This window comes from Molothrus ater, chromosome 6 (assembly GCF_012460135.2).
Source record: "Molothrus ater isolate BHLD 08-10-18 breed brown headed cowbird chromosome 6, BPBGC_Mater_1.1, whole genome shotgun sequence".
Taxonomy (NCBI): Eukaryota; Metazoa; Chordata; class Aves; order Passeriformes; family Icteridae; genus Molothrus; species Molothrus ater.
The window spans coordinates 48,498,554-48,786,911 of NC_050483.2; the positions used below are offsets into that span (position 1 = coordinate 48,498,554).

Here is a 288,358-nt window from a genome sequence, read left to right on the forward strand (position 1 = left end):
TTCCCTATGGTTGTACTATATTTGCTTGAAATACTTGCCCAAAGTAAATGCATGGATTAATGCTTATAGAGGAAGTCACAAGTAAGACTGAAATAATCTCACCAAAATCTGAGGGCACATTTGAACACAATAGTATAATCGATTCTCCATGGCTGGTGCCAAGATTTAGAATACATTATCTTAGATTAAACCAAGTATCACAAATTCAAGCCTTGGAATATAGAAATTCTGTTATTACAGTGCTGAACTGATGGAAAACACAATGCAGCAACAAGTATAATCTTTTGGTTTAGAAGCTAACAAAGCTACAAGCACTGAAAATACATCTACTGGGTAAAGAATGTTTCTGATTTAACTTTTGTTGGTATCAGTAACTATGCCCTGCAGACCAACTCCCAAGTGCAAGGCATGAAATAATCTTTAGCAATTAAATTTAAATCTGACAATAAATCATTTTAGAAACATTCTTCTTGTTCACATGGGAAAATGTTGCTGAAAAATCTTGGTCATAAAGACTGCATGTTTGCAAATTGATCCTGAAGTGGGGGAAGTAAAGAGTCAGCCAGTGGGGAGGTATTCTATAGGGCTCAGTTTAACAGAAAGCACAGTGGATAACCAGAGCTAGTTTTGCAGTTAGCTCAAGTAACAAGGGCTACACCAGTCTGGATGAGACTGTTCTTATCTTCATCTTGTCTTCATCACCTGTTCATGATATACAAAAAATTGACACTCAATGTTAAAGAAATAAATAATTTTTATAAATTATCCATTTCATAGTCTTTAGCATTTATCAGTTGAGATATTTTTTTCTCATCAGGAGCACTGATACAGCTTCTGAGCAAAATTCTTTGGCAGCTTGAAAAAAACAAATCAAACAAAACCTGAAGACAGGATCCATTTTAATTTAAACCAAGGAAACTAAATATTTGGAGAAAAAGGGAAAAGATATTTTTTTCTCCAGGAAGTAGTGAGAGGCAGTGAGACACAAATTGCAACTCTTTATAATTTTGACTTCCCAGCTGTAACTACTCCAACTATTTTCTGACACCATAAATTACACATAAGGTACGAATACTTCGGCATTAAAATGACTGCTCCAGATCAGACAGAATGATAGAATCATAGGATGATTTGTGTTGGACCTTAAAGTACATCTCATTCATTTTTATTTCTCAGGTTCTTCACTGAAAGAGATTCCAACTTATTGATCCTTTAAAAATTCCTCCCTTAGAGAGGACTTTCAAGAACCATTTTTATATTACAAAACCTCATTCCAGATGAAACCTGGCAGTGTTCTGAATTCCAAAAGTGGAAATGAAAGCTTATTATTAAATGTGGATGCACCTTCATGCAGCTGGATATCCTGCCTAGTGTCCTGTATACCCTGAAGCACTTCTATCAACCCAGAAAAAAAAGAAAAAATCCATGTCAATAAAATCAGCTGACCATTTAGTTTAACTTTCAGTGTCAGAAATACTTGGCACACATATTTACAGATGGAGGACTGGGCAGATTTCTCAAGTAATTAATTTGGAACCTCTTCCTTTAACCATTCCCATTTTGCAACAAAAACTACAACATGAAGACTGTTTCATTTAACTTGGAAACAAAATGAATAAGGCACATACATGAAAATGCAGCCTGACATTTATTTACAATAAACAGAAAAATTTTAAAGAACACCACCAGTAATCCTTAGCTTCTTCACAAGTCACACAGAGGTTTTTGTCTCTTGCTGTCCCCCACTTATTGTAGAAAAGCCAGCAAGCACCACTCTGAACACAGCAAGGAGAACTGCTGCATCAAAACAGCTGGAAGCTGATTTTCCAAGACTGAAATTTCACATGGAAGTGCTCTCCTTAGCAATCCAAAAGTAGAATCCCGAAATCCAGGTCATATTTCATAACAAGGTAGACACCAGTTGTCCCAGTTTGGTGAGAAATCAGAACTTTTACATGTGATCAAAACTGCCAATAGTTCCTTGTTCTTCAGGTTCTATGAGAAAATAAAAACAGATCGATTAGGAGGGAAACCCCTTTGGTATTTTCAACTTTTAGGACTAAAGTATTTTTCTTTAATTTTTCTTTCCCTTCTTAAATGGGAACTAAATGTCATGTTAGGATTATTGAGGCATAGAGGACACACACAAAAATAAGAGTAGGCTGCCATTCAGTCTCAGGGACCTTTGGATGCTGAGAAGGCAGGACAACCCCCACCCCTTGGAGTCATCACTTACCTGCTCCATGTCACTGGGCCAGTAGAGCTGTGGACAGCTCCTCTTCCCCTGTCCCATTCCCAGCACTCTCCTTCACAAGAGCTCTCCTTTGTAGTTTGCATGTAACATAAGCTTAAAATTATTTGACAGATGAACAACAAACAAAAGCCTATTTTTCTCCTCCACATCAACACACATACTCTCTCTTGCTTTTTTTCCTTGCACACACCTTTCACATCTATTAACCATAAATATTTAATATTCACAGTGTGCTACAGAAAATTTTTTCATGGGGTCGTTAGCCATCACTTAAATGCCGCTCTGAAAAATAAGCTTGATTTAGAACTGTGTATTTTCTCAAAATCTATCTTTTATGAGCCTTCCCCACAAAACAGATCTGCTTATTAGAAGTTATGGTTCTTGCATGAGTTTTATTTTCTATATGGCAATCAAGTATGCGGAAGAGTATAGGCTTCCATTATTCACTGAAAAAACAACAGCGACTTAAAAGCCAACACACAAAACCTAAATGGAAAATACCCTCAAGTCCTAATACACCAGTGGGTTTGGAGGCTTCAGCACTTTTCTTATCTCAGACACAAAAACTTGTTGCAGCCTGGGGCAGACCAGGGAACTGGAAGTCCAGGATTAGTACTCAGTCCTGTAGCAGTGCTTGGCTGATCTCCCTCCTCCTCAAACATCTCAGGACAGCACACACATCTGTAGGGGGATACAATATAGGAAAATAAAGGTAGAATAGAAAGTAATCTTACCCCATAATGAATTGCAGCTGAGATAATTATTAGAGCTTGGGAACAGGCCTGAGTTTAACAGGCTGCACCTGTAGCCAATAAGAAGAGTGTTATAAAAGAGGGGATTGGTTGGCTGAGGGAACTGGAGTCAGTTGGCTGCTGTGAGGACAAGGAATAGTCAGTGCCTAGAGGAGCTGCCTGTGAGAAACGTCAAGGACGTACAAAACTCTAGCGATATGGAACTCTTGCAATGTGATGATAATAGAGTTCTTGCACTATAATGGCAACACACATCAGCAAAGGTACAAGGGAGGATGTTTGAGTACTCAGACTGTCTGATCCATTACATCCTCCCTTCCTCACCCCTGTAGCCAGCAGAGCAGTGATGCCCCAGAGTGCAGAGGGTGGGATCCCAGTCACAAGGATCCCGAGCACAGGGCCAGGCTCCCACCCACATTAAACTGCTTCTGAAGAGCTTCATGGCTGCAGCTTTCATAGCCAGCTCCCATGGTTACTGGCAGAAGAAGGCAGGGAATTGGAGAGGCCTTGTGACTAGGCTTCATTTTTTGAAATGTTGGGTATTAAGCACTCCTAATTTTCCTTCTCTTTGCCCTTGATGGAAGACATCCTTCCCTTTCCCCCAAGCTGCAGACCCCTTTGAGCTATTTCAATTGTCAAACAGGACAGAGGAACAGTGTATGAGAGGATGGTATGGAAGAAGAACCAAAAAGTAGAAGAGTGGAAGCTAGAGGACAGATGGGGCCTCAACAGAAGAGGTATCACAATAGATAGGATGAGGGAGGGAGAACAGAGCTAGAGAACATGGGATGTGAACAGGTTAGAAAAGGAGTGGAGTGCAGAGAAGAAAATCAAGGCTGGCAGGAAAAGGAAGGGAAGCAACCTCTTTGCGTTACAAATTTTTGTGTGTGAGTTTTCACCGTTGATTCTTGCACTAAGCATCAAGCAGTACAACAGAAAACACAGTAGGCTGGGTAGTAATTCTGGCTATGACTGTTATTATCCTCCTTTCCTTCCTGGTGGGCTGTGCAAGCAAATGCTGACAAACAATCCTGTCAAGGCCAGCTCCATCTTCACTTCAGCCCTTCTGCTTCATTACCTCTCAGCCTTCTTGTCCCTCCAGAAGTATCACATCACCAGCTGCTGAGGACTGAAGTTCCCAAGGTGTCATCTTGCCTTTACTCAGCTGACATTCAGTAAAAAGCCCTTGAGTACTCAGAGTTGATGCTTATTTGGCAAGAGATTAGAATAAAAATCTATTATCAGACTAATAGAGATTTCTTTGCTGAAGTGACTGGTGATGGTTGCAGCTGCTTATCACTCACACTGTGGTGGGCTTCAGGCATTGTAAAGCACACAGAAAACAGGCTGGGTTTATTTCTGCTTTAGAAAGAAATACACCTAATGCTATTTCCTCTGAGGTCAGAACACTTCCATAATAGCACCAGACAACAATGGGAATTTTGCTGAAGTTTTGCCCTCACCCTCATTAGCTGCAAAATCTTTTGATATATTTTGTGACTCTTAGAATACACTACTAAAAATTTTCAGGCTGAAATGTCTATGCAGTTGTGCTGGAGGTGCAGATGTGTGCATGGAAACTTAGGAGTTTAATCAAGTTCATGGTCCCCCCCATAAAGCAACAGCAAAAAGCCCAGCAGCAAAACTTTATGCTGTGGCCAATGGGGATTTGGAGATGTGCACCAAAAGAGGGAGCATTGCTGATTTCAATATCTTGAGGGAAAGCAGAGGACAGCTTCACAGCAAAATTCATAATCATAATTTAGTTTCCTTAATTTGTTTCCCCATTAATACTGAGACAATTCTTTATGTACAGCTTTTAAAATGCATTTGCAAATATGGAAAAGATACTAGATAATGTTAAGCCTTTTGTCAGAGCATTCTAGATGCACTTTCAGTGATGATTTGCTATGGTCATCTGTTATTAAATAAAAACCTGTGCTTAACCTTTAAATTTCATCAGCATGGATCTGTTTGTTACTGGCATATGGCATCACTCCCCCTTTCCTTATCTGGTGATTAGTTTTAACTGTCTTTAGTGCTGAATGAGTTATTTTCTGAGCAAGATGCAACAGTGCAGGCAAACCTCTTACAACAAACCACAATCAGAATCATCAGTGAATCCTTCATGTGGCATCCCACATGGTCCCTTCTCTTTTGCTAAGAGCAGTTGACAAACTGCAGTGGGATTTTCCATGAAAATTTGACCAAAATTTGTGAATGAAAAAATATTTTAAAGAATATTCAGAATCTCTTCCATCCCATTTACACTTACTTGCTACTCTGTATTTCCATTTCAAATCATTCCCATCTTCCTGAAAGTTACCATATGGTGAAACTAAAAAATTTTTCTAATTCCATTCCAATTTTTTCCAATAATGAGGAAACACTGGAAAATTAGGCAGTTAAAGGCTGGCATGAAACATGTTTGATTTTGCTGGACTATAAGTCTTCAGGATTAATGGTCTCCACTGACTTCTGGGAAACCACAGTGCTGTGATGTACAGAAGAGCAGTCAGGTGTGGGAATTGTATGGGACTATGCCAGCAGGTGCCAGACCTTCTAATGGGAAACCCCAATTTGAAACAAAAAAACTCAAAGAAATGAACTTGGAAAAAAAAAAAAAAAAAAGAAGAAAGGGAAATTAGGCAAAAGGATTGTCAGTCTCTGCCAAAAGTCTTAGCACAGTAAGAGGGGAAAGCCTCATCAGTTCCATGCATGCAAAGTACATCCATCCATCAGATCCATGCAAAAGCAGAGAAAGAAGCTGGATATATTCTTTACAGTAAATAGTAAATTGAAGCCAAGTTAATTACAATGTGTTTTTTTCCATTATCATCTTGAACTATGGTGTGCCAAGACAGAGTCTTTGGGAATAATAATCAAGCAACAGCACTAAAGCCTTAGCAATCTTAGCAATTTGCTCCTTACCACCTGTTCTTCAATGTAGTGGAGAATCACTACCTGGTATGGAAAGGGCTGAAGACTCTAACATATTGTGGAAATTGAATTACTAATTGCTCTATATTTTTCTCTGGTGCTGCTGATGTTTGTGATGTTTCTCCCAGGCCAGCAGTCACACTGTAAGTCTGCTGTACTGCTAGCTCAGTCCTCACCTCTTTCTCAGCATCGCTTCTGCTGTGGAAAAACTCAAGTACAACAAAAAGAAGGAAAATGAAATGCTTATACATCCCTCACAGGGACCCAGCCCGCCCTCATCTGAACTCACAAATACACAGCCACACTCCAGTTGAAGTTTGCAGCCTTATTTCTAACCCTGAGATGAAACACCCTCACAGCACATGCTATTAAAGGAGAAACTGGTCTGCATCATCCCTTCTTATTCACCTCTGATCAGGCCGAGGCCGACTCTGGAATTCAGCTTCCATGCTGAAAAAGTAAGCAGTGACCCCAGGCAGTGGAGCAGCAATGCTGCTGATGTGCATTTGTCTCCAGCTGGATTGCAAAAAGTCTGGATGTTGCCTTCAGCAACTCAAAGATCCAGAAGAATAAGAAGGATCCTGCTAGTAGACCCAGTTGCTCCTGTAAAAATCAGCAGCTGCCACCCTCTTCTGTCCTGACTTTGGTACCGTGACATTCCTGCCTACCCTGCTGAGACAGGGCTGGGGCTCTGGGACAGATAATAATTGTGGGAGATTTATTCATCCAATGGCAGAACCTGGTCAGCAATGCCTGTTACACACATCCTGTCTTTGCTGTGGAGGTGAGGAATGGTGTTACTAGAAAAGTGTAGCCAAATCTCTGAAAGTTCCAGAACTGGGGCATAATTTCTAGTCTTGCTGCAAAAAATAACACTGTAAGAAGAGGGGGAATTCAGCTTCCATGCTGAAAATGTAAATGTCTGCTTTAAAACAAAACAGTAACACCTAGGAGGATTAAATAAAAAATACCAGAACCCAGCTGTAACATTACTGTTCGATCTCTTTCAACTTTCCACAATTACCCCATTCTTTCTGGCTTCTCTGCAATTCAGAGAAGCTGCACTCCCTTCCCAGCCTTAGAGTCACAGCCCCATGGGCTGCTGGCATCCAAGGGTGCCAGAGTTTGCAAGGAAACAGGACCCTGAAGCATCATAATTTATTCATGTGTGAGACAGAGACAACACTTAACCACCTCACACATCAAAGAAGAGATTAAAAGAAAATTTATTTGCAGAGCTCCCTGGAGTGAAAGGTGAGAGACTGCAAACAAATTAAATTTTAGATATAATTTGTTATTATTTGTACACTCCACTAATTCCTTTTATGAGTATTTCAAAAGGAGTCCCTCAAAGCCCACCAAGACAATGAAAGAATTGCCACCCCATCCAGTCTCACAGTTTCTAGATTCTGCTCTTTGTGGCTGTGGAGCTTTTTTCCTTCCTGCTTACTGAGAATGTTTTTGTTTGGATATTCACATTAAGTCAAGAAGCATTTGGCCATGGCTGCTGCTTATTCCTCACTTGCTGCAATCACTACTTTTCCCCTGCAGTACAGAAACCTGTCCCATTTTACTACAAGGACAGTGGGAGCAACAAAAACAGGGAAAGGCAGACAAGCTCTCTGCAGGAAAGAGACCACTCACCAGGAATGACAGATGCAGACAGGGAATGACCAACAGAGTGAAAACTCATTGACTTAAACACTGAGCAGCAATCCTCAGCCCCTCCTCTGCTATCACACACCAGGAACTCTTTTCAATGCCTGTTTCTAAGATCTTGCCATGCAGCCACCAGCAGGGACAAGCTCCTTCCCCAGCCCCAGACCTTCAGCATATTCACAAACCATTTTTTCATTTTTCCATGCAGATAGAAAAGAAGAAGTTACAAACAGGATATGAAAGTCCACAGGGATTCCAATTTTCTTTTCAGCAACCACAGCACATTGCCTGGTGCCCATTTCTTGGGAAGCTGAACCCTGGCAGTCAATTGCCCTGTATTCAACAGGTACCTGCAGAGCACACCCAGTGCCAGAGCTACTCCAGCACACCTTCAGTGGGAAAAAAGTGCTTTGTCTTGTAACTCACTTGTCACTTCACCCTCTTCAGGACTTTCTGGCCTGAAGAATTCTGATTGTCTCATTTCAAGGTCCAACATTCCAGTAGGCTGGAAGACTACCAAAGACAGATATTATGACCAGTAGAAGATGTGTCTGATTTATTCTATGAAACACCCATTCTGTTCTCAGAAGTTTAATAATCTGATGCTGTCCACAGCTGACCCAGTTATCAGCTGGAAACCTGGTACAGAGCAGACCCCTCACTAACCCAAGCCTTGCATAGTCACAAGCAGCAAAAGCAGCTCCTGCCCTGAGCTTGCACAAGTAACCAGTGAGAGGAGCAGAGATCCTGGAGCAATCCTTTTCCAGCACCCAGCCATGTGCAACCCAGAGGTTTAAAATTCTCAGATGTTGCTGTTTCAGTCCTCAGAAGCATGTGGCTAAACATCATCTTGACTGCAGCAAAAGGACTCCAGGTTAGGCAGCTGCCATTCCCAGATGCTAGCAACAAGATGTATGTGATTAGGAAAAGCTCTGACAAGTGGACACTTGGCTACTTTCTGTGCACTGCCTTCACTGTGTCATAGCTTCCCTTTCCTGGCACTCCAAGTCTTCTTATCCTCCAGTCTCATCAGCATTTTTCACTGTGGGAGCAGCACATCCATAAATTTAAATATTTTTGAATAAAAGTGCCTTGTCCAAACCCTGAACACAACACCTCCCAGAATTTTACAATCTGTATGGCTGAAGAGGATTTTTCATTTTCCAAATTTTCATGCCCTTGAGAACACATCTTCAAAAACAGACATAAGCATTTCATCAAGCCCTATTAAGCAGCTTGAAGAAATCCCAAATCAAGATTTCCATCTGAAAAACAAAGTTATACTTTTGATGTAGCCATTTGGTGAAACTTTATGGATAATGGGGCTCTCACCCTGGTACTCAGTAGACTCTCCCCTCAGATGGGCCAACTCCACACAAGTTCCTCCATGCTAGGAATGCTCCCAATTGCATCTTACCCTGTTAAGCACATGTGTGTGCACTCTGGCAGGCTGAGCACACAGGTATGGGGGCAAGGACTGCTGTGCTGGAAGCCAGCTCAGATTTCTGCTGCCTGTGCCCCAGTGTCATCCCCTGGGCCTGAACCCACAGCAAGTCGTCATCGCTTCACTGAATTGTGCTTGAGATACTGCCTGGATATGGCTTGAAATTTTGGAAATTCAATTGTGTTTTGTTGGTTTTTTTTGATTTATGTTTTGGCTTGGCTTGAGGGTTTTTGATGCTATCTAATGCCTTCCAACAGCTACACAGTTTTCAGTATAAGAAAGGTCTGGTGAGAAAGAAATAAACGAAAAAAAGTACCCCTCTGAACTTGCAGATAGCTTGTGGGTGAAACATATGCTGATGCTGCCCCAAGATCAGCCTTACTCATTAATTTTAGACCTCATAATAAAACTGAGACATGAAGGGATTTCCAACGTTTAGAAACACCCCAATTCTTGTGTCAAAACAAGGACAAAAAGAAAGGAACACAATGTCTGGCATGTGGAATAAGTCTTAACTTTGCCATGATCCATTATTTGACAAGAAAACCCTGACCAGAAGAAGAGCAAGACATAGATAAGGCTTTTCTAAGGAAAATTGAACTGTTTGTTTAGATTAGAGCTGGGCACTGGAATTTGAAGATGAACTGGACCATTTCCAGAATGTAAGGGAACAGACTGTTCCAGTGGTTGCTTCATCTCAGCAGATATGACTTGGGAAATAGAAGTTGGAATCCAACTTCGAGCCTCTTCCAATCAATGATTTACTGAACCAGGCTAATGGGATCATTAGCATTCCCAGATTTATGCTGAGAGTTATGGCAATTGGGATCACTGCCAGATATTGCCTTCTTCATTTAGTTACCTTGCTAGTTAAAAAGATGTCTGATGATAATTTAAAGTGGCCTGGTAGTTCATGACAACAATTTCTTCATGCCCTAGTTTGCATAAATGCAAACCAAACTGGGGAATAAAGTAAAATACACACCTAGAAAAGGCCCATTTAACATTGCATCATGTTAAATCATTGACCAGAAATACTAGTTTATACATATATATATATTTATATATTTGAGGTATACTTGTACATAGATTTACATGCATATGGACATGCATGTACATACAATTAAAGGGTGAATAGCTAATTTATTGGGTAATATGTTTGTATTTGGGCATCAGAAGACACAATATGACATCCAAACACTTTAACATTTAAATTAATTTCTTTGTAATTTCTAAGACCCCTTTTCTACAGACCAGCACACTCACTCATCTCCACCTGTCAAAACCCCCCATGAAACATCCTAAAAGTATGTTCTCAGGACAGCTGTTCTTCTCTAAGAGCTTTTGTCTTGTCTTTACATGGCATCAAGCCAAAACCTCTGATTTTTTATCTTGGAGGTCATTTTAGCTAGTCTCTCCCAATTTCCTTAAATGATTAAAGCCTTAATCCTATTTCTTCTACCTCACCATTTCTTGTAAACATTTTGAACAACAGAATATACAAAAAATATCCTGTTTATCTGGGTTGAATCAATCATAGAATTATATAATAAATCATCTTCAAACTCACGTCTAGGAATCATCTTACTCTATCACATTGCTCAGGGCTTTGTCCAGTTTACTATTTTAATTTATTATCATAATCTTGTGCTCCAGCCCCCTAACCATCTTACTGGCCCTCCATTAAGCTCTCTCAAGTGTGTGAAAGTCTTTGAAATACCACAGGAATCAAACCAACACTCCAGATGCAGCTTCCAAGTGCTGGGATAAAGAGAAATTCCCTGCATCTGGTGACTGTGCTGCACACACCCTGAGCCTGCTTTGTTACATCCTCCCCTTTCCAGTCTCTCCCAATTGTTTGGTACAATCACTCAGGACTTACTGTTTTACAGGAAATGCTTATTAAATAAGAAAAAAAAAATCTGATTTTATCTATCTGATCTGGGCCCCAGAGACAGGAAGAGAAGGATGCTGAAAATAAAACCCTGTGAATTAGAAAATAATAAGCAGACCTACCCTACAGTTAATGAAAGCAGATTAAATTAATGGAGAAGTGTGGGTATATTTCCATTTAACTCTGCACTAGATATCGCTCTCCTATTAACAGGACAGGAATTATTTTTTATCACATTCTACTTGAAGAAAGCTGGCAACAAAAAAAAACCCCAAACTAAGCCATAAAGCAGGGGAGAATAAGATGTTAAAGCCATTCAGTATAATTTCAGCCCTCTCAAGAGGGATTCTGTGCCTGAAGAAATTAAATTTTCTTTCAGAACAGCAAAGCATCTCCAGCCCTTCCATGGCACTTCATGTGTTACCCAGATTCAACTGTTCCATAAATAAACATGTGGAGGGAAGGAGAAGAAAAACACAGTGACTACAGGAATCTAAATTCCTCCTGAGACCTTTTGCTCAGTCACTAATAGTTCCATCATATAACAGTTTTCCTAAAATAAGCTCATCAGACACAACAGCCAGACAGATGTGGTCCTCCTCATAAAAATTCTGATTGTGAGAAGAAATTAGTGTAGGACAATCAGTAACTTATGTCAGCTAAAGCCCAGTTCTGTTTGGATCTTTTGTTTTACAGAAACCTGAACCATTTTCTCCTGTGTATCTGTGCTTTGCTTCAGCATTTGAGGAATGCACAGTGGCTTGTACTGGAGATAAAAATTTCTTAGCTTTTTGTAGAATCATGGGACAATTTGGGTTGGAAGGGACCTTTAAAGGACAGCTTATCCAACCCTACTGCAAGGAGCAGGGGCTTCTTCAACCAGAGCAAGATTCTCCAAGCCCCATTCACAGACCTTGTGCCTGTCACTTCTTTTTCTCTTATGGGCTTTTAGATCACTTAGCTCAGCCCAAGGCAAGGATGGTAGAGAGGGAAAAAGAGAAACCAAGCTGCCCAAGCAGGTACATTTCCATCCAGCAACATAAAGGCACAGTCTTCTATCCTCTAGAAGATTGGATCAGTTACCCATATTTTAATATTTACGTGTGGTAACAGGATCAGAAATGCAATGATGGAGCCAGTCAACCTCAGACTTGCACAGGAGAGGAGAAGGTTGTGTCTGCACTAATTTGGAAATGACCATGCCCCTGATTTAAGTGCACAAGTAACATTCTTGACTCTGATTAACTCTTTGTATCAGAAAAGTAAAGAAAGGGGGCTCATGAACAAAGAGTAAGTGACTTTCCAGATGCTTCCTGAACAGAGTTTTATTTTTACTACTGCTATTAATTTCCTGAGTTCTATTAAGTGGCACTTGGAAATATCACAGACAATTTTAATTTGTTAAAGTAAGTATATTCAGCTTTTATTTATTTATGCACCTTCTTCAGACAGTATTAAAATAGCTGAGAAATCAGTCTGCTAATTTATCATTTGTTCTGAAATTTGTTATAGTCAGAGCACTTATTTGTTTTGCTCACCAACCACAAGTGGTTAGTGGTTGTCCAAATGGGTACAAGAAGCTTTTAGAAACTTACAGAACTGTAAGGCAGAGGTTAACCCATTCTTGCTAAAATAAGATCAATCTTTTAAAAGCAGGGATTCATAAAATGCCAAAAGTTAGCATAATCCTTAAGTTGCTTTACACCAAATAGGATGTGCCTGTGTACATTCATAGACAGCACATGAACACAGGAAGACTTGCCCAACCTTCCCTTCTGTAGTGGCTGTAGGATCACATTTACAACCTGGGTCAGGGAAAGAAAGTTTTACATTTTCACAGTGAGCAGAGACTTGATTGGGAGTACCCCAAGTACCAATACAGGAGATAGGCTAAATGTAAATGCATGATTTTCCCAAAACACGAGGACTTGGCACAATTTTTTTTCTCAGTTCAATACAGTCTTCAAGAGGGAAGATAATTTCTTAGTCAAAAGCTTTCCATGGGTAAGTGTACAGAATGCAACTATGTGCTCAAGAAATTTTTGTTAGTGAGATCCAGAGGTTTCTGAAATTATATTCTTTGCTCCACAGTGGACCTTTTCTAAACAGAGCTTTCAACAAGGCCTGTCAATTGTTTTTTTCATAAGGACTATGTTCCCTGTTCAGGGTTCAAATGGGGAGGAATGATTCCACCTTTTTCACTTCCTCCCTGCACATTAAAGATATGCTCCATCACCACTACCCCACCAAGGGCAGTTTCCTCATTTGCTGTTCTATGCAAGAAGTCAGGAAAAACCAGGCTGCATCCTGTAAAACTACTTCTCCTCATAACCAGGGTGAGAGCTGATTTGCCTTCCACCAACAGGAACTGTTGCATTACACCTTAGGGATTAATTTGCCATTACTCCTCTGGTATATATCAAGTCTGATGCTCTCTGCCAAATTACTAACATGCCCATTACAGTGGTTTGAACAAATAAGAAAAGAAATTAACTATTAAAATAAAACCTAAGGAAATTCATCTATATCAATCCCTTTTTTTTTGTTCTCTAGAGCATTTTCAGAGCACTCTGTCTTTTTGCTGTATACATCCCTTGGCCAAGATTCAGGTACAACAGCATTGGGAAATGTGTTCTTTTTCACATTGGCTGAAAACTGAAAAGCTTGTGATTTTTTCTCTTATTTATATGGCAAATGGATTTCCATTTTGCTTCCAGCAAACAACTTGCTGTCCAAATAGAAATAAGCAAAGATTTGGCTTTATTTTGAATAATTGTGGAAAGAGTTCATTATACATATGTTTTTTAGACAAAAGTTAGTGCAAGTTAAATGCATTTGCTATTTCTGTCTGTAGTAGGTTTCATGTTTCTGAGCCTGGGGTAGACAATCTGAAATCTCTTCTAGTTCATCTCCAAGAGCTAAACTTTTATATTTCTCAAAGCCTTGTGGTCAATAACAGAAGTGAAGATTTGCAGTAGATCTTCTTATCCCATGAAAACAATCCAAGTAGTTTAGATGCAAGCAGTGAGAGACTGAATTGCAAATCAGTTCTCTGAGCCTCAGAACATATCAGTGGATATTTATACCTGGAGAGGATGAACTGGACCCTCCCAGGTGCCTCCTAGACCTGCCCATGTGAGCCCCCAGCCCCTGAGGGTGACCAGTCAGTGTACCAGGGGTGCTCTTGGCTTGTAGGGTCACCTAAATTAGCAATAACTTAAAGCCAAAAATGACTTATAATCAAAAGAATAGCCCTTTATTTTAATCAGGCCCTGCATCTTTGCACCACCTGTGTGTGATGGTAATGGATGCCCAGGAAGATTATGCAGAGCCTGTAGCAATGTTAGTAAAGTGAACAGTCCATGTCAGCAAGTCAGCAACAATAACACCCATTTCCTGCTATGCCTGCAAGTGTCAGGTATTTCCACTGCATCCAGAGATACCATATTCAGATGCTGCTTGGAACTGGTGCTACACAAAGAACTTAGAATATATCTAAGTTAAATAGTTAAACAAAAAATTACCTTTTTTTTTTGCATAAACTGAGCCGAACCAGGGCACCATCATATAAGTACACATAAATAAACAATGCCTCCACTTCTATTCAATTTAATATAGAAGAGTAAGAAAGAAAAGGAAAAAAAAAAATAACAAAACAAATAAAAAACCCTAAAAGCACACACACAAAAATAACCCCAACAAATCAGCCAAATAAAAGAACCACAAACCAGACAGTAAGTTGAAAGCACTTGCACTGCAGTGCTGGGACATATACAATTTACTTGCAGTTTATACCAAATAATAAGAGAAAAAATGCAATCCTTTCAGCCTTTAGAAGCAATTCTCAGTCCAAAATAAAACCTCAAAAAGAAAATAAGTAAATACTTCTTGAGGGTATGAGGTATTTGGATGTGAGGTCATCCTGACTTCTTAAAGTAAGGTTCTGCACAGCACTGGACATTATTACTTTTCTGTTTCACTCAAAGGGAAAGCCAAGCTCAGTGATGGCAATCATAGAGCCTTCAACTTCAGACAACTTCAGCAGCCTTGAGTTCTGTTTATGATCTACCATATGTAGCTGTCACATTTTTACTTCCACTACCCTATAGACAGCATCTTATCTAAAGGTTTGATTGCACCCTAATGCAGCCTAAATGAAAATTTAATTTCCAAGTTCTACTACTGTAGGTTGCTTCATCTCAATTACTTATGATCCACGTGCTTACTCTACTAAATGCACTGGCCTGAAATGTGGAGGACAAACTTAAACAGACATATAATTACTGCTTGGCTCCAAATCAGAGCTTTTCCTTGTATTTACACCACACTGTGAGTATTTTGCTCAGTATCATGCACCACCAGAGCAGGGCTCTTTGCAGGCTCTCCCACCCCATGTGCACACACCAGGAGATCAAGCCCTGCTGTGGAACAGGAGCAATTGCTGTGACAGTGTGTGCAAATGTTTTGGCTTCACTTTAGAAGTGAATGCACTCTTCAGTGAGCTGCTCAAGGTGCAGATTCCTTGGAGGCCAAACTGCTGAGCAAACTGTGCTGTAACAAACAGGACACCCATAGGTCTTACTAAGGGCTTCCAGCAGAAAATCCTTCTTTTACACAATGGATCAGAGAACAGCCAAACAGCAAGACTAAACTAAGGAATAGCAAGCAATATTTATCAGACTGTCTGCAAGTCAAACCACCAGTTATGTACTTTGAATTACAGTCATGCTGTAACAGTCTATTGTGACAAGACACTCATGAACAGGTTTCATCAACAAATGAACCCTCCTTCAAAGACCTTATTAGCTGGGGTTCAATTGTTGCATAAGAGAGGACACCAATAAAATAATCAAGACTTTGAAATGCATCTTTTCATCAATATTTAGAATGTCTACAAAGCCAGACAAGTATCTTTCTTTCAGGTAAAATACAGTATTAACTCATTTCCTGTCCTTCCCAATGAATTCAGCATCAATGACTTAAACTGATTCCATCTTTTTAGAAGGAAATATTCTATGTTTTGTGTCTGAACAGAGAATTAACACCAGAAAAGAACTTAAGAACATGCTCTGTTCAAAGTCTGAAATCAGTTTTCCCACTGTTTTGTTTTCCTTATACTCTTCAAAAGAGAAAACAGAGAAATGCCTTGTAGTAAATCTTCACACACACACACCATGTAACTCCAGCTCTGTATGCAAACAAATGTGAATTTCTACTACATGCACTTGTGATGTCAGCTCTTAATTACAGGACCTTTAAATGCAAGCTCAGAAATAGAGACACGCAAGAGCAGCTTTTAAATTACTCACTGCAATAAAAGCCCAAGTCAAGAAAGCACATGTCTGAGTCAGAACTCCCACATGCAGACTCTTAAAACATAGTTACAAATATAAGCATCCTTGAGCAATCTTGGGTAAGTGGAAATTTTGGATTTATTTGATAAATTTGTTACAAGGTGGTTTTTCCTCATGCTTCTAGCAAGTGATCTAGTATGACAGATCCAAAATCAGAAAAATATATCTTGAAAAAAAAGTAGGAAAAAAATCAAACAAGGAAAAACCCACCTATTCCCCAACACATTTACACAACACACACATTTCCCAGTCTCATAGGCTTTCTTCTCATGTCTTGCCTTCTAACACCAGTTTCAGGAAAGGCAGTCCTTCACCTTCCTCCCCACCTTGCACTCATCGCCTCCCAAATTAATTCAGTGGGGTACACTCTAGATCCACTCCCAGTTCTGAAAGTATATAGAAAAAAAGTGAAATTTACGGGTACTCCAGCTTGCACCTGTTCTTGCCCAGTACTTCACTCATCTCTGGTCCTTGAGCTCTGTGGAGCAGGAACTGTGATAGTCCCCACTCATATTAGATCATTCACACAGGTGTCCTGCTCACAATCCTCTCTCTGGCAGGCCTGTGATAAATGAGGTTGTTTTCACACAAGGTAGTGTGATACACATAGACATCAGAATATTTTCCCCTTGCAAAGCTGTTTATTCTGTAAGGATCTATTCACCTACTTTCTACCACCTAGTTATTCTCAATAACTTCTGGTTTAATGGTCGTGGCTTCATTCCACTTGAATAGAGAAACTCAACTTCCCTCTCCCCCTTCCCCTTAACAAAAGGATAGCAAAAGTCCAAGACACTGTGTAAAAATTTAGTCTCTCATTTCCAGTACTAGGTCCTATGTTCAAAGGAATGTGAAGTAAAATTGAGCAGTTAGCTGGTCTAATTAAACTCACTTTGGTCTGATTAAATGCAATTATATTTCACAGTTGCTTTGTGCTCCCTGTTAACCTCTGTTTTCCATCCTGTATCTCTGCTCAGTGTGATGGGAATTTCACTCCACTGATTTCCATTAGGAGCAGCTTTCTTTTCCCCTCTAGGCTTAATACTATTCACTGACCTTTCAAATTTGACTATATTCAACTGCAATCATCTTTCTTGCTTATCCCCAAGTAATGCTAACCTCTCATTGTTTGCCCGTTGCAGCATTTTCAAGCACAGCACTTGTAATGTGATAAGACAGCTGAAGCTCCCTTCTTTATCAGCCAGTTATCACACACAGAGGAAAACAGGCCAACAAAGAGAGGCAAGAATTCACCCTCACACTTCAGCAGGCTCTCCCTGGGCACAGAAACTCTCCAGTGGCTTCTCTCTTCAGAGGGACCTGAGCACAAGGATCAGGGCAGCCTTTCAGGTTCAAACAACCCTGTGACCTTACCATTTGTGACTGCTGAGGCTCCATCCAGAAGCCCTGCTAAGGACCTTGTGGTCTTGATATTAGAAACAATTAAGTGGGTACAGAATCTTAAAGCAGCACTGAAGTTGTGTTATGAGTATTTAATAGCCACAGTTAGGAGATCTTAGAAAGGTAAATGCTGAATATTTGGCTTGATCCTATATTTAATATAAGTCACCCTAGTCTGGATGAAATTAATAGGCTCATGAACAAAGCCACTGAGTGGCCACAATGAGGGTGTCCTCATTTGACACAAAACCAGATTTCTGTTCTTACCATAGCAAAGGCACTGTCAATTTTAATGGAAGTAATTTGGTCCCTTGGTCCACTGAAAACCCAGCAAACCCATCTGAAAGTAATTTCTTTACAGGCTGCAAAAGGGACTCTAGATCAGCTGTGGATGGTCAGCACAGGCTAGGACAAAAGGCAGCTCAGCCAGGTTGGAGTATGAAGCTGAAATCTTGCCGTTTGGTCTGTCCTGCATAGCTGGAAGAAGGAAGCAAAGAAGTCAGGCCAACTATAGCAAATTAGCTGTGTGAAGTCTCCTGACTATCAAATATTTGCCAGCTGAAACCAAGTAGGTGGATCATCATTCTCTTGCCATGAGAGCACTGCTCACCAACACCACAAATCTCAGGTTTGGTTCTTCTACAGTACCTATGCAAAATACCTGTGTCATTCCATTACTTCAAAGTTGTTTGAGATCATCTTAAATTTCTCTTTCTTCTTGCTGTTCATGCCTTTTGAATAAATTGCCTGGCATTGTTTTGTATTGGCTGCTGTATAGCTAAACAACCAGTTACTTTTTCTTCCAGACTAACAAGTCTCTCCAGACTTTACTCTCTTTACCAGGACTCCCTCTAACTTTATTCACAGAGCACATTGTCACAGTGCAGTGAGCCATCAGTCCTCTCTGACCTGGAATACTGGCAGATGGGGGGGGAGAAATCAAATGAAAACTGCTGTAGAGGAGATGTGTACCAGTTGCTCTAGTCATACATGAGGCCAATTAATTATAGTAACAGATAAGCTGATTTCCCTTTTCCTTTCTGTTTTAATTCTAGTCCTTATTATTTGGCATGGACAACTCAAATTTTGAGGCTTGTTTCTTTACCTCATATCTTCTTTCACTGCCCTCATTTATGCCTTGAAAAGTAAAGCAGTAGCACAAAAGGAGGGGGTGAGACAAATAAAGGTAATGAAAATTGCTATTCTAAGTCTACAGCTGCTAATGAGCAATTCTGTATCCTCAATTCATTGATTACTTTCCACAAGTTTTTAGGAGCTGGGATCCTGCTTTTCTAATGCATAATCAGAAAGTTTGCCTTGAAACCAGCTCATTTCTTTGAAACAGCATTTAGAGAGGAAGAGAAACATCTAAATTATCTGATCAGAATTGCAATGGGAGTAAAATATGCAACTTTTCAGCTCTGATTTCAGAAGGTAGAGAGTGCTTTCAGCCCCCATGTTTCCTGGCTCGTAGCATATGAAAAGATTTTACTTTTGAAAAGCTCAGGCTTTTCAAGTAAAGTCTTGTACAATCTCCCTGAAAGAGAGGAGTATCCTCTTTTGATACCCAGGAGTTCAGATTTTCATCTACTTCTTTTGCTGAAGTACACTGGATTAGTTCTGTGGGGAAAGTCCCTAGCTTGAAAAAACAAAACACCATTCTACAGGTCCTGAAACTACTGTCCTAACAGTGGGAGAAAGGACATTTCCTCTTCCTGCTTTTGCTAGTAACTGTGCCCTTGAGATTCTTTTTGAAACTTAAGGTGCCCCCTTTACAGCATCCAGCCTGAAGCTCATGTAGCCATGGAAATGAGAAATAACAGGATACACTATTAAAAATCTTCAGCTAATGTAGCTCATATCAACCTCTCAAGAGCAATTTGCTCATTCCCCAGGTCTGCTCCTCCCAGAGGCATTTAAACAATATTATTATGGCATTAGGAATCTGGTTTATATTGCCATCTCTTAGCTCTTAAACATTCCATCCATACAATTTCACTGCCTATGAAACAATACACAGATTTAAGAATTCACAATTTGTCTCCTACTCATTTTTACTATCTCTTCAGCCACTTCTTTCCCCTTTTAGTGTGAGAGGAGGGGGAGTTGTTTTTTGTTCAGTTGTGCTTTTTTTTTTCCCTAGTTTGCACAGATTGTTGTCTCAACTACAACCATCTTGGGTTCTGGGCAGCTCATCAAACTAATAAATAAAAGAAGCCTAAATAAGGAAATGTGTGTGGTTCACCAATATGACTGCAAACAAATCCAATGTGAGAGGAAAAAAATTAATAAAAATCAAAGGGCCTGTTTATGACCCTAAACTTAGTAGGGGATTCCACTTCCCCCTCCCTAAGGGCTCTGTGTGACTCATCCTGAGCAACTTACCATGAAGCAGGCTGACATTTTATATAATTTTAGGTTAACTTTTTTTCCAGTTCAAAAATTTCTCTGTTGCTTTGCCTGAATATAAGAAGAGCTTTGCACTGCCTTGGCATGCTGAGCTCTCTTTGCCTTGGTATCCTGCTCTTCAAAGTTACTGTGCTACTTACTCACTTTATCAAGATGTATTTGAAAGAGCTACTGCACTAAATGCATAATATCAAGGAATTCATTCATTTGACTTAGAACCATGAGCTTACAGAACCATGTTCTGGCTGTTGCTGAAGGCAGTGAGAGGAGGGAACACATCCAAAATGAAGGCAGAGCCAATCCCAGTGTGAAATGGGCTTCCTCCCTCCCCACAGGCCATGCACCTATGGTGGCCTGTCCTCACACAAAAATGGTGCTGTCCAAGACAGCTGTCACAGATCTGGATTAAAGCAATAAGTGACACCTTTTCAGATGTGAAAAACCTGGAGACAAACAGAACTTTACATCATAAAATCTGACCTAGATATGGTCTGTCTCCAGGGGAGTTAGAAACTTTTTTTCTTAAGAAATTTCAAGTTTGTGTATATTTTCCTCTTATTTCCAGAACCCAAGGCTTTCAGGCAAAGGCTAGTGACCATGAAACCAGGGCAAGAGTTGTCAACACCACAGAAATCTTAAGTTTCACATTTCTGCTTCTATCCCAGATTAATTACATCCTCATACCTCCTTGTAAAACTGCTCTGTGTTCTTCCACTCTTTTAAATTTGCAGGAAAATGGACAAAAGCTAATTTGCCTTCACTAAACCTGCTTTTATTCAGGTGTTTGAACTAAGTGTAAGCAGCAGGTCTTCCGTGAAAGTGAAAGAATGAAGAAATGCCTGAGGTCCTTTGGGCTGGGGAGACTGGGTGTGCCAGGTGCTGTGGCACTCACCTGTCCCCAGGAGCAGGACATTGCCACAGTTCCACTGTAAGGATAAGTGCCAGGTGACTGAATCTCGCTAATCTCCATCCTGAGGGACCAGTGAAAAGAGTTTGCAAGAAGGAAGACAGCACTAGCAACTGCTAAACAGGACACAAGCCTGCTCTCAGCTGGAGAGAGACTTCAGAGTGTGTCTTATTTCTAAAGTGATCACAGGATCTTGCCATGAACAACTTGATGAGCAGGATGATAGTGTGTCCCAACACTGAAAATAGCAAGACCTAGGTTTTATGGTAATACAAGAAAAAAATCTTTTTAAGTATACCATCAGGTAGATGTTTTTAATGGATAATATTTTTTTTAAATGTTGATAAAATTTTATCTTGTGTAAGACCTCAGCTGATGAAGTGTATGGTGGAAATTTTAAATGGGGCCCAGGTGTTAAACACCACATCTTAAAAAGACACTTGCCTCCTGTCTCAGTTGGAAAATAGAATCTGAAAGTGTCACTAAAAGTGCTGGTTTAGTGTCTTTATATCTTGGGGGAAGTTTAAAACACATTTTTTCTCTTTTCTCCTGGCTGGAACAGAACCCGTGGAAACCAGTGGAAATCTGGACACATCATAAAATTCAAATGCTCGTTTATACAAAATAACTATTTTCCCATTTTTCAGTCTTCCTGATACAAATCCTCCTCAGCTGCTTTCCCACCCACCTTCCATCAGCAACTAACCCAGACAAAAGAGGGACCTCAAGCATCTGGCTTGCATCTGCCAGGCAGGCAATTCCAGCTCCTACAGCAGATGTGGATGGACATCTACAGAGCTCAGCTAATGCAGCAAGGAGAGCCCTGCAAAAAGAGCCCACAAAACCCAGGAGCCCCACAGAAGCCGCAAAGTTTAAAAGGAGGGGCCACTGAGAAACTGATGACCATTTTCTGTATGGCCACTGAGGAGTTAAAAATTGCCTGCCCTGCAAAGTACTAAAAACTAACTGTAAACAGGGAGAAAACTGGAGCAGTGAAAACTACAGCCCTGAATCTAACTGCAGGTCTTCCTTCTCCTTGGCTTGCTAAGCAGTTTCCTCAAGGTCTTGCCCTAAGGAGAGGCATCAGTCAGTAAAGAGGCAAGGCCAAGAGACTGAGGCAGCTGTTCAGAGCCCCAGACATAACCCTGAGCTGGCACTGCCATTGCCTGTGCATGGCCTCAGCACAGCTGCCACTGTCCCAGGAAGGTGCTCATGTCCAGCTGCTGCTGCAGCTTTGTCACATTTTTCACTTCTGGTCAGTGAACACTAACATCAGTGAAACTCTGTCTTAAACTCACACTTTTCTATAGCAACCACTGTTCTATGCATGAGAAATCCAAGGTGAGCTTAATGCCTGCCTACAGGCTGGTACTTTATTATTTATTTTATTATTTATTCATTACTTTACATTGACAATATGTCTCTGAGGAATATTTACATGGGTATTTTTAATGATATCCAGGTGCATGACCAAGTACACACTTCCAGCTGTGAGTGAGTGCTAAGCACACAAGCATTGTTTCAGCCTCAAAGGAGCAAATTATGTCCCCTTGGGAAAATCTACATTTTGTTTATCCAGTGATACACCAGTAATAATTTCTGAGATAAATGTTTTGGTACAACTGAGGGCCTGAGAGCTGTGGGACAGAATTTACAGCTTTGGCTTGTTCCAGTTTGTAACTACTTGCATGGAGGTCAAATGGAAGAGACAAAACAATGCAAAACAAGTCCCTGACATGTTTGGATAGCACAGGACACAACCAACTAGCACAGGCACTATTGTAGGTTTCAACTGAGATTAGGTTTTAATGAAGAACACATCACATTTCAGCCTGTGTTACAGGGAGATGACCACTCTTTGGCTTCCCTTAATCCCTTGCATTTTCTTCAGTGCAACACCCCAGTTTTTTACCACATGAAGCTGTCAGGCCCACCTGGCTCCTCAGCTGATGAAGTGTATGGTGGAAATTTTAAATGGGGCCCAGGTGTTAAACACCACATCTTAAAAAAACAAAAGGAGATGCAAAAGTTTGATGGAGTTCTGATAATCAGCTGCCTTTCATGATGGGAGAGAAGCAAGAGAATCAATAAAAAGACCCTTTCCTACCAATGCTATTCATAGCCTTGGTGAGCTAAAAAAGTACTTTAGCAGGGTTCTCCAATTAGAGACATCATTGCTTCACTAATATTCAGTTCCTCAACTGAAACTGGAAAAAATCCTGGCCCTTCTGCCAAGAACTTCCTACAGAAATCATGACCTGTTTTCTCATAGATATGTTCATCAGTGGTGATAGATAACTCCTGTCTGCCTCTGTCTTTAAAACTGCTGGAACAAAGGTTAAAATAACAGCTGACCACAATTAATTAAACAGTAGTCAACCTATTATTAACCCATTTTTTTTTCTTAACCTCTGGAGTTGATATGAGCTGCAGCAGTTCCACCTGTGACTCACGAGGAACTCTGATACCCCCCCCAGGTTGGCAGGACAAGGCTGGTGTACAGCATGCTCATCTCTCAAACTAATACACTTCTTCTCAATCAGACACTTCAGATGAAAAAAATACCAGATTTTTCTTTTCCTTAACCCCACCTGTGGGTAAATAAAATGTATTTTGATTCACTGTTGAATTTTTTCCCTTTGCAATGGTACCATTTTAAAACAGAAGTCAGGAAGAATAATTATCTATTTTTCAATACACAAACCAAAAAAAAATATTCCTAGCACAAGATCTCATTAATTAAACACAAGAAATTAAACCAAAAATGGCAATAACATTCCTACTTGCTTTCACTTCGAAATTTGCAAACTCATGCTGAAGGATGTTTGAGTAACTGCCCCTGCCAAAAGGCAAGGACAGGTTCTGACTGCAACTCAGTGTCTCTGAGAGAAAAAGGTGGTGTTGCTCTTTGCTCATGCAGAGGCTGCTTAGGAAGCTACTCCCTCACATTCAGAACTTGAACTTTTACTGACCTGCTAGTGCTTGATGGGGCAAGGACACCAGCTCCTGTTGCCTGCAAACCTCAACTTTCCATTATCTCAGAACATCAGTACTGAATTACTGTTTGGAGGTAGCTGAAAACATTTGTACACCTACACAAATTGCACTAATGCTCTTTGAATTTCAAAAGGAGGTTATGTCATCTGTATAAACATGAGCAATACAAACAAAAACAAAAGAAATCCCGCTTAGTCCTTCTCACTCAAACATTCATCTTCACCCACCTCTGATCCCCATGTCCAGAAAATGACAAGGAAGCCAGTGGATGACACTACTCTCAAAAAAAGCTGTGGCAAACCCCCCCACCTAAATTAGCTCAGACCTACTGAAACCAGGGTGGTTAATGAAGACACCTGCAGGCAAACCAGGAGTTCAGATGCAGTTCCCACCTTAGCAGGACTCAGCAATTCAGCAGCAGCACTTTTTAAACCAGTATAGGCAATTTAGGTGGCTGAGAGCTGGGTTAGCAAGTGCAGATTCAGCTGCAGTTTCTGAAACTGTGCTCCAAGACTTGTCACCAGAGCAAGCTGTCGGCACAAGTATCCATGCAGACTCAGAGTCTGAAGTTTGATCTAGTTCTTAAAGATGTTCAGGATGTTCTTCTAGATTTTGTGCATCAAGTCCAGCTAGAAGAGGACAGGAATAAGATCAGATTAATGGTAAAAGCAAAGTGATAGGAACAAAAGAGTCAGAGCATGCATACATTTCTGGCTATAAAAACAGAAGATTTTATAGCAACCCATATCTAATGTTATATTTTTGCTTATGAAGATATACAAACACAGGCAGATATATCTGCATATGTGAACACATTCTTGGTTTTAAGAACATTCAGCAGTAAAAATCCCAGTTAATCATGAATTCGCTATTTCAACAATTCATGTACAGTAGCAACATGGAGATTTAGGCTGTCAAATTTTCAGACTAATACCTTCTGTGTGAAAAAGTAGCCCTTGTAATTTGAGATTGTAATATGAGAGCCAGTACTTCTGTGAGATGAATAAATTCCACCTGGGTTGGCTTCAAAGTAGTATTTACAGGTTGCCATGGTGTTGTTGCTTAATGCTGTTGTCTCCACCTTCAGAAGAGCAAAAGGCAAACTCCTGACAGCTCTTTGCACCAGAGGAGTCAGTAGCAACAGTGGCTACAGGTGAATCAGTGGTTTATTTCAATGTCTTGTAGGCAGCACTCACACAGCTTTTTACAAGCCTGATCTACACTCCTAATAATCTTACATCCCTCCAAGATATTTGCAATAACTAAACTTGCTAACCAGAGGAGAGGGCAGAGTCTCCCTGTTGCCCTGCACTCTCTGCATTGAGGCAGCCAAGGGGATGGCAAATGCTGCTGGATCATCCATGCTGCAGTGTGGAGACAGAATTAAAATAATGTATCCAATGCATTGGTTTTGTAGCCCTTTGACCAGACCAGTTCTCCAAAATATTTCAGCCATACTTGCTGCAAATAGCTGTTCCTGAAAGATAGAAGGCAGCAGCGTCTGTTACAAGAGCAGGAAGAAGCACAGGGATGTTCGAAGGGGTTGATAAAGCTGTAAGTGGCAGGATGTCAAACCTCAGCCTTGGGGCAGACATGTCCCAGCCAGCCAGGTCCAGGATCTGGTCATCATGAGGCTTAGATTAGGATTCAGTTTCACAGAGTTATAGAATATATTTGGTTAGAGGGATTTTTGAAGGACATCTAGTCCAACAAACCTCACCCCTTCCCCCCGCCCCGTGCTTCCTTCCTTGATAAGGGATTTTGCTCTGAAATGGATTTTGTGTCTGAAATCTGTGGGGCCCCTCAGGCATAAAATAATAGCCTGAAAGATCCAAAAATCTCATTACCTTCCTTAACACATGGCTAAAATTATGATAATATAGGACAGGGCACTTTAAATCTCACATATTCCTTACTAAGCCAACAAAACAGATAGCATTTAAAGGAAGTTATTATAAACTGGATAATAAAAACCCTCCCCAAATACCATTCACTCTATCAATGTTATATGTCTGTCCTTGTTTTACCTAATACCTTTTTCCTGAGCAATGCCCATGAAGTGAGAAGGACAGATTAGCATACACAGCTAGAAAAAAAATAAAGTTGTTCATGTTCTTCCTTAATATGTTATAATTTTTCTGGGTTTGTTTAAACCTTCTTTGTATTAGATGAAGAAATTTGTTCTACCAGGTTCTGCCTTCAGCTTAGATGGAGATTGCTCTATTGCTATATCTCTGCCCTCAGCACTATTACAGTCATTATAAACCATTCAGCCTCAGAAATATGAACCAGTTTAATACTAACATCAACAGAAGCCAAGAGAACTTCTTTTCTTTTTTTTAGTAGGGACTTGCTAGGTTTCAAGTATCCCACACATACTCTCCAATTTGTGTTAGGAGTGGTTTGGTGTCCCAGATTCAAGTAACTGCTCTTATTTGTCCAAGACTCAAACTGCTCTCATTTGTAAGAAGAACTGACCACTTATAACTTTCAAATTCATCACAGCCTTGCATGATGAAGAGTCTAAGAGCTATTGTGAAGATCTGGAGGAACAAATGATTTAGCCAAAATCATCGAGGGGAAGGAGGAAGCCAAGATGACTAGTGTGTAAATTCATTCAGTCTCACCTGGTGAACTACCATGTCCTAAAATAACTTCTTCCCCCACGACTGAAAAGCATCTGTGCAACAACGAGAAAGGCACAATTTTCAGTCTCCTGAGAATGGCACAGGCAGAGCAAGCAGCATGAGCACCCTGTGCCGAATGGAAGCACAGATCTGTGCAGCCCTGTGTGTGTGTGCAGTTAAAATGTGCTCTAGCAGAGCTTTCTTTCATACCTCACGTTGCTGGGGTGGTAAAGGAAGGATGCAAACATCCTTCTGAATACACTGACCTGTATTTTATTTGTCCTTAAACAGAGGTTATTTTTTCAGGCATTATTTTTCTCCCATTAATTAGCATCCAATAGTAGGAGTGTAAGTTTACTATGCCAGAACTGATGTTACTACTACAGTCAAACATCTTTATTTGAAATGCAGCCACTTTTTGGAACATCTCAGTCATAGCAGATGTCTATCTGAAATATGAGTGTTTCAGACCAGTTGGCTGTAGCCTACAGCCAATGAATCCTTGTGAACTTGCTTTCTGCCCATTATTAATCATGCCTCCAATGGTAATTGAGCAGGCAATTGGCAGATACTTCACATTCAGATTTTTCTTTGCCATTGCCAAATGGTGCAAGGCCAAGCCTCCAGCTCCTCTGTCACAAGTCTTTACATGTTTAGGAGACATCTCTAAGCTACTTCACAACCTTTTGTCAGCGTTAAATTCACAGTCTTTCTACAAAATCCAGCATCATCCAGAATGTTACAACAGGGAGAAAAATACAAAGAGTAAGAGAATTAATGACTGTCTTGTAGGACCTACAGTACATTCAGACAGTGCAGTGCTTTAGCTACAAAAAGGCTTTCTTGGTGGGGTATTGTCATTTTTGCTTGAATAACAGCACTGTGGTTATAGGAAACAAGGGAGGAGTAAGGCCACTTCCCCCACATTTGTGGGATGTCCATGCACTTGAAAACCTGCTGAAACATGAGTAAACCCTGCTGGGCATCCTCAGCTCAGTCTGGCCTAGGGATCATCGATGACACAGCTCTTTCATGCCTGGCAGGAAGAGACAAGCTCAGAGAGGATTACTATAGTTTGTCATGGTTGCTTAAGTGTCCTGGCTGTCCTGGAGCTCAGGTGAATGCAGAGAGAGGGTAATAATGGTGTTCAAATATAACTTCACCTAGGAAACAGGCTATTCTGCACTGCATTTTCAGAACCATCTCCCCTGCTGCTTACTTCCACAGCAAAAGCTACAGAAGCTATCAGTGACAAATCCTGTATTACAAAACAGGTGCATGATTATAACCATTGTGAGGAAATAAACCACAAAATATCACAGATATCACAGCAGTGGATGCAACTTGAGAAAATCCTACTATCCCCAATGATAAAATGACTTTTCTTTAGTAGTGCTCTCCCAGCAGCAATGCCACCTCCCAAAACTGACTTTTACTTGATTTGGTAGTTTATTTCTCCACAGGGATTACAACATCCTCAGAGAATATGAAAGACTGATGGAAAAATTAAGATCGAAGATCTCCAATTTTAATAGAAAGGATCCCTTATATCTTTAAGTGACAAAAGTACATCTGGAAAAATTACATCAGTGTCAGAAAGAACAGCAACACTTAAAAACATTACTTCTCTGGGCTTTCCTTACCCCTACTAAAATGATGACAATCTGGTTAACAACCACCACTCACATCCAGGTCCTTTCCATGCCTTACAGAAGGGCTTCCAGATGCCCCCATGTGCACTGTCACCTAAATGTTCGTGTTTCCCTCAGTAGCTGGTACGACAGGGTGTATTTTATTTTTGCCTTACAGAGAAGTCATTGTGCAAGATGACAATATTTGTCTAGTTAGAGGAGATGCTCATATTTTAGCAATACTGAAAGATACTTGAAAAAGAGTGTATTGCAGCCCTAGCAATTGTCAGACCACATCTCTCAGTCAGAGCTTCAGCCCTGCTAGAACAGACAGGAGCTAAAGTGGGAAATGCAGTGTCTCAGAATAAACTCATTTTCTACTTGAAAGACGGTGCTGAAGAATTCACTTACAATGTCATTCAGTCCCTATATTTTAATACAACTAGTGGAGTTTTTAATTTTTTAAAACTACTTTTAATCCTTAAAAAAAAATAAAGTCAGTTTTCTTACCACTGCTCTTAATTTCAGCTTTATAAGCTAACAAAGGCATAGCACTCTAGAATCAGCTGAAAGGATTTAAAAGATAGTTCTGATTTTAGGTCAAGTAGCCCAAGTTCTCTTTGTTGCTATAAAACAGGAAATGAATCAAGTGTCTGAATTTCTGTGCTGGGGACTGGAGAGGACCTCCAGAGACCACCTAGAAAATCCTCTTTCCTCCCAGCCAATCAGACATAGCCATTCCTGAAAGGATGACAGCTTCCTAGGAAAAACATGTCAGTGTTTCACTGTCTTTACCACCAGAAGAATTTTTCTGACATTCAGCCTGGATGTTTCTTGCTACAATATCCATCCATGACTTACTGACAGCCTAAAATTGGGAGAATCTCCTGTGCCTTTTGCAACACCATTTGCTCACCTGAGATGTCAGACTTCTCTTCCTAAAACTGAAGAACCCAAATTCCTTCCGTTTGTCTGTACAGGCAGTTTTTTTCAGATCTCTGATTTTTGGCTTTTGATCAGACCTCCCAAACTTGACAATACTCTGCTTCAAGCTTTACCACTGCCTGAACAGTGAATGATTCTTTTGTACTTGTCTTGCTAGAGATGGTTTCCTCAATAAACCCCAGTACAGTCACACATTTTCAAACAATCTGATTCTTATGTTTCTTGTGTAAACCCCTATAGGGTCTGTCTTCTATTTTATCTCATGAAACTGCTGGTTAGAGGGGAACAGTTGGCAGAGCAGCTGTAGATTCCTTTTCTTTACCTAGCTGAAGTGAGAAGGTGGTCTGCAATTCAGTTTTAATAAGGTGTCTTTCTTCCATTTTGCTGAGGAGTTTCTGCCTTGTCTCTTTTTCCTTTTTTACACATGTGCTCACATACACAGTGCCTTTGTAGCAGGATGCCTCACCTAACTGGAGGTAAAAGAGCTGGAACTGTGCAATATTTGCAGAAGTTACCACTGCTGGGTGAAGGGAGGCTATGCTGCTTTAGCACCGAAAAATGACCTGAGACCAGTCTGACTCATCAATCTGAAAGTTTAATGCTCTGAGGAAGAACAACATTTCCTGACAGAAACTGGCATCAGTGAGCACGTGCCAGAGAAAGTTCCTGATAAAGCAACCAACAAGTTGTAATGCTGATAATTTATCTAAAGCTGCTGAGCTGACACAGCTGGCCTAGGGACACAGGACTGCCAACCAGTTCATATTGTGAAACCCCTGTCTCACTTTTTAACCATATCACCTCTTGAAGTGTGTGTGGAGATTCCTCCCCTGAGTGGGGACCCCTCTCCAGGTTTGTCCTTGAGATTGGGCAAAAGAGATTTGCTCATGGTCCTTGGTATGGGTGTCCAACATACATCTCTACGTAATTTGCCGACTTTGATATCATGGCTTGGATATTGCTTCAAGAAGACTACATTAGTATCTGTAGCTTAAATCATAGATTAATATATTCTAGTCTAATCATTATCATAATCCATTTAAATAAATAATTAATTTTATTCACATGAATATATATGATTTGTCACCCTTAATCGTATATGACAAAATCAAGTAAAGGCTCAATTATACCTATAAAGTTCTTTAGACATAAACTGTTGGCTAAGTCTGGGGCTGAGATTGGATCATTGCAATTATCCTGACTTAAACTCATTAAGAAAAAGATGCAACACAGCCAATATTTCCCAGATACAGTATAAAAGATTTTGATTTCCTCCCCCACCTTTTGCTAAATTGCACATCCACACACAATTCATGCACAAGAGCACCCCACAGTCATCAACAGACCCAGTATTCTCACTGTTTTCAGTAAAAGTTGATAGACTGGGTCAGAGAAGGCTACTGTGGAAACCATTAAGAAACTTTTATTTGACAGAATTATTCAAATGCTAAAACATGGATACAATAAACAGATAGGAATCTAAATAAGTTAATGAAAATCATTAGGGAAATACTAAATAGACCAAGCAAAGGCTGAACTGGAGATGGCATCATACAGGGCTGAAGAAAAATGAAACTTCAGAGAGGAGGTTGGAGAAGAACTGTAACTCTAGTAAAAGCAGAATAATACAGAGAAACTGCAATATTTAGTGATGAAAAATCAAGGGAGATATGATATGCCAGCAATTTATAACACCTTTCTGCTTATGAAGAACCAGCTAAAGTTTCTTTAGACATGCACAGACAGACACACAGACAGAGGCACACCAGATATTCTAGTATTTGGCATGAGGCACTCAAGTTACTCATAAAAAGCAAAAAGCTCAAGGGAAACATTAAAAACACTTTCCCATAGCTAAAAGGTTTTTAGCGTCTCCACACTTGGAGTGAGAATATCTGAGACATGTCCCTGGATCTCCTAGAGATTTGTTGAGTGGGTTATTAAAGCTCTCAAATGTCACAGAATTAGGATGATACTGCTGCCTTTTATGAAGGTGTGAAACCTAAAGGGCAGAAGCATGGGGGTTTTTATTTATGTTTTTTTAAGGAAAATCCCATTCTCTCCTGAGGCACCATGTATCATTCCACACACTGCTGTAGTAACACTCAGATGTAGTATTCCTGTACCTGCTTGCCAGCACATCCTTTCAGAGCCGAAGTCCCCTCACTCTCAGAGGAAACAAAGGGATGGTCCCTTCCCTGCCCTTGCACAGCCAGAAGGAAAAGAAGGAAGTGTTTATAACATCAGCAGGACTGACCAGACAGACTGCAGCCAGCATATTTATTCCTTCTAAGGGTACATCTCATACCACAGTCAGAAGGTGCCTGCACACTCTAAGCTCTGTAAAAATCTAAGAACAAGAAACAATAAAACAATTCAAGCAGCTTTTGTTCCAATGAGGGTGGTAAAGGGAACATGTAAAGGGATGAACTTCTCATCTTTATCCTTCAGACTGTCCTTTCTAAAGTTCAGCTGTAATTTGTCTTGCATGTTTATTATGGTTGCACATATTTTTGTCATTACAACTGATTGCAAAGATGATAAATCATTCATGTTTCACTAAGTAAGAGAGGAGTGATCCGAAAGAAACTGGTGAAAGTGCTGGAAAACCAGCTTTTAAAAAGTGAAAAAATAGTGAGTTTGATTTTTAAAAATGCCCAAATTTTCTACTCATACAGATTAAATCATGAAAAAATGAGAGGTTTATTCTTAACACAAGTACGTGTAGAGATAGGACAAGGGGGAGTGGCTTTAAATTGAAAAAGTGGAGCTTTATATTAGATATGAGGAAGAAATTCTTTATTGTAAAGGTGGAAATGCACTGTAACAGGTTGCCCACAGAAGTTTCAGATGTTCCATCTCTGGAAGTGTTGAATGCCAGGCTGGATGGGGCTTTGAGCAACATGGTCTAGCCATAGGTGCCCCTGCTCATGGCAAGGGGGGTTGAACTAAATGGTCTTTAAGGTCCTTTCCCAACCATTCTATGACTCTGATTCCATGTCTTCCAAAGCTGGGTTGCTATTTCTTCTTCAAGTGCATTTCCACTTAGAAATTTAATTTGGCAGAAAGTACGTATCATTTCAGTTTATAATAAATAAATAAATGCTGCTGAGTATTGAATTTATTGTTGAATGCTGAATTTCCTGCAGAGATGCAGCATTCAATAGTAAAATCAGAATTCTTGCAACAGCTCTCTAAAACTGCTCCTTGATTCTAAATCAAGCTTCTCCTAGAGCTAAGCTGGGAAAAAGGAGAAGTGTTAGGACAGGACAGAAAGAGAAGCTCTGGCTAATTTTTCAGCTGACCTTTAGGAACTTCTCCCTGACTGGTGTCAACATTCTCATAAAGTGCAGAGTAACCTATTCCTCTAAAGTTAGCCTCTGGAAGAAAATGACTGCTTTTACTAAGGGAAGAGCCTATCTGAAAATAATGGAATAGCTCATCAGAGAAGGTTTAGAAAAGAGTTATTAAATAGTGGGAAATCTGCTTCATAGCTCTGTCTTTATAACTTCTCAAAGAAAAGGTGCAGAAATAGCTGCATCACAGAATACAGCCGTCTACGTGGAGAACTAAAATTCAGTGAAGCTTTCTACAGCATGGCAGACAAAGGTGTAAGAAGTTCCAATGGAACTTCCAGCTTGGAAGACATGCACATAGACACCAGGTCTGCAAAGGAAGCAGACCTAAAAAACTTTTCACATTTTCATAGAATCCTCATCTCTGGAACTGCCAGAATTTGACAGAATGACAGAATTTTGTTAAAAGTAGTCTGAAGGTCAGCTAGCCCTACCCTCTGCTCAAAGCAGGATAACTTCAAAGTCATATCAGATCACTCAGAGCTCTATCTAGGTGAGTTTTGAATATCTTCAAGGACAGAAATCTTACAATCTCTCTGTGTGACACAATCCACTGTTCAACAATCTGTAAAGAGAATTTCTCGTCACAACAGGAAATAGAAACTTTCTGTAATGCATTTCTCATCCCTTCCTTCTTGTCCTTCAGCATTAATGCGTGAGAAGAGTCTGGATTTCTGTTTTCTAGCAACCACCCACTACACTGTTTAATGTATCAAGTATTCCCCTTCAAACTCTTCTTCTGGATTAAGAAACCACTTCCATCAGCTTCCTCTTAGAATGTCAGATATTTCTATTCCTGTGTCATCTCAGTGGCCTCTCTTTGGACTCCTTCTAGCTTCCACTTGGTAAATCTCTCTTGTGGGTAGGAGTGGGTGGAAATGGAGACATTACTGTAAAGGCAGCCTCAAAATTGCAGGGCAGAGGAGAATAATTGCATCAACCTGCTGCTTGTGCTATTAGTAACTGAGCAGTGTGCTGCAATGCTTCCTTGTTAAAGGACACACTGCTGATTGATGCCGGACCTGCTGCTCACTAGGACTCTCCAGATCTTCTCCTGCAGGGCTCTTGCCTGCTCAGCTCACCTGCTGAGCATGGGGCTGCTCACCCCAGATGCTCATGTCTTTGTTGAACTGGACAAGTTTCCCATCAGCCAGCTCCTCTAGCTTTTTGAGGTCTCTCTGTCCTTTATCAGAGCCCTGCCCCCAGCTTGGTGTCAACCCTCAGGCTTGGCAGGGGCTCTTTTCTATCATTCAGGTTGTTGATGAACACATTAAACAGTGGCAGAACACCAGTGCTGAAGTCCTGCTCGTTACGCGCTGAGCCCAGTGGCCCGGAAGAAAATGGGCAGTACTTCAGTACTTGCAGCTTTTCACGTACTCTGTAGGTCCCTCCAGAAATCTGTATCTACCCAGTTCATCTATAAGAATATAGTTCATGGAATTAGGATCAAACAATCTAATAAAGCCAAAATAAGCAACATCTACTACTCTTCCTTTTTAACCCAGCCAGCTGCCATTTCTTCAGAGAAGGCAAAACAGATCAACAGGCATCATTTGCCCTTGGTATGCCTGTGTTGAGTATTCCCAACCACCTTCTTATTAGTGTGCTTGGAAACAACTGAATTTTCTCCACAGTACTCTCAGGACTAAGGTGAAGATAAGCAGCATGCAATTCGTCTGACCCTGTCTTTCCCTTTGGTTCTTCTGCTATGCTTCATATGGATTGTCCACCCAATAAGCATTTAGCGACAAACATTTAAAAAGTATGTTGAATCAATAAACAATTTAAATCTATTCTTGTGACCTCAATTAAAATCAAGGTGGATAAGAACAAATTCTATCCTTAATTTTCCTTGTCTACTCATGCTGGGTAGCAGTGAAAAAGGAAATAAACAATACACGACTTTGGCTAATTTTATCTTTGCTGCTGTGAAATCCAGACTGTGGTTAGACTGGGGAAGTGCAACACAATAATATGAAGGTGAATTTGCTTATTTTCTCTTGGTCCTATAGTCCCTTTAATCTCAGTACTTCACTGTTTCTTCCAGTACTCTTCTTTGCTGTCTTATCTGTTATTACTACCAACCACTTGGAAAAATACTCACAAGCAACGATTTGGTTTCTCTATCAATTAATTCTGATAAATAAATAAACAAGCAACTCCCATGGTATTATAGTAAGGAGTGGAAACATTTTTTTCTACAATTGTTTGCAAAGAATATTTAGTAAATCACTTTTCTGCTAGAGTTAGGGCATGCACCTTCAGGACAGAGGACTATCTTACTTCAGTCAAATGTGAATGTCCACTCTATTGGTTCAGTCTTACTCTTATGTCAACTTAGCCCTGGAGAGGGTTGCAACAGCACTGTTAAGGTTGGGATGAAATAAATATAAATGCAAAGACATGTTTGTAAACTGAGAAAAAGGAAGAGAGCAGGGATTAAGCATGACATGCAAAAATAGTGCAAAATTAACACTGGTAAAACTGGTAAACGCTGAAGAATGCTTTGCTCATACAAAGACCATGGCAGGGATGACTCACTAGCTGTAGGCCTGTGCTCTGCTAGGGGAGGGGGGTTTAATAAGTTTATAGCCCAGTGCCATTTCTCTTCCTGTTATTCAAACAAAAATATACTCTGTAGCCAGAAGATGCCCAAACCTGGAAAACAACACAGCATTCATCATCCTTAATGTCACACACGAGTCATCCCCACCACACTACTTGGACATAGGTATCTAGGAGCTTATGAATATGAAACCAAAGAATCACTATATCCAGAAACAAAAATAACCCCTCCCCTCTCCAGTCTCACACAGTTTTCTTGCAATCCAATGGTCTTGTGCCCCTTTTCCCATGCTCCTTCAGAAGACAATAAATTCTTAGAATGAAATCAAGCATGCTATTGCAGGGGCTATTACAGGACACTGAGAAAAAGCTGAAAATGATTCATACATGTCACAATTTGTGTCAGGAATTAGTCCTGGACAGGCAATTGTCACAATAAGAAGTTCATAAAGATTACAATTTTCATATTAAAGCTCCAGGACTACTTAGAGCTACTCCTCTTTAGGATTTCATTACTATGATCATCAAATCCTTGTCCTCTATATCCTTAGAAAGAGAATTTGGGTATTGCTGAATTATGATGGCTACATCTGTTTAATTTTTATTGCATACTAATGCAGAAAAGGTTTAAGCTACTCATTCCTCTGTTCCCTGCGTACAGTGCTTGGGTCAGCATGGCTCAAGCCCTTGAGCAGCTCATGACCACTCTGCTGCCAAGAGCAAAATCCCCTGTCACTCTTCTGGCTCAACAAAGTGTCCAGTTGAAGCTTCCATTTTCCATACTTGATTTTAGCACTATCAGTCACATAATTCCAGGAAAACACCTTTGGATCAATTTCAAAATTCCCTACTAAACTGCTTTGGAAGTGTTGAAAAAGTCATACCCATCCCTTCCCTATAATAAGTGATTTGTATTAACTCTTGGTGGATGTGTGGATAAACCCAATGCTAACAGCTCCTGAGTAGGGTCAGTTTGTCTGGAACTGTAGTATTAGAATTTCAGCTTGAGACTGTACCATTTAAATGCAGATCATAAGGAAAAGACAACAAGAGGAGCTGTGTCCTTTCAGCACCTGGAGGATCAGTGGGTGACACTTCAAGGTTCAGTAGATTGCATCAATTAGCATTGCGGTGTCCCCTGTCAGCAAAACAATGCCATAAGGAGGCAATAGCACCTACAGCAGAAAAAAAAAAAATCACCTAGGGAAAGTTACAAAGTAAGTTGCAAAAAAATTAAGCTATTTTATGGTGTATACTGCAAAAACATCAACTGCCTTCCAAGCACATATATGTTGTCATTATAGTGCAAGAGTTCTATTGTGAGTACATTGCAAGGGTTCCATATTGCTAGAGTTTCACACCTCCTTGATGTTTCTTGTAGGCAGCTCCTCTAGGCACTGACTCTTCCTTGTCCTCACAGCAGCCAACTGACTCCAGTTCCCAGCAATCCACTCTTTTATAACACTCTTCTTATTGGCTACAGCTGTGGCCTGTTAACATCAAGCTTGCTCCTAATCTTTAGTAGTTGGTTCAGCTGCAACTCTTTAGGGGATAAGATTATATTCTATACCACCTTCATTTACCCATACTGTATCCCCCTACACAGATAAAGTTGTATTAGAATATTTGTATCTAATCGTTAATTTTCCTTAGGTTCAGCCTCTATGGTCCTAAATGTCTATAAAGACTGCCTTGGGCATCTGCATTATCCTCCCAGGCTGCAGCACACCAAATCTGGGAAGTCAGGTATATATATAATATATATATTATATACATATATGATCTGGGTCTTGTATATGAACAATACAAGATTTCCCTTAGGTTGTATATAAACAATGCAATTTCCCTTGTATATAAACAATACAATTTCCCTTAGGTTCAGCCTGTATGGACCTAAATGTCTACAAAGACTGCCTTGGGCATCTGCATTATCCTACCAGGCTGAAGCACACCAAATCTGGGAAGTCAGGAGACTTTTCACATAAACAGTACAAGACTCAGACATAAACAGAATGTATTGTTCCCTGAGGTATAGGGCTGCTTTTGGCTGAAAATCCATTAGCTTTTCAAAATAAAAATAATAAATAAAATATAACAGTCCAATCATCACAGCATCCCAACTGCAATCCCAGCAGCCTTTGTTCAGGCAGATTTTCACAGAAAACACAGGTTATTTCAGTTTGTACAGAAATGCTCCATACTGCCATTTAAGCATATGAGAACAAGACTTTTTCATCCATCCATCACCATCTGCAGGGAAGGGAGGCTACAAAGAACCAAGGCACATGGCTCTCTGATTTTTGCCCTACCAAACTGCCAAATTCTGACAGTTCCTTCTGTGCCACACTGCTTCACTGCTATCCCTTCTGCAAGTAAAGGGCAGCTCATACAGCTACCCTCATATCTGGACATTCATAATCATTGCTATTACCACAACCATTGTCACAGATAAAATTTTCATCAGCTAACTTAAATGGCTATTGCTGTACCTCATACTCATGCACCAAGCAGGCCTTGGTTCCTGTGTTTGCATTATGTCTCTCGTAGTGGAACTTAATGGACTGGCACAAAAGAACTAAGAAATGAACCAACTGGTAAAATTTTACCTGAGGAAATCAGGATGGGAACAGTGTGCACTGGCAATTTTAGCAAAGGCTGGTGCAACTGAGGAGGCACATGAAAAATAAGTCTCCTTAATCTCTAGCTGAAAGTTGTACAGTGTACTGTTGAGCTACAACTGTTAATTTAGGCATGTTCAGTCCAAAGGATATTTTAGAAATAGGATGTTTGCTTAGCTCATGAAACATATCTTAACTGCTATGCTTGCAGGGTTGGACACAGACAGCAGCATGCTTCCTTTGCAACATTCTTTCAGGGCACAGAGGAACTCAGCAATTTTCCAATAAGAGTGAAAAGTAGTCTGATTTTAACAAGGAGAATCAGCAAATTTCCTTCCTGAATGAGGGAACTTGATTTGAAGTAGATCTGTAAAGTTGTTTACAGGATTTCAGTAATTGTGAGGATAGGTGCACAATCCAGGACTTGAGTTGGAAGGGGTTTTGTTGTTTATTCCTAGGGGGGATGTTGAATCTTTTTCCTGGTACTTAGTGGTTGTAATTAATCCCACCCAATGTCTACAAAGGAAAAAGGAAAAACACTTGATGCAAAACAGCAGAAAATGAATAACCTAAACTGTAACACCCTGTGGCACTGTATGTCAGAGCTAATTCCATGCATTAGCATGCAGTGGCACCCTTAGGAGAAGCTTGGTGAGATAAAGCTGTTCAGGAAGTAAGAAAGAGAAGCAATTCTGATTCTGACATTGCTGTGAGGTAAGTGCACATAACACTGGACTGCCAGTTCCTTGTGGAGCTGGATCACCCCTTTCCCTGGAGGTGCAGCCAACCTGTGATTAATGCTAGAGAAGAAACTGGGCCAAATGTTGTGGTTACAATTATATTCCTTCCAATGCTTCTGGATGTACTGATAAAAACCATTCTCATTCCAGCAGCATTTCCTGCTGCAGCCCATGCAGACCTACAAAAGGTACAGAAAAGCCTTCTCTACTCCTTCCAGTGTCACTTCCTTCATCTCATCCAGCACAGATTCAACTTCTGGCTACTCATCTGACTTTTACTGCTAAAAGAGCACCACAACATTTATTGCTCCTTGTGGTTTTCTGTATGTGCTTGCAAAGGGATAGCGTGAGATCCACTTGGCTGCTTTCAAAGACGAGTGCACAGAACTTGCACAGAACTGAAGAAGTTTAATTCTGGTTGTGTACCTCTACAATACAAGGTATAGAAGATCCAGTTTTGGAGCAAAGGGGTTTTTTTCTGGTAAGTAAGCTGCAAGTATTTCCACTAGAATTGTCTTTGCTTCTCTGTTGATATTCTGTGCATCTGTAGTCAAACTTTATCTCCTTAGAGGTCTTTTAGAACTGAATTGATTGTACAGTCCTTCAGTAGCTCAGACACATTCTAGGTCCTGATTAATTCAATCACCCTTACAATAAAAATGTACCATAATTCTTAATTGTAGAAAGGAAAAACAATGTGTATTTACACATTACTGAAAAGAGGTTTTAAATGAATGCAGCACATCAAAGGACCAGAAACATATAGGAGACAAAAATCTGTTCCCATTCCAGAAAAATGTAACTGGCCAAAATGAATGGTTTTTTAAACCAGAAGACATCCCAAGAAGCTAAGACTCAGGGATGACACAAAACCCTTACAAATGCTATAAAACTGTCCTAATACAATTTATTTAGGAGAATCAGATCAGTTCAGGACAAGGAATAGGAAATTAATCAGCGTCCTCTTTAGAGAAAGTTACTCAAATATCTTCAGCTGCTAATTTTAATTAGTGAGTCTTGGAAAAACACTGTTTTTAGGAAAGTAATGCACAGACTTAGCTGCAAAAATAGCTTCTTCTAGGAGACTGATCAGTGTGTACAGACACAGAGAGATTCCAAGAGCTGCACTTATCTGAACGTGGCTTCTATCACTTTCATGGCCAATAGTGCAAGTCACCTGTCCTCAAGGGGTCTGGGGACTCCTGCTCAAATCAAACTTCCAAGTCTCTGTTAAAAAGCCAAGGACTGTCTCCTTCTCCCAAACCTACAGATTTGGTAGGCCAAAAAGAACAAAACATACCTGGAAAAAGTCAGAAACCAGTAAGTAAAATTATGTGGTAAGATTTTTCTCCCCTAGAAAGTGCTTGCAATAGTCCTGAACAACTACCTAGGCAACCAATTCCCTCCTTATATTTACTCTTTATTCACTGTTTGTCGTCTTGAGTTAACAGAGTCAAATATTTGCATACATTCCCTCTCAGTTCCTTAAATAAATGCTAACTGAGCAGCAATGCTCCCATATAACCCACTTCAGAGTGTATGCCTGGTGGCAGCAAGGTCAGGTTACATAGAGGAACAGAGATGCTGCTCACCACTGTAAGGAGAAAATTCCTGTGGCCAAAGCTCAACTGGAGTTGAAGCTTCCAGAAATGTGGGGGACAATAAAAAGTTTTTCCAAATATATTTATGGAAATAGTGTAAAAACAGCAACCCATTCCGGGAAGAGGATGGTCTCTTCACAAACAGGAACAGAAATGAGGCAGAGGTGTTTAATGCATTCTTTACCTCTGTCTTCATCACCTGTGATGAACCAAGGGATTCTTGGAACCCTGAGCTGGAGGACAATGACTGTGAGAATGATCAGTATACTCTGAAATTTCATGGTATCTGTTGCTCCAGATGGATCCCTATAAATCTATGGAGCCTCATGGGATTAATCTGAGAGTCCTCAAAGAGTTATCTGATATAATTGCAAAGCCTCTCTCAATCATTTTCAAGTGATCTTGGGAATTTGGAGTTGACTGGAAGTCAGTGAACATTGTCCCAGTTTTCATGAAGGGCAAGGAGGAGGATTGCAGAAACTACAGGCCTCTCAGTCTCACTTCGGTGTCTGGTACAGTTCTGGAGAAGATTACTTAGGGAAGAATTGAAAAACACCTGAAAGACAATGCAGTCCTTGGTCACAGGCAGCATGACTTCATGAGAGGACAGTCCTGCTTATCAAACCCGATTTCCTTTTACAACAGGTTAACCCACCTACTTGGTCTAGAAAAGGCAGTGGGCATAATCTTTTCCGACTTCAGCAAAGTTTCTGCTACTGCCACAACACCCTCTGAACAAAATGTCCATCCCACACCTGGATAATCATGTTGCACATTGGGGGAGCAACTGGCCCACAGGTCAGACACAGAGGGTTACAGTGAATGGGGTGACATCAGACTGGTGACCTGTCACTAGTGGGGTTCCACAGGGCTCCATCCTCAGCCCTGTGCTCTTCAACATCTTCATTAATCACTTGAACACAGACTGGAAGGGATGATAAGTTTGCCAACAACACTAATTTGGGATGAGCTACCAACTCCCTCAAGGGCAGAGAGACCTTGACAAATTAGAGAGATGGGCAATCACCAGTCGTATGAAGTTCAACAAAGGAAAGTTCTGGATTCTGCATCTGGGATGGGGCAGCCCTGTTTGTATGTATAGACTAATAGCTCCTGCCTTGCAGAGCTTTGCCTTTCTAAAGCTTTTGAGATGACTGCATACATTCATCTCACCATTCAGCATGGAGCAAGCCTCCATAGCAGACTGGCTGCTGGCAACACCAGCCTCAGCCTCCTGAAAAAGCTGTAGGGTCCTCCTCACCTGCTCTTCCAGAAGTTATCCACATTCCTCAGGTGCAGCTGAGTAGATCAGGCCAGAGCTGGGTTTTATTGCATCATTACAACTGAGCCAGTAGAGTCCCTCCTATAAACACATAAAATTTGTCTTAAAATCAAAGCAGAATTTTGAGGCACTGTATTTGCAAAATTATGTTAATATTTAAGAATACATACATGAACAGCCAAAAAACCAAAACTGGAGGTAGTTGTAAAATTTTTATTCAAGTGCATAAGGAGTTAAAAAAAAAAACCTGGAAAAAACCATGTGGAATGAAGATCTTTGAGACTGTGAGTCTCAAGATTACTCAACCAAACTGGAACCAGTGCAGGAAAATCAGGGATAGACCAGGGGGAGGTATTGCTGATAGAGCATGACTCAACTAGTTCCAATAAAGACAGAAAATGTACCAAGCATCCATTATGACAGATTCTGAGAAAAAGAAAGAAAAGGAGAAGTACTGAAAAGCAAAGCAGTGATCCTCTATCCTGTCAGAATGCACACCAAGGAAGTGTATTGCACTAGAGCTCTAAATGACAAACCAGTGGAGGGTGGGAGGCAGATATGTTCACTGATAGATACCAGTCACAATATAGACCAGCATTTTTCCTGAACTGTTCACTGCAGAATTAGGATTTTGTGGCAAACTGAGCGAGTGGATTGTTCTTTTCTTTGATCAGTTCTCCTTTGAATGAAGATATGCCCTTTGTGTGGAATTCTGCTACCAAGGCTGCCACTTCAGATTTCAGTTTAATTGTGTAAATATTGCAGGAAAACCAGCTATGCCTCTAACAAACAGTCTAAAATTAGTTCTCTGTTAATTATCTGACATCCTGAATATAAGTCAATGTAGTAAGCAAAAGGGTATGCTCTGATGTTTGGCTATAATTCTGGTTCATATAGAGATTTCATCCACAGCCTTGAAGAAATTTTTGTCCAATAAATCTTTAAGCAGTATTTGGATTCTGTACTTGTTCTAGGCAGACTGAGTAGTCAGAGAGGAAGAGCAGTGTCTTCCAGAATACAAACAGTAAATTTTTTCCCATGGAAAAAAAGATATCTTAGACTTTAAATGATATATTTGATCTTTTTTGTTTTAAATATCCAAGTCCTCCAGAAAGCTGTCTTGTTTAGCTCTAACACCAGTAAAATAAAAAATGTTCTCATCATTACCCCAAATCAGGATAAGAGCCATGTGTTTGTGCGTGCATGCTCATGCACAATTCTGGAAGCTGTTGTACAAACACATGACTGTTTTATACACATGCTGGGGAACATCAGTGTCTTAGCTCTGTTTGTGTTGTTTGCCACCCATATTAAAATATCACTGGTCTCATAATGGATACAGTAGATAAACATTGTTTTTAAAATATAGTATGGGAGAAAATCCAGGAATATGATGTCATCAACAGAGCGATGAGTCTGCTGTGTTCAGGGAGGGGCAGTAAAACCTAAGTTAGACTCATTCATACTAGAGAGAGGAGCTGTTCCCAGAGACGTGTTGCACTTCACTCATTTGTATCTGCTCAGTGGTGAATTTTCAGTCAAGGTATGTTTTTTCACTTCTCTTTCATATTCAGTGTGGTTTGTTGCTTCTCGGAAACCACTTATTGAATTCTTAATATGTTTCTGGTTCAGTGACAAATGAGCTGATATTATTGTTCCAGAAAATTGGAGCAGAAAAATAATTTTTGCTAATGTGATTTTGTAATTTGTTGGGTTTTGCAGAGCTATAATATTTACAGAAAAATGCTTTATTTCAAAGTACCCAGTGTATCAAAGCCACAGGGTACTACACTAGCCACAAATACTGTCCCGTGTACTGAAGGGTAAGTGTTTCTCCTATCCAGATGACACTTCATGTCTGTAATCATACCCTGGGCACTGTTTCTTTCATCTCACAAAAAGAATCAGAAAGTACAAGCAGCTAACTTCAGTTTTGGCTGAGAAATTACCTACAAAATTGTAGGGAAAAATCAGAGTCAATTCTTTGCTGTACATACTGATAATTTTTTCTCTGTTTATTATTTTGATTGTAAACTTTGTTGGGCAAGATGTAGAAGTGCATGTGCGTGTACCTTACACTGCTAATCTGTCTCATCTGCACTGATTGAATGGCAAAGCTAAAACTTTGAAACTTTTACAGAGGAGAAAGCTTTTGGATGACATTTAAGCTACATTATTAGTTTATTTTTAAAATATATATGCAAATAAAAAAAATTCAGTAGGAGCTTAACTTTTAAGGTGCTGATGAAAACAGAGAACTTAGTAGTGGTATTGTAATTAGAATAACAAAAAAGAAAAAACCAAATGTTGAAATATATGCTATACTTTTGGCTACTCATTTTCCATTACTCAGTATCCTAAGCAGCCTTCTTAGTGTAATAACAGCAAATAACCATAAAGCCAAAAGTGTTCAAATAGTTAACCATTAGAATTCTTGTTTTAATGTTTTGTTTGTAATCTTAGAGATGCCATCTCCTAAGACAGGGGTACACTTTTATCTTAAACAGCTGTACATATTTTCTTAGAAACTAGAAGACAGTTATCTAGGTAAAAGAAATATCTATTTTCACATATGAGTCTCTAAGATTGAAGTATCAGCATGTTGAGTAATATCAGTCATAGATATAGATAGAATATAACTTTTATCTGGTAATGTGCAATCATTAAGAAAAAAAATTAAGAGAAGCATCTTAGCACTCCAGCTTCATTTATAGACTTCCAAATATATTTGGTTTTTTTCAGTGTGAATAGTGAAAACACAAACAGAAGGGATAAATATACCCAAGTTAATAAAGACTTCGGAATAGCTGACCAGAGACACCTCCAGAAAATCTTTGCCAGATTTTCCATTGGGCCCCTGAGTACATGCAAGAACAAGATTAATTGAGTAACTCAGAGTTACCTGAACATTGTGTACCGACAATCTAACAAAAGAACCACCTTTCCTACTGAGTTAGAGCTTCCTGAAATAAGCATCCCATCCTTGCACAGGAAAACAGCTTTAAAAATTCTTGTAGCTGTTTAATATTTCAAGCATTTTCTCAGGCAGAAAACAATAGGAATTTGGGTGAATTTTAGGATGTTCTTTATGAATACCCTAAAAATTATTGTTTAAGAATGGCCAGTGTTTGATAATCTGTTTTTCATTAAAAGAAGGGTGTAAAACTCTCTTAGGCACTCAAATTCCACTGTTTTTAAAATCAAAGCAGGAAAAAAAATTCATATTACAAGTCTAGGAACACTTATCAGAGAATAGAGCTTTGCTTTCAAAACACAGTCCCTCTCAGTAACTAATTCAACTGCAGAAGTACACCTGAACTCATTAGCAATGCTAATCAATGTAAACTTAATGAAAAAAACACCACAAAGAAAAATGCTGTTTAGCTAAAACATCCACTTTTCTTTAAAATTATTCATAAGCCTTCTTCTCTTGTCACTCATGTCTTTTTAAACCTCCCTCTCAAGTACTCCATACAGTTGAGTTCCCCCTACCTTATCAAAAGGCTTATCTTCCTTCCTTCTTGCATTTAGCGCACTACATACTTGGAGATGGAAAGTTCTGCCTCTGCCTGGCTGATACCCAGCTGTAAAGGAACAGGGCACTTTAAAGTGGAGACAAGAGCTGTTCTTTGCCAGCCCTTTCTGGGCTTTAGTGATGTGTAGCTGCTCAGCAATCACGCCCTGGAGCAGCCTTTGGGTGCTGAGTCACAAACAGGTGGCAGGCACAGGCTGGAGCAGCTTCTGCCCTCAGCTGGGTGCCCTGGGCAGGGACAGAGGGAGGAGAGGGCATCCCGGTCCTGGGCCAGCCCCAAGGCAGGGGGAAAACACAGAGGGCGAGAGCAGCACTTGAAATTTGTGCCCCACAGGTTGGCTTCACACAGATCCAGCTGTAACTGCTTGTGATCACCACAGTGGTGACACCTCGTTTACTTAGAAGTGAAGCTAATGAGCTGGGACTGAGGGACTCTGGTCATGGTCCAACACCCCATGTAGGAGTTCAATGTTGGAGAACAGGCACAAATTACATATAGACCAGAGAAACACAAGGAGCAAAGTTGCCAGCTTAAAGGACTCATCTTCAGTCTGATAATTGGCAAATCCAAAGCGTGCAGATGCTGTGGCAAAGCTGCTATATAAAACTTCACCAAAATATTTCAGAACTTCTAATGTTCTCTGAAAGGATGGATTTGACTTACTTTTGTGGCTGTGCTATATTTAAGTCCCCTAAATATTAACTCTTCAACTTGATTCAGCAAGGTTGGGTTGGTTTGTGTGACCCCTGCAAACAGATCTGATCATCCAGATTTGCAAATTCAGTAGCTTTGCACACTAAGGTATCCCAGAATGGTGATAATATTGCAAAGACACAGTTCAGATGATGGTTAATTTGCAGAGAAGGGAGCTGTCAAAATATAGAAATCCATTTTCCCATTCATTTTATCTGAGATTGCAGTTAAATGCCACCAAAAAGTGAGTGATCCATGGTAGAGAGCCAGGTCTTTTAAACAAGATTTATGCATGCATGCCCAGAGGCAGAACTGGTCATAGATGCTTTTCCTCCTGCAGTGTTCGTGCCTTGGCAGAAAGGAATAAGCCCTTTGGGACCACACCCAGTGTGGAGGTGTTCTGTCCCTTTGCCATGGTTGTGAGATTTCCTATCAGCTGTCTGACTGACTGAAGGGCTGCTGCTCTGAAGTGTCCTGGGTTACCAAAGAAGGACAGCAGGTCCCTCCACCCACACACACGGAGCACAGCAAGTGTCTCTTTCCTGATGTGAAGGACAAACTCCCTACAGGTAGTGAGCAGGCCAACAAACTGGAAGTGTTTCATCAGGTATCCTGAGCATTTTTATAAAAAACAACTGTTAAGTCTTCATAATTCAAATTGAGACCTAATCCTTAAACAAGTAAGTAGGACAACAGAAATATTGCAGTACTTGTTGTTAGATTTTGGCTCAGCTCTGCATGTACCTCTCATCTCATTCTGCAGCAGCCTTTCCCTAGAATAAGTCATATTCTACACTCTGACTTATATTTGGACTCTGCTTAGATTAGAAGTTCCTTGAGGCACAGCCTGTCCCCGTGCTTGCAAGACTTTTGCACACTGATGATGCCCAAAGCCTCTGGCCATCAGTGCAACACAGACAGAATGGCAGCATCTCCAGAGCTGTGCTCCTGGTCCGACCTGCTAGACAGCACAAACAGCTCCCCAAGAAAACAAGCAGATGGAGGCAGAGAAAAAAGAGACACAAGTAACTACACAGGCTAGATCCTCAGCTGGACTGAATGCTTGCAGTGCCCTCCAAATCAGCATCAGCAGAGTAATGACAGATTATAGAAGATAAGGTGTTATGAATATATCGGCAGATCTGAGTGACTTGCTCACTGGTAGCCTGCTTAACAAACATATCATTGACACATCCTCTTGTCCTGGCCTCGGTCTTCAGAGGGAAAGGTCTGTGAAAGGCTGATTGTCCTATCTGTGAAATTAGGAGATTACAAAGAAATGTATGCCATACATGTTCCTTTACTTACCACAGCAGATAAACCTAGCTCTGGGACACTTAATATGCTCCGAGTCAAATTCTAGCCTTTGTAACTGTACAGCTTCAGTTCAACACTGAATTCAGACAATGGATCTTGCAATCAGCCCAGTCTCATCAGGCACTTTATCATAACAGTCTCATCTCAGTCTGATACCTGAGCTCAAGGATGAATTTTTTCTTTATTTCTTCAGACTGAGTCATCTAACACAAACCCACCTGACACTGTGTGTAGTCTGGGAGCCCTCCATGTGCTCCTCACGCAGAATCCTGTTTTACCTGTTCAAGACCAGCTTGCAGATGGCTGTTCACCTTGGCATCACCTAGAAAAGTTTCCTGTGCCCAGTCCTGATAGTGCTGGGAGTGCACACAAGCCACTTTCTCCCTGAGTAAACAGCAAAAGACCAGGCAAAAGGTGTGAGGCACTGAAGGGGACCATGAAGTGTCCACTTTGGGGAAATTCTCTCCCCTCTCTCTCTGTACACACACAGACATATATATATATATACACTCACAAAAACATATTTAAAATTATGACAATCTTGCCAGGGAAATAAAATACATGTTCCTTTGCATATCCATGCAGCCCATTGCTAGGGGATGATCCTACATGGATGGAACCTCCATAACTTTCCCATTGCTAGGGGATGATCCTACATGGATGGAACCTCCATAACTTTCCTCCCACATTTTTACATTGCACAAAACAACCGTCAAATATTTTTATCAGACATTTCTGATGTGGGCATCTATTAGGATCAAGACACCAGCTGCATTTTTAAATTTATTTTCCTTTGCCTGGGTAAGGATCTTTTTTTCTTCTCTCAGTTAATGTCAGAATTTCCAAGTCATGAGGAACTGGGACTATCCCTCGTGGGCAGATAAATAAGAAAAAGCAGTTATCTGCTTCCAAGCCTGTAATCTGTGTAGAGAATTACAGTAAATAGCAAATTCAAATAAGATAAAGAATTTGGAATAGCTATTTACCAGAACAAGGGAACCAGTTTAAAACTCAAGAACTTCCTCCATACATGTATTTTTTGCTTCTCCTCTGCAAGTTGCAAGTTCATTTTCAAAATAATACTAGTGCCATCTGACCAAAGCAGTCATAATGAATCAGACATGAATGCAGTTCATGAATGGCTGGGATATTGGCATCAGAAGTTTTAATTTATAACATACACATTTTTTTAAAAAACAGCATGTGGAGGCAAGTCACATAAGACAACTCACCTTCTGATTAAATCTTTCTTCTGGAAAACTTTTTTTTTTTAGAATGGTCACCTTATAGCTCATAAATTCCAGTCAGCTGGGTCAGCAAAAGGGACATTTCCCAGAAATAGAAGGAAGTAGAAGTAACAAAGTGGAGTCAGTTTTGTATAAGTATTTCCTGCAATGCTTTGGGAACAGTCTTTTTTTGAAATGAAAACAACAATTAATTTTCTTCTACAAGAAATGTAGTCTACAAATTGGCATTTAAATCATGCTACAGCTCATAACTGTTCAGTATGAGACATCTGGAGTTCCAATCTTCTACTCTTTGCCTCATGTATTTCTACAGACAGGTTAAATTGTTTCCACTACACACTTGTTTCTGGATTCGAAAAAGGGTTCAGTGTAATATATTAATGAAGTTTGCCTTAGAATAAATGTACTCTGGTCAAACAACTTTTAAAAATCACAGAAAAGTTTGATTTTAAATACAAGAATCAAACAATTTCAGATTTTGCACTATTCTGAAGCTGGGTAAAATATGGGTCCAGACTGTGTAAACTATCTAAGTTTTCTAATTTTTTAAATTAAAACCCCTGGCATGTACCCAACTTAGGCAAGAATCCTTATTCAGTGTTTGGTTTGGAGCTCTTTCCCCTCTTGGGAAATTAAACCCTCTTTCCCCTTCTTTCCTTTCTTCCATTTCAACGTTTATATTTCTCCTTTTTCATCCTTGCTTCCTTCCCAACACAGCACTTCTCCTTTGCTTCCTTTAGCGGGGTTATGTTCACTTCCAGAGCTCACATCCCCTCGTTTCCCCTCGATTGTTCCTGCCCTGACATCCTGCCCTGAGCCTTCCCCACCTGCTGCACAAAACTGCCGCGCACAATTCCACACAGAGCTCTTTCTGCAGTGCTGACAAAAGTCATGGGTCACAAGGGCAACGGTGATGTGCTTAACTTAAATCAGGGTATTTTCCAAAATTAACAAAGCTGGTCAGAAGACAACATTTCTGTTCCAGAGAAAAATTGGTGAAGGGTCTTGACATTTTTAACAAAAGCAAGAAAACAAACCACGGAAGAAATACACACACAGAGGGTAAATCTGCCTGGGAATGGGGAGCACTGATAAGGGATTTTGAAAGAAGCATCTTCCTTCTAAAGCAAGTGCCTGAGGGATAAACTGTAGTGAATTGTGCTCTTGCAGTCCCTAGTTTTTTTCTTTTTTTGGAACTACTCCACTTTGTAAAGATATTAAACTCACAGTTGGCCAGAGAGAGCAAGACTGGATCTGGGTCACCTGCTAAACTGTGAGCAGTCAGTACATCTTCTCCTTTGTTCAAGACAAGAATGACATCTTTAAAACATTTTCTGTTATGTTACCTAAATCTTTTGTGAAAAATCTTTCTTTTAAAATCAGTTTCTTCAGAAATTCTCTGTTTTGATAGTCAAAAAAACACTCACCAGAAAAGATGATCTAGCAACTGTAGCAGAGCAGAGGGGCAGAACCCCCTCCCTGACCCTGCTGGCCACTCTGCTTTGGATGCAGGCTGGAACACAATTGGCTTTCTGGGCTGCAGGTGAACATTGATGGCTCGTGTCCAACCTTTCATCCATCAGAAGTCCTCCTTGGCCGGGCTACTCTCCATCCCAGCTTGTGTTAATATCAGGGGTTGCCCCACCTTGGCTTGTTGAACCTCCTGAAGTTTGTGTAGGCTCACCTCTCAAGCATCCCTTCCTTCTGGGTGGAATTCCTTCCCTCTGGATGGCTTCCCTCCCCTCCAGTGTGTCAGTCACCTGCATCACACAGCTTGGGTCAACGTCAAGTTTGCTGAGGGATCAGCAAGTGTGTTTGGTCCCACTGTCTGTGTCAAAGACATTAAACTTTATTTTTTTTGTTAGCTTTGGGTACAATAGTTCTTTGAAGGAGCTGTGGCATATACTAAGGGAATCTGTCTGTCTAACTAAATTGTTACCCTGTGGTTTTTTGTTGGGTCTGACATTCTGGAAAGAGCAGATAGGACGTATCTTCTTTGTAAACACCAGTGCTCAGAACCTGTATATGCAGAGTGAAAAACAAACTGTCTGCACCAGGTTCCAGCAGGGCTCTGTCATCTCCTGTTGCTAACAAAGGGATAACAATAAATTAATACACAATTTAATTTTAATACTGGCAAAGCATAAAAAGGCAAAATTAAAATGGTAATCCAGACACTGCTTGTTGTAAATCAGCATTGTAAATTATACTACTTCTTAGCTGGAGAAGTGTTCTAGATCTCTCAGTGTTGAAAGTCATATCCATATTTGTACAGTTCAATCACCAAATCCCTCTCAGCATGTATTTGAACACTTAAGTTCTAATAGAGATAGGGTGTATTCCCATTAAAGGACTGTTGTCATTAGAGTTCCCCTGGGTTTTCAGTAGACAAATAGGCTCCATCTGGATTATATCTAATTTTTATCTGCTATTACTATCAAAATAATTACAATAAATACAATACAGTTTGAAGTTCACTACAGTGGGAATTACACACCATTTCTAACAGGTACATGTGGTTTTGAGCTTTTCTCTACAATATGTAGAGTATGAGGATTTCTAACTAAGCTATCTGAAAACTGACCTCTTTTTCTTTGCAAATACTTAATGTACTGGCAAAGTGAGGAGCAGATACACGAAAATAATATGAAATGACTGTCCCAGCTGCTCAAGAAACAACAACATGGGAGGATGTGTTTGACCTAGGAAGGACAAGGCAAAATGGCTTTCTGAAGTTTATCATTTAGGAAGGGAAGCACATTACAGACTAGGCTTCTCCTTGAGAAGGCAACTCACTGTTGCTTGCACTGCCACACTCTGATTTTAATTTTTAAAAGAATATGAAATTTAAAATAAATAAACAAAACCCTAAAGTTCTTTAATAATGACAACCTGTTATTTAGACAATGAGTACCGTTTCACATTTATATTGCTTCCATGACACAAATCAGCGATGCTAGAGACCATTCCCTGTGATGAACCACAAGAAAACCTATTCAGGAGGCTGAAATCTGAGTTTGTAGTTTACTGTAGCTGTTGTCAGAAGTTCTAAATTAAACTGGGACCATCTTCAGAAATCCATGAATTAGAGATACTAACCTGAACAAACTGGGTAAATAGCATCTCTTCTGAATTTCACCTGTTCAAAATTAAAGCTGTAATTTCACCTAAGCATTACATAGTTGTAGTTAGATACTTTCTACCCTGTTCTGTTGTTGTCAGAGCCTGAAGTGCTGTTTGGAAACTGAGCCATTAGTCAGTGAAGCCATCCATATATCCCTGTGGTGAAAGGCATTTAGGAAACACAAGGCATTATTACTGACTCAGAAGGAGGACAGGTTCTGCCTGTGGTGCCTTCTGTGCTGAGGACTGCACTGCTTGCACAGAGCCATCAGTGTGTGGCTCAGCCATGGAAACAGCAGCTGTGACTGAGACATGTCCAGCTGCTGGAAGGGATGACTGTGTCATTGCAAATGTGGTTTTCAGATATAATGTGACAGGTTAAAATGTCTTTTATGTTTTTGCTAATTACAGCAGAGTGAAATCATCAGTTACCTGTATGATAAGAAATGAGGAAAGCAGTAGTTGTTAAAGAAATCATTATTAGACTTTGCAACAGCAGCCAGTCAGCCACACATGCTGTGAGCTTCTTTGGGAGCTCTTTGCTGTTGGAGACACTTGGGCTTTCCTCAAAGGCCACACCTGTGACAGAGAGGTGAAAATATGCAGGAAATGCTGCATTATTGCAAATACATGACAACAGCGTAAATATTATAGTGACTGGAGGCACTCAAGAGAGCAAATCTCTTCTTTTTTCCTAAATGGCTGCCAAAATGTCCTCAAGGAATGGCTGCCAAAATGTCCTCAAGGTGCTAGAAGTAAAGTGCTTTCAGGGCACAGAGCCAGTTCATATTAAAGGCAAATCTCTCCATTAAATATTTAATGCTCAGGGGGACCAATACTGAAAAATACTATTAGGCCATTAGACCTTCACATTTTACATGGTCATGAGAACCTAATGCTGTTACCCAGGGAAAAGAGCAGTACTTCAATTGCTAAGAAAAAGGGGTGACTAAACTGAGCTGAAGAGGTCTGGTGGGAGTAATGCATCAAAGAGCAAAAGCTTTAAGGACATCCACGTGCACATCAGGGAGGGAGCCTTGGGTGGGGGTTTGTGCACTGCTGAACAGCTCTTCTGTGCCTCCACTACAGCAAGGCAAATAAAAGAGCATCACTAACTAATATTCTTGGGGAACTGATATGCTTCAAGACTTACAGCCTTTTCCTCTTACCATTCCACCTCTGAGACTTTATTAATATCGTCCACTTCTCTCTGTAGGATATTCCTATCGTTCTCTGTAATGAAGATATCAAGAAATTTATGTCACTGGCATGGTTCATCAGTGCTCTCCTGTCTTTCAAACTGAGATCAAGACTGTAACTACACTAGATGAACCCCAAGACCAGTGTCAAGAACCCACACTAGAAACAGCTCAGCTCATCCAGCCCATGTCCCAAAAGTTGTCATCAGCCAGGTGAAAATTCTCCTTTTTCTTTTCCAGTTTAGCTGGTTTTAGCCTGGTTCCTGCAAAAGGTTTGAGCTATCTGGTTTTCTTTAGAAAGACTGCTTTCTCAAGCAGGAAATTCTCACTTTAAGAAAGAAATATAATCTAAGTGCACAACCTACTCTTGATACGATCACTAACATTTCATTTCTTTATTACTGGATACCTTAGCTATTCACTGGGCTGAGGGTATTGTCTGCCTTTTGAGAGGCACATTGTACTGTTTGATACTATCAGACCAGCCATTTCACATGGTATCAGACTTCTGCAGTAGATATTAAATTGGTCTCACAATGCTAGTGTGTTAAGCACCTAATTTTTTAATGGTGATGGGGTACAGCAATCCCTTGTCTACAGCAGTGAATTCTTGTGGTGTCTGCAGAGCTCAGGGGATTAGATACAACCACCTTTAACATTGTTCCAACTTGGTAAATCTACATGACATATTATAAAACTCAGGAAGTTTATAGTCCCTTATTTGTCTTTGTACTACACTTAATTTGTGCAAGCTTTGTCAGACACCATGAGTGCAGGAGAGGACAAGACAGAGTTTCCCAGCAGTTATGACACCCAGCAGGGAGCCCTGTGAGGTTCCTAAGGCCAAGGCATGTTGCTTTTACTCCAAGCACTGCTTTGGCTGCTTCTGCTTCTCTCACTGTACAAATGTGCAGTTTGGCTTACAAGCACTGGGGGAGATATTATCAAGCTAGGCAGTGAACCAGCTAGGAACAGGAATGAATTATGTTAATAAATACATCATCTTCTCAGCAACAGAACCTATGTCAAGGATAAATTCTGCAAATCCTAAAAATGTTAGCAAACCACAATCTGATCATAGCTCTTGCTTGCAGGAGGCCTTCCAGCTAACAATGGAAAATACAAACCACCATTTTGACCAAATATGAAAATCAAGTAAACAAAACCCATAAGATCACAAGTCAGACATGGCTGCAGACCTTAAGCTCAGTGTTATGCTCAGAGCTTTCTGAAAGCAAATGCTAACTGCAAATTTCAAGACAGCAGTATGCAAAAGTAGGCTGACCCAATATCACATACATGGGGAAACACAGAGAACTGATAAAACTCAATGTCAGAAGCATGATAAACACATGCATGGGCCTGACAGGGCTCACCCTATCTCTGAAAGAGCAGACATGGCCGGTCACTCCCCTAGCCCTAACCTGAACATGGGCTGAATTTTACCCCCTGCATGGCTCCCATGAAAATGTTGTCAAGGATGAATTCATGTGGATGACTGCTCTTCATTCCTGCAGTGCTTTTGCAGTCCCACTCCTACTGCACCTCCTAGATTTCTCACTCTCCTGAAACTAACCTAAATGCTAGTTGTTGGCTGAGCTCTGGACAATGAGCACTCATGATTAACCTTACCTGTTCTCATATGGGAAATGCCAAAAGGAACAAACCAAAATAACCTTCAGCCTTGCAGAGCCAGCCTGTGGTCAGTTTTTTCCTGTTTGAATATTTTCCTTATCAGTTGTGAAAACATTTTGAACAAACACACTGTATACACACAGAAAAGGTGTAGATCCAGCTGTGACTTGTGTTGCGTAAGACTTATGTGCTTTGCTGTTAGAGTCAGAAAGTTATCATCTTGGGTCAGGGACACCAGGCTGTGGAGCAGAGTCACATTAAGTCTAAGGCAGGTCCAGGAAGATCAGATCCTGAAGAATTAAAGAGAAGAGCAGCAAATATTCACAAGGAAGGGGAGAAGGAGTTGTGAGATTGATACTGTAAACCTCAAAACTGATGATATTTCCAAAGATGGAAGATTCAGATTCAATATTTATTTAAGTAGCTATACTAACTGAAAATAGCTTCATAAAGATAAATATCTCAACCAACATTATTTAGTAGGCTTGTGGCCTCCTGATATACAGGCATGTGAATCACCCAATTTATTGAAAAATAATGTACAAGATTTCTAAAGCTAAAAAGTACAGGATTCTTTTTAGGAAATTGTAACTCTGGAGAATTTAAAATAAAGAATATTCTAGATTTCCACTGGGAAAAACATATATTATGCAAAGTGCTTTGCATAAAAGTTATATATAAAAAATATCTTATGCATTGCACTTGATTAGACTTCTGCTCTTTCCACACCTTTCTTTTGCTGGAATTGAGTAGCTTCATCTCCCACACAGGGAGAAAAATTAGTAGCCTCTTCTCACCTTAGTTTCATTGTTATTGAAATAACTACTTTAACAGAACAACTTTTTCCCCCCATTTTTCCTAACGTAGCTGTTGTAGATACCTTTAATGGTAACTGCAGAGCAATCGTTTCTTTCCATGGTGTGTTTCAAGCTTACACAACAAATAATATCTAAAAATTACACTTTTGAGAGGTAGCTCCTCTGTATATTTTCTTTACTGCATTAATTTTCTGGCAAACTATGGAGCTGATTTGTGTTAAAAAGAATTTTTTCTTTTACAAGGTTATTTTTGTCCCAGGCAAGTTCCTGAATCTGGTTCAACATGAAGCTTCATGATCTGCAAGGGCAGCAGTAAGGTAAAAGGGACAGTGAAGAGTAAATGAAAAGCAGGAAACCTTTAAGTTAACACTGCCACAGAAAATGTCCCCTGATCTACAACCCCAAATGTAGTAAAGCCCATTAGAGATTCATTTTACAAAGATTGGAAATTAAAAATTAATATTGTGGGATCTGTAAAAGCAGAACATTTTAGGAATGTTTCCCACATTTCCTCTACCTCTCCAAAATAAGTAATGCCTCCACAGAAAGACAGAATTAAAAGGACATTCAGAGAATGTTTCAGAACATGTTTCAGAGATGCTAAAGAGTGGTTTAATTTTACCTTCCAATATTCGTCCAAGTAAAGATAAAAAGCTAACCCATTCTGAGGCCAAAGAAAGGGATATGAGCAGTCCCATTGGGCTTGGATTAGGTGGAAACAAGAATCTCTGTGAACTGGGGATAGATGACAAAGGAGATTTTTTCCAGGAGTAAAGGTTGCAAGAAGATCAGGTTGAAATAGAAGCTTTGAAAGTAAACCTTATGGAGAAGGCACAGAATTTATAAACAGTGTGGGTTTCCTGTATTTTTGTTGATACTAAGTTCTGAATGTAAGAGTCCACCGCTGAAGCTCAATCTTCCAGCACACCTCTGGCTTCTTGCTGAGCAATGACTCTGCTTATGCCATCCCATCACATTCAGGCCTGTCAGACCTGTCAGTATGGCTGGAGGAGAAATGCATTGAGATTGTTTTGTTATAATCTATTACAAAACAAAAACCTCCTTTTCCTCACAAATAGACATTGTCCAGGAACCAAATCCTCCAAAGCTGTTAAAATTAAACTTCTCTCTCCTTGGCCAGCAAATTCCTGTCTGCTGTTCACAAACGAGGCCGTTTAGGGACATCACTCCAGCCTCTAACAAGGCACTGGGTCTGTCAGGTTTACACTCCAGGCTCCTTAGAGCAGCAGTGGTACCTGCATGGAGTCAGCAGGACTTCCAGGCTTCCTTGCACAGACCACTCTGCAGATGACCTCCCTTACCTACAGCAGCTTTTGAACTCCTGCTATTTCCCATTTCAGCAGATCTGTCAGGTAAATACCCCTTTTTCCTCTCATGGCTCTGGCAGCTCCTGTGTTACATTGACTGCAGCTTTTCTATTACCATGAAGAAGAAAAGCCTGGCAAATAGGCACCACCAGGGACACTTGGCTGCCCAAGCTGGGCTCAGAGATCTTCAGGAGGACAAACTCACACAAAAAAATACAGTGTCAAAGCAGGCTGGGCTCTGCAGAGAAACAGAGTCAGAGGAGAGGCTGGGGCAGCCCTTGCTGTTTCTTTCTGCAGCTAATATATCTTCTAAAATATCACCATGTCAGAAGTCAGCCAGTGCCTCTCAGCTTGCAGCCATCCATTCAAACCCATATTTTTGCTCCCAGCTTTTCCTCTCCTCTGTGGCACTGGCCCCCAGCTGTACATGGAGCTGTATGGATGTGTGGCAAGCCAGCTGTATGTCTCTGAAAACACTTTTGGCCACTGACAGCACTTAAAGCAAACCATGTAGTTGTAAAATTCTGCTAGGGATGCTACAGTCTGGGTGTCGTACCTATCCTTCACATGGCCTTGCTAAGAAATTCCTGAAATAAAATGAAAATAAGGCTGCTTTCTAGGCAACTTTCATCATGAATGATCATCCATCACAGAAATTCCTCATTTGGAGAAGACTAGTGAGGCCTTGAGCCAATTCTATCCTTTGTCCTTGCAAATTAGACTGTGTAGGAAAACATGGCGACTGTGCTTTTTAATATTCTCTCTTTTGTTCCAGCAAACAACATTTTAGCAGTTAACACCATAACAACATTTATCTGTTTCAGGCTCCACCTCTTCTATTTGAGAACTAAATTAGCAAGGTTAATATTATGACAATCTCAGAATATACTAATTACAAATTTCACACCTTGTTTCTGCAAAACATGTAATCAGCAAAGTCACAACAGCTGTAAAATATGTTACACAGTCTCTCTCTTACTCCCCCAGAGTAATTAGTGCAGGTGACATTGGAATAACCTGAACTCATTACACATTTCAGAACTTGTCCTTGTATAAGACATGACTAAGACCATCATGAGACATTAGTTATTCACTGTATGGAAATGTTTAGCATAACACAAGGAAAGATTAGCACCAGTGGCAATACAAAGAGAGTCATGAGTTCAGGAGCTGTAGGGCTTCATTCAGACCCAAAAGAGATGGTGAAAAACATTCACCTGAAGCAGCATAACCTATCTGGGGAGTAAAGCTGTGCCAGAGCTTGCATTAACCCAGCAGCAGCATTAACTGAGCTCTGACCATTTTTCCCCTATCCTTCCATTCCTTAGCTCATATCTCTTGATCCTTTGAGGGCTTTTTGTTCCAATTCAACATATTCCCCTCCTTTTCTTTCAGGAACTCCCATAGCCCCAGCATGTATTGCTGTAATATTTTCCTTCCACCTTCTAGGATTAACCACTCTGCTGCACTCCAGGTGTTCTCCTTGGCTTGCTGATCAACTCATGCCTGTCTTCTGGTGTCTCCCTCCAGTGCTGTATGTGTGGGTCAGTCCTTGAACAGCAGGACATATCGGGAGTTTGGCAGGAGACACCAAGGTGCCCTGGTGTGTGCCCAGCCCTCAGAGTTTCAGGCTGTGGCACTGGTCACCACCACCTTTTTGGAGTCCTTCTCCACCTGCCTGTAATGACAATCCAACAGTTGATTAACCCCTTCTTCCCAGTCCCTCTGCAAGGATTCCTGGTTTGCAGCATTGGCAGGATCTTGCCAAGAACACCCAAAGAACACCCATGAGCCAACCCCAAAGTCCTCTTGCCTTGGGGGCAGTGTCTGCCAGAGGCACAAGGCTGGTTGCCACCAGCACTTCCAGGCCATGACTTTCTCCCACACAGGGCACCCTGAAACACCCTCCATCAAAACCTTTTGTTCCAAATGCTATTAAAAAAAATACTCCAGAACAACGTTAGATAATGACTGACAGTGGGTTTTATAGACTGCCAAGGAGGAGGTAACTCACAACAGGATGGGAACTCCATCAGGTTCAAATTTAGCCCACACAGGGGTCTCTCAGAATCAATAATGATAGATTAGTTCAGCTGGGCAGTATTTCAATCAAGACTGCCACATGAAATCTTACTGAAAGTCCCTGCTGAGGTATTAGGCTTGTCTTGCATTGCACATAAAGTATTTGTAGAGAATGTGTGAAAGGATCACATTTATTTTCACTAAAATATGACAAGAAAACAGCAAATCACTGCCTTCTGTAAGCTGTGGCTTTGTCAATCATAATTTATTCAGCAATCACATACTTGAAATGAGTGTCCTGTGCGATATAGAATAGCATCTAGTACATAATTTTAACCCTAAACATTAGTGTTTGTAAATTGATAATTAGCACATTTTACCCTGTTCACTCCTCTATTTCTAGCCATGCATTATGGAAAGACTTGAGCTAAGGACCAAGGAGGAAGGTTGCCAGAAGCCCCATGTGATGGACTTGGTGACATCCTAACTAGTCCCTGCACACTGTTCCTAGACCATAGTAATATGATATAACTAACTTATTTTAAAGTATTCTAGCTCTTTCCCTTCTAAAACCAGAATCTGAAGGAGATTAATTGCAGAGAAAATACAGATAAATCAATGTGCAGTTTTGGAGCTGCTATTTGTTGTAAATTAAATTCTGTAAATTAATGTAATGAGGGAAAATCCCAGAAAAAGCCAACATGACCTTTATGACCACTCTCTGAATTACTAATGCTCATCTTATTAAATATGTACATATATCCAACCTCAAAGTGTAAAACAATGCACTTAAATTTTTTTCTGCTGGTTCACAGCCTATTACCAGGAGAAGAAACAGTTTCTGTTAATTGCATCAGGCAACAGAACTTCCCTATTCACAGATGACCTCTTGTTGCCCATCCATTAGTATTTCACTTCCTATGTGTTTTTACAGTGAAAAGTGCCAGCACAGAAAGAAAGGGACACTTGAAACTGCTGTTTGCAATTCGTTAGTGACAGCCCTCACATCCACACAAGCTGGGCTTTGAGATGTTTAAGTGCTACAGTTTTATTAACACAAAGTACACAAAATATGACCATAATTTTTCATCAATTCTGTAACCAATAGCCAAATTTCTGTACGCATATTAAGCACTGATACCAGCCAACAATTCCAGCAACTAAAAAACAAGTGAGAACCCTCATCTTTTCAGGAACTGCAAATCCATCCCTTTTCACTGCCAAGTTACTGGTTGAATAGGACAAATGTCTTAATTAAAAATACATTTTAAAAGCTTCCAATCAAATTATAATATAAACAGTGGTTATTATAAAGACCTAAAACAAGACAAACAGTATTTCTGTGACTCAGTCCAGAGAATTATATGTACAGATCTAGGAAACCAATCTTGCATTTGAATAATACCTCAGCATTCATTATCCAAGAACACAACAACAAGAAAACACAGTTAGCATTTTATCAGTAGTGAGTGATGCTGCACTCAATTTCTGTTTGGTTCTAGTAACATTTACACATCTGACGTTTCTGCCTGCCAATAGCTCCCTGTTCTGATCTGTAGAATGTTTACAGTATTCTGGTTTTCAGACTCTGCTCTTGCACCCAAGCTGGCTGACTGCGACAGGTCCTGGCTTACAGGATGGCCAGGATGGAAAATAGATTGTGTTCTTTGGGGAGGAAGCACCACTGAATTCCAGTCAATTCTTTCTTTACAGGGGAGGGTGTCATATGTTGCAGGATGTGACACAGAACTAGCAACCTGAGACACAAGGTACATCTGTCCTTTAGGAGACCATGGCTAGTGCAATAAAAAGATAAGAAGACAAAATAATGATGAACATCCTCAAAGAATTAACAAAGACTTGCTGCAGCTCAGTTCTAGTGAATAAAAGCTTCTAAATATTCTCTTCAGTTAACCCATTCATAACAATATCTGTTGTTGCTACATCCCCTCTGTTTTACTTGCCTAAAATTGGTCCAGGCAGTCCATAGCAATGCAGTCTGTAAAACATTCTACAGACACATCCAGTGTCTGTGAGAAGCAGCCCAGGGAACTGCAAGCCTGTTCAAAAGCTATGCTTCGAGGACATTAGGAGAAGCAAAAGACAGCTTTTCTTATTGTGTCTTTTGCAGCAATGAGCTAGATCCAGCAATCTCATGTCATCTATTTTTCTCTTCACAGAAATGGTTTCCATCACAGCTGAAAATGTTACGCAGCTGTACAACATGACTACCCAGGAGCTCACAGTCAGTCCAGAATATTCCCACAATAATTCAGGAGTGCATCAGATAGATCAATATGAATGTGTTAGTGCAGATGTGTGGAAATGGCTACAGGATTTTCAGCCTGGATTTCTCTGGTTTATATTTATTCTGGGATCAATAGAAAATTCCTTTGTGCTCACCGTCCTGTGTTTCCACAAGAGTAGCTGCACAGTGGCTGAAATTTACCTAGCAAACATGGCATTTGCTGACCTAATGTTGGTCTGTACTTTACCTTTCTGGGCCATTAATATTTCTAATAAATTTCATTGGCCTTTTGGCCAGTTTCTCTGTAAAGCCGTCAACATTATGAGTTCCATGAACTTATATTCTAGCGTCTATTTCCTGACACTAGTGAGCATTGACCGCTACCTGGCCTTGGTGAAAACCATGTCCCTTGGACGGATGAGACGAACCGTCTGTGCCAAATGGAATTGTTTTGTAATTTGGACATGTGCGCTGCTCATGTGTTCACCTACAATGGTGTTTCGAAATTTGCATTATTTTGAAGAGTACAACATCACAGCCTGTGTTCTTCTTTACCCAGCTAGCTTCTGGGAGCCCACAAACAACTGCTTGCTGAATATTGTGGGGTTTGTGATCCCAGTCTGTGTAATTACCTACTGCACTTTTCAAATCATCAAAGCCTTACGAAGCAGTGAGCTACGAAAAATGAAGGTAGTCCAGACAGAGAGGAGAGCCACCATGCTGGTCTTTGCTGTGCTCCTGCTGTTCATCATTTGCTGGCTTCCATTCCAGATCAGCACATTCATCGACACAATCCGTTACTTCTCACCCACTCTCAGGTGCCTGGAGGAGATCAATGACATACTGACCCAGATAGCCACATACTGCTCCTTCAGCAACAGCTGCCTGAACCCCGTCTTGTACGTGATTGTTGGGAAAAACTTCCAGAAGAAGGCTGTGGAATTCTACAAGGACTTGTTCACAAAGAGGTGCAGAAAATCACAGTCTGTGCAGATGGAAAACTCCCTGGACACTTTAAGAACTTCCATTTCAAGCGAATACCCAAGGAAAAAGTCTGTTTTGTCATTACCCCAATAGAATAATTTTAGGAAATCCTTAAAGGAAGAAAGCCTTCTAACATGTCAGTCTCCACTAATATCCATCTGCTATGGGTCCACAGAGTTAACACGTGGTAGTGTTCATTAAGTGAGGGAAAAGTGTCATTTGATCTTAGTGGAAATTCCATAAAGAGACCTGCTTCTAGTGTTACTGGATGTTTTTTGTGATTGAATTCTATTTCGTAGCTTACTTACATTTTCATGGCTGAATGATACTTGGCATATGCATCACTTGGAATGTTTTCTAAGGTGTACATACAATTCTCCAAACAGAGCCCGAGTACAGAAGCAATTGTCAGGATTGTGCTGCTACGTATGGTGCCCATAATAGTGTGTTAGATAAGGTTTTTGATCTGGGAGGGGCTTGCTTTTGAGTAAGTTCTGTTAAGTGACTCCTGTAGGATGCATTTTTAGATGTGTCCATCTTTCAGGCTTTTAACTTCTCTCTTCAGTCATCTGAAACGATCTGATTTTTTCATTGACAAGAAGTACCTTTTTGCAACTGCTCCAGTTAATTACAGATTTACATGAGCAAGTATGTATGAAAAGCAGCTGAAAAAAAGGTAAAGCCGTAGTGGAAGGGAACCTGGAGCCACCTGCATGAAGTTAGCTGAGTTTTCTTCGTAGAAGAAGATTCTTTACCCCTTCTACCTTGGAGTGAAAGCATTCACTTACTCTTTTTGAGTGAGCAAATGCTACTTATATTCATGCTTACACTTCAGCTCAGAGACTCAGGTTTTTAGTATTCACAAAGCATAATTAATGTTATTCAATGGATATATAAAATCTCAGCACAACTGGTATAATCTCACAAACAGAAGAAACTGAGAATATGAAGGAGAGCATCTCCTAACTACATTAGAAATCTAACTGAAGATAACAGGGGTCTTGAAAGCTCAGAGTATTCAAGTATTCAGATTCTAGTAATACCTACATTTTATTTATAGAGTTAATCTGTGAGATTTTAATACAAGATAGCTTTTCCCCAGTTGGACTGTATTTTTGAGCTAAGTTGATTACAACATAGACTCACAGTGTACTGTATTGTCTGTAGGCACTTTAACCTCTAGGAACCTTGATCAAAACTGAGTGGAAGATGATCTAAGATATGCTGAAACTAACAGTCTTCATTCTTTTCAAAGCACTTAATGTTACAGCTTCTAAAGCTACCAAGGGAAGTGGAGTTTGGTGACATGAGTAAACTCAGATGGCAGCTACATAGTCTTTATCCGTGAGAGCTTGGATGGAGCAATAAAGTTCATTTAAAATGGGAAATTTGTATTAAACCTTCAAATAACTAAACTACAAAATATAAGTGTGCAAATGTGATTTAAAGACTAAGGGATTTAGATCACTGTATATGATTTATAGGCAATTTCCATGGTTTTTCTTTGATAAGCCAGTATAATCCTATGTCATAAATACTTCTTTTGCTCATCCTTTTTATTGTCTGAAGCAATGGGGACAATTATGATGAAACACTGCAAGGCTTTCTGTTATATCCAGTGTTATCATACTGTCTCATCCATGAGCATATTGTTCATGCAACCCTTAGACAAAATGAACTCCACAGAGGTTATTGAGGCAACAGAGGTTATTTGTGAGTATTTGGTACTGAGAATTAAAATATAAAAATGTTATTATGTTAATATCACATTAATTTAAATAATGTAAATATATTTTTTTTGCTATGCAGTAAGCATGTAGAAAACAAAATAAAGTACTTTGAGAAATGAGATTTCCTGGCATTTTCTTCTGTAGCCTGTATCGTGTCACTAAAGAATGATTTGTCAGAAGTTCAACTGTTCCAGATGCTTACTTGGCTTCCCGGTACACCAAAGGAAAGTGAGCTGAAACAACAGAATTTTAGCTGCTTGGAGATCTTTCTTTTCAGGGCCCATTTCTGAGTGCTGTTGACCACCCTCAGTCCCTTTGGAAGTTTAAATCAGAATTAAGGCAGCTAAGGGTACTGAAATATTTCTGGTAGATTTTCTCTGCCTGCTGATATCTCAAGGTCCTATGCAGACACCAGCAACAATGGAAAGCCCCTGCAGCAACTTCTGCACATCGCAACACAGGCAGTGTCAGCTCACAAACTGTTTCATTCCCATTTTCCTGACTCTTCAGTGTGATGACACGTTTGCGGTATTCACATGCACCATTTATACACGCAAGAAAAAACCCCAAGAAATAAAGTGTAACATCCAAGCTACATCTGACCTACTGATATTTTCCAGTCACACTTGGCTCTGTTCTGTTCTTACAGAAACATGACAAAATATGAGAAGGATTTTTGTAATTTGAGGTCAGACTCTGTCCAGAGAATTTCAGAGCTGAAGATGGCAGAGTAATCATATCTTTTTATTCTTCTTCATCGTGTCCTCCTCTTCCTCTGCTCCCATCTTCTCTTTTACTGAGGCTGCCACAACTGTTATCAAGACTTTGGCATGCAAAGAGCTGACTCCCCTCTCACTCTGACAGAGGTGGGGACCATGGCCAGAGGAATGGCAAGGATATCAACAGCCAGATTATATTTCTGGCCTTCAGCATTTACAGGCAGGAATTATTCTCTTTTCTCCACTTTCTCATTTTTCACGTGGATTATTGTCTTCACTTGAAAAATTAAGAGTTTAAGAGCTGTTACAGAAGCCGCAGGTGCTTGCTGCAGACAGGAGAAAGTTGGTCTTTTTTAGACAGGGTTTCAGTGGAGGAGTTGGGATCTTGGTTCAGGTCTCCCAAATCCCTAAGCAGTCTTTAGCCATTGAATCATCTTTCCTTTCCATTCAACCTATATTGGCTCCTTCATATTTGGCTGTTTCAAGCTCTGTAAACTGTCGTTAGTAGGGCTTGATTATTACCACACTGTGGTGGTCCAGCATCATTCTTTGGGAATTGTAAATAGCTGCACCAGAGTTTAAGCTCTCCTTAGCCATCTCTATAGTATATATGAAGAAATCCAACAAAGCTGAAGTGTTTTACCTCAAAAAGTCATGTCAAAAACCTTCTCTGCTGTTACAGAACAGATGAACAGTTATAGCAGATAATTAGGCTGATTTACCAAACATTTCAATAAAGAAAATGAAATCATTAAAAAATACTGATCCAAACATATATTTTGTCCCAACCATTAAAGGCTCCATCCATCTTAAAATGAAGATTTTTAATGGCTGAACTATTGGACCAAAAGCCAGAACTCTTGACACCTTTGGGATTTTTTACATTTGTCTGCCTTGTGATGTGTGAGATAATTAGGCAGAGAGTCTTACCTCTAAGTTCAACATGTTTGTTTAATCATTCTGATCAGAGAGGCTCAGTTAGCATTTGTAAATTCTTACACAGCTCTAAAAATGTTTACTTTCTACAGGAAAGTCTGCCTAGATGGTGTGACTGAAGATCATTCTAACTTAAAACATAAACCAAAATGCTGTGAGCATCCTGAGCTGAAGGTGCCAATAGACAGATATGCTTTTTACAGTAAAAAAAACCTTAACTACTGACTCTTAGAGAAATTTTTAAACTAAACCTTCAAATTCCTTCAATTCATGGTCCATTACCTCTGTGCAAACTGTGAAATGTTACCAGATCTTTATATACTTTCTATAGCTTGAAATAAGGAATGAAGTGGTAAAGACATAATAAATTAAATCCCCTTTCTAGCTGAAGTTACAGCTTCTTCTGCAGACTTGTTCTAAGATCTTTAAATGCTGGAGCTACTGCATTGCCTATTCACTTTTCTACTAAATGCATAGCCTTCTAATTTTGAATCTCTCTCCATTACTGAAAAATGTTCCAAATATGGCAATGAAAAACAACAGAAAATAAGAAACTAGATTTGCAAAGAGGAGCTGGATTTGCAAAACCAGTATTTTGATCTCATTTTGATGTGATAAGTTTTGTAAGACTTGTTATTTATCATATAAATTTTAGACGCAGATGCAGTTTTTTATTCAGTCTGTGAGTAAATGTGGAACTTGGCAGATCCTAGAGATTCATGTCCAAGCAAGGACAAATTCCAAACTTCTTGTTATTGCTCAAATGTTCTTCATTATGGAAAAAATAACTTAAACACGGAAATGCAGTAGTGTAAGCAAAGTGGAGACTTTGGAAAGTCTGTGACGAAGATCTCCTGTCATATTGCACTCACCTTTATGAGTCAGTGTGAGATGGGCTGTTTCAAGATCTTCCTGCTGTTGTTTGTTAGGATTCCTTACATAATGTGTAACTCACAAATTACATGTTGTTTTCAAGTCTTTGCCAAAATTAAAATTTTACAAGATGTTAAAAAAAAACAAACCAACAATGAGCCATTTAGAGTTTTCTCCATTGTGATGGTGTTAACTGGAGCATGTTTTGTTTAGCAGTTTTAGCACTATTTGCATAACTATCTTATTATGTTTTAGTGAATAAAAATTTGGAATAAAAGCATTTTCCATTATAGGGAAGTTCATAATAAGGTATCACCATTCAGCCTCCCCTGCCTTTTCCTTTTATCTTACTTATCAAACAAAAATGGACACAACTGAATAAGAATTGAGATATATGGTGCATGTGTTGGTTAAGTAGCCAATGAGAAGAATATTTTCCTATAAGTAAATAGCATTCCAGTCCCTTGATAATTTCTCATTGTTTGTTGTTTGGGTTTTTTAATTGAAAATCTACGTTTTTTACATGGCTATGCTTAAGACAGATTTGCATTTAAAATCTGAGATGCAAGATACTATCTTTTTAAAATATTGCTCTAATCAGTGGACAAACAGAACGAAAAAGATAAAAATAATTTATAAACCACTACTCTCTGACTACTTGGTCCCAGAAAGTAATCAGAAAAATAAGAAGCTTATTTGGGTACAAGCCTGAGAAAATACAGCAGTCATCATGAATATTACTGAGAAGTAATATTCACAGAGATTTATGCACTGGACACTGATAGTGGGGTGCAAAATCAGTGCTTTTCAAAAAGAGTGGAGGTGGGGTTTAGCAAGGTTCATGTTTCATTCCCACCTCTCTGTGCTGCTTTACCCCCAGCTCCTTGGCACATGGCTGCCCTCATGTCTAGCAGGGAAAGGAGCTCCCAGCACAACAAAAACCTGATTCTAATTTCTCCCTGTGTGCATTGGTACAGAGAAGGCAATTCAGAGCTGTTAATTAAGTTCCTATTTTTACAGACATTCACACAATGGAACTTTTAATTGCCAAGAACAATTTGAGAGCTTTAATTAGGGGTCAAAGGATGACAAGAGCCACGACACATGGCTTGTATTATTTCACAATGAGAATGAAATATTTCTCATGTCTTGAAAATTACTTCAGCTGACGTTTGAGAAAGTTAAAAAAAAAATCCTGGGGCTTTCTTCCAAAATGTAACATCATACACATGGTGTATGGCCAGCAAAACACTCAGGACAGCCCTCAGTCACTCAGTTGTGCCTCAGGATGCATCTTTGAATTCTCTCAGTAACCTCTGTACTGCTGTTTATCAACTGTTTCCGAATTTGAAACTTTGCCTGGATTGCCAGGAAGGACAAAGAGTATGTATGCCTATCTTTTTGAATGTATTATCTTTATTTAAATAATTTCTATATTTTATATTAAAAAATGATCTTTTGTGCTCTCGCTTCTGGTCTGTGCAGTCTAGTAAGGCTTTCCCTTTCTTTTTCACCACAAAAGTAATTCTGAAGGTCAGTATTAGTCTATGTGTAAAGCCATGATCCATTTTACCTAATTGCTCTAACTGGCTAATGAGTATTAATAGTGAAAAGGGTGATAGATGAACTGTGCATAGAAATTCATCAGAAATCAGTTCAAACTAAGAAAAATATGTCATTATTTGTATAAAAGATGACTGGAATATGTCAAGGACAGAAACTGAAAACCATTCATGTGGTTAATTTTCCATTAGCGCTAACTACTTCAAAATACTTACAGAAATTACGGAAAATTAAGCACATTTTCTGTTAAAGAGAACATTAGGAGCTCTAAATTTATAAAAGGCTTGCGGCTTGTGGTAGTGCTCAGATACTGATTAGTAGACTCTGAAGAAATTTTTGCAATGAAAAACTCTACAGAATCGTCAGATTGTACTGCTAGATGAACAAGAATTTGGATTTAGCTATGAATAAAATCTAAGTTGCAATGAAAAATAAAACTTCCAGGTGTTTTTAGCTGAGCCCATCGTGAATGAATTTGTGGCTCCAGCTGAGAGATCATGTCTGAAGCGTGCAGAGTGGCTGGCATAAGCTGATAGAAAGAAGTCCTCAGGAAAAGGGCAAGCAAGGACAATAAGCATTTCTTTTTATTCTATATTTAGTAAAATAAATAATTCTGTTTAGGTTTAACTGTTATCTTTCTTCTACATTATTTTTGAAATACAAAGTTACAGATTTTCTGCCCTTGCTCTCTCATGCCTTAGCCAACCTCCTGCTATAACAACATTCAATTTCTGCTGTCTCACCAAGAGCCTCTCTGATGCTAATCAGCCATTTATTTGCTATGTGTGTTTTACCTGCAGTTTTAGATCCTCTCAAGTTATCTTTGTTTGTGTGAGAGGTCTGTGAACTAGGTAACATTCAGATTGTTGTGAGGGAAATCCAGGGAGCTGTGCTCATTTGAGTTGTAGCTCAGTTCCCCATCAAGGCTCCCAGCTTGAGTGAGTTTATGAACTCAGACACAAGTTTTCTGCTCACCTAATTCTGCAGCAAAGAAAAGTGCTCTGTGCATTACTACCAGATAGCCTGATGTGGAATATTAATACTTATTCCTAGAGGCATCCCAAAATAAGTACTGCAAGGTGCTCATATTCAGAAATTACTGAGGCTGTACATGTATGTACATGAAATGAAAGATGGTCCTAAATTCTCTCTTCAGAAATTCCATCATTAGGTGTTTACTAGGTGTAAAATACAGAAGCTGAAAGGGCAGAGTTAAACAGCTACAGCAGAAAGACAACATTTAGAATGACTGATTGCAAAATATTCATTTTCTCAAATACGTTCTTTTCTGTGATTGATATGCTCCACTTGCATATGAAATACTGAAATGTCAGATGGCAGAACAGGCTCAATAATAAATTGCTACCATAAAGTTCTGAGACCAAATGCCTGTAAAAACCAGGATCCAGGCACTATCATCAAGCATGGCAGCACCAGAAGAATGAAGCAGGGGGCAGCTCTGACAGTGGATCTCTGACAGAAAATCCAGTGGATTTTCATGGAGGATAAGGTTTTACCCATGTTCTTACTCCTGCACAATCTCACATAGAGCTACCAGAAAAAAATAAAGGTATTGCCAATGCTATGATGAGCTAAACACTTTGGAGCCTGGCACAGCCAAACTCAATGAAATTTTTGGGCTGGAGAAGAGGGCTGTAAATTTAGAGCTGCAGAGGCCTTTCCCCCAGGCACGATTTTTGGTGTAATATTTTGGAGAAGACTGTGTTTTATTATTCCAGCCACTGACATTTGAAGGCAATAAGCTGTATAATCTAACAGCAATTTTGAACCCAAAGTTCAGGATGGGAGGAACTGAGAAGGAACAAAAGAATGCAAAGTTCAGGCAGTAAGTGGGCACATACAGAGAGTGAGCAGCTTTCCCAATTCAGGAAAACAGGCAAGATCCTGCTTCAGCAGGATAACAGAATATAACAATATATTAATGTATCTATAAAATGGTATATAATACAGTAACAATAACAGTAACATGGTAAATAAGAGTAAGAGAAAGGGCAGGGAAGGATGCAAAGCTGGCTTAGTGTCCTCAGCATGACTCCCGCTACTCTCAAGGAGATGGAATTCTCCCATATCTGTGTCTGTCATCAGTCTGGAGGAGGTGCACAGAAATATTTACACTAATTTGTCACTTTCCTTCCTCTTTGCCACTTCAAACAATGGAAACCAGGAGAGGAAACTTCATGGGATGTAGAGGAAGTTCTATCCTTGCTAACACCGGGAACATTCCCACCACTGCCCATGTCAAGTATGGATTGGTCTAGTCTGTAATAATCAGTAAGGACTAATAAAGAATTTGCAGCAGTTAAATGTTTGTTACATCACTCATGGGAGGCAACTTTTGCTCTTTTATGCTTCTTTTTTGCAGTTATTTTCTTTCATTTTGAAGACATCTCCTGTTCACTTTGGAATTTTTTTAAAAAATGACTGAAACTCCTCTACTGAATATTACCTCCTCAAACCAGAGTGAAAATCAGAGCAACTCAACTGTTTGCCCAGACTTGGATGACTGGTGGGACATCGTGTACTATATAGGACCCAAGTACATCAACACTGTCTGCGTTATCGGTATGCTTGGAAATGTGTTTGTTCTCTTCACTTATTCACTGCACAAGGGCCCCCTGAAGATAGCTGAAATCTACCTTATGAACCTGGCTGTTGCTGACCTTATCTTCCTCACATGCCTCCCTTTCTGGGCAGAGAACATCAATAATGAGTTCAACTGGCCCTTTGGCAGCTTCCTGTGCCGCAGCATCAGCGCCTCCATCACCCTGAACATGTACACCAGCATCTACCTGCTCGTGGCCGTCAGCGTGGATCGCTACCTGACTTTTGTCCACACCTTGAACCACAGAGAGATATGGAGCAAATCCATGACCAAAGGGATCTGCTTGCTCATCTGGTTCTTTTGCATCCTTCTCAGCGTCCCAGCTTTCATGTTCCGGACTGTGAAAGACTTTCCCCAGTGGAATATTTCAGCCTGCACCTTGGACTTCCCCACCCCGTCGTGGGAATTAGCTGAAAGCCTGGTAGGCAATGTGGTGGGGTTTCTGCTGCCATCCACAGCAATCATCTTCCTCAATTTCTCCACCATTAGGTCCCTACAAAAAACAGCAAAAGAACGAAAAGCAATCAGAGCAAAGGGTTGCAAGAGGCACAGAGGCACGAAGGCAACGAGGCTAATCTTCATTGTGGTACTGATGTTTCTTTTCTGCTGGACTCCTCACCATTTTTTTGTGTTCCTTGATATATTCTACCATACAAAAGTGATCAAAGGCTGCTTCTGGGGGGAACTGATCAACTTTGGGGAGCAGTTTTCTTATATGCTGGCTATCACCAACAGCTGCATTAACCCCGTGATTTATGTCTTTGTTGGGAAATACTTCAGGCAAAAGGCTTTAGAAGTTTTTTCACAGTTTATTCCCTGTGGATTTCCTTCGAGATGGGTATCTTTCAAAGAAATGTCTTCAAATTTCAACATGTTTCCAGTCAAGAGTAGTTTAACATAATGGTTCTCTGTTCTTCTTCATTTTGATATTATAACTTATTTTATGCCACTGCAAATGGCATTAAAAATTAATATGAAACATTCTGATCTGGCCTTCACAGACCAAGCTAATTATCTATTAAAATAAATCACTTGATTGATTGCTTATTTCTTCCTCAGGCTTGCTTTCCTAGTTCTGTGTTATCCATCCAAATGCAAAACGTGTGATGCCAGAATTTTTTACCAAATGATCTAACCTGTCTTACCTATTAACAGTGGCTGAAAAGAAAAACTCTTTGACAAAATACCAGAAACCTGGTTTCTTTGCAGAAAGCCATAAGCCAGCTGAATATTTTGCTGCATTGTATCTGTGATGACAGCTACTATACCACCTATAACACTATTCATAAAATTACAACAGCTATTACAGAGCAAATATGAGCTTAATCTTTGGCTGATAAATGCATTTAAGCAGGTATGGGATAACTTTGGTTATTTTGAAAAAAAATTCACTGATTTGCATTTTTACAGTAGGATATAGAGAATTTTAATAATTTTTATGCACTTTAATTATGTGCAATGCATGACTATTGTACAAGAGGATGTAACACAAAGAAAGTGTACATAAATTGTAAAAAAAGCAAGGTAACGCAATAGCCTCCTCAAAACATGATTTTTGCTGATTCAGTAAAGTATTACAAAATTGCTCATAAAGTACTGTAAAGATCCTTTTTATTTTTTATATGTGAATGTATCTATGATGGCCATTGATACTGTATTATTTTGAGGCAAATCCTTAAATACATATTTATGGTTTTATGAATCAGAATTAATAAACTACATGACATCTTTTTTGCTTCATAGTCTTGTTCTTTCTTATATTTATTTTTATGTTTTGTCTCTTTCCCCCTATTCCTTTGGGGAAAAGCAAATATATAGTTCTGTGATTGAAAATCCTTGTTGCTACCAAAACACAAACTCTTGTAGTAAAAAAAATTTCTTTTCCATCACAGCCACAGTGACAGAGTAGATGTAAAACAACTGAGATCAAATTATGTGTATGTACAGACATGGAAAAAGATAGTGCAGCCTGTTCAGCCAGAGGATGTTGGTGCAGAAGGGAGCACCCAGACACATCATTTGTATAATAATTCATTTAACTCCTCACTGTAAAACCTGCTCAGTCCTGTACTCACTGTAACAGCGCCTCATTTCCTGCAGTTCTTTTTAGTGTTTCCATTTTGAATATGTAATTAACCTCTTATTTGATTATAGAAATCTGTCTATTCAACCTCATTGCAATAAGATTAGTGTTAAATTTTAATTGTCCTTTCAAACTTTTTGAATCTGAACAGTGGAAGGCTTTTGAAGACTTTAAAAGTCTTTCTTCCTGTAATGATGGTTTAAGAATTAAGGGTGGATTAAGGGATCAGGGAGGAAGAATCTGTCATAAGTTTACTACTTCCACTGCTTCTGTGACAGATGTTTTTAAAATAAATATCAGGCTTAAACACCAGTAATAACAACAGCATGTGAAGTCCCCTGACTCATCTGAAATAAAATTCCTAATTCCCATCTATTGTAAACTCTTGAATGCTGCATCTATTTAATACATCCCCAGCTGAATCTTTAATTTACATAACTTCCAAGCAGAGATATTTTCTGGGGAAAGGCAAGGGAAAGGAATGGAAGGCTGAAATAATGAAGAAGGTGCAGAAAAAGAAGCTCCATTTTCTCACTACAGATGAGGACCTTTAAAGGGAAAGTATCTTGTCTCATCTGACTAACACTTGTCCATGTTAGTCAATGTACAAATAAAGGGAAAAAACACTTCTTGAGTGTGGTGGCATATTTGGGCTATGACATAATAGATTGAAAATGAGTATGAAATCTGAATTTAATGGAAAACCTCCTGTTTCCATCCATGAGCAAGTGACAAGGGCTTTGATGAAAGCACTGCTTCTTTTACATACGCTCAACTGTCAGAAAAAAAAAATCTGTAGTTTAAATACTGCTTTAAACCACTTAAGAGAGTCTTGCAAATCGATGGATTTACTCTCCAGCATGAATGTCTGTAAATGTATGCATTTCTGAACTGTGTGTTAGGGTCTGGTGCTCGTTAGTGGCCACTTTTTGCTGAGGTGCTGTGCTGCACTCACCTCACTGAGCTGTGCCCAGGAAGGCTCTGGTGACAGCCAGGGTGATGCTACTGGGCTGGCAGGGGCCAGGGTTCTGCTGCTGTTTCTGTGCTGCTCTACTGGACAGGCTGGGACCACTGTGACCTTGAGTTGGAGGGATGTGGATGAGCCCTTCATGGAGCAGAGATTCACCTGCAGCCCTTGGAGGACCTGGGGCTGGGGCAGGTGGATGGATGCCTGAAGGAGAATGTGGTGTGACCCCGTGAGAAGCCTCTGCTGGAGTAGGTTGTGTGGCAGGACCTGTGACCTCGTGGGGGACCCACACTGGAGCAGTTCATGAAAAACTGCAGCCCTTGAGAAGGAGCCACAGTGGAGAAGTTCAGAGGACTGTCTCATGTGGGTGGGAACCTCTGCTGGAGCAGGGGAATCAGAGATTCTCTTCCAGCCCATGGTGAAGCAGTGTACCCTGCAGCCCATGGAGGAGGAGGGTGATGTAGACTTGTCACTGTGGAGTAAGAAATGACACAGACTCACCAGAAATCAGATTGGCATAATACACCATTTATTTTGGACTGCTCCTTTTTCTATGTTGTTCCAATCCAGGTGGACTTGACTGGTCATTTAGTTAATACATTTCACCTGGTTGGCTTATAAACAATCTTTGAGAAAAACAAGAAAACAGAGAGGAGGAAAACACCTGCAGGTTGTTTATAATAATAAGCTACCATTGTTTATCTTCACCTCCCTAAAGTCTCTCAGGCCAATTCTGGGAAAACTTATCTGGTTTTCTCACTCTCTGACCAGGCTGTCACATCCACACAGATCATCACTATATTCATCACACCACATCATTATATTAATGATGGGCTTCAGGGGGAACTCCTTGTTGCAGCCAGGCTGGGGACCAGAGGAGGATTTCATTGCAATGTTAAACCAGATAACCTGCTCCAAAAAGGGCCAAGGGTGGAGATTGCAATGGATGTTCCTTTAAATTGCTGTAAGCTGTGATTTGAGTTGCATGTTACAGGAATTAGTGCAGCAGAAACACCTATCAGTGGAGGAGAGGCTTTACAAGAAGTTTAATTGCATCAGTGACCAGACCTAAGCTGGCTTTGGTGCCCAGTAACTTCAAGAAACACAGCACCACTCCTGTACTGAGTCACCACCAGACCAGATGGAGTCTGAAGTCATGGACCAAATGAACTCCAAGGATGTTTTGTGAACATTTGTGGACATCTTATGAGTATTTTCTAGGGGTGGTCCATTGACTAAAGAAATCACTTCTGTGTCTTATGTCAAAGGATGGGAAGAAGGGTGGTGGTTAATAAAGTTATTTCAAATAGTGACATCTGGACATGATGAAAATGGTATGGAATAAGTGATGGAAAGTGCTGGTTTGGGCTGGGGTAGAATTAATTTTCTTCACAGTGGCTAGTATGGAGCTGTGTTTAGGAGTTGTGCTGAACACAGGGTTAATAATAGGGAGATGTTTTTGTTATTGCTGAGCAAAGTTTACACAGAACCAAGGCCTTTTCTGCATTCTATGCTGCCACACTGGAAACAAGGCTGGAAATAGGAAGGAGACACAGCCAGGATAGGTGACCCAAACTGACCAAAGGGATCTTCCAGGCCACATGACATTATGCTCAATATACAAAATGGAAGGAAGAAGGAAGCAAAAGGAAGAAGAAGGAGGGGACATCTGGAGTGATGCCATTTGTCTTTCCAAGTATCTGTTACATGTGATGGGGCTCTGCTCTCCAGGAGGTGGCTGAACACCCATGGGAAGCAGTGAATTTATTGCTTATTTTGCTTTGTTAATTTGTGTGACTTTTGTTTCCCCTATTAAACTGTCTTCATCTCAACACATCTGTTTTCCAGCTTTGACCCTTTTGATTCTTTCCCAGATCCCTCTGGTGGGGAATGAGCAAGTGGCTGCATGGGGCCTGGCAGCTCGCTGGGGTTAAATCTGAGCAAACCCGACCCAGGAGTGCTGGGTTGTTTCTGCCTTGAAGGTGTACGTGAAAATAGAGAATGAACTTGAATTGCAGCAGGGAAATCTCAGGATAAGCATTAATAAAAAGCTCCTGATGAAGCCAGTGACAGGCTGCCCAGGAGAGAACCCAGCACAGCAGCAGCAGGACCCTCAGAGCCCACTTTAGACAGCAATTTTTGGGGAAAATATCAACATAGCTGGTTCTGCCCCAGCATAAGGGAGTGTGCACCCCTCCACTGATTCCTTCTCTTGTGGTCAATAAATAACATTTCCTTGTTTGCCCTTTCAGGGTTCTTCACTGATCACCTCTCACTCAGTACTGAAATGCCAGCTCTGTAGCACTAATACTGCCAGAGTCCACTGCCCATGGCTTGTTCTTTGGAAACAGCATCATTTTTACCTTCTCTCATGTTACTTCTCACACTCTTCATAAACATTGTCAAATATTAATCATTAAAAAGCTTCTCTGCTGCACCCTAAGAGCTTGCAAGTATATTTTCACTTATTCTCATCTGTCTATATTAAATTTATATCTTAATTTCTCTAGGACAAGGACTATCTTTGCATTATCTGTTCAGGCCTTGCTTAATGCCCAGCCTGGTCTTAGTTTATCATACAGGGCTCCTAGCACTAGTGTAATAAAGTGACATTTAGGAATCACTGAAACACATCTCAAGGAATAATACAGCCTGGACTTACATTTGTAACCTCAAAATATTTTGACAAGCTATTTCAATATTAAAAACCCTACCTGTAAATACAGTTTTCATATCAGAGAACCTTCACCTTTAACAATAACAACAACAACAACAACACTATGAAACCCAGCTGACTGATTTATAAAACTGAAAATTGAAAAAAATACATTGATCACTTATAGTAAAGACTTCAGCATTTTCAGAGATCTATAGCTACATGGATTTCTAACCTGCCAGGAGTCATCTTCCTGGGAAGAGAGCTTTTGTCATCCCCATCAAATCATACCACATCAAGTAAAAATGTTGAATCTTGGATGGAAAAAAGCACCTTGCTCACAGGTCAGATGTACTGCAGCTTTCAGCAGTGAAATCCTCACAGAGATGCCTACCCCTCTGCAGCTGCCTGTGACAGAGTTTCACAGAGCAACAGGACCCACTTCACTGCCCGTGGGTCAAGGGGGAAGGTGCCAAAGAAACTGTTCATTGCCCCAGTGAGCTCTTGGTGCACTCCCAGCAACAGGACAGGAGCAAGGGACAAAAGCTGCACCAAGGTAGCAGGACCAAAACCATACTGGGGAAATGGGTGGAGTTTAATGGAGAACAGAGAAATATCTGATTGGAGAGTGGGAGTCAAGAAACAGAGGAAAAGGCTGAGATGAGAGAAGAAATAACTCACCAGTGCTTCTGTCAGCATCTTCCCAATGCCAGAGTGTGGGGACGAGCAGAGGGGTCACAGGGGCCAAAAGAAAACATTGAGGGAGCAGGAGACAGGGACTGGACCAGGGGACAACGATGTGCACATGAAAGGGAAATGACTTTGACAATGAACTGGGACAGAGCTGGGACCTGGTGGTGAGGAGGTCAGAGCAAATTGTGAGAAAAGGGAAGAAGTAGATATCTCAGATGGGACTTGGAATATTGTATTCCCTTAAAAAAACCCTGTCAGGATTGGAAACACTAAAAGAAGTTAAAGAAACTTGAGTTTAGCAAATCGAACATCCAAAGGCCAGGAAATATTTGACCTTAGACTGTCCCTGGAATTTCAGTGTGGTCTCCTTCAGGGTATGAGTTATAATATGGTCTTATGGTCTTATGACTAAGCTTTGAATTTCCAACATTGCAACTTATCCACTTCTGATTTAGCCTTGTGTCACCCTGCCTTATGTAGGAGAGGAACACATTTACATAAACTAAACAATATTGTCAAGAAATTAAATCATCCATCCTGCATATTAAATAAAATCAATGGTATTGATGACACACATACTGCCTTGAATTTTACACTGAGAAATCTTTGAGACAACTTATAATTAAACTGAAAAATTTATTTCAGTAAGGTTTTCTAGAAGGAAATTGGTCTAATAATCAAGTGTGATCACAACTGAAAAGATTTGAAGACACTGTGAAATAAGAGAAGATAGGAAGAATATTGTCATCAGCAAAAATGCAGGAAGAAACATCCCCTTTCCAGGTAGCACAGTAGGACTCCTGACAAAGAGTAGACACACTTTTTGGTCACTGGAAAGGATTTGTCAACACATCTTCATCACAGAAGAGCAGGGCAGGACTTTGGGTCTGTCAGGAAGACAAATGAAGAGAAAAAGAACAGATGGAAATACACATCCTGGGACTGGACCATGCAAGAGCAGTTTGGCTTGGGTTTGTTTTTTGTTTTTCAGAAGGGAATTTGAAACTCTCATGCAAAAGAAATCCATCTGAATTAGACAGTTTATTTAAGTATTTTAGCTGTTTTTTCCTTTGAGTTTTCAGTAGTTGCTGTTTATTGCCAAGACTTCTATCTCACACATGACTCAGAGTAAAATCCTGGGTATCTTTCCCAGCCTACTGAGCTAGATGAGGAACCTGCCCCCTCTTTCCTCAGCCCCAAACCACAGGAAACCCTTGCAACTTGTATGTTTATCCCTGGTGAAGAATGGCCATGGATCCATTTGGTCACAATTGCCATGTCCTATCTGAATTTTCCAGAGGACAACGGACCACAAATACCCATCATGGTGAGTGAGAGAAAATGTTAGCAAGGCCCGTTCTTGAGTCTCAGCTTGGTTAGTAAGCATGGCTTGAACAGATCCATCTCTACATCATACTACCTTGTGTGAATTGAAAGAGGGAAGAAGCCTGCTTTAACTGTGCTCCTCAACTTCTGGCAGAAGAACTTTGTCCACACAACCTACTTCGGTCATGCAGTTGCCACAAACTCAATGAGTCCCTTGTTCTATCAAGCAGTGCTCATGGAGAGTTATTAAATGACATGACATGGGATAAGGAATCCATGAATTCAAAACTTCCTAGTTTTATGCACATGTGTGGCTGGTTGCAGTGCATTCTACAGGAAAAACATTAGGAAGAAAACATGAAACAACTGGTCTAGAAAACTCTCTGCTGCAATCTTAATATTGTGCACTTCAGGTTTGTTCCAGCAAAATCTTCACTGTCTGCTAATGATATTTTCTTTCAGGAGTGAGGCTTATTTTCCATTATTGCTCCAATATACAGCTACAGCTGGAAAAGATGTTCTCCTCTGGGAAGTAATTCACACATAGAAAAGTTCACATTTGGCTTTCAGCTCCTGCACAGAAAATCTCCAGGCACGCACTAGAAATGAAACCAGCCACCACCATTTCCCACAGGAAGAACTGGAATAAACCTCACATCCATCACACAAGACTAACTCAATAGATAAACTGCAAGGTCCAAATCCTGAAAAAACTTTTCAAATTGTCCCATTTTTGGTGTGTGGATAAATGTGTGTGCTATGTAGCTCTGGAGTATCGTGGAGCGAGAAATGCTCTTCAGCGCTGGAAGGAAGATGAGTAGAAATAATTAATGCTCCAAGCATTCCTTACCTGAGTGACAGAACTGTGCTGTGAATAACAGGTTAGAGGCCAAAACCTCACTTAATGTGCATCACAGTAGTAGAAAGCTGTACATATTTGTAGCAGACCAAGGGCTATTCTTAACCTGAGATAGTGACCCTGAGTGTTGATCATTATATCATAATGAAGTTACCATAATTTTTTCAGAGGCAAAGAAATTACATCATCTTATAGTTAGCATAATAAACAATAGTCTGTCTGTCTATTTTTTTTCTGCTATGCTCTTTAGCTATTAAGCTTCTAATAAAAATATTTTTCATGTGCCAAAACTGCTGATGCACACTGTAGAAGTTATTGGGGGTGATGAGAATCTTATGACGAGAAAGTTCAGCTGCTGATGATAAAGTCAGACACTTGGTAAGCTCAGATTTGAAAGAGATAAGCAAATTTAAAAATAAAACAGGCAAGATACTAAAAAAGGTAAGAGACTATATTTAACAAATTAAAAAGCAGCTAAGACATTTTCAAGAAATGAGAAACCCAAGAAAATTTAAAGGTGAGGCTGCCTATTCTGCAAAACTTTAGTCAGTCTCTTATGAATCAGAGGAAACACTGAGCCCCTGAGCAAGGCCTCCTGCCAGCATTGCTCAACTCTTATCTGCTGGTTGCATGCCAGCTCCCCAGCATGGATGCCAGTAATTCATAAGGCAAATCACCCACAGCCAGAACATTGAATGTCTCTGACGTGGCAAGTGGTTGTCAGAGAATGGATGATGGTACATCTGATGGGGCTTAACACTCTACAGATATCCTTCTAAGGCAGACATTTATTGCAGATAAATAGTAATCTACTAAAATGACCAAAATTATTTGTAAGAAGGTGTTATGAGGTCAGGCACAGTTTGTCTCCTCCCTTGCCTCAGACTTTTGGATGTGAAGGGCTGCAAAGCATCTTTGAGTCAGCTCGTTTAAAGCTGTCCAAAACTGTTAGCAAACTTTCTTCTTCTCATGGTGTGGAAGAAAAGAAATGCTCTGATAAACCATCACTGTCAGGATATAATGGAAATGGTTGTCATTGCCCAGGTAAGAGAACAGGGAGCTAATGATGGCAGAAGATGAATGCAGCAAACTGACTTGCAGGTATATGGAACATGAGGAACATTTCTCAATGGTATTAGAATCCCTACAGCCAGCCCTGGTATTGTCTTCATGATCATAAGGGAGGAAGGGAAACAAATTCAAGCTAACGGGAAAATACTTAACAGAAGCCAGTTCCAGAAAAGAAAAAGTGTTACTTTTCTAAAAGAACTCCCAGGTGTGCAGACTACTGAGACTTCACACATCCTGAACTTCAACAATATTCCTTGCTAAATTGTCACTGCAGATCAAGAGCAACATTCAGGTGCTCAGTGATGCATTAAAGACACATTTTCCTTCACACATGGCCCTGTTGCCCTGTTTAAACCAAGACTTGTCTTTCTTAGGCCAGTACACACACTTGGTAGCCCAAGGAGGAAAGGCAGTGGTCTAACTACCAATTGTACATCCAGTATCTAAGTTCCCTAAAACCACAGTGCACCAGCTCTGGTGCCAGCCATACCTGCTCAGCCCTTTGGCTTTCTGCAGCAGCTGTATTAGCAAAATAATTACTGAAAGCCAACCCTGCCCTTGAGGGTTGGCTTTCAGCAGTAGGATTGTGGTCAAAAGTATTCCAGTGGCTAAGGCACAAGAGGAGTTTCTGAGAGAGTTTCAGCTCTCCCCTGTTCTGTAGCCTTTTTTTTTTTAAATCAGCATATGGGGTGGATGGGGCTCCAATTGCAGCCTTGCAGGCTGCTCCAAGCTCTGTGTGCACACCTGGGTTTGCTCCTAAATGTGCCAGTAGTGACCCCAGAGGTGAGCCCCAGACCAAACAGTGTAGCCAAAAGGGCACTTTTGTTTGAGGCTGCTGTGATCTGCCCTACACCTAGCAGGATCACTGCCACCAACATGTGTCAGGTAACCACCAATATAATGAGGCTTCCAAATTTCACAGGTGTCTTGCTCTCTTGTGATACCTCCAAATAAAATAGGTATATGATCATAGAATCCCATAGAATGGGCTGAGTTGGAAGGGACCCATCAGGACCCTGGAGTCCAGCCCTGACTTGTGCAGGACACCCCAAGAATCACACCACATGCCTGAGGGCATGGTACACTACCAGATACTATAACAACAGAGATTACCAAGTGCTTCATCAAGACAATAAAAGGTATTCCACCTATTGTCTGTGAGTATATGGCACTTACTTTAAATGCAGAACTCTTGCCCAAAATTTTCCCACAATACCTGTCTTGCTGGTTGTTGCATCCTCAGAGGTGGCTGCATCACTGTTGTTTTCCTACCTATGTTCTAGGTAAAGGTATAGGTTTGTATTTGCTAGTAAAATATTATCTATAAAAGTATTCATCTGTTTTACTATGAGATAAGCATTCACTTGGAACAGAAGGAATAAAATGAGCTTTGTTAGGATTATTCATATTCCATCTTTCATCCTCTGCCAGAAATCAAACATCCTACAAGTACACCACATGTTGTCCAAAGCAAAAGAAGTCCTCTAAATAGCACTTGGTGTCCCTGAGAAACTGCACAAAACACCCCTGATGGATCACATTAAAAGGAGTAGTCCATGGAGAAAACATGTAAAGCAAGGGCAGAGCTTCAGCAGAATAAAATTAGATGTGTGATGTTAGATATGCATTGTTCTTCCTGCCCCTGCTCTGCTTCACTTCCAGGCATTCTACACAACCCATCCTGTTTATTCAGATGAGGTGTGAAGGGTCTGGAAGAGTTATTTTGGGATACTGTCCCAGACTTTTGGAATATTGATACAACTCCCTTCAGGCACTGGATTATTTGACTGCTTTTTTGTCAAATTCTAACTACTCAGACTAATATTAGTGGAATTATCCTGTGTCCTGATTTTAGTGAAACCCTTCCCTTTTCAGTTCAAATGTGTTGTTTTCTTATGCACTGGGCAGTATCATATCCACTTGTGTTGTGGGAGGCTTGTCTGGAGTCCCTGGCCACTGGTAGATAATGGCAGATGATAATGGCAGATGATAATGGCAGTAGATAATGGCAGATGATGTCCTCCAGTGGGGAGTGGGCCCCACAGCCTCTCTCCATGAACCAGTTGTATCCAGAACAGGCTGGCCCAGAGCAGGAAAGCCCCTGCAACTCAGGGACAGAGTAAGGGACTACTCTGAGGGCAGAGAACTGGGAGACAGGAGCCAACAGCACGAGACACATGCGATGGACTAAGTCAAGCCATCTTCCTTTTAGGAATAACCAGCAGTATCTTCCTAGATATCCAAAATAATTTTTTTTCACACATGCTAATAGGGAAATCCCTTTGTTTGTCCAAGGCTGTTGCTGTATGAAGTGATGTTTTCTGTACACCTTTCAGGAGTAAACAAGACAGCAAGAACAAGACTGAACAGCTCTGATGCTATTAGCCCAAATTAAAAGTAATGAATATTAGTGCTAAACTCATTGCAAGGACAGCAAGAGAGTTCAATGTTTGGAAAAAACTGTGTGTGTCATGGAAGGGAAAGTTCAATGTCTCATAACCTGACTGTGAGAGCAGGGGTGTTGGGGGAAAGCAAATGGGCTACAATGCATCTGATATTGGGTTTACACCTGTGTTTCCTTGTTGAAAGAAGTTAAAGAATAAACAGCAAGAGCCAGAAAACTTGAGGACTTGCTTCTTCTTGTCAGTCTAGGCCCTGAGAGTGACTGCAGGAAATAGATGTGTGGCAATAATTATTTAGTCATGTGAACAGAGATTGTCTCACAGCACGAGAAGGTAAATGAAGGTAGGGCAGACAGTGGAGGTTCTTGCATTTGTTTACTTTCTGCCATTTGTCTTGTCAGTGTTATTTGCATTATTTTGCTATGAATAATTTCTGTATTTTTGTATACATATGGAACTAGGACTAAAATACCTTTTAGTATTCAATAATCCATTTCTACTTCTACAGGAAAATGGGGAGAAGATACAGTGCTCTGTACGGCAAATATTTTCTAATTCATGAGGTCTAAAACCAATCAATTTACCATTTGCAATATTTGAGGGCATTAGCTCTTCCTCCCTCCACATATGCACTACAATAAATACTCTAAATTTCCCTCTCAGCAAATTTGTTTTTAGTGTCTGCTAACATAACTGACTGTAATTACTGTCTGACACTGAGTTATATGAAGATAGATGGGTTTGATTAGAATTGGTGAACCGTTTCTAGACAAGCATTTTGTTTGAAAAATACAGCCACTTTTTCCCTTACCAAATATCTAGAGAATGAACATGCTTTATGTTTTCAAATGCTCATTGTTTGGAATCATGGAGTAGATGGTATATATTGCAGCATACTGAAGAATTATTAACTTTTTAATTTTGCTGCTGGCAGTTTCACATGCTGATTTTCAGTGTGGAGAGCCATCCAAAGCACCTTTCTCTTCCATCAGCCAGGATACTTTCAGACCCACTAAGCAGAGCCTCTTTTGAAGGAGCACACTTCCACAGGAATAGTCAAGTCACTTTTGTTCAGTCTGGCATGTGACAGAAACGTTGGGGAAGTGGGGGGAGGAATTTGTGAATATGGGAAAGAAGAAAAAATGGCTCGTTTGCTTTGCTGCATTAATAGTAGCCCCTAAAACTGCTCTGCCTCTGTGGTTCAGCTGGACACTCCTGCTGGAACCTATCTGGGTTTCTTCCACCCGACCTCTTAGAAGCAATTTCCATGTCTCCACTCAGTCTGCATACATGGAAATTAATCCAGAGTTTAAGTCTGTTTTTTGCAGCAGCACTTACCAAGCTGGAGGAGACCTTCCCAGCAGACCAGCATAAACACTGGCAAGCTGCACACACAGTGCTGTGTCCTAAAGGACCTTCAGCACAGTTTTACCAGCAGCTGTTAGCCTGAGCTATTGAAATATTGACAGGTATTAGGGGCTTTTGGTGAAATGCATCTCTTCAGTCTCAGGGAAAGGCCATGCTGCACATTCTGCTTGCTGCTCTATGCAGCTTACTGTGCTGCCTGCCAAGTGTGTCTCTGGAAGACTAATGATATTTACAGTGCTCCATCCACATTTGAACACAATCTTTTCATTGCAATCTCATCTAGAATTCAGACCACCCCATAAGATGGCCTTCTCAGAGGAAAAAAAATATCTCCTAGTGAATATGATTGGTAAAGCAATATAGAGCTTCATGAATGCCTAATTTTTAAAATTGCAATTGTAACTTATACAAATTTACAACTGCAATTTATAACACATAGACAGAATCTCAAAAGCTATCACAGCAGGTCTCTTGTGTTGCAGCCTAGACCACTGCTGCAGAACTCTGGAGCATGAGGAGCATTGATCCATATCAATTTTTGCCCTCTATGAACTGACAAGCCAGAGAGCACTGTGGGAATGCTCTTTCTGGAAGTGTCTGTGAGCTGTGATGTGTCCCTCACTCCTGCCCAGTGCTCCCAAACACCAGCACTGCCCAGCACAGCCTGTGTGACCAAATTAAAGGGTGCAGCAATGCTGACATGGCCTCCTTGTTCAATCCCAATTCTTCTGCACACCTTCACATCAATCACAGAACACACAGGCTGTCACTGCAGCAGCTCTGACAGCTTAGATTAGGTGCCACCAGTATGAGACATGACAATGCCACAGGGCAAGCCAGATCCCCAGCTGTGTCCACCCTGATGGAACCATGGCCTATGGTTATTATATCACCCTATGCTGGTGATTTCACTGCCTATTTCAGCAGTGAAATCACCAACAAGATTATATATGGAACATACCATTAGAGTTAATACACCTGAAAGAAAAATGAAGGAGAATTGCACTTAAACAGCAAAGTAGAGGGACCAGAAATGTGATTCAGGAGCAGTCAGATGAAGCTGGGTCTCCCTGATCCATTCCAACCCTTAAATTGCTTTGCTCACCTTGATTGCCTGTATTAGAGGAAAACACTGGGACATCAGGAGGCTCCCAGTATCCCCTGCTTTGTTAGATAGTCCTTGTCCTTGAGGTCCCCTGGCCTGCTTGCTCACCCATCTCTTATTTACCTCAAAGGAGGATTGAAGAACAAGGTAAAGAGGCTTTCCTGGAGGTGAGTTGTAGTGCAGAGGCAGCTGCTGGGAATGGGTATAGGCATGTTGGGGAAGTACAACACTCATATTTTTCTTTAAGATTAGATGAAAACTCCTACTTCTCTTCTTCTCAGCTGTTGCAAATCCCTTTCTAAGTACAATCTGTTTTGGGCTGATGTGATTGTTCTGAGGGACTTGACCCAGTAGTCAGGCAGTGAACACCTGCACTCCATCTCTGTCCTCTGAAGAATTTCCCCCTTTCTCTCTCTCTCTCTCCCTCTCTCTCTGCTGTCTGAGAAACTTCTGGCATTATTACTTAGGACTGCAAATAGGAGAGTAGATCTCTGTTAAAACACAAAAGTTAAATTGAAAACAGAAGCTTATGATTCAAAGCAAGGTGTGCTCACTGAACTGGTACTCACTGAACAACCCCTTCTCTTTTCAAAGGCATAAGAGAGACCTACCTATCACATACTGCCTGTGAACAACCTCCTAAGACCTGTGAGTTTTAGGAGATCTCAGGATGCCCATTTCTTTCCACCAGTGCAGCTGTCAATGATACTGCTCTATGCCAGTAAATTCTTGTATCACATGGTCCTGAAATTCAGCTAACTGGTGCAAGATGACTTGAGTGGATGCCAAGTAAATGAAGATATTATTGCCTTCCCAGGGGTGAAGTGACAATGTTATCAGCTCCTCAGAAAAGAGGAATACATGTCATTCATCAATCACATTTGGGCTGCTTCAGGGACCACATCAGTGTACCACAGTGGAAACCTTGTCTCTTACAGGAGATGTGCACCTGAGTCCTCAAGAAATGGGACAGAGGGAAGCAGAAAGACTGTGTGCATGAGCATGCATGAGAGAGGAGCTGGGGATTGAAAACTTCTAAAGATATGTGCTCAGCTCACAGGGTAGCAGGTAACAGTTAATGCCCTTCCTGCAGAAACACAGTCAGAAATGCTGTTACCAAGAAAGAGAGATTGGAAGGCCTCCAAACCACTAAAGAAGCCCAAAGAAGCTCCTAAGGATACTTATGCAGAATTTCATGGTAACCTAAATTGTTTTCCATTACTTTTGCTAAGTGCATATTTTGTATTAAGCAAATCCTTAAATTTGTTTAGTTTAAATATTTTAGAATATTTTCTCCCTGTTCACAGATTAAAGATGAAGAAAGAACACTGCCAAATGTAATGTTAGTAATCTCCTGAGATTTCAGCATCCTGCTTTACTCTGTAACCATGGACAGATTGCTTCCAAGAAATGCGTACCTAGGACTATAGCTCACGTTATGAAGTCACAGAATAATTTGTGTTGGAAGGGAGCTCCTGAGATCACCTAGTTTAGATTTCCAGGCTGTCTTAGCTGAAGGAGAAGACATGAACCTGTGCCACACCTAACCCAAGAGCTAGCAGGAAGAAGAGCCCTTTCTGTGGGCTCTGAACAATGCCACACTGGGCAGGCTCCTGATCTCCTGCATGGATTGGACACTCCCATCCTGAGGCTCCCAGCAGAATTTAGGACCAAGATATCCACCCAAAAGCTAAGCTCTGCCAAGGGTTGTGTGACTCTGTGAGCTCACTAACAAGAGTGACCAATTCCCATGGGGTTTTTAGGAGCAGAAGTTCAAAGACCTTACGGTCAGTCAGCAAAGCAATATCAGCGACAATGGTGAATGTACATTGATGTAATGAACCTAAAGGCCAAACTATCCCTCTGGATGGTCTGGTTTCTCATCAATACAATTGCTTTATTCTTGTTTGCCTTTTTCCTCTCAGCTGTAAATAATGCACAGCCAATTTAAGAATACTGGAACAGACCTAATGTGATGGCAAACAGCTTGCTTAAGTCACTTTACCGGAATGTGGTTTGCACCCTTGCTCAGCTCTAGAAGACCCTGGGGCAGAGTGCCATGGCATCTTTAAAGTTCTTTTGGCAGAAACACAGGTTCCCCAGGCAACAGTGAAGTCTTGCAAAACACTGCTTCCAAAGGACTGCTGCCCCTTCACTGCCTTCTTCAAGGGATGATCCCTTGCAGACTCCTCTCTAACTAAAGGCAGTGCTAGGTATGAGCATGGAAAACTTGAAGGCTACAGAGGGAGTCTCCAACAGCACAGTTCCTTTGTCTGCAACAAGGTCAGTCTGGTTTACACCTCTGTGAGGACACAGAGAATCAATCATGTAGCTTAGATGTTAGTGGAAGAACTCTTGCTGCCTTGTCCTTTTGTGTACTACATTTATAATGCATATTACCTGTGTTGCTTAGTTACTCTCAAAGACTCCAATGCAGTTTTTAAAATACATTTATTGCCTTGCCATGCACTCTCAACTCAAAAAGAAGCACTCAGGGAAGCAGTTCTTGGCAACACAGAGCTGGACACTGATGGTTTCTAACACCATGCAGAACTCACTGACCAGCTTCCCAAGCCCTTAGCTGCTGTGTCTCCTATGGAAGAACAGCAGCAGAGACTACTCTGTCCTGTCTGAACTGCCCCAGAATCATTCCAGAGCATGTCTGATGAGAAAAGGGAATTCAGAATTATGAACTCAGAATTGCCAATGTCTACATGAATGGACAAATAAACTGTGAAGCAGGAGCTCTGGAATCAAACACCGTGAAACATTATCAGAACACTAATGACTGCATTTCCCTTCCAGTTTCACTCTTGCCAACAAGTCCTCCTTATGTAAATGGGTATGCAAATACATGCAAAGGATTCTAAAATAATCTGTGCAAAACTCAGAACTGCAAATGGGTACTAAATGTGAGTTTGCATGGTGTGGAACAGCCTGTGGAAAGCACATCTCTGTGAGGTGGAGGATGATGGTCGTTATTTGACTGGTTTTCATGTGAATCAAGTGTGCTCAGGAGATGTTTCTGGACCAGTATTCAACTTGATTTTCACATCCACACAACACTGTACGGATTGCAAACCCTGAACTGAGCACTGACCCAGTCTCTTGGATGGATGGTAACTGAGCACTAGACACCCATTTAAGAAAAAAGCTGGAAGCTTTTACAGGTGGCTTGGAGTTTAAGGCACCATTTGGAGTTGGAAAAGAACTTGTCATGTACACACAACCTTCACCTCATTTCTGCTGCTGAAGAGTAATAAGAGAGGTCTTGGAAAGGTGAAGATGGTCATCTTTATCACACTTACAAAGTGTGAGCTCAATACCAAAGCATTGGTTTTCTGTGAGAAACATGTGAGAATAAAAAATTGAAGCTTAGACTTCTGTATCTTGTGCTTAGTCTTGACTCAAGTGGGAGTGATCATGGAGGGCAGTAAACTGAACTCTTGCACATGAAAAGAAAAGCTCCCTGAGGCGCAAAAAACCCCAAAACAACAAAACCCAAACATAAGTGGGACTGTCGCTAAAAAAGGGAATAAAAAAGGATGAAAGCTCCATCATTTTTCTGTGCCAGAGAGTAATGCACACTTTTTGCTCTGAAGTTTTGAAGCCAGTCAGGCCCAGATCCCTGGTGACACAAGGAGAATTCTTTTCACTACTGTGTTCCAGTTTGCATTCATTAAAGACAATGGATGAATGAACAGAACTGTCTCTTTATAACTCATGACGTGTGGACAGACAAGACTCCTCTACCTTATATACTTTGACAATGTAAATCAAAATCATCTCCTCTCAAGAGCATGTTCATATGTTGGCCAGTGGCCAGTCAAATTCCTTCCTGCTGTGTGTGGACAAACAGCAACCACTAAACCTGCATGTACAAAGAGCTTTGGGGTGTTACAACCACCCTTTTTTTAATGTTTTAGCACCTCTGGGTCTGTCAAGCAAGAACCAAAGCCCTGCTCAGCCACAAATCTTGTCTACAGCTTTGGCAAGAGGGTAATCCTCAAAGCTGGCTGTCATCACTGCCTCTGGACCAGTCTGCTCACAGAGGGATCCTTCCTGTGCCCTGCTCCAGACTCTGGGCACGGACACTCCCCACGGGCTCCTGTCACTGACACTTGATGAAGGGTCTCCCCCTGTGGCACCTATGGCCCCAGGACAGGTCCACAGACCTGAGAGTCCTCCAAGAATGTAGCAGAGGCAAGTGTGAGTGAGGAGTGGCTTGTGTTGGGTAGAGCTGCAGCAGGGTAGGACAAAGTGGAGAGAGCTCCTGCCCCCCTCTGTGCCACAAGGGAGAACACAGGTCACCAGGCTGTGTTCAGCAGGTGTCAAAAGTCACCTACATCCCTTCCTGCATGGCTCTCCCACAAAAGGTCACCATCTCTCTCTTCCATTTGCCCCATCCTTGATTAGAGACCAGACACCCATGGCCTCCAGAGGCACAGCTTTCCCAGTCTCCATTCGCCTCCAGAAGGGGGCTGCCTCACTCAGATGACCAGACACATCACAGGGAGTCACCACGGCTGCCCAGGCCAGACACCAAAGACAAGAAGCCACCATCCAAGACAATTGTGCAAGAATAACAAATGTCTTGAAGAGCACAGCTAGAAATCCTTTACCAAAGAAGTTCTCAGACAGAGATGATGCATAACTTCACCCACCTATGAGGACATCTGCTCCTGGATGCTGAGGAAATGTGCCTGCCTTGCCAGGAGCTGGCTGCAGTCATGATCAACAGCTTTGAAGGGCAAGAGGCCATGCTTGGCTGGTCCAGGCTGGCAGATGAGGAGGCTTAGGTTGCTTTGGAACACAACCAAAAATATCAGAGCAGAATTTGTGAACAAATCTAAGAAAGCCAAGAACTCTGACAACATTTCAAAGACCACTGTTATGGATATCTAAGGCAGCTTTTCCTTCAGTGTTTCAAGAGTAAGATAAACTCTGGTACATGGGTAGGGCAATGTGAAGCAAAAACAGCATGGGATTTTAGAAGTATTGCAATGCTTTGAATTCTCACTTCCTCCTCTCTGACAAAACTGTAAATTATGCAGTTAGTGTAATAAGAAAAGCCATAATGGTATGAAAAGGGGTTTTAAAAATACTATTTTATTTATTAAAATCATAATACTTCAAAAGATTAGTTAATTATTGAGCTTTATTATTATTTAGATTAATGACAGCTGAGGCACAGAGGCATGGAGACCCAAATCAGAGCCATTGCTATTATTGAGTGAAAGACTCCACTGTATGACAGAAGTTTCAGAGCATCATAGGAGGCTTGATGATAGTATGCACATGCACACACACAGATAAGGAACCTTTCCTACAAGCTGCCTGAGGTTTGGGAGGCATATCTGTGAGCATCATGTGTGAACATCTGACATACACAGACCTGAGCCCAGCTAGGCTTTTTTTTTTTTTTTTTTTTTTTGGATTAGTTTTGCAATCCAGGAGCAGTTGCTGAGCAGCCCCTCCTGGTAGAAATGAGTTACTGCTTCTCCAGAAGAATTGGAATTCAAGGTGTTTAATTCCAGCTACAGTCGCTGCAACTAAGTCGTTCTCTAACACTTTACCATGCTGTCAGTGAAAATCTGAAGGGATTTAAAAACACATTCCAGAAAATAATTTGTTTAGCTGAATTTTGGTGAAGATCCAAAAGTGCCACTTCATAAAGTCAGGTATCTGAGAAGATGAATCATCCATTGCTTTAAACATGAGTTTCAATGTGTCACATTCCACACACTGCTGTAAATTTCAGTTATTTGTATAGAAATTAAAATCTGTTTTCAAGCAAACACTTGAGGACATTTTCCTTTATTACGAAAACCACTTTCATGTATTGCTAACTTTGACTGGCTTCTGTTTAACTGTTCTGCTAAATCTAAACATTAGACAAGATTACTCACAGTCAGGTTTTGTGGACACTTGAATGTTTAAGGGTTTAACCACATAGAAAAAATAATAGTCATAAAATGCACTTTATAAATTACCTGTGGTATAGAAAAAGCAAATTACATATTTTATGATGAGTCTTTACCAGTCTCCACACTACCCTCTGAGCTGCTGGCAGAATCTGAGATTTTGACCACTAAGACTACGTTCACAAGTGGCATAAAAACTGCATTGGTGTCATTTCACTGAGATAGCAGGGTATTATTTCTCCCAGCAGAAATGGAGATGCGGGGAGAATAAAAAGCATTGTTGCAAGATACTAAATATTAAGGCTTTTTCTACTAAATTAATGTAGCAAAAGAAATACATAGAAAAGAGATCATATCATGCAAGATCTTTATCAAGGCCAATTCCCATACTTTAATAAAAATAAACCCATGCATATCAGTGTTGATTGGTGAACCTCACAATCAGAGAACAGCAACACAATGAGAGTTGTTACATTTCATGAAAGAGAAGAAAAGGAAGAAAAGTGATTTTTTTTAATTGTGCTTTGGTTAACAAAGAGAATGAGTTTGATAAACAAGTGTCAGGCTCTATTACCAAAAGCAGTAAAAAGTCATATCCTGCCATGACAGATAACAACAGATCCAAGTGCTCATAGGCAGTCTGCTTACAAGTTGGTAAATTCTCTTTAATTTCTCCCAGAGAGCAAATTAAGACATAAAGATAACTGATCTTTGCTGAGGCCAGTTTCCCATATATCTTTCAAGGACTCTGTTGGTTTATCCTACCCTAGATGAACTTTTTCTCCACTCATTTGCTCTTTCTCCTTTAGCTGGAGCAGGACAGAGGGACCTGTAGATGTGTGATGAACTGAATCAGGAAAGTGATCCAGATTAGAACCGATTAATTATGCAGTTCCAGTCCTAATGCACCATGTAAGCACAAAACCAGGTATCCAGGCACAGCTCAGGAGGCAAAGCAGGTTGGAGTAGCTATTGGAAAGAAGGGTGGAGGACAGCTTAAGCCACTCTGTAACCTAAATGTGATACATAAAAAAAATACAGTACAATGTCACAGAAATTGCATAGATATAACTTGTTCTTCTCAGGTAAAACCATGGCTCCTGCCTCTTTCTTAGAGATGGTATTTTTCTGGAAATAACTGTTTTATCATCGATTCAAGGTATTTCTATGCATCATTATCACCAATTCAAGGTATTTCTCTGCATCATTATCAACATGTTTTTACCAATTATAGATGCGGACAATAACATTTATTTCTAGTAGAATAGCATCTCAACAAAAACATCACATTTGTAAAACAACCTCCCATTCCTCAGTTGCTGGGTAAAAGTGAGAGACCTTTTCAAATTAAGAACTGAAAAGTATCCAGAGAAAGCACACACTTGCTGTAATATTGTCTTTTCAGGGTAGGAACTTCAGTGCAGAGCTCAACTCTGACATGAGGGCCACGAAACAAGGTGTTTCTTTGAGTAGACCAAAAGCTGGTGAGCAAGAGAAATATTTTTCCCATATTTCCTCATATTTCTCTCACTCACCACCTTCCCCCTTTGACTGAGTGTCCTCTGGTGGAAAATGTATTTACCAAGGGCAACCATGTCCTGGGACATTTGTATTTACCAGGGAAACTGTCCAAACAGCACACAAGCTTTTTAGTAGCACCACACCATATGAGTGTGAGCCAGGCCACTAAACTGCATCATGATGATGTGTTCCATTATTGGAGAAAGTAACATCTCCCAAAGTTAATGTGGCACTGCACCCTCATGATCAAGTTATTTGACTGCAATAGAATTTTCAGTTCTCAAATGTTCTTAGTGCAGTTTTCAGAGTCTCTTCATTCTAAACAATGCATTTAACTATTTTTAACATTGCAATACAAAGCAATTATCATTGTTCTTTGAGAGGCCATGTAGATATATACATATTTTCTGAATAAGCCTTTAGTCATTTTCTCTGTTGAAAGAGAAGCTAATTTATTGTCAGTAATTAATGCAGCTTTGGTTATATTAAGATACATCACTTAGTTGTGAATGGCTTGGGAGACAGCACTACTTAATTTACTGTGACTTTCCCTGGTCTCTGTGAATGACTATGACTAAACACTTAATTTTCTTCTGTAGCAGCCACTTCCTTGTTAGTATTTTCTGTCACTATGATCAGTTTCTTCTGAAGTCATAACCTCAGCATTTCATTATGAACAGCTAAAAATGTCCCCTCTGAAAATGAGAAAATTTGGATAAATTATTGTTAAGCCTTATAAAACATTTCCTTTGTCATTGCATAAACTGCAATGTCTATTGCTCTTTCCCACATATTTTGACTTCCTGGAATATTATTATCATAATCACAATTATAATCCATATAAGGATATAAACTTTCCCAGCTAGAGGTACATATAATACACCTAAAATTGACCTTAGCATCAACCATAGATCTCAATGGTAATTATCCAGCACTTTGTATCCTGAGTGACTAGAGCTCATGTATTTTCCTCTGCAGAAATAGTTTCTGTTCCACAATAGATACGTGGGATGAAGTTTGATTTATAAAAGACAACATCATTTGCTGATTTTTATGTAAACAAGAACTAGTCTGAAAATACATTTCCTCTTTGTTTTTTTTTTTTGCACCGTAGAGACAGCTGTTATTTATGGAAACAGAAACTTTACATGTTGGAGGAATATAAATTTGCTGCTTGGAACCTAACAGAGTGGACTTGGTCTTAAACAGAAAAGTGATGTGAAGAAGGAAACAGCTTTCAGCAAAGCAGACTCAGTCATGTGGAAGTTACTCTGGAGACTAACCAAACTCTGTCATAAAGCTCCCAGTTCTTTGCCTTACTCTAAGCAGGTCCTTCAATTTTCAAGCAGTAAAGAATTTGAAGGAGTCTTCTCTTTCAGTTCTCCTCAAGTTCTCACTTTAGCCTTGCTAAAAATAAGTAGGGACAGAGTTTCAGTTTTTCAGTTTTGCTATGGGTTTCTAAAATATTTTTCAGCAGCTGAGAACACAGGAAAATGTAGAAGCGGACTGACACCTGCCTCCATGGACACTGGTGTAAAATCAGAGTTCCAGCATCACATTTATTTACTTGTACAATGCGAGATCAAGCCAGATTTTTATATACTTTAAACAAGAATAGGACAAAAACAATTTGGATTTTGCAGTAAAAACAAGATGTAATGAGAAGCTGGTTTTGCTTAGCTTTCTCTGACAGTTAAGACTTTCCCTGACACATACCACGAATTGGCTGAAACAGAAACTCCTTGGGAAAAGGGGGTGATATCAGCATGTTAGAGAAGGAAGGAGAAAGCTGTGTGCCTGTCACTCCCTGCACCTGATGGCCCTGCCCCAGGTGCACTGCAGAGCACTCAGGGTAGGTTCCTAAAACACAGGGCAAGCTCAGAAAGGCTCTGTTTTCCCACCAACAGGAACAGACACTGACTGTGCTTTGGAAACAAACACCTCTGTCCTTCCTCAGGACAGCTGGATGCTCACACCCAGCTTCCTCCTCAGCTAGCAGGCTCTGTTCAGGCAGCTGAACTCACCTCACTGCCCCTTCTCTACATTAACTTTGCTGCAGAGATGAGTTTTGAAACAAACAAGTATCAAGAGCTGTTACTCGGCAACACAAAGAGGACTCCAGGGAATGTGTTTGTAGATCTACCCCTAAAATGTGTAGAGGAAAAAAAAACAAACCCCAAACATTTTTCACAAGTTCAATGTTACTCTGAAAAATCTATTGTCTCGTTATCCTGTTTGCATGGCAAGCCTAAATTCAAGTGATTGCCCCTGGAGTAGCTGGATTGATCAAGAAATTCAAACACAAGAGCACTTACCAGCAAATCTCAGGGGTGGCAGAAATAAAAACACTGCTCAACTTTATTCATCAACCTTCCTTGCTTTTTCTGCATCTTCACAAATATCTGTTAAAATTATTCTTGGGGCTTCACGCTTAATAGGAAGCAGCATCAGTAAAAATTCAGGTCGAGGACAACAAGGCAGGATGGTTATGATGGAAATTGCATCTGAAAACCTTCTCTCTTAATGTCAGTGTGGATCTTCACATTAAATTGTACAAGAGGCTCAGGGCAACGATGCAGAGGCATTAATGGTTAATGCAGTGGGACATGCTCCCTTGTAATTGCCTCCTGTCATTGCTGCAGTGCCTGGGAGATACTGGGAAGAGACAGAGCCCAGTTTACAATCCCACGTCAATGGATCTTCTCAAACTCCAAGGTAATTTTTCTTCTTGAATGAATTGTCAAACTCTATTGTATTAGCAAGTTTACCTGGAGGGGCTTCACCTCTGGTTGGGAAAAGGAAAAAGGGACTTCTTGCTAAAAAGTTAAAATTCTTAGGAAAGAACAGTAGCAAAAACAAAAAGCCGTGACCTGGGACAGTACTTTTGGCTGGTGTAAATACAATTCAACTATCCAGTGAGAGTTTTCCTCTAATGGAACTGATGTAATTGCTCCCCGTCATTTACATATGTTGCATTTGGCCTGTGACCTGTTCTGAGGAAAATAAGCACTCAGAGATAGAAAGGACACAGAAAAGAAGAAAAGGAACAAACACTATTACAAGAAAGTAATTGAAAGGCCAAGAGAAAATGGAACCTGAGCAACAATGGAAGCCTTATGTCTAAAATAAAGACATATTTTAAAATAAAATAAATACTTTTAGGGCTCTAAAGGACAGTTCTGGCACTGAGTACACAGAGACCAGCCATAAAGAAGGCAAAGCATTTCATTTTATTGAATAATTCCAGGAAATGTTTCAGATCTGTTAAATATTACTAAAGAGATAAATTATACCAGGAATTATAACTTAAAAGCTTATATTGATATAAATAACCTGCTTATAAAACTGCGCACTACTTTTGCCATCCTCTCATGGCAACTCTGCTTTTCTATCACTTTTCCATCCACAGTACTGAGTGTTATGCACATATCTTTACTGATCAGTGCAGGTCTCTGTGCTATCTGTCCATCAGCTGCAGTGAATCCAGATCTGTACAATACTCAGCACAGCAGAGATATACCCATGCTGTGGTCTTCTCAGCACTCTCAGAGCACACTCTGAGCCTTTTCACCTTCTGGGGTTCAGCTCTCAGTGCCTGCTCCTGCCATTTGGCCAAGGACTGCCAGTGCTGCAACGACAGTGCAGAACTGTTAAACATCCTCAAACTCACAGCCTGAAGTCTCCCTGAGACTGCTGCACACACAGTAGGAAGCATATTCAAACTCATAAGGGAGAAGAAGGGAAAAAAAGAAAGTCATCCTGGGAGATTCATGGAGTTGTTGGGGCCACCAACAACTCTTCAGTACCAAACAACAACCAAGTGTTGAAGTCTAAATGTGCAAGTTAAAGGTTTCAGTGGAAACAGCTCCTACTTATTTTATCTTTGTGCTCATGAGCTACAGCGGACCAAGATCCATCTTACTGAGTTCTGTGCCTTATCTCCAAAACTGAAGTAACCTTCCTCCTGCTCTAAGGGTTTCACATCTCTTTTCCTCCTTGGAGGCTTCCTTCCTCAATCTTCAACCTCCAAGAGCCAAATTTTAACACTCATGCTCTTAACGAAGAAAGAAATCAACAAATAAGTAATTAGATCAAGTAATTAGATACACAAATAAAAGCCTGAAATAGACCTACACTACAGATATCTCTCAAATCCTCATGACAAACACCTAAGAAGCTTGAACTGCTTACTTGCCTGTGGGGCTGGGAATATTCACTGTTGCCCTTCACTAAATTCTGCTTTCATCTAATCACTCTGTTTCAGGATGAAATAGCTCTGAAACCTCAGTTATCTGTCACAAAAGAGCTTTATTGCTTTTATAATCTCTGTTAAAAGAGACAGTTTAAAATACTATTTCCTAGAAATACAAATTGGCAGAAAATACCTCACTATTTAATATCACATTTCAAATGTTGCTAACAAAATTCACTAATGGGAAAATAAAAGAACACTTGAGCCTGGGTCATCCTCAACTAGGAACAGCGATCAAGGATACCAGCTCATGTTTTTCTGGGTTGGTATGACTTCCTGGTGGCTTTCCATAGATTCTCAGGTAGCTGGAGCGTCATTAGTCTCGTCTGCTCGTTTGGGGACTAACCTGAAGACATCAGGATTATCCCTGGTATTGCCTAGTATTGCAAAGAGATAAAGAACTCAGATACTTTCCTTCAATCCATCATGAGGCCTTGTTAAACAAAAAAGACTTGGGGGAAGAGAAGATACACAGGTGGGAGTCAACTCCCCTCTTAAATGAAGGGTCGCTGTTTGCCAAACAGTGATCCAGCCTTATACAGTGACCACCCCTCACCCCCAAATGACATCATTACAAAACACAGCAGAAAATTGTTTCCACCTTTTCCAGGGATCTGGCACTGGCACCAGAATTCAATATTGTCCAGTACTCAGAATTCTAAGATCTCTTTTCAGAGGCTTGTAACTAAACACATATGAAGTGGGCATGAGAGAAGAATCCTGAAGAGAATTATTTTGCATTCTTCACAGGGTTTGGAAGCTGATGAAGCTTTAAAAGCCTCCACTAAATATAGAGATTAAAAAATACATTCTTAGTAACTAAATGCAGCAACAGGCCTATGGAGGACACAAAATCTGATCGTTCAGGTAAAGAGAGCTTTGTTGATGTAAAACAGAAGTGGTTTCAGGTTATATCGGTCAGCTTAAATAATTTCCTACCTTTTGACCTCTGTGTAATTTTAAAACTTTCTCTTTTTGAGTCAGTGAATTATTTTTTGGATACAGCTTTTAGCTTTACAGTTAATTCTGGTACTTTGAGAGACTGTTTTCTGTGTCAGTTATATTCACAGGTAGAGAAAACCAACTCAAGGAACAAATTAAGATATTTATTTTTGCTTTGTTACAAATTTGGGGGGGGATTTTCCATTAAATGCATTTAACAGACAACCTATTTGCACTCAGGCCTTTCAGCATTTTAATACGCTAAAATATATACTTTTGGTGCCATACAAATTATGGTTAAAAATAATTCTCAAGGACATACTGAGGGGACAAGAACTTTAAGCAAAATAACTCAAGTTGAAATAGTCAATTCCCTTCAACAGTGGTTTCTATTTCATGAGATCATATTCTTTACACTAGCAAACTATATACAAACAATACCACAAAACTACCATAAGTGCAAAAATGTAAAAAATATACACAAACATATACACAAATTGCCGTGTTTCTGTCTGAGCTACCTTACAGTTAAGAAGTCCAGTACAAATGCATGATTTGTATTTATGTATTTGACTTGTAAGTATCTAATATTTAATTGTAAACAAGATTCAGCATGTAGAGCAACTTAAAACAGTTGTCAGAAGCGTAAATCATGAGGCCTGGAGACTGAAGAACTGTGCACACTAGGATCCCAACTGACATAGATACCCACACTTTTTCTGACTTATCCTGCAGGGGCATTTACGGTACTTAAAAGATTTGGATCTATTCATCTACTCTAAACAAATTCTTGGATTTCATTCTTTTACAAAACGCATACATTTCAATATTCAAAGGAAAATCAGCATCACATTTGCAGGTGTGTAGATTTTCATGTTTGGTAAGAGTATCTTGTTCATTACTATTGAATAGCTTTTTGGTTTATTAAGAAACCTTTCTTGGCAACTCAATTAAGGAACAGTAAATGAAAGCAAGCAATGGATGTTCACAATCAACCACTTAGTGAGCAAATAGAAGCAGACATGTCCCTTAAGCACAGATGAACTCACGGGGGATTTATCCAGTGAGTCACTGACAATGCTGTTCATTAGGCAAGTACACATAGGGCACACTGCACTGCTAAAAACCAGCAGGATTTAGAAGAGATAGTGGAAAGAAAATGGAAGTTGCCTTTGCATTGATGTGATGATTTGCTCGTCTCAGTCACTGCTAAGATTCTTAGCAAGAATGGTTTGTTTATTTTACAAAAGATGGCTATTTTTCAGGTGCTTCCAGGCCACTCATCCATGTTTTATTTGAAACACCTGGATATTTAATAAAATCCAGGAGGATAGTTCTATTAGGATGGTGCTGAGCTAAGTAACAGGAATAACAGTAGTAGTGTCAGGGTGTTTGGAGAGAATTAAAACATTGTCTATGCCAGTTTAAAGCCTCTACAAATATGAAAACTGCCCATATCTATAGCAACTGATTTCAATGGAAAATTCAAGTACAAGAATATTCTTTACAATCTCCTTGCGCTAATGGAAAATACAGTAATGTTATCCATAAGCTTCCATTTCCAGGGAATATGTCTCACTTTGTGTATTTTTTTAAGTGCTTGAAAATTCTTACAGTATTGAGCAGAGCATTTGATGAATCCCTTCTCATACATGATACTTTTTGATTTAAAACACAAGATGAGCCCTACAAGACACATTCTTCAAACTAGTCTTTACACTAAGACTAGTTTGGTAAGTTTTGTGATTTTTTTCGGGTTTTTTTAAACATTTCAAACACTGCAACAATGCAGAAAATATATATACCCAAAACTAGAAAACCATTTCCAAAATAAAATGTTGAAAAAAAATTTAGAATCAATTTCACTGAAAAGCCCCAATAAAGTGCAAGCAGCAAATGAGAGGGTTTACATAGTGAAAAGTGAAGTTTAATAAATTTGTACAATCTGTATTGCTGACAATGAGAGACACGCTATAAAAATGTTTTACCTTGACATCATGCCCTCATATAAAAATATATTCTAGTTACCTTGCAGTACAGTTAGATCTTGACAGAATTGAAAAAGAAAAAAACAATGAAATGCCACTTCTTTTCAGCAGTGTCTGAAAGGCAGAAAATATGTAGATTTATGCTAATTAAGTGGATGAACTGGATTAGCTATTTACTAGTACCAGCTAATTACTAGTATACTAATTCCCATTGAAAAAGGTGCATTGCTACTTACTTGCATTGATTCACCACCACTTCTTGAGAAGGCATTCAGGAGGTGCCACATTGCAAACATGGAACTCATTCCTGTGCAAAATGCTCATGCTTTGAGCTCTCATTAAAGCAAAGCTCTCTAATTACTGAACAGAAGTATGCACTACAGCAAGTATTTTTACATCAGAAAATATTTTAGGTTATTAAATCTGCAGGTATTTTTCCTCTCAAAAGCATCTCCTCCTGCTTGCAAGTCATTTAGCTGAAATAAGCAGGTTTTCAGTGCACCACAACTTCAATGACTCCAGTGAATTGAAACACAACTTTATAATATCACCTGTCACCCTATGCAGGAATTTGTTTTTACCTGGAACTTTGTTTCATGAAAAAAATAGAGCAGACTGCAGAAGTCTTCCCAACAGAGGGGACGTTTTCAAATCATTTACTGTCCAGCCAGATTCTTTGGTGTTCAGGAATACCTAGTATAGTATCAGCATGAACAAGCAGCAATTTTTTTTCCTTCATATACTCCTGCTTGTCCCTTAAGGCCCATCAGCAAAGTTTCTGCTAGAGGCAGGTTAATTGAACAAAGAATGAAAATACTTCCTCATCACCCTTTGAGACTGAAGTCTGATCAATAGCATCTGATGTCCCCCTTTCAGTGGGGATTTTCCACACGGCATATGGGCAGGATTTCCACTTACGACTAGCACAGAACTATAACAAATTTACATACTGGCTAGTCATTAAAGTTTCATCTACTGAAATTCAAAATGAGTACTTTTCTATTCAAAAGAGTCTTTACTCTTTATTCTCCAGTTTTTGCTAATACAAAACAAAAGAAAGTTCATTATTGCACATCTATCGCCAAGACTTTCAACTGCTCCAAAATGGTGCAATGTCAGGTGCTTAGTAAAGCTCTGTGGAGACACAAGTCACCTACTAAATGGTAAATAATGTCAGTACCAACTTGGATTTTAGAAGCTTTGCTGTCCTTTTTTGAAAACCTCTCACCGGTTCCCAGTTTCATTAGGACCCCAAATACTCACTATCAAATAACTGATGACACACAATCTAAAGTATGAATACCTTGTGAGAGCAGCAACTCTCCAACAACATGAACTTTAAATAAAAGCAGATTACTAAAATAAAGTCTGTATAGCCTTCTACTATGAAATTATGAAATAATTTGTTTTTACTTATGATTTTTCATTCTTACAAAGAACTGTTGGCGACAATTAGAATTAACTGTTTTCCTGAACAGTAGATATTTTTAGCATTGTAATTAGTGTAACAGTAGACAAAAAAAAATTTTACATATAATGAGTTTAAATAAATTTAAGACACTTTTCTGTAGGATCATCATCAAATGATGCTCTTTTCAATAATTTGTGTAAGCTTCTAAACCACATAAAGGATAATGCACGTTACATTTTATTCACACTATAAAAAAAGCACAATATACAGGCCATATCCTTTAAAGTGCAACACAACAGAACATTTCTGCAACATTCAGGTTCTTCAAAAACCCACAAAAGTAGGTATTTAATAATTAGGAACAAATTCTGTTCGTAGGTGTATTGACACTGAATCTAAACTCTGAATGGTTATCAAGCTTGTCCTTGCTGTAAGTGCCACGCTAAAAGCGATGCTTATGACCATTAAACAGTATTATCTTATCTGCTTCCATATTAGACAGCCTCATGTCTCATGTCCACAATGAAAGCTTTTATCCTTTAGTCAGTGAAGAGCATCTGCAGAGCCCTTTATTGAAAACAGTTCTTTGACTATGCTCAGAAAACCTCTTTAAAGTCCACTTAGCTTCACCATACAGGCTACTGCTTCAGATGTCAAATCTACCACGAAAAATATGGTAAATGGAGCAGAGCAAGCATGTCTCTGAGTTGGCAGCGCATGCTTCACTATGTTTGGCACTATCTACCAAATGTATTGGTAACACACAGTACAAGCACGTACCAATTCGCTTTTCACTTCATAAATATTTTTGGTTGGATGTTTTGCTAGTAACAGTTGGAAAACCTCATTTGTTCCTGAGATGAGCATGACAAAACAAAGTGAGCTCCATCTAAAGCTGCCAACAGGACATTCTTCTGCATTTCCAGCCTTGCTACCTGCCTGCTGAGCCAGATTTACAATCTCAGTCCTCCCCAAGGCGCCACTTCTGAGATTCTTCTTGACGTACATCTGGCCTGATCTGGTTTCTCATTCCACCCAGGACATTGGAGGTGGCCTCTGTTGCAACAATGAAAGGTTTCACCACGGTTGGTGGGATTTGGCGGAGGACTCCTCCTACTGCTCCAGTGACTCCTCTGTTCTCATGCTCACGAGCAGCAGTCTCATAGATGGTTTGGGCTGTGTCCGTAATCCCCTTTAAGAAAATAAAGGGAATCAGTTACACTAAAAAAGAAAAAGCAACCTCTCCTAGTTTTAAGGGAAATTTTAAACTGCTCAGCATTTTTCTTCTTGGTGATTTGTATTTTAACTGTAGTAAAACAATACTGATATAAATACGATTTAGTTCCTTCAATGAGGCATAAAATAACACTCCTATGGACTCAGAGATGTAAGTATTTCATTTCATATGGTGGCATATCTTGTGCATAAAGGCAGAAACTTTGGGGTACTGTAAACTACTGAAAAAATGACAAAATTCTCCGGAAACTCAGCTGACACCTTACTTCATAGACACTACATAAGGTGCAACAAACAAAGTAAAATACGAAATATAATAAAAACAGGTCAGCATTCTAATTTATAATACTCTGTCATAGTAGAGAAAGGTTTCACTTCTTTTAATCCTGCTTTATGCTTAAACTCTACTTCCCTCACAATTAACAGCAACTGCAAAGGTGGTTGAGCAGAAAGGGAAGGGAAGGAAAGGTTGGATGATACAGCACAGGAAATCAAGTTTACATGGCTCAGAATAATTGTAAGCCATCACTCAAGTCCTGCTCACATTCATCTGCCTGACATCTTACGTTTCTCCTTTTTCCATTCCAGATTTCTGTTGGTTTAAGATAATTGATGAAGACAGTCTTGTTCAAAGCTGAAACCTCCTTCTCCATTTGCTCAGCCTAAACTAACATCTGTTATTTTGTAATGCCATTTTAGGAAATATTCTTAACTTTGGTTCCCAACAATTGGTTCTGCACTCACCTCTTTCACAACACTGTAGGCTTTGGCTACCCCCTCCCGCAGGTCGACCGGCTGAGGAGCCAGGCGATGGCGAGGGAACCGTTTGATCTTTTTTGCTTCAATGAAGGTAGGCCCTGGTGATACCATGTCATAAGCAGTTTCTGCAGCTGCCTGCACATCAGGAGCAAATGCAAAACACGTGTTATAGCACCTGATCACGAATTTTAACTACTAATATGGTGATGTCACTGAAATAAAAGAATTCTTATTCCATAAATAATATTCATTTGCATCAGATTACAGTTTTGTATAAGAACTTCTGGAATGTGCAGCTCTAACTATACATTAATTCCATAATGAAGGAATGAATGTTGTAGGTTTGGGTGGGGTTTTCTCTCCTCCTAATTGTTATCTCTTCAAAGGCATCCTCTAAACTGCATAAAATGCTCAAGATAGAAACTGAACATTTGATCAACGATTTATAAACGCACAAGCACACATATAATCCCACTTGTGATTAACAGCACTGGTTTTCTGACTATATATGTCTAAGCTAAGGTATATATATTATTTTTGCAAGATTAGGTGGTAAAAGTATATTTTCACTGTATTTTTTATATTAAGAAACATAAATTTATTAACACTTTAATCCAAGATTCCCTTAGTGTTAAATGCAGGAAGATTTACAGACATTGTGTAGATCTACAGAAATAGTATTAGTTTGGGTTTTTGAGGGGGTTTTTTGGCTGGTTTTGTGGGCTTGTTTTTTTAAAAATAAGCACAGAGAAGCTGACGTTTTATAAAAAGGTAAGAATCTACTACTGGATAACACACATGCAACAAAGAACTCATCTTTCTCAGTATCAGTGATTTTTTTAGAGAAGCTGAACATTTTCATATTAAACTGCACATTGCAATGCATTAAAGACATTAAGAAACAAGCAACAGCTTCCATGTTCAGCAGTATTTTAACAGAGTTTTCTAACCATTGCATTTGATACCATAGTGCTCACCTCACAGACTGCTGCAAACTTTGTCCAGTCTCTGCTTTCCTATTTATACAGCTGCCTTTTCTTTTTAATAGATGCTCCCTAGCTTAAATCTATAGCATTTAGACATTAGCTTAATACAGAGCACTTACAAGACACACTTTTCATTTCATTTTACACCTAACTTCTGGAGTAATACACTCTACCTGTATAGTCTGAACCATTCTGTTTGTCAGCTCCAGTGCTGCCATGGCAGTGGAAGTACCAAAAGAAGCTGCTCCTCTTTGAAAGCCTCTGACAATACAACCGTCCTTGCGGTACTGCTCTATTGGCAGCCACACCAGGTCTTTCAGACCTTGCACTGAAAATGAAGACACAACACCCAAGTCAGACAGTTCTCTTACGTATGCAGAATGCCTTGAAAGGAAGTGAAAACAAAGAGTCAACATGGTTTGTGTTGGTTTTTTGAGAGGGGAGAGGTGTTCTCTGGTTTTTAAAGAAACAAACACATTCATAGGTAGCTGAACAAAAGTAAGAATTAACTTACCTAACTGCACAAGCGAATGCATAGGCCCTACTCCTCCCAAAATTCCTGGTAGCTGGTTTTTCTTTATATCATTAAGCCATTCACTGATGGCATAGGAGAATAATTTATCCACACCTAATAAACTAAAGTAAATACAAGGATTAATTTTTTTAATTAAACAATTCCTAATAAGATAAATGCATTCATTATTCACTGATATAAAAGATGTCATTTAAACAAAAGGAAAGCTTCATCAAATGTCTTTTGTTGCTGTTGGCTAAGCCAAGTATTTAAATTGTACGTGCTTCATAAAACAAACTCAAAACTGCATAATCACATCCAGTTCCATAGGAAGTGAACATGAAACTAAAATGAAAGTTTATCATCAAGAATAGCACATATATTAAATTCTGTTCTGAGTCAGACGTTCTTGAATTATATACATTTGAAAAAAACCTAGAATCAAAAAGTATTCTGGATTTTAGAAGGGCATCTTAAGAGGAAATTTGCTTTACATTTGCAAATTTGCAATAGCAGTGTTGATCTACATTTTGAGAAACTTACCCATGTCTATAGCAAAGCCTCTTCAGCTTTAATTCTGAGCAGTTCAACTGAGCAAGCCCAATAAGAATCCCAGCTAATGTTCCCTGTAAGTGAAATATTTTGTTATCACATACATTTACTCAACCCATACAACCTGTGAGAAATAATTCCATCATCTCAACTCTTACTTACAAGTATTCTGTCTAAATATTCTCTCCCAGTCTCCCAAATGTGACTCGTCACAGTGCTATGAATCATGTTACATGGAAACTTGCAAAAAAGGAAACTTGGCTTAACCTGCTACTCAAAGAAAAATACTGGGATACAGGAGGGCTTCTTCAGAAATAATAAACTATAATAAATTATGCAAACATAGTTCTGGCTTTAGTGTATTCCAGGCATTCTAAAGCTACCATATTTCATGTTTCATTTCTGATATCTCGGCAAATTCAAGAGGCTCCTGCTTTCCATATTTTCTTACTGATTTGCCATGATAAAGTACAAGTCTTGTGTGCAAACAGCATTTTTTCATGTCGGATTCTAAACTCAGTGTGATAAAGAATGCACATTTTAACATGAACCGTGGGCATTTTTTTCATCTGTAACAAATTCTGCCATTGCCACTGAGGCCTATATATTACTAGACTGCAAGGAAAGGAAACAAGGACAATAAACAACAATATTTTGTTCTGGCATCAATGAGGAAAAAATAAAATAAAAATGCACAATTATGGCATCAGGCAGCGATATCATACTTTGAGGGGCACTGCAGCTCTACACTATGATTTCAAGCCAACCATGGAGCTCACAAATGTGACATTCAAGTTCTATCCTGGATTAATCATATTGGGGTATCCACCCCTAGTTTTCCAATTAGGAGTGAAACGAGGTTAAGCTTTACTAAAACTAAGGCGGGGGGGAAGTGTTTTATATTTGTCACAATGGCATCGTTAATGAGTAGGGAGCATAAAAATATACCCCCATTCATGAGGAGCAGGGAGGGGAGAGCAAAACAAACAGCATCAAGATCTTGTTCTATAGTATCAGCATTATACACAAACCTGATCCATTGAGACATGCTTGCCATGGTAATCAAGCCGTATTGGAACTTCTGATGTAAAGCGAAATTCTCTGGGACATAGAAAGGAAATATTATAGTGAGAAACATGAAAAGGAAATGAAATTATCCTTCTGAAAAGAAACTCATGGTTTCCCACTCTGCTGGAATAGGATATCATACCCTTTTCTGTAAAACATAAATCTTTCTGTTACGGTGTTAGTACTTCAGAATAAATGTACAAAATACAATGGCAAATTCAGCTTTTCTTGGTTTATTTACATCTATTTCAGGTCAGCATTTGTAATAAATTTTAAAGTCTTGCAAATGTGTTACTAATCCTCCAAGTGAAAATGTTAAAAAAAAACCCCAAAACCAAGCAAACACACAAAATGATGATACTGTGGGCAATATTTGCTTTCTACAAGCAGCCAATAAACAAAAAAATGCACCTTGCCTGAAGGACTGGAATAATTTATTACCACACTTTCTTAAAATTTTTTGTAACAAAAGTTTACCTGAAAAATACTGGCTGATCACTGTACGATGTTGTTTCTTGTGAGAACTGATCATCCTGTCCATTAACCACATCCATGGAATCAATGCTGCCATTCTCATTTGCTTGCTTGTGTGATGCAAAAGAAATGACTGGACTTGGTTCCTTAAGGCTGCTGACGTGCCTGGGCAAACTACACGTAACTTCAGCACCAGGAGACTTTTTGACTAAGAAAAGAAGTTACACACAGTAAAGTGATTCATATTTTTCACAGTGATTACACAGAGATTGTATTACACAATTACTGCATCCTTAGTAAGTTCTAATGCTTATTAGTAGGAATTAGCAGGGTAATATTTAGATTCTCTCCGTTTTTGATAGAAGTTATTACATGCAGCTGAAGTTGAGGTTAGTGCATCAGCATAAATAATGTATCTGGTTCTAATGGCAGTACTGTGAGTGCTTCATCACCTATGCATTTCAGCATGACACCCCAACAGGAATAGGTAAAGAAAGTATAGCTGCTAAGAAATATCCAAATATACTTAATAGTGGAAATGTGCTTTTCAATATATACTGCTTTTGCATAAGATAATGTAATTGATAAGAAGTACTGCTTCAATAATAGCTTGAAGTTGTCTAATACAGAATTCAATTTTATAAATAAGCAGGACAATGTATTAGTTTTATCTAATAATAACGCCCAATAGCATATGCAGCCCTCAATTTTTCCAGAAGCTCTTATTAAATATGCTCCAATTTTGGTTCAACCTCCTTTTAGAAAATTAAGATTGTGGCTGTCAAAGACCTTTGTTCATATTTCTAAAATAAAAAGCTTAAATACCAAAGGCTTTTGAGTTCTAAAAAAAAAATCAGTCATTAACGTTAGTGCTCAAACCCCAACACAAGTTTTTATACACACAAGATTCACATGTGAATTTATAGACATGTACCCAAATTAAAGGACAAAGAAGCAGCACTTTTATGTTAGATTTTTTTAGAAATATACCTTCAGGATCTGGAGTAACTAAGAGTTCTACTTCTGTAGAAAGGCTAGTGAAAAAGTCCTTCAGGAAAAACAAGGCATCCTAATAGCAAAAAGTAAAATAGAATCAAGTTAAAATAAATACAAAGACCTAATTCTCTAAAAACATTATCTACAATTCCAGATCTATTTCTATGCAGATATGAAAAAAAACTTTCTTTTTTCTTTTTGATCCTTTAACATATGTATAAACCACAAAGAAATCTAGGACAGAAACCAGAAGACCCTCTTAGCCTCTGCACCCTGTTCCATATAACAGGATTTAATGATCTATCTAGCTTGGTCTTAAAAATTCAGGGTTATTTTCATAATTTCTACTCTCATTTTTGAGACTGTTCCAGTACTGAGTTCCAGAACTCAGTTATAAACTTTTCTCTGATTTGCAGTAGAAGGTATTTAAATATAGTTTATATTCCTCTCTAGGACTGTGAAAGTCAATCAAATCATTACAAATCAGGGTTCCTCTCTGCTTCATTAAAAGTCATTCATATCTATGGTATTCATGTCTTAATAATGCCATAAAGCTATTACATCCCAGCTTTCTTTTCAGACAGATGCATTACACTGGTGCTTTATTCATCTTATCATTGATGACAACCGGACTTTCTTTTCCATTTCAACTTCCAGCTGATAAAACTAACAGCTTAAGCAGTAATAACAAGTATTTCTAATAACTGCATGCTGCCCTATGCTTCCAAAAAAGCTGTGGTTAATTTCATAGAAGTTGTAAAGGTGAATTTTGTTTATGGTACAAAACATAAAAGACTCAAAAAGTAACCAAGAAGGAACATATTTCCTCCCTAGATGGCAGCATTTCCAGGCCATTTTTTCCTAGACAAAATTACTGCACACTAGACAGAGCTCAGTTTTGCTAAGAGTGAAATGAAAACCTGGTCTCTAATGTGTGTTGAAAGAAAGAAAAGGTATGGAAGTCCTAATTATGCTCCTAAAAAATCCAAACCCCACATAGCTCTCTGAAGATGACAAATTAAAGAAGAAATGCTTCTAACTGCACTTCACATTTCCCAGCACAAACATATAGAGCTCTTACTGCTTTAGAAAAACCCCAGTGTTTCTTGAATATATCAAAAATACCTTGCACAAAGCCCTGCTAAAGAAAGTAAACAATTTCTGCTTTTCCTGCCACTGCAGTTGCTAGCAAGACAAAGACTTCAGGTTACAGAAGCATTTCTCAAGTGTCAAGTGCCCTTGACCAACATGTTGTGAGCCACTTTAGGATTAATGATTAATCTTATTAAATTAAAAACAATGAAGTCACTTTATGAACAAACAAAACCAGATCATTCAAGAGTAAGTAGTTATTTTTAAAAGCTGTGACTCCAAGCCCTTTGAGATTATCAGAAGTTCCAGGAGGAAAACTGACTGAGAAAATAGTTTTGTCTAAGATATTCTTAGTTTTTAAATTAAAAAAAAAAAATTGTCTTTGTAATAGCTGGAGCAGAAAGCAAGTTCTAGCATGGATATAAATGAAACAACAGAGATCCAAAGATTAAATAAAAAAGGTATCACACCAAGAAAATGTAAAATGTAAAAGATGCACGATGGCTAAAAGTATCTGGTTAAAAGAAACCCCAGGTATCATTCAATAAAGAAAAAATTATTTTATTTTTTGCCCTGGCACAACCGACCTGGTCAATATTGAGGCGAAGTGGCATTAGTGAAACACGTAAACAACATTCCTGTGGGGATCTGCCAGACTCTGGACGGACATGTAAAGCTTTCACTGTTAACTGAAAAAAACCAACAAGACAAATAAAACCACTAACATTCACAATTATTAAATCTCAGAACACCAGCTAGGAAAAACATTTACTGCTAAATCTCTGTACTAGTATGATTCCACTTAGCAATTACAGTATTGAATGAAAACTTACTCTGAATGTTATAAAAAAATAAAATTAAAAGAAACCCCCCAAAAAATTACTAAATCCCTAAATCCTTTATAGAACCAGTAAGACTGCTGTTTACCATAAAAATACAAATCTGCATGTGAAATTGTGAAAGGTACCAAAGTAGTCCTGCACATCTGTTTTTTTTAACTAACAATCTCACACCCATTAATGCCTGACATGCTGACAATCAAACTGACTTTTGAATTAGCCTTAATATCCACAAAGAGTCAAGCAAATAACTATCAACAAATTACATTACTTCAACGTTGCACGAGCTCATGTCTCTGCTTCTGCAAGATCAGAAGTGCACATGGCCCCCACAATGATAATTCTACCACTATAATTGTAAGAAATTAACATTTCATAGCTATACCATGTTTGAATGTGCTTTTCTGGGCATCTCCTTACTGCAGTAGAGATAGAGAAATTTATTCATTTGTGATGTAGCTAAGCGATCTCTGATCTCCAGGTCTTGAACAATAAAAACTTGTCGTGACACTGGCTGCTCCAACAGACAAGATTCACCTTCTGCACCACCTGGAGGATACACCTCATGTTGGAATTTCACCTTTTAAAATGAAAGAAAACCAGCACAATCAGCTTCATTGATAAACACCATTTAACAGCAGAATAGTTCTTTAAAAAAATAAACAAAAATCAGGGAAGTATACCACATATAAGAACTTTTTAAACTGTCTACTATTTTAAATTTACAGAAATACTATTAAGATTTCTGAACACTATTCAGGTTTTTACTTATCTAGCAGTAGAAATCTTCCAATTTCTAGTTCCAAAATTGTTTGTATTTTAGCATGCAAATTCAAGCCAAAATAAAGAATACTGACTCTTTGATAAGGAAATTTTACTGACGTACGATAAGGAATCAATTTCACTTTCTTTAACATTGACTCAGCTTTTTCCTCTCAATCCTGACATCTTTCTTACTTTATGGTGAAGCCTGTACCAGACAACCTTGCAGTTCTTGAATCTGCAGCCTTTAATACTTAAAAAAATGTTTCTTCCCTACCAACTGACTTCTCAAGTGACTCCACATAAATCTCATTCAGCATTTTTCTTCAATTCCAAGTTATGTTCGTTTGGCCACCCCTTGATGTAGCTCTCATTTCCAGCTGTGGTGACCCACAGGCCATCATCCCCTGCTCCGCAGAGCCCGCGCATCCCGGCCGGCGGTGAACGCTGCTGGGCACGCACAGAGAGCGGCAGCGGCCCCTGCCGGCCCCGCGCTGAGCCCCAAGGCAACACCGTCTGTGGCACCTTTTATTCTCCTTCATTCCTTTAGACATTACTGCTCAGCCGTGTACCAAGTTAGGGATCCAAGTAGGGGAAAAAACCTTTATACTGCTTCAGTGCTAACACCAACTCTCATTAAATGTCTGCAAATTGAGAGACAGCTATCATTCTACATATGAAGTTTTCCAGGTGGAATATTAAATGCTTCCCTTTCTCCTTTTGTTTATTGCAATGTCATGTTTTTTCTAGAAAATGCTACCCTAAGCATCACATATTTCTGGCAAGCTTGAGGTGTTAATGGGATGAATTTTAAGTTTCAGAAATGCACACAGACTATAAAAAAGGCCTTTATTTTTATCTAATGCCTTTCATATTTATGGAAACATTTGAAAACATCTTATTTTAAAAAGATTCTGTTATTGATCCATTTAACATGAAATATGTTTAACTCCTTGCCAATATTATTCACAGCACCAGAAAAAATCATTTAGTTCCTACGTTAGAGCTAACCACAGCCTAAAAACAACTAAGATACTTATGCCTGAAGGGTGGTAAATATGTTAGGGGAAACACAGAAACAATACTCTGATACAACTAGATGTTATTTCATACCCAATTATCAAACTGATACACTGAATATTCTCAAAATATCTATGTCTTGCTTATTTTGTTGGAACACCTAATTTCATATCAGGGATACCTATTCAGAATGGAACTAAAGAGAGGAATACAGAACAGCAGTTGTAAAACTTGGTTATAATAAACAAAAGCTTTTAAGAATATTGTGATGGATATCCTCCATCTTTAGAAACAAGCTTATTCAGAAAAAAATACTGTGCTAAAACTAACAGTTTTTGTTGAACAAATTCTACATTCATCACCAAAGTGATTGCTTAGATGTAGATATTGTTGAAAGAAATAGTACTGAACTCTAATGGAAAGGTGTTATCAAAGGAGTATAGCATGTAAAGATATCCACAGAGAGAGTCACGGCTGAGGCTGTTTCTGTTACTCACCTTGCTTAATTGTATTTCCATTAGGAAGTCTGGGTTTCTTCCTCTTCCTCCACACGCTGTATTCCGTCCATGCCTTGTTGGTGTATGAGAAGGAGAACAATGGGGACTTCTGAGGAAATTAAGAGGAAAAATACTTTTGCAGATTAAAGTTATCTCACTGTTAATCTACAACTAAATGCACCAGATGTAACTTCTTACTCTTTTAATTACATTCAAAAAAACCATTGAAATCACATTACTGTTAACTAATTAATTTCTTTTTGTTCAAGTAAAACACATCTAAGCAGAATGCCAGGTGTATGCATCCCACCAAATTAACATTCATAAAACATTTCCTTAGTTTCGGCTGTAATAATTTTATTCTCTAGCTCACATGACATCCTGTACATCTTACACTTATGCTCCTTAAGTCCTGATCTCTTTAGAAAATTTGACTATCAATATTACTTAAAATGAAATCCATCCCTCCACCCCGCTCCAAAAATCAGCAAAATCAAACCCAGCTTGTCCAGGTTAAGATACAGGAAAAATACACTCTGATGTGTGGAGTTGAACTGAGTGAGAATCTAGATGATCTTTAAGATCCCTTCCAACCCAAATCATTCTATGATTGATTCCCTGTGAGAAGGGAGCCAAGAAGCAAGCAAGGGAGACTTGAGATTGAATAATAAGATTACTCCAAATCAAAAGAAAATAAATAATTTCTAAATTTTCTAACCACATAATTAGATCAAACACTTACATGAAACTTTTAGCTGGAGAAGTTGGTGGTGCAGTCCCAAAATCCCTTCCACCATAAAGATGCCAAATAAGAGATATTTCCTTTACAACATAGCGTACCAGAGGAACAGGAAAATGAAGTGGAGCTTTGCTTGTATCCGTTTTTTTTATAGGTTGACTGAAATGATTTTCCTTTATGATAATTGCATCATCAACCATTATTTTTATAACTGGCTCTTCCTCTTTTTCCTAATTAAAAAAAAAACCATACAGCATTGAGAAGGTGAGATCATCTTTATTGAGACGTCCAATTCCTTCCTATGAAAAGGAAACTTTTCTGTATTGTCTTCTAAAGCTTATACAACACATGATCAGTTTAGAAATGTTTCTTATAAACTACAGACAAAAGCATGTGAAAAAAGCAGAACCTGTGAAGTAGTTAAAAATAGCAATAAAAAACCCCAAACCAAAACAAAAAAACTTCCCCACCCAAACTATAAACAAAACTAAGTACTAGTTGAAAGCAAGCAGAAAACCACAGAAGAGCCCAGGCCACCCTATTAGCACTTCTGGAAACAAACAAGCTCAACTATAACTGGGAAAATGCAGCTTCTAATCAGCGACCTAAGAACTGCTTCTGTCTATTAAGAAGAATGCCACCAGACAACATGCAGAGGACAGACACTGGTGTAAAGTGACACAAAAATTTATGTCTGAGGTTTGGCAAGATTTTAGATCCTTAGAAAGACTGAAAGTTTAGATTAAGAGAAATGAACAAAAGATTAGAAGACTGTGCAAAGCTACTGTTTTGATAAATGCTGGTTTTTGCTTAACACATTTTTTTCCTAACCATGCCATTATTTTAAGTTGATATGACAATGATTAAACATGACTAAAATGTAGGAAAACTGCCAATGTTTAATGTAACACTCAGATGAGAGAACAATTACATAGTGTTGAGATATAGAAAAATCATATCTATTTGAAAATACTTACTCTCATTCCTAACAGCAACAATCATGAATTCCCTCCAAACAGAAAAGTATCACTAAGCAATCACAGAAATCTATATCTTATTTACCCAGGCTTTACATAAGCTTTTATCTAATTCAGTTTATATACAGATTTTTTTTAGTAATTTTCAAAGGATCTTACAGCAACAGCAACTTTAGGTGCAAAAAGAATGCAGAAATCATCACTTTCTGCTGGAACATCTCCCATGGCCTCACTTATCAGGTGATGAGTAAATGAAGCATAAGTGGGACTTGGCTCTTGTGAGACATTTCCACTTTCATCTGGAAACAGGAAGAGATCTGAGCAAGATGGCTCTTGAGTTTGAGATTTGTCATCTAAAACTCCTGGGAGTTGAAGGAGGGTGGAGAAAAAACATGTTTCAGTGGAAAAATCCTTACAAAATATGAAAATTAAGTAAACTCATGTTTGCTACTTCAATTATATCAAGGAAATTTGCTTATTATATCTTGAATCAATTCCTACTATAAATAATATACAATTCTCAAGTTTCTTATTCTGGTAGTAAGACCACAGCATCAAAACCTTTCAGTACCACAGTGACTGCTCACCCTCTACCACAGAAAAAAAAGAGCAGAGATCACGGAAATAGTAACAGAAATCTACGTGCAGTACAAAATCCTTATCAAATTTAAACTTGAATTACACTCTAGTCATGATACAGAAGCCATAATCCTGTGATAAAATCAACTATCTTGTTCTAGCTGCTAATTGAAAAAATTCTTCATAGCTAAAAGTTCTTCCTGTGACTTGAAACTGTACCTTCTTCCTGGACCTCTCTCTCATACAGAAGAGAGGTCTTTATTCCTCCATACTAACTTCTACTCCTACAGAATTTGGGGTCTTGATAGAGTCCCAGAGACAGATTTCTTCCCTGCTGCTTTCAGTACCTCAGTAATGTGTATTTGACTAGAATCTCAAAGTACTTCTGCATTACTATTATTAAAAGCAAGAATCTGTTCCATAGTTTGAAGACTTCAGACATCCTAAGTACCTGCTCCCATTCTTATTGCAGCATCTCTACATACACAAAACTTTCAATTCCACTTTCTTTCCAGAAAAGTTGTACTTTATCAGTAGGGGTATGCCTTCAGGAGATTCTCACCATTAGACTCTTGCTTGATGGCAGAAGCAGTCTGTTGAGTCTCAATTTCTTCCATGGCATCACTCATCAAATCCCGTAAAATCTGCTGCTCTGATTCAGCAAGGCCTGGTCCGTGGGAAGATGGTTGGCTAAAGGTCTCTACCTGTAGGAGAGGAACTATACATAGTTACATCTCAAAAACAACAAATGTCAAAGAAGATTTTCTTAGAACAGCTTGCTTCACAGCTCTTAAACTGTGAGAAAAAAAACCCTTAACTTGTTAAACAGTCAAGTGATCTGAAACACCAAGCTGGATGATTCATAAAGTACGTTAGAACATTATGGTTCAGGGTATTTAGATCTGAGTACCTGGACAGTTTATGTATGTCATGGAATTTTCTTCTTTAGATACGAAAAAACTACAAGAGGTAAACAGAATAATGTTTTGAAATATGTAGTGACCAAAGAAGGAAAAAAAATACTATTTTAACCCTGAAATATATTTTAAATTAGGTACAATTAGATACAATTTGATACAATTTCTTTGCAGAAAATCTCGTATTATTTGTAAATAGAATAGGGATTAAAATTAAAATATATTATTACCAAGAACCAGAAAGTTAAGCTGCTATCATTTTGCCATTCTATACCTTCATTTTTGGCTTGCTAACTCCACGTTTAACCTCTGTCTTAGCAGGTGGATGTAAATCACCATAACTTGCAATATATTGTATGAGATTCATTAGTGCAGCACACGAATCAGAGCAGGTACGAATATGGATTACATCACTGGAACAGTGCAGCTCAAAACGAGGTTTAGTCTAGATAGCAACAATGAAAAAACAAGAACAAACTTCAAATTATCCTGACGCTCCATAAAAATGACATATACACAGTTATTTTTAAATTATTTTACTTAACTAGTCAAAAAATGAGTTAAAAAATACTAGTAAACCGAAAAACCTTCTTTGATTTTAAGTATAATAAAGTAATTTTCAAATCACAATCTCTCATGAAGATTTTACATTTTATTTTGTTTGTGATTAAATACTTACTCTTTCTCCCTCAGAATCAGATTTTACTGTTGTAATGGTTAGTTCCAGCAGTCCCATATCCATAACACGAACATAATCTGAAATATGATAATTTTAAAAATTACTAAGAAAATAGCAAAACCCTATATACGCAGTTATAAACCCATTAAAACCAGCATGAGCTGGAATCAAAGCCTTTTATATCTCTGAATTTCCTTCTTCTATGATGATTACTTTCAGAGTTCAAGTTTCAGCTACTCAAATGAAGAACTTGAACCTTTTCAGTCCAATGTATCACTCCCACTTCCACCATCTGTGTGCAGTGTAATCTTTTAAGATATTTACCTTCATCCCATCTGTGTGAGTTAGAGAAACCAAGGCACACAGGAGCTGAATGACTAAACATTCTAGTTTTTAGCTGAAGTGAGAGAGAACACATGTTCATACTGTACTAATCTTTCAGTGCCATTAATAACTTATTTGTCCTCTTTTGTTGTTTAAACAAAACAGGCATACCTTTACTGTGTCCCCTACTAGAGATCTCTTACCTAAGCTAAGTACACATTTGTGGGCACAAGGTTTCATTATTTCTCCAACTCCTTTGGTAAATATTGATTCAAGTTCCTCAGTCCTTAAAGGTTCTTATTATTTCAATGAGATCAACGCAGCTGGTATGATTCTTTTCAGAACCTACAACTCTGTGCCATATAGCACCTTTCAAGTTCAACTATTTATAATATATATCTCATGAGATCTCTTTTCTATGAAAATTTCCTTCTGTGAAACTCCAGATTTTTAAACATATGCTTTTTCAAATACCCATTAGTAAATTGTAACAAGAGGAATTTCAAGGTGCTCTTCTCTGACATACTTCTGGATTCACAAATCCAAACCAGAGCACTCAGACTTTTAGCAACATTACACTATTCTCTCATACTCTACTTGCTGCTTCTCAGTCTTCTTCTTAAATAACCTTTATGCATACTGAATATGCCTGTAATTTTGGTTTTTTAGGCTCTGCAATTGATTAGTCACATCTAAACCATCCTTACCTCTATGGAGGTTCACCATGACAGTGTTGCATTTGTCAGACAAATGCAAAGCAGCTTCATCTAAAATTATCCTAAGAGATAAAAATAAGATGAAATAAAAATGCTTAAAGAAATGCTGGGCAATTAGTAAGTCAAAAGAAATTAGTATATAAAAAATATTTTAAAACACAAATATACCAAGCATACCTTAAATTCAAACTCCTCACTTTAACCTTTCATAATTTTCATATCTATTTACAATTAACTACTGCAAGATATTTTCCCCATTGCTAATTATATATTTTTTACATTTCAGTTTATATATTTGATTCTTCCTAGAATAAGAAATAATGCCTTAATCCTTAACAGTTATTTGTATTTTTGTCTTTTGTCTCTAAATAAAATTAACAGAACATTTGTTTCAAAGATCACTTAAAAGGTTTTATCAATAAAAATAATCAACTTGGTAGGTATTTCACAACAGAACAGGTAAAACAGAATGAATATTCAACTGAAGTTGCAAGAAAATTATTAGAAGTTACAGATATTTTCATGAGTCATTAAATATTCAATTAATTAAAACACTGTCACCAAGTAACAAATTATAAGAAATCTTAAGGTCTTACTAATTCATAAAATAGACATAACTTCATTTCAGGACATTGCAATCTTATTAAAAATGCAGAATTGCTCATTGTTAAAAAAAGCAATCTAACTAAAAAGTATAAATAAACAAAATTATTTAACCTAATAAAACAGAAGGATTACATGTGAGCAAAGTGTATTTCAAAAGACGGAAACCAGTGTGATCATTTATACAACATGAAAGCTTCTGAGGTCAAAAAAGCAGACAGGCATTACAAGTTTTACAGGAGCTTACATGATTCATAATAATTTAAATCATACCTGAGAGTAGAAGAGGATTTATCTACTGCAACACTACTGGAAATGCTGAAAGTTTCAACAGTAAGGAGAGATCTGACTGGCAAAAACAAGGGCCTAATAACAAATTGGAAAAACAAATTAGTGCTCTGCACTCAAGTTCACTCAAAGCCTTACAGATTACCTAACTCCATCTTCTCAGATCTAGGCAAGTCATATCCTACTTTAAATTACTTCTACTTAAAGGATGTCTGTTAAGTATTTTTTCCAAAAGTGCCTAACTATTATTCATAGTATGCAAACTTGAATATTCCTGAAGAGTAAGTATACAGCTGCAGTGTCAAGTGACACACTTACATTTTACTTACCTGTAATCAAGAGCACAACTCCACAGATGCACATGAAAAGTTGTAATTGTAGCTGGAGGACTATATCCCAGAACAGGCTCATCAGAAATATTCAAAAAATATAAAATCTAAAAATCACAAAAAATATTAATACTTCAATATCTATTAAATTAACAAACAACTACACATCACAAAAGAGCAAAAAAGAAAATCTGTAACAGGTATGACAATAAAATGTTAGATTAGTAGAAGGAAAAGGTGTGAACAGCCTCAGATATTTAAAGATGCTTACTCAATATCTTATTAGAGAGAAGCATGGAATGTAAGCAACACAAAAAACCCCCATAAAAACTGCATAAAAGCTTCAAAGCTATGGAAAAGACCAATCCACATACACTCAAGTGGCTCCTTGTAACAAAGCTTCACAATGCATTTTTAAGACACTGCCCAAATAGGGTCTTATTCATCCCTCTTTGTAGCTGTTATTACAGTGTTTGTATTTTCCTTGCTCTCTCTCTGAAAAGTTAACTTTTAGTTAACTCTGCATTGCTCAAGGTATCTTCAAGTCTTTCTTGAGAGTTGGATATGGGAAATACACTCATAACCATGTGCACATTCATTGTATAAACAGCTTTTTCATGTACTACCACATAAAACTAGCTGCTATCCTCCTCTGTAACATCTGTCATAGTTCCCTCTTAAATACGTTATACTATAGAAGTTCTTAAAATATTCCAGGCCTGGGGTATACCATCACTGCTAGTCTTTTAATTTTTTCTTCTAACTACCTTTGTGGACAATTTTTTTATTTGATCCCTCCCCCTCCAAAAAAGATTGCCTGTGATGCACTTGGAAATGTTACTTGAGAAAAATTTCACAGAGCAAAGAAGCGACATGGTGTAAAGCAGGTTACACAAACCCACAGGATATTATGCTGAGGAGAAAATAAGGGCACAGCAGAGTCCAAAGCCCCAAGTTCAGCTCCACACAGCTATACAGTAACAATGCATGTTAAAATCAGCATATTAAACAGACTGGAGGATGAACAGGAGCAGACTGAGTGTCAAGGGTTGCTGTTTGTAATCCAGTATGGGGCAGGTACATGCAAGGACACTGCTCCTGTGCTAATGGCATGTTTTGCCTTGTGCACACACACAGATCAAGGGGCTCCAGCCCTGTCTGCTGTGCTCTACCTCTGCATCCACACCTATGACTACAACCCTTCTCATTCAGAAGTGTTTGTGTAAACTGCTGCTCACTGCCTCCCCAAAGTCCTCCAGTACTGCTTTTCCAGCAATACAAAACAAGAAAGATACAACTGAGAAATGAGACTTGAGGGATAAAGTGAGCAGAAAGGAAAAATACAGAAATGCTTTCAGAACTACAAATAACACGTTTGTTTTGAGGGTATTTTTAACTTAAGGATTATTTATGTACTTGAATATTATTGCACTGAGATTTTTCATCTGAATTTTAAACAAAATCCAAAGCCCAAAGCCCAACAGAATGAAGTAAACCCTGCCAAGAGCCTCCCTGACATGTTATGGGCAGAAAGTTAGCATGATGGAAGGAACAGTACCAAGTGGATAGACAAGAAATAATTTAAAAGTAAGATTATCATCTGTCAATGGTCTCCAAGAGAAACAGGAAAGAAAGAATAACACTTTCAAGGGCAGAGTATGATAATAAAGCACAGCCTAACATCAAGACTTTCAATCAAGATTTAGTTTGATAGTTAAGGCAATGAGACTGAAATTGAAGATGTAATCAAGAAAACAGCAGCAGCCTGACCTGTTCATGCCAGCTTAAACCTGAAGGCAACACACGGTGCTGAAGGGTGGCTCCTCGCAGTCCAACAGCCACCAGAAATTCCTGCACAACAAAGTTGCATGACTTGGCTTACATGAAACATGTAACTATTTCACATGTAGATTATGAAACTGTGTTACCCTTCTGCACCCAAAAATCTCCTGGTGTCTAGAAAAACTTTGCTTTCCAATACAGAAACCCTGGATAACACAGTATCATCATACTTTCTGCAACAGGACACTGCAGAAATGGCAGTTTTGTGGTGGTGGTAGGGAAGAAGGCTGCCTGCACATTCACTGTAGGATTCAGCAGAAATAGGAGTACCAGCAGTACCAACTTAAAGTAGTTCACATGTGAGACTGAACACCCACAACATTTTGCTGGTCTGCAGAACCTTTCTTTAGATAATTCAACCAACCTGTTTGTCACCACTGTGCCAGCTAAGAGGTCCTCTTTCAGCCACACTAATGAATGCTACTGTCATTTACCAGTCCTATTCCAAATAGGTAAGCAAAGGCTGCCTATTAGATGACACTGCTAGTTAACTGCAGTGTAATTCTATATTTGTTCTTTCCTGTTTTAACAACAGAGAAACTCAACAAAAACAAAAAATGTCAACTATGCAAAAAATGCATTCAGTAAAAAAATAGTATGATCAGCAAAGTGAAGCATTGGAAGAATTAGTAAATTAAGCTGCTGCTTAAATTTTATAATCCACCCAAAGATTCTAAGAGAAAATTGTAGTTTGAAAATTAATGTCTGAGAACTAAATGGCTTCTTCATCTGTAACCCTTCTAACTCCATGTCTAGATACTTCCATAGAACTGAGATAACTCAACTTATAAAAGTACAAATAACACAAACCTTTGTATTGCTCTCTATTTTATCTGATTGGATTTTGACTGCAACAGTCAGCATACTGGGACTATCCATTCCTACACCATCTGAAGTAGTCCTACTAAGACCATCCTCTTCAGAAAAACAAATAGTAGGCTCTAACCAATGGGGACGTATTGTGCTGGGCAGTCGTACTTCAGAGGAAGGGACAACTCCATCTACCAAACCTGCAAAGAGATTTTGGGATGAATTACCAAAGCTGTTACTGATGAAGTGTGAAGGAAAATCCTTTTTATGCTTAATGCCTACAGAATTACTTTAATTATCAAAGTTAGTCATGCTCAACAAAGAACTGTGAAGGGAAGGTTATGGGTGATCCAATATTTAAAACCACAGCTCTAGCTATTATCTTCAATGTGTCTATTAGGGATTGAGTTTTTCATTTGCCCAACAAAATAGAGATGTTGAAATAAAGGACAGAAATCTCCTACAGGTTACATGGAGAATATGTGTCTCCTCTTCATCTTATGAGATAGTGAGACAATAACTAAGCCTTGCACTGAAACATGACCACCACTGATTCACAGGCATCTGAAAGGGAAACCTTGAAAGGTTTAACTACATGGGGGTTACCAGACATAGACAAACTACACAGCCAAAATTCTTCACCTGTGGATGACAACTAGCTACTGAGGAAAAACACAGCAGCCACTGGTAACCTGCAGTTTTTTTCAATTAAACAACCAATAACATGTAGGAAGAGTGCATTTTCATAGTAAAGAATGGGCTGTACAGCTAATTTGCCAAAGGATCACAGTATCTCTGAACACCAGCAGTTGTCTAGAAAGTTGGAGCTAAACTTTAACTAAATACAGTTATAATGAAGTTGTAATACTGTAGCATTTAGAAACATTAGCCATAAATTATATTCATTGTGCCAAATGACACACTAGGAGACTAAAGAGAAAAAAATACAGCATTTTCCCTAAAAAGCTTCAAGCTTAGGTGATTTCAAATTTAGCCCCAAAGCCACCTCAATCCCATACCTACCTTGATGATATAAATTGAGGCTGCTAGAATGGAGACAAACATAGTGTCTGTCCTCAAAACCTTCATATTTAGTCACACTGAAAAGGGAACCACCGTTAAACTCAAACCAAAATTCACCATATTTTCCTTCCAGTGTATTTCCATCATCCTGCTGAAGGAAGAGAAATGATAAAATTATTGTTGCTGACAGTTTGCTGCATTTAGGCAGTCTAACACAACTATCACACAACTATTGCTATCAATACATGTTTTCTGGCTTTCATTTCAGTTATTCTCACATGAAACAAAGTACACAGAATTTGCAAAATACTGTGTTGCATTACTGCCTAGTTATAGTAGTATAAAGATTACAGAATTACTGTTAAAAGCACCTCCTTCCAGATAGGTACATACAGCATGAAGGGGCCACCCATGGTCAAAACAACAAAAAACTTGTTCCAGCCCCAGTGCCTTACCTTTACATCTGTGAATATTGACACTAATCCATGTGTCACATTTAGCAGAACAGACAGAAAGCTCTGTGAGTTCTTATTTTGTGAGTCAAGCTTTTTCCTTCTGCGTGACCGATAGTTTGGATCGACAGTGGAATAATACTGTAGTGTTTCTTCCTCGGATCCACTTTCATCATCTAATAGATAAAATGAAGTACAACTCATTCTCTTGCTAGTACACATATTATGCCAATAGCTCACTCTTTCTCCATTGGTAATGCAATTCAATTTCACACTTATTTTACCCAATTAAACAGTAATCTACTTTTTTTTTCCCTTGGTTTATGTTTTCCCATAAGTTTACAAAATCTTTCCACTAACATCTTAATCACTTCAGCCAATTACACTTCTAAAGCACTATAGTTCTAGATAATTTATTAAGTGTATTACCATAATGAACTGCAGATTTAAATTGACTGAAGCTATCTTTACTGAAAGTGTTGATGAGTTGGCTGGCCACAGATAGTCCAACACCATAAGAAAGGTTTTCAAATGTTTCTACAGGAGATGGAGCTGTGGGTTCCCACAACAATAAATCATTGCTGATCCTAGGAAGAAATACACTATCATTACACAAAATATATGACTATATTCCTTCCCATTTTATATTAAGTCAGTCAAGAATAATTCCTTTGCAGACTTTATATAACAGATTCCAGACTCCATAAACAGAGAAAATAAAGTTCACGAGCACAAAACAATAATATATTCATGAGTAAAAGCAATAAAAAAATGAAATGGAAGTAACTTCTTTTCTGTAATTATGGTATGCACATATCAAAGTCTAACATGTGATAGTGACACAAAAGACTCTGTAAGTGGGTATATATTTGCTCAGTAGGTGGGAGTGGGAGTTGAGAAACCCTTATTTTGATCACATCAATTTTCAACTAAGCTGCAGGAAACAGTAATTCTTTTGATTTCAAGTGAGTGTGTCTGTCAGGGTAAAGACATTCAGTACAGAAGTATTCCAACAAAATATTCAATGGAAGGTTCTGCTTTGTCACTTTGGAAGTGAAAATACTGGAAGTAATGTCTACCAGAGACTAAAATAGATCACAATCTCTCTTGCATATTTGCACAGCACAGTAACAATCTAGTAGTATTTTGCTGGTTTTCAGACAGCAAACTAACAGAAATAAATGAACACCCATCCATAAATTTGGCTTGCTTTCTCTACATTTTCATAAACCTTTGTGAGCCTTACAAAACAGGATTAGATTTTTTTTTTCTGACAGCCTTGCAAGCTCCAGATTTTTAGATGGGAAGAGTAAAATTGAATGCAAGTTTCTGAAGTATAATAATCTGTTTAAAGAAGAAATCAGAAAGATTAGAGCAAAATGAAACATTGCACAGAGATCTGAACAAAGTGTACACTGAGAGCCAAAGACTATTTAGCTTCACCCTTTGTTCACAAAATCTGCCAAACACTTTTTAGCAGTCAGCTGCCATAGCACTGATCAGGTGCATGACACAGTGGTGTCATGTTAACTTGGAAAAATATTTATATAGCACTTTGTGTTTTTCAATAAGCTATACAAATGAGTTCCTGCTATACCTGCTTAGACAATTGCTTTTATCAAAAGTGACACAGAACTGAGAGTACAGGTCATGATAACCAAGCAAAACAGTTATACTTGCCTGTTGTACAGTTTTTCATAAAAGCTTTTGTTTGGTAGTGTTAAGTGAATGTTTGGTAATGTGAGTTCCAGTACATAATGAGAATTGCTAATTGTTTTATCCTGAAACTCAGTCATTTCAACTATATCTCCTGGCATCACCATCTGAAAGAAAAAAGAAAAAAATTCTTAAGTAAAAAAAAAAAAAACACAACCAAAAAAACCCAAAACAAAACCAAAAGTGGAAGCCAGAAGTTGAATATCATCTCACTACATTACATGCATTTTGTCTATCATAAGCACAAAGCAGTAACAAAATATTACAGTACCTCTTCATTTTCAAACATGACCCTACGAGAAGAAAATGGAGAAGGCTCTGGTCTCCTAATATCACAGACATCCTTCAAAGAATGAGACCCTCCTTCTTCTTCTTCTTGAAAGTTATTATCACCTTCTTCCTCCTCAGCTGCTATCCTTTCCAGAATAGAGTGCACAGCCAGAGGGTTTATTTTCAATACAATCCTGACGTTGGAGAAGTTAAGCAGAATAAACCATTAGAGATGCTTAAAATGTTTATATTTATGCTCTGTCACATGTCCACTAGTTCTACTGGCTTGCCTTTAAATACACATAGACTAAATAACTCAAAATTCCAGGGACTTTTTTATTAGATAATAACATATTTTATTACCCAAAACAATATTACTAAGAAAAAAACTAACTTATACACACAAAGGAACGTGGTACCATCAGGTAAAAGAAAATGTTAAGTGTCTGCTTTTTTCAACTCCATTAGGTGATCATATAGGTGACCTAAGAAAAATCTAGCACTCTCTCAAAATAAAACCTGTTTCACTAGACCATTAACAGCTATAAAAATGTTCTACTGCATGGTGTAGCTTCTTACATGTAAACACTGTTATAGAAAATTTTATTTGTGCCATTATAAAAGAAAAAATGTCCACAGAAACTTACTGTCAGAAAGCCACTGAATTTTGTGGCAAACAATGTACACAGCAAATTCTGTAGCAAATCTAAAATTGCCTCTTTAAACATCTTACTACATGCTTCAGCTGCCAGGTCCTTCTCTTCAGTAAGTCTGAAGAACTGTATTGCCTTGCATGTGATATAAGCTGCAATAATTCAGTCACAATATAATTATTCTTACTATACTTATGGCTTATATTATTTTGAGGCAAAATTCAACTAGGATGAGTGGTTTGGTATTCAGTCATGAATGCAGAGAAAAGGTAAAGTAAAAAAAAATGGGAAAAAGTTTCAAGTCTCTAATCATTTACCTAACTTTCAGTGAAATTTACTCAAGTCCATGCAGAAGTCATACATTAAAAACCATATTGCATTATTAGAAATGTTGAAGTTACAGGGTTTTTTATAAATTCTTGGAGTCTTTTTAATAGTTACATACTCTTTCTTTGCAAATTATTTTCAATCATCTACCACACAGGCATTCTGGATTAAAATTAGAAAAACAACAGTGCTTCATAAAAATGTAATGAATCCACATTAAAAACATGAAAATTTATTTTACCGAGGCCAGTCAAAATTGTCTGATGATGATGTTATATCTCCATCTGTGCCACCTGACACCTGAAAAAATTTTACTGGTGTTTCTGCATTATCTTCTTCAAATGAACCTGAATAGAAACGAGATTTTTTAGAAATTAACAGATGAATGACAACTGCTAACTTCAGGTCAGCCACTCCTCAAGTTGGAGTCAAACAAGATTAACTAGCCAATGCTACTTATTAAGCTACTTAGGCAAATTTTGTCACCTCTTCTTCCAAAAAATTAATACTAACTTTTAGAAACAAAAATTATTTCACATTATTTTTAGCTAGCAGTAGTTGGAAAATCAGACACTTCTAATGCATAGATACCAACATTTACATTTATAGCATCACTGTATTTTGTCACAGCCTTGATTAAGTACACAAAATGAGACAGCAGAGAAGATTGCAAATATAAATCAGTCTCATAGATTTATTACTTTGAAAGATACTAGAGGCATGAAATTATTAAAGTTTTTCAATGATAGTTATTTAGGGAATCAATCTTGGCATCACAGCACTTCTAGGGTTGAAAAGGACCTCTGGATGTTATCTAGCCCAACCCCTCTGCCAAGGCAGGGTCATCTAGGGCAGGTTACACAGGAGTGTGTCCAAGGTGGGCCTGGGAGACTCCACAACCTCCCTGGGCACCTGTTCCAGTGCTCAACAACCCTCAATGTATAGAAGCTCTTCCTCATGTTAATGTGAAACTTCTTGTGTTTCAGTTTATGGCCATTGTTCCTTGTCCTGTCTCTGGGCACCACTGAAGAGAGTCTGGCACCATTCTTTTGACACCTGTCTTTGAGATATTCACATACTTATGAGATTTCCCTCTCAGTCTTCTCCAGATTGATCAGGCTCAGCTCCTGCAGCCTCTCATCATATTAAAGATGCTCTAGACCCCTCATTAGCTTTGCAGTCTCCACTGGACCCTCTGCAGGAGCTCCTTGTCTTTCTTTTACTGAGGAGCACCAAACTGGACACACAGCCTCTCCTCATGGTAGCATTGTTTGGACTTTGCTATTTAGTACAGAACACAACATTACAGTAGAGATATCATATCTACTGCAAAATTCAGGTGGAAAGACACTCCCTGGGTTACTCCATATGAGAGAACCTCTCTCTTAACTACACAGTACCTAGAAAAATAAAAAAGGACTTCTGAATATAATATTAACATTCTTACCAGTTAGCTCTTTAAAGGTAAGCTCTAATTTAACTTGTTCTGGAGTCGAACCTCCTATAAATTCAGTTTTAAATTCCATATCTGTAAATTCAAGATGCAGAATCTCCTTCTGAAGTGATTTCTTAAACCATGGTCCTCTTTCCTGATCTGACCGTAGATCAGGTATTGGGAAGCGAACAGAGAGTTTCAATGCTGGGGCAGTGACTTGAACTGAAACTCTACAGTTTGCAGGAGTATGTGAATCATCCAGAAAAACTTCAGCAAATGCTTTATGCTAAAAGAATCAAACAACAAAAAACAAAACACAAACCAGAGTGAATAAAAAACCCTCTGAATTAGAGAAAATAGCATTAAAAGTGACTATGGGGAAAGCTTTTGATGATGTAATATCTGAAAATGAAAAATATTATTTGTATCACAGAAAAAACCACATCAAGACCAACTGCAACTGTTCTTAGGATACTTTTCTATTATAGGTGTCATGAAGATTCTACTCAGAAGTCAAGTTTTTGCAGAGATTAGCAATCTTTAAAAAAAACTGCTATTTTTGCAATTATTTTTCCTCTTAAATTAGATAGTGAAAGCACCAAACAATATTCAGCTGCAGTTAGGAAATACCATGTCTCAGACACTTGTTTAAAAACTGCTGTTGAAAAAGTAGGAATTACTATCATGTGTATTTGTCCCTTCAGGAAGTCAGGGTGTCCAGCTCCTGTCACTTTCATGTCCTTCATACCCTCCCCGCTTTTGCTGATCGTTGAAAGGAATCAAACTTGCAAGACAATTATATTTACAGAAATAATTGATGTCTTACAATTTTAGGAGTCTCTTAAATAGTTTTGAAAGCTGATTTTTCCATAATCAGTAAATGCAGCAATAAAATTACATGAAGAATTTTGGTGCTGTGCAGAAAATCAGTTAAATGCAGGTCATCATTGCTCAAGTATTTTAAGATAAGTCTTTAAGTTTAATGCTATTGTGGTAAGCCAAACCAATGCAAGTAAGCTTCAATTTCTTTCTGCTGGTCCCAGAACAATAGAATGCAATGCAAATGGCCCCCATTCTCTCTGTCACCTACCCCAAAAGTAGGTAATACACCACAGAGACAACTAGGCTGATTGTGACAATTAAAGATTTTAGAAGTGGAATTGTTAGCAACACTTTATATCAGCTGCTGGAGAACATAATGGGACAGATTAGGGATGAGAAGTCAGTCAAGATTACTCTTTTTTGCCCAGTTCTCCTTGCTTCAAGAAGCTGAGAACTTAGGCAGTTTGTGAAGCATCTACCACTGTCTTTTGGTCTGTTTTCAAGCACACAATCACTGAATGCAAAATGAGACTATCAGAAGTTGGAAAAAACCAAACAAACCTCAGTCAACCAACCAACCAACCAACAAAAAATCTCATACTAAAAAAAAGCACCTCAGCCACGACAAATCAATGAGAACTAGCAGTCTCAGGCTTACTATCACCCCGACTTCCTCCTGCAAAAAAACCCAGCAAGTTCATTAATCAATTTCACTTTAAACTTACCAGACTTATGTGCTTATTGTAAGAAGCATACATGTGAGATGCCATCATCTCCACTGTAGTTAGTTTCTGGGGTTGAAGTAAGGAATTTAATCTGTCTACAATACTAATATCCAGCTCACAAAACACTGGACTTAACTTTATTTGTAACTCTGCTTTCTGTGGAACAGAGCTGAGTCTCCCTTGACTACCCTGAAAAGAAAGAGGAAAAAGCACTAAAATCTTCAACACAATACAGTGAAACAAATTATAATAAGTAGGAGTTAAGAACTCTCTGTTTAACAGTCAATTTTCTGTTCAAATAAACCAAATTAGACAAAGGTTATTGTACAGAAACTTAGTCATTTTAATCTCCCACCTTACCTGAGGTCCTCTATTATCTAAATGCTTATAATGCAGCTGAAGGCATGGCATAGAATGAGAATCATTTCTTTCTTCAGAATGAAATGTCAACAGCTTCAGGAAAAAAAATTAAAAATGTTTAATAAATAAGGAGTTGCCACAGGAAAATATATTTATGACATTTGACTTAGAGCAGACAGGTAACCACACACTGAAGTCAGTGAACAGAGCCCCAGCTCAACTGTTTACTCAATCCACATATTCAGCTACCTTACTGGATATCTCTGACCACTAAAAGAGCTGGAAGAATAATCACCACCACAAGAAACCTTTGCATTGCTCAACTCCATTGCTTAGAGTAAACGTTTTCCAAAAACTAATACCCAAACCACGTTAAGCATATTTAAGAAGTAACTAACAAAGTTTGGCTACCTGGTGCTGTTCCTGTCAGGTATGACAGAAGTTGGTTCACTATTTGAGCTCAGAATTAAAATGTTAATTTTAACCTTAAAACTGTAACATATTTAAAAAACTAAAAAACATTAAGAAACATTTAAATTACAACCATTTTAAAAAGCTACAATTCTCAGTTATACAATTAACATTTCTTTTTTATGGAACTCCCTTTATTTTTAACATACCTCTGTATAGTGAGGCTGCATGGAATGAGAGTCAGTAGAAAAAAGGCATTCCAGGAATTCCATCTCACCAATGGATAAGTCAGTACTAAAACTTCGTGAGGCAGTCCTTTGTCTTTGCTCATAAGACACTTTGATGCCAGTACCTATAAACCTGGATTATTGAAATTAATAATTATTAAAAGTAGCATAAATCAATAACAGTTATGGAAAGTCAAAACTTAAGTAGGCAAAAAAAGGATCTACAATCATTTTTAAATCATTAAAACATCATAATTTCTCCAAATACATGAAAATATCTAATTGTAACAGATTTAGCAACAAAGACAATGAAGCTCATGTTACATAATCAACAATGGTCAGCATAGAGAAATTTGTAAAGTACATTTTAGGCATCTATCTTGAGGTGCAGTTCATATAAAACTAACATCCTTAGACAATGAATTAGTCAAATGTCTCACAAAGTCTAAATTACATACATAAGGTAAGAAAAGATATATATACCCTTAAATATTTTACTTCATACACTGTACTGGGATGGTAAAAATTTCTGCAAAAAAAAGACTGTTGCCTGACTTTATTATCTTGTTCTCACTTAGACTTTATCCCAACTGATATCGTATTTTGCACTCAGTAAAACCCTAAGCTCCTTAAAGCAGCAATCACTACATTGGAATAACAATAGTTCTGTAAAAGAAGCTATTTCTAAAGATATTTACTTAATTATTCTTGACTCTCTAGGCTTCTGTCATAGAAACTGTACCTAATTTAATTAATCTATTAAAAAGCTAGGTGATTTTAATGTTTATTCTCCTTTCTTTTTCTGTTTCAACTTTTTTTAAAAAAGATGTCTTGAACAACAGATGTCAAAATTCAAGACTATTTTGAAATTAATAAAGAAGACTAATGCAATTCAAATATTAAGTGACACAATTCCTATGGTAATAAACTTACTTTATTCAAATTTACTTAAAATATATTTTTGTTACTTATATTTATTAATAAGCAAAGTTATACCTAAGGTGATCATGAGAACAAGCTTCTGCAAATACTTCTCGGAAGGACAGAAAATCTTCTGTTGAAAACTTAACTGGCTCAATCTTTTCTATTCGGGCAAAGAAATCCCGAGCCATTGGTGTCAATGGGTTAAGGTTCAGTGAACTTTCAGGTGGGGGTAAAGGGTCAATATGAAGTACAGACACTGAGAAAGTTCCAACTGCCAGTCTAAAAAGTAGCTCAGGTCTGGATTCATCCACAGAAACAGATCTGGATGGAATAGCTGAAATACAAAATTAAGTTCACGTAATTTTTCAGCAATAACACATTTATAAAATCATCTTACTTTTGATTTTCATTTCTTTTTACCAAGTTGCTGCATAACAATTCATTTTCATAATTATCGAGGGAAAACTATCAGTTTTGTTGTTACTTACATGTCCTTCTTATGGAAGCCTGGTGAACCATATTGGCTGTTAGTGAGGAACCTCTTGGAGGCTGTAATTCTTGTTTGTTACGATCAAGAAAATCACCCCAAGTTGGCTGCAGCTAAAACAAAAAGATATATATGACCTTAAATTTGCAAAAAGTTGTTAGACATCGGATCAAACATAAATAATAAGGTAAATTACCAAAAAACTCCAACATGCATAAACAATCAACAGTACGCCATTTCATGGAGAATTAGTGCTCAACTTATTAATGCAGGTATGCTTTATTTCAAGATATGCTTTTTAATTCCACAGGTTTTTAAGGCTAAAGTTGCACTCCTCATGAGCATATATTTTTCTAATTCTACAACTACTCTCCATGGTTTTCATTACAGAAAACATTAGGTACACAACAGATTTGGGAAAGATAGTGATAACAATAGTTTTTATGTTGTCTGAGGAAAAAATTAATACTACAATTTCATAAAACATTGCCTGTGTAGTCTATTTTAAAAGAAAACCAGGTAGTACACATGCAGTAATTAAAAAGAAAATAAATCGTGAAGCATCCTCTATAAGCTTCAAGGCATTTGAAAACACACATTTCCTAGTTTAGCCAAACAAATGAGAACAATTCCAATACCATTTCCATAGCAGAAAAGGAATACTATCAGCTCTAAACAATTCAGTTGTTCTAGAATTTTGCAACAGTTCCTGACATTGTAAAGAATGCAGCAATTATGCAACAGTTTCAGGCAGAAGAGTTAATTTCTAAAAGATTCCAAATGCAGTTAATACTATACCACTGTAGTGCTCAGTGGAGATCCTGCTGGTGTAGTTGTGTATGTACTGGTTAAAGACAAGTCTAGATCCATGGTTGGAGGATCTCCAAGAGGTGGAAGTGAGGAAAGGCTGTGGGACATGTCCATTTCAGCCATTGAGAAGAAAACTTCTTCCTCTAGTAGAGAACCACAGATAATTGAGAGTTATTTACTAGTTTTTAAAAAAACCTTTATTTCTAACAGAAATGTATTTTTAAGTCTAGAAATCTAACTGCCTAGACAAAATAACCAGCTAAATACATCATTTACAGAAGTCCCAAGTTTTCTTGACTTGAGACTAGTAGTGTCTATGGAGAGAGATTAAATAAAAATCAAATTACAAAAAACCTCATGAATATCAGAACAGTTAAATACCTAATTTTCATATTCAAGTTGATATAACTTCTATAAATTGATACATTCTCCTTTTGACAAATCAAATTATTTCACATTAAAATAATTAGCAAAAAATTATTCACATAAAATCAGGTAAATACAACTATTATTCTAGATGTAATTTCCTCAACTACACAATTGAAAAGATGTCATGCTGTATGTGTTTTTAGCATGTTTCACATTAACATAAACTGAACAATTTTAAGGAAATACTGATCAAGTTCAGCCTGATACCTAAACTAGTTAATTTTTTACTGAACTTTACCATTAAGAGCATATAATTACTTCAGGTCAAACTTATTTTAATACATAAATTGGTAAGATTAAAAGATGAACAATCAATTTATACAATCTTAACAACAGGTTATTTGCTATTTTGCATCATCTTTTATACTTGCCACGACTAGAAGGCGTTCTGGCACTCTCTGTCTCATAGAAGCTTTGCTCAGATGATGCTCCTGCAGATAAAGACTCTTTCCTCAAATAACGTTTCAGCTCCATCTGAATCCGATACTCGTCCTCCTGCTGCATTGGCCGGTTCTTCCTATCTTTATTTGACAATTCTATCCTGCTCAGACTCTCTGAATTCAAAAAAAGGACAGAAATCCTACTGTAATTTCCTGTATCCCTAATAAAATTCAAAAATTTACCTGAAAATGAATCATTGGTGTATATATTTGCATGTGTAGTTCTATATCAGATGTGTGTACTTGTGCATTTTGCTGGTTTGAAGGTTTTATTTGTTCAGAACAGATTACTCTCTCCTAGCATTTATTAACTTCATATCTGATGAAAACATTTCAAGGCTATATATGCAGTATGATGGCATATAAGATGCATAGATTTCTCTTCTCAGTCAGCTTTAGGGACTAAGGCCACAACCTCTTAAGGGTTTTACTATTAAGGAATGACCAAAGTTTCAGGTTTGAAGATGACCTGAACACATGGGAAACTGTATGTAATACTTTTCCAGTTGTCCAAAAACAATGAGCACATCAAACAAGTAGATCAGTATCAGAAGAATATTAAGCACCCACCCAGGATATGACATATCTTTCAAAAAGATTATTTACCCTAACAAGTGTTGCTACATAAAATAGATGAGGGGAACAAACCAAAACACTCTCATACTTCTACTGCAGTAGCTGAATAGCTGCTTTTAGTTCTTCACAAATACAGACCAACTCAATTACAGTTTGTTCAATATTTTCTGTGCCTGTCACTAAAACAGAATAGAGAACAGAATAGAGAAGCTAAATTCCTCTGTGAAACAGAAGCTGCAAGAACCAGAATTTGTTCAGTCTCCTGGTTTTCTCCACCTAGAATTTCCTCATTTCTTGTATTATTACACAGTTATGTGTCAACCCTTGTTTGCTGGTTTGTTTCATTACTAGATGTACAATTTGCAATTAAAGACAAAAAATTAATCATAGTCCTAACTCACAGCAGCTACAAAGCATTTTACTAATATCAGATAAAAACTCATAATACTGTACCAACACAATTTTTTTTCAACTGAAGAAGCATTTTCATCTTGCAAAAATCTTTTTGTTCCTTGTAATACTTGCCTGGTCCAGCAATAGCTGCTACCATGTCCAATAGAAGATGAACCTGCCTTGGTGACAGAAACAGATGTACAGAATCTATTTGTCCATCTACATCCAACTAAAAAGAAAAGGAAAGAATGCTGTCAAGAACACTGAAGGAATTTTTCTTTACATTACTTGAATCAGTTATTTGGATAATAGATTTTTATGATGGAAAGAATACAGTCATTACACCAGTATCTTCTATAAAACAACTAGAAACATAATTTTGTGTTTCTTCCAACATGTAGCTTGGCAGGATAAATGCAGATGTGTCACTGACTATCAGCTTAAAATAAATACACAATCTCATAACAGAAAAAAATCAGTAATTCCATTAATCTGCTATTTTTTCTTTAATAATTCCCAAAGTAATAAAAAATAAAGTTAGTTTTACTTATTAATTATGAGATATTCAAGTAAGCACCTTTTGAAATAGACCTTAAAACAATAAAGGTCTTCTGTTTTGTAAATTAATACTTTTGAAATCGGCAGCATTTCTCTATTTCACACCAAGGAAATGTTATTTTACTTTTCAAGGACTCTAAATAAATAAACAAGAACAGTTAAAGATTGACTAGAAATTGCTGGACATAAAAAAAATCCTTCTCTACAGCAGTAGAAACTTTATGCTTTCTATAAAATACGGTAGGCTATACAAAACAGGTCAACAGCCAATTTAAAAACTGGAGAGAAGGGGAATATATTACACAGCTTTACTTATATACTCACTAGCATGTCTATTTGTTTTCTGAACACTTAAATTCAGTCTCTCTCTAACATAATTGTCATTTAACAGATTTCAGTGTGTCCTGACTCATCTGACTACCATAAAGAGGTCTTTTTTACACATATTTATTAGGTTAGAACGTAAATAATCACCATGAAAACTACAGCAATTCTATTCCCCTGAAAATATTACACCTTTTTCATATGTACTAGAAAAATAAATTCTACAGAACTACTCATTTAGTTAAACACCAGGAAAGCATGACTAACCTTAGCTCCAGGAAGTACTTCATTTTGTTTTAATGTTAGGCTTAACTCCATTCTACCAATCAGCTTACAGATCTGTACAGGGTCAGAGGGAGTGATTTCTGGCAAGTTTCTTGTTAATTGTGGATGTGGCTCATAAATGATTTTTGGATTCCAGCTAGGTGAAAGCTTTGGTTCAGTTGCCTTAAAAAGTTACAGATAAAGGAGTAAGAATGCATCCCATTTCTTAGGAAAAAATGCAAAACATAAGCATTTCAAATAAGCCCTATCATACAAATAATCACTTTACAAACTATAAATTTGACAAAGGCTTAAAAACATGTACTGATAATTGTGAAAAAAGAAGGCACATAGAATGCAAAGCATTAGGCCTTTGAAGGAAGAGCAAGTTTCCACAGAATAGTGAATTGCAGGGCTCTTGGATTTCTAGTTCTTAAAGTTGTAACCAGATTCCAGTACAATACGTCCTAATTTCTACTCAAATTTCTAATTTCCTCCATTTCTAGAAATGGACTCTACTAAAGTCCATTTCCTTGCCTCTCCTCAAAAGTAACAGGAACTGATTATAAAACTTCCCAAACACAGATTTAAGTACAAGTTCAACTCCTGTATCCTTCAGAATTAATCTAATAGTGTAACAATATATTCTTTCATCAATTTACATCCTTATATAATGTATTTATTTTTACCAGCTGAGTAGCTGAACACACTGGGGAGGACTTTGCTGATGCAGGAAACTCATCCCAGAAGAAAGAGACACCTGAGAGCTGCAGTAATTTGTGAGCAAAAGCTGTGGGCTGGTGAACATTAATTCCAGAGCACTCATCTGCAGTTTCATCACAGTACATAGTTCTGGGAGGCAAAAGAAAGGAAATTAAGACAGTGGGTGCATGAAAATTGTTACTTCTCCTTGTGCCTTTTAACCTTTCAGTTTGTACATGGTCTCTCTCTTCACACTTTTACAGTGCTGTCCACTGTCATGAAATGAAAACCCAATACTCTCTGGGAATTGGTGAAAATCTTAACTTTTCTATGGGACACCACCAGAAATGTGAACATTCCCCAGAGAACACACTAATCTGAAGCTTATTAATGCTTAAAACTAAATATATTTCATTAGTAATCCTTGGTAAGCATCAGTTTTATTTGATGCTGATCTCAATACTTTGCAAGAAAGTATGATTACACTCTCCCATAGGTTGAAAATAATCTACATTAAGAACATGTACAGTATTCATGTTCAAAGTAATTACAGGATTCACATGGGCTCTTTTGAAAGCTCACACAGAACCTAAATTCTTTCAGGATTTTGGGATTTTTTTCAGGACTGTGCCTTTTTTTCTAAAAAGATTTAAAGTGTCTTACTCAAAGGGGTCAGTTCCCTTTCTAATTGTACACATGGCCTGACTGGCCAACAATATACACTGGCTGTTGAATGTCTGAGAAATGTTATTCATTAACTGTAGAAGTTGATGAAAATGTATATTGGGAAAAAAAGAACTCTTCTAATTTGATGGTTAAATAACTTTAGCATAAACATGCTAAGTGAAATCTTAGTGAAGACAATGCTCACTAGCAAGTGTCTAACTATATGCTAAGAATTGTCTGTATGAGTAAAATGGTAAAATGTATTTTACAGGAAATGGCAAGAAGTCCCTTAGGGAAAAAAAAATCCACATATTAAAAAAAAAAATTAAAAAAAAATTACCTTTCAACTCTGATTTCAAGTGCAGTTCCACTTTTAGAGTTTTCTGGCACATGTTCTATTCGTAACACAGTATCCAAAAAGGTAACTTTCACTCTTCTTAGAACTTAAAAGGGAAAACAAAAAAATACAGTGCAGACTGTTAAGTCAACTTACTGGTTACTTTTGTAACCATATTAAATGGTCTTTGATTTTAAGCTCTCAATATTTATTTCAGTGGAAATTATCAATTGAGTTGAATAAGGTAACAAGACTTCAACAGACAATATAAAGTCCTATTAATGACCAGTATGTATATCCATAGCATACAACTGCTCTCTAAGGCTCAGACATTTGAGTAAGTGACAGTTCAATCCAAGTTTTCCTGTAGCTCAGTGTGGATGATCCTCAAGGAAAATAACATCTTCCTTGTGCACCATATATTAACTACTAAGCATTGCTGCAGCAGCATGCTGCCTGGACTGAATAATTCCATCTCCAGATGGGACTTTAAACATTTCCCTTAGCTCAGACACTTCTGCACAAGGTTCTCCACCACATAATGTGATCATATGCCCTTAGTTTTGTGCACTTACAAAAACCATCTCCAACAAAAAACAGTTTCTGAAGTACTTCTATCAACGTGGTGTGATTATGGGGATGCATACAACACAACAGGTCAGCTTTGCACAAACACAGCTGAAGAAACTTTTTCCATTTCTCTTTCAACAATATCACTATTAGCAATTGATAAATTACACAGCCATCTCCAAAACTAAGACATGTCATCAATCCCTCAGGCATAGATTTATCTGGATTAATTCTGCTGAAAACAAACACCAACTTGCCCTGAGACAGAGCTCAATCTGTCCACTGAGGGAAATATACCAATACTTTAGGAAGTAAATGGGGCTTTTTTCCCCCACTTCAAAATCAAGATCACTTGTTCAGCATTCCTCTTTAGATTTTACAAGCAATGCTAACAAGTGAAAATTAGTCATATAAGTTATGGCAGTTGAGATGCCATTTTTCAAAACTGAGACACAACATAAAACAATTAAATCTCAGATGTTAATTCAAATCTCAATAATTGATTCATACCTGTTTCAATAGTTTCTGCAAATTTCTCAAGTCCTTCAAAAGGCTGGGACCCTTCTCCTTGTTCATCTGTCAATTTTTGGCTAAGACACTCTTTTGCAAGCTGCATACTACTGGTCATAAAACTTGACCAATACATAGGCTCAGAACCAGATGCTGTGAAGTAAAATAAGTCTTAATAAATTAAACGTGGACTTCATGAAACTATAAAGACAAAACACACCAATATATTTGGCACATCAAGAAAAGAGTTTCAACAGCTTAGTAAGAAGTTATACTTAAAAAAAAATTTACTTATAATCTCTCATTATCGACTTTGCTACTTTAAAATTAATGTAATCTGTTAGACTGCACTGGTAAGATTCTGGTATTTGAAAACTCAGTATAAACAAGAAGAAATCAGGTAATCAACAGTGTAATCAATTTTCAGCAGTGGCTTAACTAATTTAAGCAATTAAATAATTTCTGGAATTCTTTTACTATATTGGTATATTTTTGTAGGCATAATTGGCAAAATGAAGTAAGTAAAATTTTTAAGAATTATTTCAAAGTTTCTTATTCCTCTTGAAATATATCCTGCATGGAGAAACACTAAGCAAGGTTTAAAATGTTATCTTAGCACATTAAAACATGTTTTAAATGCCTAACACAGACCTGACATAATAAGTAAAACATAATAAAATCCAAAAGCACAGCATGTATTAAGCTGAACAAGTTTTTCATCAGCCAGATTAACTTAATTGACAATGCATTCCTATCAGCTAATGCCAAGGCCATTGTGAGCAAATACTATAAAACTACAGGTTAGAAAAGTTAAACAAATTCAACTATCACATTCTAGTACAGGCAGACAAAAATAAATCTAGCTCAAATACAAGTGTGTTACAACAGGCAAAACATTTCAGTTAAGCATTCAGGTCTGGAAACCTCTACATGGCTATAGATGTGTGACAAAACCAGCACCATGGGGTTTTTTCTACACTGTTTGGTCTATTATAAAGCACTGTACATCAAAGAGAACTACTGGATGCAGGTAAAGAAATAAAGGTTCCTTCCTAACACTACCATTCCTTCAAAGCAATAATCTTACATCAGAAAGTAACATAGCTCAAAACTTAATTCCAGTTAAACAACTATAGATTAAATGTAGAGTACATGTAAGCAAGTAAGTCATTTAAGGTAACTAGCAAAAGATGAAAAATAGGTTTTATGCATTTTTTTTCTTCTTCTTATGTTTACAAAATGTTTTCTTCCACCTTCTCTACACTACAAAAAAGAAACCAAATTAAAATCCTTCAGACATTCAAACAATTTTCACAACTAAAAATGAACTATGTGTTCCACAGAATTTATGGAAGCTTGATGACCAGTAAAAATTTATCACCAGGACAATCTAAACTAGATCAGTAACAAGCATGTGGATACAGACAAGCTGGAAGAACTCAGACAATCCTCAGCATTATAATCAAAGTTAGTATGTATTTAGAGTACTCAGAAGTCATTATTTCACACTGCAATGGCAATTAAATTGCATTTTTTGTTCTCTAAACATACAAGAAGATGCATCCTTTAGCCTGAAGTAGACAAAGACAGAACCTCCCTAACACCCCCCAAGGCTTACACCATGATGTTGCCCTGCTGCCAACCAAAGCCAGCTACTAACACTGCCTCACAGAACTGCACAAACACCACCCAAAAACTGCAAAAACTCCTTCCCACACTTCCATTTCTATAGGTCTGAAAAAGCTTGGAAGACATACAACAGTAGGAAAATTATAACCATTTAAAATTATTTAACAGAGCAACGACTAATTGAGTTGACAACCAACTGACAAACACCTGACAGTTTCTTTTTTTATAACTCTCAATCATTAAGGTATGTAATAATGTATGGAAGCTAAATGACAATTTAAATAAGGCCAAGAATTGACTAAAGCAAGGGTAGACTTTTGACTCTGAAAAACTGTAAAGAATCTCCTTTCCTAAAATCAAAAAATAAGCCTACCAAGCCTTGGTCTTGGCCTGAAGACCATCTCTAATCCTTTCACTTCTAATGCACAGTTATCCTGCAGCAACGACCCCCACGGGACAGATAAAGAAATTGATTGGATAAATCCATCTGTGACTTCCAGAGGTGCATCAGCAGACTCCAGGATCTCATTAAGACACTAGAAAACAATAAAATAAAAATTAAAAATCATTACTTTTTTAAAATCATATCCATAATTTTGCATCTAACAAATAAAAACACTTTGACGCTACTAGGAAATTAATTATACTAAGACAAAAAAATAGACACTTTCAACTATTTCAATTCCATACTACCTAGTTTTCAGAATTGCTCTGTGGTGGCTGTATAATCTGTATTTTTGCACTATACAAAAAAAAAGTCTGCTAACTTACTCTTATAAATACTAGAATACTAACAAAAGTTAATCTGTTTTTTCTTTGGCAGTACTTGAAGAAAACTGAGAGCAGGCTGACAGTAAAAGCACAAAAAGTACTTAGTTTCTATGACAGGAGTATTTCATAGCATGTAATTGCAATGTAAAGTTCATTTTTGATGTGACAGTGGACCCAAACAATCCCCTCTTGCTGTGTAACATACTTGCCATTTCTACATCATATTTTTATAGTAGCATTATAAATAAACACTGCTACATTCAAGATGCCCAAAGTATCATACCAGCTCTGACACAGTAATTTAGGATTTTCAAGTTTTCCACAATCCTCAGAAGACTCTCCTATTGCTCTATAAAGGTTTCATTACATCGATACACATTAAACATGTTCTTCACACTTAGGCTAATAAAAAAGTGAGTTCATGCCTGTGTTTTGATTTTAAAATGTAGTTAAAACTTAAGTTCTTAGACAAGAAGTAGTTAGGCTTTAATGAAGCAAATCCCAATCTTATTCACATACCAAATCCAGAGAGTGCAATTTTCTAATGTAAACAAGACCCTACTAAAGACAGTGGTTGTAATAATAGGACATAATCTTTAACTGGCAAGAAAAAGTGTGGTTTTGACCTTGCTGAGTTTTGAACAAGGCTACTGATTTTACCTAGGAAAATGCTTAAATTCAACATCATAAGTTTTGAAAAAAACAAGGATTTAAAAGTTCTTTGCCATTTTAATGGTATTTAAAATTATATTCCAATTATATAGAATAATTTTAAAATTTTAAATTTCTGAAAGATAATTTCTTTATTCTTATATCTCCAGATGCAACTTTCCCATCACATTAACTTGTTGCTCTCAATAACCTTGCCTTTAGAATTTTGTTTGCCTTGCATGTTCAGCTTTTCTAGTTTCTGTTCCAAAGTCCACTCAGGCAGCAGAAAATTACAAACTTTAAAGAAACAGAACCTGAATAGTCCATTGGGAAATTATTTAGGAATCAAATAATCAACTAAAATTCAATTATATTAAAATTTTATAAAATAAATAATAGCTCAAAAGCTCAAAAAGCTCATATTGAACCTACATTTAAGAATTATACATGTGTCAATAGCATAAGATAAGGCAAAAAAATTATTAGAGATGAAAACTGTGTTTTAAAATACCACATGTTGATTTAAATTATTTGAATGAATTTACAAATAATTTGCTATAGCAGGAAGTAAGCTAGCTACCATATTTTGAACAAATCTGACTGAGATGTCTTTTTGCTACCCATGCACATAAAAAGTAAGTGTATTTCAGTATACTGCTTATTATTTTAAAATAGAAATTTACTATCTAAAAGCAAAAAAAAAAACTGAAGCACTCTTGAGCTAAATTGCTTCATAAATAGGCCAGCTGTTCCTAGAAGGAAGTAATTAGAGCATTCCAAGTGAAATTTTAAAACTGAAACACAGCCTTCACATCAGGACTTGTTTCCACATTATTGACCAACAGTCCACAAAAGTAGTATTTCATGTATACTAAAATTCAACCACAAACATCATCCATTCTATTTTGATACTTCTGAACACCCTACACCCCAAAAAGCATGGGCATTATATTAATAGCCCCAGGAATTCCTATATATCTCTACAAATAAACACATACAACGTTGGCTAAACTATCTACAGTGCTGAGATGAACAGAAATGTCTGCAAAAATGGATGCCATGTAAAAATACAGTCATCCTGGTGATTCATTGACAACAAGGTTACAATGACTAGGGGGGAAAAAAGAGCTGTAGTACTTCCGTGACATCTGCTTTTGCAATCTGTCATACATGAGAGTCACGTGCAGAGAGCCTCAAACATGTAATTGTTTACAAGTGGAACAGAAAAATGCTGATCCACAAATGGGGAAGATCAGCTAAGCATTCCAGCATATTCATTTAATCACTGTGTATACGTTGTGCACATTTCACCGAGTACCGACCCCTAACTGCTTTGTTACAAAGTATTTTACATTTTAAATAATATCACTCTGACTCGCAAAGAGAGCTCGATACCCACTAGAGGGCATAACAATTCAATTAAAGCGAGGCAGCCTCACTGCAAGCCTGCCGCAGAAAACAAGCTACAGACACGGCCAGAAAAGAAAAGAAGGAAATAAACAAGCAAACAACAAAAGAAAGTCCACGCTCAAACACTGGTAGCATTGAGCATTTCTGGAGCGTCTGTCCCCTACCACTTTCGAACATATTGTCACACTAACAACATTAAAAACCATTACCTCTAAACATCATATATTCACAAGTATTTTAAAATGTATCCTGCGTGGCCTAATACCAGTACATACTGTAATAAAAATGTGGTTTGGAAAACATTAAAGCAAAGGACCTAGCTCGTCATCTACACTACCCTGGAAGTCAGTGACTGATTCACTGCAGTGCTTAATCTCCACAAGACACACTCGACTGACAGGTAGAACGTAGTAATCTTGGAAATTAAACCAAGAACCTTTACAAAATATTATAAGCACAGTAATCCAAAGGTCTGTCTCTAGAGTAGGCTGGAAAAATAAATACCTGTGTAGAGACACACACGTATAGAAAAACATACATGCCAGGACTGGAGTGTGACAGGCCACCTGCTGAGCAAACTCCAGCTAAAATCAGCTTTCTTTTTGTCAACAAGTACCTTCACCACTACAAGACGAGGGGACAATCTTTAGAGAACTACACAGACTAAGCTCAGCATAACACTATCATTAAGAACCAAGATGTCTCCAAGACAAAGACAAAGCACAGATACCACAGGGATTACTTTGTTTTCACTATCTCTAGCAGTCAGTAAACATACTCATTAACTACAGGGATTTCTAGAAGTTTGGGGTACACTAGCTCGTTCTCCCTGAAATATCAGCAGCTACTGCCTTCTTTCAGTTTTTGTTTCTTTTCTCATAATTAAAAATTACACAATCGAAGTGTGGCTAGAAAAATGTATCTGTAACAAATGCCGAGATCTTTTTTTCTTTACTGTTAGCATATCAGACAACAGTTCCCTGGATTAAATGCTAATTATGGTTATAACTTTTTGCACAGAAGAGGCTGGGTATTGAAAATGAAGTGGGTGGCAGCCGGGGGCAGAGAATCAGCTGGTCTCTCAGACGCCGCAGGAGCCGAGGGGATGAAGCGCCAGCATCTCTTACCCACTTATCCAGAGGGACCTGCGTCAAGGAGCCGGTGCCCTGGTAGAGATCCAGGCTGAGCTGTTCCAGGCTGAGCTTCTCCTGCAAGAAGTGGCCCAGGTACCTCTGCAGCAGGTACCTGCAGGCTCTCTTCTTGATGGACTCCGAGAAAGGCCACGGCATGGCGGCTGCACGCCGGGGGCCGCGAGGCCGGGCGGCGGGACGGGGCCGGGCGGAAAGCGGAGTCGCGAAGCAGCTGAGTGGGGTCGCCAGGCCAAGCCTCGCCCCTCGGCGCGGGCTACGGCGGGGGCTCCCCACTACCGGGCGGCACCGCCGCCGCCCCTCACGCCCCGGCGGGGCGGCACTGCCCGCCCTAGGGCGAAGAGGCGCTGACAGGCAGCTCCATCCTCACTCGGACACCGCCGCCATCTTCTCGGGCGCGGAGGGGCCGCCGCAGCCGCGCTGCGCGGGAAGGGGCCGGGGTCCGGCGGGAGGGCAGCCCCTGCTCGTCAGCTCCGCGCCGCCGGCGAGGGCGGCCAGACCGATCGCGGCTGTTCGTCCCCTTCCTCCCGGCGCCCCCCCGCCGACCACCGGCACCGTGACGTGCGGGAAGTGGCGTCGCCGCGCGGAGCAGGCGGGGGCGGAAGCGGCCGCGGGAGGGGAGGTGCGGCCGGAAGGCGTCGTGCAGCCGGTGGCGCCGGGGCCGCCTCTCCGGGGAGCGGCCCGGGAAGCAGCGGGGCGGGCGCTGTCCGCCGAGCGGGGCAGAGCGGCGCGGCGGGCGCGTCCGGAGCCCTGCGGGGTCGGGCGGCGTGTCCTCGACGCCCGTCGACGCTGGTGGGTGCGCTCCGGGGCGCGGCGGGGATGCGGTCCCTGGGAGCGGGAGGCTGCGCAGCTCGGTATCCCGCTCCCCTGTTGCCTTCAGCTTCTTTTGAATTTGTTTGTGTGTCGGCGGTGGGATTTGGCAGGAAGCGGCGGATCCCGTGGAGTGAATGTCCCTCACGTTGCGGATCGGTGACTGCAGCCCCCATTTCCTGCCGGCAGCAGTGCTCAGCTACCGGAGCTCTCGGGCAGCGTCCCGAGCGAGGGGCTCTCTCTCCCTGCTGCCTCCGGCGGGTTCCACAGGTGTCGGCCGAGGCCTCCTGGCCACACTGGTACCCGCGGGGCCTCTGCCGGAGCCGCGGCGGTGACCCCGCTGGGGCTGCCCCTTTTGGTACCAGTTGCTCGCAAAGAGCAGCAGCCAGTGTCTCTGAAATGTATCGGCAGTTGTGCGCAAAGGATGAACAGGAGCTTTATTCTTTAGTGACTGTAACAAACAGCTGCCTTTAGTTCCTAAGGTCTCTGATAACCCATTTCGTTCGTAGATTTTTGTAAGTCTTCCTTATATGCACCAACAGTAGGTTTTTCTTTTCTGCAGCTATTGATTTTGTTTTTTCCAGGCAGACTTGTATTCCTCCTACATTTTGCATCAGCAAAGGGCAGAATTAATGACCACTGAATCTTAAGAGTCCTATACCACAGAATACAAGTTAACTTGCCTGAGAAAAACTAGCCTCAGTGATACTGATACCACTTCTAAATATTCATGTAAACTTCTTCAGCACTTGTTCTGAATATCTTGTGTTTGAGTTCTCTAGACTGTCATTTCATGAGTTTGGAAGTCACTGAGTATCATAGTTCCTTTCCTTTTTTTGGACAATGTTAAATACATCTGTTTAAATTATAACTTGTGGTTTATAGTGTTATTATCTATTGAGTACAGTGGTATAATAAGTCTAAAATAAATGTTTTTATATGCAGGATGGAGACTGATTGCAATCCTATGGAGTTGCCCAATAATACAGGTTTTGAAGAGGATTCTGATTATAGAGACTTTGAAGGAACAGATGTGAAAGATATGAGACTAGAAGCTGAAGCTGTTGTAAATGATGTTTTGTTTGCTGTCAGCAACATGTTTGTGTCAAAAACCCTTCCCTGTGCAGAGGATGTGGCATACATCAATGTGGAAACCAGGGAAAGAAACAGATACTGTCTGGAGCTCACTGAAGCAGGACTCAGGGTAAGCTAATTTTTGTCATTTCTTAAACTTCTTTGTTTTGAACAATGACTGTATTCAAAAGGTGCCTAGAAAAATACTTCACTGACAACCACACATATTCCTCTTGTACTTTTATGAAAGCCTGATCCACATGTTTTCTTCTAGAAGAGGGAACTTTAGCTAGTTACTTCCAACAAAGCAAGAAGGGAAGTAAATAAAAAACCAGGAATTTATTTAAGACACAAAATGGCGGAGATAGAATCAGTAATTTGTTACAGCTATGTCAATCTTCGGGTTTCTCAGGTACCCGAAGAAGTCAGTAATACAACATCTATACAATTTTTTTTTTTTTGCACCATTTGTAATTTTTGTACAGACATGTAGATATGAGACTTCTTTTCAAAGGATGTATTTTACTAACATTCTGAGTTTTGGTCAAAAGATATTTGAAAATCTCTTAAATACTGTATAACCAGTAAGCTCCATAGTAGAAAGCAGAGACTGCGATTTAAATTCAGGATTTTTTGTTCTTACAAAGCATTGTTCTGTACTACCCTGACTGGCAAAGTTAAATGTTGTGCTACATGTACCAAGGTGATCATCACCACAGAAATTTAACCACCCAATTCTTTGTTGCAGGTAGTAGCTTATGACTTTGATCAGACTGATGATAGACTGCAAACTCCGTATCATGAAACTGTCTACTCCTTGTTGGACTCTCTCAGCCCTGCATATCGAGAGGTGTTTGGAAATGCATTACTACAAAGACTAGAAGCTTTGAAGAAAGAAAGTCAGTCATGACTTACCCAGACATGAGGAAGATTCAGTGCTGGAAGGAATTCTTAGTATGAAGCACTGAGATCTTCCTTACAAACATCTTAAGCTTCATTTCTTGGATTAAAGTCTACTTCATGTTACTACATTATTATATAACATTTATATGTTATAACAAGGATATTATATAACATTTTGCTACCATGGTTTTGCATATATCTCAATGTTATTAAAAGCCGCTTTGATAAATAGCAGAAAAAATTCTTGATTTTTACTTTCTGTTGTAAATGAGCATGTAAGTTGCTCCATACAATGTTCAAAAGCCTTGGTCTCTTTTCCAAGTCTTAGTATCCAAAGTAAAAAAATAGAGACTTAATGTTATAGATATAAGTAGTAATTCTTTGTGTGTGTGCTTACTGATAATTTTCACGCCTTCTTTTTAAAACAGAAGGTAACTACTTGCTCTACCCAGTTAATGAAAAAATTACTGGAAAACTTCTGCAAGGAATTCCTGCTTGATTTGCTATACATAAATCTGAAAGTTGTCAGCTTTCTAGCTAGAAAGATAGTTCTTCAACAGTTGAGCATTGCTTGTATAGTGGCAGTATCTGAGTTAAAAGCAAGGCTCAGCATTAACTGATCTGTACTTGTCTATGGCAGCCAGCAAGCTCCAAATAATACATGAGATGAACTGCTTATATATGAATGTATTGTCTGAAACACAAATGATTAAGCACAGAAATAATGGGCTACACATTTCCTAAAAATGATGTTATCTATGCTATAAATATGTACTGCAACTGTTTGAGAGGCTTGGAAGGCCTGTTTACTATTTTGAATGTGTATTTACATGATGTACAGGATATACTCAAGAGTATTTTTGCTTTACTTTCTATAAAACAGTACTTTGGTACTCCCAGTTTTCACGTTTTCTCCCTCAATTGTACAGTGTCCTCTCCTAATGACTACTAAAGTAAGCACTGTAATGTTAATTGCGTTGTATTGGTTTGAAACCAAAGGCTGTATTGAAATTTGCTAAGATTAATACAATCTGGAAGATATAATTGTATTTTCTACTTAAAAACTGGTACAACTCTCTTTATAAATCTATTGTTCTGCTATAATTTTTCAAGTATGTACTGAATGGTAGACTTTTTAAAAATTAGAGTTGGGTGGAAATGCTTGTACAGTTGAACTGACATTCTGTGATGTTCACACTTTTTGTATTCTATTATTTCTATATTTGTGTGTCTTTATTTAAACAATGCCATTATTCTTCTATGATTTTGTGACAACTACATGCAGTAGCTTTTTTGGAGCCACATTTAGGGATTTATTGGTTCTCACAGATTCAGTAGAGCTATGTTGGCTTCTACCTGCTATGGTTAGTCATATGGATCAGACAAGCCTACCAAAGCTTTTGTAATGGCTTTGAGTTAGCAATGTGCAACTATGACAGGACAACTGTAATTAGTGCTTCTGTTTTCAAGAGCTTAATTTCATGATTATTATCTTTTTGGGTTGAAATTTCTGAAACTAGTCCACTGCCCTAGGGTATGCCTTCATGCTCCAGAAATTGTTCATAGGCTCTCTTTTGCACACAGGTCTGTGGCACGTGGTTAGTCCTCTGTGAGGAGAATGTACTTCAGCAAATTTATATTTGAATATTTTTCCTTGCAACTGATTTACTTGTTCAATTTCAATGACTAAAGAATTAAATAAATGGACTGCTGTGTTGAAGTTTTCTTGTGGGGGGTGGAGCTATTGTAAGGTTGGAAGTGAACAACTGAAATCATCATGCCCTTGGACAAATCTTAAATAGCTGTGGACTATTTGGAAAACTGGTTGCAAACTTCTATCAGCTGAAACTTTGTCATGAAACAGCAAGGTAAGGTATGATATGTGATTGTAAAGGACTTGGAGTGTTAGAAATCCAAGTGGAAAAATGCCAAAGTAATGTTTCATTACTAAATTTTGTGGTTTGTTTGTTTGGGTTTTTTTGTTTTGGAGGTCTTTACACTGTCATTTTATGTGCTTATTATAAGCATACTTTCAGGTATAACACAGTGTTAACCCAAAAGTGGGACAGCAATGTCATTCCACCACTTCTGGGTTACTGAGGATGAGCAAAATGCTGTCCCATGCCTGTGCTGAGGCGTTGCTGCCCCTATGGAGGGAACGTCTGCAGCACTGAGGAGGGACAATCTCAGGTCTCCTTCGGCTGCCAGTGGTTTCCATTGTCCGGAGCGCTGAATAAGTGCTGCTGCTGTAGCCGTTAGTCTGTGAATCGCCTAGGCAGCCCCATAGCCTGCCTGCTGGCGGAAAGGCCGGCGGATAACCCAATTACCATCTATTTTTGTCTCGGCAGTGCCACACGCGCATTGCGCCGTTCCGAGCAAAGTCCCAGACTGAGGGGCCGGGGCTGTCCCGGGCCGGGCCCGGTACCCACAGCGCCTGCGCGCAGCGCGCGACCACCGTGCCGAGGCGGCGCTACAGGCGGCGCGCCCCCAGCGGCGGCCGGGGGAAGTGCGGCCGCCGGCGGTCGCGTGGCAACGGGCCGCGTCCCGGGCTGGGCCATGGAGGAGGAGGCGCCGCCGGGCCGCCGCATCTTCCTCAACCACCTCGACTCCTACTGCGGCCGCAGCATCGGCAAGGTGACCACGGGGAGGGCCCGCAGCTGCTCCCGGCCGCGGCTTCGTCCTGCCTCAGGCACCTCCGCCCGCGGGGGAGTCGTGGCTGGTGCCCGGGGAGCTCGGCCGGGCGGACCGGAGGGTCAGCTGAGGAGAGGCACCGGAGCAATTAAAGGGATAATATGGAGTAAAAATGAGGAGTAAAAACAAAGAGTTAGGAACAGGAAGCGGGGAATAAAGCCGGTCGGGAGAGTTCAGGCAGCAGCTGATCGCTGTGGAGGGCGATAATGAAGTTCCCTGTGAAGCGCCCCCTGCCCGAGAGGAGCCAGGTGCGGAGCAGGGGCATCCAGGGACTCGCCGGCACCCTCGGCTCTGAGGCGTGGGACACAAGGCGAGCCGAAACATTCCAGCTGAGGCTGAGCAGTCCCTAAGGCTTTCCCCTCAATGGGAAGCTGTTTCTGAAGAGCCGGAGCAGGGCTGGTCAGACGGTGCTGGTGCCTTCTGGACATTACGACAAGCTGTGTAGGGCTCAATAGGTACCTGTATACAAATTATGTGTCTTTATATTGCAGTATTTATCCACTTGCGTTGTTGGGGCGACGCTTGAAAGCCCAGAAGAAGAAGAGGAGGGAGATGAAAATGAATCCCCTGTTGATCCAACGAGCACAGGGGAAATCTATGAAATAGTGGGTACTCTTTCTAAACCAGAGAGTGCTGATCTACAGTTTGCAAAGGAAACGTATGCAGTAAGTATGAGTCTGATTTCAGATTGCCTTTAGACAACATTAGAAATATCCACAGGTCATGTAAAATGACCGGCACTAATGAAATTTCATTCCTGCTGGAAGCTGTATATATCTGCTTTACTCTTTCTGCTTCCTGCATGTGCTCTGGCTTCCTCTCTTCTAGGTCTGACACAGCAAATAAAAAAGGAAGGAACTCAGACAGAAAATAGATTATGTCCTCTTCATAATTTTTGTAAAAAAAAAAAAAATCTGTCTTATTGATCCACAGGTCTGCTTTCTTTTTTTTCTCAAAGCTTACACTTCAAGTATCTCTCATCTTTTTGTCTTTTATCAGCATTTTGAAGGTAGTGATGCTGGACTCAAAGTTAGTGTCCTTCTTAACTGTTCACTGAAATCACAGCTTTCACTAGCAGCTAATTGTTCTGAGTACCTCCATCTTTGTATAAAAATGTGTATGTCCAGAGTTTAATTAACTAAAGGAGGCTTGCTCTTGTGGATGTGATTGCTTATTGCTTGGTTTAGTTTTCTGAAACTAGAAATTGCCTCTGTCTCAAACTGCTTGTTATAAACCGGTTATTATTCTTCTTATTGAAGAATCTCTTCCAACATTTGAAAATTTTGATTCAGATGTCTGTGCAGCTGAACTGTTCAATCAGGAAATTATACCTGGCAGTGTTTAGTTTAAACCCCTGCTTTTGCCCAAAGTGTTTGGTGGACTTGCTCAAGTATTTGATCAAGTAATACAGATAATCTGAAGTTAATAAAAATTACAGGGTGCTATCTTGCAAGGAAAGTGACATTTTTTATGTCTTCTCTATTCTGCCAATGGATAGTTGTTTAAAATACCTGGATAAGTAGTAGATATTTTCAATACTCACAAATGCACTAAAAATATGGATCCTAAAATACCATTAAAAGTCTGTATTTTTCATCTATGTTAACATGTACTCTAAATTAGAAATTTCAGCATTTGATTTCCATTTTATCAGCTTTCTTGTATCTGACAGATAAAAGTTTGGTAACAATCTTATGAATAATTCCAACATCCTAGTGTTAGAAAACCACATTCTATCCAGATATTTAACTAGAAGAGGAATTTTTTTTTTCTCTAATGACAGAATCTGACTGTTTTTCCCTCAGGTCTCTTCTCGAGAAGAACTCTTAAGCCACTTGCTTGAGTGTGAAATTGTTTTATATAATATCACTGAGGATGCAAGCCAAATTGAGGAAGCAACATGGGCTGCTTCTGGTTAGTATAGCTTTACCTGAACAGAAATTTGGTTTGTATGTAGCCATCAATGTGTAATGAAATTATCATGGATTCACTTTAATATAAAATTGGCTTCCTTGATGGAGAAATGCTGCACAAATTATTTGGATAAATAGCAAGGAACCATGGAATGCACTGTCACATTCAGAAGGGAGAGAAGCTGACATGGAATGGTCCAACTCTTTAAATGGCACATCTGTGTAGGCAGTAATTTCCCTAAATAACTGTCAACTATAATCTCATCTCTTTGCATCGGGAGGTGGGTAGAAAATTTGCTCCTGAGATATTCAAAGAATGTTTCAATATTTTATATAACTATTTTAAGTTTATTTTTCTTTAAAGTTCAATAAAAAATATTGCTAGCAGCCTTTTGAAAACTTTCTCCTTATTGTTACACCCAAATCCTAATAGGCAGCTGGAATCCTTTCATGGTGAAAGTGCAATATGATTCTTTATGCGACAGCTAAAATAAATTATGCTTTCCTCTTTATAATATGAACATTTGGACAACAGAATAATTTGAATAACAAAAAATTAATTTTATTGTTTTATATTAAAATAAACTTTGTTTGCTTGCTTTTCTTTCTTCAGTATCTTTTTCTTTCTTTCTCTATTTGTTTTCTTTAATGATTTTTTATTTTTATTTTATATTAACTCAAAGAGCATTTGCTTAAAAAGACATCACATAGAACATTGGTATGAGTGTCTTTCCAGGACCTTTCTATAAAAGCAAAACTACAGTTTGAATAATACAGTTTAAAATAAAATTCTTGCTTTCATTTAACAGCCCTACATAAGGAAATAGAGACTTTTGCAAAACAAAAGTTATTCATCCTCATTTCAACAATAATGACCTGGGCAAATACCAAACCCTTTGACCCTGTAAGTAATATCAAAACATTAATTTTTTTCAACAGATGTTGCCATTTAATGGAAAATATTAATTACATTAAATTATACAATATATTTTGGGTGTGTACTTCAATGATATCTGGTAAAGTGAGCGGGTTTTTAGGATTCTTCCACCCTTACCCATTACTCACTGCCAAAATTGCTGGATGAAATTCTCTTTCACAAAAGTTTAGGCATTGGGCTATAATGATACAGAAAGACAAGGAGTTGCTTAGTCAAGAGGCAAGACAAATGCTAACCACAATATGCACTGTCTTTCAGTCATTAAAAAAATCCCATAATCACTGCATATTTAATGAAATACATAATTAAACTGGATACATCTTTATATCAATATATGTAAAGTATTTTCAGGAGCCATGCTGGATGCTTTGTAGTATGCTAATGCAATTCTCAAATTCAGTTTTACACAGATAGAGTTTTTCCAACCTTGTGTAATGCTATATATAATAAAAACTAATGTTTTTAAAAATATAAAAAGTAGTTTAAAATCTTTTACTGTGAAATTTGAAATTGAACTAATGACATTTTCAAAATGCTGAACATCAAGCATCAAATTCAGAACCTTGATGAATTTCAAATGAAGACGAAGTTAAAACAGATTTTAAAATACTTTTAAGGAACGTCCTTTAACTATACAGACCTTTAAAAATCATTCTGTTTTAGGAAATGTATATCAGTCACATTTTTTTTCTTCATAGGAAAATCCTGACGTTCCTTTTAATGAAGAAGATTTTCGCAAAAGAAGGTCTCATCCTGGCTTTGTGGATCACATAAATGCTGAAAAACACATTGCAAAACTCGGGAAAACTGTATGTATAGAACTTTTTTATAAAAATAAGCTAGTTTGTCTCCTTATTTAGAGCTTTATCATAGTAACGGAATTTATAAACCGTTTGAATAAATGTTAAGAATATAATATTGTCCTTATAAATATGGATGACACAAATTATTAATAAAATATAGTAGCATGGAGAATACTATAATGTCCTTTGAAACCCAAGTGTATGCATAATATAAATCCCAATTTCTTTTCTTTTTCTTAGGTAGGGAGTAAATCATGCTCATCTTAAAAAAATACTGTTTCTTTGGTTGTACCAGAGACAATCAAAACTGGGGTCTGTGTGGAAAGATTTGAGGAAGAAAGATTGTAGAGGAATGAGATATTAGTATTGCTCTAAAGAGAAGCAATATCTTTAAATATCAACAAGCTATGTTAGTATCACAACTCATTTAAATACTTAGATGTTCTGGCCACACCTATCATGTCCTGGATAGTTTGTGCTCTTGGAACAGAGGCCTTGTTGACTTTTGCCCCACCCTATAATTTACTTTAAAATCACGGCCATAGAGCTGACACAGAATAGCTAAAATACACATTTACACTTTACATTTACACTTTACGTGTTTTTAAATCCCCTCCTTCAGCTTTGCTTGCTTTGGTCTGATTAGGCCATTAATCTTACTAGAGAACAGACTATGCCTCTATTTGTATTTAAGAACTGTTATTAAATAAATACCAATAGTGGCTCAGCTTACAATTCAGGAAAATGGAAGCTGTTGTTATTAGTGGTGGAGTAGTGAAGAGGTTCAAAGACAACAAAATACACTGATGATGAAGGTGCCATCTGGTCATTCTTTTTCCTATGTTTGGAGTCTCCCATAATCAATATAATTCAATGTCCATTTCAGAAATTTATCCAGCTAATAACAGAGTTTATTGTGAAAAAAACTTTTCTCTAGTTTGAGCATATATTTGCTGTCTTATGTCCTGCTGAGAAAATAGCACTAGAAATTATATTCTGTTCTACTGTGGATCTAATAGTACAGAATACAAGTAAAAATTTGGTTTACAGCTTGAAAAAGCAGTGGTAAATTGTTTTTTCTCTTACTATGCTAACATGGATTTGTAAGACCATGGGATGAGTTTCACACCTGCAATGTTAACAACACGAAAATTTTCAACAACATCTATCAAACCTTGTGTTAACTTCTGCCACCACTTAATACCCAGATGAATTATTGACAATTTTTCTGACTAGTCCAAAGCACTGAGTCACTGCACACCAAAAGTATTTATATAATTAGCTTCTAAGTGTTTGCCAGGCTGAACATCTGTTAAGAAGACAGATATGTAGCAGTACATGATAAGGCATCTTGAATATTTTCAATACCACCTGCTGTAACCCTTTCAAAAGGAGCCCCTTTGCTCCAGAACTCCAGTGTCAGCACCAATGTGTATCACTGCCCTTGGATGGTTTCTGTCAGCACTTTGGAACAGGATGGCTCCAAAGCATCTGTTCTTCCCATGGAATCAGCTTTGGCTTCCTGTGATGGCTGAAGACTTCTGGATTACAATCTTTACTCATTCCTAAATTCAGTGGTATCTAGGAAATATGCCACCAGTGAAAGAAATTACAGTGTTATCGTTCCCTGCAAAGACCTCAGACACTAGAATTCATCAGCCAGCCAGGTAAAAAAGCTCTTGCACCAAGAATAGAAGGTTTTCTAAGCCTTATTGCCTGTTCAGAGTGCAATTTAATGGAAGTTGTTTCTTAAAGCAAGATTTCACCTCTCTGCATTAGTGTACCTCTCACCTATTTTTTATTAAAATTTAGTAACAGTCTGAGAGTTTAAGAGTCTTTGTTTTTTATCCCTAGCAATTTTTTACCTTTACCTTTGTGGCATTCAGGGCATTGAGGTTGTGCCACTTTTCTCAGAAGTTGCAGTCTCTGGGGTCCTGCCAAATTCAGAATCCTTGGAGAAATATCTGCCTGCCAAAGGCAGAAAAGCCTCTTCATCCCCCATCTCTGTTCTCAGTGACATCACAGTTCCCGAATCCATTTAGACCTGTTTTGGTCTAAAGCAATTTTTAAGGAGCAAGCAAACAAGCCAGAACAACCACAGCCCGGAACTGAGGATCTCAGCTAGAAAGTGACACCTAGTGGCTTTAATGAACAGCACACGGGAACGTGACATTCCTTACCCGGGACTAAACGTGCCGCGAGTAACAGCAACTTCCCTAAGCATTGCCCTATTTTTAAAATTACCTATAGCCAAGTAACGTCAAGTAGTACCTTCTCAATGGGTGGCTTGTGACACTAAGTAACTATTGTTAGAGGAATTGAACCTGTTTTAGAGGTATGCATTTCAGTGAAATACAGCACTCAGTGCAAAACTATGGTTTGTCTTCACATAAGGCAGGAGTTAGCACAAGGCACATGGAAGAAAATCCTGTGTTACATTCTTTTTAAGGGAAATGAGAAATAGCACCTCCTGTGCATTCAGAAGAGGCAGGTTTTCCTGCTAGGAGACAGAAATTACTGTGTATCTTCTGGGACATGTCTGCAGTCCAAAGCAGCCCTGGGAGCTGCTGCTCTTAGGTGCAAACACAATCTGTCATGGAATTACCCAAGCAAACTCAGTATGTGTTAAGATCCTAGTAGTAAGAGATACCTCTACCCAAATTAAGATCCAAATGAGACCACAAACTGACGTCAATTATACAGATTTTATTTAACAATGAATATGAGGTAGAGAGATAGGAAGAAATAGAAAACAGAGGACAGAGATCAAGCAGAAGATAGTCACCACACAAGGATCCAGTGGCATCATGTTGGTCCTTCTTCATTCTGGGCTTCTCAGTGATGGGGGTCCCAAGATAGTTCAAAACTTTTCCTATTCATACATTTTAGCAAACAAAGGAAATAGTGTTCATTGGCCACAGAGTTCTCTTAATCTATTGGTTAAATTATTCCTTCATTTCTAATGCTAATTAGTCCCAAGCTCAGTCTTTCTCTTCTTTTGAGTTGATGAGTTTCTTGGGTGGGAAGGCCATAAGTTGGTGGTCATAACCTTCCCCTGCCAGAATTACTGTTTTACCCAGCTGGAGCAGATTTCAGCACACTTGCTGAGCTGGCTTTCCTTATGGCCTGTAAATTCTGCATTTTGTGATAATTATCAGCATTATCAGCATTATAATTCTTCTCCCCAAGCTTTGTCAATGTAAGCTTTATAATGTTTTGTAATGCATTGTCTGGGATAACACCACCTTTATCTTATCTCAAGTTGCTGCTGTGGTGGTTTACCTTACAGTCCAAGCTCCAGGTATCCACAGAGGTGTATCCAGGGGGTTCAGTGATGGTTGGTGGTTGCCATCTGACCCATAACTAGGGGCGATCCTTGTTTGACCACTGATATACATATGAGCAGTTGCTTCATGATGCTGTTGGCCACAGTGGGAATTTCTATCCAGATGTGTTAACCCTAGGACATACTAACCAGATCACCCCCTGCCATGCCTGGAGTTAGAGATATTCTGCTGTAGCTCTCTTCTGTGCTCATCCCAGGGCAAAGTCCTCCTGTGGCCCTAGCAGTGTTTGAAAAAGGCAGCTGTCCTTACAGTGTGGAAGCTCTTCTGCTGTCTGTAATGTCTTCTAATTTTAGTGTTTCTCATGATTAATAACAAGCTGCTGAATTCAGTTCAGTTGAAGTAGTTTTTATAAAAAAGTTTCACTTTCTAAGTATATAGATAAAGCCAAATAGATACAACACACTGACTTTGCAACTTGTCATCGAGTTACATGGTGCTTTGCTTATATAATCAAAGATTGGCTAAGACCTGCCTTATTTTTCTGTTTCTAAAATATTGTAAAGATGATAACAAAAGGTCCATTTCTCCCCCCCTCCCCCCCAAAAAAAATTATAGATCCCAAATCTGCACATGTATTCCCACTGTGATAAAGGCAGGTTCTTTTACATTTTATGATGAAGATATATAATGCCTAGGATATTTACAACATGACAATTATTTAATAATTTTGTTTCATCTTAAAAAAATTTAAATTGACTAATTCAAAAAACTTCTTCAAAAGCTTTTTTCCTTTACAATTATTTAATTTTTTTCCCCTGTATAACCATCCTCACCATTGATACAAACAGTAACATGTATGTCCAAGCAGACAGGCAATTTTATGACATTACACAGATCAGCCAAAAATATGTGGGTTAATCATGATTTGTGGTTAGCAAACCATTTAAATAGTTCAAAGATTTTTTTTAATAGTGCATCAAAATGAAAGTAAAAGAATTGTAAAATCATTAATCCAGCATTTTCTGCTGCTTTAGACAGCCAAATGCAAATAAAATGCAGTGAAAAAAATAGCTTCCATGAATTTCAGAGTTATTTTTTCTTGAAAATAGGAAGTAGAAGCATGAATGATCCTGTTCACTTAATTGATTTACATAACTTCCAAATTTTATCTCTTAATTTTATTTTAATCTTATAATTTTTGTTCAAATGTAGACAGACCTTTTTTTGGAAGACAGCTGTAGACAGCTTTTCTTGAAGGAAGTAATAATAATATGACTCAGGAAGCTACAGGATATGCAACAATTGAACTAGTTACAACTTGGAAGTGATACAGTTTGCACACTTTGTGTATTTAGTGTACATGTATTCAAGAGTCAGTGTAAACCTGTATCCCAATTGCAGTACCAGATTTTAATGAAAACTTTCTTTCTGATTTCACTTTACAGAACAAAAAAAAGTTTACAACTTATGTGGTTGCCTCAGGACACCAATATGGAGCTGAGGAAGGACTCTTTCACTACTTTTTTAAGGTAGACATCCAACTACATTTGAAGGATCATTTAATTTCCAGGGGCAAACTGCACTGGAATTGAATCCATTTTTAGCAGCCTTGGCATCATAAGCTCAATGCTTTCATGAGCAGAACTGTTTATTTGATCCTTTTGAAACATTTTAGCTACAGTGGAAGTGTTTTTCCTTTTTTTGGCTCTATTTTTTCTTAGACATTTCTCTAGTTTTTGAACAGTATCTCCATATGTACCTTCCGGTGAGAACATGTCTGTCATGTAAATGGAATCCAGGGAAATGTCTTTCTTTTCAACAGTCTCTTTTTTTTTTTTTTCCTTAGGGTGATTAAAAAGTAATATTTGCCAAGATTAAAGAATAGTCTTAAAAAAAACCCTCTTGCTTTTAGTAGTCTGGCAATCAGTACTTCTCAAGAATGATCTCCTTTACTGCAGTTCTATTAATTATTCAATAAACTGAACTTTAAATCTTGAATATACAGATTTGCCTAGTAATCAAATGTTCCTTTTTTTTTAGCTCTAGTTATAAGTAACCTTTTTTTCTCACTTTATTCTCTGATTTTCAGATGTGTTGGCTTGGTGAGACACCTGCAATACCTGTTTTTGGAGATGGCAAGAATATTATTCCAACCATTCATATTCGTGATTTAGCAATGTAAGGGGAAAAAAATTCTCTGAGCAATAATTGATACCTAGCTAGATAACAAATCCACTAGAGAGTACTGAGGCTTTTAAATTGGGTGGGTTGGTTTAAGGTCACTTTGGGCCCTTTTAACTGAGTCAAACAGAGCCTTCACTTTAGAAGTAGATGTGCTTTCTGGAATCCTTATCTGACTGTTGCACTGTGCTTTGCTTTTAATAAATGACAAGTTATACTCAGTCTAGAGTGTGATACCAGTTAACTGGCACAGAACTGGGAATGAATTGTGGACTCTACAGCAGACTAAGACAACATCTTTCACAGATAGAGCTTTTTATTCCTTTAACTTCCTTCCAAATAAAATGTGTAGCTGTGTTTCTTTATTAAGTGAAATATGTATGAAAATGTCATGCTCTGAAACGTTCTGCAAGAATTTGCAGACTCTTGGTACTGTTTCATGAACTGCCTTTAACAAGAAAAGCCCTGGATGCTTCTCCAAGTGCCAGCCCTGGCTGTACTTGCTATATTTCAGAGTGTTGCAAAATGTAGCAGAACACAAGCCAGACTTCCAGTATGTACTTGGAGTAGATGCATCAATGCACACACTTGGAGAATTAGTTAAGGTAAGAGAGTTGATAAAAGCGTATTTGAATTTCTTTGTTTTTGTTTTTTTAGTATATCTGTATGTAAGGTTTTAAAACTATGTGTTTTACTGAAGTAGACATTCCTAGGTCTTCCTGAATTATCCTGAGTAGTAAATTACATGGAAGATTACTTTGAAAACCTCTAAGACTTCTGTCCTTTAAACAAAACGGTTTACTTGATCTTGCAGAACTAATTTTTGCAGTATTATCATTAACTTTAATAAAAATTTTACCTAAGTAAGTTATGGAAAATTGTTATGGGATTCACAGAACTGTGATTAGATAATGAGTCTTTACCATGTGTTTCCCTTCATGTTGTGGAAGATATCTTGTTTTTCCAAGAGTTATGAAATTAACTCTAGAAGTAGTCTGGATGACATTACTAAACAATACACTGTGATAGTGAGAGTCAGCTCATAGGACACTTGCTCATGTAGATTGAGCAAATGTTACATAAGGCCCTTTTGTTGTTGTATCAAAGAGAGTTTAAAGAAACAGGGAGCTCACTAGAAGATGAAACCTGTGCTTTAGTCGAGGGAGCCATCCCAAGGAGAGTAGTTAGTGTCCTTTCATAAGTAGGAGGTTGTTTAGAAATGTCAAATAGAGGACAGGGGTAAGTGGACTGTTCTTGGGGACAGGAAGTTGCCAGTGGAGAGGGTGCTACAGAGACTTGTCTTGGCAGGGAGTGTACCAGCCCAGGGGAAGACTGGAAAGGTGCACGGGAAAGAAACACCTCAAGAGTTCTAGTTAAAACTAGCCAAATATTAGAAGAGAGTTTGGAACGAGTATCACATATGCCTTTTCCATGCTTATCTTCACTGGGTGTCCACTAAGTGACATCATTGAAACCAGAATGCTGGATTATTAGATTTGATGTTGTTATGGTCCAGTTTAAACCTAGAAGAGCAAAGAAAACTAAGTCTCTGTGTAAAAAATGGAAAGAACTTTGCAGGTTCAAAATATATCCCAAAAATGTGATTAAAAGCAAATGAGGTTAGGTGTTGGTGGCAAAAATTTGATATATTTTATTTAATAGTAAAAGAGGCAAAGAGGAAGGGAAGGAGCTAGGTGGAAGCATATCACCTATCTGAGGGTCCCAATGACATCTCGTTGCTCCCCTCCATCTGGACTTCTTCTGGTGGGCCACCACACAGAAGATTACAGAATCCAGTGGGGTTAATGCAGGCTTTGGGCAGGGGGGAACACCCACATGTCCCCTTTGCAGGGGCCAGTTTGACACTGTCCCTTGCAACACTGTGGGTCTGTTGCATCATGCTGCAGTGCTCTGCTGCGGGGTCTGGGGACCCCTTTGGGGGGTCTTTGATGGGCCATGACAGCCCTTCTGCTGTGGATTAGCTTTTCCCGGGTGAAGGGCCCCTCAGCTGAACGGTCTGCGCTGCGGAGGATAGGTGGTCTCTGCCTCTCCCCAGAGGCTTTGTCGCTACACACCCAAAAAGTCTCCTCCCCCCGCCACACCTTTAGGTGCGAGGGTCTGTGAGCAGCCTGGCAGCTGATAGCCCTGGGGCTGGGTCACAGCTCAGACCGTGTTAGGCTTGTGCTCTGTGAATGCATCCTTTTTCCGCAGCCCTAAATTGTTACTTAATCTTATCTTCATCAGCGAGCAGTCCGGGGCCTCAGTCGGAGCCCCCACTCAGGGTGTGGTAGTCTTTGCCCGCAGCCTTTGTAAAACAGTTTTTGCTATAATAGGCAAAAGTCCTTCATGAGAATGTTTAAGTCATAAACTATAGTATTTCCATCTTCGACAATGGTCTATATAAACGCTCATGACTTTATGGAACGTAGTGTGATTTAAATCTATTCTAAAGGGCTGTAGGAGTAACTAACAAATTCTGTCTAATGATGAAATGCAAATGATATGTGGAGAGTTATCAGTGGCATCTGAAAACCCTTCCCAATTGTTAATGGAATTAAATACCTCAGGAACCTGAAGTGAGAGTGCTGGGAAAATAAATATTTCCAAATACATCTGAAGCAGTAGGGATTTATTAATATATTTAAGAGCTTTATAAAAATTTCTGTGGTTTTAGGTTGTTTTATTTATTTTTTTTAATTGCAGGTACTAAGGAAATGTTACTTAGCAATCAAAAGCTATTCAATACTAACATTAAAGTTAATACATTGTTCTTAGATCTATTTCAATCAGTATCCTGATTTTCAAGGTTCAAATGTATTGTTCTTTGTTGTTCTTCTATTATTTCTAGAGACCCACATTGTTGTTATTAGATTTCTAAAGTCCATACCTCTTTGATATATTCTCATGGCTGCCGATCTTCACTGACTCCTTCTTCTGCATGCTGTTCTCTCTCAGGTCAGGACACCTCCAAGGCTCTCCCTGACTGGCTATCCCGCCCCCTTTTATCCCAGTCATTTCATTGGTTACAGCTGCAGCCCATCAAGGGCAACTGGGACCTCTGGGGCAAAGCCTCTATACACATATTCAAATACATTTCCTCTACTACAGTTCTTAGATCTATTTCAAATCAGTATCCTAATTTTCCAGGTACAGTGTAACATACATAAAATTTACAGCACATCTTTTATCCACAGAAATCCTGTTCATTTTTTTCCTAAGAATCTGATTTCTTAAGTCGTTCTGATGTGGCTTTTTCTTTATTTGTTTCTTTGTTTGTTTTTCTTACAGTGTATCAGTAAAAATATTGGACCAGGAAAAACTGAGAGGGTTCCTAAAGAAAATGCATTCCTGAGCAAAGAGCTAACAGTTAGTGATTTTCTTTCTTTTATTTCTTCAGGAAAGTATTTAAACTTAAAAGTATGATATAATGAAATATATAATTTCTTTTTTCTTTATTTCACCAGAAAAATTTAGCCCCAAAATATGCCTAAAAATATTTAAGTGAGTTTGAATTTGGAAAATAAATAAAGTAAAATCTAGCCATCATAAAACACAGAATTTTGAAGAGTTACAGCCTGATTTAAAAAATATAACACTGAAGCTCTGATGTCACTGTTCCCCTGAGCATATGGGAGCGCTCTAACAAAACCTACACAAAATAATAAAAATCTAAAAAAGGTTTATAATGCAGTGCTACTAAGGCTGATGAACACAGAATACATAAATTACGTTGTATTCATCTATTTATCTGGAAGAAAGTGTTCATAGGAGAAATAAGACAGTTTTAAAATGGCACTTGATAAATTTATAAAAGTGGGGATTCCTTGCAATTACATGAAAACTTTTCATTGTAGTGAAAATTGTTTAGTGTTGCTGTTCTAATTTGAGAACACTCAAATACAATCATACATTGAAAATTAATATTTTTAAAAAGCTTAAATATCTGGGTTTTTTTGTATGTAAACCTTCTTTCCCAATGCTTTAATTCTTTCTATTCTCCCCATCCATTCTAGTCTCTTGCTCCAGCTGTTCTTTTAACATGCATAGCTTAAGTCTGTAAATAAATGTAGCTTTGTTCCCCCAGCAAATGCAACTGGATATGTTGTTTGTGAACCTGCGAATGGAATCTCTTTATCTGAAAGAGAATTTCAACATTAACTGGTTTGCTGAGACAGGACTGGTAGATAACATTGCTCAAGTCGTCATGGAATACAAGCAAGCTCGAGGATTACTGGTAATGCTTTGGTATAGTATTTTAAACTGTTCTTCTCTCTTTATCCCCAATAGAAATGGTTACATAAACACAAGTCATAAATTAATTAAGTAAAAATAGAAGATGGATATAGATGCAAAATAAGTGAACATAAAAACTTTAAATTAAATTGAAGATTTAAATAAGAGGCTCCTTTTTTTTGCCTCTTTAAATAAGAGGCAAAAGAAAAAAAAGAAGACTGAGTTTTATTTTCTTTGTGCCTAAAACTGAAATTCTGTAAATGCAAATCAGCTTAATGATGGAAAGCTGCTATTCTGAAGCTAGTTTCTTTATGCAGTATATGGTACTCTTGGTATATTTTGCCTTGGGAATATAATAAGTGTATCTTTTATTTAAACTTTTTTATAATAGTCAATAGTTAATAGTTTTGTGTCCTTTATATATTCAGTGAGTGTGGATATTCCAGTGCAATATAGCCTTCCTTTTACCCTGCTCTGTAGTGTAATTTACTGGGCAACTTCACTATTTCCTATGTTAGCTTGATATTTAGAACTTCTGTATTCAGATGTATGGGTTACTGAAAGGTGCAGAAAAATGCCTGTTTATATCCAAGTATCAATAAAGCTGTTTAGCATGTCTGTATCTGGTTCAAACTTTGAATAAGAGTTCAGGACATGTAAAAAAGATGAAGATACTATTGTTAAAAGTTATTTATTGAAAGTCCTTTCATAGTTCTGAAAGAATTATCAGATCTGTGTTTGGGTTAAACCATTGCATCACAGAACAAATGCATCTAACTAAAAAAAACAGTACATACCAGGTAGCAAGGAGAAGGAAGGCTAGCTAGACTGTCTCTGTCACTACTCTATTGCAGAGTTTGTACTGCCAGATTTATTAAATTAAGATAGGTATTTAATTAGGTATGATTATGAGTTTATTGCATAACATATTTAGAAGTGTATACTGGGATCCTAATTGCACTTATGCATCCTCAGGCTAGGTAGGCTGAAATGAGACATCACTTAAGATTGTGATGAATCTGGAATTTTTGAAGTCAAAATAATAATTTTGATGACAGCAACTCTATCTCAACTGGAAAGTAGAGACATTCCAAAATTCACTGCATTCTATCTGTGGGATTGTGTCATCTCTTTGGATTATTCAAACATTAACTAACCACAACAAATTGGTCTGTATGTCTACTAAATAGAAGCATGCTTTTTCTCCAACAGTAAATTTCATCATTTAAGTAACTATGTTACTTGAGACCTATGGGTGATAGAGAAGATATTCAACAAGAAATAAATAAATAAAACAAAAATATCCTTTTAGTTTTAAGTACAATTGCTATTTCCTATTAGTCATATTAAAAATATTGTTGCTTTTACATAAAAGCATCTGTGCTGTTTGAATAATGTTATATCTTTATCCTTTTTTCCAGCCTCTCAAAATTTGCATTCATGGTCCTCCTGGGTCTGGCAAATCTACCATTGCTAAGGAGCTCTGCAAACACTACAAGCTACATTATGTTAGGACAAATGATGTGATTTCTGAAAAAATTGCAGATCTGGTGTGTTACTGTTTTCTAATATTCCTGTTATTTAATTTCTCAGATTTTAAGATATGTGGCAGCATTTAAAAATTACTTATAATCCCATTATTTGAGAATGGAAATATTTTTTAACATACTGATCATCTCTGGCAGTTGCACTGAAATCTTTTTAGAGACTGGAAGTTGCTCAGTAACTCACTGTTCATGAATACACATGAAAGGAATTATTTTTTTCTTTTATTACATCTGTGTATAAAGTAAATTTGGTTATGGAATTTCTGAGCCAACTCATATTTCTGTTCTCGTCATCAGGAGCAAATTGTGGCTAAAGAACCTGTCAGGGTGGAAAGAGAAGTAGAAGGAGAAGAAGAAGATCTTGTAGAGGAGGAGGAAGAGGAGGAGGGTGAAAATGTAGAAGAAGCAAAAGAATTCTTAGATGCAATAAAAGAAAACATGCAGCAAAATAAAGGTAGGAAATACAAAGTATGATGGTGGGATTCAGGTAGCTAGTGCAACCCTATGCAAATGGAAATCAGGAAATAAATTTGTGTTCTAGACTTTTAGTTCCTATCAAAATCAAGAATCAGCTGGACAAGGGAGAGGAAATACAATGAAGGGTTTATGAGTTGAGATAAAGACAGGGAGAGATCACAAATAGTGTACAGGGCAAAACAGACCTGACTTGGACAAATTACTTAAATGTATTGCCAATCAAAATCAGAGAACCCACCCCTACCTTCTCTCCTGAATTTAACTTTATTAATGCTTCTCTGCTTCCTCCCACCAGCAGCACAGGGAGATGGAGAATAAGGGTTATGGCCAGTTCATCACATGGTTCTGCTGCTGCTTCCTCCTCAGGAAGAGGAGTCTTTTCCCTGCTCCACTGTGGGGTCCCTCACACAGCAGACAGCCCTCCACAAACTTCTCCAGTGTGAGTCCTTCCCATGGACCACAGCTTTTATGAACTGCTCCATTGTGGTTCCTTTCCACAGGATGCAGTCCTTCAAGCCCAGGCTGCTCCATTGTGGTTCCTTTCCACAGGATGCAGTCCTTCAAGCCCAGGCTGCTCCATTGTGGTCCCTTCCACAGGATGCAGTCCTTCAGGCTGCTCCAGTGTGGTCCCTTCCACAGGATGCAGTCCTTCAGGCTGCTCCAGTGTGGTCCCTTCCACAGGATGCAGTCCTTCAGGCTGCTCCATTGTGGTCCCTTCCACAGGATGCAGTCCTTCAGGCTGCTCCAGTGTGGTCCCTTCCACAGGATGCAGTCCTTCAGGCTGCTCCAATGTGGTCTCTTCCACAGGATGCAGTCCTTCAGGCTGCTCCAGTGTGGTCCCTTCCACAGGATGCAGTCCTTCAAGCCCAGGCTGCTCCATTGTGGTCCCTTCTACAGGATGCAGTCCTTCAGGCTGCTCCAGTGTGGTCCCTTCCACAGGATGCAGTCCTTCAGGCTGCTCCAGTGTGGTCCCTTCCACAGGATGCAGTCCTTCAGGCTGCTCCAGCTCGGGTCCCCCAGGTGGTCCCAAGTCAGGCACCAAACCTGCTCCTCTCTCCATGGGTCTGCAGGTCCTGCCAGGAGCCTGCTCCAGTGGGGGCTTCCCATGGGGTCACAGCTTTCTTTTGGACATCCACCTACTCCTGAGTGGGCCTCTCCATGGGCTGTAGGTGGATCTCAGCTCTCCCCTGAACCTCCATGGGCTGCATGGTGACAGCCTGCTCACCATGGGCTGCACCACAGCCTGCAGGTGGATCTTTGCTTTGGCACCTGAAGCATCTCCTCCCCTAGTTCTGCACTGACCTGGGTGTCTGCAGAGATGTTTCTCTCACAGATTCTCACTTCTTTCTTCCCTGGACACATTTTATTTCTGCACAATGACTTTTTCCCTACATAGATATTTGGTCACAGAGGCGTTGCTACCATCCCTGATTGGCTTAAATTTGGTCAGCAGCAGATCCATCTTGGAGCCATCTGGCATTGGCTCTGTCAAACATGGGGGAAGCTTCTACCAGCTTCTCAGAAAAGCCACTTCTGTAAGTCCCCTGGCTAACAAAACCTGTCCACAGAAACCCAATCCAACAATACACCTTGTATATTAAAAGTGACATATTTTTAAAATATTTTGATCCCTCTTTAATCATTACACTTTCATCTTTCTACTTCAGATTTTTTTAATAATGTCATGTTTTCTTCTCAGAGCAGAGAGCATAAATTTCTATAACATAAAGTAAAAAGCTGGTGAAATATACCTTTGTCAAACTTACAAAAATAAAAGTAGTTTAGTAAAAACAAGTGCACGCTAAAATGAAATTGTGGGGGTTATTAAGAACTTCATACATCATTAAAAAGTAAATACTGCTTACGGAAGCCTGGAAAGAATTTGCAAAAGATTGAAAAAAGGTTCCTTGCTGAAAAATATTAGTTACCATTTATATATTAATAATGCCATGTAGTTTTGGTCTAAGTGTTTAACATTTTCCATGTGGTATAAAGTGATCCCCCTTAAAAATGTGATCCCTTGCTAAGGGTTTAGCTGATTTAGATCTTGTGTATCTGCAAAGAAATTAACTTCTTACACACCTGGAAACATCAGTAATGAGACTGGTGGCAGCATCTGTTCTGCATGCTTTGATATGTTGTTTAAAATAACAATGTCTTTTAAAATAGTTACATACTTTTATGATTAGAATGATTTATAAATATCTAAGACTTTTAATAGTCAAAGCAAAATAAAGTAAGAAACAAAAGGACAAAATTTCAGGTCAAACTTGACTTTCCTCCTACGTATTTTCTTGACAACGTAGGACAGGTAAATAAACTAATTCATATCACAACTTGTCTGAAAATGAAACTTGAAGAACCTACCTCATGTCTTTTATGGAAGACTATCTTTAAGTCTTATTGTAAAATGAAAATAGAAAATTATTGCTTTCTCGTGACTTTTTTTCTCTAAGTATTTCTTTACTGCCTCTATTAAAATCTGATTGTAGCATTCAAAATAAAACTAACTTCATGTTTAGATCATTAAGTACTAATGTTTATATCCTTGTAAACACAAAGGTAATTTTATTTTATATCTACATTTTAATATTCCAAAGATTGCTGACAATGCATAATATACAAATAGTAACTCAAAATATTTAACTTTTTAGGGTCTAAGTAGAAGAAAAATTTATTAAAATGCATTAAATGTTAGTAAAATAATTTCAGATCTCTTGTTTCTATAAGCTAGGCACCTATTAACCTTCTTTGTCTTAGGCAGTCTAGGTGATGAGTATATCATGAAAATTATGAAGGACAAGCTCATGTCCATGCCTTGTAGGAATCAGGGATATGTTTTAGATGGGTTCCCAGAGACCTATGAAGAGGCAATGGATCTTTTTAGAGGTGCGTACTGCTTGATTTGGTTTTCTTGCTGCTTTTGTTTTTATTGCTGCTGATGTTGTCATTATCATTATTGTTCTCAGAGCCATAATACTTGAGTGCATCAGCACTGTAATGACTGCAGTGCAAGATACAAAACTAAGTTTTGTGATGTGTGATTATTAGAATGTAAGAAGGACTGTAATGCACCTTATTTAATTTATGCACAAGATAATTTTTAGACTATTTTTCCTGGTAATGTAAAAAGTAAATGCTCAAGCATAGAGGATGCTCTCTTGTCCAGCTCCACTTAAGCAAGCTCTATAGAATAATTTCTTCATAATGTTTAAGAGCTACTGAATGAGGGGATCCAGCCAGTGCACCAGTACATATTTTGTGAGCCAAATTACAGTGTATTTATTAGGTGAGCTACTGTAGATACACACATTTCAAATTGTGAGCAAGCACTGTCCATACATTGAGACCAAGAATCATCTTCATGTTTAAATTACAACTGAGGTTTGAAGGTACAGAAAAACAGTCTTGTTCAGCTTAGTATGCTTTCTGCAAATGGTCATGCTCAGCTGGTACTCTACAGGCAGTTTTACTGACTATTCATAAAAGCAGACCCTTAGTAGCAAAAACCATTTTAACAGAGTTGTAAAATATTTTTACTCATTGTTCTGAGCCTTGTCTCTATTTTTTTGCAGAATAATTTATTGGGCAGTAGGAGAGGCCAAAGATAAGACAGCAGTTTTAAGACTGGACATATTTAAAAATTGTCTGTGCATGTAGATACATCTGTGGTGTAGGCAAACAACTACTAGTGTCCTAAGGTACAATTCTGGGGTGCCTGGCAACATGAATTACTTACTGAATTCTCTAAACTGGTGTTAAGGTTAGATTAATTTCCAGTTATTATTATAATTTGGATATTGGCAAACCTGTGTTTTACTTGGCACATTTTTAGCAAATAAAGTGATATTGTTGCTTCAAATGAAAATGTCAATTATTTCTTACTTTTGTTTTAATAGAAGAGGATGAAGGAGAAGAAGAAGAGGAACAAGCAGTGGGCAAAATGCCTAAATTTAATCAAATAATCATACCTGGTAAGTTCAATAGATTTCTTTTTAAATAAACGGAGTAGTTTTATTTTCTAATTAAATAAACTGATGAAAAGTTGCTGCCACCAACAAGAAGTCTAAAATATCACTCCATCTGTCCCTGTTTAATTTCACTTTAAAAAAAATCTATTTCATGTAATGCTGCTGCCCTCATATTTAAAAGTGAACAGTTAATCATAGAATCATTTAGGTTGTAAAAGACTACTAAGAGCATCAAGTCAAACCCTAAATCCAGTACTTCCAAGTCTACCACTAAACCATGTCCTTTAGTGTCACATCTCCTTATCTCTCAAATACCTCTAGGGATGGTGACTCAATCACCTCAATCGCCTCTCCAGACAGCCTGTTCCAACCATTGGCCACCTTTTTGTTAAAGAAGTTTTCCTTAATAAAAAGGAAGGGTTTGGTTCAGTTTCTGGGTTGTTTGTTTGTTTGTGGGTTTTTTTGTGAAAATGCCACCAACTGTTGGCTGATAACAACAGTAGTGGCTGTCTTGTTGTGATTACAGCAGCTTAATGGAATAAAAATGTAATGCATTGGTTATGCTGAGAATTAAAATAGAGTGGATTTAATCTATGTAGAAATTGCTTTATCCTGCTGGTTTTGCTTGATTCCTTTGGAAATTTTGTATATATTCAAACAATATGTTCTTCTTCACAGAATTTATTTTTTCTTTGATTGCATCTGATGAATTCCTTATAAACAGAATAATACAACTTTCAGAGAGTGAAGTTGCTGGAACTCATTATACTGAGGAACAGTTCCTGGAAACACTGAAACGCTTCCGCAAGATAAATACTGATGATGTGACTGTTCTCAACTATTTTGATGAACTTGAAATACATCCTCAGTTTATTGGTAAGGAATAATAAAATTAGTAGATATAATATGAATAAAATTTTTTTGTTCTTACAAATTTAACACTTGCAAAAATCAAATAGTAAGTATCCATATATAAATAATATTTTTATTAACATTGCAGAATACATATACAACAAGCATTTAATGATATACCTGCCTGCAAAAATGTTCTTTTACTGTTAACCTTTTTGTAAAATTTGGGGTGTTAGTTGTTCATTTTTGTAATCTTAATTATTAAAATAATTTTGTGACTTAGGTTACAGATCTCTGTACTGGCATCCTTTCAGATAGGTGTAAGAGTACATTTTCATGGACATAAACACTATGGTTCCTTATATTTTTTTTCTTTAGATTTATCCTCTGATGCTATTGTTGTCCTCAAAAATTGGATTTGTTACCTGGTGGGCCACAAGCTAATAATTACACCCTGAAGAGAGGCATTGATTGTTTATTTCAGAGTTGTACTAACTTCTGTGCTTGGTGGTACTCCACAAACACTCCTACTATCAAAACTTGTCACTATTTATACATTTTACCAAACAAAGGGATTAGTGTTTATTGGCTAAATATTACATAGTTCTCTTATTAATTAGTATTCTATCTTTTATTGGATAATTATTCTCTTGCTGCCCATGCTCAGTGTTACTCTTCTTTTGGGTCAGTGGGTTTTTTGTGTTGGTGGTCCTTGAATACGGTTGTGATTTCCTCACTGCTGGCATTAACTTTCACCCAGCTGGAGCTGATTTCAGCACAATTTCTCAGTTGGCTTTATTAGTTTCTTCCTTGGCAGTTCTGCCAGATGTCCTTATGGCTTGTAAATGTTGTACTCTTTGTGTCCTCTATCAGTGGTATATCCTTCTTCCCCAGCTTTGTTAATGGCCCATTGGTCTGAGATCACTGAGTCTTGTTCAGGCCTACACCTTAAGAAGGTAATTCAATGAACCAGTAATTTGTTTTTGTAATACCTTGACATCATTTAGGGCTTGCTGTCTGTTTCATGGGTTAAATCTTCCTTCTCATTGATCAAGCTTGAAAGTATGCAAAGATTAAACCTCAAAGTACATAATTTCTTTTAAAAAATTTTACATTTTCCACATTTTGCAATACCATGACAATATGTGGGTAATCTGTAAATTAAGAAGCATTTAAGAAAATTACTAGAAATCAAAAGTGGAAGGCTGAGACTGAATCTGTTTTGCACTATACCTGTATGTGAGAAAATTTGTCTTCCCTACATACTATCTAGAAAATTGTGATCACTGGGAAATCTTGAGAAGATAACTATAATCTGATTTTTCATGCCAGCGAGATTAGAGTGATAGCATTCTAAAGAAATGTGGGTTTTAGGGGGGAGAGGAAAGGAAACAAAGATTAAGGTAGAGACCTCTGCAACTAAAATCAAACTGCTGATATTTTGAATGACTATTTGAGATGAATTATGAAAAGTTAATTGTTCAACCCCCTAGTCACAACTGATTTTCCAAGACTTTTATTTCTTGTCACTCATGGAGATTATTTTGAAAATAATAGGATATAAGTGTTGTTAGGAAGTGTAGAAGTGGGAAAAAATAGTGAGTTAGTGTAATTATTTTAGAACTGAGGAAATTCTACTGTGAAAAGTAAATGTATGGAATGGTAAATATTAAGGTCTGGCATCACCAATTGGTCATATTCTCAGCTTATACACTTCTAGATATGCAAGTAGAGGCACTGTCAATTAAGAATTATGCCTCAAGATTATTCTTCAGCTGTAGCCCACTCCAAATACAGAAACTCAGTTGCCTACTGATTTTAGTTATTGCAGTATCACAACTGTGATGTTCCAGATGGTTTTCACGTTGGGTGTATAGCATTGATTCTCATGTTCAAATGAGCATCATCCTCATGTCCTGTTTGTCTCAGAAGTGTCTCCTTACCCATGTTCACATTCCTGGTTGTTACCCATGGAAGCATGCAGGTGTGTTGCTTCTGCTGTAAAATGGTAGGAACAGATTACAAAGATAACTCAGCCATTAACCCCTCCATTCTAGTCGATGTTCCAGCTGGATTTTCAGATGCGTAGAATTAAGTAGCAATGGATTTTATCAGAGACCCAACTGCTTGCTCAGTTATATTCTGAAGAAGAGGTTAAAAATGGTGCCTGTGATTTATTAAATAATGTTTCAAAATATTAAAAGTTTTTTTCCACCTTAAATTTAAAAAATTGTAGCATATGGTTTTATGTATAATTTTTATGATTATTATTTTTTTCTGAGTCTGAAATATGATTAGTACAAAGGAGTGGGCTTCAAGATTCTGGAAACTCAACTTTGCTTTGATGACTCACTATATGAAGACTGCAAGTTAGTTATCTTGTGTCTTGTTTTTCTCATTTGCAAGCTGGGAATGGTGACAGGCATGTCAGATCTTATACAAAAAGGTATATTAAGGCTACAACAGCAATCCTTTTGAAGACCTTAATTTATGAACTCCTTTCCTCTCAGCTAGCATCAGTGCTAACTTCATTTCTCATTTAAATGGCATTAGTTTTTGAGGATAAATGTAGTTAATTCTGATTGCCGTAAAATGAACATTGTACTCTTCTGTAGCCATCCAAGAAAAAAAATGCAGTCTTTGAGACCTCAAATTCAACATTGAAACCATTATTAGCAATACTTTAAATGACAAGAAAAGTGATTTTTATTGTAATTTGTATATCCACGTGCAGCTAAAATTGTAGGAATGATGGGCTGCTTGCCATAGCAAATGCATTGCTTTAGTTTGGAATACTTCAGGAATGTAATTCCTGATTTTTTGAAAGAAGAAGCTGTAAAATAAGGTTTATCATGTAGAATTATGTTAGTTCCCTCCTCAATTCATGCTCAGAGTTTGGATTTGAGGTCCAAATCACAAACAATTTAACTCTTGGAAAAATGGTATTAGTATTTGAGAGTCTGATTCTACCCGAATTGGTGATTAGAAAGAACTGGGAAAAATGCTTTGCCAATGACTTTCAAAATAATTTCCTAAGGAACTGTGGAGCAGGGGTGACTGGACTCTCATCTAAATGCTGTATTATGAGTCTTCTTTTTCCCTCCATCTGCATGTCTCCTTACCCACTTCTGTGCTTTTACACCTTCCATTTCCTGCCCCTGAAGAAGTCCTTTACCCCAGTATTCTCTCCCTCAAACGTCCACTTTTCCTCTTTTCCATGTACATTCCTGTACTGTTTCTGCCTCCACACACTGAATGCATACAGAAACTAGAGAACCCTGGAGAAAGTCTTCATTCTTCTGTATTTTTTCTTCTTCTTCTTTCTTGTCAAGTTTATTGTGCAAGTAACTTCCAGCAATTAGAAGTGGAGAAGGAATAAATGAAAGAGAAGGTCTTGTTCAGTCCTTGTGTTCCTACATGAAGCTACAAATTTGTTTTGTAAATACAACACAGTAAGAGATTGACTAGAGAAATTTGTGTATTTGTAAATCTGTATGAGAAATGTGAATTTGTAAATCTGTATGAGTGAAAACATTGGAGTTTGTGCCACATCCTAACAACCTATTGTGTAGCATTCAGGGGGGAGAGAAGGACAAAACTGATGGTTTTGTGCATCTGGAGAAGTTGACATAAATTGGTGCCAGGAACATATCTGAGAGATGGTAGTTAACCTCTTTTTTGGGTTTCAAAACCTAGGCAAGCTTCAATCGTTAAACAGTAGTTTTAAAATTTATTTTAGTATGTTTCTTCCTTACATCAGCTAAAAAGGCAAAGTATTTCAGCTGAAACTGGTAAAGAAAATCAGATTTAGAAAACTTCATTCTATGTAACAAAAAAATGACATCTATAAGCAATTGGAAATAACATCTTTTACTTGAAAATTCAAATAACATGAACACAATATATTTTTAGGTCTTGCATAATACTTGAGAATAGTTGACAAAACCTTGAAATGATTCTCTCTTGTATTATTTAAAAGATATAGCTGTATATGAAGATTTTGAAAACAGACTTGCTGTATCAAAGATCATCAAGGAAGTTGGAGAACCTCGGAATTATGGTTTGACAGATGAAGAAAAGGAGGCTTTGCAACGCCAGGCAGCTGAGGAACACCTTGCAAAAGAAGCTAAAGAAAAAGCTGAACAAGAGCGTAAAGAAGATAAGGAAAGGGAAGAAAGAAAGGAGAGATGGGAAGAGTGGGTAGGTTAATACAGTTTTTTGGGAAAACATTATTATTTATGTGTTTTAGATGACTTCAAGTAATCTGTTATGTAAATACACTTGGGAAATGTAGCATAAATTCTCTTGTTCCTTATATCCTAATTTAGGTTTGGGTTAGGCTATCTCCACAGTGCATTTTAAAGCCCATCTTACATAATCTGCTTTTTTTATTACAGATATAGCATTTTTTTTCATTTTAGTATCAGCTTGTCTTTAAAATACTTTTATGGTACTCTTGCTGCTGCTGTGCTGTAGCTCTTCTATTTTACCATTTATAAATATCTACTACAATCAGTGGAGACTTTCCTTACCAAGTCGAACAGGACTTTTGCATTTGCTCAGTTTACTTCTAAGCGCCTGACTAAGGCTTAATTATCAAACTAGATTTTTAGCTCAACCCTAACCCAATCTTCCAGCCTACATTGCAGAGAGGTTTCTGAGCCTGCAAGAACGTGTGTAAGAGCTGAGTACTCGGTTGGGTAAGGACTACCTGATGCAGTCTGAAGGATGGTTTTTGTTTGCTACTAATCTAATAAGTACTTGGTATTTAGGCTAGCTGACCCCAGAAGACTTGCTCCTGCTGCTTTTTCCTTATTTATTTTTCCACACCCAAGGACAATTTAGTTAAATGACCTGAAATTCGTACTGTAAGAATGTTTCTGTTCACACCCAAAGTCAGGCCGTTTCACCGGAAGGCAAGTCCATTGTCTTCTTTTAGAGTTATTTAAAAACAAACTGATCCTTCCACGGAGAAGTCTTTTTTTTATATTTGAATGCCCATACACATCTCTGGGGTAATAATATGCTGAAATTACTGACAATTAAAGAAGAACTTACATTCCTCTGATGTTGGCTCGTATATAAGGGTTTTCTAATATCTGGTTATTTACAGCTTCATTCAACATTAAACAGCATTTTGTACCCTGTAAAATTCCTAAGAATAGCTAACACATTTTAGCTAGATTCAATCCAAGCCATCTACCTTTAAAAGTGCAAACTGCATTTATCAAAGCTGAAGTAGGTGTTAGATAAAATGTGTGTTTAAGGTTATCCTTTAAAATAGGCAGATGATCAGATCTAAGCAACTGTTCATTTGTCCTTGACACTATAAATTAGCTGCTGTCTCCGAGAAGTGGCCAAAGACCACTTGCAAGATTTATTCAATAGCACTCCTGGATTGTGTGAATAAGGTAAAAATTGGTGTATCTGTTTTATCTGAATATTGCTTTTGTGTTACGCCTTGAGTATAGAAAAGCAGTTTTCAGAGTATCATCTGTTTGCTGTGTCTCTATATGACTCAGGCTACTGATGAATAAAATGAGTGAAGAGAGAGGACAATGAAAACGAGTTGGAGTAATATTCTGGCTAAAGCTGCTGCAAGTATGCATGCTACTAAGTGCTATTGGATGTAAGAAAGAAAAGCTTGCAGCAGTTATATTCCCTCATCCCCCTTAGTTTTTGAGTGTAAAAATATAATTTGATTTAACCTGAATTCAGAAATAAATTCAGCTGGTGGAAACAGATGTATTTCACTGAGTCAAATACACTAAAACCAGTATTACACTGGTTTTAGTGTATTTGACTCTCAAGCCCCTCAAAAACATCAATGAAATACGAATAAAACAAATAAAGGGAACTAAAGAGAAACAAACTCAACACAATTAACAAATTTAAAAATTAGAAAGCCAGGGCTCTCTACTGAGTGAAAATATTCTCCTTCCCTCCAGTTAAAATAAGCCTCAAGAAACAACCCATGTTTTACAATAGCACTAATTTTTGAAGTGCTACAGTGTATTTCAACTGTTTTGCCAAATACCTTATGGAAACAGGACCACTGGAAGACTTGAGAATAAACCTCCTTTTAGGTGTTAAGAAAAAAAAATCATTTTAGTAAAGAGATTATGTCAGTCCTTATAATGTTCAATTCTTTGCCCTCAGTGTGTTGTGTGCTCTAAATTTAATAAGCAGTTAGTAATTTTTACTGTCAACTTGTTCTTTAAAGTTCTGTCTACAGCTTCTAAAACTATTTTTCTCTCTAGACCAGCACTATTATTTAGCCAAATGTTATTTGATGGATTTTATAAACATTTTTTTTCTTTATTAATTGTAGAATAAACAGCAGGAGGAAGTGAAAAAACAGGAACAAGAGTTATTGGAGGCCCAATCTATTCCACTACGAAACTATTTAATGAAAAATGTCATGCCAACACTTATGCAAGGGATAAATGAATGTTGTAGGATCAGGCCAGATGATCCAGTCAATTTTCTGGTAAGGTGATTATGTTTTGTTTCTTAAATATTTTTGAATACTCATATAGACTCAAAGAATCTCTATTAATGAAAGGACTTAAATTTCCTCCCCACTTTCAGGATAGTAACTAATTAATGATTAGAATCTGCAATTCTGGTGACCAGCAATTATAGTGAAAATTAAAACCCAGAAACTACTCCTCATGGGATCAGTTGATACTGTGTATCAAGGGAAGGATCCAGTGTAGTTAAACAGTAATAGAACAAAAATCACTACCAGAATCTGTTTCCCCTTAGTACGTGCACTCACCACATCTTATGTACCCTGACAATTCTGCTGTGCCATAGAGGATTACAAGTTAAAGAACTTTTTTACATTAGGCTTTCATTTCCACTAGACTGATTTGTGCCAATGAACCTGTTATGATATCTGATAGCTGGAGTTAGGTGCCTCAAAAGAGGGTCCACAAACAAAGAAATCCCTGAGCAATTACACCCTTACAATCTAGACTTCCCATCCCTCACAGGACATCCCTCATGGGACCAAGAGCTCTGTGAGGCTCTGAGATCTGGCTGCCCTTCATTGGTTTGCTGTCTGTTACCAAGGGCTTGCTAAAGGGTCACCTGTACACCCTCTTAGGTCGGTTTCAGTGGGCTTTAGGTTGGTTCTGTTTCTTACAATCATGTGGTTGTTACGGTTCATATACCATGATCTATGGGCTGTCTACCCCAGCTATTAATTTTTAAGTAATGTTTAAGCTGCAGCTTTGTCTATTCTATTATTAATGTTCAAATTGTTAGTGCCAGGTTTCACTGTAATCCATCTTTGACTTAAAAACATAACCATATGGTTCAGATAAAGTTCAACCTGCAGCCTAAAAATTCTAGCTACTTATGCCTACTTTCAAATGATTTAAAATTTTTAACTCTTCAGAAAGCAGGACATCACTCTCCCCCCCCGCTACCCCCACCCCCCGGCACAACTGAACACATTGTCATAATGATAAATGGAATCTCTTTGGTAATTGCCTTCACAATACACACATAAATAAAGGAGAAAATCCTGTAGGACATTCACAGACTAATTCCCGTTGCAAATGACCTCAGGACAGTATCCAGCTCAACTTTGGACTGCAAGCAGGGTCAGGTCATTGCATTCAGACAGGAATCTAGGTGCCGTAACGTTATTGCTGTGCTGCTGTTCTGCCTGCACGTCCTAACCAAGCTGTTTATGAGCTGAAACAGAGCATTTTATTAATCAAGCAAAAGCTTAAAATGAAAGGAATGGTGTTACAATGCAACTTCAGGCACTAAGGGATGTTTTCTTTTTGCCTACTGGTGACAGCTACCTGTAGCTGTAGGAGTATGAGATCTTCCCTCATAACTGCATAGCTTTTAAATATCAGGATCAGTGGGTACAGAAATCAGGTTCTAGGGTGCTCCCTAGACCTTTCCTTGGACTGACAAAAACTGTTATAAATGGCTCACTTCCTTCTCTTGCCCACGATAGAAACAGTGACTGCTATGAAAAGGGTGAGTGAGGTCAGTGTTATTTTGGATAGTCTTTGGGGGAAAGAGATTTCTCTGACAGAGAGACATTTTTTGGTGTAAGTTACATTTAACATGTTCTGCAGTTTTGTTTAAAGCAATATTATCCACTATATGTTCGTTATTTTGCATATATTTTGAAGTTGGAGATGTGAAAATAATTGTAATTTTGAAACTATTCTGTTTATAGGCAGAATATCTCTTCAAGAACAGTCCTGATATCGACTGGAATAAACGTTAAATCCTAGCAGCAACAGGAATTGTGAAACAAAAAGGGAGAAAATTCCTAATACATTTTAGATAAAAAAGACTTAGTTTCTCATGTTATTTTTGTTTAGACTTACTATGCAGTCTTCATTTTTATTTATCATACTTTATTACTATTTTGTACTGGATGCTTAATCCTCTTCTATAACATTTCCATTTGCTGCATGTATTGATTGATACATTTACACATCTGTATATTATTTTCCTAATCCTTAGTGAATGTAGGCAGCTAGCCTGACAAAAACTTTTATTAAAAAATTTATTTCTACTGAAAAAGGAAATAAATAGAAGCAGCAAACTCTCTTATTTCCCCTCCCAGTTTGCCAAGAGGCAAAAAGTCACACAATACAGTCTTCTTGTGCTGATCTGAAGACTTACTGGTTAACAGGTTCCCAGCACATGTATGTCATAAAACCTGTGTTTAACTTTGGTACCAAACACATGGCTGTAGAACTCATTTAATAATCTTCAGCATTCAACCCTAGATACATATTTTCTAGAGATTCTTGAAGAATCTAGAGTTTCCAGCACATGGCTGTCCTTCCCAATTTTGCTGACTTCATCCAGCTGTCACAGGAACCATATCTGTGCTGACTGAGCTGGAAGTGATTGCATACTTGGTGTAAAACAAATACAGGATTTTGTCAAAACAGAAGGCAAGGACCCTTTGTGCAAAAGGAGGGGGGGAAAGTGGAAGAGCTGAAAGAATAGTGACATAGAAACATTTGACAGCTATATTGTCTGTAACTTTGAGTATCAGAATTTTAGACGTGTTAATGCCTGATGTTTTTATTCAGATATATTAGTGTTTTTGAAGAGTATCTTATTTCATCTGTTTTCATAGTTACACAGACAAGTTGGGAATAGAATTCAGAACCATCATCTCCTACTCTAAAGAAACACATGTTTTTGTGATCTATATGTCCTATATACTGTCAGCTAAACTCACCATTTGTCCTGTGAGGCAATTGAAGATGAAATAATTGGTAGCTTTTGACACTTTTTTGTGTCAAAAGTTTGAAAGGGTTGTTTTTCACAATAAAGATGACACTTAAAAGGAGAGGGTAAACAAGGTTTTCTCTAGTTACTGTAATGCATTGACTTTTCTAACAATAAAGTTTTGAGCTGCTCTATAGAGTGTGACTTTCTTATAATATTCTGAAAGTTTATGCATACTACTCCAGGCAGACATTTCAAGAACAACTCTTACAAAAGGATCCGTTTGCTTTGCGCAGGGCACGAAGGCACAGTGAGCCCGACGGGGGTAGCCAAAGCCACGCACGGGGCTGCCTCTGAACGAGCCCCTCCCGCGCCTAGAGCGCCGGGACGGCTCCCGGAGACTCTGCGGTGCCGGGGCCAACCGAGCCGAGCCGAGCCGAACTGAGCCGAGCTCGTCCCGTCCGCTCCCGTCCCGCCCGGCCCCGCGCACGCACCGCCCTGCGGCCGTTGGCGCTTTGTTTTCAAACCTCGGCCGGCGCCGCGGCTGCCGCCGCCGCGACTACGTTCCCCAGCGTGCCTCGCGGCCCCGCCTCCCTCTGCGCATGCGCGGCCGGGCGAGCGTGCGCGCCATGCGGGGGTGTCCGCCGCGCTGCGTCAGCCCCCCCCCCGCCCCGGGACGTTGCTGTGGTAGCGTCCGGGCGCCATGTTAGAAGGCCGGAGGGGAAGAGGCGAGTGAAGCGGCGGCGGCGGCCGGGCCCGGCACAGCCGCTCCCTCCGCTCCCGGGGCCTGGCCCCGGCCCGTGCCATGATCGCGGCTCCCGCCGCTCCGCGGGACGAGTGACCGGTCCTCAGGCGGCAGCGGTGGGTGAGGAGGAAGAAGAAGAGGAGGAAGGGGACGACGCGGCGGCGGTGGTGGCGGCGGCGGCGGAGGAGGAGGAGGAGGGGCCGGAGAGACGATGCCGTTGTAAGTCCGGGAGCTCGCGGGACGCGCTAGGGGCTCGCGTTGTGCCGGCCCCGGCCCGGCGCTCCCCACATGCCCGGGCCCTTCCTGCCGGGGCTCGGGCCCTTCCCCCCCGCGCGGTCCCCTCGGCCCGGGCGCTTCCGCTGCCGCAGTGTGCGGCCCTGGCGCTGCTGCCCGCGCCGCCGGAGCTCCATGCTTTCTCGCCCCCATCATGTGAGCCCCGGAGGTGATAGCGATACGCCTTTTGCCTTGTTGTCGCCGCCTTTGCGATCTCGCAGCGGCAACGTGCGGGACGGGGAGGACGCGTGCGGCGGCCTCCGCTCGCTGCTGCTGGGTCAGGGCGCACGGAGGGGCGAGACCCGCGTGTTTGTCCCTCGCTCGCCCCGGCCCTAAGGGTGAAGCGCTTTTCCCTCAGCCCCGGCGAAGTCTCTCCCGCTGTGACCACGCGGGCGGTTTTTCCCGTGCCGTGGCAGGAGACCCTGGGCCGCTGGTTCCAGGGGGCTCCCCGAGCCCGGCGTGCTGCCCTTGGAACCCCCCGCTCCCGGCGGCTCCGGGCAGCGCCCCCGGCCGGCGGACGGGCCCGCGCGTCCCTGCCGCCGGCAGCCGGGGCGCTTGTGCGCTGGCCGTGCCGTGCCGTGACCCTGCTGGCAGTCAGGAATAACCAAGTGTGACCTTATTCATCCCAGTTTGTTCGCTGATTTTTTTTTTTTTTTATTTTACCCCACCTCTGGCTTTTTTTTTTCTCTTCCTTTTTTTTTTTCCGTCTCTCTCATCGCTTTAACGAATTTTTACGAATTCTGATGGAGACGACAAAACTTGAAGCTCCTCAGTCCTGAAGTTCATAATCTTAGTATTTTATCACATTATAGAAATCGAGGGAAACAGTAGGTTATCAAGTGACTTTTCAGAATAAGGCACGTTTATCTATTTTGCTCGGTTGGCCTGTTTGTTTGGTTTTTTTGTTTGTGTGGTGTTTTTTTTTTTCGTTGAAGGAGAAATATAAAGAGTTTGTGATTCTACACTCTCTCACTGTTACAATTTGGGATTATTCACTGTGGTTAAAAATATGTCAACTTTTAAGAGGCAAATAGCCAGGGTTGTCTGTTATGGTTGTTAATTCAGTCTGAAAGTACTGCAAAGTTAGTCATGGGGTAGATGACATGATAGAAATTTATCTGAGAGGATTTATGGCAGGGAAAGAACCAGTGGGTGAATGCAGGAAGGAAAATGGTTATGCTGAGTAGGTTCTAATGGTTGTATAACGAAGCGCCAATGTCTTTATAGGTAAGTTTTGCACATGTTAATTATGGCAATGAAAAGTACCAGAAGTCAGCTTTTGAAGTTGGTTAGGCTTTTCAGCCTCAGGAAAATGGGAGGGTATTTATTCCACTTGCTTTCATTCTTAGCTTATTTTGTTGTGACTACATAAATTCCAAAGGGTTAGTAACAACATTCAAAAGTTTGGGCTACTTTTATGTGTTGTAATAACAGCCATCTTCAGTTTTGAAGAGTTCGGAATGATTTGATAATTTCTCTTGATGTAGGTGTCTATGATACTTTAACTAGAAGCACTTAAATAACAGTACATAGTTACAATAGCACCAAGTTATTTCTATTTTCAGTGTAAACATTACTTGGCAACTTAACTAGTACAGGACATTTATTGTAGTTAGCAAAAATGAGCCTTTTTCAGTTTATGCATTTGTTCTGTCATTTGTATGTTTGACATTGTTGACTTGGTATCATCCAGTCAAGACTTTAAAGTGAGTATTATAATGTCACTAAGTAGAAATGCTGGTAATGCTAATTCTTGAGTTTGTGAAGTGAAGCCTCTGACTTTAGAGAAAAGAAAGAGACAGCTTGGGAAAATTTTTCCTCTGTAATTCTTTCCAGGCAGTTGACTCTGTCTTCTGGACGATAATATTTTTGAGTGAAAGTGGAACAACCCTATGTTACTGCCAAAGTTTCATGGTAACAAAATGTTCTTTTTTTTTTTTTTTTTTTTTTTTTTGCCTGACCTTTCAATATGTTGTTCAAACTTCGTTTTCAGCCCTGGTGTTTACAACTGACAGGCCTTGTCAGAACTGATTTCTTATACAGCCAGAGGTTGTCATTCTTGACTTGGAGTTCCGGGTTCTCCAGAGTTCACCAGTGTTCATATTGCACTCATTAACAGTATGATACAAGTAGAAAACCAATCAAATTCTTCCTGTACGTGGTACATCAGTAGTAAGACTGCTGATGCTGATATCTGGCATTTACAGAAGCCTTTACTATTTTTTTAAATATTAAAATTTATCCTAGAAACTTATGTGACTTTTTGTTAAAATTCTCATGTGGGAAGCGCTAGGAGCTGTATAAGGAAGAAGTCTTCAACAGAAAAGCTGATTACAAACAAGGATGACTATTTCCCCTGTCATAAAGATATATTTTAGTGCATGGTTAGGTATAGAATAGTCCTGTGCATTATCTGAAACATAAGATACCAGGGAAGGATGAACTCACTAAGCTGTTCATGTGTTTTGGTTGGATCTGGGGCTTATACAGAAAGGCTTCTGACTCAGTGAAGGTGGAGCTATGTTTATGAGAGTGATGATTTACTCTTTGCATGTAACCTTGGGCTTTCTAACCCTCCAAACTGAGAAAATAAGAATCTGTTTCTTGGTAAGGTGCTGAACATCTGTGTGTGCTGAATTCATGGCAAAACATTTTTGAAATGTTTTGTAACCAGAAGTGGAAAAATGCTTTGAGTCATATACATGAACATTTAAAAGTGCCATAAGATCTATAAATTTTAAGTATTATTAGTATTGCTAACTTCTCTATTAGAGTTTTGGAATGTCATTAAGAGTTATTCTTTCCAGTAGACAGTCAAGCTGATTCTCACTTCTGAAGTAAGACTTCTCATTTTTTTCTTTCACTGACCTTTGCTGTAGACATAGGCAAAGTCATTGTTTTCTTCACTTTTCATTAGAGACTGTCAGTTTACATGCCAGAAATACAGCACTGTATTTAAAATGCCTTGTGCTGCCTGGGAATGGGTAAGAAGTGTGTTTCTGAGCAGAGGGAGTTGAGAATTTTATAGGCTGTTAGGAAAGGAATTCAATTATTCTTAACTTTGCAGAGCAGTAGACTGACTTTAGAGGAGTGGTTGCCATAACATAAAGTGATAGCTTTCTTAACTGAGAAGCAATTAATATAAAAATGTGTGCTGAGGATTAGATGCAAGGATATATGGTTTTGCAGTAGCTTTCAGTCTTCCAGTATCACTCTAAAAAAGGACTGAGTTTATACCTGTTAGCGTAAAGGTATGCACAGAACTTGGAAACCCAGTTATTTTGGGCTGAGCAAATTTCACCACTGAGACAAATTATTCTCTAAGCAGTGAAATGCTTTGTGGGATTCCTAGTTCATAGTTAATAGTCCCTGTTATCTTTTGATTCATCCTTACTGAATTTCTTAAATTGCTCTTGAGTTTTTTGTCTCCCGTATAGCAATAAAAATAGTTTTTGGTTCAACTGCTGCCTGTGCAGTTCATTAGCACTTTCTTTTCTTTAAACTTGAGAAACTTTTCCTTCAACTGTGTTAGTAAGACTATTGTGGATGGGTTTTTGTTTGCACATGCTGCCTTTCCTGTTCTTCTGTGTGAACAGAAGAGCCAGAGAGCTCAGGAGAGTGTCCAAGGTTAGCAGAATGTGTATGAATGACCATTTGCCATAGGTGAGCCTCTTCTGTACCCCTGTTACCTGCAATTGCTCCAATGTCTGTGTTCAAATCAGTGTTTGTTTTGAACACCTCATACTGACAGTTGAAGACATCATTCATGGCCTGAATGGTCCAGTAATATTCTGCTAGATATTGAAACTTCTATTCAGGGGGGATAGCTGTATTGTCTTAAACATTTGAAACATGTGTTCCCCAGTAACTGATTGGCACAGCCTTCATTGATGTTTCCTGTCTAGATTTTTGAAACTTTGTGTGGAGTGATGGTGGAAGCATTAAGCTGGAATCTTCACTCTGAATTGCCAGTCACTCATTGCTGAAGGAAATGTAAAAAGAAGCAAAACTCCTCAACGGAGTTTTGCTGAATCTGGACACAGTGGAGCTTGAGCTCCATGAATTTAGCTCCAGCTAGTCAACCAGATGGTGTGATGACCAGTATTGTTTCAGGAATCTGACTTGGGTGTCTTCATCAGCAAATAAAAAGGAATACATTTTGCTGAGCTAATCAGTAGAGGCAAATAGATAAGTGAGGATAATCATTGAGAATCCTTGTGTATTTTGTCTTAGTATCTGGATGAGTTTGAAACTTAGGGGGATTTAAATTGTTATGTTTTGTTCAGTATAATGCTATGTATTTTTAATATTTCAGTTTGTTGTTAATATTTTGTTTGTATTGTCTTTTATTTTTGTGATGTTTTCCAAATTTCAGGAGCATGATATTTAGGTAGTGTGGTGCTGAAGGCAACTGTATTTTGTTTGTGATAAGAAATTTAAATTCTTAACAGAAATAGCACTACAAATAGTACTGTTAGAATGGATGTAGAATACAGTGAGAGAAAAGAAAAGTATTTAGAAAGACAGATTTTCGTGTGGGGGTAGATGTTGGTTTAAATACAAAGCACATCTGAAAAAGTTCAAGACAGGATTGCTGATTTTTCTGAGGATGGAGAAAGGTTCTAGTGTTGTAAAAGCAAACAATAGTACAGAACTTGGAATTACTACCCAAGTCTTAGTTATATATGGGACAGTGTTACATAGGTACAGCTGCATTTGTGCTATGTTCAGTTTAAATAGATGTGTCAAGCTATCACCTGATCTTCAAAGGATGCACTGTAATCCCTCCACTACTTTAGAACAACATTTAGTCACTTCCATATAAAGGAGTTTAGAGTTGTATGCTCTGGAAACTGTAAAGGTTCTTACAAGCTTTATTTGTTGTTTTTTTTTTTTTTTTCTTCCACTTCTGCACTGTTTAAAATGGGTTTTAGCAGTGACCATATAGCCAAGGTCTGTTCTTTTAGTTTGGTAGTTACTGGTAACAATATAAAAAGATACTGCCTACCAAAACTTGAAGTTCTGAGGAAAAAGTTTGGCTGCACTGCCTTCAGCTTAACACAGATTAGATTGTGTCTGTATTTTTATATGGGGAAGAAGGACATGTATGTTTCTTGCTGATTAAATTGATATTTGAATCTGAAATACTGAATCATAACACTCTAGAATAAATCCACTGTAGCTGTTGCCCAGCTTGCACATGGTAAATTGTTAGTATAGTATAAGTTCTTCAAAAATTCAGATTAAAGCAGAGCTGCAGCAATAGCATGTTAAATTTAACTCTATATAATTTTCTGTGACTTTATTTTGTGTTTGTGCAGTTGACAGATAGCTCATGGTCATCTCAGAGTGATAGGATGATCTTCATGTTTATATGTTGTTGACAAGAAACAATCCCCAAAGCCGCAAACTGTATCTTAATTTTCTTTGTGATCTTAAAAAGAAATGCTTAGTTTTTTTTTTTTTTGTTTGGTTGGTTTGTTTGTTTTGGTATTTTGGTTTGTTTTTCCTTTTTTAATAAAAACCAAAACCAAACAACAAACACAAAAACCCAAAACAAAAAATCCCACAACTCAACAAGCCCTAGACATGCTTTCAGTTGTGTCAGACCCAGATGATCTGCCAAATCTGCTGTTGTCAAGAGTGAGTAGCTGAGATGGAACTTCAGTTGTTGTTTAATACTCTGCTTTTTGTTAATGTGTAACTTTAGTGAGTACCAGAAGTGATTTGCCATCAAGGTATTGACTCCCCAGCAAGGCTAATCTCTAATCCGTTTGGGTAGGAGGTTAGCACTGATACTTCCCTGGCTTTTCACCTTTCTCTTTGAATAAAATTGGTAGCTTAAGATCTTCTCTAGATGTGTCACAAGCAAAAAGTAGAATGTCCATAAGCCCATATGTGACTAAGGGAAGATATTTGAGTGTGAGTATGATCTCCATGGAATGTAGGAGGCAGGGAGAGGATGTACCTTTACTTGTTTATATTAACTTTATTGCTGCCTTTTAAATGAATACATGAACAGAATAAGTTACTTTATTCTGTCCTTCATTAAGTTTAACAAACTTTCTTGTCATACCATTTTTTTCTTGAATTTTCCAAAGGAATTTTTTTCATATTCTTTGTTGTGCTACAGAAACCTTAGACTAGAATTAACTGAGCAGGTGTAAACAGCAGAGCTTCAATTTAAATGTTTTTATCTGGAAATTACTTATGTTCTCTTCCATGTTAATATATGTTAACTGTCTTCTGCAGCTGTAAAATCTTGAAGGCAGCTGTGCTGAGAATTGTTACACACTAACCCAGTGAAAGGGTACTTACTAACTCTTCAGTGCTCAAAAATAGGTGAAACACTTGTGTTGGGGAGGTCCGGTGCTGTTGATAGCATCGTTATTTCATTATTATAAAAGTAAATGTAAGAACTGTAGCTGGCTTTATGTAAGTTCCCAGAGATGTATATCTGGTGATCGATGTAATTGGCTGTTTGAAGCTGTTGTTTTAGTGAGCAGTTTCAGAGCTTGTTCGTGCCCTGTGGCCGTGCTCTGGTGGTCCTGGAGGGGCTGCAGGAACGCTGGTTTAAGTCATTGCAGTGAGGTGTTTTGAAGGCAGAGCTGCACATTGCACTGCCAGGGCTGTGTGTAAACCACACTAGGGAAGAGAGCTGATGTTTGGCTGGGGTTTATGCACTGTATTTTATAGACACTGTAAAGGACTATGTTTTAATTGTTAGTTCTTGAATTTGTCAATCATGGCCCTTACAACTGGGGGAATATAGAAGCCTCTGTCAGCATTGGTGACTTCAGAAATTAGCTCAGCAGAATCTGGTTTTGAGTGACATTGAGTCTTTTTTGAAATACAGTAACAGCACCTGCCAGGCTGTGTTTTGCCAGCCCTTTTAATGAAGTCTAATATCTGCTGAATTGGATTCAGTTTCTTGCTAAGAATGGGTGAAAATTAGAGTTAGACCATCAGGAAATTTTTACACAAAGCTAAAATATTGATTGTTTTGTACTACTGCTTTAAAAAACCTGCAAAAGTAAACTGAAAAGTCTTAAATTAAAAAGCATATATTTTTTATTTCAAAATAACAGTTGGCAATAGGGGAGAAAATGTAGTTCAAACAACTTGCTTTGTGGTATAAGTTAAAATATTCAAAGGATGTTTATACATTGACACTGTTTGTTTTCTGGCTGCTTTTTTAGAGGCAGTTAAGTGGCTGAAAGTACTATTTGTGTTGACATTCCTAAAGTTTTTTGTTTTTTTTTTGAAGAGAAGAAAGTTTTAGAAGGAGCAAAAAGTTTTAGGGGCTTCCTTTGTCCTTAACTTGAATTACTGTTTTTTGTAATTCATCTGAACAGATTTTTTTTAAAAAAATGTTTTCATTGACACCTAAAGTCCTAGGATGTATATGATTTATTCAACTCCTACCAGATTTTTTTATTAGCTAAGGGATAAAAGTATAAAATAATTTTCCCAGACATTGCCCTAGTCCCCACAATTACTTGACAGTTAATTTTTTTAAATGTGCACTTTTTAATGTGTTTTTCCTGATGTGCCTTGTTTTGGTTTTTTTTTTTTTTTTTTTTTTTTTTTTTTTTTTTTTTTTTTTTTTTGCTGATGAGCGAAGGGACATGTGCTCAGGCTTGCATTGTGACTAAATTCTTGATTGCAAACCAATTATAGTACTTGGAATTGTTATTAAATGGGTTTAACTTGTGGAAAACTATATCAAGTTTTGTGGGTTCTTGTCAATTTTTAATTTTTTTAATAGTCTTTATGGAAATGAGGAATGAAATCTTGAGATCATGGTGACAAATAATGGAAGTAAAATTGAAGTATTGCTTTAGTTTTTCCACATGTAATAGGTAGCTAGCCTTGTGAAAATAATTCTCATTTTGTATGATAGAAATAGTATATAATAGGTGTAAACATGCAGGACTGATACTAGAGCAGTATGCCAAGGAATGTTATGCCTGCCAAGAGTGGGATTTTCACTTTTGTTATCAGCTTGACTTTTTGACATGAAGGATTCTCTTTGCTTTAGGCTTTATGAAAGTGAAGGAACCCAAACTGATAGAGCTTTTGCCCTAGTAGAATGAAAAAAAAAATAAAGGGGGAAAAAATTGAATGCATATTAAGAGTAGATGAAAGGTAATTCTGTTGGTGTCCTTAACAGGACAGATTTAACAGTGATTTGGGATGAAAGTGCTCAAACTAGGCTTAACTTCTTTTTTTCTTAGTATGTATCTCTTGTCTCTTGTCTACTCTGATGAGAAAAAATAAATTTCTTTTGTTTTGTTTCTGTCAGTAACTTTATCTAATTGCCTTTATTAGTCCCGTTACAACCCAGGGATCACAAACACAGCAACTACAGAAGCATTATGGCATTACCTCACCCATCAGTTTAGCTGCCCCCAAGGAGTTTGACTGCATGCTTACCCAGAAATTAATCGAAACCCTAAAACCTTATGGCGTGTTTGAAGAGGAAGAGGAGCTGCAACGCAGGTGAGTGAGCACTGTTTTGTGTCCTGTCATAAGGTTCATCTGTGACTCTTGTAGACCAAGTGTGTGTGTGTTCTTTCAAATGCTTTCTTAAAAGCCTACTGGAATTGTAAACTTAATTTTTCTCAATTAAGAGTAATACCTCAAAACACAGAGAGGAATTAAAATGGCCTTTAAATTTAAGAGGCTGGTTTGCATTTTTTCCCCTTAATTACTACTTCATTGTCGTGGACCTTATACTTTTTTTCCTTATTAAGCTTTCTTTAGGGTTTTTTTCCCCCCTCTCAGTACTGCTTATCACTGTTCTTTTAGATGCAGGAGTTATACAAATTACCATTTTACTTTGCAAATGAGTTGAATTCATGTGTGTATGCCTTGCATGCTTTCATTTTTTTGGAGCTTAAATCTCTTGAATGTTTCTAAGGGGCAAAAAATAGCGTGAATGTTGTAGGAGTAACTCTCTTTCAGTATATATGTATATATAACAAGATGTCTAATTAGATCTGTAATGTTACTCAAGTTGGCTTACTGTGTAATGATGATCACATTATAATGATAAGAACTTCTACTAGTTTTGTCTAAGTTTGTAACCTGTCATTCTGCTGTTTTATTAATAGGATTCTAATTTTGGGAAAATTAAATAACTTGGTAAAGGAATGGATACGAGAAATCAGTGAAAGCAAGGTATGGGTGTACTTTACATGGGGTTGCCATTATTGTGTTCTTAAGAGTGCTGTAGGAAGATTACTCTAAAACACATTCTTGTAATAAGTGGGATGAACCTTAGATTTGGGGATCAAAACAGATAGATACTATCCTTGTGTAGTTTCTTTTGTTTACAAGCAGCATTGCCCCTTCATAGTAGAACCTTGTGAAAGAAAAAAACTGATAGATGTAACTTGACTTTTTCTCCAAATTCATGCATATAGTAGTCTACTAATCACAGGCTTAGAGTATTTGCCTTTGTGAAACAGTGCTTGATCTTAAAATGAACTTCCTGCATCTTTTTGGTCTGTGGTCTTTTTCTTGAATGTTGTTCCTGTAATGTTACTTTTGTACACTGATAATGCTGATACTGTTTTTGCCAGGTCATAGCAATCACTGCTCTCACACATATTTTTTGAAGGGTATAGACTTGTGTGATTGTAGGCTTTTTTTTAAGAGGAAACACCTGATTTTTTTAAGCTATTTTGCTTTGTGTGTATTTGGGATTGTATGTTTTCTGTATACTTATGCAATGAGAATTTATGTATGAACAAGATTATGGGCAGGGACAGCCCTGCTATGTGTGTCTTGGTCCTTGAAAACAAAATAGTAAGAATATCATGACCCATGTAAGATGGAAAGCTGCTTAAGTTAATATCATGTACATTGCAAAATAGAAGTTTTGCTTTATTTTGTCTTCTGTGTAAACAAACATTCATGTAGGGTTTCAGGTTGTAGCATTGCTCCTGTTATGAAAGGATAGCCCTCTTTGCCCACAGTGCTGTGGATTCAACAGTTTTTTAAAGACTAGGAATTTAGTAGGTGTACCTAAACAATTTAAACATAAAATAAATGCCTTTCCTAACCCCAAATTTTTATTCAAAGGCTGTGGTACAAGTGTCTCTGAAAGTAATGTAATAAACTGATAGAGTAGGCTGTGTTTTGAGTTGCTCTAAATTGGAATATTTTGTCTATTTCTACGTCTGTCTAAAATGCCTGAGTGGTAATCAGAATGTTTGATCTCTGTAATATCACAAAGCTGTTGCACCTGAAGTGTAGAATTAGTGCAACAATTACCAGGTTGGAGGTGGTAATGTGTAATGTGGTTGAAGTGTTATAAATGATTCAAGTGGCAAAGGTATCTCAGTCTTTTCTGTAAATACTGAGATTATTTCAGTAGTTCAACAGCATAATTTTTGTGCAGTATTTTTCCTCTTGTTTGAAAATAAATGGTTTGTGTTGTTGTCAGTTGTTAAAGTAAAATAACCTTTTTTTTTTTTTTTTGCTCCATTTAGAATCTTCCGCAATCGGTAATAGAAAACGTTGGAGGAAAAATTTTTACATTTGGATCGTATAGATTAGGGGTTCATACAAAAGGTAATTTTCCTTTTGTGATAAAAATCCATGTCTTTGAGCTAATGACTGATCTTGCTGTATTTTGAGGTGGTGTTAGATTTCTTAATTTTTTTGGTTAACCATCTCTAGTCTTCATTCTAAATAAAAGAATTATATTCCTATATTATGTTTTTATCATGAATTGAGAAACAAAGTTGAAAATGATTTAAAGACAGAGCAAGTTGTATACTTAAATTTTCATGCTTTGTTCTTTGAAAATTGCACGTGTTCCACAATTGAAGCAAGAATGTATGTATGTGTTCTGTATGTTTATTGGCCATGAATTAGTTTTCATTTGGTTTGACTTAGTATTCAAAAAAACCGTGCATTCCACGTGATGAAACTAAATTTTACTGCTTAATTATTAATAAAAATATATCTATTGCTGGCATTCTATGCATGTGAAGTATTGAGTAATATACTTCTGCTAATTAACAATTTCAGGTGCTGATATTGATGCCCTGTGTGTTGCACCAAGACATGTTGAAAGAAGTGATTTTTTCACATCATTTTATGAAAAGTTAAAACAACAAGAAGAAGTGAAAGATCTGAGGGTATGTGGAACACCTGGTACAGCTTGTTGACCTGAGGATTAGGAGAATTCTGTAGTGAAAGACGTTGCATTAAATAAGTAAATATAACTTCACCGTTAAGACCTTCTTTAAGATTTTTTGTTAACCTGGAGCAAAGCCTATCATAAGAGTTGAAATAAATAGAGGTCCTTCCAAATTTTCTCTGGTCTCACTTAATAGATACACTTAAAAATTTGAATGGCAGAATGTTCTCTTAGGATGTGTGTTAGTATGACAAAATTTCTGCTTATTCTCTAGAAGCAGGCAGACACAAATATAAATGTTAGTTTGACAGGGTTCAGGACTAAGCTTGTTTAGTTTTAATGAAGGTTTTATGCTGCTTTTTTATAACTCCGTGCTTACATAAACAGTAATGGTGATTGATATTAACTAAACTTTTTATATTGGCTGTCAACTGTGCATTTGAAAAGGGAAGCTATGTTTTTAGCGTGTTTTGTTACTAAACGCTTGTGCATGATTTTTAGCTTCTAAAGATGAAGATTTCCCTTATAGTAGTGGAAGACCATACTAATGCAGTATTTTGTTTGTGTTATACCTCAGTGATACACCTCCCCGAGTCAGCTGGTGGGAGCTTTAAACTTGATATTGGCTCAGAGTAAATTTTCTCTGCTCCAGTTTTTTATTTTTTAGATGAAGATAGCTGCTGGCAAGTCTTTGGTTTAGTCCTGCTTTCTTAAAATAAATGGAACTGACTCTGCAGCATTCTTCTAATCTATGCATCCTGTAGTTGGTAACTACCAGGGTAGTGCAAACATCTTGTGGTAACACTATATGCACTGAAACAACTGTTTTCAATACTTTATCTGAACACATTCAGTAATCTTTAAATTGACATGTATTTATTTGAGAGGATTCAGATTTTCAGGTTTCCATTCACCTTTACTGTAAACTCTTAACTCCAGGTAATGTAGTTGATTAAGCAGCAAGGTATGTATGGTATCCAGTGTAGCACTGTAGTGATACAAATAACCTTTATGCCAGGGTGTCATAATACTTTTAAATCATTCCAGCTAGTATTTGAGGTTTGTACATCTCCATCTTTAGAGGAGCATAAACTTTCTTAGTGATTGCTGTAGTGAGTGTGAGACGCTTTAAATTTGATTTTTGCTTAGGGTCGATCCATCCTGCCAACAAGTAATGTTAAGATAACCTTAACTAAGGGTTGAGCACAGGCAGTAGTCTTGTCTCTAAGAACTGAAATACTTTTGGAAGTTAATCCTCCAACAGTTCAGAGTATTTCTTATTTAGAGGTAGGCAGTGTTCATTGCTTTTACTAAAACAATGTGCTGCAGATCTGCATTTACTTCAGATGCTCAGTTCAGGAAAATGGTACTCATAGCTGATTCCAGGAAAGATGTGAAGTTCCATTGTGACATTGTTCATCAAAACACATTTTCAAAATGTGCTCGACCTCTGGAGACTGGTGACTGCTTTAGGTGATGTCAGGCTGCATACACAGTCTTCTCCTCATTTCTTTACCAAGTCTAGAAGCAGAAGTAATAGGCTTTTTAGAGCAAGAATCTCCATAGCTTGGACTTGGAATACTTAAGAGATATTTGTGGAGAGTAAAAGATCATGTCTTCTGTGTAGGGAGAAAAGGGTTGAACCTGGAGGTAACACCATCGTTACCTGGTTGGTACAAGTTTGGATCATTATTAAGATCTAGACAGTAGGTAGTGCTTACTGCATAAGTTCTCAGTGGTGGAGAAAGACATTGCTGACAAAAATCAACCTGAAAGCGTTGATATAAATAGCATTTCGATTGTCTAGACCTGGTAGCTATTGTTTATAAATGTTCTCTATACTGAAAATAAAATGCACCTTTTTTTCCCCCAGGCTGTTGAAGAAGCTTTTGTCCCAGTTATTAAACTTTGTTTTGATGGAATAGAGGTAAAGATCTTATTTTAATTTGTCTTGATAGAATGTGGTTAAAACAAAGTTTTTAAGATCTTAATAAGTCATTATTCAGTAGTAGGAATGCTATTAAAGTGACTCTCCCAAGTTCATACCTAAGATTTTGTCAACAGTCCTCAGTTGTGTAATTTAAAGTGGAGATTTAAGACTGAAATAAGTTTTTCTTGATGGACTTAAAGCTGTGTGCAGAATATCTCCCTGTTTTTTTTTTTTTTTTTTGGCTCTGCTACCTTCTTGTACTGATTAGTTTACTGACCTGTAGAGTATCAGTATAGGCATTATTTAGGCTTATCATGTAATAAATTTATATTTCTAAATAATGTGGTTTCAGAATTGTTTTTCAATGCTAATGATTAACTGTCCAAACATGAAAGATTTGCTTCGTTATCCTACATTATTAAAAGTTGTAGTCTTTAAGTAGTTATCAAAAGTTTGCTGCTGAAGGTATTCCTTTTGTCCTGATCTCTTGACATATCTGTAAACACGTGACCTGAACAATGGTTTTGGTGGCTGTAGCCTGATGGATCAGCTGTCTTGGAGTACTGAACTTGCTTAATTTGATTTTTGCTAAGGAAACAGGAATGGCGATTTCAAAAGATACTCTGTTTATTCTTGTCAGACTGTTACACAGTCCAGCTGTCATCTCTTGGTGACAAGACAAAAACATATGACCTGTTTATACACACAGTTAATGAGACTTGTAGTTGGATGATCTCAACCAGTAACTGGTGTGTACAAGAAGGTTAGTTTACAGAGGGGAAAGAATTCCCATGCTAATCTTCTGGCATATGATATGGTCTAGTATTGTACACAAGATTGGCAATTTTATCTCTTCCAGTCTGGGAATTTGTATCTGTTAGCCATTTTATACTATATGCAGTTGGGTATTAAGAAGCATGTTTCTGGATAATCTGTTTGCTGTTTACATAGCTTAGGTGTTCATTCTAGATGTTGAAACTTGCCATAGCTGTCCTCTGGTCAGTTTGGTTTTTGTACATTGGGTTTTTTTTTCCCACTAGTCATTTGAGCTGGAGTTGTCTCTCCTTTTTAAAAAATGAAATTTGAAATACAAGACCAAATAGAGGGGAAAAAAGAGGACTCTTTCCTCTAAAAGAAGTAACATCTTGTTCCAATGTAGTAATTTATGATGGCCTTTGATGGGCTTAGGTTTATTACTGAGACTTAACTCATGTTGCTAACAGTGCATGAGAGTACTTTTTCTTATAGCATAAGTACACTCTTTGTATATACCAGTGCTGTTGGGCCAGTTTCTGATAGTTGTGTTTGTGCCCAACTATGTCAGTATCAAAAGATTTTAATTTCATTTTCTTTTTGCTAACCCAGGCAAAACATGCCAGAGGGTATAACTGAAGAAAAGGACTTGAGTTTTGTGGTGATCCTGTTATTAAAACTTAAAAAAAATTCTGACAATACATTTTTACATACCCATTTTATGTTCTTGTTTAAAATAAACAACTTTTTAAATTTTGTTTTGGTTTTCCTGTTGAGTACTTTGTATTTGATTGCCAGTAGCTCTCCCCCAGTTACATAAGACACACTGTTAATTTCTTTCTTTAAAAATAAATGTCAATGAGCTTTGAATCTTTTAGAGGTGCTAGACCTTCTAGAGATCAGAGCAGAATTTCAAGCTGAAGTTAATTTTGAACTTGTTTTGCACTGAGAAGTAGTACTTTTGACTCAAGTGGGAACTTCTGTGTGTAATACAGACTGTTGATAAGATCAGCTTTTAAGGACTTTGAAATACAAAATGCACTGAATACTTTGGAAATACTTTTCTGTAGAGAAAGGCTTCATAGTTTAAAACTGATGGATGCAAAGTTTTAAGTACCTACAAAAAGTCTTTAAGGTGTCTTCAGCTTCACTTTATCTGAAATAATTTTAATGTAACTAGACCAGTTTAGTTCTTGGTGCAGTAGTACTCAGTATTTCATCATCTTGTAGGTCAAGTGATAGCCACTTTGGTTAAAAGCCTCATTTGGTGAAGTGCCTTTGTTGCCTTGCAGACAGTCTGCTGATAGGCACTTGATATTCTCATCAACTGATGGAAAGGCAAACTGACTTCTGCACTTTGCAGTGTCCTTGTGTGCAGGGCAATGTAAAATAACTCAGTGCTGAATAGTGTTTTAGATGTTATGAACAGTTTAGAAAAACTGTTATGTTTAAGTATTGTAGAAGTAATAGCACGAAATTGGGCGTAGTTTCAAAATGTATATGCTTGCTAAGCATTTTTCTGAATTTTCAAAACTTTTTCTGTAATCAGGTATGTAGACTCTTCATAGGTACTGGTCTTATATGGGGTCAACTAGTTACATGTGTGCTTTGTAGGGGTTGGAGAAGGTATCCTGCTCTTTCTTATTACCATGGTAATTTTCATGGACTCATAGAATATGTTGGATTGGAAGGAACCCATCGGGATCATCAAAGTCCAGCTCCTGATCCTATGTGGGACACCCTAAGAGTCACACCCTGAGCCTGAGAGGGTTTTCCAAATGGTTCTTGAACTCTGTCAGGCTTAGGGCTGTGATCACTGACCTGGGGAGCCTCTATGAGCTCCCAACCACCCTCTGGGTGAAAAAGCTTTCCCTTATATGTAATCTAAGCCTCCTCTGGCTCAGCTTTATGCTGTTTCCTTGAGTCCTGTAACTGGTTATGAGAGTGAAGAGATCTGTACCTGCCGCTTTGTCATGTTCAACAGCCTCATGAGGGGATGCAATGGGGACTCCCCTCAGTCTTCTGTAGAACTCTTCTCTATAATATTTGAGAATAGTTCAGCTAAAACCAGGATTTATGTTTTCATGGCGCATTCTGATGTTGGTAGGATTTTGTATTCTGGACCTTGAAGTGATGCTTGTTCTCAAGTGATTTTATTTACCCTGGCAGTTAGCATAGTTTTTGTGTGTGTGCTGGTTGTATATTAGTCTAAATGGGTATTTTATCCTCTTGGAAAAGGAGCCATAAGATAGATGAAGCATCTGAAAGCGTTTCTTTAAGTGTCTGTGAAGGATGTTAGTATGTATTTTTTAAAGAGATTCTTTGTTCTAGCAAGACTACTATTAGTAAATTTGATGAAAATGACTTAGAGAATCCTACAGAAGAAAGAACAGTTTTCTAATGTCTTGCCTCTTTTTTGTTCTTAAGATTGATATTTTGTTTGCAAGATTAGCACTGCAAACTATTCCTGAGGACTTAGATCTACGTGACGACAGCCTACTTAAAAATTTAGACATTAGATGCATACGAAGTCTTAATGGTATGTATGTACTGATTTGTATATCAGCTTGTCTAATCTTTAACTGTCCTAGATTCTTTGATACAGTAGTTGTGGATTTGACTGAAAATACAGCAACTTCATAGCAGGAAATAAAGTTATTGCCAGTTTTTTATACTATTCTGGAAAGAAGAGTTGTTGCTTGTTGACCAGACTGTTTATGATCTTTTTCTCTTGTTTGGTTGGTATATGGTTGTAGAAATTAATGGGACTTGCAAGACTTTTGTGTGAAGCATTACCTATTTTTATAAATAAAGATTTATGTTTGTTTTTTAATTTGTGTTTGCATAAACATACATTAAATTGGTTCAGTGATAAATTGGAGATACCAAAATGTTGTCAGTTTGAGGTCAGTTCTTTAGTAGCTTGTGTTAACCCTTAACTTCTCTATAATACCTTCATTTAAAAAATGGTTATTTATGTACAGGATGGTAGGGGTTTCAGCCTGGCTGCAGCTTGAGGGGGAAGAGGAGCATGTTTGCTTGAGGAGCTCTGATAGTTGTTACAAACTAAAAACTTCATAATTTGAGATCATCACATCCACTTAAACTGTTTTGTGAAATTCACATCTTGTGCAATCTCTAGCATTGTAGTTGCCTCTTACTTTAAAAGTAGTCTTAGATAATACTATTTTCTTCCAAACAGCTCTCTGCAACTACTTAGTAACAATGAAGTACTACTTATTCTGTATTAAAAGCCCCATAAAATCAAGCAGTTAATATTGCCATCTATAATGTTACAGTCTTAAAATATGCCATCAAAATAGTAGTAGAGCTAGTATGTTTAAAAACTATTCTTTTTAGCCTAGCCTTTACAATTCAAAGCTTTGACCTATGGCTGGCAGGTTTTCTGTAGGTTCATGAGGACTTATACCATGAAAACTTACACCTGCACATTCCATGATATACTTCATCTGTTCATCTAACAGCAGAACTTGTTTGTTCCTTCAACAGCTTATATAGTTCATTAATAGCAAAAAAATCAAGTAGCAGTCCAAATCTGTAGTTATGTGCTCATGAATCGGCTTACCTGAGTGTTGCCATAAAACACTAAAAGTGAAAAGAGGCACATGAAAATACGTGAAGCTTTCTAATCCAAACCAAAATTGATCAGAATGGGAAGTGAGTTTCCAGCATGCTTGTCTAAAAAGTTTGGTAGTGTTGACAGTGGGGGAGGATAAGTAAGCAAATAACTTTGGAAGCAGCAACTGTAATTAATTCTTTCTTTTGCAGGTTGCCGGGTAACCGATGAAATTCTGCATCTAGTACCAAACATTGACAACTTCAGGTTAACACTGAGAGCTATCAAATTGTGGGCAAAACGTAAGCAGTTATATTCCAAAATTTGTGAAGGTTTCACTACCTCTTCTGGTTACTGACATGTCTCTCCTTTTGTCTTTCTCTTCTTGATCCACAGGCCACAACATCTATTCCAATATACTAGGTTTCCTTGGCGGTGTTTCCTGGGCTATGCTAGTAGCAAGAACTTGCCAGCTTTATCCAAATGCAATAGCATCAACTCTTGTACATAAATTTTTCTTGGTATTTTCTAAATGGTATGTTTTTTTTGGTTTTTTTTTTTTTTTTTGTTTGTTTTTAATTTAGATTAAACTAAAATAAAATTGTTTGTAGACACTAAATTTTAGTCCTGTTTTTATGGTACCATTTTCAGCTGTTACCAAATTAAGTTAGAAGCATTGTTCTTGCCACCAGAAATTGTCAGCTTAGATTTCAGTAAATCATCCAACATATCTTGTTTTTAAAGCATCCAAACCAAAGCCACCCAGTTCTTAATTAAAAATTTCTCAAGTATTTTTTGTAATTCAGCCATACTCTTCAGATAAAATACTTTTATAGTACAAAATAATAGCGTATACCCCAAAATTTAAAGTCTTTTAACATTCAGGTACTGGGATAATGGATAACGGAGGTATGCCAGTATCTGGTTTAGGCACATAGCTTAAATGCAATTTAAGAGAACCAATGGCAAAAATGTGGGTTTTAATCTTTTCACTGTAGAGTGGTAGGTGTTTCAGAATTATATGCCATTTCATACTCTTGAGCTAGTTAGCTCAGAAGCATGGTTTGAATAACTCTGATGGGAACATTCCAAGTAAATTTAGAACAAATGGGACAAAAGTGAACTTTGCAGCTTACAGATGAGTACTGTTTTTCTTGAAAGTCCATATTTGCATACCTGTATTCTTCATGAGACACTGACAGACTCTAAGAATCACCAAGGTGTTGCCTTCCTCCAAGTTTAGTGTCTTTTCTTCTTAATGTGAAGATAATTTGCACACTTTCACTGTCTTGTATTAATAGGCTTTATTGCCTCCTTGAGGTATGTAGTAATATTTTGCCACACCAAGGCAATAGAGGGGAATTGGTTGCAATCTGGTTAATGTGTTTCTTGGAATTCTCTCCAGTTTGGACATGCATAGCATAGGAGCATAATGTACAAATTCCAAGAGATTAACTGACTTCTGTTCTTTATAGGAAGATAATTTTTATTCATGGGGTAAGATGACTTGGAGAACAAGTGTTACTTTTTAGTGTTTAATTAAAAAGGTTTTTTCTCGATGATAATGTTCTTTTAATACATATGGTTTGTAATGATGCTATATGCCTGTAACTGTGCTGGCTGTTTGTTCTGTAGCTTGTCCATGAAACAGCTGGCTTGAAGATGGACTCAATGTCAATCTTCACAGAGGAATTTATCTTTGATTAGTATATTTCAGGAAGAATATAGAGGAGTTTTAATTAGTTATCTAAACCAGTGGTTATAAACCTTCAGGACTACAGAAAATGCCTTGTGCTGATGCCCTGGAGAAGCTAATTGCAGTTGTGTTGTAGTTCAGCAATACAGCTTATTTAAACAGCCCCAGTTAAACCAGCCTAGTCGTGAGGAAATGGTGCTTTATTTTGAGAGAAGATTTAAGATGGATCACATTCAAAAGTGTTGTTTGTGTATCATACATGGTTGTATCCAGTAGTCTTATTCAGTGCTACAATCTTTTTGAACAGGGAATGGCCAAATCCAGTGCTATTGAAACAGCCAGAAGAATGCAATCTTAATTTGCCTGTATGGGACCCAAGGGTTAGTGTGTTATTTTTTCCCCTCTAAGTCACACTGTACAATAAATTCGGTTGTTTAAAAATTCTAGGTGAACCTCATTTTGGGTTTATTGAACTTAATGTTGTGGTGTTATATCTTCATGGGTAACCTCTAATTCTCCTGAGTATAGAACAAAGTTTCCCTAATTTTCTGAATTGACTGCTTGAAGCACACTTGCTAAACAATGTACTTTTTCTCCCAATTTTTGCAATACGTGATCTTAATAAAAATTCAGCATAAATAGTTATATGTCTTAAAGTGATGCATTTTTGGAATATTTCTAATCTTAAAATAGTTTGCTTATTATTTAAAGCCTGTTACTTTTGCAAGTATCTTAAATTCAGTGCAAGTTACAGCAAGATAGACTTGGTTCCATATAGTTGTGGTAAAGTGTCTTTTCATCTTGCACCAAAGAAGATCATAACTTGAAGTCTTTTTAGTTGTTTTGTGTATTGTTAATAATACTTGATCTCCATCTTTGTAGCACTTACATTAAGGATATTGGACATGTTTGTCCTTCAGGCAGTCAGTGAAACAGCTTGCAGCAGATGCATGGCTCCCATTGTGAGCTTTCAGTAGGACATAATATGAGTGTGCTCAATGCTGTTTTGTCAATCGTAGTATTCAACTAATCTTTATTTTGGCGAATAGTGTAAGTATCAGAGGTTGAGTTGTATTCCCTTCTGTACTTCAAGTCTTTTTTTTCTGATTGACAAAAGTTCACATTTAAATATGTGAAGTGGTTGAAAACATGTTCTTGAGTCTGTTATTCCTGAAACAGGAAGTTTGAGGTCAGTGTGTGGCGGGAACTGTTGTAGTAACTAATCAAAGTGGGCTAAGGTAATGGCAGGGGTTTTATCTTTTATTTACCTTCTACAAGATTGTTACCCTAATAATATTTTCATGTACTTTGGTGTGTATGTTGTGTCCTTTCTTTTTTTGTTACCCTGTCTGCTGTTAAATAAAAGTACGTTAATGCAAGTGATGCTTCTGTCAGGTTCCATAGAGCCTCTTTTCTTAAAATGGCTCTTAATTTTCAGTAGTGTTACAGAAATAAAGTGTAAAATACCTTTCACAAGGTCCGAAGACAGTCATTCTGCAGAAGGTGCTCATATGGCGATGAGGTGTCCCTGGTTTCATGTGATCACAAACTAATTCTTATTAAAGAGGGAAATTGTTCTGTTTGGTTGGCATTTCTGGATTTAGAAATGCCTGCAACTTGATGTGCTGACAGGTTATAGCCCTCCCACATCACTGTTGTTCAGAAAGATGTCCTTTGTGAAAGCATTATTCTTGTTTTCTAAACTTTCTCTGTACTCTTGGTCTGGAAATGAAGGTCTCTTAGAACTTAAGACTTGGTTGTAGTAAAGGGAGAAATCCAAATTTGTTAACTGATGTGTATGCTTGAAGAAAACTGATTGGCTGTTGTTATATGTAGGTAAACCCCAGTGATAGGTACCATCTTATGCCTATAATTACACCAGCATACCCACAGCAGAACTCTACGTACAATGTGTCCGTTTCCACACGGATGGTCATGGTTGAGGAATTTAAACAAGGTAAGTATTATCTTATGCTCTTTATATAGATGTTTTCAGACAGATTTAAAATAGTTTCATTGTGGGTATGCTTTGAAAGGGGGAGGTGGGTGGATGTTAAAAAACTTATTGACAGACTGTTTTGAGGGAGGTTGAACTTGGCCTGTAACACTTAACAGTGCAAACTTAGTGGATCCTTCTGCAGGTCTGTCCTTCACTCTTAAAAACTGAGGGTAATAAAAGAGGATGCCTTGTGCTCTGAAAATTAGAACTAATGGTATAATAACTTCATTTTAGTGGCTTAGATTGTTACATGAAGGATTAGCAATAGTTCCACTTGATGCCTGTTTCTAGGCCTAATATAAGTCATTAGACTCTCTTGAATATGAGTCCTCTGGATTTATGCAAGTAATTTATAATTGTAGCAGATAAGGGAAGATGTTATCAAAGCAAGAAGTAGATTTGATGCAGGGAGCAACTACAGCTAGCTTTCTCAGAGCAGTATCTTATTGACTCACTATTTCTTTGCCTTGTAAAATGCATTGCACAAGAGGTGATAAAAGGGAAAGATCTGTTGTCTTTGAACTGAATAGTTAGTGTGGCATATGCAAAAAATCAAAATGGAGCTCTGTTACACCACAGAGCAAAAATATGTGAAATAATCAGTCAGATCAATTAACGTACATTTCTCCACAGATTGAGGTTTTTAATAATATGGTTTGTTTAACTAATGACCAATGAAAGTATGACTGAATTATAACTCTTGTTCATAAATTGCTGTGAATTTGAAGGGAGGAAGTAATTCTTAGTAGATTTTGCTTAGTTAACAAACTGTCTTTACTCTGGATACTAAACTGTATTTTTAAAAAAAAGTTTAAATTTTTTTTTTTTTATAATTTAGGTCTTGCTATCACAGATGAAATTTTGCTGAGTAAGGCAGAGTGGTCCAAACTTTTTGAAGCTCCAAACTTCTTTCAGAAGTACAAGTATGTATTTTATGGCATGGCAGAATATTTAAAGTTTATCAGTTGAACTACCTCATAATGCTCTGTAGCACAGGATCATAAATATACATACATTAGATGTCCAAAAAGTGTTTTGTTAGGATTATTTTCTAGCGTGGGAGAGGGAATACACTACTGTCCTTTCTGTGGAAAGTATATAATCTCCTCAGGTACATTTTGTGTCTTAAACCTGTATTTCAGAAACCAGTTAGTCCCTGAGCAGATATTTAGAATGTCACCAGTTAACTCTAGAATTGGTATGCCACCTACCAGTAACATTGAAGAAGTGTCATCTGGTGGATTGACTAATAGAAATATTATTTAGTCCTGTCAGTAAGCATTCTAACAATGGGCCTTCCCAAGAAAAAAAGATGTTTGCTTACTCTGAAGGTCAGTACTTAAGATGAATAAGTACTCAAAACTGTTTTCTTCTGTCAATATAGTCAGCAGTTTACTCTGATAATAAAAGGTATTTTTGCAATTGTGTTGACTAACTACCAGTTGTACTAGTTATTAATAGATTTTTTCATTAAAGTTTAAGGCTCTTGGATCTTATATTAACTCACACCTAGCTTTTCTAATTTTGTAATGTCTCTGAGGGAAATACTGAAATTCACACTTCACACTTTCAGGGTTTCTAGTAATATACTTGTGGGCAGAAGCTTGTTAAATGTATACGAACTTGCTGAAAGTTGTATTTTTATAATAAATATGGATTATTAAAATATGGACTACATCTTCTTTGCCCTCAGTTGAAATTGGAGACCCATTTTTCTTGAATCAAGATCAAATATATTTTACACTTGTTTGTGTTGAGTGGTTGGTTGGTTTTGTACTAATCTAAACAAGATTGAAATATACAGTTCCCCCATTAAAAGAGACTGATGACCTTCATAATGTGTCTGTGTTTTGTTTCTATACCTTTTGCATGATAAAAGCTTTAAAACATTTGGATGGCTTTTATGTTGTTCCTTGGAGCTTAAGATTGAAAACATTTAAAAAAACACTGTTAAATTCTATTATTTTTTGAAGGAAAAAGTGGTCTGCAGACAAATCAGTTTCTGTTCAAGAGGTTGCTCATAAGTTCCCCAGTACATTTTCTTCATTTCTTTCAAAAGTAGAAAAAAATAGGAAGCTTTTATTGTCATTTGAATTAATCTCCATTTTAATACATGTTTTTATGTGTACCAGTTTAAACCATTTTACCAGGTGTTGCAATAAAATTCTCTTGCTCAACATTATATATCCAAGTTTTCTGTTTTGCAGAAGATGTCTTTGCTCTGATTTTTTTAAAGTATGGAATGGTATTATGGAGTCTGCTTTAATTTGAATTACCCAGGATTTTCTCTGTTTTCCCTTAGGTTAATTTTATAATTTTAGTTAGTAGTATTTACGAAGTAAATAATTGTATGCAGTCTGTATCCAGTAAAGTTAGATCTCTTGGTCAGTTCTCCATCTAAAAGATATTTTGAATTTTTTTCCCCTCTTCACACTCTTCTCCTGTTTAAATTGTAGATGCCTTGGCATGTTCTTCTGAAATTCATAGCAGTGTGTAATGCTCTGCCAGATAAGAGACCATCTGATCTTTGCTCTGAGACAAATATTTCTTTTAATCTCTGAAAGAATAGCTTCAGTAATCTATCACTCTCAATGGCAATTAGTTGCTGAATATCTATTGTTCATAATCATTTTTTACTTGCTGTCTGTGTTTAAAATAAACCAAGGAAATCTATAGGCTGCTGCATTCCTGCATAGTAGGAGCAGATTAGAAATTAGGAAAATTAGGAAATCTGATTTTCATTACTTATTTTTTTCTTATTTTTAAATGTCAGCAATTACTTGGAGTTAGGGAATTTCAACATGTATTGTCTGCCCTTCATGTAGATTTAAATTTTTAGAAGGGAAAGGCAACAACAATGAACGTGTAGATAGGGTGTTTTACAGGGAAGTAACAAGAATTTCAAATGGATATGAGTTTGAAGTGTTACATGAGAGTGAAATCCTTATAGCTTAAGACCAAGAGAGCAGGATTTTGAGAGAAATAACACTCATTTAATGAGCTCTAGCATATTCTTTCTATGTCGTTGAGAGATAATTCTGCTAAATAAGTAGAATATAAATATACCTTTTAAAAAGGTGGTTTAAATTCTTGTCTTCATAGGACTGTAAAGTACTGAATAAAAGTGTAATTTCCAGAAAGGTAATAAAGAAAAATTGAAATTACATGTTCAGGTGTTCTCAGTTGGTATTTTTGGTTTTTTGGGGGTTTTTTTTGTTTTTTTTTTTCCTCCAGAAAGTAATACGACTCTAATTTGGGTAATTTTTTTAGAAAGACGTGTGTTAATGATGTCTTATAATTCTATCTACATATCTAATGATGTATTATAAATCTATCTACATTAGATTATTTTTATGAAAATAATTATGAATGGAAGACAGTGATAAAACATCCCAGCCCCCAAACAAACAAAACCCCAAACTGATACACTTTAGAATAATACCCAGAATCTAACAGTCACCACTGAGAGGCAGAAGCTTAAGCTAAGACCATTTTTTCTTTATAATGAAGTGATAGATACTTCTGAATAACACATGTGCTTTGTGATAAAACTATGAATGAGGCACTGATAAAAAAATCTTATCTTAGCAAAATTTAGCAGTGAGACCTTGGACTCTTAAAACTAAGGGTATCTTAGTTTTTAATACAAATTATTTAATTTTATTGAAAATGGTAGTAGGAAATTTCTAGAGAATAATTCCCTCTCAGCACTAACAGCTGGTAGTGAGAAGAAATTGGATCTTTTTCAGGGAACACTACCTGAGCAAAAATAGTTAGCAGTCACTTATTTTTTTCATAAATAAGGCATAGGGTTTTTTTCTAGGTGTTTACCAGCTAGTTGAGGCTTTTAGACATAGCCAAATTACTTTCTTTTTATGTCATTCTTCAGAAGTTTGTTTCACAGGGATTCTTTTAATAAGTAACTGGGAAACCGATTTCTTCAAATATTTGCAGGTTTGAAATTTGTCTTTTTTGATTCAGACGTGGTTAAAAATATCAAAAAGCTTAAACATTGTTTCATTCAGTAGACATGACATTTTGCAAGGGTATGATGTGTGTGATGTTGGAATGTTACTGGAAGTGTAGTGCTCCTTAGAATAAAGCAATACTAGTAATTAGTAGCTTCTCATACAGAAATAAAGGTCTCTTATTATCTTTTTCCATAACATTTTCCTGTGAAGCAGTTAATACTGCCAAAATGCAAAATGAATAGGTTATTTTATCTCTATCTTGTTCAGGACAGAGAAGTTTCTCCAAATTTCCCCCTTGCAGTTCTCTTGTTTCATTGACATTCTCTGGCTGAAATCAGAGGATTGTAGCATGTAGCAGGATTTTGGCTCTTGCCACCTAAATCTATTAGAGAAACATGTAGCTGCTACTTTGATCTGTTGATCTGCATTTGCTATTGTGATTTGGAGGCCTGTGGCACCAGAGAACTCTGTAGCGTAGTTTTCCATTGTCATTGACCTTGCTTTCCTCTCCATGAGCTATATGCTAGGGACTGGTCTCTTGTGTTTCTACTGTTCTTCAAATCCTGCTTGAAGGTACCTAAATATGCCATATCTGTATAGAGTAGTGCAGCACTGGATGACTTAGGATGTTAAAGACTTCCAGCTGAGCTTCTGAAAAACTTGCCTGTAAGCATGTGAGATTGCCTCAGTGCCCTCATTAAGAACTCAAGCTAAAAGTAATCTTTTCCCATTCTGCTGTCCTTGGATTTCTTTGTTTAAAATACTGTTCTTGTTTTGTTTACTGTCTCTTTGAAATCTGCTTACAGTGGTTATACACTGAATATCCTGGAAAATAATTCAGAGTTTAAGAATTATCAGAGGAAGCATTCCTTAGGAAATTTCAGATAAGTGCCTTCAGAAAATTCCAAAATGCAGATACAAATTTTTTAAACCACATTTCATAGTGTTGGATTTTGAGCAAGTGCACTCAACCACTCTTCTCACTATTCAGAAATAATGTTGCAACTAAGACAGCTGACACATAAAGAGTTTGAACGACTTTCTTGATTTGTACTAGTTAAATCTCTGATCTCATCAGGTGTTAAAATATTTCAACTAGTGCTACATTCCTAACCTTTTATTTAAGGCATTACAGTGGAATTGCATATGGCCCTAAACTCCAAAATATTTTGAAATCTGTTAGTCATACACTTGTGACATAGCCCCTTTTTCTGCTTAACAAAGCTTAATTTAATGTAAGGTATATACTTAAATGAATAATCTGTATTTTACAATGTAGAGTTTACTGCAAAGTTTTAACATTAAGGTTTGAATGTCTAGTTTTAGAAATATCTATAGAATAGCATATTGTCTTTATCTCCAAAGGCATTATATTGTACTCCTAGCAAGCGCACCGACAGAAAAGCAGCGACTAGAATGGTGAGTAATCCTTGAGATTTAAACAAAAAAAACCCCACCCCCCCCAAAAAACAAAAGCAGAACCTCCCTTCCCCCCCCCCCCCCCATCAACCTTGAACAAGGGAGTATCTAGTGTATCAGGTGTCTTCTTAATGAATGAAAGTGGAGTGTCAGTGTTTCAAAATTAAATGGATAAAGACTGTAGAGTTCTGAAAAAAAACCAGTAAAAATGAAAAACTGGGGAGTGAAGGCTGTTGCTTGGACTTTTCCTTAACAGAAGTCTCAGGTTTACTTTACAAATGCCTTGTGCACTTTTTTTAATAAGCTGTGTGAGGAGGTATGTTTTCAGTCAAGTGAAATGCTGTTTCTCAAAACAAAAAAATCCCCTTTCCCATGTTTCTCCTGTTTTATTTGTGAAATTCTAAGATTGGCAAGTATTGGGAATTTCTTTACCTCTAAAATTCATGATCTGAAGCCAAAAGAATATTGGATAAATATGTGGTGGTCCTTTCTAACTGCCTTTTACTCGATGTGTAATGCCTTGTATTTAATTCCATTTGTGAAATCAGGCCACAGAGAGAGCTGCAGGGCATTCTTAAGCTTCCCTTGTCAGGTTTTGTAATGCCTTAACTGAAATTATTGATCTGAATTAATCTGATGTGCACTAATTCATTAGTGGTCTCAAGTATTAGTATAAGGAAAATGTTGAGGATTTTATCCCAATATGTGATGTTAGATACTTCTATTATTTCCTGTTAATGAGATCTTGCTAATAAATGACATTTATACAGGGTGGGCTTGGTGGAATCAAAAATCCGTATTCTAGTTGGAAACCTGGAGAAGAACGAATTCATTACACTGGCTCATGTGAATCCACAGTCATTCCCAGCACCCAAGGAGAATCCTGACAAGTAAGCAAATCTATTTTCTTCATTTAGTAGGGAGAAACTAACTTAACTAAAACACAATTTCATTAATAATTATTGGACATTTTTATAGAATCTTAATTAATTTTTAATGACAGCACCTAAAGGCAAACAAATGATGCTCAGCTCTTCTTAAATAATATTTAAAATAGGTGTTATTTAAATTAGGTACTCTTTAATTCTGTATAAGAATGTCTCTTAATCAGAAAATAAGGGGAAATTATTTTTGTTACTAACTGTATTAATTGCATAATTTCCCGCCAACCTGTATAAGTTACTACTACTTAGTTGATGCTGTTTTAATTGTGAGGAAGCACTGAGAATCTGGGAGAACATCAGGCACTGTACAACCGAGCTCTTGAGTAACTAAGTTCATTTAATGTTATAAAATTTAGCAATTGGGATGAATATCATTGAAATCATAATGGCTGTGGTTAGAATTTGTCAGGTTGTGGAAACAGTGGAGGGAGTATCAAGTGCTTCAGATTGTTGAGGATTTAAAATGTTTTTTGGCTCCTTCCTCCTCCACTCAAAACAGCAGTTGCAGGTGTGTGGGGGCAGAAAATTCTTTTAAGACTTTATTTCAAGATAGCATTGTAATTAATTTGTTAGGAATCATATTTTTGTGTGAAGTGTGAGAATGGGGGAGGAATTTGTCTTTACTGGGATATGTGAAAAGCCTTGTTACTCTTGCACAGGGCCTTTTCCACACATAAACTGCTTCAAGTACAGTATGGGGCTACTTTTTTTTAAGAGGTTATATAATTGTTACACATGTGTTCCAAATAAAACTGGATGAAAGCAGGCAGCACCTCCTCAGCACCAGTTTAATGAGTGGATATAGCTACAACTGCCTGCATAATCAGAGGCTCCAATTAGCTCTTATTTCAGAGGACTCAATTCAGGGAATACTTCCAGCAAAGGTTATCTTTACTGTGTATACAAAGGACATTCATTCTTTCACCATCCCGTGTAGAGGGGAGCTGTCAAAGGGAGGGTTTTAACTGAAACCTGCAGTTTGTGGTCAGTTGCAGCTAAGAAATTTGAGCATTGAAGACACGTTTAAGTTGCAAAATGGAAGTTGCTTAATTGGGTAATAGGTTCTAATTACTTTCAGTGCCTTTATAGTTGCTATGTCTAGTTGAGATCTGGTTATTCTCATGCTAGGAGCTACATGAGAGTATCTATATGGGAACACAGTTGAATGGAGTAATCTACTGATGATCCAAGTTCATTTGCTGGGGGTAGATGTGTAGTGTATAATGACTTATATTGTGAATGACAAAGGAATATTGTTAGTCAACTTGAGTTTTGCCTTTCTATGTCCAGTTTCCTATCGTTACTAGAGCTAGAAAGTACAACTGTTGTCTGTTGCAGCAAATAACTTATTAAGCTGTGTAATTCTGTCAGTATTACGTGACTGTTTTTTATAAATTTTTCCAGGGAGGAATACCGTACAATGTGGGTGATTGGGTTGGTGTTTAAGAAAACTGAAAACTCAGAAAATTTAAGTGTTGATCTTACCTACGACATTCAGTCTTTTACAGACACAGGTGAGTTTTGCTTTCTAGGTGTTCTGATATTAATAAACTTTTTGAAGTTACTGACTTTGCTCAAAATGAAGTCTTTATTCATAATGCTCATAGCAATAGTAGAATTGTATCTACACAAAGGGGTTTCAGCTGAGGAGTTGAAGGTTTTATTTCATGAAACACACTTTCAATGAGTTTTAATGTTCCTAAATCTAGTTAGGATTTTGACTAATCACTTTCAGTTTGTTCTCATTTAAAAGTGATAAAAATTATACATACATCTTGCAGATCTCACTAAAAGTGTGGTACACTATTTTGTAACCTTTATTAAACAGATGAATTAGTTATCATACGCAAGCTAGCTAGCTTAACCTCAAAATTTTTGAGCATAGTTTCAATATTTTTGTTACTTGGTGAAACTAAATTTATCAGTGGATTAACAAAAATGTCTTTTATTCCATGGTGTTTCATACTAGATAATTGATTCAGTAATCTTTACTTTCGTGTCTGACACTCAGGGGAAGAGAGCTTTTTGACTTCCTGATGTTTACATTTTGATTCACTAAAATAACTTAGTACACACATCGGAAATTTTGTAAGCACAGAATTGGTAGCAGCTGGGGAGTAAGACACCAGAGTGTCAGGAACAGTAGCTTTGACAGATTTAGCTAATAAATTTACAGGTTGGGGGTTTTTTGTGTTTTTTTTTTTTTTTTTTTTTTGTTTTTGTTTTTTGTTTTTTGTTTTTTTTTTTTTTTTTTAAACAAGCAACAGTTGAGGCTCAAATATTCTGTGTTTACAGAGCTAAAGGAGTAGGTTCAAGTGTTACCTTATGCAGCCATGGTCTCTGAATTTCTAAGACCCAGTCTGAGGAAGCAAGAGAATTGAACACCTTCATCCCCCTTCCACCTCACGCCTGTGAATGCAATAAATATGCAGGCATATTTATAAATCATACCAAGATTTCAAAGTTGTTTATTGTCATATATAGCTGCAGAGGGGCGTGTCTTTTTTGAGAGTTGAATTATTGAAATATTTCTTGTAATTATTAGTGATGAAGGTGAATAATAGCAACTATAGGAACATCATTCTAATTTCTGAGAATGTAGAAAAGATAATACCTTGGCTGCTGCTTTGAAGGAGTTAAGGAATTCAGAAGTTAGTTTCTCAGGTTTATAAACAGATATTTTATAAACATTGTTTATAAACAGATATTTCAGTAGTATACTGGTCTGAGATTTTTAGCGTGAAAAGACTAAAACTTGCACTTAGGATTTTTGATGTGATTTATTGGCACTATATTCCTGAAGTTTGTCTAAATAGATGCACTTATAAGCGGAGTAGCATTTTATCAAGATCCTTGCAAACTGTGATGCAGAGGGTCTGTGAATATGCTTCCAGAAGTAACAGTCTAGTAAACAATTTATGTTTGTGTGTTGTGGGTTTTTTTGGTAATCTGAAATGAGTGTGGGTCTGTCTTCATTGTTTTTAATCCAGCCTAAAGACTTCTTTGCCCTGTCTTTTGGAATAGATTCTAAGATTTTATCAAAAGTAACTAACTATTTTCCAGGATGGAATTAAAGAATAGCTTGTTTTTTAGTGGGAGCAAGGGGAGGAAGAGAGACATGAAGAGTGATCTAGGTTTTTGTTGTATGGAAACTTTGATAAGACCTAATGTCAGGAATATGGAATGCTTTAACAATGTCTGGTTTCATTGAGCATGCTTCTACCTTAGCTGTAACCACTATAGTTTTTTACAGAGAGGCTTTATGAGCTTCTTCAATACCAAGAAGTAGTGCAGTACTGGCTTTAAAACTCAGTATTCATTCAGCTCTTTGTGTGCCTCTCTCTTAACACCTTTTTAATTACCTGTTCACAGCCTATTCAGTGAGGTTCCTTATGTTTGTAGAATAGTGAATCAGGGAGATACCTCTTGAATTTTTTGTATTTAAGAGCCACAGAACCGGTTTTTATTCATACATCTGCCCCAGCTTTTCCTCAATGTTGTGGAGACTGTCAATGTTTCATTTTTACCTGGCTTTACTTGAGCCCAGCATCCTGGGTTCCAGTGCAGTTCTCATATTAGTGATTACCATGGTGACTTATCAGAAGCAGATGGTCTAAGGTGAAGAGAAATAACTTGTCATACTAGACAAAATTAAAAGAAACAAATACCAACCAAACAAAACTGCCAAAATTAAAAAAAGGAACAAAACAAAAACAGAGCAACAAAAAAACTCAAGAAAACAGAAAAAATCTAAATATAAATTACTTCTGTATAAAAATGTAGTGATGTGTGAGTTGCCAGAGTAATTTTAATACATTAGATGGCAAATGAGCACTTAACTCCTGAATTAAAACCCATTTGTTGCAGGAGCTGCATAAATAAAATCACCTGCAAATAATATAATTTTATGTAAATGCTGTAATTCTTATGAGAAAATTTTATTTCCATCTTTAATCTCTTTGAGATGAAATAAAGAGTTTGCTTCTGAGCTCTTCCAGTTAAAACTTGTTGAAAATATAGAGAACTGTTTGCTTGCAAGACATTTTTCATGAAAAACAGGTCACCTGTTTCCAAACTAATGTTTGTGTTTGTACTATCAGTGCTGGCATGCTAGGCAGTTTCCCTTTCTTCTTCCAGAACTAGGAAACATCATTCTTGTTCTTGAGGGTAATAAGTGCTCTGAAATGAAAATTGTTTCTGCCTGGGCAAGTAAGTGGACTTTACAAAATGCTTCAATATGTCTTAATGTTATTCTAATTGTAGTTTATAGGCAAGCAATAAACAGCAAGATGTTTGAGATGGATATGAAGATTGCTGCAAGGCATGTGAAACGTAAGCAACTTCACCAACTGCTACCTAATCATGTGCTTCAGAAAAAGAAAAAGGTAAACTTCTCTAATATATCAGAGCAGTAAAAATGCTATTGCTCTCAAATTTTTGATTTTTTGGTTTACTAATTTACGTTTACTTAGATGTTTAGGTTTACTAATCTAAGAATTAAAATCACATTTTGAGATCTTAATTTTACCTGCAAATGATCTCATTTGAGTGTAGCAGTATTATTAGGTGCACTGAATATAATACTACATTTCTCAGAGCATCAACAATGTGTATAGTATCTTCTTGTCTGTCTGGGCAGTTTACTTGTGGCCATATGAGAATGTTAGCATTAGTTTTTAATTAAGATGCTGTGTTGGATTATTGTTTAATTTCAGTTGAGTCAGTAAGAAGGGGTGAAACTTTGAATTGAATAGTTCAGTCTATTTCAAAATCCCTACTGCTTTGTATTAGCTTAATCTGAGAGCAATACAGGTTTGCTTGGATTTTTTAATGGCTAAAGCACTGCTACATATTCTGTTTTAAGTATAGCTGAATAACATGCTTAATTTCTATAGCTGTTTTATATTGAATGCTGTTTTAAGGACTAGGAAGTCTTTATTGACACCAAGTGTAGATCTGTTTCAGAGAACAATGGAAGTATTAAGTAATATGTCACTTAAAGTAGTAGTACTATGTCAGAAAATGGTTTTTCTTCTCCATGGACTAAGTTCAAATCCTCTTTAAATTCTTTTTATGTACATTCAGTTTGTTTTGGTGTACGTCACTTACTTTAATGAAAGTATTTCGAAGTCCACAAAACCAAAGAAATTTGAAATAGAGCTGAAAATATAATCATTAAATACAGTAACAGTTTGTTTTTGAATGTGATTGGTTCAGACAAATCTGCACCAGAGTTGTGAACATAAAAATGTTAATGCTTCTAGTGAGAGGATAGTGGATTATTTACATGTAAAAGGATATGAAAACTGTCCATTTAAGTTTGCATTTTAAAATAACTTGAATTTTTGTTGATTTTCAAACTTTTAATTAGACTAACAGAATTTTCCTCTCCCTTGTGGCTTGCAGCATTCAACAGAAGGGATCAGGTTGACAGCTCTGAATGACAGCAGCCTAGACTTGTCTATGGACAGTGATAACAGCACGTCCGTGCCTTCGCCTACCAGTGCTATGAAGACAAGTCCGTTGAACAGTTCTGGAAGTTCTCAGGGGTAATGAAGACTTTTGGTCTTGTTGCTGTTCTCTTCCTGAATTACTTGTGTTAAACACATGGCAAATACTGCACACATACGATACCACCGTTACCACAGTGGGAATGTTCCAAATTGGATGGAGATTGTAAACACTCTTATTGCAGTTTGAGCACTATAGCAGAATTTGGGGGATAGGGAGCAATGGTGCTGGACTTGAGATGAGGAATTTTAAAGTTAGGTAAAAATGCTTAGAAGAAAATGATGATATAAAAATATGGGGCCTGCAGTAGGAGGCTGTGAGAAGTAGTGAGCAGATAGTTGTGAGGGTGAGGAAGTATTTTGTGAGTTTTGGATCCGAGTGTGAGACAATAGAGAGGTTTACATTTTCTGCTAGGAAATCAGTAGGGCTCCTGCTGTTACTGATGATACCTATGCAAATTAAGCTTAGGAACATAATTTCCCACTAGTTCCAAAGGGTAAATATTAAAGTTTACTTAATACTAACTCTCTGTTTTAAGTCTTTTCCTGCCCTAACTCAGTTTACTGCAGTAAGTGAGTGTACTCTCTTCTTTCAAGGGTCCCATGTTTGTCTCTTTAATACACACAAAAGTTATCAATCTCTTACAGTTCAGTAGTATTATACATCTATTACAGGATGTTGCATAGGATGAAATACTTGACTTTAGTCCTTTTGACAAAAGTTCTTTTTCTTTCAGTTAGTCTTCCTCGGTAAATGGTTAACAGTAGTCGATACCAGTATCTGCTATTGAAATAAATCTGTCTTACCTAGGATGTCACAAGTGAAGTGGAAATTGCCTTTGGCTGATTTTAGACACACACTGCTTCCCAATTTCTTGATGATGGAAAAGGGATCATTTTTGTGATTGGTCACTTGAAGCCCCAGGCCTTTGTTTCGGATGATTTTAGACTGAAATCATCATTGTAACAGTGTGTGTAAATTAAAACCAAACTTTTTATTCTGGTCCTTCTACACTGGTTTTGTTTCACCCTGCAGTAAATAGTTGTTGTGTTTTCCTGTGCTCATTATTTGGGTGGACACTGCCTGAATTTTTGCCTGTCTTTTAAATACAGCCTTTTTCTGGTCTCAAAACTGTCATTGAGTGATTTAAATTTAATATTTGAAAGAGCTTCCATTGCTTGTGTTTGGTAGTAGATTGCCAATGCTCACTTTTACCTTTTTACTGGCATAAGTTCTGCTCTGTAATGTAGGTAAAATACTAGCTGTGGTTATTGGTAACACATGATGTGATGAAAGGCAGATCATGTAACACCGTAGCTTTACTAATGTCTTTAGCATTTCATAATTTTTCTCTTTTTAGCAGAAGCAGTCCTGCGCCAGCTGTAACAGCAGCATCTGTGACCAACACACAGGCTTCTGAAGTCACTGTGCCACAAATAAATTCCAGTGAAAGCTCAGGGGGTAAGGAAAATGGTGTAGCATATTGTTTCTATTGAATTTTTTGTAATGTTTATAAGACAGTTTTTCTTCCAGCTTGAGTCTTCTAGTCTTTGCATAACACATGCTGTAATGTGTTCTTCTTCATACACATAGTTCAATAATTTCTTAAGGATTCATAAAATCAGAGAAATATTTGCTGTGATATTTAATTCTTTTATTCTTAGAGATTTATATTTGCCATTCACAATAGCAGTAGTGTTCCAATGACCTAATGTAGGTCTGTAGTTTGGTTAGCTAAATGAGGAAAAAATTATCTAAAGCTGGAAGAACAATTTTTATACTTATTTTTAATTCATTTTGTAGTTAAACTCAAGGTGGTTCTGTACTGTCTGTATGTAGTCTGTCCTCCCATGTTCCCGCTCCTTGTGCTTCATGAATTTGATTCTAGGAATGCAAAAGACTCAGATGTAAGCAGAAACACCTGTTCCTTACTGATGTCTGTTCAGATATGTCCCACTGCGTGTGCTGACTTTATCCTCTGTTTTCTGCAAGAAAAAGTATACTTTACTTAAAAATTTAAAAATTATACTCTTAAGTCAAAGAATAAAAGCATCTGGTGAAAATATTTTCTTAGAATCAGCTACTCTTCTTTTTTGATGGTGCTTTAGTGTACAAGGAGCAAGTCAGAAATAGATGGAAAAGGGGAGCGACTGGTTAGCCTTTCAAAATGAAATCTCTTATTCACTCTTGATGTGTGGCATGGTTTAGTCTTACTTCTCTCTGATTTTTATCGTGTCACAGGTGCATCAATGTGAGTTAGTTTGTCCATGAGCACTAAATGGAGCTTAAATGGCGTGACTGGTTTTTGGATTTGGAAGCATATCAGAAGTTGTTCATTCTTTTTTTGCTTAATCAAAATGTTAATCACCTGATAGTTGTTAATGAAAAATTTCCTCAATGTATTTTTTCTCATCCTGGAGCATCTCCCTATGTGCGCTTATTGGTTTGAGGTAGGCAATTGATGAGATAGAGCTTTGTCATATGGAGCATTTTTCAAAAGGATGTATATAATATCAATTCTTTATTTGATGCTCTGTGATGACTTCATATTTGTCACTAGATAAGCTAAGCCTGAGAAGTGATAAACTTAATTTTTGAGTGAAAAAGGGAGTATCACATTGCTCTTGGATTTTATTTAATGCAGTCTTGGCAATGCATATATATGGCTGAGTACAGAAGCAGTAGAGTTTCCTTAGGTACCACAAATACTACAGCTGTATTATACAGAGCTCTGTCTGGGCTCATATAGCCTGCCTTAAGCAGGGTTAATTAGGCTAAGCAGAGTGTCATTGCCATGGCTACCCTATGTCTGGTACAGGAATTCTTTCTCAGAATCATGTGTTAAGGGCTTGGAATGGACCTAAAAGATCATCTAACCCCGACTCCTCCTGCCATGGGCAGGGACACTTCCCACTAGACCAGTTTGTTCAAGGCCTTAACTGACCTGGATTTGAACACTGCCAGGGTCAGGGCATCCAAAACCTCCTTGGACAACCTGTTCCCGTGTCTCAGTACCTCACACTAAAGAATTTCTTGTAATACCTAACCCAGATTTCCCCTCTTTCAGTCTGTGCCCATTGCTCTTTGTGCCCTCACTACAGTTCCTGACAAAGAATCCCTTTTTGGCTTCCCTGTAGGCCCCCTTCTGGTAGTGCAAGGTTGCTGTGAGTTCTCCATGCAACCTTCTCTTCTTCAGGCTGACCAGCCCCAATTTTCTCAGCCTCTCTTTGGAGGGGAGGTGCTCCAGTCCTCTTAATAACTTCACAGCCTCCTCTGGACTTGCTTCAACAGTTCCATGTCCTTCTTTTACTGGGGACACCAGAACTGTACACAGCTGTACTCCAGGTGGGGTCTCACAAGAGCAGGGTAGAGGGGAAAAGTCCCCTCCCTCAACCTACTGCCCAGACCCCTTTGGCTGCAGCCCAGGGCACATGTGGCTGTCTGGGCTGTGAGCACATTTGCCAGCTCATGTTGAGTTTTTCATCAACCATGGCCCCCAAGTCTTTGTCCTCAGGGACTTTGTCTCAGTCACTTCTCTGCCCAGCCTGTGGGTGTGCCTGGGTTTGCCACAACCCAGCCACAGGACCTTGCACTCACTCTATTGAACTTCAAGAGGTTTGCATTGACCCACCTGTCCAGCCTGTGCAAGTCCCTCTGGATGGCATCCTGTCTCTCCAGTGTGTCAGCTGCACCACACAGCCTGGTGTCACCAGTGAACTTGCTGAGGGTGCAGTCAAGCTCAAGAATGAGCTTGAAACTAAACTGTGCAGTGTACGCACACTTGCTGTTCCAAACATGATGCTACACCATTAACTGTACCACTTCCTTGATGCCTGCTTGATGTCAGGGGTTTTGATTAGAGACCAAAAATACCAGTGATTGAACTGAAATGATTGTGTCGATTCCTCTTGTTGAAGGTCTTTAAATTGTTTGTCCATAGGTACTTCAAATGAAAGCATTCCTCAAACTGCCACACAACCAGCCATTTCTCCACCACCAAAGCCTACCATCTCTAGAATTGTTCCCTCAGCGTATCTATTAAATCCATCACCAAGAAGTTCAGGAAATGTTGCAACAAAAATGCCTAGCCCTGTCGCAGCAGTGAAAAGGACATCTTCTCCCCATAAAGAAGAGTCTCCTAAGAAAATTAAAATTGAAGAGGTATTTGAGATTTTGAGATCATACCATAGCAATGTTCAAAACTTTGAATATTCATTTCACCCAGAGTGCTGATTCTCATATTCCAAGTTTCAGATATTTCTTATTCTGGTTGCATTGCTGCTTGATGTTTTCAGCTTGCCAAGGTGTTAGTATTTTTATTTTGTTGGTATTCATCACATGACACATGTACTGCATTAGCACAAATGCTTAGAATCGAGATTCTTACCTTAAAAGTAATTATTTTGGTAAGCCTGTAATATGCTAAGTCTTACAACTAATTCTGTCCTTTTAAACACTTTGACCTTATTTTCTTGTTGATTTTTTAAAAATACAGTTTTATGATTTGTAATAGTTTCTGTGTTTGCTTTTCAGCAGGATGAAATAAGTGAAGATACTAGCTGTATAGATTTGAATGAACATGAAAAAATGGAAACTAAGGTATATATGCCTAGACAGTATACTTTTGTATATATTATTTGGGAAAATTACTGCTTCTCTCTAGGAATGACTAAGAGCGTGTCTATATCTAGACTCTCCAGTAAAGATATCAAAATGATATCTTATTTTTTTAATGTTCATGTCAGTATTGATGGAGTCCATTGCCTGCTGGCATGCTAAGTTGAGCCCAAATCCATAATCACATAGGACTGTAATTTCTTTGCTGGTCAGTCACATGCTATTAAGCATGGTGAAAAAATTAGTCATCATATTTATATTTCAGTTTGTTGAATTAGATCATGGATGTGTCAATATGCCATGTTTTTCCTGCATCCCAAACCTGATGTATGTTAATTAGTGAAAGAACAATTGTCCTAAGTATTCTATTTGGAGTTTGGATGTCGGGCTGAGCATCCTAAAGCCAGCCCCCTTGTTCACTTTTTAGATAAAGAAATTTCAAGTGATAATAAGTAAATCTTCTGTGCAGGTGAAATTATTGTGTGAAGTTACAGCATACTGTTTGGGGACTTAGGAGATTCCATGTGCCTCTCCAGTATCTTGTAGTTAGCAGACAATTTTTCTGTCTTAGTGGTGAACAGAAAGGGTGACAGACTCTTTTTAGCCTTATGATACCAGCTCTCCAGTTGGGATTTTGCAGTTTTTATGGGGCACATTCTGTTGTCTCTGGAATACTCTGAAAGTTATGCTTATGCTTAAAGTTAAATGTAAGTTCTTTGGTTTATAGCTTCAGTGGCCATAAGCGAGGAATTGTATCTTGTTAGGCAGTCACCTTTCAGTGTCTCTGAAGTTAAGGTAGGTGAGGGCAGAAATACATGTAAGCACTTAATCCTCAATTCAAAAATAGATCCACTGGATACAGATAATTATAAAAGACATAGGTAATCCTATGTTAGTTTTTATTGGCAGTCTCCTCTAAGTCTTTGTCCTTAATATTTGTGTAAGGAAATGGTGGAATTAAATTTCTTAAATTAACATAAACACAGGTTTTCATACATTGAAATGCATTCCTCTTTTAGGGTGTGTTCATGGTACACTTTGAGCTAGCAGACTGTTTTTATTAAAACGAGAATGTGCCATTGTCCTGCTTTAGTCCTGTAGTCCCACTGTTTTACCTGCAGATCAGTCTCTGACACTCACCTATTTATTCAGAAAGCTGATTCAACCCATTAAAGCAGCAGGAAAACTTTACTGGCAGAATGGCAAAAGCTGTTGAATTTTTAAACAAATTCTGTAGTGTTTCACATGATCCTCCTTGATAATACACTTTTTGTCTTTAGTGAGTTGAACGACATGTAATGTTTTGCTATGGGATTCTGTATAAAAGGTGTTAATTGGTTAAACAAGTGACAGCTGATAAGTGATATAGCTTGTGTTGATGTCAAATCCCTAATAAGTGAAACATTCTCCAGTGTGGTGATTCTTTCCTAAAAGGAACGGTGTCAATGCAGCAAGCATCAATGCTTGCATTTTTCTTTTGCTGAATATGCACAATGTAAATCATTCTGGAGTGCTGGGTGTTCTATATAAGTAGCTCATTGGAAGTGGTGTAACTGTGATGATGCTTTTGGGTTTTTTTTCAGGAGCAAGTTGAGACAGAAGTGAATGTTAATTCTCAAACAGAAACTCTTCAGACAACTTCTCTGCAAGCTCCTCAGGTACTGTTTTTAAAACCAATACTGCCATGTAATGTATTTATGTACTAATCTGTGGTGAAAGAATTGAAACTGAAATGAGTCCAGATGCTAAAAATAAATGTATAATTTTAAATAGAAATCCATTTTATGGTAAGCTACTTGTTCTTACTGTCCCAATTTTTGTGTTTTAGATGCTTATTGATCTTATTGAATGTGCATTGTAGCTAAACATGTATGGCTTGCCATACAAACTGACCGAAGCTGGATTCGCTCTTCTGAATTGTGCCTTCAAAGTAAGGGGCTCAGTTTATTCCGTTGTGCTTTGCACATCACAGAATAATCCTTTCTAACAAGGAAACAAATGCTTTAAATAGCTGCTGCTCAAAGATATCCAGCTAGAGGTTGAGGATGTCTGAAGTGTAATTATAGATTCTGATATTTGGTATGAGAGACAAGTTGTAAGTTTGTCACTCCTTAGCCAGCTGGTGTTAGCAGTGTAAAGTCCTTTGCAAAACAGTAAGAATTCTGTACCATTCACTTAAATTTTTGTTTCTAGTATTGTAACAACTTTTAGAGAGCACCTCTGTTTCTTACTAGTATTTTTAAACTTATCTTAGTGCTCTGCTGATTAAAGTATCACTATCAAGCACTTTATGCACACTTGAATCATTGAAGCATATGTAGTGAATGTGTTGGTTGAAAATAGAAAGTGTTGCAATAGTAATAATTGTATTTCTTACTGGACATTTTGAACGGTATAAGCAGTACTGAATAAAGATAGCAAAACTGTTTGGCAAAAACTGTAGATGCTACATGGACTTCCTAAACTGCTTTGGGGAATTTTTTAGATCATTTAGTAAGTATACCAATTTTATTTTTTCTGTTGTTGTGGGGGATTATATAAAGCTTTGTAGCTTTTTTACAGATTGTGTGGTTGTTAATTTAGCACACAGTAAGTAATCTGGAAACTACAAAGGATGGTGAGCCTTCTCTGTCATTTTTCAGTGTTCTTGTTGGCTTTGTTTAAAACACTGCCCATGTCGCAGAAAATAGAAACACGTCAAACTTCAGATCAGCACCAACCAGGGGGTTACTTGGGGCAGGGGTGATGTGAAGCCCAGAGCTATTTTGTCCTGGGTCCCTGCTGCTTTGTGCACAAACACATCAGTCAGTGTTAACTTGACTGATTTATTTATAATAAAGCAGCAATTAAGAGTAGTCATTTTAATGCAGATTTCCCCATGTATCAAAGGTACCTTATATAAATTTTGAACATTTATAATGTAAGGAAACATTTTACGATAAATGATGTGAAGTATTGCATAATAACTGCGTTATTGGGATGGCAAATAATGTGCCACAGTGGAAGTGAAAATACTTAAAAGAAAAAAAACAAACCACTCCAACCTTAGAGGCATGTATAGCAAGTGAGAAATAAATTAATCTCATTGAATCTTGGGTGTGTTTCTGTCTTTTCCTTTAGTTTGTTTTAGATACAGTTTTTCTGAATGGCATTTAAGTCTTATAAGTGAGAAAAAATTGTTGAGATTATTGTCAAGGTGGAATTCTTAAAACATTCATACAGTACTTTTTAGAGTTCGTAACTTTTTTGTCATGTAAATCTGAACCAATATGATAAATTGGAAATTTGACTATAGAGTTTTACAACAGTCTGCAGTGTATGAAGACACACACTTTGGATTGGGAACTGTTTTTTATCACTCGTCTCTAAGGGCAGAGACTTAACACTGAATTGTTAAGAGATGTTTTCAAATACTAAATATGTAGATCAGATAGTTGATGTTACTGATCAAGCATCATTATTATTTGGATGTTTTACTATAATACAGGTTATTAGTAGGCCCAGCTTTATCTGCACCACGTGCTAATTTCTTGCAGTTGTCAAAAAAAAAGAAAAGCACACAAAAATTCTTGTAGAAATTTTCCTTACTAAAGACTCTGTAGGCAAAGGAAATACCTGCTTCTCTCTTTATAATCTGTAATTATCTTCATATATTCCTAAAAAGTTCTCTAAAGATCTTTGTTTTGAAAGTTAATGCCAATTACCACAATATTTTTCTTTTTACATTTACAAAGTTAAAATACAACCAAACTTCTTTTCTTTACAGAAAACACCCAGTACAGACCTTTCAGATATCCCTGCTCTTCCTGCAAATCCTATTCCTGTTATCAAGAATTCAATAAAATTGAGATTGAACCGGTAAAAACCACCTCAGGGGTCCATAAACAGTATCTGCCAACTCAACCTGTTGTCTTCTAATGCTAGAAAAAAAGGAGAACGGAGGGTGCAAGACTAGAACATAATCGCAAATGGATTTAGGTATATGTTGTGCACTTCCCTTTCTGGACTAAAGTCGCCACTTGATTGGAAGTCCAGGTTAGTATGTGAAGCCAGGAGTACAATTAATGTGTTAGCAACAGTTACATTAAATATTTCGAAGGATTACTGCCTTTAAAAACATGAACACTATTTGTAGCCATATTTGACATTCTGATTGAATTTGTTTGATGCATTGTTTCAAAATTGAGATAAAACTGGCATAAGAATCCCTTAAATGCACTTTTATGTACTTTTTTATTGGAGTATGACTAATTTTAGATCTTTAGCTGATAAAATTTCATTTTATTGAAGAGTCTCTTCAATAGTAGTAATTTGCAAATTGGATGACATTCTATGACATACTATACATTGAAAGCAAAGTGTATAGTATAGTTAGTTCAACTGCCATCAAGCAGCAGTAAGTCTTTAAAATGTAATGTCAAATCTTGGGGTCATAAGCCGTAAGTTGAGGAAGTAATTGGGAAGTTTTGGTATTGGTGGGACATGATTAAGGTGTGGTCTACTTTTATTTATAGGATTGTTTTAAGGTGCATACAAATCAGCAATCAAACAGTAAATAAACTTTCTTTTGAGCTAACTGAACTCCTTATTCCCTTTTTTTTATCCCTTTATTTCTTGGGAAAATATTTTGCATTTACTGTTGGGGGTTTTTTTTCAAATTATTTTTTTCTGCTTGTATGCACCGTATAGAACAATAGTTATTTATACAAAATAAAAACAAGCCATGTACTCATTTGGGTTCCCTCCTGCCCCTTACCTAGTTGTAATACCTTGTGGGCCTCTAGGCACAAATTCAGAATTTGTCCCATGACTAAAGTGTTTAGGTAAATATTGTGTGCCTGTGAAATACACCACCTGTCTTGATGGCCTTTGAATCACTAAATATGATTTTTGTACACTCCATAAAGGTCCCCTATGCATTGAAAAGCTAAAAATTTTAAATAAAGGCAAAAAGATTTTTCCCTAAGAATTTTAACCTTTTTATTTTTAGATAGTTCATCACAAGTAGTTTTACATACTGAACAACACCAAATTTTTAAAAATCATATTTCTAGTAAGCACTTGACATCTAGTAAACTCTCTTACTCCTATTTTTTTGTTCTTGTAGTCCTATCAAAAAAGTAACAGCTTTTTCTTTTGAAAGAACTGAACCTCTCATGGCAAAGAACAGTATTTGAGGAACATGAGGGATACCAACAGTAATACCAGATGTAGATAACAAACTTCATGTTACTATTACTTAAGTCTGAAATATGTGGGATGTCAAATCATACTTCCCATACTTTGATTAGCATGTTTTATGAACTCCCTTCTCCCATTGTGCTCCATCCTATTACACATGCATCTTTCATGTTACAAGTTAAATTACTTACACTCTTCCCCTTATCCTTCTAAATTAATTCTCCAAAGTCAGAGTGTAGCTTATCTTTTACTTAGGCTGTGCAGTAACTGAAGGGTTTTTTTATTTTTGCCATTTGTCTAAGATGTCTAGTATACAATATTTCTCTTTTCCTCGCCCTGTGCAGCCTGCTGTCGTCCACCCCCCAAAGAAGGTTATATCTTAACAGTTGAAGTGTACAAGCTGTCTGTGTATTTTGTGTAGCTATGGAGTTTAGATCGAAATTGCCAGGCACAAATTTAGTCTTGTCATTTTGTTTACACATCGGAAAATCTTTTTCATTTTATTAAACGTTTCATGTAACTGCACCCAAGTTTTGCCAAGCTGGAAACTTGGAACCTTTCTGTATAGTGACTTTTTAATTCTAGTTTTCATAACCTGGAGATCAGACTGTTGCTTTCGCATGATGTACGTAGTGTCTCATGACTGGAGTTTGCTTTGTTTTATAGTATCTGTACTCCTTGTATTTTTCAAGAGCTATTTTGTAAACAGATGATGTATTTCTCCATTGAAAACACAATAAAAAACAGCACAATCCCATGGTTGTCTAATTTTTCTGACTATACTAAATTGGTTTTACTTTCTTAATTCTTACTTAGCTCTCAAATTTTCTGCTAAGGCAAAATATGGTGTGGCCTAAAGGAAATAGAGTAGATAATGCTTATTTAGAGAGCATTCATTTATGTTTGCAATAGGAAGTGGAAATAACACTCAAGGATGTTGGGTTCTAGCTATTAAAGGGAAAGTTTGTGAATTGTGCAGTGTTTTGGTGGGGGCAGAGTCGACAAAAAACAAAACATTTAAGGGCATCCATTCCATCTCTTCATCCTAAATTCTTAAAAGTGGACAAAACTAGAAGAAACACGTGCCTAAACAATTTGGGGGTATGCTATTTTCAGCAAATGTTTGAGCTTCATTTTTTAAAAGCATTGGCTGTCAGAATTTTGGCACCTCAGGCTTTTCCTGCAAGTGCCTATTCTTTATGTCAGCAGATGGCACTATTTCTCTTCTTCTTAAGTAGTTTAAGCATGTCCTGAAATAAAAGTAAAAATTGCAGGAAGCTGTGCATCACTTGATTGATCTTTGTATCAGCATGAGCCCAATCCTCCTAATGCTTGATGTGAGTAACTTTAATAAGTAGTCTACTTTTGACTAAAATTTCTTTAACTGCTAAAACCACTGATGATTTTGGTCTTCATATTATAATTGCCCTGCCTAAAACAATAAACCTTTCTGTTGTATATATTTTTCACAGCATGAAATTGTCTTGTTTAAAACAGATTAATCATTTTTATATCCTGCCCACCACATCTCCCTTTCATCACAGCTGATGGTGTTATTTATGGCTTTAATTCATCTTGTATTTTCTCTGACCAGTAAAAATCTGCTAGTAGATACACAAATTTCTGTTTAATGTGTTTTAGGTACTCTCAATAGGTTTCAGTAGCTATTTTTTCTGAGTTGCTCATCATCAACCTCCTGAATTAAGTTCACTGACTCATAAGGATCTGCAAACAAGAAGCTGAAAATTACTGTTGTAGCCAAAATAATTAACATTAATAAGCCATGGTTTAACAGATGGCTTTAGACATACTGATTGGAATCAGACATTCGAGTTGATGAGTTCTAGCTAAAGTTGTGCTTCCTTGTAGATAGTATGTGTGCATGCCACTTCCTATTAAATGCACTTAGTGCATTTCTTAGTTTTGGAGGGGTTTTCTTTGTTTTGGGTTTTTCTTAAACGGCATTTTTTTTAAACTTGTAGCTACAAGTATATGGTAATTGAGTTGTAATGAATATCAATTGTTAGTAAATACTTAATGAAAGAATGAATTCTATCAACAGTAAAAGATGAAACAGTTCTTCAGCATCTAGAATAACCAAAAGTATTTCAGCATACAAGAACATACAATATTGACTCTGAGCCAGAACCTATGCTTAAATGCACTAAAAACTACTGTGATAGTTACTGAGGAAGCAGAATATGTTTATCCTCATAAAAGATATTATTTAGAAGTTGTGTGTATTTGTAGAAAAGGTATTTTGCATGTTGTAGTGTTGCTGGCATCATTTATGTAAGTTCATGGAAACACTAGTCAAGTACCTTTGCTATGATTAATCTCTCTGCCATCATTGTGGCTGAACAATACTTCAGATTTCATCACTTGTTATGCAGGTCTTGATGGTACAGTTAGGAATGTACCTGTATTATCTGAATACTGAGTGGGTTCACTATTTTTTTACAGATCCAGTATTCATATTGGAAAAATGTCAGTAATACAAATCAGTAAACTGATTTTAGTTGAATAATCATAGTAGTAATAAGTGTCTGTTCAGTAGAAACAAAGCATCTTGGTTTTGTTGGTAGAGGCAGATGCAGTTTGCTACATCTACAAAGTTCAAACTAATAATTTGAAATACCTACAAACATCAGCTAATACTGTCACCAAAAGAATGCAGACTTTAATATGAAACTTCAGAGGGCATGTTTATGAAAAAGATAATATGGTTAACCACTGCTGGATATTCCATCTGTGTTTTGGATATTTAAACTAAGGATTTTTTTTTAAATGAAGTTTAGGTATATTTTTATTGTTCTAACAAAATCCTGGAATGCTGTCTATTGGTAACTTTTTTTCCTGCCTTCCATACTTAATTATGAATTATGTTACTAAATTAACTAGATCACAGGTCCTATCAGCAAGTCTTGGATATCTTAATTACCTCAGTATTTTTATTATCTCTATTCTAGTGCAATGTTTCAAATAAATTAAGAATGACAAATGTCCTACACACTGTAATAAGTTAAATGTAAAGGTATAGTAATGGTTGGGAAAAATATTTTGTGATATATGTAGATATTATTAAGCTTTGGTTTTGTATTAAGTTACTGTCTCTAAATGAGAGCTAGAATCCATGAAAGTAATAGGAAAGGATAAAGAGTGAAATTATTATTGATGTAAGGTGATAAAAGCCCCAGCTTATTAGAGAAAAAAAGCTGCATTTATGTATTTAAGGAACTAGCCAATCATTTAAACTGCTGTGGCTCACACAGATGCTGGACAGCTTACAAATGCAAATGCTGCTTTTGCTCTATGTACGAGCTAGCATTCCTGTTTTCTGTTTGTATTTGTCAAGTCAATCACCTGAATAAGGTTACTTAAGTAAATTTTTGCATGCCTAAACTCTACACATTCAAAACTGTTCAGTTTATCTGAGGTTATATCTGAGGTTATTTCTGTGGCTCTTGGTTCAGTTAGGGTAAAACACTGACCTAAAGGAGATAGAATTACTAAAGTAGAACAGAATGTTGGGTCAAGTTCCCTTTATTGATCGGGCACTTCAAATGGCCTGAAGATAAAACTGGAGGCAAGGTGGGCAATCTTTGATGTTTAAGAAACAACTTCCCCATCTCCTCAAATAGAAATTTGATTCTAAGTAAACATAATAAATATGATACTTCTTGAAAGAGCGTGGAAGAGTTGTGCTGTGTCTGCTGCTCCAGCATTCCTGCCCCGTGCCCTGAGCCGTGTCTCGTGCTGTGTGCTTCCAGAATTCTGGCATGCGCGCTGTCCTTGTTTGCGTTCCGAGTCTGCAGCGGAGCTGTTAATAAAGAGATTGATGATAAAGTTGTCGGGAAGAGACAGTTGGACAGGACTGCTCGCCATGAGTGACAGAGGGCACGCTCTGCCTTCACAGCCGAGAACGCTGCCCCCAGCCGAGAGCCGGCCATGCCTGGACGCTGTGCCAAGCCTGTTCAGCGCGTGGGGAGAGGAGCTGCAGCCTGTACCAAGGATTTCAATTAGATTTGGAGCTTGGGCTCTTAAAGTGAGATTTCTCTTATTTAGGATCAGCATGCAATTTTTAAAAACTTGATGTTCTCTTGAGAATAAACACAGTTTCAGCAGCAATATAAAGGCAGAAATTTTTGAGAATGATCTTTAAATATTTCACAATGATATTTCGTTGTGATCTGGTTCAATTAAGTGAAATGGAGATTCTTAAAATGAACATTTTTTGCTTTTATGGAGAATAAATGAATTATACATGTACTCAGTCTAGACATTAGCTTCTGTAGGAATCTCTTGCCAAAATATCATAAACTTGGTTTGACTCAGTCACATGGTTGGAATAAGAGAAGCCCAGGATGACGGATGGAAGCATTCATTGTCTCAGCCACAGTTTATCATCTGTAAGTTTTATCCGTTACAATGTAAAAAAACAGTGAGACTGATAAAACGTTTGATAGTTTAGGCCATCTGCTCACACAGTATATTAGAGTTATTAGTGATTGTTCCTACTGTTTCTTACCATCACCCAGAACAGTGTGTGGATTTTCTGTTCACTAGTGATTACTAAATGTGGTATCTCATCTGGGAGTATTTTTTTTTTCTTGTAGCATCTAGTCCTTGTAGGTAGTGAGACAAAAAGATCTTCACAGCCTGAGTGAAGAAAAATACCTTAAAAAGCAGTTTCAGTGTTTTGCTTTTCAGTGTCTTTATGGGAGGAAGATCAGTCTTTTTGGTCTGATTGCAGTTTAAAAGGTGGTAGATCATCTTCTGTGGACAGATTTTACAAATACTTTTTCCACTTTTTCTCACAGGACATAATTTCATTTTTTCTAAAAAATAATTTACTAATTAATAAATTCATTGTTCTTGTATTCTTTCTCAAACAACAAAACACTAAGAGCTGCTTCTGTTCAATGATCCTTTGCCTTCAACAGGGACGAAATCATATTTATAGTAATTGCTATGAATAAAGGAGTTCAATTAATTTTGAAGCATTTTTCTAGTAGTGTAAAAAGTAGTGTAGGCACAAAGCACTTTTTCCCATTTATAAAATTTTTGTCATGACTTAGGCTACTTAAAAAAGGGGCAAATTTTGTTCCATGAAAATGCAGGCTTAATATTGGAGAATCTCAAGTCTGTAAATCAATTGACCTAAGAAGACTACTTTTTTTTAATTTTTTTTTTTTAATGTAGGGATATAAGCTAGCACACTTGCATTTATGCTTGTTCAAAGATGTAGGAATTGCTTGATAGCCTCAACAGTGGTTTCTCTGAATAGGAGCTCTCTAGCTAGAAGCACACCAGATGTTGTGTCTTTGCAGATAAAGTCAAAATGCAAGTTTGATCTAGCACCGTTAGGTTTGGTTTTTTTAAAGCTTAAAGAATGCTTTCATTTTTGATTTACTATAACCTGTATTTTTAAAAATGCATGGAAGCCACACTTTGAGTTGTTACAATCACCATAGTGTGTTGATTTTTCCTTTCTGGCCTGTTAGATTTTCAAGGATAATCTGAGCATTTATTAAGGAAATATACTTCTAGGTCTGTTTAAAATAGATATCTTTTCTTATTATTTAGTGTTCTAGTATCACAAACTTTATTTTCAGCACCCACTGTTATGTGTCAAACTGAATGAAACGTGCCTTACCTGACAACATCAAAAACTTACAAAGAATTGTGGGAATGAATTGGCCATTCTTGTGCATTTCATCTACATTCTGTTGATGAAATGCACAAGAATGGCCAATTCATTCCCACAATTTTGTTGTTCTTCAGCTGTAACACTTCATTTTGATGCTTCCACTTATGACGTAATTTTAGTGGTTTATCTCCTTCAAAATTAAAAGGGACGTGTGTATTATTTTAAAGGTGAAACAATTTTTACTGTATAAGAAACATTATATAATGTATCAACAAACACACAAATCCCAACAATAACTCATCACTGGTAGTTCAAAGCAGTTGTTTGAAAGGTTGGCTCACAGCAAAGCCAAACCTAAATTCTGATCCTGACTTGGGTATGTGTGACCTTGGCAGGGCTAGTGACTCCTTGCTTCAACCTTTTTATATAAGAAATGGGACTAGAGGTTATCAGACATTTCACAAGGACTGACTTAGCATTTGACAATGTCTTGGGATTTTCATATAGTAGATACTTTGTTCCATTGGATTCTCCTGTAGGCATGAATCATACACAATTTGAAGCTCATCCACTAGTTTTCCAATTTTTGTTTTGTAATGGATATATAATCTTTATATCCTGCTGTAAATTAGTTCTAAGGAACATGAAGGAGGAGAGGTTCCTATGCATGGTATTAGAGCAGTCTTCCAATAGAGGAAAGCAACAAAATTGGGCAACTGGGTGCTGTTTTAATTGATGACACACTGCATCCTATTTTGCCTTTCAAAAAAAAAAAAAAAGTAATATAAGCATGCCCACAGTAGTTGTTGTCTTTGGAATACTGGCTTCTCATGTTCAACTTATGAATTTATCTAGTTGTCCAAGCTCTAGTTTTTTCATATGGAAGTATATGTCTGAAAATTGGAGAAGGCATTATTGTATGTGTTCACTGTTTGCATTGCATCACAATGGTAAACTGTTTTAGTTTTTTGAAGGAGCAGTTAATTTTGAAATGTGGTTTACATAGGAAATACAAAAAGAACCTACCATGTCTATTTTCCTGATTAAAAAGAAGGAAAAGAAAACCCGAACCCACGTGTTTTCTAATGTAGTATGTCAAAGCAGCAGTGCTTTGCTCCACCACTGTGCAGGAGCACTACCTTGGTTTATATAGATGTTAGCCTAACCAAAGACTGGAAGTTCAAATCCACCAGATTTTGAGGGTAAGCCTGTGCAACATTATGGAAGAAAATACGGAAGTAACACAGGAATTCCTCTGTCATTTTGACAACTAGGTGTAGGTTGGCTGACTCATCCAGAAACAAGTGTCAGTACTCCTATACTAGCAAATAGGATGTGTCCTATGGTGACACCATTTTCCCTCAGATCTTCTGAACACCTTCCAATTTTTGGTTGTTAACTTTCAGCACTCTTCTTACTAGTTCTGGTATTTTGAAATAGCTCCTCCTACTTTATTCTACCTGGAGACTGAACTGAGGCTGCAAAGACTAAACCTAGTGGGGGTTATTTTAATCTGTGCTATGCTGAACAATTACCAATAATGCTTTGCTTGATATCCACATCTTTTATCTTATTATCCTAGTTTATCTCAGTAGGAGACACCACAAAGTATCCAAAGCTTGACCTCTTTAGGTGTATTTTTGTGAGAGAGTTTAAGACAGCACTTCCTCTTCCCAAATGTGCATGTTTAAAACTTTTGTTTCTGGGAGACAGGTTGCAATTAAAACCTATGAGTACAAAAGATGGGCTTGGCTTTGGAGTCAGTGGGAGGGGATATGCCATGAATTGAGCAAGTCCATCTTCAGCTGGCCTGATCCTGCCTGGAATAGGACACTGTTGCAATATCTTAGATCTCTTCTGTGAACAATTTTAAACTAAAACTGCTTATCACCAGATTAGGAGAAAAATTATGAAAATGGTGTTGGTTGATGGGGGTGCAGTCAGCTGAGGAATAGAGTTTACTTGGGATCTTGGATTTATTTCTAAATCCTTAGGGAAGAGATTAATAGCAGTGACCTAGATGCTATAGCATTAGGATCCTTGGGGAAAGGGGAGTTTCTTATTTATTTAAGCACTGGTTATATGCCTGCAGATATTAAATTCAAGCTCTTCTTCATAAAGCAGTCAAGTGATGATGATTCTCAGTGTCCATTGATCAAAAAATTACAGTATATAAAAATATTAAATAAAACTCCATGTATGTGCTGCTAACTGCCACTGGGAATTTTTCTACAGACTACAGAAACACTCTGGAGAAAGGACTTCTTTTGTGTTGGAGTTGAAATGTAATATATGTCTTCCCAAGTGTTCTTTTACAGCTTTCTAACTGTTTTCAGATCTCCAAACTGTGGTGGCTGGTTCTGTACACAGTGGAACATGTGTGAGACTTTATTTAAACAGCCGTGTATATTCCACTGATAAACTAGAAACTGAAATATGGACAATACTGATAGGAGAAGCCGTTTGTCCAATTGACTCTCTTGGCACCTATCCATTTTTTTCTCATTGACTTTAAAATATTTTGGACCTTTCATCTGATGATCTCAAAGCTTTTTGCAAACATTAATTAAGCCTGTTGATGCCCCTGTGAGCTAAATAAATACAATAGGTGTGGTTTAGATGGGTAAATGAAGATACAGAGTAGTTGTTTTGTGCAAGGTCGCTTGCTAATTCAGCAGTGGAGCTGAGGGGTGGGAAGCTGTCTGCCTGACTCCCCTTTGCAGTTGCTAGGGTTAAATCAGATTCTCCCAGATAAATGCAAACAACAACCAGACTTCACACAGAGAAAGACAGATACAGAACCCTAATTGCAATTTGTATTCTGACAATGACCAAAGCTTTTCTACAATACTAAATTGTTCCTAATCTTCTGCAAAAACAATTATCTCTAGCCCAGTGAAAGAATTAAATAGTAATAAAAAAATAGTCACAACTCAAAACTGTAGTTCTCTGTGTTTAATATTTCCTGTTTTTACCTAATATCTCTTAAGGCATGTAAAACATGTCCCTTCATGACTTGCTCCTCTGCATCCAAGAAGAGGCTATCCAATCCTTTAAAAACATTACATATCAAGAGTGGGACTAGCAGGAATATGAAGGAGGGATGAGGAAGTAAACAAAAATGGAGATAGATCTCAGAGGACTTTAAGCTTAGTACTTGCAATGAGTTTATTTCTCATCAGAACTTTTTTGGAACTACATTGTCACCTGAGCAGAGAAAGCATGTATCTACTTTTGCTGCTAGTTCGAAAAATGCAGAAATCTGATTTGCAGTTCACAGTATGTGCAAACACTGTATGTACAAAGTGATACAACACATGAGAGCATTACCTTCACACAGGACACTGCTCTTGCCTTGAGCAGGCTGACTTTATTTCTTATAGTTCTTTTAGTGCATAAAATGTCCCTTTTGGGATGTGTCAGACTTGTAGCTTCTGGTTTGATTCTTCTTCCTATTAGAAGAATAGTTAATGCTGCTAGTTAATTCAGTGATAACTTAATTCATCAATACATTTTTTGCTTTCTGCATCAGTAAGAACTAATGAAGAGTGTCCTACCTCTGCTGCTGTTTTTCTGAAGAGATCATTGTAGCTGCTGTGCTGCTAAACTCGCACCTTGCAGTGCAGACTGCAGAGGGAGATCGCCAAGCTGTTACAAATTAGCTTCTGCAGGAAGATTCATACTTTGTATGCAGTGTACTGGTCCCGGAATAAACACCTCCAATTGTTCTGATACCCGCTGAAAATGGCAAAACATTTGGCAACAAGCGTTTTGTAGGCTGCTGCAGGGCCTTGGGAGACAAAGGTAAATGTGTGAACACAGCTCATTTTAACAAGTTTTGTTCTCCAGTCAATGATTCTCTTGCTTTTAGTTCTGCCTATTCCTGGTGCAGGAAAAGGGACATAGCTTTAGTCTGGTGTTGGGAAGTGGAAGAAAGACTATTACTTCTTGAAGAACTGATCACAGATCCAGTTCTGTCTTCATATAATTTTTTTTAAGGTTTGATTAGGAAATTTGATGTAATATTATACACATGCTTGTTTTATTATAGCTGCATTGTGTCTGTTGTTACTTTTCAGTTTCTTCAAACACTTGGCAAACTGCATCAATTGATAGGTGGTGAAACGCAGCTATTTCTGGTCTGGCAATCAAACAGTATATCAAGTGCAGTGCAGTAATGATGGAAAGCTATTAGGTCAATAACATCCTGTGCAAACTCAGGCTGGTTTGACCTTGCAGTACCTTGCTTAACTCAGAAGTGCACATGAAAATTATTGTGGCGGCCTTGTTTAGTCAGGAAAAAGAATTAATCCTAATCAGACCCAAAAAGCACGTGGTAGGAATCATCTTGCAGAGTGTAGTAAAAGGAATAAAGATTTTAATATATTTTAAACCAACTCCAGTTTGTAAGCTAGAATTGAATATCTAAATTTTTTTTAACATGACCATAAAATGAGTATGCATCAGTCTAATTTTAAAAATTCTGATTTAAAGTTCGAATTATCTGCACAAATATCTGTGAAATTTGTCTAATGTTTGTTGTCCATATCTCATTTAAGAACTTTTTTTTTTTGAGTGCATGTTTAATCAACTGTACATTAAAGAAAAATCTCTATCAAGCTGTCTCATGTATGTTATTCTGATTTGGGCACAAAATCCTGAGAGATGAGTTTTGCATCTGAAGTTCAAAGCACATAGATCCTGTCAGATTTGGATGGCAGACAAAGCAACTTCTTAAGATGAGTAGTTTGAGCAGGCTTCCTTCTAAACCACTGAGACATGATACATTTATTTGAAAAGAAAGAAATGCCAACACCTCCTGCTGGCCAGGGTACATTGTATTAGTTTGCCGAATGCTCTGGCGCTTACTGAGCCCTGAGAACCACCGGAGCGGCAAAGTGTTTGCAGCAGGGCTGCAAGGACTGGGTGATGCACATAAGATACTGGCCTTGCTCCGTGGAGAGGACCAGGATGCAGCACATCTGAGAGATCATGGGCTTGTTTGTGGTGAGAGCTCCCTGCACGGCCAGGGCTGCCGGGTGCTCCCTCCTCCGTCCGTTGCATCTCATTAGCAGTCTCTTTCCGTGGAGTGTAAGGAACTCCTTTTGACCGGGGCATGTTGTTTACTTCCAAACCTGTGTACAGCTGGCATAAATCCCTCCAGGCTGTGGTCAGAGCTGGAAGCTGGCCATTTGTACAGGCTGCTTCTTTGTCATGATATAGACTTAAAGAAAAGAAAGCAGGTGCCCTCCTGGCATTTTATAAAGAGTCATTCATGAATATAAGATACTGCATTTTGCATATTAGTGTGAGTGCCAATATAAACCCAGCTGTGTGCAAAATAAAGTGAAATATGTATTTCCAAAACTAGGCCACAGCTTTTCTATGGCGCAATCTGAAAGCATTTGAATCAACTTTGCATATGCATAGCCTTTTCTTTTAAAATTATATTTTTTCCTTGGGTTTTTTTTTCCCCGTTTTTTTTTTCACCCCTCTCTTTTCTTTCTCTCTTTCTTTCTTTTTTTTTTTTTTTTTTTAAGAGGTGGTGATTTTGTAACACTTCTCTCAAGGTAATAAGACAATAACATAAACAAAAGTGGAGGAAAACATAGGCAGATGCCACAAAATGCATACTGAATGTGCACCCCTCTGTGACAACTTTCCATCCATTTCTCTGATTCCAACCCAGAACTCTCCTCTTGTACTGATGTGGAATTCTGTTCTTGCAGAACAGAATCTTGTTCTGTTGCACCTGGAAAGGTGCAACTTTTTCTGAGAAGACAGACAACCATTTTGCATAGCATTTTGTTGTACTTTAGACCAAACTCTGCAAACCTTACAGTTCTTGTGCTCCTTTTCAGTCCCAAAAGTTGAAAAAGTGAATTTTTAAGGTCTCTTGCATACAGCTGGTAATGGGCACCTTTCATACTGAGGGAAGGAGAAATAAGAGGGGTTACGATAGTGCAGGGAAAGTAGAAGAGAACCCTGTGGACTATCATGGAGTTATGCACCACAGCATGTAACATCCAATAGGCAGAAAACATCAGGAGTCATCTTTGTGGGCCTGAGTGTAACTTGCCCCTTGTTGCTTCCTGTGTAGTTTCTTGCTTTTGTTACCTTCACAGATAGTGAACTATTTTAAGAAACCTTGTGTGGAATAAAATAGGTGTGTCCAGTTTTTTTTTGGGTCAGGAAATCATTAAATTCAGGGTGTCAGAGACATCAGAACTATAAATGGGCATTCTTCCTCTTGTCCCAAGCATCCCCTGCCTTCCCCTCTGCACAGTCCAGGGGCAGGAGGGGTTGTTGCTGAGGAGTTGATGAGCCAGGCTGGAGTGTCTGGCTCTGAATGAAGATGAAAATGCTGTAGTTTCATCAATGAAGGTATCCAGGTGCTGTATCAACCTGTGTCCCAGGGTCACAAAGGGAATTGGTGTTGCAATGCTTCCAGGTGCTGTAATCCAGCCAGCAGATGACACTTTTTTTTTTTGGCGCACTTCTCTTAAATCTCATAATGGATCCATCTGCATTCATATGCAGTTAAAAAGTCTGATCTGATGACAACTCATTTCTGTGCAGCAAATTGTGACTGACAGAGTGTGGTGGTAACAAAATGGGAGGCATTTAAAACTGGGTGTATGCACTTGTGAAATGAAGATGTGGGGGTTCAAGATGCCCTAATAGGAGAAATTAATCTATGTCTGATTGATTTTGATCTATGGTTAGCCATGTTTTGTTTCAGGAGGATTTTTTTTGTTTTTTGCTAACAGGCACTTGGCTTTGACAATATTCTTTCACTCTTTGGTTCTGGTAGATTTAATAGCATAGTTGCTAAATTGAGTTTAGATAGCTTATCCTGTATATATTTAGAGATAAGAAGTTCATTTAGGGATTAGGGAATGCTTCTTGTATATGCACCATTAAGCATAGCACATCTGGTACTGAACTAGCAATCAGCAGAATATTGACAAAAGTTATAAAGAAATCTTTTTTTTCAAGTGAACACATGTTTATATCTGAGGTCTAAAAGCTTACATGACAAAAGAAGTATCTCCAAGAGTTGTAAATTAAAACCAAATTCATACTGTGCTTGTATGAATTACCAGTACTGATATTGGTTAGAAACTGTTGTACTGAGTTAAAAGATTTGGTGATACAAAAAAATCATCTTACAGCAAAGAAGGCCTTATAGTTGTAGTTTCTGCTTTTAAGAGAAAAAGAGGAGGTTTTTTTTCTAGTATACTGAAGGAAGGTGAAGGACCAGTAAATTGTGAGAATAGTGGAAATGAAAAAATGAAATATAGAACTTTACATATTATTTGTTTTAACTGGAGAGTCAGGCCTCTCAAAGTAGCCTTCAGAGTAGCAGTTAAAGTACAACATTGCTTCTCTTAAAGCAAACAAACAAACAGAACAAAACAAAGTGCTTTACATAATGGGGAAACTATGAAAACTCATGGATTATCTGGGAGTGAAGGAGACAGAATGACCATTTTACAGATGCTCACCAGCTGGTAACCAGAACCAAGGAGGGAGCAGTGACAACAAAGGGGATTCATCCAAAGTGCCAGGTTATCTGGTCTTTATTCATATCAAATGTAAAGTTTTATATTGTAATTAACAGAGAAGTGATTCAATCTTTGCAACATGGAGGTGAGGCTTTCAGACATGCAGGTGGTTCTCCTGAAACACCTGTTTGTGGAGGAGAGATCTGTGTGTGTGTGTATGCCTGGGCAGCTCTACTCCCACCAAGCAGCTCAAGGAAGATTTTGTGGGCTATTTATGTACTTTATGGCAGCCTGCTTGCCTTCTCAATGGAAAAGCTGATTCATGCTGGTGTGGAAGCTGATTGTGCTGCCAGTGGGAGAGGCAAACTGGAGGTACACGAGGATAATTAAGCAGGAGATGCGTACGGTTCCAAACCAGGCTCTGTTTCTCTTGGGGAGATGTTTGTGTCAGTGCGCGGGGCTCAGCTGCAGGTGTCACTGTTAGATCTCAAATAATGGGCTGCTCGGCGGCTGCAGCCACAATAGGCTGGCTTTCCTTACCAAAGTCCCACTTGTGAGAGCAGTGTAAAACCTAGAAGATGTGCAGTGAGCTGTGATGGGCTCCGGCTCCGTGCGAGGGTCGGTGTGTGCGCCGAGCGAGGGGCCCTGCCCGGCTCCAGCGGGAGCGCAGCGCTGCCCGCACACCCACCCGGAGCCAGCTGGGCAGCCACGGGCTCAAACACCTGCAAATGGCACTCACAGCCTCTGTTCCGGATGCTTGCAGCTCCTGCCGTGCTTTAGGACGGGCAGTTAACTTCTCTGTCCCCTAGCAAAGTGATGATGAAATCTTTAGTATAGCCAGCAGCTGAAACTGTTTACTGTGATTTGCTGTAGCTCAGCAATTCCGTTCTCTGCAAATGAATTTGCTTGGACTTCTTTGTGATTTTTTTTTGTCTGCTTATTTCTTTTTCTTTTTTGTTTTTGAGAGAACAGGCCTGATTCTTCCAGCATTTTTATTCAGGTGGTGAATAAAGTGCTGCAAGTTTACTCTCTCTTTTTAAATTAGTTTTCCTTTTTTTCCTTTGCTCTTCTCTGAAGAAAAAAAGAGTGAGAAAGAACTGAAGAAAGGGAGTTATAAACTCTTAGCAAAGTCTTCTTTGGTGCCTAATTTGAAGCTACTGTATTGTTTAGAAAGCAGCAAAAAATTCACAACAATTCTAAGTGTGTTTTGGAGTAGCTCCTCAATAGCTTTTTAAACGAAATTTTAAGAGAAATGCAATATTCTCATTAAGTACCAATCTCCACAGCCTGTTCTTCCCCTCCTGGATACCATGCCTTCAACCCTGGTAGCCTGGTGCATGACATTGATTGCTCCCTGTATTAACATTTACGAGGCTTTGTTGTTTCTTTCTTGGTGGTAGCTTTCCTGAAGTATTTATGCAATTTATGAAATATAGCCCTTGTCTAGATCACTTTATTTCTGTTACCTAATTCCCAATTTTCACTTTTTAAAATGTCATGTTATGCACCTATGTGGGATTTCTTTTTTTTTTTGTTTCTTCTCAAATCCTGCCCAAATCTGTTGCTAAAGCAAATATATTTGTGAGACTGAAAAATACTCTTTCCTCAAAGCAGACAATGGAGTTTTTCAGTTGCACAAACAAATGTATATATCACTGAGTAAGCTCACTCTAATTGAATCCTGACCATTCTGGAGGGATTTAGCCCTCCCTTTTTAATTTTTCTCTAAACAAAACCTAGAAATGAAAAAATATTTTGAGGTGGGCAGGAAAAGGAGGGGGAATAGAAAAATAAAGCAAATAAATTTTTGAATAAGAATGACCCATGTACTGTGACCAGAGGGCAAATGCAAATGTCTGTTTTCAAACACAGACTCGTGCATTCTTATTAGGGGTTCGTGACTGTGCCTCCAAGCACATCATTACATATTCATAAGTGTGAGGAAAATAGACTCCTTCCACATTCAGGTGTGTTCAACTAAATGCTACCCCTTTAATCTTAAAGAACAGCTCATTTGGTCTATTTTCTTCAGTTCACAAAGTGTTAAGGGAATATGAGATAAAAGATGCACACACACAAAAAGAAAAAGAAGCAGCAATATTCCACAAAGATCTTTTTAGTGTCAACTTAAATGCACACAAATAGCAGATGATGATCTCTTTTATTGGACTAACATTTATCCACTAATATCCACACACTTTTAAAACCATTGAGACCTCCTCTTCAGGTGTTCATTTGAATAGAAATAGCTGAATGAGTGTTTTTATAATTGATCCCCTGAGTACTGAATGTCTAGTGCTGCATAACCAACATTTTCCCATTGCTGTTTTTTTTTTGAAATTGCTACTCTGCAAAATTAGGATTTTGTATAGTTTTGATAAGAAAATTAACCTTCCAAATGCCAGATCCCCTTAATGTTACTTAGAAATTGGTGCTAAGGTACACTTGGAATGCTTGTTCTCAAATGGATTTTTTTACGTCTGAGAAGAAAAAAAAAGTTTTTTTCCATGAAATTACACAGAAACTAGAGGTGCCCCCTAAAAATAGTTGGAAAGTTGTTTGTTTAGGTTTGGTTTCTTATCACTGTCCCTTAGATAAGCAGCTGTCACCTTTACACTGTGCTTAATTAAATTCTTTTGCTTTCAACAGCAATGCAGAAACTTCGGTGTACTTCACTGCTATTGTTTCACTTTGAATGAAAAGTCTGATATGTTTTTAACTTTTTATTTTTAAAGTCACTTTAGATTTTTCTTGCTACATATATTGAGTGTCCTAATAACTAAATTTTCCAAAGAAATTGTAATTTTTTTCTTTTTCTTTTTACTAGGAAAAATACTCTGCTAATGCTTGCAGTTTTGAACACTGATTTTAAAAACACTGATCTTGATGTAAGGAAAGAGAGCACCTGAAGTCTAACAGCCTGCATTACAGGTGGCTGTTCCTTCAGTAGCCCCTTGAAGGAAATGGAATTCCTAATTGATATGAAATCGTTTTGTAGCAGCAACACCTGAAGAGCAGAGAGAAAGGGAAGAAGATATGATAATGACTGTGTGATAAAACCGGTTAGCATTTGTGTGCCACAGTAAACACTCGTGAGCATAAAGAAAATACTTGCTAGCCACTAGAGATACCCACTTATGTTCATGATACAACCACTACAAACTCTAGTTCTATCAAACTAGCATCAAGCACAGCATCCGTCTTTAATTAATTTAATCCTATAGAGCTGTGACTCATTTTATTTGTGACTGTGAAGAGAGAAATTACTTTCCATACTTGCCTTGAACTTCAACCTTATCCTTCTCTATCAGTCATATTGAATAACACAAAAGCACATGCTCTGAAATTCATGTCCTGTTTTTTTTTTCCCTCCAAAGATTATTCAGATCTTTTTACATGTGGCTTACTCAATAAAAAGCATAGAAAATGCATCCCCCCACTCCTCCTTCTTTAGGAGAAAGATTTCTGTTGCAGGGCAAAAGAGTTTATTAAATGAAAAGTCATTCTCTTAATGAGTAAGAAACATGGAAATTCCAGAATAAGGCAGAAAGATTTCTTTGCCATCCTTGGTTCAGGAACAGACAAACCACGTCCCATAGAGGGCCAAAGCACACAGGACAGCGTAATTTTCCTTTTTTTCTTCCCCCTTTAAAAGCAGGCTTTGTGGAAATTACATATTCTGTGAGTTGTATAGCTCCTTGCTGTAGCAGAAACCTATTCCAGCTGCTCTGCAGGTGTCATGGCACAGCGAGGCTGCAACGCGCACGCTGCCGGGATCAGCCCTGTAGTGAGGGTGCCAAAGTGCTCCTAATGACAAATTCACTTCCACAGCCTGCCTCTTGCAAGGAAAAACACATACCTTCTTCTAAGCATTTTTTATCTTTCAAAGAAACAAGGGCAGAACAATGACACCCCCAGGAGAAGCAGGCAGTGGTGAGAGTTCCATGAACCTTTAAAACAGCACAATTTGGAGGGCAGGAGTGCTGCTTCTCACCCCAGGGTGACCAGACTCGGTGTGAAGTTGTGATATTGCTGTGTAAGTCACATGTCAAGGTTTAAAACACCCCTGACAGAGCCATGAAAACACGTGGATTGAGAGCACACTGTGGGCATCCTGGTGGCACACCTTTAAGGTGCAGAAGGCTCCAGCTTTCACGGAGGCCTCTAATCACAGCTGGCCCAGCTGTGATTCTTCTGGTGTATGGGGAACACTTCAAAACAAAACAGTATCTCACTTTTTCCTTAAAAAAAAATATATATATAGGAAAAGCTAAAGGAGTGCAAGAGCTGCATTCTAACATCTAAAGGAGAAAATTGCTGGGTTTCCCTTTTCCAGCAGGCTGCTGCAAGGCTGTATGTTATACGTGCCTCTGGTCCCAACCAGAGGGGTTTTTTTTTGCTTTGGGATGCGTTTGCTTTCTTAAAAATTCTTAGGTGGACCCTGTGTGAATGGAGTAGAGTGACAAGAAATTAGTTTTGCATGTCAATTAAATATGCCTAGGATTTTCTCTGGAGGAAAAAAGTGCAAGTTTTTTTTTCTCTTTTTTGTTAACCACATTTTCAAAAAAACAAATATAAGGCTTCAGCTAAGTTTAAAAGGGAAAACCTATAAAAAGGATGTGGAAAAATCCAGTCCTGATGCTGATGTGAAGGAGAACTTGCAGTGTCCCAGGTCTCTCCCCTAACTATCTCCATAAGTAATTGTGGAATTCCTCATCACAGCCACACTTTTTTCCTGCTTTGACAGAAAAACTTAAGGAATCACACAGTTTGTTTTGACCTACAGCCTGAATACTGCCAAGCTTTGTAGAGAGCTGCTATTATCTCATTAGATTTCCTCTTATCATTATGGTCATTTATTAGCCTTCAGTCTCTCTGGTTTGTTCATAACAGAAATCCTGGCCTCAGCAAATACCCATTGGCAAGTCTGAGAATCTCTGTATTTTAAAATAATATGACTGGTAATTTGTAGGCACACAGGAACACCTTAGTAATACATCAAGTTAAACTTCAAGTTAGATTTGGATCTATATCCATTTTACTGACAGAAAAGTGCAGAGGAACTTCTTCAAATTGGCTAAACAATTTGGTGATTTTTTCCTTTTGTTTTTCAACCACAAAAATTGGGCAGATCTCAGGCAAAATTTCTATAAAACGCACATTTTTGTTACTTCCAACTGTATCTGTGCTTGCTCTGACTTCTAAAATAAAAGGCTCTCAACACACAAAAATCACACAAATCTCAAACAGTTTGATCCAGGGCTCTTCCAATCTTCCCCACACAAGATCCTACCTTCTTTGGGAGATTACTGTTATGCTTTCTTCCTATTTTTTTCCCCTTCAATATTTCTATTTTCTCTCGCACAGAAGAGGAGAGAATAAGAATTAAATGTCAAGAATTATCTCATTTTAATATGTGGGATTTCTGTGATGGGAGCCTGCTGCCAGCCTGCCATTCAGCATAGCCAAGTTCCTGTGTTTTATCACTGGCTTTATCAACAAGGCCTTTGCTAATTCTTCAGCGTCTACAAACACAGTCCTTGTTATTATTTTTCCTACTCAAATACAGTCCAATAGCTCAGTTCCAGCATGAAATAGCACTGCTTTGGTGTTAGGTTTCAAGGTTGCCATTCTTAGCTTGCATTAACTCATTCTGCTGCCTTTGGACTCACCTTACTTTCCCCTTATGAATTTTACTTCACTGATTGAGTTCCTGCCTCATCTTTTGTGCCTTTTACTCTGGTGTGGAATAAAGGATGGATCTACTATATGAATATTTCCTGTGCCAGGCCACCTTTGTCTGGTAATGGAATTGCCCCTTGCTGTGACTGAGCAAGGGAGTTATTTCCCACCCTCTCCCCCCTTACAAAGTCACTTCTAGCTCTTAATTCCACTTTCCTCTGCTTCTGTTGTGGATTTATCTTTCTTATGGTCTAATAATAATAATACTTACCTGCCTCTCAGGGGTGTTGTGAAGATTAATTAGTTAATGAGCTCTAAAGATGAAAAGTGCTGCATCATTGCTAAATATTATTGTTGTTCTTATCCTGTACAGATTGAACTCATCAATATCGGTATTTCAATTATAAATCTCACTCTACCATTTTTCAATTAATTTGACTAGATCATTTTATCCATCACTCACTCTACCCTCTTGTTCTTCTGGCTTATTTCTACCTTCCTGCTTTTGAGAATAGACACATAAACACCATGTATTCCTATAAATAAAGGATTCACTTTTTGTTTCAGAATGCTTCCATCTTTTTCAATATTAAAATTTAGAGTACACAGCAGTCTCTGAGCAAGGTGATAGTTCCTGATACTTTAGCTGAAGTAAAATCTTCTTTAAAGTCTGTGGCATTACCTACTGAACACAGCAGAACCCTCAGCAGAAGTCACTTGACCACTTGGCCTCCAATATCTCTCTCCTGTTGGATCACCATCATGAACTCTATTGTTTGCCTTCTTTTAGCAGTTATTTCAATTCCACGAAACCTTCCTTTGCTTCTATGGATGGCAGTGGATTTGCTGAGTGAAACAAGAAGTAGGAATTCCCCAGAACGTTTCAGCTCACCCAGAAACTCTTCCTGCAGTGCTGCTATTGTGAAAGTCAGGAAGCACCATGCCTTGTTATTCCTTCTGACTGAACTGATGATGTGTCTGACTGTACTCTTTGAGGAGTGTCCAGTCAGCCCCACTGCTTTTTTTCTTGTTTACCCTTTCCCCTTTCAGCCATGGTTCTCATTCTGGTTTTGGGTGCTGCTCAGTCTCATATGCTCTAAAATGTACTGGGAACATATCTTGGGAATGTGGATTTGTCTGTGACTCTGTGTCAGCTACTCCATCTTTTCATCTGTTCCTGTCTCTTAATCTACAATATCCTGTGGCAGAAACCATGATGACTGTTGAATAAAAACTGATCCCTAATCTGAGTCCTACAAGTTCCATGGGTACATGTAGCAGAATCCTTAAAATGAGGGCTGCTGTGCTATGAGCATGACAGAGGGCCAGCAATGCTCTGGTTTGGGCTGAGGATTTCCCTTTGCTATGGTGGGTAGTTTCTGGTACTGAAGGCAAGGATTGCTTGGGACCAACTTCAGGATTTTAATTTCTGTGATGAGCCAAGTCAGAAACTCCCTTGAAAAGCAAAATGATGCCCATCACACTGAAAACCCATGTGGGAGGGGACAAAAAGGTGGAGCAGAGGCAAACTGCCCATTTACATCCCAGGCAGTGCCCTCGGCTCCAGACTAAAGTCAGGCTCACCTGCCCCCTCTCGCTCTCCTCAGAGCTGTTCCACTTTGTACAAATGATTAAATAGTCATTGGGCTTGCAGGAAGGGAAGGACATGATCAGCCCAAACTGCTGGCAAAAGAGCTTCTAAACTCATCAAACTCTGTCAGACATCTTAACTCTGCTGTCTCATGGCTGGACCTTGGGAAGCGTAATCTTCCTTTGGAGAGGCATTGTCAGATCAAGTAGAAATAACGCTGGCTGAGCTTAAACACCAACCATATTTGATATTTTCTGCTGATTGAGCTGTCCAGTTGACTGGAAAGGGCTGACAGCAGAGAGAGCCCTGGTCTGAGCAGAGCAGCTCCCAGGCCAGCTGGCGAGGGAATGGGGCTGTGCCAGGTAATTATTGCCTGGTGCAGAGGTCGAAAGCCTCAGAGAGGCTGATGTACTAATGAAACACAAATGGGACATCTGTGTTCAGGAGTTCAGCAAAGCACAGAAAAAGGAGCTTTGCCAGGGATATCTGTACTACTGAAAGCAGACTCACTTTCTGGAGCTGAGGGAAACCCACTGAAGAGTAAAGACATCAGAAAGCTTTTGCATTGGACTCCTCTTTGTTTGCTCAACAGCTCAAAGGTTTCTGATGATTGCTCTGGACACTGCAACATTGCAGAGGGGAGATGGAGGCACTGAACAGTGTGATGCCAGATCACTTGTGGATGTGAAGGGGGGATGAGAGGAGTAGTAAAATGAAAGTTGAGGTAAATGAGGTCACTGGGAGCCTTTGGTGACATGAAAGAACAGCATGGTATTTTGTGTGTGTGTTGTTAACTTCTAACTGGCTGTAGTTACAGATACAAATGTCAGCATATGAATTCAGGGTCTGTCTTTTAGGCCTCACATAGCCATGTTGTTAGAGCTGAGTTTCAAAAGTTTCTCTTTTTAGCACTTAGAAAAAGTGGACATATTAGGCCATATACACACATATATACATTTATAAAAGCATGAGAGTATTTTCTTCAAAATAACCACCAGAAGGCTCAGGGCCCTGGCATTGCTGAAGTGACACTGTCATAGTCACATTTAGATGGAGATTTGGGTCAAGTGTCAGGTATAAGGATTTTGTCTTAAAGCCTGCACATCAAGAACAGCCTCTCAGACTGGCCAGGACTAACCTGAGCAGTTCCTTAGGGCTTCCCTTTCAACTTAATAGGGGATGTTTGTTGCCCATTCTGGAGGTGCAGAACAGAGTGAAGTGGGAGAGACTGTGAGGTATGGAGCTGAAATTCACCTGTTTTGACTGAGAAGCAAAATGTAATTATGATACCCTTCATGTCTCTGCAAGCTTCCCCAAAGCAGGGTGTGGTGAAAGGAGATGTGCTGAGGTCTGTGCAGGCACATCTGTGGCCTTGGTGCAGCCAGAGGCACGCAGGAGCTTATCCTGCTGCTCCCAGCAGGGCACAGACTGGGTGGGAAGCCCCAGGGCCAAGGGCAGGTCTGTGCTGGACACCTTGAAACTTGAGAGACAAAAAGCCCCAGATGCTGCTCAGCTTCCAGGAAAGGGAACCAGCTGGGCACCAGAACCAGTCCAGAACTATGAGCAGCTGGTCAGCAGGGAGGGAAAGCCAGGCTGTCCTTGCCCTTTCCCAGTATTGTTCTGTTCTACAAAAGTTTAGCTCAGCTGGAGCTGCTACACCCAGGTCTCTCCTAGCCGCAGAGGGCCTTGCTGCACCCCCTGCCCAAAGTCACTGAAGTGCTCAGAGCAGCAGGACTTGGAGTCAGGTGTCCTCTTCTGCAGAGAAAAACAAAATGTTTCTGATTTTTGGGAGAGGTTTAGAAAGGCCCAGGTTGTGCCTGGGAAGGTGAAGTGCAGAATTTTTCTAATATTTCACTGCAGTGTCAGTGCTGGGTCTGATACAAAACGACTCCTGACTTGGAGGTGAGCATGTGAATGCTTGCAGAGGTCCTGACTATGGAATGTCATGAATGAACTTTGCTTAAAAGTTCTCTAAAGTTAAATAACAGCTAGATTAGGATTCTAGTTTCTTTTACAACTTCTGTGTTGCTGGCTCTAACATTTTTATTTTAGCTATAAACGATTTGATGACTCATTTTAGAATTAATGTCTCCAAATATGAAAAATATATGCATATTTCTGCCATTCTATAAAGATGGTAATCAACAATGGCAGGATTAGAGCATTTGTGGCACAGAAAATCTGAGCTGGAGCTGATTGGTGCTGTGACAGCTCAGGCTGTGACCTGATCAAATCCCTGTGGCAAGACAAAAGAAGGCTCCCAGGGCAATATACACTGGCTTTGGTGCGTAACAAGGGCACTCTTCCCATTCAGAAGCCTCTAATTCTCCCTCATGGCAGAAAGGACTCAGTGCCTGGTGTCTGTGTGAGGCACAGCCAGGGTCTTTGGCACTGACAGCTTATGGCATTACTTGTAAGAACAGGGACTTTTGCTGCATCCTTCTCCTGGCCATTGATTGAGGTAGCCATGTTGAGCATGTATAAAACACACTCCTGTTTTCCTCCTGCATGCAGCATTCCCTGGCTTCTGTGGCATGTTGCTGTATTGTGCTGCTTTGCCTCATTTGGACATTGATCTTCATTGGCACTAATGACTTCATTTCAGTGATGGATGAATTGCAAGTGTTTAAAATTGAACTTCACTTTACTGAGCATGGTTTGGCTAAAGATTAAATTTTTATGTCATTTGTTATTGTAATAAAATCTACCAAGCTACACTTGAACAATGTAATGGGGTGCATAACACAGCACTGTGTTGTTCTGCCACCACTTTTAAGGCCTTTTTGGATACTTTTTCCCATGATTTTCATATTGGTAATTGTTATTCAAGACTTCAGCACATGATCACTTACACTTAGTGATGTGCTTTGATCAGCTGCCCTAGCCTGCTTCCTGCACACTGTGTGTGCTGGCTGCTGCAGTGAGCTCTCGGTTACTTCATAGATGGCTCTTTGCAGGAAGGTCTGACTTTGGAGAGGCAGCTGGATAGCAATGAGTCAGTGGTTCTGGATCTACTGGGACCTTATCCTAGTGAGCACTGGATTAATTGCTAAATCTGAGAACAAGCATTTAGAGAGGTGAAAACTTGTTTTTTGTTTAAGAGAAGCAGCTTTTTGTTGTTTCTGGCTCTAGAGTGAACTTGCAGGGGTAATGCATGAAATATCCTTGCCTATTCCTGTGATTAAATCTTAACCCACTTCTTTGAACCACCTGTGCAGAAAAGAAACAGTCTGTTTTTAGACTTTTCCTAGTTTTGGCAAAGCATGCCTGCCCTTTGTGGCAGCAGGAAAGAGAAATTTAGGAGACCCCTGAGTGATAAATCCCCAGGAGAAGGGAGGAACAATGGTGCAGCATTATGCAGCAGAGCTCTGGAACCAGACATCACTGGAAATAAAAGTAAATTAATCTAGATAAACATGAAATAGTCATCATAGCTAGGAAAGGAGCCCACATGGTCTTTTGTTTCACTGCTTTATTAATAGAATGAAGGGTGGGAGGCTGGAAATGAGCTGGGTTCACCTTCCTCAGCAATATATAGAAGTGCTGTCCTGTAGCATGAGGAAAGATTTTGGATCATTTTGTTCATCCAGTGCTCCTCTTGTCCTGCCTTCTCACTGATGAAATTGGCTTCTGGTTACTCGACTTTAAACCAAATTCCAGTCACAGGCAGTGCAGTCTGTGCCAACACACACATGAACAGTTACTGTCTGGGTGTTAATTGCTCCCTGTTAAGATTTTTGGGGCTTAGTGGACACAAATGAAAGGAGAGCCAGGTGTGCCCTGTGGTGAGGGACTGTGCTGGTCATTTGTGTAGGGCTGGGATGTGTACTGCAGCCCTGGAAAGGGTGATTGCAGCTCCCACACAGGTGTAATGAGAGACCTGCTCTCAGATATTGCTTGTGAGGTTTTTTCACTCTGCTCTTGGCCATTTCAAATGTGGGAATTTGAAGTCTGCTACTTACCAAGCACTGGAGTGTATTGCCCTCTTAGCCAAGGTTTATGCTGCTGACTGTTCTCCCAGCTAAGTCTACATCTGGTGTAGACTTCAGGCAGATGCTGAAATATTAATTTTACCTGCCCTATCTATTGCCCTTCTTCCTGTGTACTGTATCTAGAATTGTAATTTTCATAACATTTTCTTTTTAACACTCTTTTTTTGCTTTATACCTGAAGAGGAAACATCCCATAGAGCCCTTGGGAGCCAGAATTATCTTAATTCAGTTAGTCCAGATCTCAGTCCAAATCCTTTTGAATTATTTTTCCAGAAGAAGTGGTTAGCCTGAAGAATCTGGAGTACTGCACCACATCTCCAGCCGGGTGGCTTTGTTTAATCTACTCAGTGACTCTACAGTACACAAATTAGCTCATTTAATATGAGGCAATGTAGAGGAAGCTGGAATCATTTGTCCTAACAGCTTTGGGGGAGATTATCAAAAAGAACTAGAACTGGAGCCTAGAGGGAAGAGAAGGAAAATCTGTCCAAATTCTCCAGATTATCACTGTCAGTGGAAATTACTGACTATGGTAACCACACAGGAGGTTTCCCTTCAGAAAAAAAGGAAGTGGTGTCCATTCTTTGGATGACTTCTCTAAGTACAGTTTCTGCTGTGCCAGAAAAATGAAGATCTGTTCAAGATGAAAATTGATTGCCTGGACAAAAAAGATGCCTCTAATACTACATGAAAAAGGCAGTTTGGAAGTGTAAGACATCAGCTGGAGGGAGGGGATGACTTTCCACAGGCTTTCAGACAGCAGCTGCCCACTGGGTGAGGAGCATTCAGTCTAAGCTTGTCCTATCCTCATGACCCAAATCTTAAGAGAGATTTCCACAGAAGATCTCAATCTGCATTCCTTAGAAATGAAGGAACACAGCTGAGTTTTCAAAGCCATCAAAGCCTACTTGTGTTCATGTCCTTAAAACCATTCTTGAAATGGCTTCTGGCATGGACTTACAGTCAGTTTGTCAAAGGCTTTCCTTTGTCTTCATTGTGCTATGGTGGAACCTCCATCCATACCTCAGAAAACAAAATGCAGAAGACAACCATGTTTTAAGGTCAGATGCAAATTTTTTGAATGATTTTCCAGTGGGCCTCTTCTTCCATTATCTCCACATGTCTATTGAATGAGTCATTGCCCAGCTGTCTCTGAAAAGAGGCAGATCCTCACTACCAAGAGGTGCTTGCCCTCGTTTGGTGACCATTTACCTCCCCTGTGTTTGCTTCTCTGAGCTTCTTCAATCTTCCACCACTCACTGGCTCCTCAATCTGGCTGGGGTCTGTGAAACGTGGTCTGAGCAGCACTAAATTAAATATTGTTCTGGTTTTGGCTGGAGTAATTTTCTTCACAGTGGCTGGTACAGGGCTGTGTTTCAGATTTGTGCTGACCACAAGGTTGATGAAAAAGAGGTGTTTTTGTTATTGCTGAGCAGGGCTTACACAGAGCCAAGACCTATTTTGTTTATCATACTGTAATGCTGGGGAGGAGACTGGGGGTGCCTGGGAGGGAACACAGCCAGGACAGGTGCCCAAAATGACCAAAGGGATATTCCACATGACAACATGCTCAGTATAAAAAGTGGGGGCAGAAGGATGAAGGGTGGGACATTTGGAGTGATGGTGTTTGTCTTCATGTGATGGGGCTCTGCTCTCAGGGACATGGCTGAACACCTGCCTAATTCCTTGTTTTGCTCTGACTGTCTGCATGGCTTTTGCTTGCCCTATTAATCTGTCTTTATCTCAACCCATGAGTTTTCTACCTTTTACCCTTCTGATTCTCTGCTCAGTGCCCCTGGTGGGGGAATGAGGGGGTGGCTATGTGGGGCTTGGCTGCTGTGTGGGGTTAAACCACGACAACAGCTGCACTGTTACCATCTTTGCATGTATATAGGCACCCCTACTTCCCACTCTTGCCTGCAGGACTGTGGTTCCTGCTCTTAAGGACAGTCATCATGTGGGCAGGGACTGGCCTGTTCAGACCCTGAGTGACCTTGGGGTGTGCAATGAAAGAACAGGACCAATGGAAGTCCCAGAAATGTTAACAGCCACCAACCTGTTTCATATATGCCTGCAGATTTAGGCAGGAGTGGATTATTCAAAGTGTTCCAGTAGCCTCAAGTCATCAAGGAAAAGTTCTCGTTTTGGCACTAAGATGGGAGATGCTGAGCTCCTTTGAAACTCTGGCTGTGGGAAGAGCAGGACTTCTGGTGCTCTCAAGAAACCTAAGCCTGAAATGTATGAATAGGACCCGAGTGATGCTGGGAGAAAGCCTGGTATGGCATTGGGTGCTGAGAAGTAGAAAATGTGACTCAGAGCTGTACTTCAGCCGTGGCTCAGAGCTGTGAAAATGGGTATCAAAGGACGCTGTTGTGTCTGAGCTGTCTTTCACACGCTCATCACGCTGGCACGAGTGATCATTCAATATGGAGCACAGCAGAGAGGTGGGTGATACCACGTGAAGGCAGCCAGGGGCCAGGGTGAGTGCTGACAGAGATACTGAAAGTGCTGAGGATAAAGGGAATGCTGCCTGAGCCCAGTTTTGTGCTCTGAGTAGATAGTACTATACAGAAAAGGCAAAAAAATTATGCTTGAGTCTTCTAATAAATTTTATACTTTTACTTAAAAGCAGAAAAACCAACCAACCAAACAAAAATCCCCAAATAGACTTTTAATCTTCATAAGTGCAGATGATCTGTACATTCCACAAAAGAGAGCTGTAGAAAACACACACACACCTTTTAACTAGTGAGCAATTTAAAGACTAATAGGATTCATCCATAATTACATAGTTAAGTAAAATTTATGTATGAAGGAATTAACTGATTTCCCTGAGGGCAATATAAACCATAGAGACAGCGCTCTCATTTAAAAGTACCATCTCAATGTTAAAATACTTTGTCATTCTTCTGTAGCAATGGTTAGGTGCTGTGAGAGCCACATGGAAGTTTATTTACTGATCCACAGACAACTGATAACAGATCTCTGCTTTGTTTGGAATAGAAAACTTGAACAGCTTGTCTGCACCTCTCCACTCGGACATTAAATCAACATGGCTCTATTAGTGGCCCTAGGATGCCAGCTGAGCCATCTCTAAGCCTGTCACCGTGATGTCTTCATCTGTAACCAGAGCAGACGTGAGCTCCTGGCAGCTTTGGGAGGTGACAACAAATCCAATTAGCTCCTCTCCATGGCGCCACAATACTACTGTGAAACGGCCTGACAGGGAGGGTGGCTGCAATACCCTGCACAGTGGGCCATATCCTTCGCAGTAAAAAAAAAAAATCTACCAACACTTAATTGCTGGAGTGACTTTCCAGGCGGTTGCTGGAACCTTGTGCACAATCTGGTCAGAAATGTGAGCTGTCCTGGAGGGCTGGATCATGCACAGCTTGGGGAGGGCTTTGTGAAAGGATAAAATGCTCCAAGAGGATAACTGTGTGCCAGCACTGTCATCCCCCTCCCTCACAAGGAAATTTTGGTCTGGAAATCATGCAAAAGCCAACCCCTTTCTGCTCCAGTCCCATGTTGCATAGAGAAGGGGACTTTTGCTGCCTGGAGGTGGTGTGTGCTCTGTACTCTCTCTTTTGGCTGCTGTGTAAGCCAAATGACAGAAGCAAACTCCCCACTCCAGACTTTGTCTGCTGGAAGGAAAGTGGGGGCTGTTTGGAGGATGAGGATTTGGAAGCAGCCAATTTAGCAAAACTCCTTGAGCATTGAGGGGTTGGTAACACTGCTCAGAAGTTAAGGCTGGGCAGGCTGAACTTGGACAGTTGTATTTAAATCCAGCTTCCTCCCTCCCAGCTAGTTAGCAAGTGCAAAGAAATATCTCATATGCTGATTAAAAGTTGCTGATGTCTCATGAGGCATAACACATTAAGTAATATAATTCTTTTATGCTCTCACTAATGCAATATTCTTGCTTTTTTCTGACCAATACTTCCATCTAAAAGTGCAAGGTGAAGTAGGCTAGGGAAAAATAGAGACTGAATTTAGTGTCCTCTTGAGTGAGAAACTAAATCTCATTTCCTCTATTTTGTTCTCAAGGTCATAGAGGCGATGAGTAAAGCCTGTGCATCCCTGCTGCTGAAACATAGTGCACTTGAGATGCAAGAATGCTGCCCAGTGTTTGTGTTCTGGCATTCTTCAACCCCTTTCATGTGGGTGGATTCTGTCTGTCTCAACGCTGGAGGCTATTAGGAATCATTGTAACCATAAACTCCTTCTAGAGAAACAACTCAAATTAGTAACTAGCTTGGATTTCTCTATATTCAGTCGAGTGGTGAGCTTGCAGTTACATCAGGGTGTCTGTGCTACCCACAACCTAATGAATGTGGTGGGTGACTGGACTAAATCAGACATCTCTAACACCATTAATTCATGTTCCAAGTTAGAGAGGATGTGCCTGTTTGCACATCTTGAGTCTGGGTGGATGTGTAATGCTAACAGAACTGATTTACAGGTGACTGAACTTATGGGCAGGAGGCATCCAGCAAAGCAACAGTAAAAAGGTTGCATGGCCACATATCTGCAAACTTGTTTGAGTGGAGAATCTTAATTCCTCCAAGGAGAGGATGATTTAAATCCAAGCAGGAGACAGTGTTCACCTGGACTCTGGATTTGTCTTATCTGTGCAGTTCCTGGTGATGGGGGATTCAATGCAGAGAAAAACAACTCAAAACCTGCAGAAATGGTTTTGGGAGGAAGCACAGTATAACTCTTCCAACAACTAAAATGCACGCTTTTTATCTGGTTCTTCTGCTGCTCAACTTCCACGCTTTAAAAGCGTAGTGAGATCTCTGAATATTTCAGCAAAAAGTCATGATTGTTGAGGATGGATTTCTCCAGGGAGAGCATATTGCAGCAGTGTTTGCCTCCCAGAGCCAAGCACGCACTCCAGTCAATGGGTAGCAGTTGGCAAGCCACCTCTCTCTTGTCAAGAAGCCAGTTGTTCTGTTGTCTCCTGCCACATCCCTGAGGAATACCTGTGGGCACTGGCAGCCACACAGCTGAGAGAAAGGGAAAAAGGTGTAACTGGGATAAAACAAAGGATTTATTTTTTTTAACAGAAGCAGCTTGTTGCAAATACACATTGTTAAATCAAACTCATTCCAGATGAATTGGGCACAATATCTAGGCATGTGGCTGGTTTACAGAGCAACCAAACACTCAGTGAGTTTTGGAACTAATGGACTGGTTTTGGAAAACAATTAAGTACTGCCAGGCTCAATTATTTTCAGCAACATCTTTCTGTTACCATAATGTGTCAGTGTGGACTTTGGCCTGCTTGGTAAGAAATACACTGTGAGCTCACTGGTGAGCACACTCCAGACTGCAGGCCTTGAAACAGGCCTGCACAGCATGGAGAGCAGGATACTTTCCCTGGTCATCAGCACAAGGCTCAGTCTCAACCAGCAATTAGCAGTGGTAGTGGTTAAGCTCAAGTTTTATTTTAAGCAAATTCCATGTATGCTGCATGTAACTGCAGTAAGAAGTTGAAGGAAAGCCTTGCATTCTTCAGGATGAGGCTACAAAGAGGAGATGGGATTTAAGGTCTCACTTATCCCAGTTTTGGATACACATGGATTTCCATTACAGCAACATGGACATGGATTTCCAACACAGCAAAGAGAAAATTTCATGGAGAAACGGTTCTGGAGATCTAGAGAAGGTTGTGAGACCATAGAGCTGATTTGTTGGGTAAATATTCCCAGCACAATTCACATCACAGGCTGCTCAGCTGGTTTGACTTAACCACAAACATCAGAGTCAGGCCAGCCCTGCCAAGACAGTGGTGGCTGATGAGGATACTTTGCAGTAAGTCTCATTGATGCTGTTTGTGAGTCAGCTGAGAATTTGCACCATTGTGTTTTAAACAAGAATTTGTGTGGTTTTCATGGTGGCAGCTGAGTTTTGCTTTGCCAGTGTAGGGAGACTGAAAGGATGGCTATAAAATGGAACTTGATGATTGCTACTTCTGTACTGGGCACCACAAGAAGCACAGAAGCCATTAATGAGCCTCAGTTCCCTACCCCTGTCAAAATTACACACCCATAATGTGCTTACAGACAACAGTGTCCCAAGAATGATGACCTGGTGCACAGCACAAAAGGAGAGCCTGCTGTGACACCTTGGCAATGGGAAATAGAATGTGCTCTTCTGTTTATTTTATTGTCTCCTAAAGTCCAGCTTTTATGAAGACTGAAAAAAAAAGGTAGGGCATAAAATACTGAGTCTCACAAAGCATCTGGACACTGAAAATGAACACTGAGATTGCAGAGACTTGGAACAGAGAAACAGGAGGAAGTCCAGATATGTTCTATGAGCAAAATCAGAGGGAAGGAGAGAAGATATTGGTAGAGTGACAGCAGAAAGATCTAAAGAGCAGGGAAGAAGTGGAGAAGTTATTTAAGTGGGCTGTGAATGGAGGGGATATCTCATTTGACAGCTGGAGGTGATAAAAGCATGAGATTAGGGAGATTAAGGAGGAAGCATGAGACCATGAGCTTCTAAGGCAGGTGCATCAGAGAAGCACAAAGGCTCTTTTTTTAAGAAAAAGAAAATTTTTATTGGATGGGGCCCTGAGCCACCTGGTCTAGTGGAAGGTGTCCTTGCCTATGGCAGTGGGATTGGAACTAGATGATCTTTCAAGTCCCTTCCAACCCAAACCATTTTATGATGCTGTGATTCTGCTTCCTGAAGGTTTTGTAATAACAAATGACATTGGCTACACGGGGCACTCCAATTACTCTAGCAGACCAAGACAAACTTAAATGCACATACTAAAAACTCTGGCTTTGACCTGTTCTCTAGTCAACAGTAAATATTGGCTATAATTATATTTCTTGAGAAATCTTTTCATTCAATAGAACTTGCATCAAAGCAAAACATATGGCTTCAGTTATTGGGAAGTCTGAGAAAAATTAGCTGCCTGGATTATCAGAGGAGCTGACAAACAATTCTTGACACACTCTTTAAAAGGAAATTTGAAGAAGAAATTATGTCCTTTGAGGACTGAAGGTCTTCCCTCCTCTAGAGGTCTCCGAGCTACTGCTTTACAAAGATTTGACAGCAAAACTGTAGGTTTTTCTTGGAAAACCCTCATCAGCTCTCATCTATCCAAGACAATATTTGCTCTGTCCTGAAAAAGGAGTTCCTAAATACAGCCATTCTCTTCTTCTTTGTGGGCTATGGCCAGCTGTGACTGAGACTTTCTTGCTGAAATCACTGAGACACGCACTGTGGATGATGGTGTTGGCATAGTCAGTTGTAATTTCAAAGCTACTAATCAGAACAGTGTGTCTGTGAGCATTCCCAACCCATTTAAAGGTTGGAGAGGCATCTCACAAGAGCTGGCATTAGTCAAGCAGCTCCCTCCCCTCAGTAGACAGAGGGTCTGTTCTGATAGCCTCAGGGAGCCTGTAGTTTAAATCAAATGGATTTTGTTGACTCGTTTTCTTTGCATGAAGTTTCTAAATATGTCAGAGGCATCTGCCTCTGCTGGAAGCAGGGGGTGGTTTACACAGTTGTGTCACCAGACCTACATTCCACTCTGTGATTTCCTCAGACCTACATTCCACTCTGTGATTTCCTATCTTTAACTTGAAGAGAAGTCAACAGTTTTAGAGGCTATAGTTTTACAGTCTCCTGGGCTCTCTTGCAGCTTTGGCTCCTGGTAACTGGAATCCAAGCTTTTAAAAAAACCTGTTCTGAAATGGGAGTCTTGGAAAAGTATAGTGCTGTTATGGAGCAAAGAGTTAGCAAAGATGGTGGCACATCCAAGACAATTTCCCCTTGGTTTTTGGCCAAACCCTCTGGTAGTTATGTAGGCACCATCTGCATCTTTTCTCTATGGTATTGCAACTCCTCCTAGGCTTTAGGCTCTTTTAGGCAAAGAAACATAACTGCACAAAAATCATTACTTGAATCACAGCCCCAAGTTTCATTCAGGACAGCAACCTCAAGGAATATTCATTTTTTCCTGTTCTCTTCTCCTCAGTCTTGTTTCCATCTACCTAAGTGCAAACTTCCCTGGCTTGTAATATTGCTGTGCTGAGCACTTGTGTGGCTATTGTGCCCAGGAGCCCCACTCACATTGACTTAACTCCTGCAGGGGACCACAACAGTAACACTGGCTTTCTCTGGTTAGCTAGCAAAGAGAGCAAGGAGAATATTGTCCAGTAATCCCTTTCCTAGTTGGACTCAATGACCTTGGAGGTCTTTTGCAACCTTAATGGTTCTATGAGTCTTGCTCAAACCGATGTTCAGGTGTTTTTTGCTCTGAAAACCATTTGCCTGGTTTGCCTGGTGATGGAGTTAGGATACTCATGTAAGTTTATTTAAGATGCATGAGTGGAGCAATGGAGAGAATTTCATCTCCACTTGAGCCCCTTGGCACTAGTTTAGGTAGTTCATTCTTGTTTCCTCCCTAGCTTTGGTTCAAAAAGCCACTTTGATCCATGGCACAGCTTCTTCAGAAGAGGGGAAGTGCCCCTGCCTGGTGCCCAATTGCTCTGTTGTGTTTCCCAAAGGAATTTACTGATGAAGCACAGTGCAAACATCCCTCCAAGGGGCCACGTGCTGCAAGGCAATGCAGTTCAGTGCTGTGTGGTGATACCAGCTTCCAGTGCCCAAACAAAAAGCTTCATGTTCATGTTGTGGCATTGCATGTGAGGAAAAAAGCCCTGTACCTTTTCCAGAGTGATGGGACCTTCTGCATCTCCCAAAACATGGGGTATTCACAGTCATTGCTGGAGATGAGGTGCTCCTCTTGCCTTTACACGTTTCCAGGAAGAAGCTGAGTATCAAAACTCTGTTAGTTGGGTTTGGAGAGCCTTTCTTCCCACCCTGGAGGCTTCATAGCTTCTGGCAGCTTTGGAAACAAGCTCAATCAGGATTCAGTCTCAGGCCTCTCACCTGGGGCTATACAACATTGCTTCCAGACCACTGAGCAATTTTGTAGGTGACTTCTAAACATGCAAAGAAAATTAAACGATTCCTTCGAATATCCTTAGCCAGAAGAATGGCTCAGAGGGTTATTGAATTTTTTTTCTTTTTGAATGTGCAGTTCTTGTTTATTTGAATGCTGCATCTGAGCTGAGAGAAAAGGCCATTGTGCCTTTGATTGGATTGGAATTTTCTGCACCAGCATTGGCCAAAGGCGGTCCGTGCTCTCGCACATGACGAAACGGGGAATGGGGGAGGGGGAAAACCTGACAGACAAGCAGACAGATCAAACACAACACTTCAAAGAGAAGAAAAAATGCAAGAATGAAGCAATCCGGCACTACGGTCCCTCAATGCTGTGAAACAAAGCAGACAACCCTCTACACATGGCCATTCCTGCCATCCAGAGACTGAGGCTGTATACATGAAATCTTACCAAAAGCACTAGGGAGTGGTCTCTAGTGACTACATGACCAGTTATTGCACTATCCGTGCTCAGACACTCTGAGGGGCTAATTAGTGCTTTTAATATGTAAATCAGAGCCTGAACAGATTAAATCTAGGGAAAAAATAACCCAGCTGCTGAATATGTTGTTTTAATTATTGCTCTAAAGAAAATATGGACATGGCTGAAGATGATGACAGAGAAAAATCTCTAATACTGCCTTGTAGAAGTTGTCCCTGAACATTGAAAACTAGTAGGAGAAGCTTAGTGCTGAGCTGGAGCAGAGGAGGAGCAGCAGGAGCACATGCAAGGCTAGCAGAGCCCTGCTGACTGCACGCTCTCTCCCAAGCCTGGGTCCATCAATATGCCCAAAGATTCAGTTGGGATTTCATCTTGCTGGGCAATGTTGAAACATGGGGAAATAGCTATTCCTTGCCCCATAGAGATATTTAAGGGGAGGGGACAGAAGGGTTAATACCACATGTTACACTGCAGAGATAAAAGTTTGTGGTCTGTTCACCTCCAGAGGTACTGCATCCTTTACATTACAAGTGGAGAGGTCTTGGAAAGGAATAAATATTCGATTTTCTCAGGCTGAGTTTGTCTGAAGGCAGAGTAGAAAAGGAGAATTTAGTTAGCATGGCCAGAAAATAGAGATTAAGAAGAATGGAAGGGGAGAAGGGGCAGGTTGGATGATTACTTGTGTTTGGTATAAAAGGCTCTAAGCAGGAAAGAGCTGTTAACTTTTGTTGAGCTGTGTCCACTGATACTGGAAGGAAATAATGTGTACAGCAAGTCTGGACTGCAATCCTCTCTGCCAAGTGTGAGCTGAGAGGAGGAAGTTTGCTTTCCAAGAAAAACTTTTCAGAAAGGAGGGCATCTGTATGCCTCAAAGGCCTCTTGCGTTATTCAAGTCAGAGCTGCCTTCCAACCTGCCTGAAGGAATTCAGAACAACTTTCCTCTGTGTCAGTTGCTAAGGCTCTTTTGCAGCCTCTAGTGAAGTGAACATTTTTCTGTGGATCAATTTTTAGCTTCTGTCAGTATGGAAACTCTGAACTTTTTTCCAGAGAGCAAGGGAATAGCAGGTAATTATGTTTCCTTTGAACATACATGGCCTTTTATCTGTGCCCTTCTGCCTGCTCGTCTGCCTGTCTCCTTATTTACCTGTGTATTGTAATTAAAGATTGGGAGTTGAGGGAGATAAAAATTTCTTTTCCCATTCTTTTCTTCTCTCCCCCTTAATTTTGCTAGTGTCTAATACAGATGCATTGCTTGAAACAGATGGTTAAAAATTTCTTTTATTATTCTCTCAGTAGAGATACATGCACACATATATCTCTATATATTTAGATATAAGATTGTACATAACCATATCTGTTAAAACATATAATAGACACTTCAGTAGGATATTTCATCAAGTGATCCTGTTCAACTATATGAACTAAGTTGACTGCTCTACATTGTCTGGAATATAGATATACCTTCCTGATAATTTTTGTAATGCTGTTTTAGTAGAGCACAATTTACCTGTTTCTTAGTTCAGTCTTTCCTCCTGTTCCTTCCATCCTCTGCCTGCTTTATGCTGCCCTGTGGATGCCCTAGAAGGAAAATGTGCATTGCCAGAACCGTTTTTGCTTTAACCCATATAACACAGTGACTGTGGGATGTGATTTTCTCAGTGTCAACTCCTCCTTTGTAAATCAAGATTATCTTCAATGGAACAAATCTGCCCACACATGACCCCACATAACCTGTCCAGTTAAATTCTCAAACTCCTTGAAGGGACAGTGGAATTAAAGACAGGACTAGAATTTATGAAATCTGTTTCCCATCCTGGCTTTGTCCCTTTTCTCCCCCATGACCTTTGATGAATCCTTTGAGTCAGGTTGATGCTGTGCAGTGGCCCCTGGTTCTGGTATCTCCAGGTGTGCTCCTGTGTCCACACTGAAGTGCAGCACCTTGCAAAGGCTCCAGCTCCTTTAGCACTGTGCCACTGAGAGCTAATGAGTTCAGGTGCTGGTGCCACTGAAATGGGTCTTCTGATCACTGAGTGCACAAGAGTCTCAACTGGAGGATGCACATCTGCAGTGTTGGTGTTGTCACTGTAAATGTACCTTTGGTTTCTGTGTGATATCTGTGGCTAAAAAGAGTCACTTTTGTTGATTTTAAGACCTGTTTTCTTACTACACAGACACTTCCAGTTAGTGTGTGTAATCTTCCTCTTCTAGGAATATAATTTCAATAAATTGAAATAGAAATTTCAATTTATTGTGTTAGTTTGATAGGGTTGTTCTTCTCCTTTCAACCCTGATACAGAGCTCTTCATGTGTGCCCTGTACTTCCTACAGAGACCAAAGACAGCCTGACTGTCTTAAGGAGCTTTTGCTCCAGGTGTTCTACAGCTGACAAATTTAGTGACAAAACACCAGAAAAGCAGGGCCGCAAAACAAAGGAGGGTCCTTGTTTCCTCAATAAGTTTGTCATTTTTTGCATTATAAACATTTCCTTTGTCATAAATACAGGTGCACTGCAGTGGGAGGAGGACCAAAGAATGGATATATCAGCCTTGAAAGAGGATTTTCTTTCTGATACAGAAAATGTCAATGATGCGGAGGAATTTGTCTTGAGCTGAAAGTTACCACGGGAACTCAATGTCCATCTATGTGTTTCACCAGCAGTGAAGTGTTATCTATAAAACCCATCCCTTCTTTGAGGACATCTAGAAATAGTGGTGAAAATGTCTCCTTGTTTGGGGCTGAACTTGTTGGGACTTTTTGGTGAGATCTGCCAGGTCATGAGGTCAAAATGTAACTTTTGGGAGATCACTCGTTTTAACCTCTCTGGCCAAAGCTGCAGCCTTGTAAATCACATCTCTTTGGTGCTGCTATTCACTATTAGTATAGTGATTGATGGTCTCCACATGAGCCTACTTTGAACTTTGGATAGTGTGTTCCTTCTAGCAAAATCAACATCTCTATTTGATCGTGCTGTTTTTCCTGCTAGGTCTTGCAGTCTAGGACAGTTCCTAATTTTTCTAACTATTAAGTAAGACAGAGATTTCCCATGAACTTGTTATTGTTTTGTATGTCCCTGCAATGGCAGACCAGAGCAGAATGCTGCAGAAGCATCCATTGCAGCTGATTTTTGTCAGGTTTCTCATGGACTATGTCCAAGTGGAGAATTACCAACTAATTCTGCAGGATATTGTCCTGAGATTCACAATGCCATGAAAGAAATCTCAATTGTTTTTGTCAATTTTTTGCATTATTGTAATTAATAAACAGATACAAGCTGCTGAAGCAGCCAGTCCTCTATCATTTACCTGTAGTTAAAAATAATTGCTAGAAATGATATTTTGCTGATATTTCAAATCCACACATGCAAAAGAATTAATTTGCACTAGACATTTCCCATTTTAGTGTCTGTACACATATATATAAAATATAACCACATCCATATTTATAAGTATGAAAATGAATATATTTTGTACCTAGAAATATTCCCATGTACCTTTTGACTTGTCATTGAGAAATGCACTCAGTACTCAACAGTAAGTAGTAAAAGCAGCAGAGGTGATCTCTCAGGGTTTGCTCTCCCCACAGATGTGTTATGTGCTGAAGGGGAGCCCTTGACAGGGTGAATGTCCTTGAACGAGTGTCCTGAACCTGCAGCTCAGGGTTTGGGCTATGCTGGGGGGCAATCCTGCCACATCTCCTGAACTAATTCCCACCTGAGCACCAGAATGATGCTCCCATCCCAAATGACAGAGGTGACCCACACCTGTGACCAGGCTGAGGGATCTGATAAGCTGTTCAGCTCTCAGGATCTGATGCCATAAAAATAATTAAGCACATGGTTAATTTTAACCATGTAAGCCTACTGTCTCAAACCCACATGTCTGATCAAGCAGTCTGTGCATGTTTGACCCCTCAGCTCTTTATGGTGTCCATCCTTGTCTCCTTTAGGATGTCATCCTTTCGCCTTCTCTTCTTGCCAGCCAGAATTATGCCCCAAATAATTAAGTGTAAAAAAGTGTAGCCTGCTGAAAGCTATAACAAATAATACTATCATAGAAAAATTGTGTCTAAGCATTTATTTTCTTCCTCAAAATATTTTCTCTACAAAGCTAGTCATTTCATTATATATAACCATAATTTTAATGAATGACCAAATGCATTCAGCTCTCTGGGGCAGTGTGATGTGTATCTATATGTTAGGATAAATCTATGCACACACACACTCACTGATAAGATGTCTTTTCTCTTACACTGAGGGATGTATAATACTTTCTGGGAATTTTTTTTCCCCCTGTATTACAAAAGTATAGAAAGCATTACTGTATCTCTAACTTAGAACTATTTCATGCTTTAGCATGGCCAAGTGTCTGCAGGCAGAGATAAGCTATGATTTCCCATTTTTCTCTACAAAATTAGTGATCTAAAAGCACAATAAAACCATCACCTCGTGTCACCAGTGGGAATAGTGGAAAGAATTAAGTTTAAAAAAATATTAATATAACAAGTATTAATGGGGAAAAAAATTGAATAATATATGTGTGTGGGTTCTCCACCATTTATGGGTTTTTTTTAACTTGAAAATAGTTTTGAGCTTGTGGGGAAGGATTCGCAGAAAATTAATTCAGTGAAAAAAGGGATGGCCAGTAGCCAGCAAGAATTTGAAGCTTATATTTGTGAAAAAACAAGGAAAAAAAAAGTAGTTTAGGGGAATCTCTCTGATCCTTTTAATTTCATATTTTTAGATTGCTCTTTACTGTCTGGAAAATGCCCCTGGTAACACATCTCACAGGTAATAATTTACAGGGGTTATCTTGATGCTATGTTTCAGTTAAACTGTTTTTAAGGCAAAATCATGCTCAGTTAAATAGTTGTAGGGTTGTTTTTTCAGATTTTTTTTTGATGAAATTTTAATACCTGTTTTTTAAAGCTCAGAACCAAACTGGTTTTCTCCCCTGCTAGTGAGTTTTGTAGAATAAGCAAGGAAAAAAATACCTTCCACCAACACAGAACATTGACTCTTAGGGGGTAAATGTGGGGCTGTCCCCACTCCTGAGCTTTTGAGAGGCTGAATATGCTCCTAACTTTGCACAAAGCCCAGCCCAAGGAACAAAGCCTGTGGACCACCACTGGGAAGTGGTATTAGTCCTCTCTGCAGCCTTCCCACTGTGGATGCATGCTCAATTCCCGGATAAATGCACCTTTTAAACTATATTAATGTAAAAGTTTTATTTGAAAGATGCCAGCTGTGGTCCTAGCCCAGGTTTATTCATGTGGGACATTTACTGGGTCAACTTAATACTTGACTACTGCTTATTATCCCATCAGTCTTCAGGGACAACCCATGATCTAATTGCCCAGCATTTATGTTGCCCTGGCAACTATAAATACAGAGTAATAATCCTTAAAGGGGCAGTGTAGAATTTCATGCCCCTGCAGTGAACTACACTTCATTTCCCAGAGCACCCTGTGTTTTTTAATTCAGTGAATAAAAATGTGTAATGAATAATTAATTATGTGCTTGGAGGCACAATAGCTGCCTACTTTTGAATATTCATCAGTGACATTATTAATTCACTAGAAATCCCAAGGAGCAGTGGGATAGGCTTTTAGCCTAGCTGGAGGACTTACAGATAATACTCTGCAACATGAACAAACTTTTTCAAGCAGACTTTTCTTTCTCAGAGTTTTTTAGATTTAATTTACATCTTAATAAAATAATAATAAAAAGTACTGTACTGGATGTAACCAAGCAGCAGTGAGTAATAGCTGAGTGCAGTAAGAAATCCAGAAACCCCCCTCCCACCCTGATCCATTGCCATGCCTGACCTCTGCTTTAGGTCCTGGTGTGCACCAAGGCAGAGAAGACAAACCTTGGGAGCATTGTGAGTGAGACTGAAGAGAGCAAGCAGATGGCCAATCATAATTTCTAATAATGTGTCAGGTTCTCTGATGAAAAACCATCTTATTTGCTTGTCAAGAAAGTAAACATTGAAAAACCTGCCCACAGAAAATAACTTGTTTTCAGCCTACAAAGAGGATTTTTCTACTGTTGAATAAACCTGCAAGTCTTTTCTTGAGACAGGAGTGAAACTTTTCACGTCATCATGTTAGTTTAATGATGTTATTCCATTTAAAGCAGTGATTTATGCCAGGTGAAAAGTGATACTGAAGTGCAGAGACAAACCAATTTTTAAAATTTTTTTTTAGCAGAGAAGAAATGGATTAATTAGAAAGAAATCTAAGGTCTTTCTGTGAATTTTCCTCCTTTCCCCATCTGATTTGCAATGCCAATGCAGTTGCAATGCAGTCTCTTTTCACTGCTTGCACCTAAGGCCAGATTCTGTGCTGACACAATTTCTTTGACTTGAGAGGGAATTTGATCTTCAGCGCTTTGGGCCAAACCTTGCAGAACCCTCTTCTCACAAATAGCCCACCTTAGGGTCTTGCTGGGAATTTTTCTTCTGAGGAATTTTCAGACGAATATGTTGTTTCTACAAAGATCAAAATTCATGGTTATAGTCACCCAAACTCCTGTAAAGCAATGTACTATCAGAACAAAATGTAGTTTAATTCTTCAGCCAGTCCAACAAACCTAGAACATCTGTAAAAAAATCTTTATTTTCCTCTAGGGCTTGTTACTCAATGGTAATTCCTATTGGAATATTTACAGGTCTGATTCTTCATTCCTAAAGTAATAAAACTTCTAAATCCTTCAAAAAACAATTGGATTGCTAAATCTCAGACACATTTTTAAAAATGAGACCTGTAATCCACTGAGGATCTTAATGGAAAGAAATCATTATACCTAATTAAATTGAAAGTAGCAGGAAAATGGAGTTTACTTGGAGCAAATGCTTGTAATAATTTATACCTGTACTGAGACAGAATCTTCGAATCTTCTCTATACAGGAGTGAAACCCAACATTTATTTGGTTTTGGAATCTCATTCTTCCTTTGCTTGACTTTGTCTTTGACCTTCTCTTGGCATGAGAAGAGCTGTGCCTGCTCTGCTGCCCTGACCTTTGCTGATTCCCCATCTCTGTGTCCTTTATCCCCTCCAGCACCAGCACCCAGAGGGGTGCACCCACGTTTGATCAGTTTTGATTCTGTGCTGCAGAACTTGTTAACCACAGAGTGATGGAAAACAGCAATTGCATACATCAGCTAATGCAATAGAAAACTGACCAGCAATTCACTTTTTTTTTAACCAGAAAGCCTATTTGGCAACTATGGATATCTGAAATATTTGGGTTTATTTCCTGTACAATCATGGTGTATACACCTTTAACAACAGAGCTGATACATCCAGCTTGGTCACAGGTTAAACAACAGTCATTTTGCTCAGCAATTCAAACTTTCATTACAATTTGTAATGCAGCAGAACACTTGGGCTATGTAGTCATTTATTGCAGTGATTTGCATTAAAGAGTGTCATTGTATTACCTCTTAGCTTTGGTTGAGATTAGAAGTAATATCTACATTTATCTTTCACTCCTAGGAGTATAAAATTGTGCTAATAATAACAATAATAAAGCTAGTTCCTAAAAGCAAGTGAACTCTACACAGCTTTTTTCCCCCCTTTTTTTTCTCTTTTTTATCTGCTCAAGTAGGGGAGTAGAAGAATCATGAATAATAAATATGGAGATAAGAGAACTGAAACTGGGAAATCAATTTACTGCAAAATATTTGCATATTTTATTAAAAGAAACTGTGCATAAACCCCACAACAGGGTGGAATGATTTATATTTTGATTTGATTTGTATACGTTATACCTCTGGGAGAACTAATGCAACTTAGTCATCCCTGCAGGACTTTTTTTGGGTTGGGTTTTGTTGTTGTTGATGTTGTTGTTTTGTTATGAATATCTTAGACAAGGGAGCAGTAGGTTCCCAATGGAAATTTTAAGTCAGTTTGATGCTATGTGATATTTTTGGAGTAACACAGTGCAAGTGTCCAGGACTGTTCTAAGCAAACACCCAAGTGCTCTGGGGGTCTGCCTGTATCCAAACTAACTCAGAACTGTGGTTCTGGAGTTCTGTTCAGTTCAGTTCTGTCAGAACTGAATGTTTTCAGTTTGAGTTTTGTTAAAAAGCTACATCAATGCAGGCAGGCAGTGCTCACTGTCCTGCTATTAGAAATGCAAACCATGAACATAAGGGAGAGTGCTCACTCTCCTCTACACATTAGAAAATATATCCTGTACATACATTAGAAAAATCCTGTCTAACATCACCTTCTGAGCACCTGTGCCAAGTGTCCTGTAAGAGTGTGCTGGGTGAAAAGGAAGCCATGGGTACCAGAGCAGCTGTGCAGCTCGGGGTGCTGTGGGGGACAGGTGTCCTATCGACGGCTTCGGGACCTCAAGTTGGCAAGCTCACAACTCATGAACAGTTATAGCCTTTTTTACAACAAGATAATTTCCTAACAATTTTGTTAGCGTTCACAAAAGGGAATTGTGAAATTCAGGCTGCTTTTTGTGATGGTTTTGGCTGGGGTAGAGTTAATTTTCTTCACAGATTATGGCATGGGGCTGTGCTATGGATTTGTGCTGGAAACTGTTGATAATATGGGGATGTTTTAGTTCTCACTGAGCAGAGCTTGCACAGGGCCAAGGACTTTTCTCCCTGTTATCCTCCCAGCAAGTGGGCTAGGGGTGCACAAGGATTTGGGAGGGGACACAGCTGGGATGGCTGACCCAAACTTACCAAAAGAATGCCCCACACCAAATGATGCCATGCTCAGTAACAAAACTATAGGGAAGGTTGGCTGGGGGCTACTGTTGAGGGTCTGTCTGGGCATCAGCCTGTTGGTGATGACCAATTGTTTTCATTTGCATCAGTTGTCTTTCTTGGGTTTTATTTCTCTCTGTCTTATTTTCCTTCTCATTACTATTATTTTATTATTCATGATATCATTATTTTATTATATCGTATAATTAATTTTTATTATTATGGTTAATATTGTTGTTATTGCTATTATAATTATTTATTTCTGCTCTTTAATTGCTCTTATTTCAATCCCTGAGTGTTCTCACTTTTCCTCCCAGCAGGATGAGGGTAGGTGAGTGTGTGATGCTTTTTTTGCCAGTTGGGGTTAAACCACAACACTTTTCTAGCTATAAAATATTGCCAAAATTATTCTACATATCATGTACATGCTTCATACACAGTAGTGCTCATCTGGTTATTTGGATCTTGAGGTCTTAAACTTTTGGTATTAGATAACAGAAAACTTTCCCACTAAACATGGAAATCCTGTTACAGCTGTGTTTCCAATAACAATGCTGTTAACACAACACATTCAGGGGTTGAAATTTGACCCAGGGAGTAGCAAAGAATAGGCATGGCTGCTCTTCCACCCCATTTTCTGCCCAGGGAAAACACCTGTATACTGTCTTGGGAATGCCACATCCTGGCATAAACTGATGTATTTTATGTGGACATTTTAGCATTTGATAAAGGAGACAGAAAAGTCTCACCATGCTGAATTTTGCCACAAGGCAAATTTTTCCATTACTCATTGAGATCCATACCTGTATGTACATATGTGGATGTATTGTTTTCTAGACATGTCTCACATTTAGAAATGTTAAATGCAGCTTAAACACACATGACCAAATTCCATTGCTGTCTGTGAAGTCAGGGAGTTCACATCAGGAAATCAGTAGTAATACTTCAAGTACAGCTGGAGGCCTTCTCATGTTTCAGTACTGCCAGTGACAATATTCCTAGCAGCTTCCAGGGGGTCAGAATTGAGACCAGTGAGGAAATGAAAAAAATTCTAGGCTAATTTTTACTCTTATTGCTGAGGATTTGCTTTTTATGGGGCTGCCTAAAGTTTATATATGTGCTCTTAGAAGTTTCTGAACTGTTTATTGGATGTTTCACTCTCAGAGATCAGAGCAGTTTCTATGTGCTTATTATACCTATGAAAAGTGGTGTATTCATTGTGAAATATCAAAAAATGCTTTGTCAGGCACCTCAGGGTGTGTGAGCAGTGAGATTCAGAAGAGCTCCATAACCAAACCTTGCCACATATCCAGCTTGTTCAGCTTACTTCAGCTGGCTCCTAAATGTGACTGGTATTGTCTGCAGGCTGTGAGGCACCTCTGCAAATGGGCATGGATGGTTTGGTGAGGGCCATGTCATAAGTGCCTAATGTAATTATCACCATCAGTGATTGCAAAATAAATCACATGTATATATGTGTGTACTAAAATATGTAATTCATAACTTTCCACATCCATGGTGCATTCTATAGGGACCCTATGTTTCTGCAGGACTTTTAAACGTTAATATATACTTTGTGGATTTATATATAATAAGTATATAATATATACTTTTTTTGACTTTTAATGGTTAATATATCCTTTTCCCTTACTTGGTAACAGGGTCTGTATTTTCAGCTCTTGATGTCTTTGCCTGCTTCATCCTGATGCCTTGTATAAATTGCAGGGAAGTACCTAGAGCCCTGGGCAGTAGCAGGGGGCTGCTGAATGTGAGAAGCCACCTAACCTGGGAATTGAGAGTGTCAGAGATTCCCACAGCAGCATAACCCAGCCAGGGGAGCCCACACACTCATGGCAAAAAGCATCTGTCCTTTGGTGGGGGGACTCTCCTGTTATGTCCTATTGGATATGTAAGAGTGTTGTTCCTCCCTCTGATCAACTATTTCCAGAGAACTAATTGAGAGTTAGTATAGTTGATAGGATCTTTTAAGTAATTTTTCTTGAAACTGACCACTAATTTGCCATGTCATAAAGAGGAATGAGCCTACAAACACAAATTTGGAGAACACTTTAACTCAAACTGCCTGGCCAAATCAGATGATTATAAATCCTGCAATGCCATGACCCCAAAGCTGGGATTCACTAACAGAACTTAGCACATCAACAAAATAATTAAATAAATGTAGCCTTATCAGCCCTTGCCTGTGACTTCTAGTACTTCCTACTCAGGCATTTGAGGAAGTCTTATGAGTTCCTTAAATTACATTAGAATTTATACATCTATTTTGAAAGGAAGTAGCAGTGAAAGTCAGTAGGACTTACAAGTAAAGTACTGAACACGTTTTTATTCTGGGTTGATTCATTTAAGAGCCTCTGAAGGTGGGAAGGCAAAATTCCTTAATCCTGTTACCTCTGTTTTCAATGTAATACAGGAAAGAAAGCAGCATAGAAGAGAATCCACAACTTTAAATTAAGTAGGATCCATGTCTACATAGACAAGATTTCCTTTACATTCTTAGCTGTATGAATGGAAGAAATTAGGTTTGGATACTAAGGATCAGTTGAGTTTAAATTTTTTTCCTATTGGACAAAAGTTTGATGGGACTATGGATATTTGGAGCACTCTTACAGCCTTAACATGGGAATGGTGGCTTCAGTCCTCACTACCCACAGATATTTAATGCAAAATTGCTTTTCCTTTGTGCCTGTGCAGCTACTCTCTCCTGCAGAGAGTGTCAGGCCCTGCTCTGCTGGTTAAAGAACATTTTGCTGCCTCTGCTATTTGCTCCTTTCAGCAGCTATTGTGGACTGAACTCTCAGCTCTTTTCACAGAGAAGTCGTGCTGCCAGAGTACGTGGTTCCCAGGGTGGCATGGAGGTTTCTTTCTTATGGCCTGAGTTTGGCTAACATGCCCTTATTCCAGTAACAGTTATTTTTGATGCATCCAGCAAAATGTAGAATGTGAGTAACATGAGAAATCATAGTGAAATTGAGAGAAATTAGAGTCAGGAAACTGATCCTGAAAAATCAGCTCTGAAAAATTAGTTCTGTTGCCAAAAAAGATTTTGAACCCAATAACTGTACCCATGAACACTTTAATCTACCCCAAAGACCAACAATTTTGGGTATATGGGGTCTGAATTTGAGCTTTAAGAATGAAGTTAGGAAAGTGGCAACAGCAGCTTGAAAATATTCTAACATACAGAATTTGTTCTTGAAATCACAGAAATAAGTTACATATATTTACTTCTGATTTGTTGCCTTGCAGCAGCACGTCCATTTTCTGCTATTAATGACTTGATGGTTGGAGAACTTACTCTCAGTTGCAGTGCAGCTTTTGATTTCACAAAACTCCTCCAAATGCCTCCAGCTAATTGTGTTTTCAATAATAAATTGTTGAAGAAATCTTGGCTTAGCTGAATTTACTTCAATATGATTTAATTAATGTGTTTATAAAACAGTATCCTGAGCAGCTTGGACTACTGGATTGCTTGTGTTATTTGCGGGCCTCTACAGAGAGCAGTGACCCAGAATTTACAGCCTCCTTTCACACCCTCTATTACATTGCAATGCCATCATTTAAAATAATGGCATCCTCTTGCCTTCATACAAAATAATTTTTGCAGCTGTGGAGACTCTGACTAATAGGGACTTTTTTATAATGTAGAAGGCAGAGCTGAACATCAGTGACGTGTTTGCAAGCTTGACTGATGTACAGAGACCAGACTCTATTACAGATAGGTGAATTACAAAGCTCCAGAGCCAGCTCCCCTTTTCCAGTTACAAGAATTTTGAGGGCATTTGTACCAATATTACTTATTCATTCTATTCACATGTTCTGCTTTGACTCATGTTTAGACTCCTGGAATTTATCCACTCTCCCTTTTATTAATGGAAAACCTGATGCCATCACAGACAATTTCTTCTGCCTTTCCCAACCTACTTACCCAGCCCTTCCACACCAAGTAATTCTGGTAAGATCTAAAATAGCAATTCAGTTTTTATGAACAGTGGTGTTTGGCCTGTAATTCTCCACCAGAGCTGCAAGGCACAGAGATGTCATAACATGGAATTCACAGATTAGCATTACCCGATAATGGATGTGATCTGCTGGACAATGTGACATCACACTTTAGAGGCAGCAAATTTGCTTGCTAGGAGTAAAAAAGTCTTTGGTCTGGGGCATAGAGCTGTTATTTATAGCTTATTTTAAACAGGGAAACAGTGTTGTCAGTTTCCTGAACTACCAAGAGTTGCAGAAATCTCAGCAAAACAGTTTTTCTAAGACTACATAGATGTTAGATATTAAACAAACATCTGTTTTGAATAGAAGGTATTTCACTCCCCTCTACACCTCCTTTTTAACATACCAGAGAATGCCTGGAAAGAACTGTCACAGCTATAGTTTTATTTAGTTCTCCGAACACTGCTGTCCATGGTGTCAAAACCACAACAAAAATAACCCTTGGAAAGGTTAATAGTGGCCTTTCCAGTGTCATATTCTGCACTTTATACATTGCAGTAATTATTATCATTATAGCTGTAAGGATGTCTAGTTATCTTTCTTAATCACATACTATAAAAAGTCCTTCTGAACACATATCTATTATTTAATCAAAATTTCACAGTTATTGGCATTTATGCTCTGGAAGGGCTGTGTTTATTTTCTGTTTGCAAAGAGGAACAGTGCCTCCCAGAAGAAAGGGAGACCTCCATCCATGCCCACTTTAATCACTGTCATATCATGTGACAATCTGTACTATTAATATCAGAGACTGCTAATACATGTTATTATGTCCTGTTGTCTTGTACTTTTTGCACCCTAGGAAAGCACTTTCATTAACAGACTAAAAAAAAATAGTGTGAGAACTGAACTGTCTTCCCAAGGCAGAGCCAAGTACAAAGTTCTCTTGCCTGCAGAGATGGTTTCAGGAGTGCCTGACAGGGCAGGGTCAGCCATACACCTCAGATAACATTTATTCTCCCACCACAGCATTTTATATTGATGTGAGTGCCCTTTGTACTAGAGCACTGAACCAGTTCTCCAGTCTTGTGTCAGGGCCAACACCAAGTGTGTTCAGAGAACTCAGATGCTGCTGGTGCCTCTGTACTTCTCTGTTAGATCACTCCCAGTGATGGCCTTTTGCAAGACCATCCACAGTGTGGCCTGTACAAAAAAGATCTGGAAAGCCACCATTCTCCTACATCATTCATTCTACCACAAACTTCATCTCAGATTTCAGAACACTGTGCCCTGTTACACTGTGCATTAATGGGGCATGGCTTCACAAGATGTTCCCCTACAGGAGCTTCCTGGTCCTCAGCCTGATTGCATGGGTCACCATGAATACTCCTTGCTCTCCTTTGTCTCTCTCCATGATCTTGGCACTCATGCAGCCATGATAGATGTGTGTGCATGAGGCTTCTGTCTTCTGCAATGTCTCTTGAGATATTTTGACATCCTCTCAATGTTCCTTGGGACATGTTGACATCCTTCTCCCTCTCACTATATAACACTGACATCCACAGGCCAGACAAATTGCCAGCAGAGCTTGCCTCCTGATGAATCCTGTGTCCAGCATTATCTCAGTAACTACAGTGCCCACAAGGAGTTGCATTCTCAACTCCCTTCCTGTGTCTTTTGAATGCTCTCAGTTCAAGGTCTTTTTGTGACACTTAGAAGATCAGCTTGGCCTGATCTTCAGTAGAAAATGTCATGGTACCCATCATACAAGACTGAGAAGCAGAGTCTTTCTAGATGGAATGCCTTCAGGCTCTCAGCTCATGGTCCCTGCAATGGAAATGGTGCAAGTGACAACACTTGCATGAACCTCAGCTCAAGGATCAACGTGTCCTTGAGTTACAAGTCCACAGACCTGGGGTCATGGCTCATGAGGTGAGACCTCATGGTGTTAGGTGCTGTAAAAACACCAAAGAAAGACATCTTTAATCTGCACAAGGAGGAAACACGTACAGAGGGTCCTGGAAGGGGTGTTCTTATGGGTTTTAGAGGTCCTATGAATAGCACTAATATAGATATCACACTATATCCTCCCACCCCCCAAGATGACCCATCCCACATCCCACTACTTTCCTGCTGCTTTCCTGTTGTCACTTGCAAGCAGCAAGGGAGAGAGGTTGCTGTCAGAGAGTGGACTCTGAAGTCTACTCCACACTTCCTCAAAGTGTGGAAGAACCACTGCCTTGCAACAAAACTGGAGAATGAGGAATCTGACCATTGACAGTTATTTGCATCCCTTCAGACCCAGCTCTGACACACATCACAAAGTCATTACTTACTAAGCACACTGAGAAACCTCCTGCCTGTTCATGTGAAAATGTACCTGGGAGTTCCTCTAGGATACTTCCTTGTCCTAGCTGCTTGAAGGGACCAGAAAGGACATGTTCTTGTCTGGCCACCAAGGCAACTTAGACACCATGGCCAGGCTGTTAAATGGATCCATGGATCCTGGGACTCATGTCCAGAGCCCTGCCCTGCCAGGGTTCCATGGGTGAGATAAGGCTGCCTGCCTGGGCAGGGGGCTCAACACAGCCAGCTGAAGGACACCTTTCCACTGGCTTTGGATACAGGCTGTTGGGAACCATGCTTAGGACAGTGCTGGCATGTGAGCTACACTATCCAACTCCTGGACACGAGAGGCTTGGAATACTCACAGAAGGATGCTGTGCACAGCCTAGGGGATTGCTAGAAGGGGACAAGAGACACACTGGTTCAGCCATTCTTTATAAGCACTTTCTTCCAAGAGACTGGCAGAGTTTTTAAGCAGAATCTGATGAGAAACACATCTTCATTCAGCATGTCCCATGGTAAACATTAGTCATTATTAACAGCAAACAATTGACAGGCTTGCTTTATTCCTTAGCCTTTAATCTGAACAATCTCAATTAAGGCCTCAATTATTAAAGTGAACTTGCACATTTGTGCCTATGGTAGAATATGTTGACTTAGTCACAATACATGTTTGTCTGTCAGCAATAGCACAAAATTCCTGATTTTCTGATTCAGTTGTGTATAGTTTATTTGCAAACAACCAAAGTCAAGAATTACTTTGACTAGGGGAGATTTTATCATTTATTAGGACTCACAGAAATGCATATGCTTGCCAGCCAATTTAGTGTGTTTAAAAAAAACTCAACCAACAGCAAAGAAATATACTTTCTAATGGAAAACCCAATATCAGTGTATGTGACACATTAGTGCTGATATCAATTCCATTCTGCTTAATATATCTCACCATGTGATTATTCTTAATTTGAAAATAGCCATCCAGTACATTTTTCTATCATGAAAGTTCACTTGCACCTTGTAGATATGCTAATAAATTTAACACAGAGGTGCAGCCATTGATTATTCAACAACAAGATGAGCATAGCTGCTGTAAAATATATTTTAAAGGTAATCTCTAATAGCCATTTCATAGCAGCCAGGCTTTGCACTAATATGCTTGTCTAATGCCCCATTTGGATTCTGATATCACAAATTAGTGATAAATCAAGGGTGGAAATTTATATTTTATAATCCTAAAGCATCAAAATAAAGTGTGACTTCAGCTGTGTGAATGACTACAAATGACTAGTGGTGGTTACAGGAAACACTTGTGCAGATATCTCAGGAGAGGGTCTGTCTTTCACCATAAATCTTTAGCAGAAGTGCCCAGTTTTATAGGAGTTGGTAATTTGAGCACTGTTTTTCTCAAGCCAAGACAAAAATATGCTTAAAACTAGTTCACCTTAATGGGCTAAAGTCAGTTCTGAGCAAGGCTGGCAGAGTGCTGAAATCTTCCTGGAGGCACCCAGACACTGATGCACTCAGAGAGCTTTGCCTCTGCTGTGAGCTGGGGACACGGCATGGGAGTTTGACATCTGCACCTAAAACAGCTTTTTCTTGACAGCAGGGCACTTCATTCTCTGACAGAGAAGGTAATGTTATATCAGGAGGCTTCATGGAAGACATTTTGTTGATATATATTGAGTACTAGTTATTTTATGGTAGCCAGTACAGCTGTGGAGCCTGGGATTTTTGAACCTGTTGATGTTGCTGTCCCTTGCCATGTGGAAAGTTTTAGGGGTAGGGGAGAGGTTCCTACTCATCAGCACAGACAGATACTTGGAACACAGATTGAAAAAAGAGATGCAGAAATTTAAAAAAAAAAAAAAAAGAAAAGAAAAAAAAAGGAAGATTAAAGTCCATTCTGTACGACATGCCCCAGAAAATGAGAGCTGTTCATACTTCATCCAGAAATTGTGTTTGGAACTTGGACATTCCTTCACATGTTTATTATAGCATTCAAATATAATCACAATCATGTTTGCCAAGTAACTCAAGAATGAAAACATGAAACTTTCCTGCTGCACTTGACCTCTTTCAAGGTTTTCCTGGACAAACACTCAAGTTCCAGTGTACTTTTCCAAAGTCAGTCTGTTACTAACAGCTATTGAGTTCTACAGGAAAAAAAAGCCAGGAGGGACAGGGTATAGTAAGGGTATAGCTGTGCAACACCAGCTCCTCATTCTGCTCCTCTGCCTCTCATCCTGGCATTCCCCTATTTTCACCACAAAACTGCTGGGAAAAGCAGAGTTTTGGAATGAGGGATCAAATGGGAATATGTCTGAAAAGAAATCACTAATTCCTTGGATCTGCTCACTTATAGTTTAGATGGAATGTACTTCTAAAAGCTGAGCTGCCTGTGTGAATTAGTGGCTGAAGAGAGATTTGATGGAGAGGTGGCTTATTACAAATGACAGTTGGATATTCCTGACACTTACTAGCCCACATTATGCTGTGGCAAAGGGAATGGTGTAAATGCCCTGGTTAAAGGAGAGTTTAATGCATTAGTGATCAGAATCAACACAACAACACCAGTGCAAATGATCTGTGACTCAGAATAACCAAGTTCTAAGAAACAACACCATGTCCAGAGAAGCTAGATGTGGTTCCTCTGATGTACATGTACAGCCAAGACACACATGTACTTCTAGCTTGTCTAAGATGCAAAATGAGATAATCAGAAACCAGTTTCAAATGGACACATGGCCTTTCTTTTTTTCTAGAAATAGGAATAACAAAGATGGAAAACAGCTTTTTTCCCCCCTCAGTTTCAATGATCTAGGAAGAAAGAGAGAAGACACTTGATATATCCATGCCATTGGTTTCCTCCATCGTTCCCTATCCAGGCTTGGCACAACAGAAAGCACTCATGCTCCTGATTGCTTTGTACACTTCTGTCAAACCTGCCTCTTTCCTCCTCTTCTCCCAGTGTTTCAAGCTATGCTTCCCAACTGTCAACATTTAAAATTCTTAGTGATGCAACCTGAGGTAACTATGGCAACTAATGTCATTGCCTAGGTGGTGGTGATCATATAATGTGCATTGCCATTGAAATTTGAAATTATTTTCCATAGACTTATGAAGGCCATGCACAGGTTGCACTCTACCTCGTTCCATCCCCTCAAAAAACCCACCACCCAGCAGGAATTAAAGAAGTCATTACAGTCTTTTAGAACAGAGATTTGTACCTCATTAATGCATGAAATTAAATTTTTTCCTCTGAAAAAGGCAGTATTGTAGATATTTGTTTAGTGTGATCAATATACTTCTGAGCAGCATAATTTTTTTCTGTCTGATGTGACCACAAACTACAGCAACTTTCAGGCATATTTACTTTTGAAAGCAAATGATCCTCTACTCACATAAAAATAAAGTTTTGTTCTCTACATTAATCAGCAGGAGAGATAACAAATTTGAACGATGTCACTCAGGTTTTCCTGAGAAAAACATCCTAATAAACTGCTGGCAACTTTTAGAGTGACAAGTCAAAGTCAGCATTTTTCATGATGATTTCTGTCTTGCAACTCAGTTACCAAAGTGTGCAGATACCCTTGTGATGGGCACAGCATTTAAAGGTGGATACACAGGGATCAAAATAATTATGCTTCTTAAACTTCAATCCAATACATAATCTCATAAATCCATGCATTTCAATAAAGAACATTCTAGGAGCAGCTTTCTCTCACAGACACAGTAAGTAAAACAGAAGTAAAAGCACAGTGGCCTTTTTCTTTTTCCTAAGGGGACTTCTTTCTGGCTCACATCTCAGTAACAACAAAAATTCTGCAACTGCTGTTTGATAAAGGAAAGCAGATCTGAACCAGCCAACTTTTCAAGCCCTGGGTTGGCTCTGCTATCTGAGCAGAAACAAACCTAGTTGCAAATTAGGATACAGCACCAGAAGGGACCCTTCAGGTCATCCACAGGCCCCCAGTTACAAGCAGTGAAGCTGTATAATCCTGTTCTTGTATGTATCAAGCTTCATTAGAAAACTAATTGCCTGGAGGTTTTGTACATGATTCTTATACTGGAAAGTTATTCTAGAGCTGGCAGCTAGAAGTCACTATAAGCAACTTCTTTCATATTCTTTACATATCCATTTGGGTATTTTAATCACTGCCAGTTGTAAATGTAGCTTTTTCTTGATGTAGTGGAGAGGGTGGCCTTATATACAAAGCCAGAATGCGACATTTCTCTTACATCCATTGCTGTTGTTATTTTCAGTCTTTTTCTCTCAACATCTGGTTTATATGGAAGCTAAAATATGGGAATGGTTATAACAGAAACTCAGCCATTAATAGGAAGAGATAACTGCAATGGCTGGTGAAAGAAACAGGTTCAAGGATTTTGTGTCACTCTGTGTAATTATCTGATTTCTCCATAGCTGGAAACTGATTCCATTTTAATGTACAGGTTATTATAGAATATCCTGCAAAATTTTTCTGGTTGCTGGAAATAAAGCAAACTCTCTTTGTAGGGCTTTGATGTCATTGTTCTCCCATAGATCTGTCTCATTTGCAAATAGCTTGCAGTACAATAAAGGCTCTTACAGGCTTAATCAAGTCTTTGGCTGCAGTTATGTGAATAGGTGCAAGTTTCAATGCTAGGAAGAAGTTCTTTCACCAAGAAAAGTTTTCAGACCTTTGTGGAAGGTGATGTGACTATGAATTTGTCCTTTATTTATTTTATTCCCTAGTTAGACACTTATGGTTATGAGCATTCTTCTGCTACCAGAGATTTTGTTTAGAGCTAAAGACACTGTATTCACAGATTAGAAATTGATATTTAATGTATCTTGCAGTTTGATCTACTATTGTATCATTTGTGTGGTGTGACTTCTGCTTATTTGTGTCTCTGCTCTGGTACTGGATGCCAAAATTCTAAATTACTGCTATATTCTAAATGTTTTTTGCAGGCTGTCTTGCCTAGCTTAAGACAGCAACTATCAAAAATCATATGAGAGTTTAGTACAAGATTAGTGATCAGAGGGTTTCATCCACAAGAGTGGATAGCTAAACATCCACCCCATACCTAAGAAGCTTTTGAAGTTCAGCACTGCTACCTCCATAATAATTTGCCTCTCCTTTTACTGAAGAAAAATAAGCTCTGAAAGTCTCAGTTTATGGGCTTTTTTTCCCTTTCCCTTTCTGCCTTTTCAGTCCCAAAGTCCAAGATGATGTATCAAACATTCCTTGAGGTAGCAAATGAGCTTAAATAGAAAGAGAATGTATATCCATTCATTTTGAGTGTGAGCTCTCCAGTTCTTTCATATTAGGTTTCCATAATGCCTGCAGACAATAAACACAATTGCAGGAGTCTGTGTAGTATCAAAGTGAGAGGCAAAGTTATTTACAGCATGTCAAGGTCTTTCTGTGACAGTGAAAGAACACTTCGATAATAATAATATAGCACTTAGAAGTAATGATGTACTTATAAGTATAGATGAAGCACCTTTAATTTATTTGATAAAGTGAGAACTGAAGAGGGCAGTTTCATAGAAGCATACACCTCTGGTCCTCACTTGCACTGAGTGTTTACACTAGAGTGTGTGAGCCCCTGCTAAAGCTTTTACATTAACAAAAGAACTGTATAAATTCAGAAAATACGGAGATGGATTTTTTTCCAAATAGGGAAAACCTGCTCATGGGCAAATACAATATGAATGTTATTTGTGGATGAAGTTTCTAGCATCCAAAGGTCAACTTTCACCTTCTGGTACAAAGGGTGAATCTTGTCTTAGAGAAATGTCTCATCATTTTCTCTTCTTTAAGAGACAACCAGGATATCATGAAATCACATACAGAATAGACTCATAGAATCTTTTAGATTGGAAAAGAACTTTTTAGGACCATCAAATGTAACCATTAACACAGCACTGCCAAGTCCAACACTAAACCATGTCTCCAAGCACCATGCCCCTGAGACCCATGCATCTTTCAAATACCTCTAGGGATGGTGATTCCACCATCTCCCTGGCCAGTCTGCTCTAATGCTTGACAACCCTTTCAGTGAAGAATTTTTTCTTAATATGCAATTTAAACCTCCCCTGGTGCAATCTGAGGCCATTTCCTCTTGTCCTATTGCTTGTTACTTGGGGATGAGACCAAGGCTCATCTGGCTACAGCCTGCTTTCAGGTGGTTGAGGACAGAGATAAGGTCCCCCCTGGGCCTCCTTTTCTCCAGGAGAAACACCCCCAGCTCCCTCAGCTGCTCCTCACAAGGAACTCCAGACCCTTCACCAGCTCCACTGCCCTTCTCCGAACACATTCCACGGCCCAGGGTGGACAGTAGAATGTGCCCAGAGGTTCAAGGTGTGGCCTCACCAGTACTGAGTACAGGGGGACAATCCCTGTCCTGGTCCTGCTGGGCACACCATTGCTGACACAGGCCAGGGTGGAATTGGCCTGTTTGGCCACATGGACACACACTGGCTCACGTTCAGCTGCTGCTGACCAGCACCCCAGACTCCAACCACACTCAAATGCTTCATTAGATTGCTGTCATGCCAAATTCTATTTGGTTTTCATGACAAGGTGTTAGTAGCAGGGTGGCTTCTGTGCCAGACAAGATGGGCCTGCCATTGGTCAAGGCTGAGCCCCTCAGTGACACCGGTAGTGTCTCTGGGATAATTTAGTTAAAGAGAGGGAAAAAACAGCTGCACAGCTGCAGCAGAAGAGTGAGAATCTGTGGGAGAAACATGGACACAGGTCAGTGGAGAAGAAGAGGCGGGAGTTGCTCCAGGCACCAGAGCTGAGATTCCCCTGCAGCCCATGGTGAGACAGCTGCAGCCCATGGATGTCCATAGGATGCTGAGATCCACCTGCAGCCTATGCAAGACCCCACACCAGAGCAGGTGGATGTCTAGAGAAGGCTGTGACCCCATGGGAAGCCACACTGGAGCAGGCTCCTGGCAGGACCTGCAGACCCATGGAGAGAGGAGCCCACTCTAGAGCAGGTTTGGTGCCTGGACTTGGGACCACGTGGGGAACCCGAGCTGGAGCAGCCTGAAGGACTGCATCCTGTGGAAGGGACCACAATGGAGCAGCCTGAAGGACTGCATCCTGTGGAAGGGAGCAGCCTGAAGGACTGCATCCTGTGGAAGGGACCACACTGGAGCAGCCTGAAGGACTGCATCCTGTGGAAGGGACCACACTGGAGCAGCCTGAAGGACTGCATCCTGTGGAAGGGACCACAATGGAGCAGCCTGAAGGACTGCATCCTGTGGAAGGGACCACAATGGAGCAGCCTGGGCCTGAAGGACTGCATCCTGTGGAAGGATCCGTGCCAGTTTGTGGAGGATTGTCTCCTATAGGAGGGCTCCCATGCTGGAGCAGGACTGTCCCATTTGAGGAAGGAACAGCACACAGAGCATGTGATGAACGGATCACAGCCCCCAGTCCTGGCTCCCCTGAGCCACTGGTGCAGAAGAAGTGGATTTGGGAGTGAAGTTAAGCACAGGAAGAAGGAAGGGGTGGTATTAAGTTGTTTTTAAGAATTGGTTTTCTCATTACCTTATCCAGATTTGATTGTTGATAAATTAGTCTGATTTCCCTGAGTCTGCTTTGCCTGTGACAGTAAGGGGTGAATGATCTCTCCCTGTTCTTATCTTGACCATCATAATTTCCTTATATTTTCTCTTCTCTATCCAACTGAAGAAGAAGCTTTCTAGCTGACAGAGTTGCTTTGGTGGGCATCTGGCATGCAGCCAGGGTCAATTCACCACAGAAACACACAAGGGCAGATGTGGTGGAAGGCACCTGTGGTGCAAGGCTCCTGTTAATAGAAACAGACCACGTGTATTTCCAGAGACAATGAAGATATATCCAAGAATAATGATATTGAAAGTGGGATGAGAGAGAATGAAACCCTCTGGTGAATTGAATGCCTTGTTGAGATCTGTAGAGGATGGGAATTGGCAAGGTCTGAGCTCTCAGCCATATGCTAAACCAGTTAATTTAGTCCTGGAGGCCCCTGTTTATAGTTCTTGGTGTCTCTGTCTAAGAATTGGCCATTGCAACAAAAATAATTGGAAAATAAATGCAATTGTTTGGCCATTCAACACAGAGGGCCAAATGGCTGGAAGGACCACAGGACATAAAAGTCTGAAATACTGAAATGTATTTTTATATAATATCCATTTTATACAAATAATAATCCATTTTATACAAAGATGCAGAATAGGGAAGGGTATTAATGTTACAGAATACTAGGTCAGCTTTAAATGCATTGTTTTACATTTAGGGAATAAAAAAAATAGCCTGAGCCTCTGACAGCCCAATTTAGAATTTAGAGTTGCAGATATCAAATGCTTCCTAACAGCAGTGACCTCAGTGAAGTAAAATCAAGATTGAAATACATTTCCAAAAAAGGGAAGCTTAACAAAAAATGCTATGAAGAGAAATGGCCTTCTGTGGGTCACTAATCCACAAAACTAAAGGATACATCTAATAAAGAATGATTTACTCAGGATGAACATTTAGCTCAGTTCCAACTTGTGCATTGTACAGTGTTTTTTCAAAGGGAGACCATTTAAAGATGCAACTTGTTTTTCCAGAGTGATTATTCCAAACCAATCTAATCTGCTGCATGTGAGTCAACCTCACAAAAGAGGCAAACTGCAGAGAAATCTGTAAATCACTTTTTTTATGCACCTAACTTATTCAGACCAAATCAAAGCATGCAATCTGCTGATAACTGTATTCCACTAGCTGCACTTCCTTAGAAGCCTAGTAATTTTCATGGTGTTTCTCTTTTCCTTACAAAAAAAAAAAAAAAAAAAAAAAAAGAAAAAGAAAGAAAAAGAAAAAAAGAAACATCTAAACATCTGATCCTAGTAGATGCAATGAAACCTTACAAAGAGAACTCAGGACACACCCCTCTATCTCTTTGTGTTTTCACATGTGCCAACCAAACTAAGAATTGAGTCTAAGCACAGCTTACAATAGTCTAAGTTTGGTGAAAGGTACATTTCTCCCTTACCTGAATAATTTTTGTATTTAATCCAAATTTATTCCCTTTACACTCATGCTACTAAAGTCATACTGATGTTTTCTTCCCCTTTCCCACAAATGCTACATCCTTCCCCACACATCCTCTCTGAACAAGGAGACAGGCATGTGTGTACTGTGCATGCTTCTATAGACAATTTCCTCAAGGCAAGCTAGGAAGTTTTTGGAAGACAGGTGCAATTAAAAATTCTCTCTTCTGGCTAACACTGCCCTGTGCAATGCCTGAGGATTTCAGTCCTCACCCCCAGTGAGCACAGGCCCAGCAGGACTCGGCATTATCTTGCCCATGGAATGAGGAGGTCGGCTGCTCAAAGGCAGGTGGAGGACAGGTCTCAGTGTGGCAGCACTAGGAAGGGCTGGATTGCCCAGCTCTCTGTGTGCCTCCAGCTATGGCCCAGCCCTCCTGCTCACACAGCCAGGGCTGCAGAGGAGCAGAGCTGATGGAAAATTCACAGCTGTTACTGTGCTCCCTCCTCCTGCCCCTGCCTCTCTCCCAGAACACCAAATATGCCTGTATGGGATGGTGGCTGAGCATCCCTCTGCCAGTACTACAGGGTATGGCCATGCCAACCCACACTTACTTTGGGACACTTGGGAAGGGTCATTTCCATGTTTTTTTCCCAATACAATTTAGGTTTGTTGCAGTGCACTGGACTGTGGGTTTCTCTGGACTGTTGGGGACAGATGAGTGTCTGGTTTCACAGAACAGGGTAAACTCCCTTCTTTGCCTCTCTCTGTGCCTCCTGATAAGGCCAGACCAACATAGCACTGTAATAGAAGGACTGAGAGAGACAGGGACAAAATCAGAATGCTGAAGGAGGCAGGATAAGAAGACTATTCCAAAACCAATAGTGACCTGCTGCTTTGTTTCACCATGTTTTCAAACTGATGGAGGGTTTTTCCCTATACCATGTGCTTGCTTGTTGTCTTTTGTTAATAACATATCCCTTCTTAACAGCCCCAGCATCTCAGATGTTCCTCCACCTTTTTTTTTTCCTGCTGTTAATTGGTGTGGAGAAAATGTATCCATTGCCCCATTCTTTCTGCTAAAGTTAAAGGCAACTGAAGAACCTAATCCTTAGTAGGTTCCTTAGTAAAAAATTTCACAAGTTGAACCATACTAAAATTATGAGTTCTAACCAATTTTTGTCTACTTCTAACCAATATTTCTAATTTTTTAAAATTAGAAATACTAAACATTATTCACACTTATTCTACAATTCTGTCTTGAATCCCTCTTTCACATCCTGCTTCTACATTTATTTCCTTCCTTTTCCAGCCCAATGTGTCCAGGATTTTTGTAGATACTTTAAATAACCCTTGAAATGCCACGTGTTAGTACCATTTTATTCCAAATTTTTTGATTGAGTCAACCAGGTCAGTACAGGTCATCACCCACATGTACAAGAACGTGCTGAGTCAGTGCCAGAAGGTTGCACCTCACAACATGACTCCATTGTTATTTTAATTTTCTCGTTCTACAAGTGCTCTCCCACAATTTCTCTCCCACTGCAAGAAGCTTTGCTACAAAATGAGCACAACTGACAGTGCCCAGGGCTGCCATAGAAAGGAAAAGAAAAGCTAGGGGAAATTGCTACAACCTCTCATGTCTGAGGCAACTTTATTATGCCACTTGACACAGCTTGAGGAAAAACTAGAGATTTCACAAAAAGCAACATTTAAAAATAACTTATTTTTTCAGTTAAATCTAAGTGTTTTAAAATCCTTAGCTCTGATAAGGTTTGTTTTTCTTCTGCCCTTTCTCAAAGGGAACACTGAACAATGGTAATGCTTTCTTCTAAGTCATGTACATTCCATGTGCTCTTGTACAGAAACACAAACCAGAAAATGACTTTGTCCAACTGTGTCTAAAATTGTCTGATTACACTGAAAACCATTCAGCTGCAGCAGTATAAAACACTTCTGAATGGGGAAATCTGAGGAACTAGAATAGGACTGGATATAATTCCAGAAGTTCCTTCCATCTGAGTAACTCAAGTGCAAGTGATGCCCTCCACAAATAACTCCTCTTGGTTTGACTTTCTGTGCCTTTGTCCCCGCTCCTTCCAAGCTGACAGGGGACTGCTCAGCCAAATGTCACCCAAACTGAACTTAATCATTCAAGCCTCTTCAAAAGAAATGCCATGAACAAGAACAACAATATTAAACCTGCAAATATAAGGACTGAACTCCAGGGATTGCCTAATCCTGAATCAGCAGGATTCTTCCCCACTTATTCCAAATAACCATCATCCAGAACACAGAACCATATTCTCTCCTGCTTCATCTCACACAAGGTCCACAAAAGCATGTACATATTTTAGTTGCTGTTGTGACTTATGCTGCTACTAATAATTAACTTTTTATCCTTCAGAATGTCATTGCATGCAGCTACAGTGTGCACAGATATCTGAGCAGGTAATTTGGAAACTTGAAGCCTACGACCTCAAGATCCAGAATGATCTAGAAAGCCCAATCAACACATACAGAAGAGCTGAGGATAGAAAACTCCAGGTCAGTACAGGGTCCCTTTCTAGAAGAAGAGACTCAGGACCTGCGGGTACCAAAGAAACCTGCTCACAAATGCATTTCCATTTATTTTCTAAAGAAAGTTGTTAAGTCCTTCTCCAAACATGCTGGAAGAGGATATGGTAACAAAATAGCCCAAGCAGTTCAAGACATTCTGCTGGTGGGATTGTAAGAATATCAGGTAGCATGAAACAAGCAGGCAGTTCCTGGGAATCAAGTTCACGTGGGATTGCGATACTCTGGATTTGCCAAGTCAAGGAATGGCCTCTGCCTACAGTGACCTAACTGGCTGGTGGAGATCAGTGCCAGGTAGGAAGGCACTCATTGATTGCAGAACCTAAAGAATGAACTCCCTGACTTTCCAATGTTAAAAATTTGAATTGGGCATTAACAGGGAATTTCCATGTATGACAAAGTTTTCTTTTTAGAACCAGAGCCAGGTTTGCTCTTTAGTTTAATTGTGATGCATGCATGAACTAAACTTTGCTTTAACAAAGCTTTTTTTGTGAGGATGTGATATTATAATTGCTCCCATTACATACTGTATAAATCATCTGATATGTCTATGGGTGTGTGTCATACAGCATATTCAAAATCCCCAAATTTTTATGGCATGCTGCAGCTTGAATAAACATAGATTTTTCATCTCTTTTTGCAATAGAACATTTTCAGAATATTTTTTGTGCAATATATTATTCCCTTTAAATAAGAAACCAAGACAGTTGTTGTTTGTTTATACAAGGCTTTACTATAGTGATGACCCTTTCTGACCCTTTGTGAAAGTTAAGCATTTACTAGCAACCAATACAGATGCTACCTAAAAATAAACATCTGCATACAGAGAATTTTAACCCTGGGTACACATTTGGGTAAAAAAAAAAAAAAAAAAAAGCAGTTTCAAGCGACACTTCATGACAGCCCAAGAGGAATCCACTACAGAGGAAAATGACAGATTTGTATTGCTGTAATGCTCCATTCATTGTACACAATAAATGGGTTATTCATCACAAATGGCAATGAGGTCATTTGCTTTATTTGAGAAGGTGGGAATTTTAGCATCAGAAAGACTTGAATTGTTGTTCCCAGCTCTGCTGCTGGCCTTGAGGGTGAATTGGGACAAGTCATCTTGCCCTGAGATACCTTTGTTTCACCATCTAAAGAGCTGTGAGATGGATACTGCTCCTTTGTAAAGCATTCAGAGATCTGATGTCCTAGGAGCCAGGTACTATTGCTAATATTGAAAGGATTTAAATTTGTGTATACAAGTGGTGCATGTGTTTAGCTGTAGGATTATTGTGGTCCTGTGTGCTAATTGGGTCATTGGGGAAGAGGCTTAGTCTGTCATTTCAAACTGCTTGGTTACCTGGAGAAACATGATGACTGACACTAGAAGCATGCACGTGCTGAGGCCTCCATATTTACATCAAAGAATTCTTGGGAACGTAATGTGCCCATGCCACATCATTAGGTTCAGTGTTTCTGAGAGGTGTTGCACTTTTTTAGTGAACACACAACACCAGTGTCTCTGCTAGCCCATGGGAATTCTTTGATAGATGGAAAAAATCCTCAACCTCAAGATAAAAAAAATCTCCCACATATCTGAAAATCCATATTGACAAAGAACTTGGGGTTTGTTTTTTCCATGCCTTGCATAAGAATTGAATGACTGCATCATTGGACAAAGGAAGGGCTGCTGATGTCATCTGATTGGGCATCTGCAGGGCCTTTGATATGGTTCCCCACATTCTTGCCTCTAACTTGCAGAGATACAGATTTGATGACGACTGTCAGAAGGCTGGAACATCTTGTCTGAAGAAAAGGCTGAGAGAGCTGGGGTCTTTAACGCCTGGTGAAGTGCTGTGGAGCACTTCTTGTGACCTTTCAAGGCTTAAAGAAGGCTTACAGGATTGATGGAGAGGGATTTTATACTACTGCCTGTAGGGCGCAAGGGACAACAGTTTTAAAATGAGAGTAAATTTAGACTGGATTTAAGGAAAAATTTTTACAATGAGGATGGTGAGACACTAAAACAGGCTGCCCAGAGGATCTGTGGATGTCCCATAGCTGGAAGTGTTCAAGATCAGATTGGATGGGACTTGGAGAAACATGAACTAGTGAAAGGTGTCCCAGCCCCTATCAGGGGGGTTGGACTAGGGGACCGTTGAAGGTTCCTTCCAGTCCAAAGCATTCAGTGACTCTTTACAAGGATTTCTCCTGGCAACAGAGACCACATGCTTAATGCTTGTCACTGTGTCTCCATAACCCAGCAAAGCCCCTCCTGCACACACATGACTAATTTACACGTGTTTGACTCCAGCTGCTTTCTCCCACCTCAGTGAGCCATCTCCCCAGCTGTATGTGATTGAAAAAATGAGCGTTTTCAACCCAAACCAGTTCACTGAGCTGCAGAAAGGGATAGATGGTGCAAACCCCAACACTTAGACTTTAGGAGGAGGGAAATGTGGGACTTTACCACTGGATGTCTGTGTCAAAATGTAAGATTATTAATAAGACTAAGAGTAAAAAGCCTCTTTTTATCTCCATGTGACCTATCCAGATCATGATGTAAGGGAAATGTTTTGGATGGGCCTGTAAAACTTTGGAAGAAAAAGTGCTTTGGAAAACATGTGTTTTTTTCTGAGTGTGTGGTATCACTTTCAACAAAGTTTTACACCTAAGCTAAGGTTTTCAATTTTTTTTCCTCTCATAGGACTCAGTGTTATGGGAAAGAAACCTACTAAAATTTAGTGTCACTTTGTTAAGTCACAGTTGTTCCTTGGTAATTCTGATAGAATATTAACTTGAAGATAGCTGAAACATTCTGCTGCTTTATATTATGTTTTGCTCTATTTTATTTTTAAATAATTTAAGGCAACTTAAATTATACAATACCTATATGAATATTTCTTTCCTACATCAAATTTTGTGTTGAAATAAACGTTTTACATTAACTTATTCTCCAAACCATTTAACTTCATTTAACTTCAATGTAAACAGAACACATCCAAAACAAAATATAAGCAAATAGTCAGACCATGTCATTGCCATCCAATAAGGCACATCTCCATCTGCAAATGACAGAATTTCAAACTGTACTATGCAGTAGTTAGACTTAATTATTCTTACAGTACGCTAAAACCAATAAACTATAAAATAAATTATGTTAACATTTTAACAATTGTATCATGTCAGGACAGAATATAGCACAACAGCTTTGAACTGTATAAATCGTATTATGCATTTCTACTTCTGGCATGTCCTAAAGTCATGCAAAAATATTCTTAAAATGAAACAAAATGTTACAGTAGTGTGAGCAGGTATGTTTCACAACTTTTGGAAACATAAATGAACTCAAAATACTTCTATAAAAAATAAGAACAAGTTAAAAACAAAGGAGAAGGAGAAGGAAAAGGAAGGCTTCAGCTAGGTCTGCAATTGATCCCATTTTTCTTCTGCACACGGTGGGGATGGGAAAAATAAGAGTGTGAGGTGTGCTTCCCAGGCTGCAGGGCAGCACAGAGGAGGTTGCCAGGAAGCCCCCCCTGTTTACTGTCAGGGGGTGCCAGCAGCACAGGGCCATCCTGCCCTTGGCCACCACGGGAGAGGAGCCACAGAACCCCCAGGGCCTGCTGGGCACTCGGATTTAAAGGTGTGAGCAGTGAGAAGGGATGAGAAGGGAGAATTTGGCTCTTAACTGGAATGTACCTCATCAAGATTTATGTTGACTGGGAGGTGTCTCAGGTAACTCATTTATGCCAGTGACAGTGAATGGTGATGACTGCTGTTTATTAATGTAAATTTGGCTTAACGGGGAGGCATTCAGCAGGTGCCAAGTAACTGCATGGTCAGTTGACTCTGTCAGGTCAAATTAGACTCAAATTATAGGTTTCATTAAAAAAAAAGTGTTTTCTGGTGCTAAGGCCAGCAAAAAAAAAAAAAAAACCCTTAAAAAAAACCCTAAACATAGAAACAATAAGCTTAAAACAGCATTTGCAATAACAACATTGGCTTTGCTAAGACTAAGGCAATTTTGATTTACACTTGAAAAGGTCACCAGGATGCTGAGAATGCCCTTGCCACATAATACCACTGCACAAATGCATTTCCTACAATGCCTACAGATAATGTGATATCACAAGTTTCACTGCTGTTCCAGCTACCATGAATGGCTCCAGAAGGGACTGAAAGTCAGGCACCAGGCAAACAAATGACACTGTCTGGTCTCAGTTGTTTTAGATCAGATGCAAATGATGAAGACAGAGCAGTGGAGATGCTGCACAGTCTGAGCTCTCACAGCCTTCACCGGCAGGCAGCAGGAGTGGCCCATGCAACCATGGCCCACCTCAGCCCCTTGGCTTCCTTCCAGCCTGGCTTTACCCCAGGGCACATGCAAGAGCACAACAAGAAATGGCTCTTCTGGTTATGAAAACCAGGTTTGACCATGCCCCAGAGGCTGCAATTCTGCACCCACCTGGGTATTGCTTGGATACGAGAAGGACACTGTCTATCCTCAGATGATCACGTTTACTGCCAGGCACTTTCAAATCAACAAGGAGGCTATTTAATAGCTCAAATAAGTAGGTAGCTCAATTTTCCTTATAAGAGGTTTTATTTTTGGTAGCTGAAGAGTACTTAATATTTTGCAACAGCTTCATAGCAGACCCACTGTTAGGAAGACATCGAATTTTCCCACTAACTGGTTCAAATAAAGGGAATCTCTTCATGCTCATGTGAAATTGCTGACCCTTCCCAAACAATTCCAAGGCAGATGTGATGCAACAACCCAAAGCTGGCAGCAGCACTGTCATCACGGCTGGTGCTTCAGCAGCAAGGTAGGTACAGACAGAGCACAAGAGGGTCTCTGGCTTTAGTAACTCAGCAATTAGAATTGAAGTAGATTATAGCTGAGAGAGTCTCTTGTCAAGGGTATGAATGTTATCCTTGACCAGTATTGCAAACATGTAAGCTACTTCTGCTCATAGATGATAATCTAAAAAATGTGAAGCTAATTGAGTGCGTGTGAAAATTAGGACAGAGGAGAATTTAAGAGGAAGGAAAGGAAAGATGAAGGAACAGAGGGAGAAAATGAAACACAAAAAAGAGAAATACTTTTTAATTTATTAGTTCTGTGTAAGAAAATAAGCCTTTCCAGAATAGTTTTAACACTTATTTGCCATTGTATACTTCATCAAGGAGTAGAGGAACTTCAATTTAATCTCTTTCAGTATAAAGTGAAACACTTATTTATTAGTAAAGGTACCAGCATAAATAGCTGTTTTAAAGTAGTTCTAAAATCTGTGGACCATATTTTATGCTTACCTACCCTACATAGATTGAGTCCACCTGCTGAGATAAATTCTTCATGAAAAGATACTTGAAGGATAATAAATCCTCTTTCTTCTTCAGTGATACATTAGGTCTAAGATGACTATAATTTCTCTTTGTAAGGATTCTTGCTCAAAGAATTCCTTCTTCCAGAAGAGTATAAACAAAAGTGTAGGAAAAATTAGACCAAGGCAGGAAAAAAAGATGTAATCATAACAACATTGTGTATTTTTCTATTATTCCGATTGTTCTTGAGAGAGAGAGAGAGAATGAGAGAGCAAGAGAGAAGCAAACACAACTACTAGCTTCCAAAACTTACAGGAAATTAATAACAGCATCTGTGGGGTTTTTCTATAATAGTGAAATTTTCCCTGCTGTTCTGAAAATAAGAAGAGCATAAAGCAACACAACATCAGTTGGTGTAAATCATCACAGCTCCAATAAAAGGCTGTTCTTTTCCCAATAATTTTAATAGGGAAAAATATACTTACATTGATCCAGTGCTGGACAATATTTGGAATGTATGTGCAATACACATTTTTATTTTTAATATGATTTTTGCAGCATCAATCACTGGGATATTTAAGGGGCTCAGAAATCTTGTTTCCTTCCCTTTCTGACACAAATCTGGCAGAAATAGGGGAAAAACTAGTGATGGTGAAAAAAGGTAGAGAGCAAAGGGCTGGGCAAACAGAGAACTTAATGGGCATTGAGATTTGGGCAGGTATCTAGGGGACTGGGGTGAAGCTGAAGGTGCCACATGCTGCCTGGATACTGTCATGCTGTATACAGCAAGACCTCTGGCAAAACATGACAAGAAGGTGGACTAAACCCCTGGTGGGTCCTTCAAGCTCCCAGCTCAGGGCAGGATGATGTGCAGGAAAGCAGAGCCCTGCCTGACCCAGGTCTCCAGCAGGAAATGAGGCAAAGGGGGCACATCCAGGGCTCTCAGAGCAGTGCTTGCTGCCCCTCTGAGCCAGAGGAACTCCTCTTGCTGATGACTGCCAGGGCTCCTGCCAGAAAGAAAACATTACAGAGAAACAGATTTGGCACAAATATATCTGCAAGAACTAATTTTTCTACCAGCCGCACACAAATGACAGGGGAAGAAATAGCACTCTGTATCTCTGCCTCACTTCTCATCATTGGGATGTTTGCCACTTGTGGTAGTGGGGACATCCCCACCTCTGACATGCTGAGCTGCTTTATCCCTCTCTCCACTTACACAGCAGATGCTTCCACCCCCTGCCTTTGCACCTGGCTTTCCAACCTGTGGACTTATGAGAGGCTGTCTAGCACTGCCCCAGATTTTAATTTCCCCAGCCTTTTTCTGCCATTGAGATAAATCCAGACTGAAAGATGCAAAGAAAGAATGAGCAACCATTGCTAAAGGCTTGTTAGAAAAATCATAGCTAGAAAGGCCATAAATTCCATATTTACAATGCCAGCTATTCACAGCATGGCTCTATTGAATCACTGCACGTGTGCTTTTAAAGTCCACAGACTTCTGGAAGGACGCTCTTTGCATGAGTCACAGGTTTCAGTGTGAGCTGGTTGGTACCTCTTGTTCACTTGTTATTGTTTTCACAGTATAGTGGGGGGGAATTGCTGGAAATATCATCAGCAAACCTTCAATTGTCCACCTGACCTAAAGAAAGCAGAGGGTGTGTGCTTTTGGAGGGCTTTTTTTTTTTTTTTAATGCTGAGATAAGGGAGGGAGAGTTTGTCCAATTACAGCAGTTGGACAGGAACTTCATG

General features: G+C 38.7%; 6 protein-coding genes across 13 annotated transcripts; 5 read left to right on the forward strand and 1 right to left on the reverse strand.

Annotated features, from left to right (window-relative positions):
- Positions 1 to 42,881: 42,881 nt before the first annotated feature.
- On the forward strand, positions 42,882 to 61,616 carry BDKRB2 (bradykinin receptor B2). The gene is made up of 2 exons (XM_036384818.1): positions 42,882 to 42,919; positions 60,472 to 61,616. Exon 2 carries the CDS (start codon positions 60,474 to 60,476, stop codon positions 61,614 to 61,616), a length of 1,143 nt encoding a protein of 380 aa, XP_036240711.1. The 5' UTR covers positions 42,882 to 42,919; positions 60,472 to 60,473.
- An 8,166-nt stretch (positions 61,617 to 69,782) lies between these two features.
- On the forward strand, positions 69,783 to 70,868 carry BDKRB1 (bradykinin receptor B1). The gene has a single exon (XM_036384870.1). The coding sequence runs from the start codon at positions 69,783 to 69,785 to the stop codon at positions 70,866 to 70,868; it is 1,086 nt and encodes a 361-aa protein (XP_036240763.1).
- A 26,411-nt stretch (positions 70,869 to 97,279) lies between these two features.
- ATG2B (autophagy related 2B) lies at positions 97,280 to 142,455 on the reverse strand. 2 transcript variants are annotated; one of them, XM_036383182.2, is made up of 42 exons: positions 142,133 to 142,455; positions 138,547 to 138,709; positions 136,545 to 136,697; positions 135,468 to 135,570; positions 134,449 to 134,611; positions 133,763 to 133,942; positions 132,746 to 132,842; positions 131,576 to 131,758; positions 130,764 to 130,918; positions 129,967 to 130,078; positions 129,551 to 129,812; positions 128,537 to 128,687; positions 127,917 to 128,009; positions 127,557 to 127,745; positions 126,022 to 126,295; positions 124,816 to 124,921; positions 123,596 to 123,788; positions 123,289 to 123,431; positions 122,038 to 122,195; positions 121,612 to 121,784; positions 121,157 to 121,304; positions 120,134 to 120,333; positions 119,252 to 119,332; positions 117,482 to 117,588; positions 117,138 to 117,230; positions 116,253 to 116,323; positions 115,222 to 115,298; positions 114,817 to 114,987; positions 114,188 to 114,329; positions 113,206 to 113,408; positions 112,073 to 112,299; positions 111,331 to 111,439; positions 109,437 to 109,631; positions 108,800 to 108,901; positions 107,115 to 107,193; positions 106,128 to 106,332; positions 105,614 to 105,683; positions 104,574 to 104,656; positions 104,031 to 104,152; positions 103,690 to 103,844; positions 102,516 to 102,665; positions 97,280 to 101,727 (listed from the first exon to the last, which is right to left on the reverse strand). In XM_036383182.2, the coding sequence occupies exons 1-42, from the start codon at positions 142,292 to 142,294 to the stop codon at positions 101,497 to 101,499; spliced, it is 6,234 nt and encodes a 2,077-aa protein (XP_036239075.1). In that variant the 5' UTR covers positions 142,295 to 142,455; the 3' UTR covers positions 97,280 to 101,496. The 2 variants fall into 2 exon arrangements, with proteins under 2 accessions (XP_036239075.1, XP_036239074.1); XM_036383181.2 differs by having other exon boundaries at positions 121,157 to 121,307; positions 142,133 to 142,454.
- On the forward strand, positions 142,165 to 146,660 carry GSKIP (GSK3B interacting protein). Of its 4 annotated transcripts, none has more exons than XM_036383186.1 (3): positions 142,165 to 142,231; positions 143,909 to 144,167; positions 144,786 to 146,660. In XM_036383186.1, exons 2-3 carry the CDS (start codon positions 143,910 to 143,912, stop codon positions 144,945 to 144,947), a joined length of 420 nt encoding a protein of 139 aa, XP_036239079.1. In that variant the 5' UTR covers positions 142,165 to 142,231; position 143,909; the 3' UTR covers positions 144,948 to 146,660. The 4 variants fall into 4 exon arrangements, with proteins under 4 accessions (XP_036239079.1, XP_036239076.1, XP_036239080.1 ...); XM_036383183.1 differs by having other exon boundaries at positions 142,166 to 142,246; XM_036383187.2 differs by lacking the exon at positions 142,165 to 142,231 and adding an exon at positions 142,794 to 142,945.
- Positions 146,661 to 147,490: 830 nt separating this feature from the next.
- AK7 (adenylate kinase 7) lies at positions 147,491 to 177,251 on the forward strand. The gene is made up of 18 exons (XM_036385051.2): positions 147,491 to 147,574; positions 148,123 to 148,296; positions 149,437 to 149,545; positions 150,354 to 150,448; positions 151,180 to 151,290; positions 156,017 to 156,100; positions 156,661 to 156,749; positions 157,267 to 157,357; positions 160,041 to 160,118; positions 160,837 to 160,986; positions 162,407 to 162,535; positions 162,830 to 162,986; positions 165,770 to 165,898; positions 166,909 to 166,983; positions 167,659 to 167,856; positions 171,812 to 172,032; positions 174,164 to 174,322; positions 176,042 to 177,251. The coding sequence occupies exons 1-18, from the start codon at positions 147,497 to 147,499 to the stop codon at positions 176,090 to 176,092; spliced, it is 2,178 nt and encodes a 725-aa protein (XP_036240944.1). The 5' UTR covers positions 147,491 to 147,496; the 3' UTR covers positions 176,093 to 177,251.
- A 503-nt stretch (positions 177,252 to 177,754) lies between these two features.
- Positions 177,755 to 221,585, forward strand: PAPOLA (poly(A) polymerase alpha). 4 transcript variants are annotated; one of them, XM_036383412.2, is made up of 22 exons: positions 177,755 to 178,021; positions 186,407 to 186,577; positions 187,192 to 187,258; positions 188,575 to 188,656; positions 189,119 to 189,228; positions 191,104 to 191,157; positions 194,341 to 194,452; positions 195,703 to 195,792; positions 195,887 to 196,025; positions 197,494 to 197,566; positions 199,023 to 199,143; positions 200,024 to 200,108; positions 204,522 to 204,575; positions 205,346 to 205,465; positions 206,924 to 207,033; positions 209,783 to 209,904; positions 210,926 to 211,068; positions 212,394 to 212,491; positions 214,971 to 215,191; positions 215,567 to 215,629; positions 217,231 to 217,305; positions 219,414 to 221,585. In XM_036383412.2, exons 1-22 carry the CDS (start codon positions 178,014 to 178,016, stop codon positions 219,507 to 219,509), a joined length of 2,214 nt encoding a protein of 737 aa, XP_036239305.1. In that variant the 5' UTR covers positions 177,755 to 178,013; the 3' UTR covers positions 219,510 to 221,585. The 4 variants fall into 4 exon arrangements, with proteins under 4 accessions (XP_036239305.1, XP_036239302.1, XP_036239304.1 ...); XM_036383409.2 differs by having other exon boundaries at positions 177,756 to 178,021; positions 212,391 to 212,491; positions 215,564 to 215,629; XM_036383411.2 differs by having other exon boundaries at positions 177,756 to 178,021; positions 212,391 to 212,491.
- The last annotated feature ends 66,773 nt before the right edge of the window (positions 221,586 to 288,358 follow it).

Excerpts from the sequence above, each read along its gene's own strand:
- AK7 (XM_036385051.2), top strand. The coding sequence starts at position 147,497 with ATGGAGGAGGAGGCGCCGCCGGGCCGCCGCATCTTCCTCAACCACCTC. Across the intron at positions 156,750-157,266 it reads CATATTCGTGATTTAGCAAT|AGTGTTGCAAAATGTAGCAG; the intron begins GTAAGGGGAAAA and ends GCTATATTTCAG. Across the intron at positions 157,358-160,040 it reads CACTTGGAGAATTAGTTAAG|TGTATCAGTAAAAATATTGG; the intron begins GTAAGAGAGTTG and ends TTTTTCTTACAG.
- GSKIP (XM_036383186.1), top strand. The coding sequence starts at position 143,910 with ATGGAGACTGATTGCAATCCTATGGAGTTGCCCAATAATACAGGTTTT. Across the intron at positions 144,168-144,785 it reads TCACTGAAGCAGGACTCAGG|GTAGTAGCTTATGACTTTGA; the intron begins GTAAGCTAATTT and ends TCTTTGTTGCAG.
- BDKRB2 (XM_036384818.1), top strand. The coding sequence starts at position 60,474 with ATGGTTTCCATCACAGCTGAAAATGTTACGCAGCTGTACAACATGACT.
- ATG2B (XM_036383181.2), bottom strand. The coding sequence starts at position 142,294 with ATGCCGTGGCCTTTCTCGGAGTCCATCAAGAAGAGAGCCTGCAGGTAC. Across the intron at positions 116,324-117,137 it reads AAATCCTCTTCTACTCTCAG|GATAATTTTAGATGAAGCTG; the intron begins GTATGATTTAAA and ends TTTATCTCTTAG. Across the intron at positions 114,330-114,816 it reads TTAGCAAGCCAAAAATGAAG|GTAGAGACCTTTAGCCAACC; the intron begins GTATAGAATGGC and ends CCTCTCCTACAG.
- PAPOLA (XM_036383409.2), top strand. Across the intron at positions 187,259-188,574 it reads GAGAAATCAGTGAAAGCAAG|AATCTTCCGCAATCGGTAAT; the intron begins GTATGGGTGTAC and ends TGCTCCATTTAG. Across the intron at positions 195,793-195,886 it reads TATCAAATTGTGGGCAAAAC|GCCACAACATCTATTCCAAT; the intron begins GTAAGCAGTTAT and ends CTTGATCCACAG.
- BDKRB1 (XM_036384870.1), top strand. The coding sequence starts at position 69,783 with ATGACTGAAACTCCTCTACTGAATATTACCTCCTCAAACCAGAGTGAA.